This window comes from Acanthochromis polyacanthus, chromosome 18, assembly GCF_021347895.1.
Source record: "Acanthochromis polyacanthus isolate Apoly-LR-REF ecotype Palm Island chromosome 18, KAUST_Apoly_ChrSc, whole genome shotgun sequence".
NCBI lineage: Eukaryota > Metazoa > Chordata > Actinopteri > Pomacentridae > Acanthochromis > Acanthochromis polyacanthus.
The window spans coordinates 29,986,005-30,269,994 of NC_067130.1; the positions used below are offsets into that span (position 1 = coordinate 29,986,005).

Consider the following 283,990-nt stretch of genomic DNA (forward strand, 5'->3'; position numbering starts at 1 on the left):
ACGCGTCCAGCTAAGTGGAAGTCCGACCGTCCAATCCAATAATAAACCGAGTAGATTTAATTAAAATGGCAAGAACAAATTAGCCAATAAACTCGTTGGGACTTTATTAAGCGGCTAAACTCAATGACTGAGCAGAGAAGCTTGGATAAGCAGTAGAAACACAGAATGAAGCTGTGCAGAGGTCAGAGTGATGTTTGGTAGTGGAGCAGGACGGGAGGTTTCCAGCCGGCACAAATGGTGGAAAAAAAAAAAAAAAATTTTTCAAATGAAATGCATTTTATTGGTTTGGAGATGTTTCAAATCCAGGTATTAATTGTCTTCTCAGAAAGCTTCTCTCAAAATTAAGATGGGCCATTTTGCTTTATTCAACTCCATTTCTGACCTACTCTGCTGTTACCACAAATTTCAGAAGATATTAATTCATGCAGAAACATTGTATATCAAATACTTAATTCATGAATGGATGTTTGCTAATATTTCACCAAAATTTGCAGGCTACAAATTAACATTTAGGGCATATGCTGGTGCTAAAATGACATATTACATTATTAGTTCACATTTATGTCATTTTATTTTAGTGTAGGAAGATAAAAAAGGCAAGGCTGCCTTACTCCACCATCAAAATCATCTGCAAAACCTCAAGTTTTCAGCTTGCAGGTCGGTAGTTTAGAGATTGTCGTTTCTGTGTCCCATAGTGAAATGGACTTTGAAAACGTCGCACAGAAAGCTGAAGAAATAAACAAAACTGGATGAAACAAAAACCAGCGGCAGGCTTAAACCCATAGTCTACATCCAGTAAGTGATGGCCACCAAGACGAAGACTCCTGTGATGCTTAATGTCCTACTTGGTACTGGCTATAAATAGAGGATGAAACATAGATTAAAGCTGATGTCAATCCCTTGAATATAACGACTCATCTGTTGGGACATCCCTAATAAAAACATTATTTGCATTACAGTCAAACTTTGTACACTATCCCCAATTTATTAAAAGAAGACTGGAGAACGGGTAAACATGAAGTACATTAGAAACCAACAAGGTGTATGTCACGGTTTCGGGGGGGATTTGAACCCAAGGTGAGTGCACACAGAGCAGACGTCAGGCAGTGTGACAACCAAAACAGGTCTTTATTCACAAACCAATTTCCAATCAACTAAAATGCCAACTTATGGGCAGCACTCACACAGTTCAGGGAGGGGGAAGGTCAGACTCCAGGGGAGGGACAGTCCGGGCTCACGCTGGCCAATCGGGGCAGTCTGCAGGGAGAAGTCCACGCTCTGTCCTGAGGGTGGTCGGTGTCCACACCCGCTATCTGGCAGGTGGCTTGGGGGAAACAGGCTGCTCCCGTGGCTTCAGCGCTGCGGTGTCGACTTGTCAGCTGGAGGTACTGAAGCAGTATGGTCCCACATCCCCTGCCGTGTGAAGCCGGTCTTTATAGCAGCAGATGGTATGAGCTGCAAGTGTGAGCCTCTCACAGCTGCACCCAATCCAGTAATCAGCAGCTGTAGAGAACCTCACAGACCAGCGACACACCGGCAGGGGGACGTATGGCCGGAAGGGGGCGCTGCTGGGCTAGGCCTATGACAGTATACCCATAAATCAGGGGAAATTGAAAGTATATCATCCAATATATTGACAAGTAACAAGTACAAAAGTGTCATTTTAATGCTTATTTAAGCTAGAACAAACCAGATGTGCAAGCTTTTTTTTTTTTTTACTTTTCCATGACTTTAAATGCCTTTATAACAATATATGAACCTTTAATCGATCTGCTAGCTACACCTACCTCAACCTGTAGAGAGGCTAGAGTATATCCAAGCTAACTTTGAGTAATAAACAAAGTACGAAATGGTGTATCTTGGACAGATTGCTAGTCAATCATAGAGCTAGTCTGAGTCACCTAATGTACAGGGTCTACCTAAAGTTTTGACACATAGGAAATATCATTAACAATGTTATTTTTGCCTTCACAGATTAAATATGGCTTTGTTGAAAGAAGAAAGAGTTGAGCTGGTACTTCTCAGTGAACGTGGAGGATGGATTATATCAAAACATAGCAGATGAATTTAATGCACATCATCCAAGGAGGATTCCATTTGGCTTTTCCACAGTGACAAAGGTGGTTAAAAAGTTTAAAGAAACAGGCAGGCCATGAAAAAACCCTGTTCTGGATGATTAAATGTATCAGTCTGGTCATGGCTAAAATTCATGCTAGCACCAAAAAAATCCCTTCCCTACCTCCAACCCTAACTTTGGATATGTCCGTCCTTCACGTCCACTGAGAAGTACCAGTTCAACTCTTCTTTCGACAAAGCCAAAAAAATTATAGTTTATGAGATTTCCTATGTGTCCAGACTTTAGGGCCACCCTGTAGACTGTGGGTATAAACCTGTCACTGGTCGTACATTTCAATGTCCACCTCCTTGTGTGCAAATGTTCCACCAAAACCAGGAACACTGTCGCTGCATATTTTTTCATAGCTTTGCCAAAGATGATTGTGACTGATATAAAGAAACAAAGACAAACCAGGGTGTCTTTTCCTCATATGGTGCAGCCAGACCATTCGTTATTGGCTGTATGAGACCATCATCCAGCCAACACATTCATATCTACAACCAATTCAGAGTCACCAATTAACCTGCCATCCACATCTGTGGACTGTGGATGGAAATAAGGAAATCCATTGGTTTTATGCACCATGTGTGCTTTTAGATTCAGATTTTATGACTTGTCTGTTTTATTTTGCTGCCTCGTGAAGCACAGTATAACCCTGATTTTGAAAAGTTCTGTGTCAATACAGATCATTATCGTTATTAATAAGCCCCAGTTAGAGTTATCCAGCCATCACAACTTGGATGTAACATTCGGTGTTAAAGTTATTCCCATGCAGTCTAATGTTATTTCTAAATTCCGCTTGTATAACATAACATGACATGCTTTTGCCAAAGATTACAACATAAGTTAAGCTCTACAGTGACAGAGCCAACTCAGCATTAATGCTAACCTCTGATGGGTCCATTTTCTTCTTCTAAGATAATATTTTCAAAGCCAATACTGTCAAAACATAATCAAACAATTCATATTTGGATTAGTTTTGGAACAGGACGCTAATTCACGGGACAACGATGTGGGTGTTGTACTAAAATGGGCTTATGTTGCTTAAAGATGCAGTTAAATGGAACATTTGTAACAGGAGCCTCGCTGTGTAAACGCCAAGAAAACAGCTGAAGCTGAACTAAAATGACATTTCAGACAGTTTTTCTTTTAGATGTAGTGACTGTATAATTGATTTCTAAGCCCTGTCTTATTGGAGCAGCTGTAATAACTGCTAAAAGCAAAAAACACATTCATTTCTATAACCCCCGCACAGTGTTTCTTCTTTAGCCCTAAACGAAGGAACAAGGACAATTCTTTTTCTCTCTCTCAGTTCAATTCAGTGCGACTCAGTGTGCTTTATTTGCATGAATGTCAGAACAACTTTGTTAAACCGTGAAGGATGGAACGATTCAAGAATGAGGTCAAAAAAACAGAAAGAATACACGTCATTATGTAAAAATAAGCAGATAGAAAAAGAACAAGAAATGGAAAGAAAAAGCAGGAAAACATGAGTTTTTTAATCTTATTTACGTTTTGAAAGAAATCCATTTTCTCCTGGAAAGGTCGGAAAAAGACATTGTAAGAAACATTATAAGCCTGAGTCAGGAGGCTGGAGTCTGATTTGTGTTTCCCTTATTGGACCGTTATTCTTAGATTTAAGTTTGGTTCATTATATGCTGTTGAATTTTCTTTTTACCCACTGTTTTGTCAGGTTTGGACATCAAAACTACTTATAACAGCTTTGTAGTAATAACTTTATTTATATAGAACCTTTTAAAAAGAGAAAAAGAACAACAGGAGAGGCAAAAGTGGAAAAATATAATAAAATATAGTAAAAGATTTTCAAAATAAATCAATATAACAACACATGAAATAATAAAAGAACCAAAAAATTGTAAAATAAAGTAGAATAAAAGAAAATGAAGGGTAAAACCATAAACACAAGCCTTAAAATGACAATAATAGTTCTGATAAATAAAATGAAATAAATAAATAAAGGGTAAAAGAGAATGACATGAACAAATAACATAAATAATCAATTAAGTGATACTAAACTTGAAGAATATGGCTCCATTTGGATTAAAATACAGCCCTTTAACAACACGCTTGAAGCTACTTTTCCATTTTCTGGATCTGATCTGTGTTTGTTTGGATGAAAACTGAACAGATATGTTGATTAGAAACATATTTTTTAGGAAAGTAGTCTGAGAGAAAATATGCTCCCTCAAAATATGATTACGAATGCGGGAAGTTGATTTAAAGGACACCAGGCTGCTCGTTTTGTAACACGAATTTGTTGCTTTTCGCTGTTTTCTGGCTCTGAGATGTTTGAGATTAACAAATTAAAATTCCTAAAGTATTGGACTCAGTTTCTACCTCACTGAACACAGATTCTTTCTTCTGCTGGTGTCCATGAACGCGTCTTCTGTCCTTTCTTTTTGAGCTAAACTGTGGTCAGGTAATCTGCATCTGGGTTCTGATTCATACCTCTAACAGCAAACACACACTCTGCCCATTTACACTCTTGGTTTAGAGCCACATAGAAGTTGGTTTTGAGCTTTGGTTTGATTCGTCCAGAGTTCTGGATAAGCATCTTTTGTTAATGTAATAATATTAAAGGTTAGAGACCAGTAGTGAACAGTATGGGTTGTTTTTAGATCAAGTCTTAAAATCCTCTGACAAAAGGACATTTCAGTGGTTTGCTGTTGGATTTGTGGTGCCAGAAATCTCAATTTATAACTAAATGTAATGTAACTAAAATAGAAATGCTCTCTTTTAATGTTAATAATCAGTGGAAGGTGGTATTGGTTGTTGTTTCTCCGTCTTTCTCCCCAAAAATATAAGATGTGTTTTCTGATTAATTCATCACTTTGTGTGTTGATTAACTGTATTTTACAGGGACTGCAATGCATTTTCAGACTATTTTGGAGTCAGTTCTGCACTCTCAATTAGTTTTCTAATGTGTCCCTTGCAGTGATGTTCCTATATCAATTTAGGGTGAGATTGTCCTTATATTCCCCCTCAACAATAAACTGTAAATGCATCTTTACTGTCTTTGTAGCTACAATACTGGAAATGTCTTTTTTTAATGCTAATATTGAATGAGACATGAAATTAGTTGATTTTTCTTGCACTTTCTCCCCTAAAACAAAACAAAAGCTATGTTTTCTGATTAATTTGTCAGTTTTTGGGTGGATTAACTTCACTTTGTACTGACTGATGGGCATTGTTACACAGTTTTCGATCCATTTCTGCACTCTTGATTTGTTTCCTTTTTCCGTGAAGTGTCCAGAAGTGATATTCTTCTTACATTACTGTTGTGGCAGTAATACAGTAATTCTAGGGTGAGATTTTCCTTATATCCTCCGACTAAAATCAACTTAAAAATGCATCTTTGGCTCACGTCTTTGCCGCTTTTGTGCCGCCGCTCTTTTCCGTCTGCAGATCCAACAACCCATCCATCCTTCCGTCTGTAATGAGACTCTTTAGGACAATAAAGTCAAAATGCAATAAGCAGGTGCGACCCTTTCACTTGGAATTAATTTTCCTGTCAATGAGGCTTGAAGAAAGGAGGGTTGGGGGGAGGGGGGGGATTTATATCCTCGAGGACCGCCATTATTTCTTTTCCAAACAGCCTCTCCAGATGCAACAAGTACCACTCGGAGAAGAAAACGCTCTCGGAGCCTTCGTTAGCGGAGCGTCGTAGCATCAGTCCTGGATTACCTGACAGATAATGGGGCTGTGCTGAATATAATTAGACTGACATTTTACATAACAGCCCAAACCTCTGTAATTAGACGTTGTAGTAAATGGGGTCATTTATGAGAGTTCTTGGCCTACATATGCTGTTAACTTTGTTCGAGAAGGTTATTCACTGATGTGTGTTTAATCTGTAGTTGATGATCGACCTTTTCTCATGTTCTGTTCCAGTAAATTTGTCTCTGATCTTCCTGTTTGTTTTTATTATAAACTACGGATATGCATAAAGACATTTGTGAAATTTTAGCTTATTATATCAAATACTGTCAGAGTTTTCTTTGAAAAACTGCCCAACCAACCCACCAACCTACCAACCACCAACCAACCAACCAACCAACCAACCAACCAACCACCAACCAACCCACCCACCCACCCACCCACCCACCAACCAACCAACCAACCAACCAACCAACCAACCAACCGCCAACCAACCCACCAACCAACCCACCAACCAACCAACCAACCAACCAACCAACCAACCAACCCACCAACCAACCCACCAACCAACCAACCAACCAACCAACCAACCCACCAACCAACCAACCCACCAACCCACCAACCACCAACCAACCAACCAACCAATCGCTGTTGGCACGATTTTTCCAGCCTTAAAATTTGAAGATATGTTTGAATGACAATAACTCAGGAACTATAAAAGATAAAAGCCTGAAAAGACACAGTACAAGATGTTGTTCCAGTGGTGAAATGTTTGTCAAAGAAGAGCAGAATGTCTCACATATAACACAACAAAGTCTATTAGCAGCCATGCTTCATTAATTCAGCTAAAGTCATCACATTTTCAGAACAGTTTCTGCTCAACCACTTCTGATGTGCATGCAATTTTTACAGCATAAAAAATGGATATTATTAAAGTTATTTGTGAAATTTCAGCTTCATATATTAAATATTTTGCAAGATAATCCACTTCATGGACCCACTTTCAGCAGTTTTTTTTTCTCACATTAAAATTTGAAGATGTTAAGATGTTTGAACAACAATATCTCAGGAACTATTAAAGATAAAAGCCTGAAATTTTCATGTTTTTTCACATTCAGAATCTAAATAGATACAATAATCTCTGATTATGGGTGATAAGAAACAAAGCAAAAAAAAAAAAGATCAACGCCGTCATTAAAAGTCCCATTTTTGAGCACAAATTGACAAAAAATTATAATGAGGAAGCCAACTAGGGATATTTGATGAACCACGTGTCACAATAATACTAAACAAAACACACAGAATAATATTTGGTCACAAAAATTTTAAAAATTGGAAAAAGTCAACCAGTGTCTGTGAGATCAGGACAAGAAATGATGGATTCTAACGTAACAAACTCTTAAATACTGTTGATGTGAAACCAGTGTCCAAATAAAACTCCTTATTTTCCTCATGATGTGCCTCTAAGGATATAAAATACACCATATGGGTGTATTAACAGGGTTCAAAAGGAGGGTTTTTAAACTAGAATTACTCCAGTAACCAGCAGTTTCCATTCATGTCTATCCAGACTCTTCTAATACACGTAGTGAAGACTTGAAAATTCCTTCAATGTGTTCACGAGTTTTGCCATGAGGGCACACAATGCTAAAAAAATGGAATTTGCCGCAAAGACGCTACAAATTCTCATCCGTGGATGCATCACAGCAGCAGAGGATCTATAGAATCAAGGTGAAATTCAAGGTGAAACCAAAATGAGAGTCATTAGTTCAGTATCGACCACGTGTGAAATATGGGCGCCACCTCGCCTTCTGTTCCTGACTTATGATGATGAATAATAGCGAGAAAAACGTTTCTGCCCCACAATATGAAACCATGGTGAAGCTGACATTTGACCTTTTGGATATAAGATATCTTCAGTTTGTCATTTTCAAATCAAATTAAATCTAATTAATCTAAGTGCTGTACATGTTATCAAACAGGCAGCAATGAAATTATGTGCAAAACCTTAAAACAGGACAAAACTAGTGAAATCTAACTTTAAAACCAAATGAAATCAAAAAATACAGCTGATCCGTACATAAATGTTGCCACAATGAGTGTAAAAATTCTTGAATTATGGCAAAAAATGTGTTTTTGGAGGCTACATTGACTTTTGACCACTAAACTAATCAGTTCATCCTTAAGAACAATGAAAGTTGGTACCAAATTTAAAGAATTTCCCTCAAGCTAATAAATCCCATTCAACACTGCATTTCTGTACAACTAAACTAACATTCTTCATTATATTTTAAGGGAAAATTATTGTTTTTCATGATTGTAACATATCACAAATACATTTCTGATCAATGTATCTTTGCTATTTGTATTACTGCTTCACTGCCGCTAATTTTCAGCCAGCCAATCATGGATTAGGTGGATTTATCACCATGGTAACACAGAAAATTGAGGCGATGTTTGAAATATGTAGTGGAATGGCTGTATCTTCGCCCAAAACATGACATTTTTCCTAAACTGAACCAAGATATTTTGGTGGCTGTGCTAAACCAAGCTTCTAACATGTTAAAGTGTGTAAGAAAGTGTGATATTTTCCTAAACCAAACCAGAAATTGAGTGAAAACCGAAAGCAAACAACAACAGAAACCTTACCTCCGAGACTTTTAACCAACATGGGATGGTCACCAATTCATGAGGTCAACCACCCATTCAGCGTACAGTTTTGCCATCCTTTTCTACTGCATCTCTGGTCACAAATAATGTTTCAAATCCTTCCAAACCACATTTTAAAATGCACTTTAATTGTATAGGAATGTAATTTTGTGGAGACTAAGTTGGACTTTTGTCGCTGTTTTGAATCGAGGCAAAACAAACCTTATAAATACTTCTTCCATTGCTTTTAATTACCTACCAACAACATGATGATTTTTTTTTTTGCTGCAGGGGAGGCTTTTGTGACTTCCACTGACAGCAAATTGACAGCAAATGAAAGATATTTAGAAGAAAATAGTGAATCAAAACAGCATTTTCTTAGATTTGAGGAACAGAGCACACAATGAGAGGAATGATAGTTGTTAAACATGGAATAAAAGGCTTCGTCTGTATTGTTCCTCATGTATTTTGATTGTTCCTTTTGTTACCAGATTGTAAACACGTGTCAAACATGGTTAATGAAGTCAAATACAACTGCCGACTGCTTCTGCAGCTCAGGTCAGGATCACACTGTTACTGCATGCTGTAAAAACCTACATCAGGACTTTATGTGCTGACTACACACAGACCCAGCAGTAAAGGTTCCTTTTACGAGAGAAGCATCGCACCTAATTTTAAGTGACTCTCACTTAGAGCAAAGTGACCCGACTCGTTTCATTTTATTCGTGAAAATTGCATTTATAAAAAGACTCTATGAGTGACATGAAGATTATACGACTTGTGAAGAGGGAGATTTCTGTTGTGTGGAGTGGTGGAGGTTGGAAATGAAAAGACGTGGAGGTGTGAAGCTGTGGTGTCAGCGGGGGGGAAGTCTTTTATTCGTACGGTCTTGCGCTGCCCGCCCAAGTGTGGAATAACGGGTCATTCCCATAACACTTGCATTCAGAGGTGGGCTCACAGATCATCACTTCCGCATGGCTGGACACAATGAATTGGAAAGCGATGGTGTGATATAGGTGGAGGGAGGAAAAAAAAGACAAGGGCGAGTAAGTTATAATGGATGTTCAACTTTGGTCATGTCCAGGTAAGAAAAGAGAGACCATGAGGACTTCCTATAGAGCTCCAGTGTGAAAATAAGATGCAGATTTGACCACAGTTAACATAATAGAAGTGAAATACCAATATAAAGCCTTGAATTTGACCATCTTGGCCCTTTCAAACCAAGATGTACCACCCATATCGTAGAAATATCTCAACCACAAGGAACCCAACCCCTCAAACATGCTTTTATTGTTTATTTTACTCTAAATGGGACCACAATTTACAAAATAAGCATTATATTATATTAAAGGAGACCTGCAGCCAGAGATTGAGGCCATAAACTGATTAGAGAAATTTCTACTGAGGTAAGAAAAGTGAGCTCACATGTGGAGAACCTGTCACCACGTAATGAGGCACATGTGGAGAATACGTTATCGCAAGTTCTAACATAACGAGCAGATGTGGAAAATATCTGTGGCGATATATTACCACATTAAAAAAGTTTCACCTTAAGATCTTCAACAGGTGCAGTAATGTGAATCTCAATAAAGACAAAGGTTCAGTAATATCGATAAATCATATTGATACATACAAAGGTAATACATGCACCACATAACTGGCAGGTTATAAAAGATTCTTGAAGCTAGACTACCGAAGTGTTGAAATATTGACACCAGATGTGGAGTCATTCAATGGCACTTTCTAACATTACCTCAAGAAATCAGCCTCAATCACAAATAACATGATTTTTTAAAGATATATATTGTGTACATACCAAGACAGTAGACTGAGTAAACCATACACTATCCAAATAACCTGATAATATGATTTAAAAAAAATCAACAGTAATCAACACAGTGTGAAGAATAAAAAGGAAATGACAATGGGTTTTAAGAAGAACCACTTGAATAGATGCCATTATGAATTCATCATTAATACCAGATGGAACCATGATATTGACTGAGTGGCTCAGTATTGACCAATTCCATGGATCTGTTTGAACATCATACTACAAGATGTGCCAAAATTTCATACAGAAAGAGTTGGGGAAACCCTCCAAAATATTAGTGGACACAAGAATTTTAAGTGGAGTATTTTAGTAGAACATTGACACATTTTCATTTACATCATTTATCCATTAATAATAAAGGGTATAAATCAGAGAGTTCTTGTAAACTTGATCAAATAACAACTTAAAGTAAGTGCAATCAATATTTTTATTTTAAAATGACTCAAATGACAATGGGAAAACTTGTGGCACAATTCATTGACTAGCTGATTGATAAAGTGGAACATTAAGTAGTTAAGTAACTGAATAGTTTCATCAGGAAGAGACCCAGAACTTGTTGGAGGATCAGATATCTCATCTGGCCAAGGAAAGTAAAAAAGATCCTGGAAATGTTCCTATGGAGAGTGACATCTGTAATGTTCTGCTTAACCTGCTGCTACCTCATTCGGTGGTTTTGGGGTGGCTGTGGATCAGGTGGTAGAGCGGGTCGTCCAATGATCAAAGGGTCAGCGGTTCGATTCCCGCTCTCACTTAGTCATGTGCTGCATGCCGAAGTTTCCTTGGGCAAGATTCTGAACCCCGAATTGCCTACCAGTGACTGTTCCACTGGTGTATGAATGTATACTGACTGATGTTGCAGGTTGATTAGCAACCCGCACATTAGTGTGTGAATGTATGTGTGTCTGGGTGAATGGGAGCAATTGTTGTAAAAGCGCTTTGAGTACTCTGATGAGTAGAAAAGCGCTATATAAGAGCAAATCCATTTACCATGTACCTGAAACAAATGGATAGATGGTCACAAACTGAAGCAAGTGAAATTCAATGATGGTCATACGGGTGAAGGAATCATCAAAGCAAACCTTCTTGTACATGTTGAGATATTTTGGTCAGCTGGTGAAGAAGTTGACCTGCTTTTGGTGCTGGAAAAGTCGAGGACTCGTCAGACTCTGTAGGATTCATCTTCTGGGAACCTTCAACATCTGCACCAAATTTCACAACAGTTTGTCCAGAAGTTGTTGAAATACTCCAGTCTTAGTCACAGTAGAAGAGTTATGCTGCTAGCATGTCTAAAACACTAAAAATGAGCCTTATACTGTTGTTGCACTTTTAAAAATACAACGGATGGTTGAAGATGCTTCAAGTAGTGAAATCAGAGTAAAGGTTTTAGAAAAAGAGTCAAAACAAACAGACCAGCTAAGATTGCATGCTGTCTTTTCTATGATGTTTTCTGATTTCCCTGAAAAACAACTGACTTGTCTGAATAAAATGAAAGTGTTTTGTGATTATCTAATAATACAATACTGTGAAGTTGTTGCCTGAGAACCTGAGTTAATGTTTCCCTCCAAAGGGCTGAAAGCGTCTGCTGTGCAGGGAATCGAGGCGGGTGAAGAAAGAATCGCTCATGCTGAGAGTGACCAGGCAGTTTCCCTCCATCGCCGGTTCCGCCTCGACAGCGTACTTCACCTCCATAATGCACTGCAGGTCCGGAGACACACACCTCTTTGATGCTACACTTCTCCACCGAGTCACGCACAGCACATCCCCAATTCACCTTCTGGATGCAAAACACACACACAAATCAGGAGGCCTCTCACTTTTCAGACGCCCTGTCACCCTCCACGCCGTCTGTCCTGCTGAGGCCTCCGTCAGCCGTGACTGACAGCCTGACAGAGGGACGCTGTTATGATTCATGCCTGGGCTGGTGGCCTCACAGCTGGGTACCTCCAACAGCACACCTGGGTACCTCGGCTGCCAGCCACACCGGCCGAACCGGGCACCGCCGACACGGAAAGACGAGCATCACTCACAGGGCGATTCAGCAGAGATTATTCAGGACGGAAGCAGGACGCTGAATATGGATGTGTGACGGTCACACTTAAGCAGCTCGTAAGGTGAAACCGGAACGTTTGGGGTCGATCTGCAGGCGATGCACGAGCGACGACAATCCAAAGACAGAAAAAGGACACAAATGAAAAGTTTGAGGAGGGAAGCTGCAGAGCTTTTTGGTGCAGATTGTAGGATTAGAGGAATGTTCAGCAAATCTAGTCTGTAAGCCTCACTGATTGATAAAACGCTCACAAGTCTGCTGCTGCCGCTTTCAGCAGGTGGATTCTGACCACTAGTGGGTGTTTAAATTGCGTTTAGAGGTTAGTTTTTTGACCAAGTCACACAAATGCATGACATTCTCAAAGCAAAGAATGTCACCGCCCGCATTGCCTCAAGGCGCCACGGTCCTATTCTCACACTTGAACTTGTTTTGTGGCACTTATCCAGCTTGTTCTGACTAGATTCTTGCTTGTGTTGTATCTACTCTCAGATCTACACTACCATTCAAAAGTTTGGACACAACTTCTTATTCAGTGCTTTATATTTATATGTATTATTTTCTACATTGTAGTTTAATACTGACGATTAACGCTTTTTTGTTTACAACATAATTCCATTCTTGTTCTTTTATGGTTGTGATGACTTCAGTATTAATCTACAATGTACAAAATAATTAAATAAAAACCACCGAATGAGAACGTGACCCTAAACCTTTGATTGGTAGTGTACACTACCGTTCAAAAGTTTGGGGTCACCGAGACACCTTCATGTTTTCCATGAAAACTTTTATTCATGTGCTAACATAACTGCACAAGGGTTTTCTGATCATCAATGAGTCTTTCAACACCGTTAGCTAACACAATGTAGCATTAGAACACAGGAGTGATGGTTGCTGGAAATGTTCCTCTGTACCCCTATTCAGATATTCCATTAAAAACCAGCTGTTTCCAGCTAGAATACTCATTTACCACATTGACATTGTCTAGACTAATTCATTTGTCATCTTTGTTGAAAAAAAAAAAAATTCCTTCAGAAATAAGGACATTTCTAAGGGATACCCATCTTTTGAACAGTAGTCTAGATATGTGGAAAACTCTATCCCCTTGAGTGTCAAAGGAAGCAAGAAACCTCCAACCAGGGGATGATCAAACTTAATTGATTGTAGTTGAAGGACAAAGCCAGAGGAGGACTTTAGGAACAAACGATTGTCAGTCAGGTTTGGGGTTAAATGCAATAAAAAGACAGTTTTTTCCTCTCTGCAAAGGTTTTTTTTTAGTTGAATTTTTCTGAGGTTCACTCACAATACGAGCTTTTGACAGGGAACAAATAAATATCAATCATTATCTTCCAACTGAAGGTTTAATTTGCTCTTCACCAGCTCCTGAGAAACACATCCATCACCTGAAATTGAATTCCGTTTTATGAACGAGACAAGGTCAAGAAAGCAGATTATAACTTGAATGGTAGACAAATCATTTGCAACACGAAAATCACAGAATTGTAGACAATGGCCATCTCAGATATGTGTTAGGGTTTTTATTGAGTGAGCTCAGGCGCAGGAAAAGAGACAGGTGACGTATTAAGGATTTATTCACAAAAGGCTAGGATACAGAAATACAAATCCCTGGAACTGGGCACAGAACTCAATGGACTGTAGGAAATTATGGTGTCCCCAGTGGCTGGGCAAAAAAAAAACAAGAAAAAAAAAAAAAAACTCCTCTAAAACCCTCAGCAGGTAAAACCAGGGAAAGAATGCAGAGTGCAAAAATAATACTAAACCTAAGTTTGAGCAAATTGAAATAACTAGAATTATATAAGGAACAATAACTGTGCAGATTACTATAACTAAGGTCAGAGAACAGCCCAAAACAATTACTGCACGAAGTGAGGAAAATACTCAAGGACAATACAGTAGGAGGGTCTCAAAAAAGGCGGCAAAAGGAGCACAAGATTTCTCCGGGCTAAACTAAGGAAGTCACGTGGCAACGATAACCGTTGGACAAATCTCAGAACTCCGTGAAACTTTAATTCTACAACTTCTCTTAAACTGGGCTTCTATAAACAATTAACTGCTCTGACTGAGGCATGGCTTACTGTGACCAGAATACAGGGAAACTGGGAAGCTGAGGGACTGAGGGTCCAAGGAGCTGAGGAGGGGACTGCGACGGCAGGGGAAGGCTGACAGGGTTGGAAGCCGCGAAGGTGACGGAGACGAATCAGGCAACGTGTCCAGAGGGAGGAATGGGTTTGGGCCATAGACAAAACCAGATAGCCAGACAAAGGTGAGCAAGAGCAGGTGGAAGGGCAACTGAAAAAAAAACAGAAACAGACTTACTGAGGTTCCATAGAGAAAAAGCTGGACAAATCATGTGCAGAGAACTGACAATGGATGTTTATAATCCAGCATCTGAGAGGTGACTGAAGCCTGGTTATATTGTGAGGCAAGGTGAGTTGAGTGGCACTGGTGCACCTCCTCCTGCACCTGCTCCTGCTTCAGTTGATTGCCCTCAGAGATTGGCCTCACCTGCCGTCGCAGCACCTGAAAGAAAAGAAAAAAAAAACACAGGGAAGGAGGGGCCCTATCTAGAGCCTGCTTCAGCAGGCCTAACAACATGGACAAATCTACTTAAAAGGGATGTTTCTGATCCCCTGTTTCCATGAACTTTATGTGCTTCAAATCCAATTCCAGCTCCAGTTTTAGTTTGTTTGGCGTTCTAAAAAAAAGTGTTTATCTCTTGAAGTACAACTTTAAGACACACATTCATAAATGCTTTTTCAGGGATTCATAATTATTTTCAACCTAGAGGATTTATCAGTCTGCAGTAGTGGATGATTCAAGTATCCAACTACATCAGGACTCCAACAATAATCAGTGTTTTCCTTATGTACCAGCATTTTAAATGCAGATGCTTGCAGTTGTACTGTAGACTGATAAATGACATAATAGTACAACATGAAGAAGAAATATCTCGATACCTTCGTGGTGGCTCGTATAGGTGGAAAAACTGTTCAAATGAAAATCTGTCACATCAGTGGCCTTGTAACCATATAAAATTATTCAACAAATTTGATATGAGATGTCACAAAACCTTGAAAAACCTAAAAGAAATGTGACTTTGCTTCCATGAACTGCTTTAGAGGAAAAAAACAGGCAGTGTGGTGTCACCAGAGAGTGGCAGTAATGCCTCCAACCAACTGAACAGAAAATGGCAGAAAAAAAAAAATGTTATCTCGTTGCGGAGAAATCTTAAAGAAGAAGAAACAAACACAACTTTGTCCGTTTACAGGAGAAAAATACAGAGACACCTTCAGGAATTGTGTTCAATCAGGAAACTTGTAATTATTTTGTCATTTTGTCGGCTATTATTTGGGTTTTTCTTGGTGTTCGGAGCAAAAGACAACAAAAGAAGTTGAAAAAGTTCATCATTCATGAGAGTTAAAAAGGACATCTCAACCTATTTGAATAAGGTTTCAAAAAAAGTCAAAAGCCACATTGAGCAAGTGTAAAATCTTGTTTTTTGGGGGAAGTTTTTTCAAATGATGCTGTTTTCAAGAACTTTTTTCTGTTGCGCTACTTGCAAATCAAATATTTATTTAGATTGTTGCAGAACTAGTTGTAATGAACTTTTTAAAATAATAATATGTTTTTTAAAGAAAATATATTTAATCAGTTCTCTAGAGCTGTTGCTATGTTGGTTTCATTAGATCTGAGTCCTACAAGAGTATAAAGTTGAATTAATGTGTATTTTTATTTGTTTTTGCACCGACTCTTACCAATACCAGTAATCTAGAGCCAAGATGGATCCTATTCTGTCCTGCTGAGCTTGTTGGTGGATGCAGCTGTAACGTCAGCAGCATGAGAGTTGCTGGTGTTCTGGCTAAAACTAACTTCACTGCCGTCTCTGCCAGATTCAGGTTGGGTTGGTTGAATAAGTACGGCAGATATTTTGGCCTGACTTTCAGAGGTTTGAGGTCAACATCTGTCCATGTTTGGGTTTAGAAGGATTAAGATTGTTGTGAAGCTCTTAACATGGTTATCTTCACCTCACCTGCTCTGCTCTGACTCCAGTGACCTCCATACAAACAAATACATGGTGAAACAGAAAGCAGAGGAAACTATCGCAACCTCTGCTATTGTAAGTGACAGAAAAACATAAGAGATTAGTTTAAAATTGATGCACCCCACCTTGCAATTTGTCCAAGTATCCAACTATACCAGGGCAAAGGTTTTCCACATTTACCACCATTAATAAACACATTTATGGCAGATTCTTCCAGCTTTCTATTGTAGTGTGTTTATAAAGATAAACGACATGACAGCACAATGTGAAGACCAAATATCTTGATCCAACTCTGGTGGCTGGCTGCCGTATAAGTCAGAACAACCCTGTTTTCTCCAGCTGTACTGATGGAAATAGCATTTCAGTACAATTGTCAAGTAAATATGAATGTTTTAAAATATGAAAAAAAAAGTACAATAGAAAATGTAAGGTAGGTTTGCTTCCTTCACCTGCTCTAAGGCGAATTAACTTGGCTCCATAGCGTTGTTAGAAGTTGGTGGAATTGGTAATGTTACATATAAACTGAATAGAAGAAGGCATAAACAAAAAACTTCAAAAGAGGAAGAAGAAACGAATAAAATTTTGCCCTGCTATGAGAAAAAATGGAGATAAGTCTTCAGGAACCATTTTAAATCAAGAAAGTTGGAGTTATTCTTTTGTGTCATCTGGTATTGGAGATGTTTGATGCTGTCCAGAGATGAAGACAACAAAAGAAGGGGAAATTTTAGTGGAAATGTTCGCTGTATCAGAACTTATTCAAAAAAGCTGTATCCGTCTCTGATTCTACGCATCAGCGCTTCTTCAGAAAAATCAAAAACCACCTTGAGAATGTGTGAAAATGGCAACTTTTAAAAATGTGTTCTCAAGTTTTGCTGTTTCCAGTAACATTTTCTATAGTGACACTTCCAACATGGAAAAAAATGCATCACAGATGTGATGAATAATTCATATTGTGTTAGAATATGTGAATAATAATGTTAAAATAACACAATATTATGTTAAAAAAAATGTTGCATATTAGTAAAATACATTATAAAGTTTGCTAATGATAACTGCTACTTCCATGTTGGAAATGAAGTGTTTTTCTAATTATGATTTGACAGAACATGGTCTGGTAGTAATAATCATTTTATTATTATGAACATGATTTTGGTTTTTATTACCATTGTAAAGCACCTTGTGATTTTGTAGCTGTGAAATGTGCTCTAGAATTAAATTTTACTTACAGCAAAAGTAATTTCAGTTAAAATGCTCACTATATCAGAACTCATTTAAAAAAAAGCTCTTTCCAGCTGTCATTCTGTGCAACAACGCTTTCAAAAGAGCAAAAAAAAAAAAAAAAAAACCGCCTCTGGCAAGTATAAAACGCCACTTTTTAAAATGTTTTCTCAAATTTTGCTGTGGAAATATATTTGAAAAGCATATTATGTTAAAATATGCTGCGTATTAGTAAAATATATGACATTTACAAAGGCTGGTACTCATCTCCTATTACTATAAGTAAAGCTTTTGTTCATTTTAATATTACAGAATATGGTCAGGTGGTAATAAAGATTTTTAAGTTAACATGCACTGTTTTTATTATATTGGATCAGTTATCTAGAGCTAATGTGCAACAAGAATATGAAGTTGAGTTAATGTGCATTTTCATTGACTTTTGCACCTAATCTTACCAATACCAGTAACCTAGAGCCAAGATGGATCCTATTCTGTCCTGCTGAGCTTGTTGGTGGATGCAGCTGTAACGTCAGCAGCATTAGAGCTGCTGGTGTTCTGGCTAAAACTAACTTCACTGCCGTCTCTGCCAGATTCAGGTTGGGTTGGTTGAATAAGTACGGCAGATATTTTGGCCTGACTTTCAGAGGTTTGAGGTCAACATCTGTCCATGTTTGGGTTTAGAAGGATTAAGATTGTTGTGAAGCTCTTAACATGGTTATCTTCACCTCACCTGCTTTCTAGTGACCCAGCAAACAAACAAACATGGTGGAAAAAAAGAAAACAGAGGAGAAACTACTGGAACTGTAGTTTGACAGCAAAATGAATGAGTGGATAACCAGAAAATTCAATAATAGTAATGTTTTCTGCTTTGAAAATGTGGTTGTTTTAGATTTGTAATTTATTTTTCTTTGGTTTGGGGAAGTCCGACCTTCAAGACTATAGTAGAGGAAATTATGTTTTCAATGACAATTTTTTTAAATGGTAATTTTTTTTTAATGACAACCAGTAGTGTCTCTATTTTAGCTCCATGAGGAAATGCCTGACCATCTGAGCAAACAATGAGCTCTGCAAAATTAACTACACAATGAAAATGTAAAGGATTACAAATGATTAAGATTGATAATTATGGGAGACTTGTAAGTTGTGGAGTGCAGGAAAAATAACTTCATCACTCATTGCAATGAGATGTGCTTGTCACTTTAAACCCTTGTAACACCACTTTGTTTACAAGGCATGTTTCCTTTTTAAAAAATCTTCAAAATGCACACTCTTTTTAGAGCCAGAAACTGTAAAAATGGAAAGAGTGGTTCAACTTTCTGACTGTTTGTAATAAATACCATCAGTTTTGTGTGGTTACATAGAGAAAGCATCTTGAAACTAAGCTTAAAATTGTCAGATTTCATTGTAGTCACTTTGTTTAAAATGTCAAATCTAAAAATTCACCAAAAAAAAGATGGAATTTGTAAAAAAAAAAAAAAAAAAAGAAACCCAAAGATTCTCTGCACAGCAACTGAGAAGCCATGACTGACTCAGGGCAGTTTTGAGCATCAACCATGTGACCAAAATCCAGACACTTTTTGAGTGAACCTTTCAATTCATTTTCAGTCAATTTTATTGACAAGTTCAAATGTGTGATCTCAAGACACTTCAAGGAGAAAAGTAAAGACAAAATTATAAAGAGAAAACCAACAAATCCAAAATTTCCTTTGGATTCCCTGTCTGAGCAAGCACTTGGCGACAGTGGGGAGGTAAAACTCCCTTTTTCAGGAAGAACCCTCCGGCAGAACCAGGCTCAGACAAGGCGGCCATCTGCCTCGACCGGTTGGGGTGAGGGGAAAGAAGATTGGGAACGGGATACAGAAAACTCATGAGATCCAAACACAAGAGAACAATAAAGCCAGCGAAGGATCCTGTGGTCAGCAACTGTGAGTCCGAAATGTGAATCCAGTCCATCAGTGCTGCTCAGTTCATCACATCGGACACACAGGAGCAGCAGAACTTCTTCTTTATAGAAGAGAAGACACGTTGGAAGCAGTTTTCAGGGTCTGCAGGCTTAACCATGATGGACAGGCTGGTGGAGGGTTTAGGTTCATCACTAAAAAAAGGAAACATACACTGTTGGGTTTACATCCGACAAGCAGAGAAAGTAAACATGGAAATCAACAAAAGTCCATATCAGTCTTTTGTCACCTGCTGGGCTGCTAATGTCTCACAACCTGTGTACAAAGTAAATAGAAACACACTTACCAACTCTTGGTGGGGGAGCTGCTGTTGAGGTAGTTTTTGCTGATGAAGGGATGGTTGAGGATACCACTGGGGGTGATTCTGTCGTCCTCATCCCACTGAAGCATCGCCTTTAGCAGCTCGATGCACTCCCTCCTCTCATCAGCCTCTGCTGGGTTGTCCGTCTCAGAGGACACCTGGTGCAGAAAACATTTGGAAAGTCCAACAGTGGTCAAATCACCTTCCACCGTCAAATGTGAATACCATAAATGAACGGGACTTTTCAGCAACTAGCTGCTGCTTCCTAAACTACCTACCGTTTTCATTTCATCCAGAGAGTCCAACTTGTAAACTGTGGGGTCGGAGTGGACGAGATCGGTCTCAAAATACTCTCCAGGTGTCTGAAAGAAGAAAACAATGATGCTTACTAAAGTCTTTATCTTATTGAGTGAGTAAAGGTCAGAGGTAAAACCACAGTAGGAGTATTGTACCTTCAGCCGCCACAAACCATTAGACTTCTGAAAAAATAATGGTGATCTCAGGCCAGCATCGATGAGATGTTGCGGCGGCAGACCCAGCAGACGGATCATGCGTCGGAGCTGCAAACAAAACATAACACCATGTTAGACCTGAAGCTAATCCTGTGACGGCTTCTAATGTGTTTCAGCTGCAGTAATTTACTCACTGTCCAGTATTCTGAGTCTGATCCGAAGAGAAAACTTTGAGTCAACATCCTGGCCATCACGCAGCCTAAGGACCAAATGTCAATGGCCTCTGAATACGGCAGGCCCAGGGTGATTTCTGGAGCTCTGAATGTGGAAAAAACATCAAATGAAGATGTGACACAGTAGACAGTAAGGAGACAGTGCTGAATTAAAGATTTCTCAATGTTTAAAATGTATCAGTATTTCATACCTATACTGAGGTACTTGGAGTAGCTCTCCTGCTTTAGCTTCGGATCTGTCCTTGGCCAAACCAAAGTCAATCAGCTTGACTGTGAAGGGCTGCTTCACATGATCCACCAGCATGATGTTATCCTCCTTCACATCAGTGTGGATTATGCCGGCACTCTTTGTTGTATTCAAAGCCACAGCCATCTGCAAGCAACAACATTTATCAGGAGTTTGTTAAAGAAATGTGTCAGATGACAATAAAAGTAGAAGTTGTAAAGGTTCCTGAAGCACCGATGTTGATTCTAGCACCACTGAAGGAGAGAAATATAAAGAGACAATAGAAGGTCACACCTGCTGAATAACTGTACGGACTTGTTCCAGTCGCATTGGCTGTGGCAAATTCTCCACACAGTCCCACAGGTTGATGTCCAATTTTTCAAGGACCAGGAACCGCATATCTTCGTAGAAGACGTCTCCTTTATACTCGATGATATTGGACTCCTTTGAATTGTGGCTCATGAGCTTTTTCATGATTTCTGCCTGTGGAGAGATAATATGTTTGCTGAGCCACATAGTCCAATCAGTTCTTCTCAACAACTAAAAAGTACATAACATGAGCAGTACCACTACTCAGAATCTTGTAGTGGTACTACCTCTTTTAAAAACAATGTCTTTTTTGTGTCACTGTTCAGCTGAAATCAGTGTCCTACCTCATGGTCTAGATCGCTCAAAAAGGGCATCTTTATAGCCACGTGCTCTTCAGTGTCGTTTTTAACACATTCCAGCACTGTTCCACAGCCTCCAGCTCCCACTTTTTTCACCACCGTGAAGTCTGTTGTGAATTCCAGACGCTGACTTGGGGTACTCAGTTTGGAGGAAGATGATGAGGATGAACTTTGAATGTTCATTTTCATCTTGTCCCAGAAGTCTGAAAGTGAAACAGACACAAAAGAGAACCATATTCTATGGATGTCTTGTTGAACCATTGGTAATCTACCACACTGTTGTGATCTCAGTTTTCAATCATATCTGCTAAATATTGAACCAATTATCATAAAACTACAGCACTGAGTGTTACACCCTGTTCTGAATTGTGTTATAAGGCATATTGGACAGTATTGCAGCAAAACTACATGGATGTTTCCTCAGAAACTCCAAAGTGTTTACTTCATTGAACAGAAGAGTGGAGTTACTTACTTCACAAAAGTTTGGTTATCTAGATTTTGCTGAAATGTGGATGTCTCTGAGTTTGGTGTTAAGCTGGTTTCACTAAACTACTCAATAAACGAATAAATAACTCAATAAAATAAATTGAAATGGTGTCTCCACTCAGAGTTTTTGTGTTTGGCATGAATTCTAGAATGCCTTCAAAAATATGTTATAAATTGTTGAAATCTCTCATTTGTTAGAACATTTTCTGCTCAACCATGTCTCATTTGACAGATTTTTTCTCACATAAAATAGATTTCAAATATATTAAAAATGCTAACTTTTAGAAATGTGTTCAGTATTTTTATTTACAAATCAAGATATTTGAGAGAATTTTTTTAAAGCCTGTTTATCCACGTCCAGCACATTTTTAACATATTACAGGCATTTGAGGTAATGTTTAAATGACAGTATCTCAAGAACTAATACAGATAAAGCATGATTTTTTTATGGTTCGTTCTAGTTTCAACTACAGGACAAGTCGATGAAATAATCTCTGATAACAGGTGAATTGAAATTTAAAAACTAATTGAAATTGTCACTGAAAGTCTCATCTTTGAGCACACATTACTCCAAAAAACAATAATGCAGAAATCAACCAATGATATTTTCTGACACTTTTTGTACTTGCATGCCAGGATAATACAAAACAAAACATACAGAATATATTTTTTAACATTAAATGCTTGGTCACAAAAATGAAAAGAAAATGTGATGAACTTTAGTAACTGATTGAGCAGATATGACAAGTTGTAGCACCAAAAACTAAAATATTACTGGATAGCTTAATCCAATTTCATTTTTGGATTCCATGTTGCAAGTTAAGGAAACAGAATGAGCTATTACCTTACTTATTACACTTACTGAATTCATTTACTTATCAGAAAAAAGTGACCTTAAATCTTGCTCACATCAACACATCAGATTATCTTTATATTCTCCAAAATGAATATTTCCCAGTAGAAAAATCCTGCTATCCCAACATATCTATGCATTTGGTCATGGTTATAGTCAAATTATTCCAAGTGTGAAGCTTTAAAACCAAATTTTGTCTGAACAAAAATGTGTGTCCTGCTCTTTACAGGAGTACTGGTTAGTTTTAGTCCAGTTTATCCAGTTATGACCAAACCTGAACACGTCTTCTTTATCGAAGAGAAGATTCTTTGGAAGCAGTTCTTCTTCTTCTTCTTGGTCTTTCTCTGCTCCTTCTTGTTGACGCCAGTGTCTTCATCATCATTAATGTCCTTGATGTCCTCAGTGTCTTCAGCAGTGCCAGCATCGTCACTGTCCTCATGCTCACTGCTCGTAAGGTCATTGTCCTCATCAGGCAAGCCTGTCAGGTTAATTCTGTTTTCAGGGTCTGCAGGCTTGACCATGATGAACTTGCTGGTGGAGGGTTTAGGTTCCTCGTTAAAAAAGGAAGCTGACACGGGCGATGGTGGGGGACACCCTGGACAGGTCGCCAGTCTGTCGCAGGGCGAGGAAGAGGATGAACTTTGAATGTTCATTTTCATCTCGTCCCAGAAGTCTGAAAGTGAAACAGACACAAAAGAGAACCATATTCTATGGATGTCTTGTTGAACCATTGGTGATCTACCACACTGTTGTGATCTCAGTTTTCGATCATATTTGCTAAATATTGAACCAATTATCATAAAACAACAGCACTGAGTGTTACACCCTGTTCTGAATTGTGTTATAAGGCATATTGGACAGTATTGCAGCAAAACTACATGGATGTTTCCTCAGAAACTCCAAAGTGTTTACTTCATTGAACAGAAGAGTGGAGTTACTTACTTCACAAAAGTTTGGTTATCTAGATTTTGCTGAAATGTGGATGTCTCTGAGTTTGGTGTTAAGCTGGTTTCACTAAACTACTCAATAAACGAATAAATAACTCAACAAAAACAAATTGAAATGGTGTCTCCACTCAGAGTTTTTGTGTTTGGCATGAATTCTAGAATGCCTTCAAAAATATGTTATAAATTGTTGAAATCTCTCATTTGTTAGAACATTTTCTGCTCAACCATGTCTCATTTGACAGATTTTTTCTCACATAAAATAGATTTCAAATATATTAAAAATGCTAACTTTTAGAAATGTGTTCAGTATTTTTATTTACAAATCAAGATATTTGAGAGAATTTTTTTAAAGCCTGTTTATCCACGTCCAGCACATTTTTAACATATTACAGGCATTTGAGGTAATGTTTAAATGACAGTATCTCAAGAACTAATACAGATAAAGCATGATTTTTTATGGTTCGTTCTAGTTTCAACTACAGGACAAGTCGATGAAATAATCTCTGATAACAGGTGAATTGAAATTTAAAAACTAATTGAAATTGTCACTGAAAGTCTCATCTTTGAGCACACATTACCCCAAAAAACAATAATGCAGAAATCAACCAATGATATTTTCTGACACTTTTGTACTTGCATGCCAGGATAATACAAAACAAAACATACAGAATATATTTTTTAACATTAAATGCTTGGTCACAAAAATGAAAAGAAAATGTGATGAACTTTAGTAACTGATTGAGCAGATATGACAAGTTGTAGCACCAAAAACTAAAATATTACTGGATAGCTTAATCCAATTTCATTTTTGGATTCCATGTTGTAAATTAAGGAAACAGAATGAGCTATTACCTTACTTATTACACTTACTGAATTCATTTACTTATCAGAAAAAAGTGACCTTAAATCTTGCTCACATCAACACATCAGATTATCTTTATATTCTCCAAAATGAATATTTCCCAGTAGAAAAATCCTGCTATCCCAACATATCTATGCATTTGGTCATGGTTATAGTCAAATTATTCCAAGTTTGAAGCTTTAAAACCAAATTTTGTCTTAACAAAAATGTTTGTCCTGCTCTTTACAGGAGTACTGGTTAGTTCTAGTCCAGTTTATCCAGTTATGACCAAACCTGAACACATCACTTCCCTTCCACACTGCTAAGATCTTACTTTTTAATAACAAGATGTTAAAAATTACAAGACAAGTAAAAAACTGAGTGTTACATCCTGTTCTGACACAGATTTCATTACAAATTGGACAGAGTTGCAGAAAAATAGATTTTAAAACTGCCTTCTGAATGTTTCCTCTGGTGTTTGCTTCATCAAACAGAACAGTGAAGTCACTTACCTCAAAAATATTGGCTTCTTTGCACTTTGTTGAAAGGTTGAAGTTGAGTTTTAATCTCGTTGTCCTGCTACTTTCACTGTAGTCCTGTTGTCCTGCTGAAAGCCATAAGACACTGACCTAAACTGTCTGCACACTGGGATTTAAATGCAGCATTAATGCTAGAATTCAAATGACCACTTCTTCGTTTAAATGTAAACAAAGCAGAAAATATGTAATGTAGTTTTAGAGGTGTTCATACTGCATAGAAACCATTGCATATCTTGACAACGGTACATCAGATCATGCTCAAACTTGGTAGGGGTATTGCAGGGGTCCTGAGAAAGTGCAGTGGGGAGTTGGAATCAGATTGGATGAATGGTGGTGTTTTTTCAATGCAACGAAATCAAGGTAGTCACATTCTGACAGCAGTCTCAGCACTACTTCGTTTAAATGTAAACAAAGCAGCAAATATGTCATGTAGTTATTTTTTAACTGTCATATTTACTGTAAAGAAAGCACACAGTGGATAAATTTGGGTTCATGTAAAATGATGAAACACTGGTGTAGTCATTGTATATGAGGAATATGGCTTTCCAAAGGGAACAAACTTGGAGTTAGTTGAGCCTTTGCAGAAAACATGTTGGGGGTAAACTCTGCCATTAATTATGTTGAAGTAAAATTTAAAATTTTGCATCTCATATAATGTAAGATCTGTCTCCATTTGTTCATGTATGACCTGATGGGCTGAAAAGTCATTCTGTGGATCTTCACCTGACGTATGAACTTTCCCTTCTTTACTTCTTCTACAGCTCTCTCCAAATCCTTAAGAGAAGCTGAAGTCCTGTCTGTCTTCCACTAGTCTCAAAATTAAAATGTCACATAATTTTGGTTCTAACATGTAAAAAATACCAAATAAAATTAACAATGTAATTATTTACCAATAATCAAATTTGCCTTCATCACAAAATGCACCATCCAGGCGCTTTAGAGTTCACTGCATACTAACATGTAACCCGTATGGTTACTCGGCCCATTCATTTGTTTAGCTGTAATACCTCAGCGCCACCAATAGGTGGCACAATAGCCCTATGTTAAACTTTGGCCATGAACGTGATCTCGCTCTTACCGAACGTGATTTCATTGCTAAATGCTACCTCAGAGCAGAGCTAACCAGAGCACATGGTCACGAACGAGCTGAGGAAAAGGTCAGGGTATGTCGTATAAACCACGAAAATCATAAAATAACTTTTGTGCAGTATCCTGATGAACCCTTTGTTGTCAGGAGAAAGCTGTGTGAGCGTATGAAAGAAAGGGACCCGGTTTCACCGTGTAATCCTCTGACACCGAGAACTCCGGTAAGCAAATTGCTATATGCTAGACGTTAGGCCTTGAGGTTGGTTGTTGCTATTAGCATTGTCACGGACAAATTCCTTTTTATTAGTTGTTCATAAAACCAGTCGGAGTCCCAGATATGTTTTTCTAATGTTTTTAAGCCACTGTGGTGCTTGCTGTATCATTGTGTATGTTGAAAAGAAGCTTTTAAAAGATCGCTAACAGCGCTAGCGAGCGGCATTGAAGCAGTCATTTCTGCAAAAGGATTCCTGACCAAGTATTGAGTTGAGTGCATAAGTGAACATAATTATTTGAAGGCTGACTTTTTTTTTGTATTAAAAACACTTTTCTTTTATTGGTCGGATGGAATATGACTCTGGCACCTTGATTTCCGAATGACATGCAAAATTTGCTTTCATCCGAAAAAAGTACTTTGGACCCCTGAGCAACAGTCCAGTGCTGCTTCTCTGTAGCCCAGGTCAGGCGCGTCTGCTGCCGTTTCTGGTTCAAAAGTGGCTTGACCTGGGGAATGCGGCACCTGTAGCCCATTTCCTGCACACGCCTGTGCACGGTGGCTGTGGATGTTTCTACTCCAGACTCAGTCCACTGCTTCCGCAGGTCACCCAAGGTCTGGAATCGGCCCTTCTCCACAATCTTCCTCAGGGTCCGGTCACCTCTTGTAGTTGTGCAGCGTTTTCTGCCACACTTTTTCCTTCCCACAGAGGTGCCTTGATACAGCACTCTGGGAACAGCCTATTCGCTCAGAAATTTCTTTCTGTGTCCTACCCTCTGGCTTGAGGGTGTCAATGATGGCCTTCTGGACAGCAGTCAGGTCAGCAGTCGTACCCATGATTGCAGTTTTGAGTAATGAAAATGCTAATTTTTTGAGATAGGGATTTTTGGTTTTTCTTTACTTTTTGGCGAATATGATCAATATTAAAACAATAAAAGGCTTGAACTACTTCAGTTGTGTGTAATGAATCTAACATATATGAAAGTCTAATGTTTATCAGTACATTACAGAAAATACTGAACTTTTATCACAATATGCTAATTTTTTGAGAAGGACCTGTATAACGGGATGCTATGGTGTGTAGATAGTTAAGTCAAAATGCTATACTGCAATATATGAGTGAGGAAAATGCTGTACATGAAGCATAGCTGTGTGGACATGATACCTGTTGACAAAAGGAAGTGTATTTTGTTTAGTGTAATGTGCTGATTGTGTTTATTGCACTGAATCTGTTATAATTTTACTGTTGTTTGCAAAGCATGACTTAATACAGTTAATTTCTGGTTAAAAGGGTTGAAAAGTGATGCAATCTTTGGTTAAAAAGATAAATATTGACCAATTGAGTTATTTAAAAATACAAATAGTGTTTATTAAAATAGATAAATGTATTTATGTTTAGATGTAAGTTCATGATAGGTAATTGTCATGGTTGGAACATTGATATTATACTGTTAAATTGTACAGACTTGTTGCAGTGCTTGAATGCTGTTTCCCACATTTGAGTAGAGAAAATAGTGAAAGAAGATGTCCTGATTTGAATAGAGAGTAATAGATATTTGTTCTGCACTCTATGTGTAGACTGTTTTTTTTCTTCCTTCCTTCCGATTACCGGATTTGGACTTGATTGAGATTCCGAGCTGAGGAGGCTCGGTGGCGAGCCAGAGAAGACGAACTACTAAGACGGAACGGTGCACAGTCTGGCCAACTGTGGGATCCACTCTGAAGAACAACGGACATCACTTCGCTTCACTCGTACACAGATAAGAAACGCATAACAAACACTACCCGGGTAGCAACGATTGAACAAGACATTACACACAGAGGACATGAAACAGAGCTGAGTACTCACTTTCAGACAGAAAGATGGACAATTTATTTTGAACTTTTTCCCATTTTTTATTTTTTTCAGCAGTTGAAAAGAGCTCTATTTTTCGATTTTTGTTTTATTTTGGTGATTTTATTTTCATACATTGCAGCCAGAATTGTGCGGCAATAAAGTGTCTCTTGTCAACTTCATGGTATCATGTTGAATTTACACAACCAGCTCCTCGAACCGAGAGGGAATGTAGAGTCACGTTTCTACTGGTCCACTATAGGCGCTACAAACACTTTAGCCTCATTTAGTAGCTTACTAATGCACTAACGTGTAGAATAGTTTCAGATGCCTCAATAATTATACAGACACAACTCTCATAAAACCATGAACATGAAGAATTGACTTTGAGCAGGAAGCAATTGTTTTATACACTAAAATGTGTTATTCCATGTGTATGTAAAGGATACTTCTTCAAAAATGTTTGGCCACATGAACAATTTCTTCCATGGTTTTCTAGAACCAGCTAACCCACAGACTCTCCCCTAAGGGATGTTTTCAAAAGGTGAAATTTTAAAATCTGTGATTCTGTTCAAGGTGTCAAAGTACAGTCATCGCAATCCTTAAGATCCAGTAATTATTCAGGGCTAGTAACTCTTGATGCTTCAAAATCATTAAAATAACTTGATTTTAATCTGTATGAAGCTAAAATTAGGTTAAAATAGGCTTAATTAAAACCTCTCCACTTCAGTCTGTTTGAATGCCGTGCACTAATAATGCTTATGAATGGTTTGATAACATCGAAATGAGGCACCTTTTTAATCTCGTTGGTTTATTTCCCCTAATTTGTTGGCAGGTGCAGCAGAAAACCAAAAATGACCGCACTAATTGACTGATTTCATCTCATCTCTGTGTTTGTTGGGTCCCGATCAGCACAAATGTAAGAACAAACTGAGTAAATTGCCAGCTGACCGTCCAGTCCTTCTGTACGTACACATCAGCATCAGCCAAGAAACCCACGGCTGCGAGCTCATTAATTCTCGATGAGTGACGAAGACGTGTTGGCAAATGCCGAACACGGTCACCTTGTTTACGGAGAAGGAAAAGTTGGACGCTCTTAGAGTTTTGGGTGACTTGGCCCATCAGCGGCTAATCACAGAGCGGCACGGTGAGAGACGAGGCCTGACCCTCCAACGGAGCGCCCGGGCCTCAGATGCCGCTAATCTAATCGCCTCGTCCACACGGCGGCTCACCTCCCTTCACCTCGGCTGACGCGAACACGACACACGAACCCTCCAGAACTTGTTGTTGTTGTTGAGCCCCAGCTGGGAGCGACGCCACCCAGACACCCAGACACAGCTCAGTGGAGCAGGGACCCAAGCAGCACCTGCTGCCTGGCTGGGAGAACCACCAACACACCGCTCTGTTTCAGGGCTTGTTTTTGTTTAAAGGTGAAGTTGCTCCCTCATAAAAATGACCTTCACTCATTTATTTGTTCCTTTCGCTCTCCTTTCATTCGTCCAGTCTGAGTCCTTCCTTGTCCTTCACTTTCCTGTCTGTTTTCCTGCGCTTCTCTATTAAAACTTTTACTGCAGAAATACAAGCAGAATTATTGCTCCCAATCCATCATTTATGGTTCTTTCTATTATCAAGGGAGATTATATATCATATTAAATACTGTATTAAATCAGGCTTGTGCAAATTCTGCTTTAGCATAATGCATGATCTGTTTTAATACCTGCGTATTGTGTTTATTAGGAGTATGTTGTTTATTCTATAGTTGATAGTGGTTAAATTTGCAGTCTAAGCTCCATCATGAGGAGATTTCACAAGATTCGCAACACTTTTCTCAGATTTTCTTCCCTTTTCGCCCAAATGAGCTCATAATAAGCCCTATTTAACAGCAGGCTTTCTGACTTGTCATAGCACACAGTGGTGCTAAAAGAACATTAACGAGCAGTTAAATGGAATCCAGTCGCTGTTCGTTTTTATTATTTACATCTGCACATGTTTAAAGATTTTCTGTGAAAAGGGAAAATGATGCAGTCTCATGCAAAGATTTTTATCTGCAGAAAGTTGAACTTGAAGCGCAGTTTAGGTCAAATCTCCAAGTATGTGGGAAAAGAAGTTTCTATTCATATGTTTTCGTCTGAGTTTTGAACAGCATCACTGTATCCTCATCAATATACATATTTTATGTGACCCACGTGTTCACACGATGTCACCAGACCAGCTCGAGTCACTCATTAAATCTGTGAGATGCTGTGAAACATATTCAATCACACATGCTGGTCCAAAGGTCTAAATTAGCCTCCATGTTGGGATGTTTATTCACTATTTCTTGAGTCTACAGCCAGTTTTGGGATATTTGGAGTTTTTGAAATGTCATTTTTGTGTTCATTGTTTACTTCTGCTGATGCAACATGGTTAAAAATGTGATTTATTGCAGGTTTAAAGTTAGAATTAAGGTTGATTTGGTTAATCAGAACTATGTTTCATTGAAATTAACACATGTATTGGCTCCAGATAATACAAATAGAATTTTTACATTGCAATAAAACTTTAACTGCTTCATGTTAATAAAGCACACCAAAAGAGACAGTCAGCAGTCAAACTCGATATTTTCTTGTCTAGGCTGTCAATAAAGGGGGTCTTCGACTTATGTCGGAGTTCCGTTCCTGTGGTGTGACCTATGTTGATTTTCGCCATAAGTCGGAACTCTGGTGAAAATGTAAGCAAAGCCGTTACATGAATCATGGTATCGATCAGTTTACATATTGAAGAGTTCATTTGCAAAAACAGGTAACTCCGTTTTGATAAATTTTCAGAAAACTTTTTTATTGTTTACTTGAGATAATATCAGTCAAACTGAAGTTGAGTGTATTTGACTCAGTAGAAAAATGCATGACAAAATAGAGAAAAAAAAATTATTAGTATTATTATCTCAAGTAAACAATAAAAAAATAAGTTTTTGCAACTGTTCATATTTGTATAGCCACAGTAATGAAAACCGTCGTTAGCTCACCACTACACTGCTTTGTAATCAGTTGATTTCATAGGTGCAGATCCTTTCATATGTTCAAGCATCCACTTTCTATCTCCGAAGATCATTGAGACAGTCGTGCGACTTAGTCCAAGCAACCGGGCTGTGTTTGTCTGTTTCACCCTGTTCTGAATGTTTATTAAATCCAGTTTCACTTCCATGGGGATGACTGTTTCTTCGAAGCATCACAAGAGTCTGACGTGTGTTTGGGAGCCATAATGAAGTTAGCGAATGTAGCATAATCCAGTGTGGTGGCAAATGTAAACAAAGCTGTCTTATGGTGACTATACATACAATATTCATTCATTCTGCTTGCCGCGTGATGACGTATTCATCCACTCCACTCAACAACTAGTTCCACGGAATCAGTTCGTCTAACGACGAAACACTGTACACTGAACTGAGGACTGGCCCGTAATCATTTCCAATGTAACAGGGAAATGATGTAAGTTGAGGACGTTGTAAACCGAGGACCTCCTGTATTTGGATTTTCTAAACCAGTAATTGATTGGTTTGAGTAAGATCTTCAAATGCGAAAGCATAATGTGAGAGTTGACCAAGACAGATCTTCCCTTTTAGCCAAAAGAATAGGTGTTCCTGATGGTTCAATCCTGGGTCCACTGCTTTTCAGTTTATGAAAGATTTGCCTAAAAGTGGAACAGAGGCATACAGTTCCATGCAGATGATGCTGCAACTCAGAAGAAATTCTACCTAGAAATGTCTCATGTCTATTAGTGGCTTCAACATTTAAAAAAATGTTTTCCAATGATTTGGGTTGAGAATTGTGCCTGCAATGTTCTGAGGATGTTTTTGAGGAAACACATTAAAGTAAGTTCTTCTATAGAACCCATTCACAATGTTTATGATAGCAAAGGCAGAACATCCACAAAGCAACTTTAAAAAAAGTTTTCTGTATATTGTCAAGGCCTCAGATGACAGAATGTTTTAGATTTTATGAGTTCCTGTAATGTTAATGTATGTATGTTAATGGAACATTTTGCCTTTTTAATTTAAGATACACATTATAAAACGTTCTTCTATAGAATGTGTTCACAATAAGATGACAGAGCATTCTTTGTAAAATATTCCTGTACTGCAAAATAGTAAAAAAAAAAAAAAGTCATAAATAAATAATATTAATGTGTCTGTTGAGATGGAAATGTCATGTATGCATGAAATTCAGATAACACACATACGGACATGATGAGATGCATTCTGCCTTCATGTTTTGAGTGGATGCTTTGTGTTTCATTCTGTGTTACATCTGCTGCACGAGTGTCTAATGAGTCTCCAGATGAAGAGAAAACCGAAAGAAAAGATATAATTAACAGACAGGACAAACGGGTCAATTATGCTCCACACACCGATATGTGTTCCATTTTAAATGTTTTATAGGTTTTACTGTGACCGTGCTGGTCTGCTGCAGTTCTAAATAACCTGGTGGGGAACCGAGAGATGCCGCAGATATAATGAGGGATTTGAATTGGAGATTGAGCTGGAACTGCGGACCACGGTGACACCACATCTGCTGCCCTTTTCTCTGTTCATTTTTAGCTCATTACAGTTCCCAAGATTTTTCCGGCCACCGTGATAGTCGCAGTCAGTGGTCCAAGAAAAAGCCTGAAAGAGGTCCTGCTGAGCACACTCATGACTCCTCTAAGCATCAGGCACCCACACTTACATTACATCACAACACACAGCTGAAGAAAAAACACTGATGCAAGAAAAACATCAGCACAACCCATTACATATGATTACAGAGTATAGGAAGGATGTTATAAAAGGGAAAAAAACACTAAGATAACAATGGAAACAAGATGAAAAACATACTGTATAGTCATTATGTGAATGGTAGAGGTAACCCGTGAACTAAAAATACACTCCATTACACCACAGGAGGTTCTACTTGGAAACGCCAGAGTGTTGCATAAACAGGTTAGCAGCTGATTGAGCATCTCTTGAATCACAGATCTCCATTCAGCCTGGCACTATAATTAGAAATCAGGCGATCCAGCATTAACAATATGAGTACATGCAGCTCTGGGTATTGATACAGGACTTCTGATGGTTTCCTGTGGTGTCTGGTACTGGAGCGTTGGCATCATTTGGTTCCTCTGGGTTGCCAGGTTGGGCTTCCATGGATCGAGAACATTATGGCACATCACAATCTTGTACGGGAGATCCTACAGATACTGCATTTTCCCACTTTTCCCTGAATTATGGTGTTCCATTTCCAGTTTTTAGGGACTTTAAGTACATAAGTCACAATTATGATGTTATTATGCTAAAATAACAAACAAATTTGGATGCAAATATTAATGAAAGTCGGCCATTCAAGGTAGTTCCACGTGAGCTAAAGGTTGAAGGTAATCTTTATTATCCCAGATGGATAATTTATCGTGGTTGTGGTCAAACACAATTTTACCACACTTTAATACCACACAGTAGACCAAAATTATGATGCTAAAATGGCATAAAATAAAATAGATAAAAATAATAAAATTGCCATCAGTCACAGACTTTGACAGACTTTATTAATCCCCAGAAGGAAATTCCGTTGTTACAGCTGCTGGATAATCAACAAGGGGGTAAACAACAAGACAACAACATATAATAAATATAAACAAAACAATATATCTTAAGAAGGCAGTGTTGAAGCCATACATATTTTATCAAGATGACCAGGCTGATATCCACACTTTCAACGGTGTGGCACAAAACTGGTATCTTCATAATTTATTTTCTGCATGGCAAATAGCCATAGGCCAAATGGTCATTACGTTTGGTTACTTACTTTTTTCATACTTCTGCCGGCATAACTGTCATCTACAAACCTTTTAATGTAACCCTCAATGGATTTAACAAGAAAACCTACATTAGTTGCACCAAATTGTGCATTTTTTTTTTTTTACATAAAATCTGGGATATATCTCCAGTTCTGTGAGCAGTCCTTTAACTGGAGTCTTCAGGCTTTAGTCATGTCCATCTCAGTGGTTTTTTCCTTTTTCACTCCTTTGTATGTCATGTTTTTACCATCACTTTCAGGGCGTTGTGGACGTGGGAATGTGTAGCTTCAAACATCAATGAATCTGTGAAGTAAAAGTACAGAAATACAGCAGCTTCATTGAAAGACATCAAGGCCTGCGTTAGCGCCCCTGCTGCACTGCTGGATACGCTGCATTTAAATTAATGAGAGGGCTGTCGGTGTGACCGCTGACTAATGCATGGAGACCCACAGCGGTGGATCAGGCTAAGTGCTGACGTCACCACGCTCACATGATGGGTAGCCACTGTGTTTATCATGCTTTCTATTGTAGTTCTGTGTGGTAGAACTGTTAAGATTTGCAGATAGCCAGCTGAAGCTGATGGAATTTCCTACTTTTGGAGGTAATTTGACATAAACCAGAAGTACAGCACAACATGGAGTAGGATTTTTTTGAACGGAAAAGTACGTTTTCTTAACCTTTGGCTTGAAAATGAAGATGCCATTCCCAATTGGTTATAAATTCCTGCTTTGGTCTCATTTAGGTTCCAATATCAGAAGAGTTGTGGTTTACTGGTTGTTTTCTGAATGTTTTAACACCATGAAAGCTTCAAAACAAAGAATGCATCATTCCATTACAGCTGTAGCTCATCTGTTGTCATGTCAAAGTTGTTAGAATTTTGGTAAAATATGCTCACTGCTGTTTTTTTTAAAAATGTGATGAAGCCAGAGGTCTTTTCTGCAACTGATATCAACAGTGGACAAGTCAGAGGATTGCTAAAGACTTTCTTAAAAAGCTGAATCAAATTTCATGGCTAATCCATCTTTTCACTTGTCTCAAAACCACAAATATGAGCGTCACAGCGGTGCAAAAGTAGAAGTAAGAGGATCACTAGCGTTAGTGGAATTGATCCTGTGGGAGTCATGAATGTGTGCATAAAGTCTGAGTCCAATCCATCAAGTTTGCAGAGATATTGGGCAGCAAAACGGAAAACTTTGACCAGGCAGCTGCAGGCACTGAAAGGAAAAGAGGATCTGGTGACCACAAATGTTTGGACAAAATTTCATGGCAATTTTTCAAACTCTTGTTGACATATTTCAGTGTGGACCAAATAGTTGGACCACTAGAATGCTACAAGCAGTCCAGTCCATTTATTTTTTCAACATAATACTTGAGCATTACATTATTATCTTCCAGGTGTAGTGGATTGTGAAGCTCCAAGCAGTTTATACTTCCGTAAACTTAGAACTTTTTCATTTTTCTGTAATTTATGCAGAAAGTATTTGTTCTTTTTGTCTACAAGCAAATCTGATTTAGTCTTATCTGTAGTAGAAATCATTATTCATTATTCTAAAGCATTGATGAACAAAAGAGAAAATGTTTGGAGAAATCTGACTTCAAAGCGATGAGAACCATGTAATTAAAAAATCCCTCACCTTCATGAAAGAGTCAAACGTAGAAGACACAATCGTATGTCATGTTTTGTAATCTGAAACGTGCCCAACAGTTTATTTCACATCCCCTTCTGTTGTCTTTAATTTCCATTTTCCAACGGTGTAAGGTCATTGTTGTTATTATTATCATAGTTTTGTTGTCATAGTCTCCATTATATGTGATTTCATTAGGACTCAAATAAAGACAAAACCACTGTTTAAATTGGAAGTCTGCCACTTTATCCTTTTTGCATAATCCAGACAGAATAAATGTACAAACTCCCCCCCCCCCCCCCCCCCCCCCAGATAAATATTAGATGCTTTTTTGTCTTTATAAATTAAATTAATAATGAGGTGAACCCTAAAAAAAACAAAACAAAACATAAAACTAGGAGCCTCTGACTGGATGTGTTAATATTAGCTGTTTCTACTGTGACAACACATCAGCTCTGTTGGCTAATGACGGTTTTTAGCACCATCTAAATACACCACTTCTGCTCAACACAAGTGAAATCCGTTTGACTGGTAAAAGCCACTGGCACCAGACGGACCATTGTGTCATATGTCACGCCTGGATGTTGAACAAGGACACATATGGGTTGAATAGATTGAATAGAGAATATGGCTGCTGAGGAGACATTAGTGCCAGTTAAATGCATTGCAAAAGAACCAGTCATTATTGGACAATAGAGCTAATGGAACCTTAAGGGCCTGCTATTGATCAATGAGCTGCCACTCTTTTAGACTAATGTGATCAATAATTCACCCATAGCCTGAAAAAAAATTCTAATAGTGCCAGTGGTGTGGCACTTACTCCTCTGACTTCTTTTGAGCGAAATGTGAGATGTACACCTCCCAACAAAACATTTCCATTTGCGAGGCTGCAATAAAGGCTGCATGCTAGCTGCTATTAATAACACACATTCATGGGAAAGAGGGAGCACTTTTCTATGAAAGGCAGCCTCTCCTGCTCGGGGAGGAATCAGCGAGCCGCTCCAGCATGTTAAAATGGTTCTGATAATGGGATGGGGGGGCTGGAAACACAAGTGAACTTTGAAGAGGAGTACAGAAGGTAAAATAAAAAATATGAAAAGAGATTGGAGGGGAGGACAAAGAGCTGAGGTGTGAATGGGTCGGACAAAAAAAATAAAGCTGTTAAAAGCAGTTTGAGAGAAAGTACAGGGACGGGAAGAATGTGAACTTTCAAAGGTTGAAGTTTCCAGGATGGAACGTTTGAGCATTGTGTTCTTTGGACGTGTAGGAGAATAAATGCCCACTTGACACTGGAATATCTAGTGTCTGGTTTTTTGTTTTGTTTTGTTTTTTTAGAAGTAAAGAGGTATTGTGGAAAACCATCATTTAGTAGAAAAAAAAGGTACTCAGTTTTATCTTTCATACAATGGTTTGGTGCAGTTAAGTATTGTGAAGTCAGTAGTGTTATTTATTTTCCAGTCATTTTCAGCTCCTGGTAGTTGTTCAACTTACGAAGTCGCTCCAGCTCTCACCAAAAACAGCTACTTCCTGTTTGCACTTTTGTTATGTAACCTGTTAGGTTGTGATACTGGGACTGTGGCCAACAAATGTAGTTTGATTCATCCTATTTACCTGGCTTATAATGACCACCAGTCTTCTGTGTTTTTTTGTTTGTTTGTTTGGCATTCACAACTGCAAATCTCTCTAATGGTGTCCCCCAGGGTTCTGTACTTGGTACTCAGTTGTTTATATTATAAAACCTTTGCCTTGGTGGTTTCCAAGGAGATAAGCAAATTAATTTATTGCTGAATTCTCTAAAGTCTAGAATAATGGCCAAAGTTGCACCACTTGTCAGAGCCAAAAACTGCCAAAACAGATTTTTTTTTTTTTTTTAACTTTCAGATGGTTGTCCAACTAATCATGTGTGAGAGTGTCATCATGTGCAAGTCCATTGGGGAATTTAAACAAATCCAAGCTTCAAGTCATGAGATTTCATCATCATTTATTTATTCTAAATGGCCTACATTTATTAGTCCAATAGGACTGCAGCCACCAAATTTAGCTTGATTTATAGAGTTGAGATTGGAGCCAATGTGATCATCATCTGAGATAAAAAAAAAAGAGCATCATTCTTATATTTTGTCAATTTCTGTGCATTCATGACCACAGATCTCTCCAATGGTGTCCCCCAGGGCTTTGTATTTGTTCCTCTGCTGTTTATACTGTAATGTCTTTGCTTTAGTGATGTCCAAGAAGATACTGACAACTTGCAGCTCTGAATCTCTTGACCATTTTATTCACTGGCTCTTCATGCCTTGGCTTGTTTTTAGTATCTTTGGTTAGATTACATTTTTGTCTGTTTTACAAACATTGTTTAGACAACATAACCCGCTGGACTGCAAAACTCATTGGATTTCTAAGTCATCTTCTCTTTTTTTTAAATTACCAAAATACATCATTTGTCAGAGTCAGAAGCTGTGACAACACAAATAGAAATTAGATTTTCATCTTTTAGATGCTTGTTGAACTAATCATATGTGATTTATATGTCATCATCTGTGATTCCATTTGGAAATCTAACCAAATTTAATCTCAAAATCTTCAACATTTCATCAAAACCATTTTATTCTAAATGTCCTGCATTTGGTTGTCCTACTGGAACTATGGCCAACAATTTTTCCTAATTTATGGAGGGGTGATTCAAGCCAATGTGGTCATCATCTGAGATATCAAGAGAAACATTCTTCTGTTTGTGTGTGTGTGTGTGTGTGTGTGTGTGTGTGTGTGTGTGTGTGTGTGTGTGTGTTTTGTTTTGTTTTGTTTTTGGCTTCTAGGCATTCACAACTTCCAAGGTGTCCTCCTGGACTCCATATTTGGTCCTCTGCAGTTTAAACACAGGTTTTTGCCTTGTTAATGTCCAATTAGATACCAACAACTTGCAGCTTGTGTCTCTTGTCTATTACATGCCTTTGCCTCTAGTCTGTTTTAATAATAAAATATATTTTTGGCATTTTCTGTCACAGTTCCTGCCTGGCCTCCCTTCCTTTCTTGTTCTTTCACCTCTTCTTTTCCACCCTCTCTACCTCCTTTTCCCCTTGCTTCTGTCTTTCTCTTTTCCTCTCTCCACCCCCTCTCCCTCACTTCTCCCTGCCTCTCTCCTCCTCTGCCTTGGTCCCACCCCCCTCAGTGCTGCACACCTGACTGGAGAGGCAATCAGAGCTGATTGGAGACAGCGGCAAGAGGAGCACAGCTGCATCGCGTTATTCTGCACTGGATAAAGCCCAGCTCACTCTTGCACTCCTTGCCGGATCGTAGCCTCGGTCTGTCTGCTCCCTTCCTGGGCCTGTCACCAGAGCCGGCTCCTCTTATATATGAATATATGAGGTCTTCATTTTTTTCCCATTCGTATTACCTGTGGGCACTTGAATGTTGTACATACTGATCTGAGGTTATTTAAATAAAAAATAAAGTGCAAAACAAAAACAAAGAAATTCAGCATGTTTTTAATTTTTAAAGATTCATGACATTGAACACATATATACATATATATGAAAGCGTGTTGCACTGCACAAAAGTTGAGGTCTTCTTTTGAAGTCTCTACTTCTGAGGGTTAATGGATGTTCACCATTTGTATTCTGCTTTTTCCTGAACTAAACTACATTCTTTCTTTCGTGTCCTCGGTGTATTTTCTGTGAATTTTAGTGTTTCAACAATGTGAAGTGAGAACACCTTCTACAAACAGTAAATGGCCTCCACTTAAATTGTGCCTTTTAACCTTTGCAAAGTTCTACAAAGTGCTTTTCACTGTGTTTCTCATTCATCCATTCACCTTCAAGGTGCTCACCAGATTTATTTTCCTGCTTTTCTGCCACTAAATGAATAAATGTTGCATAATAATAGCATCTTCCCAATAGTATCTTCCAATACCTGCTTAAAAAGACTTTTAGGTGCACAAACTAAATGGCCATGGGTTCATAAAGTCCTAAAAATCACATGAATGTCACATTTTATTGTGACGTGACCATTTCCAGAAGCAAAAGCAACAACAGGGAGAACAACTGAAAGCAGAGTTTCCATACTGACCAAAAAAAAAACATAAACTCCACCGTAACCATGTGAGAAATTCAAGGATGTTTTGCTGGTACAGATCTATTATGTTGCTATGCACTTATTTTATATCAAACAGTAAGAGTATGAGTGCTCTGAAACATGTGGCTCTCATTGTGCACCTTCGTGCACTGACGTGGTGGGCAGCAGCTCCATTACATCACCTGTCTCAACTCGTTCTCTTACCTCTGGCTATGAGGAGATTAGATTAGGATCATATCCTAGCATGGATAAAAATAATAGTCCCATTCATCCTGCCTTATTTTTCCTTTAGCTGTGACACGACGGAGGGATAATACAGAGTAAGTCATCATCCGTCAGGCTGCCTGTTTGTCTTGTTGTTCTGTCACTTTTTTTCTCACTTCGCCGCCACAAGAAAACAAACTGTGTTTTCTCAGTCATACTTTGTGTCGGCTGGTATTGTCAGTCTGTCTGTGTTTAATTATGACAAAATGCTGTCCTGCAGTGCTGTGGTACATGTTCATACAGCCCCTTTCAGAGATGCACTCCTTTCTAGTTATCTGAACATGTTGGCTTCATGTCTGAATCAGAACTTTTCCAAAAAAAAGTCTGCTGTACTTTCAATACAACAAAGTCTGACCTACACGACCGTTCAAAAGTTTGGGGTCACTCAGACAGTTTCATGTTTTCAGTGAAAACTAACACTTTTATCCATGTGCTAACATAACTGCACAAGGGTTTTCTAATCATCAATGAGCCTTTCAGCACCATTAGCTAACACAATGTAGCATTAGAACACAGGAGTGATGGTTGCTGGAAATGTTCCTCTGTACCCCTATGGAGATATTCCAGTAAAAATCAGCTGTTTCCAGCTAGAATAGTCATTTGTCACATTAACAATGTGAAGATTTTATTTCTGATTCATTTAATGTTATCCTCATTAAACAAAACAAACAAAAAAACAAGTCTCAACTCAGTGTCCACAAAATTACATTTCTATGCAACTTTACTGCATTCTCAAATAAATTTTAATCTAAAATAAACACAATTTGCAACCTGTGACATAGTGGTAAAGGCACCTAGTGTGAAAAAGTCCAAGTTAGGCAGTTACAAAAGAAAAAAAAAAAAAAAGCAGTAAGAGACTAAAACCAGCAACTAGACTCTCATTCAGAAGACAAGAGTTTGTGTCCCGGTAAACACAGCAAACCAGCAGAATCAAGTTTCGTTTTCTGTCATTGTTTATTTCAGTTTCCACCTGCTTTAGTTCGTTTACGGCACAAAAACAACATGAGGTTTAGGAAAATATTACCCTTTTGGCTTGGTGAAGGTTAAACACCAAAATCACATGTTTTGGGTTCTCATTTGAGTCTTTTACTACATGTTTGAAGTGTCTCCTCCATGGTGACAAGTCCCGCCCCTTATCTAAAATGACTGATTGGCTCAAAAGGAGTGACAGTGAGGCAGTAAAATAAATGGCAAAGATACAGAGATTAGAAATGCATTTGTGATACAAGTAAATGTAATTTAGTCGAAAATTCCCAAAAATGTCACTGAGGATGCAGTTTAGTTTTATAGGAACATATTCCCTGTACAATCAGGCACATGTTTCAAATATTAAGCCTGTACTGGGGCTGTCTTCATTATGTTTATGGTTACGTTTAACAGTAATGAGGAACATTAATGCAAAACTGACCTATATCTGGAAGAGAGAATGCTGTCACTTTAAGTGATTGATGAAACCAGTGACGTTGCCCATCCCATACCTACAAAGTCCATTGTTCTGTTTGTCCGTAGACACATTCTGTCAACACAATACCATCGCAAACATCAGATACACTTCCAAAAGTTAACAGGTGTGTAGTTGAAACTGTAGGCTGAGTACTCATGTAATCATGTTCTAATGTAATTACTGCATGATTTGTAATGTTTGGTATTATTTTGACCACTTTCAATTTCTGGGACTCTCAATATGCCTGAGAACAGCTGAGTATTTGAAAGAAATTGTAAGCAACATCATTTTCTGTGGACAAGTCCAGTCAAAGCTGTGAAAGATACAGCTATGAAAACTTTGCAGGTTTAGATGACATCAGAATCAGTGCCCAGTTGGGTGTAATCTGACCTGCAGCTTCAGTGTACTGCGGTAATAATGTGGGAATAACTACTGAGTACCCCCAGGTCAGGATGTCAGGCCTGCATTTGGTGTGAACCCATCAGCAAATGTGTCTCCAGCTGGATTTGACTGCGTTTATTTGAGGACAACTGTGATCAAACATGATACAACATGTAGGAGGAGATACATTTACCGTCGGCAGTAATGGAGTGAAATTGTGGTCTGTTTGTCCTTTTGACTGTCCAGCTGGTCCATGCGAGTCACAGGCAGCTTCAGCACCTCGTGACACCGACTCTCCTCACATAGTCATTATCTGGGCAGATCTGATGACTCCTCCGTCTTCCTCCAGTTGCTCTTTTTACCGTAGCTTTGCTTCCCACTCCTGTTTCTCTTCTCTATTCTCTAAAGTAGTCTGTATGTACACCAAAGAGCCACAGTATTACAAGTGAAAAAACTAATATATGGGTCATTCCAGAATTGGAGGACATTTGGGCTTTAAATGTTTGAAAAATAAACCTCCTCTTTTACAATTTTCTGCTACATATTCATCAATAATAGGTAATACACTACAAAAGGCTTGATTGGCTCAGCTTACATGTCAAGAGTATCATTTTTATTCCATGTTTTATTTGTTGTTTGCTAACCCTACTCTAATCACAGTAACAGGGTTGCTAATCCATGCTAATGTTAGCTTTTTCTCAGGAATAGAAACTAGAAATTTAGCTAGCTGTTACTGCTGACCAAGAGGACAAACTGACCGATGGAAAACAGTCCAAAAATATATCTTAAAGAATTAGTCTTATCCTGATAATATGAGGTTGAGTGAGACATTCAGTCAAGGCTGACAATGTTATGAAAATATGAAAAATAGAAGAGCAGCTTTGCTCTACACATTCTTTAGGAAAACTGTTTGATGATGTTAATTCCAGCGTTTCATGTCATTCACTGTTTTCTTCTTCTATCAGCAAAAAAGGTTTTGCTAACAGGGTTGTTCTGGGACACACGTTCCACATATTAATAATCATTATTCAAATAATATAATAATTATTATCCCACAATTACAAGAGACATCAATGGAAGAAATAATATTCAAAAAAGGAGATTTAAACATAATTTTAACTGTTTTATTTGACATTAAATTTTGTTATCAGGAGAGGACAAGAGAAAAAAATGGTATTTTAGGCGAACTCCAGACATATTTGGTATTTTAAAAAATATTTTCAAACATTCTTTCTCTTAGTTTTTTTTGTTTGTTTTTTTAGATTTGGTCTCAGGACAAGTACATTTACACAATAACTGCATGCTTTAGTATTTTCTACATGGATTTTTTGATATGTCATCGGTGAGATGTGGAATGACCCACATGGTTTATTTCAGCCGCTGCTCTCCCAAGAAGTGTGTTGAAATGACTCTGAGGAGCCGCTGGTCCAGAGGACAGGTCGGGTAATCACTACAGTCATTATGATTCACCCTCTGAGGACTGTCAATGTCTCCACAAACTTTTATTGCCATCCATTAAATGGCTGTTTAGCCTGTGTGACCCAGATAACTGGGACACAGCAGGTAGTAAGTAAACAGTCAGGTGATGTGTTGGAAGCAGGAAAAACGGTTCGAGCAGCTTTGATAAATTGTGACGGCTGCACTCCAAAACTGCAACTTGTGGTGTTTTCCTACTAGATGTGATATAATGGAAATATGTATAAATATGACGCCACTTCTGGCACATTTTTTTAATGTCATTCCTACACATTATTGCCATTTTATAGAGTTTACATGAATCAGAAGGTGACTAAGATGACCTCCCAGCAATCCACTACTTATGCTGACACTCAATAGCGTACAATAGCTAACAGAATTAGAACTCCAGTACTATTTATGCTTATATGTTTATATTCCTAGTAGCATTTACAGTAAGCTTATCTTTTTCTACTTGCACTATTCTTCAGAAGTTTGGGGTCACTTAGAAATGTCCTTATTTTTGAATAAAAAGCTTTTTTCCCAGTGAAGATAACATTAAATGAATCAGAAATATAGTCTACGTATTGATAATGTGGTAAATGACTATTCTGAACTGATTTTTAGTGGAATATCTCCATAGAGGTACAGAGGAACATTTCCAGCAACCATCACTCCTGTGTTCTAATGCTACATTGTGTTAGCTAATGGTGTTGAAAGGCTCATTGATGAGTAGAAAACCCTTGTACAGTTATGTTAGCACATGGATAAAAGTGTGATTTTTCACTGAAAACATGAAACTGTCTGAATCACCCCAAACTTTTGAACAGTTGTGCATGCTCATATTTTTCAGCTAGTGTTCAAAGAAAGTAGATATTTTCTTTTCGCAATGGTATGTGACATTGAATACCAGCATTAGTGATCGAAATGCATACATCTAACACATTAACACACATTTCAGCATTATTTATTAACAAAAAAACTTCGGATTCAATTCCTAAAATTACCAGAAAACCTCAGAATCCTGTCAGTTTTCTGTTTAAGAGGCATACTGGTATTTTTATATTTTATATTTTTCGACTTGTGTTTTTCTTAGATTTTTTTCTACAGCTTAATTTTACTTGGACTTTGAATGGCAGCAATTGCAATTTTAGAAATATATTCTGCAAAGTATTTCTGATTCATTCTGGCATGTAATGAAACACCAAATGCAAAAAACACACGCAAAAGTGGCTTGATGTGTTAATAACGTTCCTTTTTATGCTGTCTGGGTATGTAATGGTTAGGACCAACTGTACCTACCTTCAAGCAATGGAAGAATGTTTTCTTTTACATAACATGGAAAGCTGGATGCATTTGTTGACAGGAGAAAAGACATTAGCAGAATGCGCTGTGGGGAGAAGGACGACCTTGGATCCTGGTGTTTATGTAAATCTTACATTGACATATACCACCTACCTAAACATTGCTGCAGACCACATACACCCGTTTATGGTGGCAGTGTTTCCTGACAGCCTCTTTCTGAAGAATAAATGATCCTTGCAATGCTGCAAACATTGTTCACGAATGATTTGAGAAACATGACTAAGAGTTCAAGGTGTTGACTTGGCCTCCAAATTGCCCAGATCTCAATCTAACCTGTGGAATATGTTGGACCAAGACTAAAAAGCTGTTAACGTGTTGATGGCAGACAGCAGTGGACAGACCTACACAGTATTCAGCAGGTGGTTTTATGTTGTAGCTGATCTGTGCAAGTGAAAAAGATCAGATTTGGATTTTTTGTTCACCAGGGTGAAATATATAAGTGTAAGTTATTATTGTTCCTTGGGTTTATTCACATTATAGATTCTTCTGACGCAATTTTTTGACACATAACTCATCCTGTAGCTTTAAGAAAGCCCATATAAAATAAATACAAACACATGTGACTTAATCACAAATGATGTGCTACAAGTTTTGGTAGAAAATTGTTGTACGTTTTTCAAAAATGACGTTAAAAATCCCCATTGAAATGAATGGTAAGTTGCCAAAACCAGTCATCTTTGGAAGCCTTTATGTCAGGCAGATTTTAAGGCAGAAATTTAATTCAAAGTTTAAAAGGGTCACAAGGGTTTGAATGGGACAGCTTTAGGTAGCGATTCATCATATGTTTTTTACAAAATTTGTAAAACACAGTGTTAAAACCCCCCATTGAAATGAATGGGAAGTCGGCTGGACAACTACCAAAACCAGTCATCTGTGGAACCCTGTAGCTCTGGCAGATTTGACAGTAGAAACCTAATTCAAAGTTTAAAAGGCTCATAAGGGTTTGAATGTGGCTGGTCTAAATCCTCGTTTTGATATCTTTTGTATTTTTTTTACGCAGTTGTAATTTAAGTTCTTGTAAAATTCAGATTTTTCACATGCTGGCTTTTCAAAGTAAAGTGCCCTTGTACAAATGATGCCTTCTGTATAATCATGGCTGAAATAGACTAACTAGAAACTCTGCTCTCTCTCTCTATTTCTATCACTTAATTTGTTTTGCTACCCTCCTCTCTTCACATCTTCGCCTCTCCTTCTTCTTACTAACAAAATTACACAGATAGCAGCACTCAAGAGGGTGCTTGTTCACACACAGATGAACAGGCAGGGAAACTAGCAACGCATTCAATACCTCATGTACCTACTTCAGAACAAACAAATAACAACAACAAAAAAAAACCCTCTCAGAGTCTCGGTGCAGGTTTGATCAAGGCTGCTTTTGACATTACCATCCCCGTGGGTGCTGTTGCTATTCTCAGCTCCATATACCTCCTCTTCAAACTCCCCTGGAAGAATTAGCAACCTGCAATAACAGAGTGCCAGGCTAAAAGCTATGGTCTGCTACACCAGCCTCGTAAATCTTCTAATAAACATCTGGGCTTTCTATAAATGTGAGGAGGGCCGACACCAGATACTCCCAGTGACACCGGGCCTTCAGGACACCTAGAAACAGCCTTTTCCTTTCCATTGACTGCCCCAACGCCCCGAGAGTTTACGAGGGAAACGTGCACCATGTTTCCTCACACTTTTAGCAAAAATTGTATAAACCTGAAAACACATAAAGCCCTTTATCGGTTTTGCTGAGTAATATAATATTTGTGTGCTTCGGGGGAATCTCGAGGTCTGAAGAAAGAGCTTCCTCCAGAGTCCGTCAGAGGTGAATGGCTTGAGTGTTTTCCCTCGTGATTTTATTTTTTAAAAAAACGCGAAGACTGACATATTAGCTGGTGACAGGATCTACATCGGGGCGCCGCTTTATGCCCCCACGGCTGCTGATCCCTTCGCCTCGGCTGGATCTGGGTTTACGGGACCCGAGGACCTGCAAAGTTCCAGCGTGACAAGCTAATGGCTTCATGTGTTTAAACGGTGTGCGCTGTAGCATTTCATTGCACAACCGCTATCAGTGGGATCTGACAAGTTGATTCCTCGGAGGGGAGATAAGAGGCAATTTGTTAGCCCGGCAGGATTAACTACGCCCCTGCTCTGGATTTCTGGCTCCAGCTTTGGAAGCGACAGACAGAATCCAGCTGCGAGTTTTCAGTTCGGGAAGCACGTCTGCAGAAATCGATGAAGGCTTATTTCAATATTCTGCTTTCAATCTGCGACGACTAAAAGTTCACAGGTCCGATTCCAAAAAACCTCCACGAACTGAAACGTCTTTTGGGAAATTTCCTCCGTCTGTTGAAATGTGATTATGTAAGCTATGGGAGGCTCACAAGAGGAATCTACACAGAAACACATTAGTTATGCTGCATGTCATAAAACAGCTGAAACGCTATAAAATCCCCCCTCCAAAATAAATGAAAAGATAGAATTATCTTCAAGCAAAACTGTTTTTCTTGTCAGTCTGACATATCTGGAAATACTCAGCCTGGTGTTTATGTTGAATAGTGATAGACACTGTAGTCCGCTGTCAGTGTCTCTATGAAATTGTCATGAAAGCCAAGTGTTGTGATTTATTATCCTTCAGACTTAAACTAAATGTGACTGTGATTAGTCTAAATCAAGAACAGAACATCTTTCTCTTCCCCTTTCTCCAAGTTTCCCTTCACTTAGCGATGTACCAGCTTCAGTTTCTTCTGTGTTGGCACCGCTTGTCCCTTCCTCTCCGCCAATCTGCTCAACTATTTACCTTTTCTTCCTGTCCAAGGACATTTGTGGTTTCTGTTAACAGTGGGTAAGCTCTGGTATTGCCCCTCTGCACCCCTGATTTATGTGGTACAAGGGGGTTTTGGTGGATAAATATTAAAACACGGCTGCTCAGTCTGCTGCCAGCAATAACAGGCTGACTGGTTTCCTGTGCGGGGTTAGATTGCCTTGCCTTGCAGGGGCTTTGGGGACGGCAAGGAGTCGCAATTCAGCGAGGAGGGAGGATAGAGAGGCAAAAAAAGAGAGAAAAGACTGGATGGGACGGAGGGCCAAAGAGAATAATCACTCGAAGGTCATTTCACGTGTGAAATTTCACTCTGAAATAAAGACAAAATACAGCTGCTCACTCTGTACGCTGACAAGGACGCGACCGCTGGGTTCAAGAACAGAACGTCGTCATCGGCGGAGAGTTGACGCTGGGCTGCCAAAACCGTGCAGGAGGGTGTCCTGGTAGTTTCAGAGAGCATCCCATCGCTACGAAATCACAGTGTTGACTCTGTCTTTGAGCGTGTCCTTCAGCAAGACGCCGAATCCGACGTGTTCTCGCGGCTTCGCACGATAACCATCGGCAAGAGCCCGAACCCCACTGGAGTACGATGAGGTAGAGTCTGTGTATGAAGGCTGAAAGGGATGGTTGGACATGGTTTTGGCAGGAAAATAGACATTTAAGTGAGTCTTTTCAGTCAATCTTCTCTGTTCCACCCAACAAAACTGGAATGGTCTGGAACCAACTATGGTCCTAAACCACTGAACTGCATACTCAATTACGTCTTAAAGGAAGCCTATCTGCCAGATTACATTTTAATGTAACACAAATGGATTTCTAATCAATGCCATTTATTTTACTGCTTCACTGTTGCTCTTTTCAGTCAACCATTATATATTAGACGGACTTGTCACCTTGCTGACCAAGAAAATGGAGGAGAAGCTTCAGAAATGTAGCAACAGAATCAAATTTTAACCCAGAAAACTGTTTTTGCACAACAATATGAAGTCATGGTGGAGCTGACCTTTGATCTTTTCCATGTAAAATGTCATAATTTCATCATTTTTATACCAAATCAAATTTATTTAACTACAAAATTATGTGCAAAACCCACAGACAGGCAGTTTTGTGAGGCTACAGTGACCTACGACCGCTAAATTCTAATCAGTTCATGCTTGAGTCCAAGAGAACGTTTGCAGCAAATCAATCAATCAGATAAATTACATTCAGAAGAACAGGATACCCAGTCACCACAAACTTAAGTTCCTATACAACTCAACCAAATTCTCAGTTACATTTTGAGGTAAATATTTTCTGCTGTTTGTTTATGAAGTATTACAAATATGTTTCTAATTAGCGTATCTTTGACAGTTATTTTACTGCTTCATCATTGCTCTTTTTATCCAGTCTTCTTATATTAGATAAACTTGTCACCATTATGACCCATGAGCCTCAAATATGTAGTAAAAGTTTTTGTACAACAATATGAAGTCATGGTGAAGCTGACCTTTGACCTTTTGGATATAAAATGTCATCATTTCATCATTTTAAAATAAAAAAACGCCAAAATTATGTGCAAAACCAAAAGAAAGGACAAGATCAGTGAAACAAAATTTTCATAACAAAATCAAAATAGAAATATTAGATTTCATTCTTCCATAAATGTTCACATAATTAGTGCATAAATTCTTGAATTAAGGCAAAAAACATGTTTTGTGACAGTGTGGTGACCTTTTACCACTACATTCAGTTTATACTTGAGTCCAAGAGAAAGTTTGTACCAAATTTTAAGGTTTTTCCTCAAGCTAATATATTATGTTCACAAGAACAAGCAAACAGGTCTTCAAAAAAAATACTTTATACAACTAAACTGCATTTTCAATTATGTTTTGAGGGAAATATATTTTCTGCTGGATTATGTTCATTTGTAATGTATCACAAATACGCTTCTAATCAACATGTCTGCCATTTATTTTACTGCTTCATTGTCGCTCCTTTTCAACTATCAGACATTAGAGATGTAGACTTGTCACCATAGTAACCCAGAAAATGGAGGAGAACCCTCAAATGTGTAGTGAAAGAGCCATATTTTAACCCAAACCATGACATTTTCTGAACCATAACCACGTATTTTGAGGTCTAAACTGGACCAAGTTTCCAACATGTAAAAGTGTCGATCAAAGTGTGATATTTCCTAAACTGAACCAGAAAACATGAATACTGAAAGTGAACATCGGCAGAAAACTAAACTCGGTCTCTTGTCCATCACTGAACACAAAGTCTGGTCTTCTGGATACAAACCTTGCCTCCAACCACTTTTCCTGCCTTCTAATGCAGACTTTGTTGCTTTTTCAAACTGGCCACCTTTCCCACCATGTCACAAGTCACAAATTATTTCAAAATAAAATTACAATCCCCTCAAAACATATTTAAATACACAGCGTAGTTGAAATGGAAGGTAATTTTATGGAGACTGGGTTGGTGATCTCTTTAAAGTTTCTTCTTAAAACTGTAATCGGAGATTCTTTTCCGGTTTTGAGTTTTAGTTTTTCTTTCAGCCATCTTTATTTTTTTGCTTTCCATAATATTTTTTATTTTTCTTTAATTTTGTTTTTAATTTTTTTTCTCATTAGAATTTTAAAAGAAAGTTTTTGCCATTTCCAGAGCATTTCCAACGCATACTTAGAACACTGAGACCATATTGCATTTCCAATATATGTTTAATCACTCTTTTGTTGACTGCATAAGAGCAGCAGAACCGGGGAGATTAATCTTTGTAATTATCTTCACATCACTACATAAAAGACTAAATAAAAAGTAGATGAAGAGGTCGTGTTTAGTTACAGGTAGGACCTTATGGATTCTACATCATCCATGATAAAATTAGTTTTCCTCAATGGTGGGTGCTTGTTTTCCTTCTTTACACAGTCTGTGTTGTAATTTTACTTTTTCTAACACTCTGTTGTTTTTTATGCATCATACTGAGGATTTTTCTTTTACAGTTTGTGTAATTTAGCTGCTTTGTGAAGCACTTTGTGACTCCTATTCTGAGAGATGCTCTTAAAATATAGATTATTATTGTTATTATTATTAGCTTGACAGCTAAATCCAGCCTGGATACAGCAGAACAATGCACATTTCTAGTCTAATGGCAGAAGCTAACATCAGCCCAGTGTGAGAAAACGCCGACCCTTTAATCATTTCAGTGTGAACACAGTGTTGGCTCAGCGGGAGGCTTTACAACACAATGCAACACAATCCCAACACACACTGAGTCGGTGAAGCAGATATGTGTGAGTACACATTCCTGGTTGATTAGTTTCTAATGTGAATGATGGCGATCTCAGCTACAGAGGGCTGTGATGACTCTCCTCTTGTAAAGTCGTCTTTACGACGTTATAAACAGTGGTCGGCTTTTCTGGATCACAATGTGAAGCAAAAACTCCTGAAGCTTTTGTAGCCTCAGTGGGAATAACAGCAGTCACACAGGCTAAACAGCCATTTAATGGATGCCAATAAAAGTTTGTGGAGACGTTCGTGGTCCCCAGAGGATGAATCATATCGACTGCAGAGATCCACTGACCTTTACTCCGGCACCAGCGGCTCCTCAGAGTCATTTCAACCCACTACTTGGGAGAGCAGTGGCTGAAATAAAGCATGTGGGTCATTTCAGAATTGTAGGACATTTTACATCCAGCTCATCAAATTTCAAAAAATCCATGTAAAAAACCCTAAAACATGCAGTTGTTGTGGAAACTTACTTGTCCTGAGACCAAATCTAAAAAACAAAACATTTTTTAAACTGTCAAATAAGTCTGGAGTTCCCCCCAAATTACAATTTTTCTCCTGTCCCACCCCATGATGACCAAATTGAATCTCAAAACAGTTAAAATTAAATTTAAATCTCCTTTTTTTGGTATTATTTTTGCCATTGATGCGTCTTGCAATTGTGGGAACATTTTTTTAATCAACATAACATTTTAAACAAGAAAAGCACTCAGACAGCACAGTGTTCCTCCAAGGCTGCTCAGTCACTGTATCATTTGTGATGACTGAAGTTTTAAAAAATATAAACATACCCAAAAACAAAATGACCATGCGCTGAGCACAGGCGTGTGTTATTCACCTGTACGTTATGTATGGATACTGAATCACATGGCCTAAATATGAAGAGTTCATTTGCAAAAACAGATAACTCCGATAAATTTTCAGAAAACTTACAATGTCATTATATAATATCAAACTGAAGTTGAGTGGATTTAACTCAGTAGAAAAATACATGACAAAATAGAGGAAAAAATGAATTATTAGTGTTATTATTATTATTATCTCAAGTAAACAATAAAAAAAATCAGTTTTCTGAAAACAGAGTTACCTGTTTCTGCAAATGAACTCTTCATATGTAGCGGACGGTGGGAATTGTTGGGACTCAGAAACACCCCCACAGTTTCATCAATTGTTCTTTGTATCATTTCCGACAGATAAGTCCTGATAGATTCGCAGTCGATTTGTAGTAGGATCACAATCATGTGATCGTCAGCAGGTAGCTGACGTAGCATTCACTTGCTGTCATAGTTACAGTGATGGCGTGCCGCTGTTTGGCAATGATACAGAAATCTTAACAAATCCGTGGATCCAGGCTGTAAGCTGCATCACTGCCAAAGTTTAATCACTTGGTCACACCTTGTGTGATGTCTGAATATTTCATCCAAATCCATTGACCTGTTTTTGAGTAATGTTGCGCACAGACAGACAAACCAACGCCGACCGTCACATAACTCTGCCTAGGCTCCTCCTCCTTGGCAGAGTAATGGTAATTATTATTATGCATGGAACGTGTGTCCCACAACAACCCTGTTAGCATAACCTTCTTAGCTGGTAGAAGAAAACAGTGAATGACATGATATGCTGGAATTAACATCATCAAACTGTTTTCCTAAAGAATGTGTAGAGCAAAGCTGTGTCCTCTCTTCTAGTTTTCATATTTTCATAACATTGTCAGCCTTGATTGAATGTGTCAGTCTACTTCATATAATCTGGATCAGACTAATTCTTTTTACTTTTTTCCATCAGTCATTGGGTCCTCTTGGTCAGCAGTAACAGCTAGCTAAATATCTAACTTCTACTGCTGAGAAAAAGCTAATATTAGCATGGATTAGCAACCTGATACTGTGATTAGAGTAGGGTTAGCAAACAACAAATAAAACATGGAATAAAAATGCTACCATTGATGTGTAAGCTGAACTAATCAAGCCGTTGATAGTTTATTACCTATTATTGATCAATGTGGAGCAAAGAGAAGGTTTATTTTTCAAAAATTTTGAAGCCCAAATGTCCTCCAATTCTGGAACGACCCATTTATAGACGGTGACTGATCACTTTTTAAATCTCTTTGACGTTCTGTCTGGTAACCGTTTCCAGCTTTATGCATATCAGCAACTCTTGAAGGTAAATCTCTCTTTTATTGTTTTTGCAGCGAGGTATGGTTCACATCAGCTTGTGAATGGCATCAAATTTCTTTATAAATCAAAGCAGCTCAAATCCATACCTTTACTCCAATTAGCTTTGGTTGATGTCATTAGCTTAGGGCTTCCCAAACACTTCCAGGCTTCACTGTGAATCACTGAATGATGGATTCATTCTGGACAATACCTGATCTGTGTGTAATTACTCCAAATAGATTGTTTTTGTGCATAATTCCAAGTTAGATGAAGCTTTGACCAAGATAAATTTCCAAAAACTCATGAAAAAGGCAGTCAGAAGTTTGTTTGGCTCCAGTTCTGCAGGACAAAAGTAACCTGGTGTGTGTTTTAACACTTAGTGCTTCTAAAAATGAACAGAACCCCCTGATAGCAAAACAAAGAGGCCAAAAAATGTAAGATCAGATTCTCATTTTCTCCCCCCTCAGGGAAGGCAATATTATGATTATCAGGATCGCTGCAGCCACCAATAACTGTTTAAGGGTTTGTTCTGGCAGAGACGTGAAACCTAACCGGGCTTCACAGAATATTGTATCGACACTGAAGGTGGAAGGACAACAGGATCTCATGGTGCAAGAGGATATATTCATGAAGCCGACTCTGTGGATGTCGGTCTAAATATACACGTTTTTACAGTGGCGCTGTTTGTGCAGGGCGTTGTGCAGCTGTGGAGGAAACCGTGGTGCCAGATGCTGCATTTTATGAAGTGGGTAGAAAGAAGATGATGCATTCTAAGGTATATTCTTTATTTAATTTGCTGACAGACCCTGATTTTACAGCACTATTGTGGCTAACAGAAGAATAGGAGCAACATTAGTGTTCTATTATTGTTCCTGGCTTCCTTGATGAATGTAAATCCAACATTTTCTCTTCTTTTAGTCCTGTTTTGATTCAATTTTTCTTAGTTTCTCTCGTTTGTTTGAAGCTAAGTCATGCTGATTAATGTCAAATGTCCTTCAAAATATCTTTTATCAAGGTTTATGAGGATACTGATGATATTTGTAAAATTACATAATATATATTATTAATTACATAATATAATATATAATGTAATACACAACATATATTGATGTATTAGGAATATATAATATAATTATTAATGATATTATGAGAATAATTCGTATTATTATAAAAGAAAACATTTTTATCATCTAATTGCTTTTTTAAAACTTTATTTTATTTTTCATTCTATTTTCTTTTATCCTTTATTTTTTGCTATTACTACTCCTGTTATTATTATTATTATTATTATTATTATTATTATTATATGTTTCTATTGTCTAATTGATTTTTTGAAAGCTTTATTTTATTGTTTATTTGATTGTCTTTTACCCTTTATTTATTTACTTTTTTATGTATTTGTTTTATGTATTTACTATTTCTACTGTTGTTGTTTTTATTTTGTAAGCTATTTTAAGTTGCTCAAAAATGAGTTAAAGTTGCTTTTCATTAGTTAACAATGTCTCCACTGTATTTCTGATTAATGTAATGTTATTTTCATTGAAAAAAAAAACTGCTTTTCTTTCAAAAATAAGGACATTTCTAAGGGTCTCCAAACTTTTGTATGGTAGTATAGATATGTGAAAAACTTTATCCTCTCGAGTGTCGAAGAAAAAGGTCAACAGACGCACAAAACCTCCAACCACTGGATGATCAAATGTAGCAATAATTGAAGTCAGAAATGATTGGTTGATTGTAATTGGAGGACAAAGCCAGAGAAGGAGGACTTTGGAGGACGAATGATTAACAGTGAGGTTTGAAAACTTCTATTTGCTACAAAAATCCAGTTATTTCTCTCTGCAGAGGTGACTGACTCAGGTGTTTTTATTCTCTCTGAGTTTTTGTGAGGTTCACTCACAACACAAGCTTTTGACAAGAAACAAATACACAAATATCAGTTATTATCTTCACCAACTCCTGAGAAACGCATTCATCGCTTGAGATTGAATTCTGTTTTCTGAACGAGACCTGTTCAAAAAAGCACATGATTATAAGGTCACAAACCTGACAACAATGGGACAAAAATAAAAACCCTTTAAAGCAACCAAAGGCACCAAAGATCCAGTTTAGGAAAAGCAGCGGCCCTCTTCAGTCTCTCATCTTTTGATCGGAGCTTTGAAGCCTCCCAGGGAGACAAAATCATTAAGACTGCTCTGAAGGTTATTCCAGGTCCAGGGCTCAGAATAGGAGAAGGCCATTCTAAAGAAACTTCTGAGTACATCCTGGCCTCCCTGCAGAGCTGCCATTAGGCTGAGAGACAAGCACAACAGCTATTGGTAAGTGATAGAAGATTACAGTGGTAAGGAGGGATTTTAGCCAGTGTTGCTTTGTAAATACAGCTATAGGCTGAGTGAAAGCCAAGAAAGCACAGCATGGAGTACAAAATGACGTGGACTGGACGAGGAATTTGCTTTAAGACACAGAAAGCTATGATATGTACAATCAAAGCAGCAAGCAAAGAAATAATGTCCCCACAGTCTAACACACAAAAAGAGCATACAAGTGTTTTTCTGCTTGCTAAATTCAGGCAATTTCTCGTTTAACCTTCAGTTTTTTTAACTAGATGTTCGATATGTTCTCTAAAGCATCCTAGATACCTATCATCTGTCTTTTATCTATTAAATCCTCCACTGAGCCCCTGAAAGAGGGGAGTTTCAGGACTATTTTTTTTGGATTTTCTTGCAAAAATATGTACAGGGGATGTGTTGTTTCAGGCCAGTTTTAAAACACCGTCAGTTAAAGGAACATTTATGCAGATGCTATAGAAAGAAAACATGATGTGACACGTTATGTGATGCATTTACTGATCATTTTAAGGCTGATTTCTGACTGTATTTGGCTGCAGCTGCTCTACCTGGACAGTGGCTTAATCTATGAAGCTATTAATGTGGCGTGGTTTTATTTTGAAATTGATTTTCCTCGTGTGTCATTTGGGTTTTCATTTCTGTTTTTTGTCTCCATTTCCCTCCTTTTTGATGACCATGATTCATTTCACCTGAGTCTTGTCTAACCAATCAGTTCTTACTGTTTAAATAGTCTTGTTTTTCTCTTTGTCTTTGTCTGTTTGTCACGCTGTTCACTGCCCTCATGTTAGATGTTCGAGACTGTTGTGTTTCTTTATTTCTTGCTTTAATTTACACCACGCTTTTCTTACCTTTTCAGATTTTTGGTTATGCTTTGCCAGCTCCCACCACTGTGGTCTGTGTCAGTATCAGCCTTTTTCATTTAGTCTTGCTTGTTATTACCTAAACTCACCAATTCATGATGGTTATCCCACTTTAAAAATAGACAAGCACCCAGAGAGCGTAGCACTCTGCCAAGGCTGTTCATTTCCCCTTATGGCATTGTCAGAAATGCATTATTTGTTTATGAGTTCTGTTGATCAGAAACTACGGCAACATAGAACAAGGCCATTTAATATAGATGTACCCACAAACAGAATGACCTTGATCTGAGCATAGGTGTGTTATACATTATGTACGGATACCGAATTGCAATGAATATATGTAGCGGGCGGCGGGAATTGATTTGGACTCAGAAACACTCCCACAGTGTAATCAGTTGTTCCTTGTAGGATAAGTCCTGATAAGTCCTCAGTGGTGGATTTGTAGTAGGATCACATTCATGCGATCCTCAGTAGACAGCTGACGTAGTGTTCACTTGTTGTCATGGTTACAGTGACGTTGTGTAGCTATCTGGCAATGATACAGAATCTTAAACTAATCCGTGGATCCAGACTATGAGCTGCATCACTGCCAAATTCTAATCAATTGCTCCTTGTGTCATTTCTGACCTTCCCTGGAAATTTCATCCAAATCCGTGGGTCAGTTTTTTATCCCCCGCCGGCCGTAGGCACGGAGGGGGGTATTGGCGTGGGCACGTCCGTCCGTATGTCCGTCTGCGTTTCGTTTCCGGAGCATATCTCAGAAACTACTTGAGGGATTTCATTCATATTGCACCCAGGCCTTCTCTATGTAGTATAGATGTGCCTTTTGGGGTGTATGACCTTGACCTGACTGGTTTTTTTATTGTAGTGAAGATGAATCATTTTGTAGGTGTATCGTCCAGTATATATTATTATTTCTTGCACTTAGAGGTACTAGATATAAGGCGGGGGATGTTTTAAGCGGAGCGTGTTTGTTGTGTAATGTTGTGCACAGACAAACAGACAAATCAATGCCAATCGTCACATAACTCTGCCGCATTCTTCGGCTGAGGACAGAAAGTATACAGGGAACATTAAAACAACATGGCATTGAAAATAAGGGCATAATGTTCTAACATTACCACAAAAGAAGATACAATATAGACAACAGAATGCTTTTAAAGAATATGATCTGACTCCATAATAAAAACATTCTTGGAAATAAAAACAAAGTCACATGTTAAAGAAAATTCCTCTCACCAACAACAAAACCAAACAAAGAGAAAGAAAGAAAACGAACTCCAACTGAAAGCACTATTATATCACTGAGGATTAATATTCTGAGAATGTTTCAGAACAAAGGACTTCTGGCTGGGTCAGTGACAAACATGCTGCTGTTACAGAGGAGTTAAAGCAGCTTTAATAAGCTGCAACAAACGTGTTTATTTACTGCACAGTCACTGCTACACCCATTACAAAATAACGTATTAGCCTGAATCATAGCGAATGAAGCACAGTCATGAACTGTGCCATGCTAAGGCTGGAGTCAAAATCGCATTTCAATCGGCTCAGTTACAGTCGGAAAAACTTGCCTTTCTAGTAATTCGAGGTTTGTTTTCAGTGTTGTTTGTATGTTAGCAACATCGCGTTCCCAGGCAGAATAACAAACAGCAAACAAGTGGCCTGATTTTGGAGGGAATCCAGGTATCTGTCTTTAAAAACAGCCAAATGATTCAGTAACATTGGTGGACTAATGTGGCCTTCTAGCCTTTCTAGATGAAATAGTGCAGACTTGTGTTTGAGCAGCCACAGCTGAGGGTGAACTGACTGCTCCTGTGGTCACAACCGCTCTAAAACATACATACTTACACTGTGAGGTCATGCAGAAACGAGGTAATGCATGAGCAATCCGGAAAAATAAAAATCCCACTGTGACCTTAGACTGTAAACTGTCCGTTGTATTTCGTGCAGGTAGGAGGTTTTAGTTGATGACAGCGACTGTAAAGATCCCAAATCCAAGATTGAAAAGAGGCTGCACACTTCTGAGTCACTGTAAATGTTGAAGCTTTTGTTTAGCGGAGCTTTAAATAAATAATGAGCTATTAAGAACCAATACATTCCTGGAGCTGAGCGGCTCGGAGGGCGGATGCTCTGTGGGGATTACGGCGTCGAAACCTGTACCCGGCCTGGTCTACATGCGAGCTAGCCTCAGGATACTCCCAGGCAAGAGGAGGCATGTGAGCAAGGCTGGAACGGACTGAACAAAGCTGCTCCAAATCCCTGAGCACCTGCACTCGGGGGCCCCGAAGAGAAACAGCAGGATTATCAATAAGAAAAATATGCTGACAGCCGTGAGGTGGAGGTCATTCATTACATGTGTGGACGCAACACACACACAAACACAAACACACACATGCATGATCAGGTACATGAATGCATGCGGCATCGTTTCTGCAGCCAGAGGGGAGCATGACGGGCCTGCAGCTGCCTGCTCATTAGTCTGCCATCGATTATGTACATACATGCATTTATAAATACACACAGTCATGTGTGTAATGGTGGCTGATGTGAGCAGGGAACATGTAACGGTGCAGGTATGTTTGCAGAAAGGAACCACACACATGCAAACAACTTTGTTCAACAAATGTGTTCTTGTCATGTAATTCTGACCCATATTCATCTTTAACCAGTTTAAAAAATATGTCTGCTGATACCTTAGAGGTCTTAAATGCTAAGACAGGAGAGAGAAATAAGCCTTGAGGATCTAAAAGATTAAATTTAGTCAGATTAAATATGTAACTTATTGGTTATTGCATCAGTAATCAAGTGTACATCTGTTGTAGTTAAATAAATAATAGATAATAAATGAATACACTCACAAAAAAAATGGTTCTTAAATGGTTCTCCAAGGTACCATCGCTACTTTAGGAATCTCTTTGTTTGATGAGATGTTTCTTCTTATTCTTTATGTGGTTCTGTTTGGAGTGTTTTGGTTTGGTGGCTTGAAGAGAATTTTTCCATTATCGATTAATCCAAAAGCTATTTTCTTAATTAATTAATCTGAAGAATATTTGGTCTTTAAAACATCAGACCACAGTGAGAAATACCTGTTCTGTCTGTCCAACAGTCCAGAACCCAAAATATTCTATGTATTAGGATGGAAATTCCCCAGAAATGTTCCATATTCTTACATTTGATCATGAAATCCTGGTTCTGTCCACAGAAATGTCCAAAAAATAACTCCTTTAAGAACCTGCTTTTTGCTCAAATTCCTTGGATCGCAATTTATTATGCATAAAGGAACCATTTTTTAATGTTTCTTTCAGGTACCTGTGGGGGTTTACTGAGCAACGTCTTGCTTCATTTCTAGTTCTTTGTGAAACTACAAATGGTTCTGCTCTGGCATGAACTGTTTTCGATGGTTCTCTGATGCACCTCTAGGGTTTCATTGATGAACATCTTGTTTAAAGGTTCTTTGTGGAACTAAAAAATGGTTCTTCACTGCCAAGAACTGTTTTTGATGGGTCTCTTTGATGGGCACTTTTGGTGGCTCGTTGAAAAATATCTTGTTTATTTCTTGTTCTTTGTGACATAAAAAAATGGTTCTTCACTGGTAAAAAACATATTTCATCGATCTATGAAGCACCTCTAGGGTTTCATTGATGAGCATCTTGTTTAAAGGTTCCTTGTTGAACTAAAAAATGGTTCTTCACCACCAAAATTTTTTTTTGATGGTTCTGTGATGCACTTTTGGTGCATGACTGAGGAACATCTTGCTTTTTTCTGGTTCTTCGTGCAACTAAAAATAGCTTTCTTCATTGGCAAGAACCATATTTGATGGTTTTTTGAGGCACTTCTATGGTTTCATCAATGAACATCTTGTTTAAAGGTTCTTTGTGGAACTAAAAATGTTTTCTCACTGTCAAGAACTGCTTTTTGATGGGTCTCTGATGCAATTTTAGTGCATCAAGGAACAACTTGCTTCTTTTTGGTTCTTTGTGGCATTAAAATGGTTCTTCTCCGGCAAATACCATATTCAATGGTTCTATGAGGCACCTCTAGGCTTTCATTGACGAACGTCTTTTTTAAAGGTTCTTTGTGGAACTAAAAATGATTTTTCATTGGCAAGAACCATCTTAGATTGTTTTTTGATGCACTTTTGGTGGCTCATTGAGGAACATCTTGCTTTTTGGTTCTTTGTTTAGCTGAAAATGTTTTTTCAATGCCAAGAACCACTTTTGGTTCCAGTTTGCACCTTTATATTTCTGAGTGTGTCTGGATCAAATGTGCTTTACGGTCGATTGCCGTCCTTTGTCGCTTGTTTAAATAGCTTCAGATGTATTGATCCGGGACTGATGTGTGTGTTTGTGGCGGTTATGTGTGTGTCTGGCTTAACATGCAGTGTGTTGAGGAACCTGCATTCAATTGTGATGTTTTTTGAGGTATTGATTTTCTTAAATTAATAGTCATTTGCTTACCTCTTGTACCAATCTTCAAGTTCTTCTGCTACAGTTCAGTACATCAACAGTTTAATAATCTACATGCAAAAGTCATTGGTAGTTTGTTTGACTCATGTTGTGTTAATTCTGCTAATCAATAAAATCCCAGCTCTGTGCATAATGTACAGTATCAAGGTTACTGACTGGCAGCAGACTGATCAATAAGTCCTGATTAGTTGTGTGCTTTCCATGTAGCTTCTGTCTGCATCCAACCATGTCGTCCCTGTTGTGTTTCTCACAGTCAAGCATCAGCTGATTTACAACGGACACAAATGGAATTATCTGTCATTGCCATTTTCCCACTTAAACCACTGTGAACAGCCTGCGAACACAGATGGATTTGCGGTGGTGTGTTTTTTTGCGCCCACAGCGAGTCCCAAAAGCCTTTGTTCTAATTCTGGAAGAATTCCTGAGCTCATGTGCTTCTCTGCTTCACTTCCACTCGGGTATTTCCCAGCGTCGCAGCTGTAATCGGTCATATGATGGCTCCGCTTCCTTTTAAAAGCCCACACTGACATTACTTTGCATGATGGTTGGAAATACTTAGAAAAAAACGGAGGAAAAAATGCTTTTTATTGTACTGCCAGTAGACGCTGGGTAATTTCAATCATTGTAACACAATGGTGGGTAAATGAATGCTCTCATTGGTCTCAGATGGAAATAATTTGTTCATTGGGCTCTGCAGCCTTCATGTCTTCTCTTACAATTTTATTGTTTTGTTTTCTTGTTTTAAGTCGTGCAGTAATTGTTAAGTTAGGTCAGGTTAACCCTTTAATGCCTGGGTGTTTCATCAAATCTTGTGTCGTTAGAAAAATGGCACTTTCACACAGATTGTAGAACCGTAAACACCAACAAATATGCAAAAGTCTATATTTGATTTGGGTTTTTTGCTATTAAATTCATTATTTTCCTTTTGTTGGTTGTTAGATGCTGTTTTATATGTAATCTATCTTAAATGAAGCTTCTTTTGCACCCCTACAGAGCTGAAAATTATCATCAGAGTAATGAGTTTGTGCTCACAGCAACGTGGTTTTGCATTTGACTGATGGACAGATGCAGTATCTCCAGTGTTTTTGTCCTCAGCTGAAGCTGTCAGGGCTCCCTCCTCACCCCCATCCTTCCCACCTGACATCCCCAAATATCCCTTTTCCCATCTGCTTTTCTCCCCCCTCTCCTGTCTCCTCTGCCCTGCCTGTCCCTCATCCACTCCTCTGCCCCACCTGTCTCATCTGTTCCTCTGCCCTGCCTGGCCTGTCTATTTTCCATCCGCTCCTCTGTCCTGTCCTTCCCCTACAGCTCGGTGCCTGAGTGGAGTCTAGCTTCTCCAGCTGACTCCACTCAGGCAATCAACTCTCTCCACGTCTCCCGGGCAGCTGACAACCATCCCACTAACGACTCACCACTGCAATAAAGACTGGCTCAGCCTTCCACTCCCTGCCAGAGTATTGAACAAAGAACCATGCAGTTCGGTTTGCGCTCTAGCCTTCAGCATTTTCTGTTTTAAGTTCTGCTGTGTTTCTTGACTTGTTTTCTCCTGCTTTTGTTCAGTTCGGCTGCCCGGGAACCCCACTCCTGCCTGGAACCCCCACTCCTGCCTGGAACCCCCACTCCTGCCTGGAACCCCCACTCCTGCCTGGACCCCCACTCCTGCCTGGAACCCCCACTCCTGCCTGGAACCCCCACTCCTGCCTGGAACCCCCACTCCTGCCTGGAACCCCCACTCCTGCCTGGAACCCCCACTCCTGCCCGGACCCCCACTCCTGCCCGGACCCCCACTCCTGCCCGGAACTCCCCGCTCCTACACCCTGGTTTTCCCCCCCACCTAGCCACCATTCTCACCCCCAAATAATAAACCCCTTGCATTCAGCCAGCCCTGGTAGTGTGGTTTTCTGCTCAGGTCCACCAGCTCAGACCCGTGACAGAAGCAGTTCTGTTTCTGGACAAATGAAATATTGTTCCGTCGTTCATCAGCTTTTCTACACCCATAACAGCTGAAGGTCAGTGTTTTCCTGGAAAGTATGTCACTCGTGAAACCTTCTGACTTTCCAAGTTGGAAGTCAACTATTTGTGTATGTATAGCAGCGAGGTAACATGAGATTCCCTCATCTTTGCTAACTTCTCCTGGGATGAATACCTCCTCAATGGTGTCTTGACTTTAGTGGAACACAGAGTTCAGGTCATCGAAACAAACCTCATCGTCCTCCTTCCTCATCATCAGGAACCAGAACTACATCTTTGTTTGCAGAGCTGCTGACTCATTCCATCTTAAAACATCAGGAACCCTCTGCTCCACCATTTCTGCTTTGTTTGAAAGTTTGTTGTCCTAAACTTTGGATGTTTAAAATGCTATCTGTGAAATTTTAGATTGACATGTCAAATACTTTTAAAGATAATTTAGTATTTAAAAAATGCCCACTGCCTCATTTTCAACACATTTTTGGAAATTTGAAGCTGTTTGTCAGCTGTTATCTCAGGAACTATTAAAATAAAAACCTGTTATTTCCAATTATGTCACTGATTCAGAATCTGCAATATTTGTAGATCAAATCATCTCTGATTATGCCTGAATTGAAATATGAAAAAAATACCTGAAGCCATCATAAAAAGTTCCATCTTTCAGCACAGTTAGCACAGTTTTCAGCACCAAAGTTAAAAGCAGTACCAAGACAATTGACAGTTCAATGAAAATAACCTTGTTTTTACGTTTTTGTAACCAAGTGGTTCACATTAAAAAATGTTTTCATATGTTTTGTATTATTTTGACATGCAACTACACTACCGTTCACAAGTTTGGGATCACTTAAAAATGTCCTCATTTTTGAAAAAAAGCATTTTTTCAATGAAGACAACATTAAATTGATCACAAATACAGTCTGTTAATGTGGTAAATGACTATTCTAACTGGAAGCAGCTGATTTTTAATGGAATATCTCCATAGAGGTACAGAGGAACATTTCCAGCAACCATCACTCCTGTATTCTAATGCTACATTGTGTTAGCTAATGGTGTTGAAAGGCTCATTGATGATTAGAAAACATCTGTGCAATTATCTTGGCACGTGAACAAAAGTGTGAGTTTTCATGGAAAACATGAAATTGCCTGAGTGACTCCAAACTTTTGAACATAATTGTACATATGGTAATAGATATCACTGAAAAAAGGTCAGTATGTTTGTGAAATTACATCAGAAGCACATTATTAATGCTATTAACATCAAAATAAAGCAACAATTTTATGCTGCACATTTCACTCTAAAGGCTGTTCAAAATGCTTCACAAATACAAATTGATTAAAAAAAACAACGCATTTTCAATTTGTACCAAACAGAGTTGCTTTACTTTTCTTCTGTACTTAGGCGGGTGAAGTTCTTGCACATAGTTATTAATTTGCTTAACACCTGTGTAATCATACGAAAACAGACAATTTTAATATTTTTCTCATAAAAATCTACATCTTAGCAGATTATTTAAATGATTTCTGCACAATTTGACCAAAGGGAAGAGTGAAAATTTAAAATAGGGCCCGAGGATTGTGCCTTGTGGAACTCCACGTGTGAAAAGTTGGTAAAATGAGAAATGAGTCAACTAAATGAAAAGAATCCATCCTTTAGGGAGCAGAAATATTGTATTTAGATAGTCTGATATAACATAATCTAGTGTCTATTACATTCATACCTCTCGTTTTAAATGTAAATATCACCCACATGTGGTTCAGGGTGAATGAAAAGTCCTTAGAACTCATCGTCTGTCTATCATCCATAAATATCCAGCAGATTTCATCACAATCTGTGACTTTGTCATCTAGAAATCAGATTTTATTGCAATAAATAATGTCCGCTGACAGTCACCACATGTAGTCATCCACAATTTAATTATATTCCAACTGAAAAAAAGCAGATATTTGGCAGAAAATAAATGAATGTCAGTGGAATCATGTTAATAAAAAAGACGGGCGGAGTTGTTATGTGGTCTGTAGCCCAGGCTGCTTTAGATCACATGCTGGACTGATTTTTTCGGCATCATTAGGGAGAAAGAACATGTTTGGTTTTATGAATATCAATCGTTACTTTGATCCGAGAGAACAGCACCAGCAGCTGCTATGAACATGTTCCCCCTTCGCCGTTAATTTCTTACGTGTTCGTCACCACTATCAGCCTGATATCAGCCATCCCATATATTTAACTGCTGTCAGCGTCTCATTAATTAGAGTTTATCTTATCCTATTATCTTTCTCATCCCCGAAACAGTTTGAAAACAATCCCTAATAAGGAAAAAAAACACAACAACATAAAAATATGAGATTATCTGACGTTTTCCCATTAAACAGAATGAACAGTATTTGTCACAATATTTAATGATTTTACAGCTCGCATCTGCAGAAATCATTAGCGGTGTTATTTGCCTGCTGTGCTGAGGTGTTAGCGGCTGCAGCTAATATCAGCAGCGAGTATGCAAAATCATGTTCTCTATCAGTCTTTGAACAGTGTGTTGTCTCGGCTCAAACCACCAGCTGAGACGCTTCTCCTCTGGCAGCATCAATTCCCAGTCAGATGAGATCTTGCTGTGTGTGCGTGGAAGTCTTTGTTTACCATTAAGGCCTCATAGACGACTCAATATGTCCGCCCCGCCTGATATCTTGACATGTTTGTTGACGAGCCCCAAGGTGATCATGTGGTGGAGTTTTGTTTATTATATGTGTGAGCATTTGTAGTTTAACATCATCCACCAACCCGCCAGCTCTCAGACTCCTGTTCAGTCTGCTCTAGGTGAATTTAAACCACTAATTCTAGGCTCAAATCCACAACAACATAATCAACCCATTGAATTATAAGCAATTCCTGCACTTTTTTTGGCTCCTGTTGCATTTTCACTGACTGTGTGTGGCTCTACTGGATCAGTATCAACAAAATTCTTACACTGACCAACTTTTCATGCAAATTTGGGACAAATTTGAAATTAATTTCCAGAAAATTAGAAAATGCAAATTAACCCTGTGAACTGTGGGCTCATTTTTCACTTCAAAATAAAAGTCCTACAGATGCATGAAAACAGACCAACAATCCCAGCCAGAATTTTCAAGAACAAAAGCATGCAACAAAGCATTAAACCTCTGGGAATTTATATAACCTTAAAAAAAGAGTCAATCTATAAATGAGTTATAAAATAACTCTTTTCTTGTACTTCTCGTTGCTCCAGATTAGAGGTGGGTTTTATGTATATGTTGTATATAAGCAACATGAGTGAAAACATTATTTCTGCAGCCTTCTGATGTCCTTTAACGTTAAATCACATTTTCTCTACTTCACTATTTTCTTTGCCATGAAGTCAGGACTCATATGAACTGAAATAAAAACCAGAGACGCTTTTCTCAGATGTAAAACATGTCATGTTTGACAGAGTTGCATTTTAAATATATAATGGTCACAAATAGTCCGACACTAATGTTCCTCCATGAGAACAGAGTGAGCTGCTGTTCCAGTCTGGGTCATGTTCTAGTATTATCTCACAAAGTAAAGCTAAGAGTGACATCATGATTGTTGCTTAAGACAGCCAGATAGTAATGTTCATCATTTGAACTTTCCTTTTTTTTCTCTTAACTGAGACATGTTGAGTCATTGTTATTTCACAACGTCAATTTAAACGTACCTGTCGGCTCCGCCCACTCCTGTAATGTTGTTTGGCTGTAGCTTAAACGGCAAGGACGTCATTCTGCGTGACTCTGACACTTAACAGCATTTACTGTTTTATGAGAAATTAAGAATATAACGGCGTTTGATTGGCAAAACTCTGGTCGATGATGATTATTTTGAAAAGGGCTATAATCAGCTGATTTAATCCTAGCTTTTGCCATCTTCCATGTGGGGTTGCTTCCACTACCGGATCAACTGTCCATTTGTGCATACGTGACGGCAAGTCTACTTGGACAAACTGCCCGAAATGGTTTGCCAGAGACCATTTTGTGTCATTCATGCAGATCATGCAGATGCGTTAACTGCGTTAAAATTTTTAATCTGATTAATCATGATGATGGATTCATCTGATTTAATGCCTTATTTTGACAACCTTACTTTTTAAAAATAGTTTATTCTACAATTTAAGCCACATTGGGTGAGAATGTACAAGCTGTAGTTTTTTGGGTCTATGTGCTCTTTATTAGCTGTGTGGTGACTTCAGACTAGCCTGATGTTTTCATGGACACCCCCGGACATCCCTTTCCTCCGGCCCTGATTTAAAACTGACATGTTGATATAAAGCTAATTTTAACTATAAAATCACAAAATAAATTGGATTTATGAAAGCAGTAGTTGATTCACATAGCTGCAGGATTACTGATGAGCACATTCCACTGATAAACCACCTATATAATCAGGGCTGCCTCCTTGCGGGGCAGGTATGGACTCCCCAGGGTCAGTGCAACCGATACAAACATCCCCTTTTAGTACGTGCAATAAAACCTCGTAATTTCACTCCAGCAATTAATTTGCACCCTCTGTAGTTACTAGCAGTTGAAGTCTGATAGTTTCACATTTTTTCAAACATATTTATTGGGTTTTAGCTGCTTTAATTTGATTTAACTTATTAAGAATGATCGTTTTTACTGCTCTTTTATTCTGTTTTACTAATGACGAGGCTGTTTTTATGGGCTGCGAGCCAAATTTCCCAAGTGGGACAATAAAGACTGAAACGAAGCGAGGTTTTACAAGCTGCAACACATTATGCATGTAAAATCTTAACGGCAAATAACTGCCAACTATAAAACACAAGTTGTGGAGCAAAAAGTGCCTCGGAAAAGTCGAAGTAAGGCCTGAAATGCAGGATCTGAACCGTGGTAATACTGTCTTCTATTTTCATATTCTTGTCTTTAATTCTGTGGGTGCTCTGAAAAGACAAACTCACTCTGTGAAAGAGTCATTCTATTCATTCTCTCCCAGCTGGACTTCGCCTGCCATTTATTTGATCAAATCACAGCAGAAACATTAATAAATTCCAAGAGGAGGTTTATTTTACAGAACCCTGTGCCCTGCTGCTTGCTTGTTTTCCGTAACACAATCTTTGCATTTACATTCTTTGTACTATTTGGCCTCTTCTCCACCTTTGAAGATTCTGCAGCTACACCCATGAAGATGACATCATGAGGAAAAACCTCGACCGCAGTGTCATCCACTGAAGGAATTCTCTCTCAGGATTATTCTTTGAAAAGTCCAGGATACACAAGCAGCAGATCTGATACTTTATCCAATCAGTCCTGATGAGAAAACGTTCACCTCGGGGCTAAAAGGTTCATCCGAACAGCGACGTTTGTGTATTTTTGTTTTCTCTGTGGTTAAAATCAGATTTTTGTTCTGGACAAAAAGAAACAAAGACGCAGAAATCCAGTCTCAGTCAGAGGTCAAAAAGGCGATCAAGCTCTCTCGGTATAAAATATTTGCTATGAGGAGGTTTGACTGGGTTTAAAAATCTGTGCAGCACACAATATCCACCGATTCAGATAAGAAAAATATGAGTTAATATGAGTTTAAGGTAAAAATATGCGTTAACCCTTTGATCCCCAAAACCTACCAAAGCCATGTTATTATTCTAAAAATCACCAAAACTACATCATTTATCAGAGCAAGAAACAGCAAAAAACGAAAGAACATCAGATAATCCTTGACATTTATGGCATGCTGTTTCAACTGGATGATTACCCACATCTAAGCCTGGAATTGTAATATTTCATCAAAACTGTTGTATTTTACATTTAAAAATTCATCAAAAATAAACTTTTTGTATCAGATTCTAGTGACAGTTTCTTTGCAGAGACTTAATTGTAGTGAACTCCATTATTGTTCGTCATTTTATCTACTACTGCAATACGTTTTTGTACATGTGCCACAGTAATATATTATTTGCAAGAAAACATTAGTTACCGTGCAACACTATGTATTTTTTTTCTGTATATTGTTCAGTACGTATTTGTCTTGTGGATGCAGGGGATGCCTGAAATGTTTCATGCTTCAGGAGAAACGTTTCCAGTTTTTTTGTACATTTGTATACCAGCGACAAAATCCTCATATTCTGCTTATATTCTGTAAAAAACAAAAATTCAGCCATTTTCAGTGCAACTAAGAAGCTGTTTGTGACTTAGCTGCTACCAATAGTTACGTTAGAAAACTTCATGGACTTTTCCTCTGACCTGCAGGCAGTGTTTGCACAGAGCAAATGACAAATGTATATGATAAAATATCTACTTTTGAGTTTTCTCTACTTCTAGCCATGGCTGTGCTGTTTCTATAGAGGTGTACGACTTTATTTTGAAGTGAAAAATGAGCCAACAGTGACTAAAAATGTGCATAAACTGCCTGAGGTTCAGAGGATTCATTTGCATTTTCCAGTTTTCTGGAAATTCATTTAAAATTTACACTAACATTTGCATGAACACTTCTGTAAATGTCAGAATTTCGTGGTAACTAATCCAATAAAGTCAAGATAATTCAGTCTGTACCAAAGCGGTGGTGCGGTCTCTGAAGCAGGAACAGCTAGCGTGGATAGCGTCTACAAAAGGGTGGGCATAAAAGGGTTAATGAAGGGAAAAAATAACTTGTTTAAAAAAAGAAAAAAGAAGCAGTGTGTCATCTTGAGCCCTGGCGTGGGGTCACATCCCTCCCTCTGGAGCTCGGCGGCTCTAAACAGAGCTGAGTGTTAGGGTCGGGTAAACAATCAGGGAGAAAAAGCTCTTTTGAAAACGAGGACTAGCCACAGCTTCGGGTTCAGTCAGCAGGAAATAAAACGTACCCGGTGTCCTCTCAGGGAGCTAACGAGAGCCAGGCCGCGACCTCCGACCCCGGCGCAACAAAGGTCACCACGCTCATGTGAAATTAAGAGCTATTAACAGGAGAGGTCACTGCTAATGAGGACCCCTGTCTGGACGTCCACGCAGAGCTCAGCCGGTGGAATGTGGACTCCTCATGTGCTCCAAGGAGAAGTTAGCACCACAAACTCCTGTGATGCAGGATAAGGTGACGGTTCATTACACAACACGATGCATTCTCGGAATTTAACCGGGCGATAGGGAACCAGCAGTGAGGGAAGAAGAAGAAGAGTTTGCTAATTGGGAATGTGATCCTGTAATATGGAGACGACAAATTCAACACACACTACTGTTCAAAAGTTTGTGGTCAACCAAACAATTTCATGTTTTCTATGAAAACTCACACTTTTATCCATGTGCTAACATAACTGCACAAGGGTTTTCTAATCATCAATGAGCCTTTCAACAGCATTAGCTAACACAATGTAGCATTAGAACACAGGAGTGATGGTTGCTGGAAATGTTCCTCTGTACCCCTATGGAGATATTCCAGTAAAAATCCAGCTAGAATAGTCATTTGCCACATTACCAATGTCTAGACTGTATTTCTGATTAAATTAATGTTATCTTTATTGGGAAAAAAATGCTTTTCTTTCAAAAATAATATTTCTAAGTGACCCCAAATTTTTGAATCTTAGTGCATGTTTGTCTCCATTTAAAGATCAAGTGGAATTGGCTTTTGCTTCAGGTTTGCAAGTGTAATTTAAGAACAACTCCTCTCCAAACTGGCCAGAATTTCAAAGATCTCCATGGTTCTCCTTTTGTTTTTGGTAAAAAAGACCAATTATATCTCACTGACTCTTGAATTTGTGTCTAACATTACTATAATGTGAGTACTGGGTTAGATCCAAGTGAACTCCGTCTGTCATCACAGGAGAAATATCTATTTTTTGACTGCAGTTGTGAAGAACAGTGCAATAGTTGTTGGTCTGTTTGCTTTGACTCTCTTGTTTGGACTGAGTCTTATTTTTCTAGTTTTTTTTTTATTAGAAAATTGGTCAGAATAGGTTTTGCATTAATAGCTGGTCTCTATATATGATCGTAGGGCACCAGCCTTCCAAAAACTGTGCCCTGCTAAAACTAAACAAGGTATTTTCTCCTGGATTTCATATTAAATGGCATCAGATTTCATCCAACATTTGCACAGAGTCCAAGAACTAGGACAACAAAATACAGTTAGGATCCAATCACAAGTGCAAAAGCAGCAGTAAAGTGCATTGTTTACAGCGTGGTATTAGCTTTTATTTTTTGCATATCACAAATACATCTTTAATCAACATGCTGTAACCATTCATTATATTTCTTTCCATCTGAAAATTTCAATTCAGTTCCAAAATTCCAAAGATCTTCATGGTTCTCCATTGGTTATTGGCAAGAAAGACCATTTATATATATCACCTTCAGCATCCCTGGGTCAGGTAGGATCTTGTTCTACCACAATGGTTCTTAGTTTGTGTTTTAAAACTGATATAATGTGTAATATTGAGGTGGATCCAAGTGAACTCCATCTATCCTCACGGGAGAAATATCTCTTTTTTGACTGCAATTGTGAAAAACATTGCAATGGTTGTTGGTCTGTTAGTGGAGTTTTATGATTTTGGGCATATTTAGGACCAATTCTGGCTCTCTTGTTTGGATTGGGTCTCATTTTTCTTAATTTTTTTAATTGCAAAATTGGTCTGAATGGGTTTTGTATTGATTGTTTGTCTTTGTATGTCAACATCAAGCACCAGTCTTCCAAAAATTGTATTCCTACCAAACTAAACAAGGTATTTTCTCCTGGATTTCGTCTTAAGTTAGATTAGATTTCATCCAGCTTTTATTTGCCATACAAGTACTAATAATGGAATACAGTTTGGATCCAACAACAAGTGTAAAAGCAGGAGTTTTTTTTTTTTTTAACATATTACAAACACCTCTTCAATCAAAATGTTGGTATCATTTATTATATTTCTTTCCAGTCGTTGCTCTTTTTAAACTAACTAGTCATATATTAGACAGACTTGTTACCAACCTGGTGACCAAAATATTGGAGGAGAAGCTTCAAACATGTTGTTAAAGGCTCATATTTGTAGCCAAGTGTGATATTTTTGTAAACCTACTCAAGTAAAACTGGTCCCTAAAACCAATCAAACTAACTGAAAATGGGACCCAAGTCTGAGAAGAATGGTTTTAAATGGAACCAGTTTGTCTTTGTGGCTGTTTGAAAGTGGAAACATGTCATACTTTTTCCTGAACAGAGGAAAGAATATAATTGAGAATGCAGTTTAATTGCATCAGAACATCATTTTTAGGAGATGGTTCTGCAACATTTAGAGGATGCTGGGGGCCCAGTTCACAAATTACAACGCCACCGGTTAAATTCCAGCTGGGACCTTTTATTATTTGTCATTCCTCATCTTTCTCTCTTCATTTCCCGTCATCTCTCCCCTGTCAACTGTAATAAAGTAAAAAGTCCTGGTGCTCTATCTGTTATTAAAACCCTACAGCACCATTCTGAGTAGGTCATCAAGCACGGCACACTCGGCTGTCCAAAACCCTCCAAATGGCTAAAATAGAGAGTACTACTGTAATCTAAAATAGATGTAGCATCACCAGGCTTCAGTTCTGTTGCATCAGATTTGGTTGAGTTTTACAACAGATTCAGCAACATCAATGTCTACTGACTGATGTTTTAAAATGGTACTGTTCAGAATTTTATTAGAATGATGTAAAAACTGTCATTTTTATTGGAGTTTTTTTTTTAAAATTCCCTCTGGCTTAATGATGGAGATGAGAAGAATTGTTGAATTTCAGAATTCTCTGATCCATAGAGCTAGCGGTTTAAAAAACACAGCCTTGATTTTAAGGGGTTAAAAAGGACGACACCTGAAAAGTTAAATGTTGGACTACATAGAATTTACTTCATTAGTTAGATAATAAATAAAATTCTATATAATTCTGTGCACTTTGAGAGTATTTTCTCTTTTTTTTAGATTTGGTCTCAGGACAAGTACATTTACACGACAACTGCGTGTTTTAGTATTTTGTACATGGATTATTTGAAATTTGATGGGCGGGATGTAAAACGTCCTCCAATTCTGGAACGACCCATTACACAAATGTAAAACAAGATTAGAAATGCTTCTTCTTCAGTGCCAAAAAATTACACATCCATACATATACAACAAAATATATAAATACATGAAATATATATTTTAAAAGTATAGGATTGGAATGGAAATCAGAAATCAAAAAGGAATTTGTCTTGATAAATAAAACCTACAGTATCTCACAAAAAGTTAGTTAGACAACAAGTTAGCAGCTGGGTTAGTTAGTAATAAAATCTGAATAAAATATAAATTTAAAGACCTATTAAACATAACAATCTAGATGCACTAAGGAAGAAGTACTCTATAAAGACAGAAAAATAGCTTCACCAGGAAGAGCCAGTGTTTCTTACTGTTGGTAATTGGATGTTTCTTGAACACCCTCATTTCTGCCAAAAATAAAACCGTTCTTGGTTCCTTCACATGTGAGACATTTCATTAATGAGCATGTTTTGGCTAAATGCACCCATATGTGCTGTTCCCAGACCTGTTGATTTCATTTTCTCCATCTGATTGTGGCTCCTGCCTGCGCTGATACGAACTAACTGGATTCCAAGTAGCTCATTGTGATTATTTGATTACAGCTCATTAGCCTATGAACTCACGGTACCCTGTGCTGCAGAAATCCAGGCAGCAGGAGGTGCTGCAGGTCACACCGGGGTCTGGTCCCTCCTGTGAGGTCTGCAGGAGGCCGCTGATGATGCCATTTCCTCCACACTATGCAAAGAGGACCATCATACATGCATGAAAAGTGAAAAAAAAAACTCCATTTGTTGTGTTGACTGTGTAAAAGTCCCATTTTATGTCAAGGGGTGGAGGCTCAGAAATATTCATGCTGCAGCAGAGACAGTGAAAAAATGCAAATTAAAGATCTAAATGAAGCCGGAGCCACTGATGGCAGAAGCTCAGAGCGGCATAATGGCACTGGTTTCTGATAAAGAACATCTGAATATGAAAACACAGACAGTGAACTCCTTACAAGCCCAGCTGAGCATGGATATGTCAACAGCCGCAATGAGCCGAGAAGGTGACAGCCAACAAGTCCTCCAGCCTTAATTAATCACAGATGATTCAACAAGTAGCAGGGAGATAACAGCAGCCTTTTTCTGGGTGTTGAAGGCAGGTCCTCGAGGGTTTCTATATGCCCATCTGATTTCTATGACTGGCAGCTCTCAATGGCCTTATAAGAATATTCTTGTTATTCAAATGATTTTTATTTATGTATCGTCAAATCAGAACCAAAGTCACCACTTAGTGTCGTACAGATCTGACATTATTATAGAGAGAAACCCAGTAATTCCTCTTTAAGCAGCAGTTGGTAAAAGCATACACATTTGATGTTTGAGTGAGCATTCAAATGCAGATGACCGGTGTTTGTCTGCAGTTCATTTAAAAACGTTACTGAAAGATCCTTAAAGACAAAAATGTCAACCAAAAACAGTGACTTATTAATTTTAATCTACATCAGCTTATTAGTTTCACCTGAAAATGTACATAGTTGTTGAAATATTTCAAAAAGTCCTGAGAGTTTCCTAAAAAAAATGGGCTCTGTTGTCATTCTCAAAGGTTAGTCGAACCAAAGCAAATTTGTTTAGGACTATTTTCAGCTGTGGATTATAAAACATTTGATGCTTGGGTGAGAATTTAATTGCAAATGAACAGTGTTCAGATGGAAAAACTCCCTTTTAGCATCTGCAATGTTAAGATAAACATTTTTATGCTTACACTACCGTTCAAAAGTTTGGTGTCAAACAGACAATTTCATGTTTTCCATCAAAACTCACACTTTTATTCATGTACTAACATAACTGCACAAAGGTTTTCTAATCATCAACGAGCCTTTCGACACCATTAGCTAACACAATGTAGCATTAGAACACAGGAGTGATGGTTGCTGGAAATGTTCCTCTGTACCTCTATGGAGATATTTTATTAAAAATCAGCCGTTTTAAGCTAGAACAGTCATTTACCACATTTACAATGTCTGGACTGGATTTCTGATTCACTTAATGTTATCTTCATTGAAAAATTGCTTTTCTTTCAAAAATAAGGACATTTCTAAGTGACCCCAAACCTTTGAATGGTAGTGTATGTGTTTGGAACCTGCTGTACACATGGCATGGAAAGACAGTAGAGAATTGTGATGCTAGCGTGCTGCTATTTTATGCTAGTAGTTCTTAGAATATTGATTTTTTAATTTTGTTTTAGCAGCAAAATCTCCTTGACAGAATTCATCCAAGCTAAATAGAGTTGTCTTTATTTGCAAAGAAACAAGGCACTGAATTTTAGGCCTAATAACTTCTGACTAAACACATCAGCCATTCAAGAAATAATGAGTATTGTAACCAACCTCTTGATAGCTGAGAGAAAACAGTTCCAGTGCCATCTTCACTGAAAAAATGCCTTTCTTTGACCCCAAACTTTTGAAGAGTAGTGTAAATAACACCATATGGACATGCTAACGCATGCTAACAATGTCAGCAACTTGACTTTGATCAAAGGGGGTCTTCACTGAGGTGGTTTTGTTGCCTAAATCCAGCCACACAGGCCATGAATCCCTCTGTCTGATGTGTATGGGGTTATTTTATGACTCAGAACACAGCAGGCAACAGTTCAACTAAGGTGTTTATTGACATCTGAGAGTAGAGGTTTGTTGAGTGGCAGCATCTGGAGAGAGTTGATGGCATGGTCATGGACTTGAAGAACTGGCCGGAGAACTGGTTTGCAGACTTGCAAAGGGTTGAGGCAACCGATGGGTGAACTTCTAGCAAGAAAAGAACAACCAAGTCTTCAAAAAACTGCATTGTCAATTCTATTTTGATGGGAACATGATGTCGTTTTTAATTGAATCTAATTTCTGAGCTGTGACACACTGGGAAAGGAAGACAGCACAAACCACAAACCAGACTTTTGCCAGATGACCAGGATTAAATTTAACTTTCTCTTTTTTGCTTGTTTGCTTTCAGTTTCCACTTGCTTCCTGGTTTGTTTAGACACCAAAACTATGTGGTTCAGTTGAGGAATATATCGCACTTTACCAGACACTTTTACATGTTTGAGGCTTGGTTAAGGTTAGACACCAAAAATGCTTGGTTGGGGTTGGGAAAATGTCATGTTTTGGGTTAAAATAAGATCCTTTTACCTCAAGTTTGAAGCGTCTCCTTCATTTTCTGGGTTACCATGGTTGACAAGTCCATCTAATACAGGATTGGTTGGCTGAAAAGGAGCAACAGTGAAGCAGTAAAGTAAATGTCAAAGATATGCTGATTAGAAAAACATAGTGTACACAACTGTACGAACGACAATAATTCAACAGACATTACATTTACTTCAAATCGTAACTGAGAATGCAGCTTAGTTGTAGAGGAGCATCATTTTGTGAATGTTCCAAACTCAGTTCAGTGAGGTGTTGCTACCACATGAGCAGGCTTAACGACCTGGCAAAGATTGGAGTATGTGGTTGGGTTTAAACTCTGCAGCGGAATGATTGATGAGTGGATGTGAGGTGCTCAGGTGGATTGGCAGCAGGTCCACCACGCCCCGCGACAGGCAGAGAATGAACAAGAGACTAGTGAGGGACATGAGGGGAAGATAAAACAGCCCAAATGCTGCAAATGAGGGAGAGAAACGCCAGGACTGGGACACTATCTGGTGATGAATCCTGCTGCAGTTTGCATGCTTATTTGGACCACCTCAGTACAAATCCACAACACAGTGATTTCGATGTAAACATAATCCACACAGCAGTTCTATTTGCTCCAAACACACTCTTATAAATGTAATTTTTAGGCATTGTGTCTTCAGTTCTTCTAAAAACTAATCATCCCCCTTGACAATTTCTCCTTTTATTGCTGTTCAGCATTGAATCATGGTTAATTTAATTAAGCTTTTACATGAATTTACCATAAAACAGACTCCTGCATGTCAAAGTAAAACAGGCTTCTACAGAGGAATGTGAATTAATTAAAAATATAAAACATAAAATAGGTGTTTTCATTAAATTTCACCCACTTCAAGTCAGTATTTAGTAGATGTACCTTTGGACACAACCAGCTTTGCACATCTGGACACTGTGATTTTACTTCATTCTTCTTTGTAAAACTGCTAAAACTCTGTCAGATTGTACAGGGATCATGAGCAAACAGCCCTTTTAAAATACAGTCATATATTCTCAGTTCGATTGAGTTCTGGTCTCGGCCTCCAGATCATTCACCTTGTTGTCTTTAAACCATTTCTGTGTAGCTTTGCCTGAATGCTTCGGGCCATTGTGTTGCTGGAAAAAAAAAGTCTCCCAAGTTGCAGTTCTCTTGCATCAGGTTGTCCTCCAATATTTCTCTTTACTTTGCTGCATTTATTTTTCTCTCTACTTTTACAAGTCTTCCAAGGCCCACATCATGATGCTTCCTCCACCATGCCTGACATCATAATGCTGCCACCACCATGCTTCACATGATGCTGCCACCACCATGCCTGACATCATAATGCTGCCACCACCATGCTTCACATGATGCTGCCACCACTATGCTTCACATGATGCTGCCACCACCATGCTTCACTTCATGATGCTGCCACCACCATGCCTGACATCATAATGCTGCCACCACCATGCTTCACATAATGTTGCCACCACCATGCCTGACATCATGATGCTGCCACCACCATGCTTCATCATGATGCTGCCACCACCATGCCTGACATCATGATGCTACCACCACCATGCCTGACATCATGATGCTGCCACCACCATGCTTCATCATGATGCTGCCACCACCATGCTTCACATGATGCTGCCACCACCATGCCTGACATCATAATGCTGCCACCACCATGCTTCACATGATGCTGCCACCACTATGCTTCACATGATGCTGCCACCACCATGCTTCACATGATGCTGCCACCACTATGCTTCACATGATGCTGCCACCACCATGCTTCACATGATGCTGCCACCACCATGCTTCATCATGATGCTGCCACCACCATGCTTCACTTCATGATGCTGCCACCACCATGCCTGACATCATAATGCTGCCACCACCATGCTTCACATAATGTTGCCACCACCATGCCTGACATCATGATGCTGCCACCACCATGCTTCATCATGATGCTGCCACCACCATGCCTGACATCATGATGCTACCACCACCACGCTTTACAGTGGGGTTGGTGTGTTTGTGTGGCTGTGCAGTGTTTGGTGTCCTGCAAACACAGCGTCTAGTCTGTGACTAATACTTAGTCACATTTTCCTGTTTATCTCTGTGGAAAATCAGTCTTTGCTGCTCATTTTTTGCTGTTTTCAGTTTCTTCTTCAAAGACTGTCAGCACATCAGGGTTCACCCGCGAGTCTGAACTCTTGTTTGTGTCTCTGCATGTGTGTGTTTTTGTGTTTGCCTTTCCAGAGGGTGTGTGCCACATAAAGCAGTCCATCCTCCTCCGACCAGTGTATCATCAGTGTATCTGCTGCTGCTGCATCCGACAGTTGCCACATAATGGATGGCCGGGGCGGCAGAGTAAACACTCCGGGGCGTGAGCTGTGTGCAGGGGAGGTCAGATGTGTTGATTTATGGCCTCCGTGATAAATCACCTCCTCTTTCAGGGAGGAGGTCACCGCCAGGATTCTCCCGACTCAAGAGCATCTGTGGATTCAGCTGTGGCCTCCCTGACCCAAAGGCAGAGCCACCGATGTCGATTCTCCTCCTCCTCCTTGTCACTCGTCTCCTCCCCATCCTTCTTTTCTTTGCTCCTTCACCTCCTCCTACTCAACCACTTTCCTTTCGCCATCCATCTCTTGTTTTTGCAATCTCACGGTCCCCGTCCTCCCCTCTTTCTCTTGCATATCTTTGCCCTGCTGCGTTTATTTCTCCTCCGATTTCTGTCTCAAATATCACCAAACCTCTTTCTCTTGCTCCTTCTCCTCTTACAGTTTGATCTTCTCCTCCTTTGTCTCATTCCCCTCCTACTCCTTCCCCCTTTCTTTGCTCATCTTCTCTCTTCCAGCTTCCTCCTCCTCTTTCTCCTGTTTAATCAGACAGCAAGCATTAATACTCATCTGTAAAAAATAAACATGCTCGGACATATTTACAAAACCGAGAGTGATTTTTCAGCAGGGGTGTTTTCTCAGATTTAAACAATAATTGGATTTGTGACATATTTTTTCTCAATAGTTTGTGCGATATCAGTTTCTGTATCATGTGTAGCATTTTATTTCACGTGTAATATTTTAAATTTTCATTTCTCAGGTGCAATATTTCACTTTCATGTACATTATTCTCAATGTAATGTGCAATATTTGTCATTTATATCTCATTTTTCAGATACAATATCTCATTTTATTGTGTTATATTACTTATTACCTCAGTCTCACTGCCAGCATTATGTTTTACTGTTCGATGCTAACCTTATTTCAGCGTTGCACTGTACTCACACCAATCAGGCATAACATTATGATCCCTGACAGGTGAAGGAAATCACACTGATTATCTCTTCATCATGGCACCTGTTAGTGGGTTGGATATATTAGGCAGTAAGTGAACATTTTGTCCTCAAAGCTGCTGTTAGAAGGAGGAAAAATGGGCACCGGTAAGGCTATGACAAGACCACTGGGTCAGAGCATCTGCAGCTCTGGTGGGGTGTTCCTGGTCTGCAGTGGACAGGATTTATCTGAAGTGGTCCAAGGGAGCAACAGTGGTGAACCAGCGACAGGGTCAAGGGCTTTCAAGTCTCATTGATGCATGTGATGAGAGAAGACTGGTCCATGTGGTCCGATCCAACAGACGAGATACTGTTGCTCAAATTCCTGAAGAAATTAATGCTGGTTCTGATAGAAAGGTGTCAATACATAGTGTGCATCAGAGCTTGTTGCTGCATAGCTTAGACGAGTCCCATGCTGACCCCAGTGCACCGCCGAAAGACTATCGATGGTCACATAAGAATCAGAACTGGACCATGGAGCAATGGAAGAAGGTGGCCTGGTCTGATGAATCACGTTTTCTTTTAAATCACGTGGATGGCCGGGTGTGTGTGCCGCTTACCTGGGGAACACATGGCACCAGCATGCACTACGTGAAGACAACAAGTGTGATGCTTTGGGCGCTGTTCTGCTGGGAAACCGTGGGTCCTGCCATCCATGTGGAACTTACTTTGACATGTACTGCCTACCTAAGTATTGTTGCAGACCTTTCATGGAAACGCTACTCCCTGATGACTGTGCACAATGCAAAAATGGTTCAGGAGTGGTTTGAGGAGCACAACAATCAGTTTGAGGCGTTAACTTGGCCTTCACATTTTCCAGATCTCAATCCAGTTGAGCATCTTTGGGATGTGCTGGACGAACAAGTCCGATCCATGGAGGCTCCACCACACAACTGTCAAGACTTAAAGGATCTGCTGCTAACATCTTAGTGCCAGATACCACAACACACCTTCAGGGTCTAGTGGAGCCTTGACAGGTCAGGAAAAGGGGGACCAACAGAATATTAGTCAGGTGGTCGGATTGATTTATATCTCTTTCCTTTTCTACTTTTCAGGAACTGCATTTCTTATATTTTGTTGTTTTCATTTTTCTGTGCAAAATCTAACACAAAGGCTTTCTTCTACATTTAAAATTTTATCTTATTATTCTTATTTGCTAAGGCTGCAGATGTTTAGTAGCTCAGATGCAACTCATTTTGAAAATGTAACCAGATGCCGAACACATGTTTCAAAGAAAAGGAGCACAAAAGAAAGTGTTTGCTGCTGTTTAACTAACTGGATTTCATGTATGACGAGACGTATCAAAGCAACAAAACAGTCTGGAGTTGATTTACTTCCTTTAAACGGGTCATTTCTGCAGTAAATAATAATGTATGGAACAAAATACGTAATTACTTCAGCTTTGGGCTGCTGGGAGATGCTAAAAGTCGGGAATAATAAGCGGGAGGCGGCTGCAGTAAACAGAAAGAAAAAGACGTGGGAGAAATGAGTGGCTTGCCTTTAGATTAGAGTCCAACTAAACACTGAGTGACCTTGTTCGTTCAAAATATAAGGCCTTTAGAAACGGGGACATCTCTCAGAAATAAACAGACACAGTTGGATTTTCTGAACTCAAGGTATTTCTGCTGACTGAACATGGTCATTGAAAGCATTGGTGTCTATTCTTCTGTTCTATCACGCCTCTGTGTTAGGAAAAGGTGTAAAAGTACAGATCAGGTACTAAACTTTTAGACACCATATACATTTCATTTACATCGGCTTAGTTACATTTACTGTGTTAATTTAAATTCTTTACGGAGTTTTATGCATGCTGCTGCTATTTTAAGGCACAATTTTAAACATGACAAGCTGAAAAACATCATAGAATTAACATAGTTTCCATGATACCATCATTATGTATTTACCCCTTTGCTGCAGAGTGCACTGTCCTTTACAGCCTCATTAGTATTTCTACAGTCTGCTGGGAGAATATTAGCTGTAAATATGCAGTAATATTCATGCTGAGAAGGTGGTAATGCTTTGATCACAGTCTGTCTGTCTTTTTTTCACCTTGACGTCCAAATACTTCTGTGAATTTCTCCACAGCAAAGATGGTTTGGGGAACTTTTTATGTTTTAAGGTGAAAATGCTTCTAAGGTGACAGTTGTTACAAGGTTAGGTGCAGGCCAAGGTCAGGGTTAAGAGGTGTGTTGTGTAGTCCTGACCCCAGTAAATTTTGCTCACAAGGGAGAGTGGAGAATCCAAAATGGCCAAACCCAGAGTGAAGATCTTCCAGCAGTGTGGGTCGGTGCATTGAACGCACCACAAAGAAATATGAAAAGTCTGTGCTGTAGTTCAAACTGAAGTCGAGCTTTTAAAGTCACAGGAACTGAAGCATGAAGTGTGCTGAAATTACTGATGATATCATTAACGCAGTGAGACTCTGCTGATTAGAAAGACGCTGTTTCTAATTCACTTTATTATACATTTAGAGTACAACTAAATTAATATCAAAGCAGAGCTGTTTTTTATTCGGAACTACACTGTAAAAAGATCCCTGTAAGAAAAATGGTGAAAATCTGGTAACAGCAGTGAAAGAAACAGTATGATTTTAAGAAATGACAAAAAAAAATGGTGCAAATAATGGCAAATCTGTAAAATACTGATATGTTTAGCTGATTGGATTACAGTAAAAAAAGCGTGATTTTACAGTCACATCATGTGAAAGAACAAATTATTCTTTAATACATTGTTTACACTTTTGATCAGTTTTTCTTTAGTCTTTTTAGAGTGATTTTAATAGATATCATTTGTAATTTAAGAAAATTGGGAAAGTCTGTGAACAAACAAACAAAAGAAAACTTTTTTCTTTTTTACAGTGTACCAAATTTGTATTTTCTCTTACATTGTAGTGTACATTTAACTGTAATCTTTAAATTATTCAGGTAAAAATGCATAGAATAAATAATATAACAGAGCCTTAATATTAATGTTTGAACTTGATTGGTCAATTATATATAATATATATTTAAAATATTTCTGAGACAATGGCAGTAAATTATCATACAGTTTTCAAGGCGATTTTTTCTTCTTTTTTGTGTATTTATTTTTTATTTAAACATTTCAATATAAAGCAAAAACAAAAGTGGAATATTTCTGCAAGCTGCAATTTTGGCAAAAGGGAAAAATAAATGCCTTAAATAATTCCATAAGCATATGAGGACCGTGCAGGTACATAAAAATAACAATAAAATGAAAAAAATGGGTTGAAAAAATTCCAAAATTTTAAATTTTAACTCAATAAAACAAAAAGATTGGGATGTGTCTTCCTAATGCTCATAATCTACAGAACAGATTGAAATTCACATCAAGCAAATGTTAGCTGTATACTTGTAATGTACACAATCCATTTTCCACCCAATTTTTACCCATTTAAAAATAAGACTTATTTTGTTGTAGTTTACTAGTAATTATTTCCATGTTAAAGCAGCTTTATCTGGTCTCCAAAATACAAGAACTGTCGTTCAAATGCCATGAGCCATGAGCCATTTTCATTTTATTTTTGTTATTTAGATGTTGCTGGTTATTACTATGTGTACTCGAGATGCTTTTTAAACTGAATCTGGGCTAAAATATCAGTTTGCAAGCCTGACGGTGTGTTTAAAGCCAGTCACCTGGTAGCAGATAGAGAATAACACTGTGCGATCAATGATCCTCATCAGTATGGAGCAGCTGATCTCTGGCTCTCGGCCTCATCCTCGGCTCCTCTCATTATCTCACATTCCAGTAAACACATGTGGACGCGGCCATGAGAAGTTTTCACTCTGGAGCTCCGTGTTTGGGTTCATGCTGCACGCTGACCTCACATACGTGGCCGTGTTGGTATGTGCATGTGATGTTGTGACGGGCGGACGTCACCTAGCCAGGCTGTTTGTGTTTGTTTGTATCACCGGACCCTGTCATTTGATTACAGGTCACACTAATCTAATCATCCAGCTGTGAGCTCAGTGTGCAGGCAGTTTATGAGAGGGACCGTAGCGCTGCCGAACACAGACCTCAGTCTGTCACCGTGTTACCTTTTGCTCAATGACAAGCTGTGTCTGAGCCGACTCTGATAGCCGGCGGCTGTTTCCCAGGCTGATTACCGAGGCAGTGATCGGCCTTTGCTTCAATTCAGACACCTCTCCAGCTCCGGTTGGACACGGGAGCGTAAACAAGGCCTCCTGAACTCATGCAGGCCTCTCTGAGAAGCTGGAAGATGTCCAGGTGTGATGGAGGTCGGAGATAAAGCTGCTATCGGTGTGACTTACAGGACTGGACAGGACTCAGCTCCCCCTCCCTGAAATCATATTGACAGGAAGTACGGCTCCCTCAGATGAACCCTTCATCTGGTTTTTCCTTCACATGGCCGCTTGCGAGGGTTGGCAGCTGATACAGATTTTCTCAGGCTCAATCAGCTGAGCGGCTTGAGGTAAAGGAGATCAATACTTTTCATTTTTAACACAAAGGCAATATCGACCGCCTGAAACGGCCTCTTCAGCGGGCACAGAGAGGCTTTCTACGCCGCGATAAGAGGCGTATTATTTTAATCATCATCATCTTTCATCTGCTCCCCTCTTATCTGTCGACCTGACGCAGGAAGATGCTTGAGGAGAAGGTGGCAAAATAAAAGGCTTCATGGAGAGCCGTGCAGCCGCAGAGGCGAAAACAGATGGGTTGATTCATGTCGGAATCAGCGACTTCTTTTTTTTGCACTCTTGGTTAAGACAAGCTGAAATCAACTAGGAAAGAATTAGCATATCCTACTTGTGCAACACTGTCACCTTTGCAGCACATAGCATGTTTACCAACAAATATTTAGGCCTCCTATAGTCGAAGGAGGCGGACGCTCAAACTACAGGCAGTTTTGTGCTAGCAAGCAGAGAGCATTGTAGGGTTTAGCTAGCAATGAGCACCATGACAGACATCTGTGATGCTTAATGACCTCCAACCAGAGATCATGTGTTTAAGACATACAAACAGCTTTTATATATGTAACAGAGTCCCCTTTCTAGCACAGATCATGGGGCTAAACCAAAAATAACTGCTTTGAGTTGTTGTTATCAACTAATTGATTGATAATTCTGCTTATTATTCATTACAAAAAAATAGCCCAAATTTGCATCTCTAGCATCCTGCCACAAATCGTGCTCTCCCTTTACAACATCTGTGCCACAGAAAATCTAAACAAAAGATCGAGCTAAGGTTTGGACTCCATAAAGCAGATACCAATCAATTAAAAAAGATGCCAGTTTTAATTACAACACCACACTACTAATTACTGGTATGGATGGTTTGGGGCCAGGCGTGAACTAACCGTGATGTCACCCGTTGGTTTCAATGCCGAGAAAATGAAGGCCGGATTTTGCTACTTCCTGGTCACCATTTTGGATTTTTTGGAGCCAGTGACGTAAAAAGCGTCATCAAACAGGCTGGACCGGAGAGCAACTAGGGGCAGGACCAGTCTATGGGCGGGCCAGACTGCTGAAAGCCTCGCCCTAAAGGATCTGTCAATCATTCCAGACAAGACTATCTATCAAGTATAGCCACGCCCCCTGGCTCCGCCAACTTTAACGATTTATTTAAAATTCAGTATTGATTTATTTTAAGATCGGCCACCTGATCTCTCATTTTGACCATGAAAACTAACGGGGAAAAAATCCTGAGCTGTAGAAAATCAGTCTATCAAATTTTATTTTTTCCAAAAATGAATTGGGGTCTATGGAGCAAAAGCTTTTTGGAGCCAACCCTAGCGGACGGCGTGATATTGCAAGTTTTTGACATTTCCTGGTGGGCTTCATTTTTGGAGCCAGATGCTGCGTCCATCTTTATATACAGTCTATGTTTGGGGCTGGTAGTGGTGGTTTATACTATCTAAATGTTTTCATTTGGCTCTTTGTGTGCCGCTTGTGGTTGTCTTCATTAAAGAATGCCTGCAAAATTTCACAACATTGCAGTGGCATGTCATCTTATTAGCTGCAGCTTTAAACACATTAGCTCTGGTCGGAGGTAATTAAGCATCGTAGAAGTCCTTGTCATGGTGCCAGTTGCTAGCTAAACCCCCACAATACTCTCTGCTTGTCTGAGGGACCACCCCCGTAGAATATAGGAGGCCTAAATATTTCGTTAGATCCACAATATGTGCTGCAAAGGTGACATTGTTACATGACTGGGATATGCTAAGGCTTTCGTAGTGGATTTTAGCTTGTCTTAAATACATTATCTCTGGTTGAAGGCTATTAAGCATCACAGAAGTTTTTGTCGTTGTGTCCGTTGCTGGTTCAAACTGCCTGTAGTCTCAGTAACCACCTCCTCAAACTGTAGGAGGTCTACATATTTGGATATTTATTATGGAACAATAACCTGGTGGTACAAACTGGCACTGCAACAGATCTACAATATATTTTCTGATGATTTGTGATCACCTCAGTAGCATTAAGGAATGAAAAAACTTTTAATGTACTTGAAGTACATAATATCTGGGAAAGTGTTATCAGATTGGGAATCAGTGTTGACAGATACTAGATATTAAAAGATCAGCTCAGAAGGGGGCAAATAAACTTCACTGGGACATTTGTAGCTTTGATAGTACCAACCGCTTGTACTCGTCCACTACAGGTAGGAGAAGTGGTAGAACTATTGTCAAAGCACGGAGAGTACGAGAGAAATAATTTGGTGTCATGTTGAGGTAGGAGAATTAATTAAGAGCAGAAATTGCCATCAGACAGTTTGGAATTAAAAGTAATGCGGAGCATGCATATGAAATGAATGAAAGACATGACAAAAGTAAAATTCAGCTCAATAAACTCAGGCAATAGATTAGCTACACGTTCACCGTTTGCCTTGTGTTGGGAGAATGTTTGGTCTTTAGGATTTCAAGGTCAGTCCTTTGTCTGAAAGCCACTCAGAATGTGATCAAAACATTAGCATTCAATCTTATTTAAGATTTAGGGGAGTTAAACAGGTTTCATGGAGCAGAGGGTTGTTCATTTTGCTATTATGTCAATAATTTGCAACTCCCTCTTAATATTTTGCATCTAAACCACCACTTTGCATTACGCAGCTTACTGTATCCAGACATGTTTTTTTCTGCTGAAGCTACAAAGAGTGTCAATGTACTGCTGCTGGTGCTGCTCCAGTTGTTTGCTGCTGCATCTCCACACATAGAAGCTATTGATTGTAGTGTTGTCAGATTGATCCGTGACTCTTCCTGTAAACAACATGTCGAAGTGTCCTTGAGCCAAGACATTGAGTCTCAACTGCTCTTTGTCCTTAGTCTAACACCTAAGAAGGCTCCTGCAGCACCTAAGGGTCAGTGGATACCAGTGCTACATGATAATAACTTTATTTTGACACCTAAAACATCAGACACGCAGATCTAAACAGTGATATCAATAATTGCAATATTACTTCTCAGTAGTTTGTGCAAAATCAGTTTTTGTAGCATTTTGATGACATGTGCAATAGTTCCTTTTTCAAGCACAACACTGTCGATGTAGTGCATCGGGTTGTTCCTCGACTTTGCCTAAATCACTTAAAACCCACTTTTATAGACTTGTTTTTATGTGAAATTTGCTTTTAACCACTGATTGCCTGTTTATTTTATGTTCCCTCTTGCTTTCTTTTAATTTTAGTGGCCTACTTCTCTGGTGTGATATCATCTTTAATTCTTTAATTTTTGATTATTTTCCATTTCTAGCTTTAAATATTCAGTCCTATTCTTCAGTTTTTAAACTGCCTATTTTCTTTATTTGATATACATCCTATTGTAGCTAAAAAATCATTTAATGCATCATTTTTACCATTTATTTCATTTGACTGCCCTGCCTTATGCCTTGCTTGATTGTCTTTCTGTTTGCATGTTTTGATGTCAAAGCACCTTGTGAATGCTGCTCTTAAGGGTGCTATGGAAAAAAAGTTTTTACTTTTATTATTACAGTTCACTTTCATTTCATTTTTCAGGTGCTGTTCTGTCAAAGCTTATGTAACGTGATAGAAATTGTTACGTTTTTCTAATCACATGTTTTTGTCTTTCACCAAGAGCACTTTAGCAGAGACAGGAAGCAGTCAGTAGCTGGCAGGAAGTAACAGGTAATCAGGAAGTAAGTCAGTTTGTAACGAAGAACTGCAGTTGTGGTTGTATCTAAGCTAATCCAGTGACATCTTCATACATCCTATATCTCTGGGAGTATTGTGAGTATGTAGTGACATATTGTCTTTTTGTACAGTTATATAGGTTTATTTTTGGGACAGTTTTACATTTGGGAAGTTTGTTGTTTAGAAATTTTCTCCAGCTCCTTGTGTTAATGGGAGATAATTGATATTTCCTGATAAGCTCATATGAAAGTAACTACAAATAAACTAGATTTAAAGAGAAGTGATCTATTTTTGCAGATATTACATTCTGAGGTTTAAAAATGAATAAATACACACAACTCTTAATGGTAAAAAAAAAAAAAAAACACATCTACACAGGATTTAATTCACTTTAAATAGTGAGTCAAGATGTTTACATAGATACTCTGTCTGTCCCAAAAAAAAAGTCACCACCTGGATTTAACTAAGCAAATAGGAAGGAGCCTTCCATTGGATAATTACTGCAGTGATGAAGATGTTTCAGCTGCAACGACTTCTTTAACGCTAGCTGATGCAGTGAGGAGCTTCTCATTTCTTAAACAACCATGTTGGAAGACATATCCTGCGGTCATGGAAAGGATTTTAATCTGCCTCAGAAGAGTCAAAATATTGGCCTGCATCAAGCAAAGAAAACAACTAAGGAGATTTCTGAAACTATTAAAATCAGGTTAAGAACCATCCAACACATTAATAAAACCTGAAGGATAGTGGAGAACCATCATCTTTGAGGAACAAAAAACTCTTAGATGATTGTTGGAAATCAACAGTAGAACCCACAACTATGTTTAATAGTGAAAATATGGACATTTCCACACACACAATGCAAAGGGAACTCCAGGGATTGGGACTAAACAGCTGTGCAGATCAGCAGGGCTAATCAGAAAAAATACAGTCCAGACCTCCACCCCATTGAGAATCTTTGGGATGTGCTGGAGAAGACTATGCACAGTTATCCAACTCTCCCATCATCAATACAAGATCTTGGTAGAAAATTAATGCAGCTCTGGACACAAATAAATCCTGTGACATTGCAGAAGCTTATCGAAATGTTGCCACAGCGAATATGTGCCATGCTCAGAGCTAAAGGCGGCTCAATGAAATAGAGGGTGCAACTTATTTTTTGGACGGGCAGTGTATATTTGAATATTTTAAAAGCAAACATTTATTGTGCCTTTTGTGTTTTTCTGTTTCACCCTTCTTCTAATGTTTGTTAACCTTTCGATAGGGAGTTGAATGATTTCAGAAGCTGTGTTTCCATTACCCTTAGATATGCGCAAAATGTAAATAGCACAATAAAAAACTGGTAATGGAAACACCTGAATTTTGAAAAAGGACTAAAATATCGCTAAAAAGTTTTTACGCTCTCATGAGGTGGTTTTTCAGAAGTTTCAATATTGAAAAATATCGCAAAAGCGCCATGGAAACACTTTTTCCGCAATTATACGTCACTGGACGTGACGTACCTGGTCACATGACCAGTTCTCTCGGAGTAAACATGGCGCGGTACGTGTGGACAGAAGAGGAGACCGAGACTTTTCTTGCCATTATTCTTGAGAAAAACATCACTGCCATACTAGACAGCAAACAGCAGAGGAATGCAGAGTGTTAGAAGGAGATAAAAGCAGAAATAATTTCCTGCAGTGAAATCTCGCGGGATGATATTTTACGAGAGTTACGATGCTTCTGCCCAGAACAACCTTCAATGGAAACACGTTCAAAGCGCAAATATACTTTGTCAAAATTTTAGAAATATCGCTTTTATTTTGTGAAAAACTGTAATGGAAACTGCTGCTCAGTGGTGTAGTGGTTAGCACTTTTGCCTTGCAGCAAGAAGATCTCTTGTTCGAATCCCGGGGTGGGCCTGGGATCTTCCTGCATGGAGTTTGCATGTTCTCCCTGAGCATGTGTGGGTTTTCTCCGGGTACTCCGGCTTCCTCCCACAGTCCAAAAATATGCTGAGGTTAATTGATCACTCTAAATTGCCTGTAGGTGTGAATGTGAGTGTGATTGTTTGTCTGTGTATGTAGCCCTGTGACAGACTGGCGACCTGTCCAGGGTGTCTCCTGCCTTCACCCGAGTCAGCTGGGATAGGCTCCAGCACCCCCCGCGACCCTAGTGAGGATAAAGCGGTGTATAGAGGATGGATATAATGGAAACCCAGGTAGAGTCTTGGATGTTTGGAAGCCGTTTGTCTGGTTGTCAAGTTATATTTAGCACACACACCAAGGACAGTACAGGTGCAATATTTAATTTCATTATAACATTATCTTACTGTTCTATTCTAGTCTTGTTTTAGCTAACTTATTTTACTTCAATAGTGTATCATACTTATATCTTATTGCTTTTCTCCTTTTAAGGCATTGCATTTCTTATGTTAGTTGTTATTTCTGAGCAATATCTGGCACAAGAATTTCCTTTTGGAGTGAATAAAGTTTCATTCTGCTTTTGGTGGTTTGTGTAAAAAGTTTATACAGCAAGAGCAACCCCAAAAGGTTTACATCAGAAAGGAGAAATAAAAAAATGATAGTGATAAAGCATAAAACAGTAGAATACAGGAGTTCATATAAGAGCAATAAATAGATCTAATGTAGAATCCAGCCTGCCAACATGTTGCTCAGAGCTTTGACCTGCTGCTGGAGAGAGGAGAACGATTTCCATTTTGGGATCAGTAACATCATGAGCTGTAATAACAGATAGATGTGTAAACACTGTGAGGAGCCAGAAGACAGGCCAAATTATCATAAGAAAACAATAAATGTAAGTATTCATGACCACATCCGTGCACTGCCATGATGAAGCCGTAATGTTCCAGATGAAAAAAATCACGCCATCGTGTGCCGTCCCGATGAAGATCACAGCGGTTGGCTTCCATCAGTTTGTCGGGAGACAGAGAAACCAACAAAGTGCTTATTGTAATTTTATTCATCCACCAAATTGCCACATGAAACACAAACCGCATCCATGAAGTGGCAAAAAGTGGCAGAGGCAATAGACAGCTAATGACTGTGCTGGTGAAGTTGTTGTTTCGCTGCAGTGATTAGACTCTGAAGGACAAACTATTGATTAGAAGTCGTCATGATTTAGAGAAAATCACAAAATTATTCTGACAGATTACAGAATTTTAACTGGCTCGGGTGCATTTGGCATTTTTGTGGTTTTATAAGTGCTGGATGAACGCCACATGCCCATTAATGCAATTTACAACTATTTACTGAGTTTCTCTGTAATGTTTGAAGCCGCAAGGAAGACTTTCCAAATAAGCCTTGTAGCGCAACGAAAACAACTCATTTAACTGTTTTCTGTTTAGCTACTTTTATGATTAAGGTTTGGACTGGAATCATTTAAAATATGAATAGCACGTCAAGCTATGCTGGTGTTAAGCTAAGCTAAGCTAAAATAAGACAAGATAACATAAGATGAAACTTGATTAATCACAAAGGAATTGTTGTGTCACAAAAAAACCTAAATGACATAAGTGATGCAGTGCCTACAGGAAAAGCAATAAGACCCTAATACTGGCAACAATTCTGATGCAGTAATATCACACGTGATAATGGAAAAATTGCACATTAAATTGAAAAGTTGCCCCTGGAAAATGAAGTATTGCACTTTACGTTGACAAAAGAGTGCTTTTTTTTCATTTGGCGCATCATTGCATCCACGTAGTTGTGACAAATAACCACATCTTCCTGCCGTTTATCCCAACATTTACCATTCTGTGTATGAAAAATCTGTCAGAGAAGAGACATTATCAAGATCCTTTGTTTATTGAAAAAAATGTGTCATTTCTGCAGAGAAAAGTAAGTGTTAAATTTCTAAATTACTGGCGAAGTCTTACTTCTGTCTCCATCGTCTTTCCCCTCAGGCTGTTTTATTTTTTTACCAATTAGAATCCTCCATTTATGATTATTTATGGGTATGACTGTCCGATAAATGATGAAGTATCTATTACTGACTGGATATTTTTATTTTAACAGCACAAAATGACATGTACAAAGCTGGAAATGTACAGACATGACAAATGCTACCTGTATGCAGTCTCATAATATCACATATTAAGGTTTGGTTGGGTGTAGTCAACTAAAACTATAGTCTGTGAAAGATCAACACTTTGGTGAACTTGGTTGACTATGTTCAAAGATTGGTTGTGAACTATGGTCCCAGATATCAAACTGAAAGATGCCGTCCACTGACAGATACAGCAAGTGTTGATTGTCCATTAATTGTTATGAAAATGTCGACATTAAGTCAAAAGTCTGAGATCACATGGAAAATATTTCAAGTAAACCTGGAAGCAAACCAAACGTTTGAAGGAAAAATATGCCAGACTGTAGCTAAAGTGCAGCAGTGACCATGTTAACATCTTTGGTCAGATTTCCTTGAGTTGTATTTTTCCTTTGAAGCAATTTAACCTACCTGATGGAGGTTTGTTCAACTATTACAAGATCAACACATCAAGCTTTGTTACATCAGAAAGAAAACCATCTGCATGACATATGTTCAAAAGTTTGTTGTCGCTTAGAAATGTCTTTATTTTTGAAAGAAAAGAATCTTTTTTTCCAATGAAGATAACATTAAATGAATCAGAAATCCAGTCCAGACATTGTTAATGTGGTAAATGACTATTGTAGCTGGAAACAGATGATTTTTAATGGAATATCTCCATGGAGGTACAGAGGAACATTTCCAGTAACCATCACTCCTGTGTTCTAATGCTACATTGTGTTAGCTAATGGTGTTGAAAGGCTCATTGATGATTAGAAAACCCTTGTGCAGTTATGTTAGTACGTGAATAAAAATGTGAGTTTTCATGGCAAACATGAAATTGCCTGGGTGACCCAAAACTTTTGAACAGTAGTGTATATGTAAAGCATTTGTTAAATAAAGAACACAAGAGTCCAATCAGCAAAAGTCCTGTAAAAGGTAATCCATCCGTATCGTCTCCAAGACTAAACGCTTGGGATAGACCAATGTATAGCAGCATTTCACGGTAAATGACTGGAAGAAAGTCCAATTTACTGAAGAATCCCAGTCAGAGATTAACAGAAAGATGAATGTAAGGACACCAGCAGGAAAGAGAATGATACAGCAGATAATCAAACCGAGAGTGAAACATGAACAAAAAAGACAAAGAACAGTCATCTGACCTCAACCCGGCCGAACATTTATGCTGCACTTGAAGACAGCGAAAACCGAACATTTCTGAGATCACAAGAAGCACTTTGAAATTTCAGATGATGTTGGAATAACATTTCCTATTAGATCTGAAGGAGTCTGTGCAGCTCAAGTGCTGCAGTCATTACAGAAAGAAAAAGAAACAAAATTGTCTGGAATAAACGGACGCTTTTGACATCGTTGAGCTGATGTCATTTGTAATGGAAAATTTGAGATTTAATTAAAATCAAATGACAAATACAAGCTTCTCAGGCTCTTGGACCCGACTCAAGGTTGGTTTAAAATGTCAGAAGGGGACCTAAACATTAAGAAAGAGTTGAATTTATCAGTATCTGTTGACCCACATGGCAGAAAAACTAAGGAAATTCAAGAAAGTCAAAGGGTGATGTTGTTTTCTGCGATCAAAGACAGATAATCTTGTTGGTTCTTCGGCTTGTTTGAAGGTGACTGATCTTGATTTGTCTCAGTGAGATATTCAATCTATCTTTCAGCTCCATCTGACAAGAAACAAATTTGACTCATGAGCGTGAGAATCTCGTCTTCACATCTCCAACTTGAATTTCTGATAATACATTTGCTCATATGAAGCTACTTTTAATTAGCCTTGGAACCGGTAAACAGAATACTTTGTGTTGTCTCGAGTGTTTTAATTTAACCTTTTTTGACTGAACAGACAGAGCCAGACAGGGTCGTTGATGAGGTGAAACACTCGACATCATGGAATTAAAAGAAGCCGAGTTGCATTACCGTATGGAGGTCTTTGGGTCTTTTGTGTCCATATTTGTCCTTTAAATCTGAAGAGGTCATTATGAGAGGATTTATGCAAATCAAAGGTATTTTTAATTAAATTATTCATAATCTAAGACCAATTTCATTGACCTTAGCACAGAAAGAAATTAATATGCATAAATCTATGGTAAAGAAAAATCACTTTAGTTTCTAATATGATGTCTGAGGAAGCAGCTTTAGATGAAACTGAATGTTTGATTTGGAGGTTGTTGTTTCAAGATGTTGTCTCCTAAAGTGGAGCTGTTGATGGCTGACTGGGGTATTCCTCTTTTTACAGCCGTTTTTAAGGTTAGATATAGATTCATGAAGGTTAGGTCAAACGTTTCATCCACAGTAAGATCTTTGGGGTTTTGGGACTGTTGGTTAAAAAAAGTGTTTATTTAAAAGGTCGTCTTTGGGTTCTTTCTCAGACAGGCTTCCTCTAACAGACAGGATTTTTTTTGGCATGCAAAAAGTCATAACTGAGTTTCAGGAATTCTATTATACTGTTGTTTTACAGAGGATATATGAAAAGTGTGTCAATATGAGAGTAAAAAATCGCATTCTGATGTACCTTGTTGCTGTTTTTGTAGTGATGTACATAGATTAAAACAAGTACACTTTACATTTTTGGTATTCGTGACCATTGATCATCTGGAGAAGATAAACTGCAGAATATTTGAGATTAACAAATTCAAACGTCCAGAGTTTATCCAATTTCTTTAGAGAAAATTCTGCCCATGTGTGATGATAAATTATCAAATCAGCAAGCAATCTTTGCTTTAAAGGTTGCTTTATTTTGAAGAAAGCTAGATTCTGAAGAAGAATAACGACAAAGAAAGCAAGTTGATGGGACTGTTTTCTTTGGTTTGTGCTGCAGTTTTTAAGGTGGAAATGCTCAGCCATGGTGTTGAATGGTTATTTCACTCATGATGCATCTTACACCATATAAAAAAAACACCACATAGACGTGCTATCAAAGTAAATAAATTAACTTGATTTTCACTGGTGGGGGTCTGTACTTCATAATACACAAATATAACAGTGAAATCTGAGAGGAGAGTTAGGGTTTCTTGGTAGATTTCTTCATAGTTGTCCAGTTGGGACAACAACTTTTGCAAAGTCATGGTCTATTTGACTGCAACAGCTCCTCTCCCATTGCTCTGACAGAAAAAGAAGGCATCATACCTTTTAACAGAAGAAACCAAAAAAATGTGATTCTTTTTCCACAAAAGTGAGAGTAATCATCATCATTGTTAAGGACCATTACTTTGCCCTCACTGCTTTCACTCTAGAAGAGCAAAAACTTCTAAAACATTGCCAGTCTGACATTTTTCAAACAACCAGTCTTCCTTTGTAGATGGGACACACTGAGTTTTCTCCTCCGCTCAGCTCAGTCCATTACCAGAGTCCTTTGTTTTTTCATGACAAGGTTACAATAACCAGGCACCTCATTGCTGCTAAATGCTGATTACCATGAGCTATCACTGCCAGCAACCATTCACCCCCGCTATGAATCACCACTACTGCATCCACCGGGTGACACAAACCAGAGATAGCGAGGAATTTACTCACTTTGTGTATTCCCGCTGTCAGGTAAATGTCAATGTCAAACTGTGTGTTTCTCAGGGGGACGGAAGAAATATTATCCTCACATCGATGAGTGGCGTTATTGGAAGACGTTCACCTCGCTGAGCCCAAAGGCGGCGGAAAATTCTTTAACTATCGGCTGTAATCATCCGGTTCAGTAAGATCGCCCGAGATTTGCCGTCAAGAGATTCCTCCTTAATAAAAACAAACAAAACCCTGTGACCCCTGCTTCCACTCCAAAGAAGCAGCCCCTCTTAGATTTACCCAATAATCCTCGCTGACAATTCACCAGCAAGAGCTTTCGGGATTGTGGAGGAGATTAACTAAACAAATACATCACCTTTGGAGGCTAAATCTGTCTTCAAGGAGACCGGTGAGGGATGAGCCTCCATGCAGGTAAATAAAGACAATGAATGCCACCGAGGTGTCCGTATGTGACGACAGGGTGATCTGATAGCTACCGAGGATCGTCCCACGACTCCAAAAATCACACATTTCATCTTTACAGCAATCAATGTGTCACTCACTGTTGAAGTGTCCTTGAGCAAAAGCTTGAAAAAAGCTGTGATTTGCTGCCAAGGGCCTCCACGCCTCTGTATGTATGACCTTTTTCCAGAGTAACACATAACACAAAGTCTGTTCTTTTGCTTCGGAAAGTGCTCTGAAACACGGGGAAATAAATAAAGCACCTGGAGCTCGATGGGGAGTTGAAAAATAAAGATCGCTGAGCCATTCAACACTTAATCAATGACCACCGAGAGCAGGAGAGATGCTACAATAGCCTCCTCGCGGTGAATTCCCTGATTCAGTTCCATCATTTATGAGATTACGCTTCAATCTCGTTCTGGATGCTGTGTTTTTTTTCGCTCCTTCCTGCACTGCAAATGGAAAAATGATTCCCATAAAGAACACGAAAATCTGCAACAACAATGACCAATTCAAAGTGTGTCCCGGTATTGTAAACAAACACAAATACAACGCTCGGATACGCATAAACGGATACTAAAAACCCTCCGCCACGCTCTCCTGACCTTTATCCTCCTCGACACACTTTATTTATTCTTTCAGCCAGATCTACACACTCCTTGTTGCGATCAGTGGATTCACTCTTTATAGCTGCCAGACGTCCACAAATCAGCTGTGAAATACATAACCTTTATCAGATCTGGTCTCATATTCAGCAGATACTTAATCTTCAAAGTTTTCCAGGTTGTAGTATAGTCTGCATAGCATGAACTCCTTCTATTTATAAGCAAAATTGGACTCTAGGATAAGATCTGCACATTCAGGCAGTTAAGCAAGACTTTTGGCCTGTCCGAACTTTATGTTGAATGGTCAGATAGTGTCCGGAATCTCCATTTTCATCCACTTTCTGTAATTCCAACATTCTCATTTATTTTACACCATGTTTGACCAGCTGTGTGGATTTGAAGAAGGCAACCAAATGCAGTTCTACCCACACTGATCAGAAGCAATAGATGAATAACATTATCATCTTGTGACAATACAATGTTCAGGCATTCTCTTGGCACTCCTGTGGATGTTACCTGGACATTTATCACCCACCTAATCATTGATGCAGTTCAACCATAACTCTCTATAACTTCCTCCAACAGGACATTATGCTTCCTCCACACTTTCAAAACTACTCGAGAAGCACCACCAAGAGCTCAAAGCTTTAGCCCGGCCTCCAGACTCTTGATCCCAATCCAATCAGGCAACCACAGGATGTGTCGGAACAAACCGAATTCCTGGAAACCTTACGCCACAGCCCAACTGAACCCAAAGGATCTGCTGCCAGATTCCAAAGAGGTCCTGAGATCATTCCCTGATAGATTAGAGCTGTTCTGGTTGTACCAAAAGGATCTATGCAGTGTTAGAAAGGTGTTTTTAATATTTTGGCAAGCTGCTACATGTCTCCCACATAAGAATGTCGGAAAAAGTATATCTTTTTAAGATGACATCGCATCTTTTTGCCACTCCTCATCGCTGTGTGATGATCAGTTTTTCACTCTACCTTCCTTCAGAATTTTTATCCGGTTATTTGAAGACATGGAGCAGCCATGTGTAGATCATGTTTCATGGGGAATATGGAAAATTTTCATCCATTAATGTGCAAGCCTAAATGAAAAATGTGCGGTAGTCTTGGGGCCGACAACAACAACAACAGCAAAAGATCTGACAAGAAGCAGAGATGGTACCTGCAACCTTGTTAATACAAGTTTAACCAACAGTTGCAAAACAGAAGCAAACACCACAGGCTTTTGTTGCTTAATTTGAAAGGGCAAAGAGTACATTTACCTTCTGAGTATTTGGCAGCAAGTGCACTTTTTCATTTTGCATTATTGCACACAACTTCCTATTACAGGATCCTGCAAGCTTCTTGTTGTGAAAAACAGCCCATATATTTCCCTTTTCATGATATTTTACATATGAGATGAAAATAATTGACATTAAGTCATTGTGTCAACCAAATTTTGCCCATCAGTGTAATATAAATTCAGAGAAATACTGCAACACTCGCCTTGTCTTTCAGAACAAACTGTCAAAATGATTAAACATATTTCAGTTTCGTGACACGCTGATGTTGTAACCTCATCTTAGCCGGTTGAAACGAGGTTGAAAAGACGTCTCAGACAGAAAATCATCCATTTTTTAACTAGAAATCAACACTGAAATTGTCAGTGTGGTGCTCATTTGGCTTCCTGAGAGAGTCTGATCCCTTATTCAGACATGAGATTGACATGGAAAATTGCCATCATGTTCAGAAATGTCTTGCAAGTTTCTTCAAAAATGTGTAGAAAATGAGCAGCTTTTTAGTTCCACTGCCGCCAGGAGCTGATTTCATTTGCAGAAAACAAACACAGCACACAATTATCTTCTTTACCTTCCATTGTCCGTCTCTTCTGTCCTCATTTGTTTCCACAATCACACCTACTTGTAACGCATCGCTTCACAGTTGGTTGTTTTTTATGTTTTGAAGAGACACTCAGACGTTCCCTCCGGGAGCTCAGCTATTTGCTTTGTGATTGCCTTCTCCTTATATCTTCTCTCCGTCCTAATCAGATAAGCGTGCTTCATTTCTGTTGTGGAAACTGTTGCAAGAAGCTCTGCCATCAGCCGCCACATCGGTCTGCTCTGAATATTCCCTCACAGGTGTACAGTGAGCTGAATTATCTGATTCTGGGCAGTTTGGTGCATGAAATAATTGGAAGGATAAGTCTGAGTTAAAAAGTCAGACCAGGAAACAATGTTTTTTTTGTTTTTTCCTTTTCATTGCTCGTTTGGGGGGTCCTTCTCCAGTGGACCACCAGAAATGTGCCAGTCTTCAGCCAGAATGGCGTTGCTGCTTATTGATGCCATTTCTGCCTCAGAAAACAGTGTTTTGCTGAGCGTTAATGAGAAAGTGACGACAGTCTGTGAATTAGCAGAATTCTCAACAGAATTCTCAAAGAAATCACCAAATACTTGAAGCTTTTTTCATCTGTGGTCAGAGGTAACTAAAAATGAGAAATGTTAGTGTTAGAGCAACGATTATCTGTCAAAAATGAGTTGCTCGCCAAGTTTCTGTACAGTTTTGTCTGAGCTAAACAGTCGTAAATGTAAATGAATGTTCCTTTTTGCAAAATGTCCTTATGTCTTTGCAATACTACACCATTTCTGTGGCCGACCTTATAAACGATCCAGCTCTTCATACCAGCTGAAATAGCTTTAAAGAACCAACTTTACTCATATAATGCAGTTTTCACCTGCCATAAAGTGACTGTCGCCCCAACACTGTGACTGAAATGTTATTAACGCCTCAAAATGACTGAACTTCATCAATTAAGGTTGAGTTTTTAAAGATTATAGTCCATAGGATGATTGCAAAAGATGATTTCTTCATTTTAAATCCATCCATCCATCCTCTATACACCGCTTTATCCTCACTAGGGTCGCGGGGGGTGCTGGAGTCTATCCCAGCTGACTCGGGCGAAGGCAGGGGACACCCTGGACAGTTCGCCAGTCCGTCTCTTCATTTTAAATGTAAAAAACTAATCACAAATCACGTTAATTATAGTCTAGTTTCCAAGTTTAAAAAAAGAATATTGGATATTTCAAACGCATACAGCCTAAACATTGGTTAAAAATATGATAAAACTGCCTATCATGAAAAAGTTATGCTTGATTGTGCAATAAACTGCAAACATTTCTTTACTTATAAGTACTTGCTTACAAGAAACTTTACATTTTCACAATTAAGTATCTTTGTTATCACCACAAACATGAAGCTCTGTGTATTTGTACCTCATGACTAAGCCTGAAAAAGCATTTCTAAACATATATAAAACAGCAAACTCCCTCAATAGACACATTTTGACCCAGTAGCAACGCTGTGTAGTAAAAACATGACCCACAAATTTACTCTGCTGGTTGAAAATTTACTGCATGTACATGAACTTGACTGAGATTTTATAATCCAAAGTCTTTATCCCAACAAATCAGACGTAGTTTGGAACAAGTCTGAGGACAGGAAATGGTTGGATTGTGCTACGTTATGTTTTAGATGGTGGCTGAACAAGCCAGACTGCTAGGAAACATCCTGTAAATAAGCCTCCTACAATGGTTCCCAACCGTTTATGTGACTTTGTGCAGAGCTGCACTTTGTTTTAAGTTTGTTCCTGTAATCTGTGAAGCAAAAGATATACAACAACAGCTACAATAATGGTCTTCATCTTCTCAGGCATTCATCTGAAGCCAGTTAAGACTAAACCTCTTGTCGTGTTTTTTGTGTCGGTGGCTTGTCCTGCAACATTTGAATCCCACAAGGAAGTGATTCACTGTAATGAACATCCAGATAAATGGAAAAAACAAGGCATCAAGACCGCCAGAGCACTCCTGCAGGGTAATTAACTGCAGCGTTGACCCACATGTTCGCTATCTGACATCCCGGGATCAGAAAACACCCAGATTCTATATTGCTTCATGATGGAAGTGGCAGCTAACGTGCAGATATTTTGCAGCTCTCTCTCCACTGAGTCCTGACTGTGATGCTCTGCTGGGCTGGCAACAGATGCCTGTGATCCATCATTACCAGCCACAGCCAATGCACAGTCACCTCAGCCCCACACTTCTCCGCGGGCTGTCTGCTAATTAGGAGAAGCACGGAGTTGTGAAAGTAGCTGCGGTGCAATAAAATAACATCTCCAGTACGAGTTATGCACGCGCCCCCAACATGGAGCAGTGATATTTTAGATTTAGCTCAGTGAGGGGATGTTTAAGTATGCCGTTATATCAAAAGTTTTGTCTTGAAATGAGATAACTTCCCCTGGAAAAGAGAGGGGCGGAAAAAAAGCACAAAATTAAAATGAAATGTAAAAAGTTAACTTGAGCTGAAAGTGAAGAGCATGATGAGGCTTTTTTACTCCATTAACCGACTCAAAGAGCAATGTTTCTATATGAATGTTGAATATCTGTGTCAGCTCCAGTCTGTATTTTGGTGTGATGTGTCAGCACCTGTCAGAAAGCCATTTATTTTCCTACAGAACAGTGAAATGTCAGGAAATGTTGATGGCTGCTTTCAGGTGATCTTCGGAGTGACATTGCCAGTGTCGCCCACATGCTGGTTGGTACCACATGTCCCACCAATCGCTGAAATGCCACCGGTGCTACAGCCGGCAGCTGGCTCCTGTTGGCGCTTTGACAGTTTCACGATGATTTGGTTTCGCTCGCAGGATGCTGTGCCGGGATTCTTGGTGCTGGGCCAAACTTTGAAAGCCGGAGATACACAAACGAGGAAGAGCAGGGCCGGCAGCTCATACTTGGTGCTCCGAGCATTTAATTAAATCACGCTGCAATCCACATAAGAGTCTTTGTCAGGTCTAAATGTTGCAATTCAATAAAATCCTAGGAGAGGGATTTGAGCTGCGTGCATTCTTGTTCTTTATTTAACGGTATTTAACGCTCAGAGGTAGTGTGGAGATGTGTTCAACAACTGAGCGACTGAGCAAGATTTACATGACAGAAACATTCTTATTCATGGACCTTCTATAACTGTATATTATAGAGCATTTTATTTAAAGATGTTCTTTACCTGGAGGCAGCATGCTGTGTGTGTTTATATGATACTACCAGCAAGAAATCAACTGGTTAGTTGAGGGTTTTTTTGGGATGTGAAATTGCAGTATTTTTAGTGGCGTATAAATCTGGAACCTTGACATCCTAAAGTAGACCTGGAAGTGATTCTGCAGCTCCAATATCAGCTTGTAAGACGATCTGCTCTTAGCACTGGTTCATTCATAGGTGCAACAGCTGTCTGAGAAGTGCAATGTACACTACTCTCAGAAAAATAATGGTTCCTAATAGGGAAGTCATTTAATATTTAGCGTCTGCTGATACCGAGTCCCAGTCTGATACTATTTTTTCTGAGATAATATACACTTCAAGTACATTAAAGTTATTAAAATCAATCAAAAGGGTATGCCTGGCAGCTGAAAAACGTGCATTTATGCATCCAAAGTGTTGCTAAATGTTACACAGGCGTACACAAACAGTTTTGTTAAGGAGACTATCTGAAATTCAGTGTGATAAAAGTAGGATGGACTGTGGCTGTATAAGCTGTAGAAGACAGAGAAAACCTGCATTTTCTACATGCATGTCAGGAAATACATTGTACAATAGCTGTAGTACCTGGTTGCACCACCAGGTGGAGCGTTTTACTGTTTAATACTGTAACAGCAAGAGAAGGTCACTTGGACTATGAACAGTTTCATGACGGCCAAAAGGAGAGCATTGTAGGGGTGTAGCTAGCAGTGAGCACCATGACAGAGACTTCTGTGACCCTTAATGCCCTCCAGCCAAAACTGGTGTAAGTCATCCTGCCACAACTTGTACTCAGCTTTTTTGTGTTATAGCAGATGTTTGGGATTTAATTGGTGCAGATTTTGGTTTTCCCAAGTTCTTAAATGGTCTCTGGCCCTTCAAAGTGCCATCACCAATTGAAGAACCTCTTCATTCACTGGGTGGTTCTTCAGGTACTTTATGAGATTCTTTAAACTACTAAAGAGTCTCAGTTTTTATTTGCAGTTATTTGGTGGCAGTTGATAGCATAAAATTAGAGCTACAACTGAAAAACACTTTGTTTTGGGACTCATTTCACAGATTATTTTCCGGATAAATTCATTATTTTGTCTGTATAAAATCAGAAAACTGTAAGAAATACATCACAGCTTCCCAAATCCCAAGTTAGCATTTCCAAATCCAAAATATTAAATGTGTAATGATAGAAGGGAACCAAATACGGCTGCAAATGATTATATTTGGTTGTTGTAATTGACAAAATACTTCCATGATCATCAAATCCTGTTATCAAAATAAAGCCTACAAAGACCTGTTTTGAATGATTCCTTAAATAAGCTATTTTTGTTGAAGTTCTTTGCATTTACGGTGCCTAAAGAACCATTTCTTGATGGTTCTCTTTAAGCAATCTCTTGCCAAAAAGTTTTTTGTTAAGCTTCATACAATTCTTCAGTGAAATTGCTGCAAAGAGCCATTTTTGGTTCCAGTTAGCATCTTCATTTGAGTATATGTGGCCAAAAACAGCCAAACAAACTTTACGCTCACTTGTGATTGTTCAACACCTCATTCCAAAAGCCGGTTTTGCAGTCTGTGTTCTAGTTCATACATAAGTTGCTGTATGAGGTCGGGGTTCTTTGCAGGCTTGTCAAGTTCCTCCACACCAAACTGGAAAAATGTTTGGACTTGGCTTTATGTTGAAACAGCATCAAACACAAACTGTTGCCACAGAATCTTACTGCACATCATCCAAAGCTTGACTATGAGCTGCAGCTTGGAGATTTTCCATGATTGTAAATGAAGTGTAAACATCGTGAAAGACATCCCTGAAGTGCACAACAGTGGGTGGAGGAGGGTTGTGTTTTATTTTGTAATGTAGATTTTCACAAGCAGTTAAAAACATGGTTTGGACTCAGTGTGCAATGTTTTATGTAACACATTTTCCTGGAGATGCATTAAATGCAACATTAGTGCCCAGACTTTGCATTTTCTATGATTTTAAAATGTCTTTAAAAGAAACAGAACTTAAGAAATTAGTAAATGAACCGATTAGTTGGCCAAAAATCACATCCTCCAGCCTCTCACATGTGTGGATATTTGCTGTTTTTCTTTGCCGTCTTTCACATGAGGAAACTGAACACTGCTTTAAACTGTTAATCCAAACAAACACTTTGAATATTTGAACTTGAGCCCTAAAATTCTTATTTCTCCACAACTTTCTAATCTTTTATAAACCAAATGATTAACTGTGAAAATAATCAGTCAGTTAGATGAAATGATAATGAAAACAGTCTTAAGTTGCAGTCCTGGATCGACTCTTTGGATCAGTTTGTTTCCCAATGGCTCGCCTGGTTGAGCTTCATTCTAATGTTATTTATATGAAAACTGAAACATTCTGAAACTCAATAGTTTATTTGCGTTATTAAAGGCCTTCGCTGCTCTGCACCGGACTCACTCCTGCATTTATTAGAGGTTTCCATTATAAATTTGGACGGTTCGTTCCGAAACACAAATCATTTATTTTCCAAACCTGTATTAAAGGCCACCAGCTTTATTGAAAAGCGTCCGTTTCATTTTCACACAGACCTTCCCAGAGGGGGATCAGATATCCGTCGGAAGCAGAGCCAGACAATGTATCCCCTCCTGCCCTCGTCCAGCCCTCCACACAAGGACAATATCGGGTTGAGATCTTGACCCGTCGCCGCATGCTGCCACCCCTCCTCCTCCTCATCCATCCCACAGCGACACATGAGCTGATGAGTCCGTTTCGATCATTATCTTTGGATCAATTTTCCCGTCCATGGAGTGATTTTTATTTTAGCAGTTCGATTCACCACTCCCCCAATTGCCTGTTTGTGATCAAATGTCCACTTCAGCCTGAAATCTCTCAGATAAAAGCCAATGAATAGAATGAATATCCAGACATTTTTCACTGGATCAGGCTAAAGGTGCTGGTGTGGCTTGTATAGCTGCTTCAGAGGGTCACTTCTTGTTTACTTGCTTCACATACTTCTCTGTAGAAAATGTTTTTCTGCTTTTCAAAAGGGGACACTGACCTGGCCACAAAATACAACTCAATATATGCAAATATCTCAAGCAATTTTTCAATTCCGTCTTCATTCTTCTTTCCAAAATCTAATCTGGACTCCTGCGGCTTTGGAAATAAGCTAATTTCAGGCCGGCAAAATTGTGTTATGAGAATGGGAGTGAGTGGATTGATTGAAAGGGCAATAAAGGGACGATCGATGTGCAGATCGGCGGCTGGACCTTCAAACTCCACACTGTTGCTCCCCGAGGCAGATCTGTCTTCGATTGGGATGACACCTCCTCATTTACTCTGTGGAGCGGTAACCCACAGCTGTGACTCTTCCTGGATCGGCCCTGCTTGCCCCAACATGAACTGCAGGATCAATGCCATGCTCAGAGTCTGAGGGCCGAGGGTGGCGAGAAAAAACAAGGCACCACATCCCACTCTCACAGGTTTAGAGCTTGTTTTTGTCACAAACTCACATGAAGAAGACATTAGAGATAGTCAAAAAGGGCTCTTAGAATGGCTGTGGCAGTTTAGTAACCTTTTTGATGACGTTCCAATGAGCTTAAATTTGTTAGAAATGCAGGTTTTGTCAAAAACAACATGTACTAAATGGCCTTTACTCAACTGCAAGAGTATGTGAACAAAGGGCTACTTTGTTTAACCAATGTAGAACTGGGAACAACCAGAAAGACACAAACCTATCACACTATAGAGGTAATCTGGGGTTTATTTTTGATCAGGGAGACTTTGGCACTTTGATTGACGTGACCAACATTTGGGGAAAATGTTGGTCACTTGGAAAGTTCTTAGTTGACGTTTTAGTCCAACAGAAGATGTACTACATGGTGTTTTGGTCAGCTGCAGGAGTATTTGAACAAAGGGCTACTTCGGTTGTGCAATGTAGAACTGGGAACAACCAGAAAGACACTAATCTATCACACTATAGAGGTAATCTGGGGTTTATAGTTCATCAGGGAGACTTTGGCACTTTGGTTGACTTGAAGGTCATTTGGGTTGTCTTGAATGACAACAGCAGGTGATCATAGGGACACTTTATTCAACCAAAAGGGCCACTTTACACAGATATATAGTGTTCAATTAGTGAGCAGCTACAGCCAACAAACAGGGCACTTGGGGACGCTTGATCAATAACTTGAGCATGAATGTCGCTAAACCAGTGGGACTCTTTGTTTCACTTCAAGACCATGTGGGCTGACTGTTCAGGTTGAAAGTTTGAACCCGTTATGCAACAAGATGGGCAATTTCAACTGACTATAATGGCAATGGGGGAACTAGGACACTTTGGTTGACCAGAAGGTTGGTTGATAATACAGGTACAGTACTTCGGTTATCCAGAGAGACAATATGGATTTAAAAAATGAGCAACTTACTCAACCAGTAGGTCACCTGGATTGACCAGGAGACTCTGTTTGGACTAACTTGGGCCATTTCATTGCACTTTTGTTGATTTCAAGGGCACATTGTCTAAAGAGAAGTACATCTGAGACAAACTGATGCATTCTCTTTCCCAGTTATCCAAATTTTGTCCTTTGGCATTGATGCTGCCTGTAATATTATCTGCTGTTGATAGCTGCACAGCAGTTTTTCCAGTTTTTGGTGGTTCACCCAGGTTTGTGTCCCATGTTGGAACACTATTTTTCCTCTTAGTTTCAGTTTACGGCGTTGGAAAAAAGTTTACGAACACCCTTCAAATTTGACACAATCTCAAATATTATCATGAAATATTTGTGGAAAAATCTTTTTTTGTGTTTTGAAAGGTGTTGTTCCATTAGACAGACACAAACAAATACAAGTGATGGTTTTTTTTATTGTTCACAAGAAAAACTAACAAAACTAATTCTACCAAAATGACCCAATATTCAAAAATTCTTATTTTATGAAACCAGTCAATTTTAAGCTTTGAATGGCTTTTTTTTTTAAAGGAATTGTTTAGTATTATGGCTGTGATTGTACTAAAAGAATTTGCACTTGAAGACCTAAAGGTAATTCTTGATACAATATTTCACAAATGTATGGCATGTCCGAAAACTTTCTTCCACCACTGCACATTGTGGTTTAAGTCTCATTTTCCCTCACTGTTTGGTGAGGGAAATTCATTCAAAACTTGCATAAAGTGACGCAAAACTCATCCAAAATGATCGAAAACTTGTCCAAATTAACTCAAAACCTGCCCAATGTGACTTGAAACTCATATAGAATTACTCAAAACTTTTCCAAATGAACTCAAACTCATCCAGAATTACTCAAAATGTGTCCAAATTGACCGGAAACTTGTCCAAATTCATTCAAAACTTGCACAAAATGACTCAAAAGTTGCCCACATTTAATCAAAATCTGCCTAAATTACTCAAAATACTCATTTACAATGACGGAAACTCATAGAATCTACTTTTTGATGTTTGCAGTCTGCTATAAGTCCAACAGGCTCCCGTACATTTTGATAAATGATGCTAAAGGTTCTTACATGTGATGCCAAACATTTCCACGAGTAAACTGGTCAAGCAGAGAAGCAACTGGTAAATGCTCCTTTGGTGCGACAATACGACCAAAGTAAAGCACGAAACTGCCCCACTGGGACAAAAATATATGGCAGGTATACAAAGGCTACAGAGGGACACCACCCCAGCATCACCCTCTGTGCACGCCACCGGTACAAACGCAGAAATCTGGTGAGACCCTCCCCCTGCAGACATTGCTCACATTCCAGTGTCAGCAGCCCTCAGCCTGAATGACCCTAAGCAGGGCAGACTCCACGGGTCACAGACATTACTTACCTACATGCAGGGGAACATCACAATGAAAACATGGATGGAGGATTTTTTTCCTCTTTTCCCATCCGTAAAAATGTGTGTGTGCCTCTGCGTGCGTTTACACACTCCCAGGCTTTTGTGTGCAAGTGTGAGTTTGTGTATTTGTGTTTGCCGAGGTCACGTATACGAAAGAGTTCAACCAGGTGCCACACACAGACCCACAAGTGCAGATTGAACAGGAATATCTCAGACCTCCCACGTCTCTCCGGGTCTGACTCAACCTGTCATCATGCATCTTCCTCACACCCGCCGCCCCCTCGCTCAACTCCCATTTCACCTTAATTTGTATATTTTTCACCGCGGCCAAATCTTTTATTAGAGGCGATTCTTCCTCTTCTAACCTGAATGTGTAAATCCTGCCAGCTGGTGAGGTTCTCGCTGGAGTTTTCGACAGAGCGATGAAGACGGAATAAACCGCTCCCTCGGGGTAGGGATAAACATTTACTTTTCCGCTACGGGATGGCGATAGCCTTACAAGCAGTCGGAGATGAGGGAGAAAACAGAGGAAAAAAGTTTGAGACACACACAGAAAGGGAAGCACATGACTCAGGGATTGAGTTTATTCCGATAATAACGGCTGACCCGTGCACTTGTTTTGCAAAAGGCCTTTTGAAAACCAGCAGAGCAGAGCTTATAGAATGTTAAGTGACCATAACTGCCACCAGGCGTTAATCTGCTGCTCGGGCTGGTTACCAGAACAAACCGGAGCTCACAGTGGACACACACTTTAAGCTTTGGTTTGTTTTGAATTAAAAAGAATATCTCAGAGAAACTGCATTTGTATGTGTGACTGTTTCCATCTGATATGCAGAAAACGCTTCTCTGTAATCAGAGCTGTTGTAACCTTTAACCTCGACATTTAACCCTCACTCAGCTCCCCAAAGATCTGACCATCAGTTTCCTCTTTATTAGGATAAGTAAGGAGCTCTGCAGTGTTAGCAAAAGTCACTTACCAGCTAGATTTATTTGTTCTGAATACGTTCTTGATAAGTTCTGGTAATGTTCTCAGCAGGATGTTTTAGTACACAAAATGTTCTGCTTAATGATGCAAATTAAATGTAAGAATGTTGCCAAAAGTAACTTACCAGATAGAATTTCTAAAGTTCTAGGAAAGTTCTAAAAATGTTCTCAGCTGAAGGTTTCTGAACTTTCCAAAATTTTCCCCCTAAAGACGTAGAATAAATACAAGAAGCTCTGCAATGTTGCAAAAACTCACTTCCCTGCTGGAATTTATTTGTTCAAAAAACGTTCTGGGGAAGTTCTAGTAACGTTCTCAGCTGGATGTTTTCTCTCAGTGTCCAGAATGTTCTTCTTAAAGATATAAAATAAATGCAACAAGCTCTGAAACGCTACAAGAAACAGCTTCCCAGCTAGAATTTATTTGTTTTATAAACATTCTCAAAAGGTTCTTGTAATGTTTTCAGTGGGAAGTTTTCTTTTAGATCCCAGAATGTTCTTCCTAAAGATGTAAATTAAATAGAGAAGCTCTGTAATGTTACCAGTCTCATTTGACCGATATCATTTATTTGTTCTGAAAACATTCTGGGAAAGTTCGAGTAATGTTTTCAGCAAGAAGTTTATTTATGTTCCCAAAATGTTTTTCTTAAAGATGTAGAATATATGCAAGAAGCTCTGCAAAGTTACCAAAAGTCACCTCTTAGCTACAGTTTATTTATTTTTTGTTCTGAAAGTCAGGTTTTCATTGGGAAGTTTTCTTTAAGTTCCCACAAAGTTCCTCTTAAAGATGTATAAGAAACATAAGAAGCTCTGCAATGTACCAGCTAGATTTATTTGTTCTAAATACGTTCTTGATAAGTTCTAGTAATGTTCTCCACAGGAAGTTTTCTTTAAGTTACTGAAATGTTCTTATTAAATATGTAAAATAAACGTAAGGAGCTCTGTAGTGTTAGCAAAAGTCACTTACTAGGTTTGTTTGTTCTAAAACTGTTCTGAGAAAGTTATTGCAAAGTTCTAGTAATGTTTTCAATGGGAAATTTTCTTTAAGTTCCCACAAAGTTTTTCTTAAAGATGTAAATAAATACTAGAAGTTTTACCAAACTTGGACCGCCCAGCAACAAAGATGACCCCTGTGACCTTGAAAATGAGGTCACGGTCACCAAATCCGAACTTGACCTGTGTCTTATTATGGTACACCTGTGTACCAAATATGGTGAGGCTACATCAATATTTTATGGAGTTATCGCGCGGAAACCAAATTGTTACAGACAAACAAGCAAGCAAGCAAGACCGTGCAGGTGAAAACAATACCTTCCGGCAAACGCAGTAATAAGAAGCTCTGCAATGCTGCAAAAGGACTGAAAAGGCTCTGAGACAGTTCTAGTAATGTTTCCCGCTGGAAGTTTTCTCTTCATCTGCAGAACGTTCTTCTTACATGCAGGATAAAGTTCTATAGAAAATGTTCTTTAAACATTTGCTGAATGATACACTGAGAACGTCCTTTCTTTGCTACCATGTAACGTTGTGGGAATGTTTTATTAAAGAACATTCTCAATAATGACAAGAATAATGCAGGCACATTAAAGGAACATTTTACAAGAACACTCAACATCTTGAAAATGTTTTCTTAATGTTAGACTGAGAACGTTCTTTTGTTGTCATGAACAGAATCTGACATCATCCCAAAAAACATCCTCTTAATGTTAAAATGTTCTGTCTTAGTTCACTTTGAAATAATGAAAAAGTTCTGTGAATTTCACATTGAAATGTTTCAGAGGATAATGTTAGCCAGTGTTGTGGGAACGCAGATGATATAAAAGTTGATTTTCAGATATAATAAGTGCAAACAACCTCAAAGAAATCAATCTAGATGAGCTATCAGCAGCATTGCATTTAGAAATACTGTTATACATCAATGATCAGTCATCAGTCAATAAAATAAAGGATTTTTATATTCAAATATCAAGTCTCAGCTTTAATTTGAGCACTTTTACAACAATAAAGAAAGAACTGTGTGGAAGATTTGGCCCTTTAAACACAAGTAATCAGACATCTACTACATCAGCTCTGTATTGTTTTGCATTGAAGAGCTTCTATGTGACTCAGACTTTATTTAGAGTTGAGAGTCAACATCGAAATTGAAATACTAAAGACAGCGGTGATATAAGCCAATAAAAGCTGAAGGATTACACTCATTAGGAAGGAGAACATTTCCAGTGTTTCTATTCTCGTCTTCTCCAGATAATTTTTCGGCACTTTCTGGTTAAACATCTGTCTGCAATCGTGATTGTGTTTCCTGTTGTGGTTGACTTTCTCCAACGCAATGAGAATTTCTGAAAGTGATCATAAAAATTCAATAAACATGTAAAAAACAAAAAGAAAACTGGAGTCAGAGCCTGAAGTTTGTGTCTTGGATTATGTATTTGGGAAAATTTTGGAACAAAAACACTTTGGTTAAGGAGCAAAAAGATGGCGGTGTTGGTTGAAAGCTGGTATTAGCTTAAAACCAACTAAGTTTGTGAACTTTAACGGAGCAAGCGGTCTTTCAACTGTCTCTGAATTCCTAGATGACACAAACTAGTGTCAAATAGTTCCTTTTGAGCTTAAATATGCCTTTATTCCCTCTAAAATACATCTTCTTAAATTACTATTTAGTAAATATTTGATTTCCGTAGTAGAAAGAATGCCATGAGTGTGTTCAGCTGTTATATCTGCCAAAGGTGCGACTTTGATGAAAAAAGTTTAATTTTTTTTTAAAACTTCACTTGTTTATTTGTTTTATGCTTCCATTTCAGAGTACAATGGCACATTAGCATGCATAATTTTCAAAAAAATGGACAAATCAGGTTGTTCTAAAACTTTTGACCGGTAGTGTACGTCAAAACTGCTGGAGCTTGAATACAAAACGAAGCTTTTACAAATTATCCTAACAAAAAGCTGGACTTTGTGTGTTTGTGCAGCACCAAGAAGATGTTTAGTGAAAACTTGATGAAGCCCCAAATTAATCAACAAAACATAAAAAAGGAAATAAACCATCAAGTGTCTCCAGCAGATATTTAACTTGTAGTAATAAAAAGAAGCAATTTGTTTAGCTCTTTATTTGCAAGATAGGAATATTGAAATGGATTTTTCTTTACAGAGCAGAACGTGATTACAGTTCTGTTTACCAGCTGCTAATGGAAGCCGACTGAAGGAGGGTGGGGGGTTGTTGAAATGCCTGTGTCACTACATAAACGCTCAGTGGCACTTTGACAGCGCCGTTTTACTGCAGATTGCATTCATAAAACACAACAGCGGCGTGAAAAAAAGTGGGGAAAATGTGAGCGTGTTGTGTGACGATTGGGGTTGTGATGCGGAGACGTGACGGTGGACTCATAAGGCCGCATTAGGATGCTGTGTGTTGCTCTGGAAGCCCCACTGACCCTAATTTATAATGACTCCATTCTCTTGGGGAACACAGACGTATATCAGGTGCAAATGAAGTAGGACAGGCACTTTAGCCGGGGAGATGAGGTGATTATAGCTCGTGGATTAGTCTGCCTGGACGAGGTGGATCATCGGCTGCACACACATTAATACATGCACGCATACAATGCACACGTATGCACAAAAACGACACGCAAATGTGCCCATTGATGACATGCATGCACACGCGACGACCTCAGAATAACACCCAAACACTGCTAAACAAAGACGTTCAGCTTGGGTTTCGACTCGCTAGCCGTCCATTTGGGGAAGCAGAGGAGGTGAACTGGTGGTTGAAGGTGCAAAAAGGAAGTCAGATTACCAGAAAAATCTGGTTTATTTTAATGATATTCTGAGGGGTTTGCATAGATTTGACCTCAAATATTCCAGATTATGGCTAAGAAACCACCAGGATTAACCAGCCTGGTTATCATGAACAGAACCTGACAGCATCCTAAAAAACATCCTCTGAATGTTAAAACCTTCTGTCTTACTTTGAAATGACGAATATCCTGAAAAAGTTTTGTGAACTTCAGATTAAAATGTTTTCTTTGGAACACTCACCACAACCTCAGAACAGCACCCAAACAGTGGTAAACAAACACGTCCAGTTTGTGTTTCGACTCGCTAACCGTCGATTGCAAAGCAGGTGAATTCAGGTCTGAGCGGCAAAAAGGAAGTCAGATTACCAGAAACATCTGGTTTATTCCATAAATCTATCTTATTTTAACGATATTCTGAGGGTTTTGCATAGATTTGACCTCAAATATTCCAGATTATCTCTAAAAAACCACCAGGATTAACCAGCCTGGTTATTATGAAGAGACTCTGACAGCATCCTCCAAACATCTTCCAAATGTTAAAATGTTGAAAATGTTCTGTGAATTTCAGATTCTTTAGATCATTGTTGCAACTTGTAGATAATGTTAGCAAGTGTTGTGGGAATGTAGATGATATGAAAGTTGATTTTTAGATATAATAACTTCAAATAGTCTCAAAGCAGTAACTGAAGATGAGCTATCAGCGACACTACAGTTTTAAACATTGTTATAGATCACCAATCAGTGTGGTCAGTCCCATTAAAAGAATAGATTTTATATTCAAAATATCAAATCTCAGTTCTAATTTGAGCAGTTTGACAACAATAAAGGAAGAACTGTTGAAGATTTTGCCCTCTTAACACAAGTAGTTGGACATTCTGCTCCTAAATCAGTTTTGTGTCGTTTTGCTGCTCCATTGAAAGCTTCTATGTGACTCAGACCTTATTTAGAGCCAAGAGTCACCTTAAAGATTGAAATAATAAAGATAAAAAAAATCACTGCCGGTTTGCATGACCTCAGAACAGAACCCAAACACTGAAAAAAAACAAAGATGTGGAGTTTGAGTTTACTAACCGCTGATTTGGGGAAGCAGGTGAACTCAGGTCTGAGCAGGTGCTTAAAGGTGTAAAAAGGAAGTCAGATTACCAGAAAAACCTGGTTTATTCCACATAACCTGGCTTATTTTCATGATATTCTGAGGATTTTGCATAGATTTGATCTCAAATATTCCCGATTATCTCTAAGAAACCATCAGGATTAAGCAGCCTTCTTTTCTTTCTGTGAGTCGGGTTAAATTCAATTAAATCCGATATTAAAGCTAATGTAACTCTGACCCATAGCTGGAGCCGCTTAGCATAAAACATTTTCAGCGCGTGTTCTCTCCCTCTCTTTAAATACAATTTGAGAAACAGCGACCATGAACTCAGTTTTAATAAAAACACAAAAAGCTGAAGTTATTTAACCTTTAAACAGGCCTCAGGATGGAGCTCCACCCTGTCTAGTGCCTTTATTTCAGTCTATTAGACATTCTGGTGTTCCTCTTCGTCTTTAGCTTTACATATTATCATCTTGCTAGAAACCTCAGGTGTGTGATTATTCATGATCAGCTGAATATAAATCATGTAGGTAACCAGTACAGACACAGATGCTGCAGTGAAACAGTCTTTTTTTGCATATGAAGCTGCCTGATTGAACTGACCTGGAAGCATATAAGTGGCAGGAGTGATAAGAGCTGCTAGAAGTGCTAAAGAAAAGTGCTTCTTCTCTTATCTCCTTTTGTATAGGAAACAATGGGCCATCCTGTAGAAAAGCAAAAGAGATAATGCTGTTAGACAATTACACTGATCACAGCAGAACCACTTCAACAACATCCGCCATTTCAATCTTGCAAATCTGTTGTTTTTTGGTGTGTGTTTTCTTGCACCATAGCTAGTATATTCTGCTCCACATCTTTCCTTAACCTCATGACCTTTCCCATTGACATCAGGGATAAGAGTTTGGAGAATAAACGATTTCTAAACCATCCTTTTTTTTGACTATTTGACCTCAACTGATGAAGAAAATGTTGTTTTTTGGTAACTCTTTGTCAGATTAATGCACAATAATAAACCTGCGAGCCTTGAAAACTGTCATTTTTTCATATTAGTGACCCGCTGTTTTGAATATTGCTGCTGTCTGTCTGATGCATTCACACCTTTTCTATTCTGTTTTTATATTGCACCTTATTTAATTCTGCTTTGTCTGTCTTAGATAGTTTTCTTTTTCTTGTTATTATTCTTGTCTTAGCTGGAGACTGTCTAGACTTCTTTATGTTGCTGTCTGAGCTCAATATGATGACAATAAAGATAGATAGATAGATAGATAGATAGATAGATAGATAGATAGATTTGGGGAAATTCGAGATATCCAGTTGCTCACACACGTTTCTTTCAAGATACCTTCAGAAACAATGTAGAAGGTAAAAGAACGTGGCCTTAACATGCAAACCGTGCTAGTCGAGGAAAAAACAGTACAACTAAGGTGGTACAAATGCTGGCATTTACAAAAAGGGTGCAAAATTGCTGGTGCTTACAATTAAATGGAGTATTGGAGAAGTGCAAAATGGTTCAATGTAAAGCTCCCAGTACATGCTTTGCAGCACCTGAGTGTCAGACTTGGTGCAGAACAGTATTTCCTCTGCAAATGAATACATATCTGAGGCTGCAAATGATAAGAAGTAAGTTTTATGTAAATTATTTAACACTCCTTGTCCTGGGATCATTCTGACCCCAAATAAACTCTTTTGCCGTCGTATACTTTTATGGAAACAAGGTCTATTTGGATCTAAATTCTAAAATGAAGGGAGAAATTTGTGGTAATGGGTTGGACTGCAGTAAGACTAAAGGTGGAGCACAGATTTGATTGATAATTTATACTATATGCTTTAAATAACAGTCAAACCAGACGGGATCCTTTTGATTCCAGAGGACAAAAGGTGTAAGGCAACTGGAAGGACATTAGAAGGGTTAAAAGCAGGGCTGGAGCTTTAAAATGACAACGTTACATTAGACAACATGAGCGCTAAATGAAGCAATAGATACAGATAAAGTAGCAAAGCCAAGAGAGATACAGACCAGCCTGTATGACCGGATGTGCCCGCCACTGGATATTCATTTTACCAGATTTTTTCCTTCTACATGTGACCGTTTTCCAAATCTCCTTTACTTTAGAAAGAACTATCTGTTGGCTAGCAACGCACTCCGCTAACATTTTCAAGTTTTGCCAAGGATTTAGGTCAGGAATTAAGGCTGTTTTTTTGTATTTCATTTGCCGTTTTACTGACAGTTTTCGTCTTCCTGCATGCAAATGTTCCACCCAAACATCTCCACCCGTCACTATTTTGAGGGGACATCAATGCTGTATCCCAGGATTAGAAATACAAACAAACAGGGCCTTTTCCCCATGTAGCAGAATGATAATCAGGTGTAGTAGAATCATTCTGTGCTGCAGAAGTCAGGACTAAGAATGGAGTCTTAAGTAGTTAGTTCTACCACCTAGATGTCCCTGCTTTAGTTTTTCTGGTGAAATCTCCAACTTTGTATAGCTACAAAGCACCGAACAGCTGAACATAAAACAAGAAGACTTATTTCATTCATGATGCTCCATTTAAAGGTTCTTGTTGGGTACAAACCTACTAAAGACAGCAATATAAAGCATTCACCCACTTTGACACCTATAAAAAAGTTTGTACGTGATCATTTGATGTGACGTCTGGTGCCCTCTCTGTTCCACTTCATTTTGGAGCTGCTCACCCCTGAGTTTGTGCCCTAGTGAAATAATAACAATAATAAAAACCATTTAACTGTTTCTTTTATAGAAGCAATTTCATTTTGTGCTCTGAGGAACCGTTTTAAAATAACTCTACACACTGTAGCAGGAGGGGGCTGAAGACACGGGGAAGAACTTTGAACCCGGGCGAGATGGAGTTCAGCGGCCTCCTCGGGTGGAATAAATCAGAGTGTTTGAGAACAGGAGCCGCCGATGACTGTTCAGTGTCTCGGTAAAGTTTACAATCCTGCTGCTGAGCCCTGCGGCCCTCAGACCGGCTCCCTCAGTGGTACTGTTGTTATTAGGGGGATTAGCTGAACCACCAGGCTCAGCTCTGCTCTCTGTGACTCACTAATGGACAGTCTCCAAACTCCACCCGGTCATGTTTACGTGCTCCCAACGCTGCGTATCCCACAGCCCTGTTTCATTCCACAGACAAGCAGTTAATAGTACGTCTTCTTTAATGAGCATGGCATTGAATTCCTGCAGAAAATAAAACTCAGTGAATACTCAGACAGCTTATGGAGGTGTTCCCTCCTTCGCCACTACGCGGCGCACTGAGTCACAACACAGTACACTACATCACTGAGAGGAGGTTTTTAGTGCTGCTGTATAGATTTGTGGCCGCTAAAAATGAAAATAAGGGAATAAAAACAGCAGAGACACTAAAATGTGGCAATTCTGGAGTTGTTTTGGATAGAATGGAATCATTATTTCCATCCAAACAAGTGAAAACTCTCCCAGGAGAGATACTTTTACAGGGAAATAAAAAAAAAAAAAACATCTCTTGAAACCAGGTGCAGCCTGTTTGGAGGCAGAACAGAAAACCAGAAGAGGACTTGAATTAATGGCAACATCAATCTGCCAGTAACGTGCATGTTCCACCGAAATCACTTAAAAGTTTGTCTGATCTCAATCAAACTTTACGCACAACTTGGACACACTTGGATCATCAACACGGTTTAACCGGTGAGAGCTGCTCGTTGCGCAGCGTGTTGGAGGACTGATGTGAGATGTCTGGGAAGCTCGGATGCCCCCCCAGGAGGAGGGGATGTTGTTTTTGTAAGCGAAACGCCCGTCATTCAAAATCCGGGCCAATGAGGCTGCGCGCAACCGTGAAACTGTACGCTGCAAGAAATATCCGCAATAACAAACAACGCGGAGGCACTAAAAAAAGCCCACATGGGTAAGTTGATGGAGACTGTGCGCTCATTCAGAGAACAAATCTACCTGGATTTTTGAGATGTATTTGTATTCTTTCGGCTTTGAGTTGCATTTTCCCTCCAGAGAATGAAAACAGAAGATTAAAGAGTCTGGGACGAAAACGCCTCAAGTGTCAAGACGCACATTTTTTCCAGTGTGGCCCGGCTTGGCACAGTGGGAGGGAGGAGGAAGGGGGAGAGAGAGGGAGGTAGAGAGAGAGGGGGGAGGTGGCGGAGGAGGAGGAGGGGGGTTGGTCCGGGAGAGCATGGCAGCAGGAGCCACTGCGCGGCTGACTTGGTTTGCTTCCCCCAGATCCACAGCACCGCGTTTCGTGCGCTCTCGGTTACGTGGCGGAGCCGCTCGTCAGGAGGACGTTTGACCCGCAGAACTGGTGCGTTTTACGCGCGGCGGAGAGGCTCGTTTCACTGCTGCTGTTGTTCAGGAGAAGCTCGGGCTGCTGCCGGGAGCTGAAGGTTTCTTTTTGCTGATCGGAACAGGAGGAGAGAGAACCCGGAGCGGAGAGAGAGAGAGACAACACCAGGACTGCGTTTCTGTGTTTTATTTTTAAAATTCTGCACTGAGGAACATTTCTTCTCTGTTTTATTTTCCTCTGCGCACCACAGTGTTGCCTCCTGTTTGGGGAAATTTAAATGCGAGTTGGAGAAAGTGTGGAGAAACTAACCCGGAGGAGGACTGACCGCCGTGTTGTGTCTTTACGAGAAGAGTTTCAAGCAGAAGAAATGATCTGACTGTTTAACTCACTATTAAAAAGAAGAGAAAGAGAAGCTTTAATCGAGCTCAACGCAGAGGAAGAAGCTTCATCTGTGAGGGGGAATTTAAAAAAAGAAAAGTGGACTGTTATCCCAGAACGTTTAAACCTGAACCAGGAGAATCGATTTTCGCTTCCAGAGCAAATATGCCGCAGGTGGAAATGATCCTCTTCCTCCTCCTCATCTTTGGGATGTGTGTGTACGGCCAGGACCCGGCTTCCAAGGTGGTGTCCGACCGATACGCCGTCTTCTGGAACCGGACCAACCCCAAGTAAGTAACCGGCTCTCCTGCACCGGCGCTCAGAGGCTCCCCGTGGCCGGTGGGAGCTGCTCTCTGAGCGGCTGGATGGAGGCGTGCTGTAGCTGCTGCGCTCTTTGCTGCGTTTTATGGCTTTACAAGTGCGTAAAAAATCAAGTTGATCCACTTCAGGAAGCAGCAAGATTATCAGAGCGTTTCAGGCTTTAAAATCAGGTTTCAAAGCAAACCTGTCATTACTTTAATTACCAACGTTTCCTTTAAATCTCCACCATCATTAAAGCTTCTCCCGGTTGACAGACGGAGCGCTTTGCCACCAGGGTTCACTCATAGATTTGTTGCGTTCTCTGGTGGAGTGTTTCCGTTTGATTGTGCTCCATATCTGAGTCATCTTTGTAATCAACTCTGCACATTCAGCAGCATAAATCTCCCCCCCTGACATGGCAACAACAGGGGCAGGAAGGGGGGCTTCACTCCGCTATTACGCACCGTTACGCTCAGCTCAATGTTTGCTCCACATTCAGGGTGAAAATCAAGTGTTGCTGTTTGGAGGTGTCTGAGGTGCAGGAAGTGATCGGAAGCAGCGGTGAGGCGCTTCTAGTCATTGGTTAGAAATGACAGAAGAGTTTTTCAGCGTAAACATGTGAGAGTTTGTGTCATTTTAGAGTTGATTTGGTTCATTTTTTTACCTCCAAAGTGGTGATAAAGTGCCATTTTTGTTGTGTTTGGTTACTTTTGGTGGCTTCCTGGTGGTAAACATGACATGGAAGTTGTATATAAGAGCAGAGATGCATGTAATTTGGACACTTAGGTGACATTTCTCCTCCTGGCTTGTGTTGGGGCACCTCCCTTGGTGACTCAGTGCCTCAGTTGTTTCTTTGCACCTGAGCAGGTAGCAACATAATGAGTGTTTGTGTGTCACTTTTGTTTCAGTTGGACAGAAAGACTTTCTCCCGCATTAGCAGGCCAGCAGTTTAGGCATGAGTCAAAACCATAATTTCATATCAGTGACGAGAAACTGGTTTGTTGGGCTTTGACAGTCAAAACACACACCAGGCAGGCTGAAGTGTGTCTTTGTTTTAGTGACCCTGAGGCAAAGTCTGATGACAGGATCTCGGTGGTGCAAATGCAAATGTTGTCGTTTTGGCATCTGATGGAGTTTGCTAAAGCTCTGATAACAGAATTCTGCTCCTTCTCTCTCTCTCTGTCTCTCTCTCTCTCTCTCTCTCTCTCTCTCTCTCTCTCTCTCTCTCTCTCTCTCTCTCTTCTTGGCCTAAGAGCAGTTTCCCAAGTCTGGTTTCTTGGTTGCCATGCTTCCAAGTGCCCCCCCCTTGCCTGCTCCTGTCTTGCCCCACGCTGGGGCAGACAATAAGGGGGTACACTGGGGTATTTCAGCAGCGGCCAAGGCTCAGCGTGGCGCTGGGTCTTGTGAGAGATCCACACATGCTGAGGTCACACACTCGCTAGAAACCAGGCAAGTCGTGGGTTAAGCAGCACAGAGGGGACCGTTGTCAGGGTCAAAACCGGGGCAGTACCGCCGGCCATGGGGCCCGGTGACGGCCCGGCACGGCACCCTGCCTGGGCTTTGTCTGGCCAGAAAGGAGGCTAAATAAATGAGTAACTCTAAATGACTGTCTCCTTTTCTCATTCATGACTTTAATCTAAACCTGACCCGGGCTGTATAATGTAACAGAGGACCATGCGGCCCCCGGGGGCCTCCTGACCCGCGGCAGAACCTAACAGTATTCTGTCCAAGCTCGCGGGCCCTGGTTCCCTGCTGTTTAATGTAACCACGCTCAGTATTGGAGCCCTGAGAACCTGCTGTGGTACAGTCCCAACTTCCAGATGAGCTCTCTTACCCCCTCTCTCTTACCTCCCCCACTGCATATTTGACCAAAGTGGGGGGAAAGCGGCATCCAGAGCAGCGGTCCATACTCAGCCATTCATGAAATCCCCTACAGGAGCTCTGGAATTGAAATGGGAAGTGAGTCGTGAAAAAAAAATGGAAATGCGCTGACCTTTTCACGTATTGTTTCGGAGGAGTCCTCTCTTTTGTAATTTTAGATAAACGTATCTGCGGCGCTGCTTTCATCTCGGGGGGGGGGGGGGGGGGGGGACATCTTCCTGCTGATGCCTGATGCTGATGAGGCTCAGATGAGCGGGACTGGAGGAGGGATTTACAGCCCCGAGGACGCAGCAGCCTCGCCTGGAGTTTTGAAAAAGCCTCCATGGTGACAGCGAGTTTCTGCGCTGCTATAAGCTACTTAATGAAATTAGAGGAAACTCCAGTGTCAGGGAGGCTTGTTAGAAGGAAACTGCTTAGAGACGATTGATCTAATGACTCTTGGTTGCGTTTTGATGCCAAATTCCCCCCCAAAAAACAAAACAAGACTTCAGAGATAATTGTGCTGCTTTGGTATTTATCAGTCAGCTATAATTTGCTCGGTGTGGAGGCTGCAGGAAAATCAAACGCATTGAGTACTCAGAAACAGTCCATTAGTCTGGAGCTGGTGTGTGTCTGTGAGCTGTGCACTTGGCTGGTTTGGAAAGAATCTTCCTAATTTGGATGTAAACCTTTAAAAAAGCAGGAGTTTTTTTTAAAGAACACACAGCAGCGGTGTCTGGAATCTGCCAGGACCTGCTTCCACTTTACAAATGGCTCCGATGCTCCTACAAATGGGTTTATTAAGGTTAAAAATCATTTGTTAATATTTCTAGAATGGTGGAAAGCCATCCGTCTGCAGGAGCTTTTTGTGTTGCCAGATTGTGTTGCCAAAGTAGATCCCTCAAAGAGACACTTTTCAACCTCCTACCTCCAGAAAAAAAAAAGAAAAAAGGGGAGCAGCAGCAGAACATTTGGCACGTTTGACCTATTTTTTCTGAACATATTATTCACATTTACACCTGAAGACTTCATGGAACATGTTAGCAGACGAGCCTAGCATTTAAAACCGCAGAAATTAGAACTTATAAGAAAGTGAGAAGAGCAAGAAACCGGCAAAAAATATGGGAATTTGAGCAAAACAATGTGTTGTAGGTGTGGTTTTATGACGGATAAGTTGAGAAATAATCCAGAATATGCTTTGTAGATCAGAACCTGTTAATTGAATGCTTATGTCTAGTTGATTAGCTATGAGTTTGCATTAGTTGTGACTTCTAAATCTCTATTTTTCAAATGTCTAATACACATATGGATGCAATCTTGATTAATAACCTAAAAACACATCTTCTAATGCCATCACACAGGATGTTCTAGGTAGGAAGGTACTTTATTGATTGGAAATTCAAGAAAAACAGCATGTTAAACATACAGAACATACAGAAATTAAAGATAAGAGCAGATGATATAGAGAAATAAATATATAAAGGACAGAGTGTGTATGCAAAAGCTAAAAAACTGTGTTGGTGGTGTGCAAGTAGGTGGAAAAATGTAAATCTAATAAGAACTGTACAGATAACCAGAGATGTCCATCTTCTGTACATGTTCTGTTAGATTAGAGCATGAAAAGTTCACCTACTGCGCTCTGTAAACTACATCAACAGTGTCAGAGTTCCAGTTTAGTGGGAAAGTGGCACCGAGATCAAACCAAAGGCCAGAAACCGAAAACCTGGAAAACTTCAACTGCGGCGTTTTGGCGGTGGAAAAGCTCATGTAAGAAAAATGAGCCGCAGATGTTCGCTGTCAGCTCGGCCGGCTGCGTCGGTAACCGAATGACGGAATAAAGTGGAAGAGTCGGGTATTTACTGCGGCTCTGACAAGGCGCTATTAGCCGAATTCCCTGCTCACCGGCTATTTAGCTGCTTCATTAAAGCCCACCCGGGCCCATCTGGTCGGCACGCAGCCGCTGCCTCGGCCCAGGGTGTTTATTTGTTGCTGATAGGTGGGATCAGCGCAGAATCAGGGCCCAGTTCCGTCCCTAATCTCCCGAGCTGTTTGTGTCTCGGACGCCATGGAAACTGATACCCCTCGTCATCAAAGCAGCTCATTGGGTGGGACTAACGAGCTGACAGCTGGGGAGAGAAGGGATTCCAGCTTTCAGGGAGAGCGCTGTCACCCCAGGGGTTTCCTCTAATCCCTGATAATGCCCGTCCAAAGCTCTGCGTGGCAGATGCAACATATTTCTCCCGAAGACAATCAAAGAATCCTTTTAGTGGCCTATTTTCATGTTTGGTACACTTAACAGACTTATGTGATCATCCAGATTGTCTCTTCAGGACGTACTGGGGTTGCTTTGTGTGGCGGTAATAAGTCAGAAAACATGATAGTAGGCGGAAAAAGGAAGTCATAGAAGCAGAGTCTTTTCTGGATCAGTGTAATGTACACAACACACTGATGTATTAAAGAAGATGCAGCCAAAAGAGAACGACAATGCTCTGGAAAATGCTGAAAAATGCTACCAAACAGTTTTTTTTAATAAAGAAATATATACTTTTTGACTCAGCAGCAGTTGTACTCTCTTAACAGACTTATCTGATCATCCGGATTGTCTCTTCAGGACGTACTTGGGTTGTTTTGTGTGACGGAATAAATCGGAAAACTGGATTGCAGATGGTAGCGATATACCCAGAATCCTTTCTAGAGCAGTGTAATATACACAACAGACTAATATGTTAAAAGAATAAGTGCTGAAAAATGTTGAAAATGCTCTAAAAAGCAAAGAAAAATGCTGAAAATCCTCTAGAAAATGCTGAAAGTGCTGAAAAAATGCAGACAGATATGGAGAACAAGTTGAGCTAAAGCTTCTCTTCATGCAAATTTCTTAAGAAATATTCCTTTGTATGACTCAGCAGGAGTCGTACTCACTTCAAAGACTCATCAGATGATCCAGATTGTCTTTTCAGAACATACTCGGATGTTTTTCATAGAGGTAAAATGCTAGAAGACTCAAAAGTAGGTGGAAAAAGGAAGTCATAGAAGCAGAACCATTTTCTAGATCAATGCAATACTGCAAAACATGAGTATCTTTAAAGAAGATGCAGCAGAAAGAGTTGAATTTAATGCTGAATATAGAAAAATTTGACAAATATTGAGAAAAAGTGGAACTGAAGCTTCTCTACAAGCAGATTTCTTAAAGAAACCGACCTTTTCTTCTGACTTAACAGCAGTAGAAGTCACTTGAAACACTTATCTGATGATCAGATTGTCTCTTCAGGATGTACTTGGTTTGCTTTGTGTGGAGGAAATAAGTCAGAAAACATGATAGTAGGCGGAAAAAGGAAGTCATAGCAGCAGAATCTTTTCTAGATCAGTATAATATACACTGTAGACTGACATTAAAAGAAGATGCAGCAAAAAAAAAGAGAAAACACTCTGGAAAATGTTGAAAATCACTGACAGACATTGAAAAAAAGTTGAAAGAATGCTTCTCTACGAGCAGATTTTTCTCCTGCACCAGCAATAAACTGTTTTATGACTTAACAGCAGCAGTAGTCACCTAACAGACTTATCTCATGATCTATATTGTCTTTTCAGGACATGCTTGGTTGGTTTTTGTGGAGGTAATCTGTCCGGAATAAGGCAGACGTAGCAACAGAATGTTTCTACATCAATACAATACAACAATGCACTAGAAGATGCAGCAAAAAGAGAATAAAAATCATAAAAAACTGACAGATATTGAGAAAAAAATAGAGAAATGCTTCTCTACAAGCAGATTTTTTTGAGGAAACTGACCTTTTAATGACTTAACGGCGGTAGAACTCACTTAAAAGACTGATGTGATGATCAGATTGTCTCTTCAGGATGTACTTGGTTGTTTTTTGTGGAGGTAATACCTCAGAAAACTCCTTACAATTCTCAAAATCTTGAAAGTAGTCAGAATAAGGCAGTTATAGAATCAGAATCCTTTCTAGATCAGTACAAAAATGCATTGGTTCGACAGTATTTTTAAAGGAGTTGAAGCAGAAAAGGTGAAATTTAATGCAGAAATCTGGACAAAATTGCAAAAAAATTCACAAATATTGAGAAAAAGTTGAGAAAATGCTTCTCTACAAGCAGTTTTTAGAAGAAACATCTTTTTTCTGACTCAACAGCAGTAGAACTCACTTGAAACACTTATCTGATGATCAGATTGTCTAAAACTGCTTGGGGTACTCAAAGTCTTGAAGGTAGTCAGAATAAGGTTGACATAGAACCTGAATCTTTACTAGATCAATGCAAAAATGTGTTTCTTAACTGGTGTTTTAAAAGAAGCTGCAGCGGAAAGAGTGAAATTTAAAGCTTCAGTCTACCAAAAAGCAGATTTCTTTTAAAGAAATGCTCCTTTTTATGACCCAACAGCAGCAGAAGTCATCTGTAGACTTATCAGATGATCAGATTGTCTTCCTTCAGGAGCTCCTCGCTAGTTTTACCTCAGAAAGCTCCTCTGTCTTACTTCTTCTCACAGCAGAGTGACCTCCGCTATTTGCTTTTTCTTCCACTGCTCTCCTTTTAATCTCCACTTAAAGAAACAATGCTCCATTTTCCCCTCGGTGGTGAGCTGATGTTGTGATAGTTTCCCAGCGGCATTGTGAGTTGCCCCATTTGCATTGTTCCCAGTGTTTACCCTCAGCTTTCCCCTCTCAGCCTTTTCCCGGCTCCCCGCCGCTCGGTTCCGCTTGGATTAAAAACGGACACAAAAAGCCAAAACCACGTCCAAATATTGACTGGGGTCTCAGGACCGCGGCCCTCTCCCAGCGCCGCCGCCGAGCGCCTCAAAGGCCGCCATTGTTCGGCCCGGACCCAGCGGCCCATAGCCGGCCAGGGCTGCACATGCTCCCGTCCAGGCCTGGCAGACCCAGGGCGGGGTCCAGCACCGGCGTTTCCACCCTGAGGAAGTGTCAATCTCAGGAGGCATCAAAGGCAGCAGAGTGAATGTGATTTCCTGCTGCGGGGGCTTCAGAAACCACCAATAAAGCGAGCAGCAGAGCTCGCCTTCCGTTTTATCAGCATTAAGGCTCCTCAGCATCAGATTGAGTTTCTCACATCGGGTCCATTTCCTGCTTTAATCGCCTGGACCTGCAGGACGCTACAAGAAGCTGCAGAGAGAGGGAAAGTTAGTGTTTGAACCTGGAAACATTTGCATACAACCTGACAGTTGGTTGTTTTTTCATGGAGGTTATAAGTTGAAAAACTCCAAAGCAGTCGAACCGGGCGGTCGTAGAAGCAGAATCCTTTTTGGATTTACACAATCCTCTAGAAGAGTGAAGTTTAACGCTTGAACCCAGAAAAGCCTGACAGTTACTGAAAACAAGTGGAAATAAAGCTTCTCTACGAGTAGATTTCTTTAAAAATTCAACATTTTTATGACTTAGCAGCAGTCACTGAAAACACTGATCAGATGATCACATTGTCTCTTCAAGACCTAACTAGTAGATTTTTGTGGATTTGATATGTCAGAAAACTTGAAAGTAGACAGGATAAGGCAGTGGCAGAATCTTTTCTAGATCAGTATAATCTCCACAATAGACTGATGTTTTAACAGAAGATGCAGCCAAAAGAAGAATTCTGAGATTTTTTTTTTATTCTAATGCAGCTTCCTTCCTTTTAACTGTATAAGTTGCCTATTTTTCCTGTATTTTCCTAGCCTAGCCATGCTAGACCCAGGTCTGAAGACACAAGGGTCTAGGAACTCTCGACAGGGAGGGAGGCGGGCTAAAAGGTTGTCTTTCAAATCACTCTGCAGCAATTGGGTAGGTATACAACCAATCAGCGCAATGAATAGGCTGACGTAGTTCCTGGAGTGCCGGAAATCAGAGGATACGGTAGTTCGGTGAAGCCTTATTTATACAGTCAATGGGTGAAGCTCAAGTATATTACAGACATGTTAACAGAAAGACTATTCAGAGTCGGTGCTAATGGAGCTCAACGACTGTTGTCATTTTTGTTGTCTAGCGCAGCTAGGCTAGTTGTTTCCATCATTTCATGAGATTTTTCTTGATACATTGCAGACTTTTGCCTTCTTTCTGCACAAAAGTGAACTTTTTCCTGCTTTTTCTGTCATCCTATGAGATTTTTCTTGATTCTAGTGCAGAATTCTGCATTTTTTCTACACAGCTTCCTTCCTTTTTACTGCATAAATTGCCTTTTGTCCTGTATTTTCCATCATCCTTTGAGATTTTTCTTGATATATTGCAGAGTTGTGCTGTTTCTACACTGTTGTTATTCAGAATATTCTAAAAATTGTTGATTGTTTTTGGAAAGGAGTTGAAATCATGAAAATGGGCAGTGAGATTCTGTTTGTAGGACAGATTTTTTTTGTGTGAATGTAATTCATCAGAAAAGTCGAAAGTAGGCAGGATAAGGAAGACACAGAACCTGAATCCTTTCCAGATCAGTGTAGAAACTGGTCTAGTAAAAGAACATACAGCAAAAAGAGAAAGAAAATGGTAACATTGCTCTAGAAGATGTTAAAAAATGCTGACAAATACTAACAACTTGTGAAAGAAGAGGAAAAAGTCCTTTTCCACAAGTAGATTTTTAAGAGAAATGCACGTTTTTATGACTCGACAGCAGTCATACTCACTTCAAACACTGATCTGAAGATCCAGATTGTCTTTTCAGGTCGTACCTGGTTGTTTTTTATTGATTTGTCACATCAGAAATCTTGAAAGTATTCAGGATGAGGCAGTCGTAGGACCAGATCAAAACACAAATGTGTTTTTAATGAGTATTTTTAAAGAACATGGAGCAGAAAAAGAGTTAGCTCATGAATCCAGAAAATGCTGCAGAATTGATCGATTTGGTTGAATTTAAGCTTGTCTTCGAGCAGCTTTTTGGAGAAATAGACCTTTTTATGACTCGGCAGCAGAATAAGAGCCGTTAAAGGAGCTGATTGACAGAAAGTAGCGACGAGAGCTCGTTAATAAGTGTGATGGTTTATTGGTTCAAGGCGCTTTTTCTCTCAGGTTCTGCCGCTGCGGGCGCAATAACCTGCAAATTGGTCCTTCTATTCGCTTTTTGCTGTTTTAATTTTTTTAAAGCGTTTTATTGTCAATTATTCAGCCCCGAAAGTCTTGTTTCCTCAGAATAGGAGCAGAAAAAGCTGCCAGCGCTGCAGGAACACCGCTAGCAGGTTCCAGGAGACGTCAGGAAGTTTCTAGAATCAGTGCAACACAGGAAAAATACAGAAAATTCAAATTAGAAGTGAAAAAATACAGCCTGTGCTCTAATATGTTTCATCTAGCGTCTCAGCATCCTGAAAGAAATGAGAATAAGTCAGATTGCATCATTTTAATCCATACAAATCCTTCTTCCCACAGAAAATGTAGCTGCCAGTGTAATTACTGCCGGTATGAGTCTTCTGTTTTCAAGAATTTTCTGGAATTGAGTGTCTGTTTCTATAAAAAGAAAACCAAAATCAGTTAAACTTCTACTTTAGAAGGAAAAAACACACTTTTTCAGTTTAAAAGGACTAAAAAGAGTTAATTTTCTTGAAGAATTTTCTAGAACCAAATGCAGATATCTTGAGGAAAAAAGACAGATTGAGGAAAATAATGCCCAATAAATAAGAAGGATATGATTTGAAATGAGAAAATTCAACATGGAGATGAAAAACCGCTCCAAATGCAACACAATAACTTTAGTTGTTTGATTTCTTCTCTTTTTTGTCATTGGTAGTATCTTGAAAGACACAAGGAGAAGAAATTGGAGCAAACTTGTCTTTAAAAAACTTATTTTTAAATAAATTTAAATCCTTCAGTTCTTCAGATTGCAACACAAGTCAACTTATGTCAAGAATTTTCTAGAATGGAGATTTTATGTCTTGAAAAATGATCCAAAAAGTGCAGAAATGAAGAGAAATCACACATATATATTATAAAAATAGACAAAAAATTGAATTAAATAAAAATAATGTAGCAAAAACTTAAACTATTTTAAAATGTTTCTAAAATTAAAGAAGACACGAGAAAAAGTAAGCACTGAAATATTTTTTAAAAATTTACTTGTAAAAATTTTCATTGAATAAAAGTGAAATTTCAGGAGGAATTTTCTAGAATGAAGTTTGTGTCTTGATGGATAAAACTAAAAATGTGAATTACTTCAAGTTACTAAATGAAAAGTAAAAAATTCTACTCGGGGAAAAAATGAAAAAAAATCTAAATTTAGATGCAGAGTTTGTTTCAAGAATTATCAGGAAACAGGATGTTTGTGTCTTAAAAGAAAATCCTTAAAAATGCTTCAGTCTAGAAAAAAAACATCTTAAAATCACACATCAGAATGAGTGTTTCTGCTGTTATTTACAAAAATTAGCTTGTTATGAAAAAATCCTGAAAAATACACAAAGAAGAAATCCTGACAAGTTTTCCTCTAGAAGAAAAAAAAATTTATGAAGAAATTAAAAATTCTGCAGTTCTTCAACACAAGTCAGCTTTTGTCTGGAATTTTCTAGAATTGAGTGTTTATGTCTTGAAAAATGAGCCGTTTGGAAATGAAGAAAAGTCACGCTTGTATTTGAAAAATAAATTCAGAAAAAATTCTAAACTAAAACAACAGTGCAAACCTTTTTAACATGTTTCCAGAATTTTCAACAAAAAGGAAAGAAGAAAAGGCAGCAGTGGAAGCCTTAAAAAACTGACTTGAGAACATTTTTCATTAAATTAAATTTTTTAAAGCTGCCGTTCTTCAAACCAACATAAGTCAACTTTTGTGAAGAATTTTCCAGAATCAAGAGTTTGTGTCTTCAAAAAAGACAGAAAACGGTCATTTGCTTCGTCAGTAAAATTAGTGAAGTTCTAATTTAGATGCAGAATTTGTTTCAAGAACTTTTATAAAACAGGATGTTTGTGTCTTAAAAGAAAAAATAATGAGGCAGAATGAAAAAATCCTGAGAAATATGCGTCAATCTCGACAAAATCTGCTTAAAATGACAAGTTAGTGTGGTCCTTTTAGCTATTATTTAAACCAATCAGCTTGTTTTGAAAAAAATATTCAAAAATCACAATCTTTAAGACCCTGATAAATAAATTAATAAGTTTGTTCAATAAATTTGATTTTTTACTCCTATTTTAAAAGAAAATGCAGCAGAATGAGTCAAATGTAATGCTTGAATCTAGAAAAGGCTCTAAAAAGCTGAACTTTCCACGCAGTTTTTCGTCTTGTTGAAGAACTAAACCTTTTATTTGAGCCGGCTGCAGACAAACACCATCAGATCCTCAGAGTTTGGTTTCTGTGCGTGTGATTGGACGTCGCTGCAGCGGTGGGCGGATCCTCATTCCTGATCTCACACCGTCGCACTCGGCTGCACAGAGCTTCACTTTTCTGCCGTTTTAATCTTGCCGGGGCTCTTTCTTTCCCTCCTCTTCTTCCTCTGGTGTTTAAATGTGAGTGGTGAAATGGCATCCCCCGTGTCTTTGTAGCACCGGTGAGGGTATTAGCAGAGAGGCTCTAAGGGGCTTAAGAGGTCAGCCTCCCCTTTGTGTGGAGACACAAAACACTTCCTGTGGGACCCTTCACCCTGCTCTGTTCTTCCCTCAGAAAGCCAAGCCCTGCCTGACCATTCACATTAATCAGCCTTAGCGCCTAATGACTGCAGTAAAGCTCCTAAAAAGTGCCTCCAAAAAGGTCCTAAAGAGCCACTAAGCTGCTAACAGACTGAGCCCGGCTGCTGCTGGGCATCGCCGACTATCAGCCACAGTAGCTTTATAGCCCCGTCCACGCTGAGAGGCCCTGAAACAGCAGCTCAGAGGGGCTTTTAAGGAGCCGAGTGTTGCTTTAAAGGGCTCATGCACGAGAATTCGCACTTAAAAATCACAGTTTTGGAAGATGATCGCATCCCAAGCTCCGTTTTCTGCAAAAATGTGAACTTTTTTCTGCATTTTCTATCATGCTGTGAGATTTTTCTTGACTCCAGTTCAGAGTTTTGCCGTTTTTCTGCACCGTTTCCACCAGAACACACTCAAAGCACCTGCTAGTTGCTTTAAAAGTTTCATGCCTGAGAATTCACACTGAAAAATCACAATTTTAGAAGAAAATTGCGCCCTGAATGTGGACTCTTTTCTGTTTCTATCATCCTGTAAGATTTTTTTTATTCCAATTCAGAGTTTTTCCTTTTTCATTTTCTGCACAAATGTAAACTTTTTGCACTGTTTTCTGTCAACCTTTGAGGTTTTTCTTTATTCTAGTTCAGAGTTTTGCCTTTTTCTATATAGTTTCCATTCATTTTCTGCATAGATCACCCTTTTTTCTGCGTTTTCTATCATCCTGTGAGTTTTTTTTCTTGCGGAGTTTTGTCTGGTCTACAGTGCCGTTTCCCACCAGAACTTACTTAAGGCACCTGCTACCTGCTTTAAAGGGTTCATGCATGAGAATTCACACTCAAAAATCACAGTTTTAGAAGAAAATCACATTCTAAAGCCCCATTTTCTGCACAAATGTGACTTTTCTTTCATTCTTTTTAATTTCTGTTGACTTCTGTTAGAAATTAATTTTGTATATCTTTTTTTTTTTTAGAAATTTAAAAGTCAGAAATTGAAATTAATTCTTGCAAAACACTTTCTGACCTCACGTCGACCTATTTCCTTCACTTTTTTCTGTATGTTCTGAGATTTTTCTTGGTTCTAGTGCAGCGTTTGGCCGTCTTTCTGCACAGTTTCCCAGAAAAACGTACTTAAAGCAGATGTTTGTATTGGACAGAAGTTGAAAATCATGTAAAATCTTTTTCCAATGTGCTTTTATGACTTGTAGTGCTAAATAACAGGGATGTTTTTGGAGAAAAGAAGTTGTTGAAGGTAGAACTGATTAAAAAAAACATGCAAACAGTGTAAGAAAAGTTCAAATATTTGCATCAGTTTAGTTCTGAATGCAGAAAACAGCCAGAAGAAGTTCTAATATCATGTTTCTGGGAATTCTTTTCAATTTCTGTTGACTTCTGTTAGAAATGAATATTATTTATTGTTGCCAGATTTATTTTTTTTCTCTTGTTTGCAGAAATTTGGATTTTAGGAGTCTTGCCAAACCCTTTCTGACCTTAACTCCTCCCACTTCCTTCACTTTTTCCTGCATTTTCTCTCATCCTGTGAGATTTTTCTTGGTTCTAGTGTGGAGTTTGGCCGTTTTTCTGCAGTTTCCCAGAAAAACATACTTAAAACAGATGATTTGTTTGGGAAAACAGTTGAAAATCATGTAAAATCTTTGCCCAGTGTGCTTTTATGACTTGCAGTGCTTAATAACAGCAAAAGTTTTCCAAGGTGAAACTGATTCATCAGACACTCATATTTGTTTTTTTTTTCAGGAGAATCTCTCAGTTTTATGGTCCCTAAATCTTTGTTTTAGTCTAAAAGTACCTAAAAAGTACACTGTCTGTTGCTTTGACTCGTTCTTCTGACTATAAAGGGCCTTTTCTGTCTCTTCTGGTTTAAGACAAATGATGCTAATGAGAAAATTGGCACATCAGAGGCTGCAGATCACACACAGTTACAGCTGAGATGTAAATTGGCTCCAAACGGACGTTTGATAAAAAGCAAATGTGATGGTTTTGACAGCGGGGGCCAAACCTTCGACTAAACGTTTCTGGAGCTTTATGTGGGTCAGCGGTTCTGGACGGAGGCCTGGAGCTCACAGTTCTGCTCAGAGCTCCTCATCAGGACGAGCTTTCCTCCTTTTAAAGTGGATCTTGGAAGAAACGAGGCGAAGTGTGAATGTTTTCCAGTCAGTAAAAACCAAAACAACTCCTGCTTTTTGGTCCTCAGGTTCAGATGTCTCGTCTAATCGCTCCAGTACGAGCTTTTATCTGATGATTTTTTATTTCAGGCTGCAGTGTAATCGTGTTGTTTTGTGACTTTGTGGGGCCTTTCTTTGGCCCGCTGAGGCTCAGAGTGTTTCCTCCTGTTGGATTTCTGCGAACTCGGCGCTCTGGGACCCATGAAATATTAAAAGCGCTGTTTGTGATCTCACGATACAGCGCTTGGACAAACCTTCACACGCAACCAGGAGGAATCCAGGTCAGGACCGCCATGACTTCACCGCGGGGTGGACATGACGCTCCAGGCTCAGATCCCCTCCTGGCCCACGCTGCTGCTGGACGGCCGTGATTAAACCGTTTTTTTTTTTTGATCGACTCTCGGGGTCGTTAATTGAAATCTCAGGCCTCCTGGATGTCTCTACTTTCTGACCTCTTGCCGCTCTTCGTCTTCTCTCTTCGCTGTGCGGCGGAGCGAGCAGCTCAGGCGGCCATTTTCCAAATTCGACTCCATTTTGTTGGAGGGAATAAAAAGTAGGTTAGGAACGGTGAGGACGTCACACGAGCAGGTTGTGATCTTTTCTAATCCGACAGTCGGCTACAGTAAGAAAAAGAAGAGAAAAAAACCTCCCCGTCGAGTCTTTTGTGTCTCTTATTGAGTCTTTAAAGTCAGATTTTACCCAGAAAACCTGCAAAAAGTGTGTGAGTGAGGCATGAATGAACGTAGAAGTCAGCTCATATCAGGTTCCTTTTTTATTTGGGGGAATTTTATACAAAATTCTTCTGACTTCTGTTCGAAATTAATATTTTTTGTTGTTGAAAAATGTATATTCTTTGCTTATTCTCAGAAAATTCAGATTTTAGTTGACAGTTATTGCAAGAAATTCTCACTCAGATGGAGGATTTCGTGTCACCAGACGTATTTATCTTAAAATTAGAAAGTGAGTTTCTTCTTTATTGACTTTATTTTTGCGTATTTCCAACATAAATTTACCTTTTTCTGTATTTTTTGCAACTTCTACTTCCTTACTTCTTACTTTTGGAGTCAGTTAAACTTACAATTTACAAAAAAAATGCATGAGCTTTATCTACATTTGCTCACTTAGACAGAAAACAGACTGTATGTGAGTAAAGCTGAGGAGAAGCACTGCTGAAAAAATACATAAATATTATCCTAGAAGAGCTCTGCTAGAAACAACAGCACATTCATTTGCTACTCGTCCATCCACCGCAAAACACTTTCTGGCCTTAAAACTGCTTCAAAAAGACCAGAAATAGATCCAGAATCACTTTTAGCTCAGTTATAAAGGCAGATGAGCTCAAAATTCATTTCTAATATTGTGTTTTTCTTCATGAACTTGCCTCTATTCTAGTTTTTGCTTTTGTTTTGATGTATTTTCATGCAGAAAATGAGGATTTTAGGAGCCAGTCAGTGAAATAATAATTTGTATGATCCAACATATTCATGTTCTTACTTTAGGAGCCTGTTAACCTTAGAATTGTAGAGATTTTAACTGAATTTTAAATAAATTCGCTGATGAAAGTCTGATTTTGGGCAAAAAAATTATAATATTGAAGAAAAACTCAACAAGAGACAAATGCACAAAGATTTCCTGCGACTGCAAAACACTTTCTGACCTTAAACTGGTCACAAACTGCTGAAATTAATTCAAAATAAAAGTCTGTTCAGTTCAGGATTTCAGTCGATCGTTGAAATAAAAACTATATTAGCAGACAGCTGTTCTTCAGACTTCTGAAGCCAGTTAAAAACATTTTCAGCTCAACTTTTCTCTAAATCTTAGTAAGACTCATGAAAAACTGAATCTGTGCAGAAAAAATAAGAATAAAACAAAAACTCAACATGGGTCAACTGCACTAAATTTGCCAGTAAGGCTGACAAAAATAAAATAAAAAACATCTGTACCATTGAAAAACTCCATAAGAGACAACAGGACAATGATTCTGCAAGACTGCAAATCCTGCAACTGCAGAACTCTTTGGTTTTTTTTTATATCATAACACTGGTCAAAAACATTTCAAATTAAGTTCAGTGCTCAGTTTAGGATCTCAGTTGATCATAGAAATAATAACTTATATGACCAGACACATTAATCTGCTTCGTTTTGGGGCCAATCAAAGTTAAAAATTTAAACAAATCTAACTAAACTTTATTTAAATCTGCTCACTGAGCCAGTAAGACTGAAGCCATGCATAAAAACAACAGAAGAAAACAAAAACTGCACAGAATTCTGCAAGATGTCCTGCTAATCCTGCGACTGCAAACCTCTTTTCTGTCTTCAAACAGGTCAAAAAACTTCACATTAAGTCAAAATCAAAAACATCTGTTCACTTTAGGACTTTATTTGGTCATAGAAGAACAATTTATTTGACCAGATGCATTAATCTGCTTACTTTTGGAGCCAGTTAAAGTCAGATTTTTTAACAAATCTAAGTAAACTTCTGCTCATTTAGCCAGTGAGACTGAATCTGTGCATACAAAACAACAGAATAAAAGAAAAACTGCACAGAATTCTGCAAGATTTCCTGCAAATGCTGCAGCTGCAAACCTCTTTTCTGTCTTCAAACTGGCCAAAACCACTTCAAATTACGTCCAAATCCAAGTCTTTTGTAGTTTACTGTCTTTGCAGATGTTTGAGGCATTAACATGACACCAAATCATCCACTTCTCAGACTTCCTAACGCTTTTGAAAACCTTCGATTTCGACCTAAAAATGAGGGAAAAGCTGCAGTAAAACAAGTTTGACAATCAGAGGAATGTTTGGCAGGAAAACTTTGCTCCTACAGTTGGCTTTTCTGACTCTACTGAGCAGATTTTTTCAGTCCGTTCTGATCCGGTGGAGCCTGTAGCTGGTTGTTGGTGTTGGTCGCTGCACCGACCGGCCGCTGCCCCGGTGCATGCTGGTACGCCGGCGCTCGCATGGCAGCAGCAGCAGCTCGGCGGGAAAGACGCTGTGCAGACGCCGCGAGCGAGCGCTGGCCACCGATGATCCCTTTTATGTCTTGGCTCCATCAGGGCCCTGAGTTATTCTAGTGCATAATTGATGGAGGAGTTAGAATAGCAGAAGTAATGCGATGAGAGGGTGCAGCCAGGCGGAGCGAGGGATCGCGTGCGTGGAGCTGCAAACATTGCAGGGGACGAGAGGAGGGCATCTGGTGTAACAGGTCCCAGCGCTGAGCCCACGCAGGAGATGTCACCGGCTCGGCCAATCGCAGCCCTCCTCCCGTGCCCCCCGCAGCCAATAAGGGGCCTCGGCTCCGGCAGAGTACTACGTTCCTCATGAATCACCACCAGAGATTCTCTCCTCTCTGCCTTTCCCTCCTTATTAACGCCGTTAAACCTCCAATCTGCTGAAGAGAATTAGCAGAGATTCAGTCCTCCTGTCTAAGTGAGCTAAGGTTTAGTTGGATTTGTTGAAAAATCTGACTTTAACTGGCTCCAGAAGTAGGTAGATTAGTCTAAATTATTATTCTGTGACCAACTAAAGTCTTAAACTGAACAGATTTTTTGATTTTGACTTATTTTCAAGTGTTTCTGACAAGTTTGAAGACAGAAAAGTGGTTTACAGTTGCAGGATTTGCAGGGAGTCTGACAGAGTTCTGTGCAGTTTTTGTTTTATTCTGTTGTTTTTTATGCACAGATTCAGTCTCACTGGCTCAGTGAGCAGATTTAAATAAAGTTTAGTTAGATATGTTAAAAAGATTTGACTTTAAGTGGCTTTAAAAGTAAGCAGTCATACGTCTGGTCATATAAATTATTATTCTGTGATCCACTAAACACCTAACCTGAACAGATTTTTTGATGTTTGACTTATTTTCAAGGGTTTCGGACAAGTTTACAGACAGAGAAGTGGTTTGTAGTCGCAGGATTAGCAGGAAATCTTGCAGAATTCTGTGCAGGTTTTGTTTTTATCGATTGTTTTTATGCACAGATTCAGTCTCACTGGCTAAATAAGCAGATTTAGGTAAAATGTTGTTAGATTTGTTGCAAATATTGGCTTTAACTGCCTCCAAAAGTAGGTTAATATGTCTGATCATATAAATTATTATTTCTATGATCAACTAAAATCCTAAACTGAACAGATTTTTTTTAAAATTTTGACTGAATTTGAAGTCTTTTTGACCACTTTTAAGATAGAAAAAAAATGTTTTGCAGGAAATCTTGAGGACTCATTGTCGTATCTTTTGGACTTTTTGTTTTTTCTGTTTTTAGAATTCTGCACAGGTTCAGCATTTCATTAATTCATTGTTTTTAAAATTCTGACTTTAACTGCCTCCTAAAGTAAGTCTGAAGCGCTAATCTCGTTCTGCTTTTGGCTCTCGGAGGCGTTTTCTCTGCATTCCTTGAGACCGGGTGGAAATCACACCTAGACGAGCCGCTACAAAGAGAAACTAACGGAACAAAAGGAACGAGGTCACAGATAACCTGCCTCGTCCGCCTTCAAAGGAAACTCTCTGGGAGGAAATAAAGACAAAGAAGAACAAAAAAGGGCAGGAGAAGACGTGAAGCTGCCTCGCCCAGAGTTTCAGTCTGATCGTAAAGTTCGAACACGACAAGGAAGACGTGATAATTTGAGGGTTGATAGCAAAAACGGAATCAGTTTATCTGGAAGCAAAGCAGAACCTTAGGCTGAAATAAAAGTTACTAATAACTCAAAATTTAAACATATTTAGGGTTTAATAGATGAAATAATTACATTTTTACTCTTCACACTTCATATTACTAATAATTTATTCAAATTTTTGTGAAAAAGCTGAAAATCTCTGAATTTTGTTCTAATCTCCAAATTTTTTCACTTTATTTCTTCTTTATTGACAAACTGCTTCTAAAATAGAAAATAAAAATGTAATCTCTAGAAAATTCCAGAAGTTGAATCAGTTCAAGATTTCTATGGAAGCAAAACTGTAGTTTTTGGCTTCAATAAAGGTCAATAAATATTCAGAATTCCAACATATTTAGATTTGAATGCATCAGATGAATCTCTGCAAGTCAAACTTCCACTGATACTGATGTGATCACTGTTTGTTAGTAAGGATTTGTTTGCAAAATAGCCTAAAAAATCCTCTTAATTTGGGAATTTTCTACGTATTTTATTAAAATTTTAATTTTAAGAGGTAGTTTGTCAATAAAATGAATTGAAATGGAAAATATGGAGATTATAGCAAAAGTTTCATCAGTTCTGGAGGCAAAAAGATGAGTTTAGACTTAAATAAATGTCAATAAACATAAAAAAAATCCAACATATTTGGGGTTTATTGCACTAGATGAATAGAATTCTGCTTTTTTTCTGATCTCAACACTTTATATTAGTAGCAGTTAGCCTGAATTTATGCAACATAGTCTTCTTAATGCAGAAATTTGCTGGAAAATGTTGAAAAAAACATCAGTGTTAAACCACATTTTCTGCTTGATTTGAGAATCAGGTGCAATGAAGTGGAAAATACAAGTTTAGACTTAAATAAAGGTCAGTAAACATGCAAAAATCCAACATACTTTGAGTTTAATGCGCCAAATAAATCAAATTCTACTCTTGTACTGATCTGAACACTTTAAATTAAGAATAATTAGTCAGAATTTAAGCTACAAAGTCTTCTTAATGTAGGAATTTGCTCGAAAACTTCACTCTAAAACCACATTTTCTGTTTAATTTGTGACTGAAGTGAAACAAAGTGGAAAATATGCAGATTACTGAAGTCTAATCAGCGCATTTGAGCCAAAGATTTGCTTGAAAAACTTCCGAAACTTGTTGTTTTCTCGTCTGCAGACAGTCAGACTCCTGCACGCGGCGCTTTTGTTGTGCATCAATTAGCTTCATCCTCTGAGTCCTAATGTGCAGAATCGGTCGCAGCTAATGGGAATTTATTGCAATTTCACAGGCAGAGAAAGTGTTCTTTTAATTATCAGCCAGCCGGCGTAATGAAAACAGCCCGTTTTTTCTGTGTCTTTGTGCTCCTCAGACGGTAGCCGGAGTGCAGTCTGAAGCGCTGATGTGTCCGGCGGAGCACTTAGAGGCCACCGGACCGGCAGCGCGCCTATTAACAGCATCAAATCCTCCTCATAAAGATGTTTTATTTGTTTCCTGAGTGTGCCGGCTGCTTGGGTTTCCATCAGAAGCCTTTATGGCTCGCTGCTCATATTTCTGTCTCTGGATGGAGGTGACTATTAAGTTTTAGTGGACTTTTGTGAGCAGCAAAGAGCCTGGTCACCCAGAGTTCACTAATTATGTTCTCCCTGCATGAAGAGACGTTTTTCTAAGAGCTGATGCCCTGGAATGAGAATCTTTATTATGGAGGGGTTGTTTTTTATGACAGCTGACAGAAGATGTCCATCAGAGAGTTTAAAGGCTTCTGGGTGTTTTTTCACTTCATAGTCTGCAGTAATTAGCTTCATCTGCATCCACATGGGCTTTTTTATTCGTGTTTTACAGTTTAAAATGAGATATATTAGTTTTATTCTTACAGGCTAAAATACATCTGTATTTTTAAGATCTTCTTCAATTTAATACATTTTTTTGGCATAATTTTATCCAATTTTAGATCATACTGGACTCTAGAATGAAAATATTGTTCATATATATTTTATATATTTAGTATCTGGAAAAATAATATTATTCTGCAAAAATGACCCAAAAAGTTTGATTATAGAAGAATTATTTGTTAATAATATGTTAGTTTTTAGTTAGCTGCGACATCCTATTTTCTGGAATCTTCTTCAATTCAAGTTTTACTGTGTGCATTCTTAGTCATTTTGACATTATTTTATATATTTTTAGATCGTAATAGACTCTAGAATTAAAGTACTGTTCATGTATATTTTATATATTTAATTTCTGGAAAAATAATATTATTCTGCAAAAACAACCAAAAAGTTTAAAATAAATGTTAAACAGAAAAATAAAATAAACTTAAAAATTCTATGTAATGTCATTGAAATATTTTTTTCTAAGGTAAAATTTTGTTAAATAAATAAAAACTAAATTATGTTGGGTTGTATAGTACACTCCTACTGCACAATAGAAACTTATATTAATATTTGAATAATTCAATTTACTCTCTAGAATTAAAATAGTTTATATGTACTTATAAAGTAAGAATTTGGTGTTCTGTGAGTGCAAATATGATTTTAAGATGAATTATTTGTCAATAATGTGCCGTTTTGTAGTAAGCTGCATCTTTTCGACACATTTCATTCCACTTAATCCAACCTAAAAGTAATGAAATCTTCTCATGATGTGATAAAAAATAACGACATCAGAAAAATATTCGTATTATTATTGTGCTGTTTATACAGTTTAAAATCATGCATTATGTTTATTATTAGGTGCTAAAATACATTTTAAAGATTCTGTATTTTTCATGTAATCTTCAATTTAACATTTATTTTCAGCTTTTTCTCTTATTTGCATATACAGCTAATATTATATGGATTATAAAGCTTCAAAATTTGCAATAATATGTGTTTTCCTGTTGCATAGTATAACTGCACATGCACCTAAAAGCAATTAAATCTGTAATAATGTAATAAAATGCAGAGTTTTCATTAATTTAACAACATTTTTACATCAGGAAAACACAATTATGAGTCCTTTTATTTATTTATTTCATGTTTGCAGCCGTAGTTTTGAAAATGAATCAGATTTTTGGGTCTTATGACGGGTTTTCACCCAATTTCAGGGCCTGAACAATAAAACCTGAACCCTTAAAGGTGGAGCTGGTCTTCAGTGTGTCGCTGGGCTCCACCTCTGTCACTTTCAGTCAGTTTTACTCGGTTAAACCCGTCTGATTATCGGCTGGAATGCGGGCGAAGGACTGATCGAAGAAGAAGAAAAAGTGTTGGATCCTGTGACTGCTGCTGCTGAGGGTCACATGGTTTTTCTCCAGAAGTGGTGCTGGGGAGGTCTAGACACGCGATACACAGGGGGGTTAGAGAAACACGCCGGTGGAGACGTCACACACATTTACCGTCCGCCGAGCCACTCCTGCACGGAGGCAGGCCTCGTCTAAAGTTTGCCCAGCAACCCAGCAGCGTGGTGGGAGCCGTGGAGCCGCACCGCTTCTCCAACCAAAAACCGTCATTTCCTCACTATCCCCAAGATCAAGAGCAGCATTGAAGCCTCTTTTTGAAGCTAAAAAGTTAGTTTTTTACAATGCAAGTGGAAAGGTTGACCTCTGGAGGTGTGGTCTTCTGTTTTATGTCACACATTCGCCATATTTGAGGCCTAAATTAGGTTACAAACCCTCCACGCTGCAGTGAAAATGGCTAAATATGCTAATTCGATCCATCCAAAAACGAGAAGAAAAAAAAACTGGGTGTGTTCTACCAGAAAGTCACCAATCAGGCTTAACCCCTAACCCGCCGGCAGCCAATGAGGCGTGCAGCAGCTGCGTGTTGATTGGCCGGTGAGACACGGATAACCAAAACTGTGCCGGATACACCAGGGCAGAAATAACCCAGAATTACTGCAGCCTGAAGGGAGCAAAGCTCTTAATGCAGCGTGTTGGATTGGTGCTGCAGCCGCCCGCTGCTTTCTGGGGGATGTGGAGGAAAAAAAAAAAAAACGCCAACAACTATCTGCAGCGGTGTGGCGACAAAACACACACACCAAACACACACCAAACACACACTCAGCGTCCACAGAATCAGCGTCAGAAGGTCGCAGTCAGCTGATTTGGCTGTCTGTCTTTCACTTCATCAGTGTCTCTTCTGCTGATTCTCATTAGTTTTTAAAGTTTTTGCCGTTAAATACAATTTAAATCCCTCTGAGACATAAAACCAGCCTGTTAGCTTTAAATTCCACTACCATGTAGCAGTGATATGCCTTTATAATAAAAAAACTCTCGATATGTAACACATGGGGACACGTAGCTGCAGCTAGCATCATTTTTATTATTGATTAAGCGTTTGGTCTCGAAAAGGTTGAAAAATATCGATCAGTGTTTCTAGCAGTCCAAGGTGATTAAGAAATTCAGTTTATTGTCACAGATATAGAAAGAAACCAGAAAATATTCATCTTTAAGAGGCTGAAATCTGACAGTTTTGATGTTTTTGCTAAAAAAAAATGACTGGTCTATTTTGAAAATAGCTTGTAAATGAGTTTCATGGTTGATAATGAATTTATGAATCGTTGCAGCTTCAGTATTGGCTCCACAGTTTCGTGTTTCCACTTATAAACAGCTACATTTTGCCAACATTTCTCTCACACTCGCTACAAACAATGCCTGGAATGAAGAAGATACGTGAATGCAGCTGTTTGTGTCGCTTCATCAGCATCTTTCCCGCTGATTTTTATTTCTCTCTGCACGCTTTTACAAATTAATGACGACTCAAAGCATTAAATCTGACCAAAGAAGGAGAAATGCTGAAATCAGAGAATTTTTACATTTTTGCTTCAAAAAATTGACTCAAACCGTTTCATCTGTCATCAGAACAGCTTGTAAGTACGTTAGCAGTTGATTATTTGGTCCGTAAAATGTCAGAAATTGGTGAAAAAAAAAATCAGTCAGTGTTTCTCAGAGTTCAAAATGTCGTCCTGATATTCAGTTTATTGCCATCGATGAGGAAAGAAACTAGAAAATATTCACCTTTAAGATGCTGAATTAAGAGAATCTTTTAAAAAATGACTTGTTTTATGAAAATAGCTCGTAAATCAGTTTAACGGTTGATTAATCGTTGCAGTTCTAGTGTTTGCTCTCTGTAAACAGCCACATTTTGCCAACATTTCTCACACACTCGCTAAAAATAATGTCTAGAATGAACAAAATACTTGAATGCAGCTGTTTTCTCTGCATGTTTTTGCAGTTGACTAAAATTTACGACAACCTAAATCTCTCATGCTGCTGCTACTTTCTCTAAAATCGGAGTATTTAATTATCTGAAATTGTCCAGGTTTGTTAGAACATATGAGGACACTCGAAATCCTGAACTTAATGTGAAGAAAAATTTACTTATCGTTGCTAATTTCACTAAGTTACCTCAACTTTCATTTAGTTAAATCAACTAATGCAGAAATTTGAGTTAAAATTACTCAATATTTAAGCTGAGGCAGCTTTATTCTGTCAAAAAAAAGCCATCAAAATGTCGTTGAGAATGCTTTTGGGTAAATAAATGAGTTTTTAAACTGCATTATTCACATACATCCTGAATTTGGTGTGATAGTTTGTTATATTGTTAATATTTACTGAACTAAGAACCAAATGTGACCTCGTAAAAACCCAATTCGTTCAGTATTTTTACACGTCTGTGCCAGTTTCTTTACATAATCAAAAATATAGGATGCAGTGTTCTGTAAACACTTAAATTTGGTGCAGCGTTCCAAAAAATGTGTCATTTCTGATGAGCACAAAGACGTCGTCTAGCACCCAGACGTGTCGGTCTGCAGAGCCGAGGAACAGAAATGTGTCTGGATTCCTCACCACAAAATCCCCAAATTTGACGCGGTTAAACCAAGATGCTTTTGTTCGAATGTGCACCACAATGTCAGCCCAGATCTGTTCAGATAGCAGCGTTGTTGAAGAAGGTGTTCTTTGAAAATGTGCTGCGGAATCACAGATTGTCAAGTTGAATGTAGTTTATTTGCCCAAATGCACAGCAAGCGTCAAAACAATGTAAAAACTTGTATATAGATCAATGAAATGTGTCATTTTATTACCTTAAGATGACTTATCGTGCTGTTTTATATGTTCGCAGTTGCAAAATTTGCTACAGAGTCACCAAAACATGGTATGAAACCAACAATTTAGTGCACCACAAAATCTCAATACCTCAAATTTTGACCTTAATCTATGATTTTTTAGTAAAATTTGAAAAAAGTTCCTTCATTACAGCTCACATCTTAATGATTTTTCCTTCTAAAAACAGCCCTGAGCTGCTTCCGTCCAGCTCTGCTCGCTCTGCCGTCCAGATGTTCGTCATCCAGCTGCTGCTATCAGATACGTGAAGGACGATTAAACCTTCTCAGACTTCATGGCTTCGTTCTGCCCCTACAAAGAACCCAGTTTCACCCCCGACTGCTCAGCTGACTCCCCAGACTGAGCTGGAGTCACTCCGCTCATTACACGAGGTTACTGTGAACCCACTTTTCTTCTTCTTTTTCTTCTTTTCTTCTTCTTTTTCTTCTTCTTCTACTTCTTCTTCTTTTTCTTCTTCTTCTTCTTCTTTTTCTTCTTCTTCTTCTTCTTCATCTTCGATTCGAGCTCCAGCAGCCTCCAAGAAAACACAAAGTCGTATTCAGAATTTGACCCAGTTTTTTTTGGGGGGGAGATCAGAACCTCTTTTGGGGCAAATTGCCTTCATTGTGTCGGTGCTTAGAGCAGGTTCACATGAAAGCAGCGGCAGTGGCGACTTTCATGCAGACGAGCATTTAATCTGCTGTAGAAACCGAGACTTTGTTGGAACACGGCGGCCATGCATGTCTGCACACACACACACACACACACACACACACACTCTGATGCAGCCCGGTGTCATATGTTTATCCTGTAAGTCAGCTGTTTGATCATAATTTGTGATTAATCAGCCGTGAGAGCTTTTTGAATTAAGTGCAGCTTTTCATGTCGGAGTAACTGCAGCCTAATCCGTCTGGCCTCTCCCAAAAGCTTTTATAGTTTAGCAGAGCAGATGACACCGAGCGGGCGGCTGGCTGCTGCTGCTGCCGGTTTATACGGAGCGTCTCAGGACCAAAGTCACAGGTTTTAGTGCCAGTTGTGTCCCGAGCACAATAAATTTCTGCCCCGCTGATTAAATGTGTACTCTGGGGGATACTTTCCTTCACATTCAGACCGTTTCACGTCCTCACAGGTGAGAAATCTGCACTGAAACCCAAACTGTGGAGGAAATTCTTGCAAAAAAATGAACAATTGTTTGACCAAATGTGCAATAAAATGTCCTCCACCTCTGTTTGGAGCGTGGAAGAGTAGAGTTGCTGCAGAAAGGAGTGAAGAAAAATCCAGCTTTACTTGAGAATTGTCATCAAGAGCGGGTTTATTTGGAATGAAACTCTTGCAAAAAATGAACAATTGTTCGACATAGACAATGAAAACCATCAAATGGTGCACCAACGTCTCCTACATCTGTGTTGAGAACATTTGAGAGTAGAATTGTTGCAGATAAAGGGGGGAATCCAGTTTTACTTGAAAACTATGACCAAGAGCAGGTTTATTTGGAATGTCTTAAAGCCAGAGTTGCAGGTTTTAGTGCCAGTTGTGTCCCGAGCACAATACATTTCTGCCCCGCTGATTAAATGTGTACTCTGGGGGATACTTTCCTTCACCTTCAGCCGGTTTCATGTCCTCACAGGTGAGAAATCTGCACTGAAACCCAAAGTGTGGAGGAAATTCGTGCAAAAAATGAAGAATCGTTTGAGCAAATGGTCCAATAAATTCTCTTCCACCTGTGTTTGGAGCATGTATGAGTAGAGTTGCTGCAGAAACAAGTGGGAAAAAATCCAGTTTTACTTGAAAACTGTCATCAAGAGCGGGTTTTTCTGGAATGTAGGATAGTTTCTCTGTATCGCGCTGCACCTAAATTCACATTCAGACACTTTAATGTCAGGTAGGAAATCTGCACGGAAACCCAAAATGTGAAGGAAAATGTTGCAAAAAAATGAATGCATAGACAATGAAAGGGACCAAATATTGCACTGAAGTCTTAACCTGTATTTAGAGCATGTAGGAGGAGAGCTGCTGCAGAAACAGGCAGAAAGAAACCAGTTTTACTTGAAAACTGTGATCCAGAACAGGTTTATTTGGAACATTTTGTAACCAGAATCACAGGTTTTAGTGCCAGTCATGTCCTGGGCAATAATAACAGGAGTTATTCTTATTTAATAGTACATTTCTGCTCCACTGATGAGAAATCTAAAGGAAAATCTTGCAAAAAATATTAAATAAGTGAATAAATATGGCACTAAAGTCTGCTGGAAGAAGATGCGCCTGTATTTAGAGCATGAAAAGGACAGTTTCTGTACAAACAGCTGAAAAAAACATCTAATTTTGCCTTGAAACTATTATAAGTTCAGGTTCTTTCAACAGTATTTTTTGTTCTTTTAACAAAATAGCCCTTTTAGACTCAAGCAGATGACCTGAAAATGGCATTTTGTGACACTTGCTTCTTATAATTCTTAAAATTGTGAGACTTTCTCTCTTCTTTTAGGCTGAGTGATAAATTAAAGTGACTGCAAAATCAAAATCTGATGCAAAATATATCTAAAACTCCTAATTTGGCTTTGTTTCATGATGCCGATGCTTATTTCTGATATGTTTTCCTCTTGTTTCAACACAACCAAACTTTTAGGGCTCAGTAGTATATAAAGTAACCTGATTAATTGTGTATTTTGGGGGACAGTTTGTCTGTGCATCTACTCAGGATGCACTGAAACAGCAAAGTGTAAAGGAAATTCTTGCAAAAACTGAATGTGTAGACAATGAAAATGACTAAATGCTGCAATAAAACCCGCTCTAAGAAGACAAACTGGTGTTTAGAGCATGTAAAAGTAGAGTTACTGCAAAAAACACCTTCAGTTTTTACTGAAAAACTATCATTTAGGGTAGGAGGGGGTGTCAGGAAATGCAGCTGATAAATGCCAGCTGTGCAGAGTTCAGTGGCATCACGTAGCTGCTGGTAAAGTAGAACATCTTGTACAGTTTGTGGCCGCGTCTGCAGCGCTTTAACATGAAACAAATGCATTAGCATGTTGCTAGCTCTGCTAGCAGTTTGTCCTTGTGGTTAAAGAAAGGTCAGTTTGCAATCAGAATCCTGCAGCTCTGGCTTAAATCTGGCTTATTTCAGTGTTTTTTTCTCTTAAAATGCACATTTTTTTCAGTAGAACTTGTTATTTTGAAGCCTTTGTGTCTGAATGTTGTAATGAATTTTTAAAAGACGGCATCAGATTCCTGCTGCATGAAGCACAATAGGAACCATGCAACCATGCAGGACGACAATATTTACTGCAAATTGTGGTTTTAGAAGCAGAAGATGTAATATTTCATTGTGAGGGGAGATGAAGTGCAGCTAGATCAGATCTTCTTCAACTGAGAATCTGCAAATTTGAGGGTTTAGCATTTTTTCTGAATCCTGATTTCCAACATGATTCATTTCAAGACTGGTTTCACATTTAATACGAGAGACTGCAGGATTGAAAAGCTCCCCCGTCTGGTGGTGGCAGTCAGGTTCCAGACATTTGCTGCAGTTCTGCCCTATGCAGCTCTGATTTTATTTATTTTGTATGAGCAAATTCATAAAAACAAGCATTTTTACTTTCCTAATTTCCACCATGAGTCACTTTGAGGCTGGACTGTGACGGATTTAAAAGCTCCCCTGTCTGGTGAAGTGACAAGTCACAGTTAGAATCCAGACTTTTGCACAAAAAAACACATCAGACCAATGTTGGATATCGGTTCTGTCCTGTGCAGCTCTGATTTTCTTCATACTGTATGAGTAAATTCGTAAAAACAAGCATTTTTTCTTTCCTAATTTCCACCGTGAGTCAGTTTGTGGCTGGACTGTGCAGGATTTTAAAGCTCCTCTGTCTGGCAAAGAAACAAGTCATCGCCAAAATCCAGACTTTTGCACAACAAAACCACGATGGATGAGTTCTGCCTCGAGCAGCTCTGATGTTGTTCATACTGTATTGGTAAATTCATAAAAACAAGCATGTTTTCTTTCCTAATTTCCTTCGTGAGTCACTTTGGGGCCGGTCTGTGCTGGATTTTAAAGCTCCCATGTCTGTTGAAGCGACAAGTCACAGTTTGAGTCCAGATCTTTGCACAGTAACCCATGTTAGACGACTGCTGGACATCAGTTCTGCCTCGTGCAGCTCTGATTTTGTTCCTGCTGTATGAGTAAATTCATAAAAACAAGCATTTTTTTCTTTCCTAATTTCCACTGTGAGTCACTTTGAGGCTGGACTGTGCAGGATTTAAAAGCTCCCCTGTCTGGTGAAGAGACAAATCCAGACTTTTGCAGAAGAAAAAAACACATTAGATGAGTGTTGGACATTAGTTCTGCTTCCTGCAGCTCTGATTTTGTTCACATTGTAAATAAGTAAAAACAAGCATTTTTTTCTTTCCTAATTTCTGCCGTGAGTCAGTTTGAGGCTGGACTGTGCAGGATTTTAAAGCTCCTCTGTCTGGTGAAGTGACAAGTCTCGTTTAGAGTCCAGACTTTTGCACAAAAACCCACGTTGGACGACTGTTGGACACGTTCTGTCCAGTGCAGCTCTGATCCTGTTCTCTCTGCATCCTGCAAAGATTTGAGCTGAACTTCCCGGTTACATGTGAAGAAACAATTCGCTGCTAATCTCACGAGTATCGTCGCCATTAAAATGCTCCGAAAGCGGCAGACTCACCCTGTATGGCATGCCCTGGGCACGCTGTTCCCTCCCCACAAATGTTTCTCCTACTGCCCTTTTGTTCCGCTCCAGAATGGAGTTGACGCGTGTGAAACCGAACGTGATACCAGGGGCCCGAGAGTTCATTATTCGCTGCTGTTCTCACGGGGCGAGTGAAAAATCACCCCTTTGTGCCAAGGAAGAAAGAGCCTTCCTCTGACCTCATGGTTGCGCAGTGTAATGTCAAAAGGGCCCAGAGGTTTGTGTGGTGTAGCCACACCCACTCTGTTGTGGAGCCGCCATGGAATCCAGGCAGAGTGGCTCATCCCAGAGAGCCGAGCCGAGGGGAAAGAAGTGCCTGTTGTAAACAAATGTTTGGATCCCACATCGTACACCACACTAATTGGACTTTGGCTGCCTCAGAGCAGCTTTTTTTTTTTCTCTCTCTCCAAATCCAAATAGTGCATGTTCTGCATTCCCTGTGTACTGTCCACTCCAGACCACACTCGCGCCCCAATTAGGCTCCTAACGGACATTTCTGTGCAGCGTCAGACCGGCAGGAATCAGCTCGCTCAGACTCCCACAGAATCGACATATTGGCTTCGTCAGAGCGGCCTCATCGCTGCAGACTGTGCACATCAGAAGTGAGGAGGTTTTCTGAACACAAACAGATGACACAATGACCCGCCGCCTTTCAGCCGTTAATTGAAGCTGTGTGTGGCGTGTTTACACGTGTGTGTCCCAGTGCCGTGAATCCATCCCCACACATCAAAATCAGCCTTTTTTGAGTGATTATTGCATGTCAAAGTGTTTATTTTGTTAAATTAGGAATAAAAAAAATCCACAGTTTCCCTGAAAATCCACAAAATTTGCTACAAACACAAGTTTCCTTCATTCTGGTCCAGTAGTCTGACATCATCCGTCATGTTTTGGAGCACCGATATTCTGGAAAAACAAGATATTTTTCCTTTTTTCACAAAAGAAAACTTAACTTGATGAATTTAATGGATAAAATCAAGATTATTTTCTTCCCTGCGGCGAATTCTGTCAAGAAACAGCCTCATTATGTCTTGTTTCACAGAGCTGGGAGAAAACGTAATGATTAGTCCGTCGATCGATTTGTTGTTTGGGCTGTAAAATGTCAAAAAATGCCGATCTCTAATGTCTTGTTTTGTCCACAACCAATGATATTCAGTTTACAGTAATAAATCACGAAAGAAACAAGAGAGAATTTACTTTCAAGACGCTGAAATAAGAGAATTTAGAACAATTCTAGCCAAGTAGTTTGTCATCCGAATGCTTAAGTTACCAACTAAACCAAGATTATGAAGTCTAATCAAAAATGAAGACATTTTGATGTCAGAAATAGAATAAAATTACAACAAAGCCCTTTATTTACACACCCAGCTGTCTATTATTACATTATTTTGCGATTTTGACACTCAATTCTTCAAACATTTTGGAGCAAATACATTTTTTATGTTCATTTTGAGCAAACATCTGCTTGAAATGGTCTTTTTTTTGTTAAAGAATTGTCTTATTTCAACAAAAATAATACAAAAAACACAGCAGTTTACCAAAACTGTGAGTTGTAATAATAAACCAGATTGTCTGATATGAAGTAGAATTTTGTATTTATAATTTTTATACCTAAAAAGTTCTTGAAATTAAAAATAAAACTGTTTTCATGCATTTTAACCAACATAACTCTATAATTTCATTAAAAAAATGAAGAAATATGATGGAAAATGTTGCTGGAGCTGCTAAATTCTTTTCATTTTTATTCTGTTTTTTCCACTTTCTGACATTTTTCAAGGTACAGAAACATATTTCTTGAATTATTTTCAACAACATTTTCTCATTAGTTTCTAATAAAGATGCAGCAAATGACAGATGACGACTGCCAAAACTTTTACAGTAGAATTCAGTCCTCGTTTTGTTGTTTTGTTGTTCTGATCTTTCAAAGACTCCTTGAAGCCGGATTTTTTTCCCAGTTGTTTGCACAAAAAATCTAACAAGATAGACTTGAAAAGATTTTTGATTCAACTCCCCTATTGTCTGTTTTATGCTTCTTTCTATTTTCCACTTTACTGACACTTACTTTTTGAATTTCTTGACACGCTAAGAATTTTCACGTCTTTTAGGAGCTCAGTGATGCATTAAACTGACAGTATGATGGACATAAGTTGCAAAAAACTTTGAAATCTGCTCATTTTTTCACATATTTTCCTCTTTTTTTAACAAATCAAAGCTTTTTAGGGGTTAATAATAGACGGAGATGTTTCTGCAGCAGCTGCCAGGCCTGAACCCTCATCACAGCCAGTAATGGCGTTTTAGTCACAGTGACTCCCGGTAACTGTGTGATACACGATAGTCTGCTTCTATCACTCGTAATTATGACACGGCTCGACCGAACCGGCGCTCTCATGAGGCTGATCTTGGATGCAGTTCCCCCCAGATAGCGCCGCCTTGTTAGCCAGGAATGTGGAAACGGCGCATTTCTGCTAAACTCGAACCTTCATGGGAAAAAAGCGTCGAGGAAGGGACCGTTAATGGATTAAGTGGCTGCCGTTTCCCAGCCAGGGGGCCAACCTGACACCCCACCACCCTCCAGCACTCCGACACTCCAACGCCGCCGCAACCCGCCTTCCATCTGCGCCCGGGCTAATAGGCATGGCTAGCGTAGCTCAGCTTTAGGCCCTGGTCTTCTGCCATGAACTTGGCTTTCCTGCCCCTCTTCACCCCATTCATGTCAGCGGGCCCTGGCATTCTTGTTGGGCTTTTTTAAGTGTGTTCACTTTGGACGGCGATGAAAGGAGTCGGGGGAACACGGGATCTTAAATCACTTAATGAGGGGAGACAGGCAACGCTTTTGTCCGGCTTGTTCTGGAGCTGCGTCCAGCCAAAGGCCTCTAACGGGCTCTGACACCTCGCTCTGCTGCAGACCCGGGAGTGTGTGTGTGTGTGTGTGTGTGTGTGTGTGTGTGTGTGTGTGTGTGTGTGTGTGTGTGTGTGTGTGTGTGTGTGTGTGTGTGTGTGTGTGTGTGTGTGTGTGTGTGTGTGTGTGTGTGTGTGTGTGTGTGTGTGTGTGTGTGTGTGCGCATATATGTGTGTGTTGGCTGGCCGGCATCCCTTCTACCCGCTTGGCTTCAGCATTCAGTTTTTTCCTCGCCGTGTTTATTTCATCTATTTTGCGTCTGGAAGCATATTTGTGTTTTGCGGTGAGGTTTAAGTGCAGCAGGCGGGGGGAAAAAGCAAAAAAAAAAAAAAGAAGCGGCATCATGTGTCGGTCGAGGACGGGGTCGACTCCCTGCGGGCGTTTGGCCTTGGCCTGCAGTTAGCATGAAGGAGGGGAAAAAAAAACCCAAAGAGGCAAATAAATAAACAAGTGGCAGCCGAGTTTCACATGTTTTAGTCGTTGCCTCAACCTTGAGATTCCAACGAGCTAAACACACAAATACGTTAATGACGGTTGCGCAAAACTGTTTATAATGAGTTACAAACAGTAATCCAACCCTTAATTCATCTGATCATCCGGCAGCGTGAGGTCTGATGCAGGAATCTGGGCTTTACTCCAGTGGGAACGTATTTACATCAACCTGTCTGTGTAAACCTGACGCCGCTGAGTGATTTATTACCGTGAAATATGCGGTTCCCGATATTCCATCAAGCTCAACGCGGTGTTTATTAATCATGGGGCGATTTTTCCCTTCTCACATGAATTAAATGGATTGTGTTTTGAGGCCTGAAGGGGCAAAAGTACCCGTGATTTCACTGAAAAATTACAAATAATGGAAAAGTAGTCTTTTCTTGTACTTTCACTGCTGTAAATAAACCAGCTAATTACACGTTTTGCATCCTCTAGCACTGAAGTCATTTTTTTAAGACAGCATATGTGTAGTATACAGTGTTTTTCATGGTGTAAGGCATGTGGTCTATTTGGGTTTGAAAGTCTGCACAAATTGGCATTTTTAGCAGCTAATACAAATGAAAGTCATTAGTATTAACTGAATTGTGTTGGTTACAACTTTATAGCTTTTCTGCTTTCTTACTATGTTGGCAAAGTGTGGAAAATCGTAAAATAACATCTCGGTGTTGGAATCTCGGATAATAATAGTAATAGTAATTGCCAAGCCATCTGTGAAAGATTTCTCACATTATTTGCAATTAGTTTGACTAAAATCACATTCCTGGACAGCTGAACACCGTTCTCAATTACATTTTAAGGGGAAATGTCGTTTTGTCTAACCTGTGACATGGAGTGAAATAACCTTAAAAGTCCATTTAAGAAGGTAGAAGGTGGAAGCTGCTGGAATTTGACTCAACAAATCAGTAATTGGGTCCATGTTGGATAGATTTAATTTTCTGTTTATACTTTCTGGTTACATATAGACATCGAAACTGCACGGTTGGGTTTAGGAAAATATCACACTTCAGTTGGCATTTTAGCAGCTGTAACCATGTGTTAGAAGCTTGGTTGGGATTGGAAAAAATGTCATGGTGTGGGCTAAAATACGAGCCTTTTACTGCTTGTTTGAAGACTCTTCTTTATTTCTGGGTTCCCTGGATGCCCACCCCAACTAATATATGATCGGCTGGCTGTAACGGAGCGAAAATAAAGTAATAAAATAAATGGCAAAGACATGTCAACTGGAAACATAGTCATAATATGTAATTTGCAGACGTAATCCAGCAGAGAAAACGCTTCAAAACATAGTTGAGACTGTCTTGAAATCAAATTTTGTGCAGACAGAGTTGCATCAGTGCATGTTGTAACCTGTTGCCACACCACGTAGACGGAAAGTTAGCCAAAATATACGTAGTTTTAAAATCTTGTCAGATGTGCAGCTGCTTGATTCCTACTTAAAGTAGGTAGAAACCTAATTCTTCCACCCGGGCCAATGTTTTGTCTTGCATTTTTAATGAAAGTAATCCAGTGCCAGACCGGTAATAAATGCCTGTGCCTGTGCTCCACTTTTTCACCAAGTTTCATGAAATTCGGCTCGATAGATGATCCTGGTGATCAGCAACATGCAGACATCGCTCCTCGGTTCTCACCTTGGCCGAGAAACTAACGGCATAGAATCAATATCTGCTGTTTAATTAGCGCTCATGCTAAAGGTAACGCTCGCTGGAAACGTATGACGCCGGTCAAAGCACCTCGGCCGCCATTATCGATATCAGTGGACACATATCAACCTGTCAGGATGCAGAAAGGTGTGATTCCTGTTTGTCTGTACGCGTTACTGCTAATGCTGACGTTTGTGTCCAACGTGACGGACCGCCCTAGTCACAGTCACATCACATCGTATCACAAATGCTGCAGGTTTGCTGTGTCTCTTTGTTCAGTGTTAGTGTTGCACTAAAAAAGACAATTCTTGGGCCAACTTTAATGGATGGCTTCAGTTGGTAGCATGCAATTGAAAGAAGTGCATTTAAATGAACTTAACCAGAAGCATTAAAGCCACTGGTTTAACTTAGACGTACTTCAGTCATTTAATTCCTTTCAAATGAGCAATTCTGCAACTTAATTTTAAGGAAAGTCAGCTTGAAGTTTGCAGTTTTCCAATTGAAGCGTTTGTTTTACCCAAGGGAAGAATATAAAATCAAATTTTTGGATTGGATTTATTTTCCTTTTGTTGTCTTTACTCCTAGAATTTTTCTCAGGTATCGAGGGAGTGCCTCATTTTTTTTATTTTCTCACAATCTGGTCATTGCAAACAGTTTATTTTTGGCTAACTTGTGAATGAAACATGTAGAATGAGATGATTTTGATGCAATATTGTGATTTCTTTTTTAAAAATGTGATGTGTTTCAAACCTGCTTCAACATGTTGAAGCATTGGTTCTAAGCCCCGGAAATGTATAGATCTCTGACAAATGTAAAACAGGATTTTTTCATTAGACTTGCTGCTCTTTTCTTTCTTTACTTTGTAATCCTGCTCAAATAAAATGGTGTTGGCAGATGCACAGTGTTGAAAGAGCAGTAATCCTCATTTTCACATTTCTGCAATTTCAAGTTACTAGAATCCTCAAAAGCATCCTGCCTTTCATGAAGCAGGTTTACTCCAAGTAGTTTTTTACTCCAGTCTAGGGCTGCAGCTAACGAAGCCTCGACTAATCGTCGGACGGTGATTTCTGTTGCATTGCACGCTCACTTCCGCTTTTGATGACGTTTCATGCTCAGACGATTACTCGAGGCTTCGTTAACTGCAGCCCTACTCCAGCTGAAACACACATTTTACAGCATGAGGTCATTTTTCCTGTTTTATTCTGCTGGAAAATACCACTTCTCATCTTTACAATGAGGCTAATGTGCTTTTTTCCTGCCTCCACCTCTCATACTTATGATTCCTTCATCATAAGACTGTAAACTTGCCTTTTATTGAACAGTTTTGATTGATGTCGGTCAAAAACCAGCTTTGCTTATACCAGCATGGGTGAATAATAGTAATACCAGTATTGCTTTATGAATATGGATCAGATGGTCAGGGATCAGCTTTGTAGCCAGCAGAGTGTTGGGTTGTGTCTGAAATCATTCATTTATGGAGGATATGTACGGATATGTATAGTATACAGTGTTTTTCATGGTATATGGTATATATTGTTTATGTGTCTTACTCTTCAGTGTACCAGTGCTGCTGTTTGGGTTGAAAAGTCTACACAAATTATAGTGTTATGATGACACATTTTCTACCGAGTTCATTGTTTCTATATGCATAGCTCATCAAAATGACAACAGACATGAGAGAAATTACTCAGTTCTTTTGTAAAACTATTAAAATAAGAATAATTTGTGTTGACACGTTTAATGGCAGCAGAGAGATGTATAACGTTTGACTTAAAAATAATATATCGTAAATCAAATGACAATAAGAACATTCACAATTCAGTGTTTTTCCAAAGTTGTATGGCCCTAGTTAGAGTACTACAATAGCTGCAGGTTTAATGGTAATAGTGATATCTGCAGGTTTATGTCCATTGTTAAGACGATAATTTCTTGAAAATACCATAAGAATAGAAATGTGAACTGTTAAAGTGATGTCTAATATGGGATTAGAAAGGTTTGAAGTTTCGATGTGCAAGCAAGTATCACACTGTATGCAGATGATGCACGTTTTTATATGTACAGAATGAGTTTGTTTATGTTTTTGTCACGCATACAAAGAAAAAAAGTTATTTCCATTTGCTAATTTGGAAAAAAAAGCTTAGTATAACATGAAATAACAGCACCAAGACTCCCGTAGTGTTTTGCTGACAAGTTCTCTACATTTTACAGGCGTCTTAGATATGTAGGAGGAAGTGAGTGATGATTTCGACAGATTCTCGGCCTCCGCCCTCCGACGTCACGGTCCCTGAAACCTCCCCTTCTCACCTCCCTCCGGGAGTGAGATGAGCTGCTCCCCCTCTCTGCTAGTTAAGTCTATTCAGTCCATTTTCGCTGGTGAGCTGCTTCTAACACATTCTCTCCCCTGTTTTTTGCCTCCCTCTGACATTTCTGCCCAAGGTGCATGTTAGCGCCGGCCTGGCTGTGTGGATTTGACACTGCTACTCCTCTCTGTCTCAGTTATTCATTGTCTCTCTCCGTCTACCACCATTTTTTTTTTTTTTGCACATGCATTTCACACATGCTCACACACACACACACACACACACACACACACACACACACACACTGAGGCGAGTTTTCACTTACAGGACACCTTCCTCGACGTGCAAATGAGTTTTTGTGAACTCGTCTTCATTAGAACCGGAGCGTTTTGGTGCCAAATCGACCCGGGATGAACCATTAGCATATCGGCTGTGAGCAGAGCTGCTGTGCATGTGTGGGTTCACATGTGTGTGAGTGATTACATGTTGATGGAGGCCTCTTTAAAAAAAGCCAAGATTTATATGGCGCTCTCAATTTAGCCTCGCTGCAGCCGATTCTTGGCTGTTGGACCTCACTGTTCCCTTTCAGCTGGCTCAAGTCCGGTTCTTTTCACAGGCCTCCAAAACAAGAAGAATGCCACCAAGTTCCCATGGTAAATCACATTTACATTTACATTTTAGGCCTCAGCCAGGATACAACAGGCCTTATGGGACCCGGCTGTGTTTAGACCCGAAAGCAGTGCATTAAAAAACCATAACGGTCTGCGCTGGTGTTGCCATAGGTACCGGAGAAGAGATTGAAACTCACCAGAAAAGTACAGTTTGAGGGTTTATCATGCACAAACACATTTTTTTTCCCCACCAGCAGTTTGTTTTGCTCCAAGGCATGATTTTACAACTCTGGAAAGTTAATGAGGAAATTTCTCCACTTTCTTCCTTTTTTGTGTGAGGCAAACAGTAGAACTGGGTCATGATTCAAGAATGCATTGTCATGGTCTCCGCTATTTAAATTACAGTTTCAAATCCAGTCCAGTTAGAGATAAGAGATACAAAGCCAAACACAGGAAAACCAAAGGAAGAGAAACCATTAAGGAAATATATTTTTAATGCCATACAATGCTTTGCTCCACACTGTGATCTTACTGGATTAAAGTTTGGAAGATTCTTAACACAATTTTAAAAGCGATGGCTCTGAGTAGATGAATTAGTTGAAGATACAGTACATTTTACCATATCTGATATACACTTTCACTCAGACAATATTAGTATGGGTCAAACTGAATGAAAGAATCAGACTACTTTTGTTGTTTGGATGCCTAGAGGACATGCTGTTGTCATTTCAGCTAAACCCCACTGTATAGTACATGTAATAAATTACATGAGTACCAGGAAGCTAATCAAGAAGTCTTTTCCAAAAAATGTATTTTTTTTTTACTTTAAACTACTCTATTGCTTTATAATTTTATGTCTTTTTATGTTTTGTACCCATGTGTACTAAACAAACACACTCATTTTGGACATATAACAACATGCATCGTCTGCATACGGTGTCATTCTTGTTTGCATATGTCAACTTCAAACCTTTCTGATCCTGTATTAGACATCAAATTAACAGTTTATATTTCTATATCTGTTTCTTAAGCTATTTTCAAGGGGTGCACACTTGCAGATATCACCATTATTCTTAAACTTGCAGCTAGTTCTCTGACTAGTGCCAAACAATTTGGGAAAAATATCTAATAGTGATTTGTCTTGCAGATATTGCAGTTTGATTTGTGATATATTATTTTAAAGTCAAACTTCAGTTAAATCTTTCCTGTGTGGTATATTTATTCATCTGATGGACATTACCACACAAGATATTTTCAAAAGTGTGACTGTCACACAAAGATGATGGCATAGATTTCCAGTTTAAATTTGGGATCGAACACATTGTGCATCATATATCCTAAATTCCAGGGTAGTTGCATTGTTTTAAATTGCAATTTTTATTTGAGCTGTCACCCAGTTCCATCCTAGAACATCAAAAGTCTCAACTCTGGCAAATTATCAACTCAAAATTTGACAAAAAATGGAGAAAACTAGTCATTTCAATTTCAGTTTCACTCATCTATGAAGAATTCTGATTGTGTTTGCAGAAATTAACTGCAGAAGTCATTGATCTTAATGAACACATGCTGTCAATTAAGACACTATCTCAAGATCATAACACTCTAAATTATGGAGGCAAATGAAATGCCCTTGAAACAACACCAGTGATTACAAGAGGAGGCCTGAAGGATCCTCAACCTAGTTTCAAGAACCCTGCAGTGCCATCGGTCTTATCCGGATGTTTACTAGACTAAATGACAAGTTTATGCAGAAAAGAAAGCACCAACCAAACCACAGTCCACCCAAGTGGTGGCTGAGGAACAAATCCCATTTCCAGAGACGCTGCCTTCTTGCCAAACAGCACTGTGTCAGCGCTGCCACATCTGTCGCCTCCTGCTGCATTCTTCTTCCCCAAAAATATGCAGATATGTTTTCAGTCAGAGCGTCATGAGGTCTGTGGGCTCGATTATGGTATGATCACCATTTTATCAGCTTTTTTCCTCCAATCTGTTCAAGATTTTCTTAGATTTTTAAATGAAGCTTTGTGGAAAATACCAAACTAAATGGCCATTCCGTGTGGAAAGTGCAGGTTGTTGTGCTCCGATAAATATGGATTCGTGCTTGAGCGACCAGACTACAAACAGACATTGTGTACTTTGCTTTGCAACCTCTTTGCACGGTGTTTGAATGGGCGGCTTGATAGGCCGAGAGACCATGAGAAACCCCCGACATGAAAGCCGTCGTCTGCACACCAAGGAAATTCTGCTGACACCTAATCACAAAAAGAGAGGGGAGAAAAAAAATCAGCCGGAGCCCACAGCGATCTCCGCGGGTTATCTTGAGGGAGCGTAACCTTTGTGACATTGATAGGATTGTACACAAAAGAAGGCGCTCTTGCCTGTGCGTGCACCGGCGCACACAACTTCAACCAACTTTCTTTCATTAGCTCTCCTCAGGGCGGTGTGTTGTTGGGTTGTGAAGCAGCAGAGGTGATGGATGTCAGGCTGCCCTCTGTCGCCGCTCTACCCGACTCGCCTTAATGGACCTTTTAGAGACTCGAGGTGAAATTGATGGGAAAACTAACCCCCAAAATAAAACTGAGCCTCTTTTCTTTTCTGTTCTTTTGCAACCGCACGGCGCCTTATCAACACCCAATATTTTACACGCTGTTAAACCCCCTCCATAAAAATGTGTTTCTCCTTACCTCACGTAGTCGGGCTGGAAGGCGACCAGTAAAACCAGTCACTCCTCTTCTCTCGCACGTATTTCTCAACGCCTTCCTTTCTCCTCATCTGACAGTGCTTTCTCATGTCAGGCCAAACATGTGATTTGCTTTAACCGCTGCTCCGGAGCAGCTGATAGCCTGCAAGTCATCTCTCAGGGCAGACACAACTGTTTATTTTATTTACTATCTATGGAAAGCGGCTATTTCTGGGGGAGGTGTAAGGCCAGCTTGATGAGGTGTTTAAATCAGGGGGGGATAAAGGCCGAGCTGCGATGGCCTCCCAGTACCCTCGGCGGACTTTTCTTCATGAGGGTGTAAGAACGACACAATGAGGAGAGAAGTCAGGACAAGGAAACTGGCTGTGGTGTGTAAAATTTAAAGTGTATCTGACGTCAGGCTGGTTCGAGCAGTTTCTTTACTCACTGTTGGCTCATTTTTCACATCCTGCACCTTGATGGAAGCAGAACGACCATGACTACAAGTAAAAAAGAACTTAGGAATGTATTCTTTGTAGCTAGAATGCCATAAATCACAAAAAGGTAGAATTTATTTTATAGCACTGGAAAGACGCAGAGTCCACATGTGCAACATTTTTTCAAGCACCAGTTGGAAGAAACTGGGTTTTGGAGACTACAGATACTGTAATACTTACATTCAAAAGTTTGTCTCCATTCTTGTCTCCTATTTATTCTGTTTAAATACCCATTTCTGACAGAAAATCCTTGGATTTTTTGTCTTTTCACAGCTGAGCCACTCATGACTTCGTAGTTGCATCATGAGTGCAAAATTACTGATTTACTATAATTTTTTACAGTACCAGATTAGTGGTTTATTTATTTATTTGCTAATTTGTCAATTAGACATGCAGAACAAACAGATTTTGATGGAATACCACCATTTTTCAAAATATAAACTCACATTTTAAACCTGTTTTTTGGGTTCAGAAGGTTACTCTAGCCAAAGTTGACACCGTCAACGTGTCGAAACAACAGTTCTGATCCTCAAAATATTCGATTTTCTAACTAATGTAAAATGTAAGACATTATTTTGTCGTTAGACTTACCGATCTTCCGTTTCCCTTACTCTGCAGTCGTACTTGCTGCTTGACATGCAGCAGAAAAATTGGAAGAAACATCGGATGCACAGTGTTAAAGGAATTTTCAAACACCTTGTGAAGGGATATAAGGCAATTTCAAGTTGATAGAAATAACCAGTTTCCCAACAAATTCTCACATTTAAGGGATTAATGCTACTACAAGTGTGTCAGTTTTGTCAAAATACAAGCAGATTGGACTTCTGTTGACACGTTAAATATGAATAGGGCATCAGGAAAGAAAATGAACACATCAACTAACAGTCTGTTGGTTTGAATTTAAGATTTTTTTAAGTCAAAAATATGAGATTGTGTTTGAAAAGAAGTAGTTTCCATGACATAATTTATCAGACAATCTCAGATAGCCATTGTACTTCATGTGAAAGTGAAAGAAATAGTTGTGTAAAGCAGCATTTTGTGAGATTTAACTTGGTTTCTCCTGACAAATAGAGCTAAAGCAGTGAGTGAGGAAGCTGTGCATGGAGAAGGAGAACAAAGTGGAGGTGAGACTCAGGTAGACACCACCTGGAGGGAGCAGAACACTCCGAATCCACTCAGATCTTCATCTTCATCTCCGCCTCAAACTGTGTCAACAGTTTTCCCCGAGACTCAGACGATCTCAGCGGAGGCAGCCGAGGTTCCTGCATGCGAACCCAATCGCGGCCTAATCTGGTGTCTGCCGCCGCCTCGCCCACGCTGGCTGCCGCCTCTTTGGTTCGTGGACGACTCTGAAGTGCGTCTGTTGATACCAGCAGCGGTCCGACCCAAGTTGCTACCTGCGACGCAACAAAACTGATCTGATTGGAGTTTACCTGCATGTTTGCACACGTCTGAGTAATGACCTCATGTGTGTTTATCGCCGCGATCAGCCTCTGGCTCGGAGATAAGAAGGCAAACAGCCGGCAGGACGTCACTCAGCACACACAGCTGGAGAAAGACTCCTGAGCACACAAGTGTCAGACTGTCAGCGGTGGTGTCTGGTTGTGTTTTCATAGGATCATCAGTAAACGTGCACGGTTACTCCTCTAAGTGTTGCATGATTCCAGACAGGATGAAAAGCAGCTAAATTTGAGATGTTTTTCTTTCTTCAGGTTCGATAATGCAGCGATATCCGGCCCCTGCTGGAGATGGAACACATTTTCTTGCCGCTTTTTGTTCACACTGCATTCTGTGGTGATGTTTCAAGTGGTTGTGTTCATTTTGTGGCGTCTCCCTGCAGTGTTGTTTAAAGCTCGCTGGCAAAGTGTGTCTCTGTTTTCCAGCAGCTTTGAATCCACAGAAGCCATTCGCAGCGAGACATCAGAACTGGATCTGGATGAGTTCAGTCGGCTCATGTTAGATTTGTGTTTTTGCCCCATTTTTTTTTTTTTTTTTTTGCCTGTACACTCCATGCAGGGTAACATTTTCATTTATTAGACCAGAGAGGAGTGATTGGTTTCACTCCAGCTCATGAGGTGGTTCTAACTAATTCATGATAACCACAAGAAACATTTTGGCTGCAATCAGCTGCAAAAACTAAAAAGTGGGCCAGATAGTTTCACATGTTTTGGAGAAAAAACTGTGGAAAAAGTAGAAAAAGAAAGATTAAAGGACATTTAACTTTATGGGGAGGTCACCAGCTTGTTTTCTTTAGTGCTGCAGAAGTGCAGTATTATCTGTACAAAAACAAGTAATAAAACAACGTTTTTTTGTTTCTGAGCAGGTTTAGGCGTTGAACTTTTCCTTCGCCCTAAGACTTGTACAGATATTTAAGTCTCTACAAGAAAGTGAATAGCACTAATACACAAAGACATCGGACTCTGACTTTAGTCTTCTGAACTCTAAAACCCATCAGTGGATTTAAAGTCATTTTATCTTTTTAAAAATTGCCCCATTTATTCGACCCAGAAACTTTGCAAGTAAACAGAATTCCAGACTAAAACAATCTTGTGTGATGTAACAAATCTTGGTTCATCAAAATCACTTTGTCTCATTTAAAAGAAAAACTGACAAAAACTGTTTGCACCAGACTTTTTATACAAAGACAATGGAAATTCTGAGCACCTCAGTGCAACAGAAAGCCATGAGTAACTCCAACCAACAGGCTCATGACAAAAATTTAAACATTATTTAAACAAAAATGACACTGTATGCAGACGATGCATGTTTTTATATGTCCAAAATTAGTTTGTTTGTTTAGTGCGGATGGGTACAAAACATAAAAAGCCATAAAATTCTAAAGCAATTGAGTAGTGTGTAGTCAAAAATATAGATTTTTTTGGGGAAAAAGGATTCTTGATTAGCTTTGTGGTACTAATGCAATTTATTAAACATACTATACAGTGGAATTTAGCTGAAATGACACAACAGCGTGTCCACTAGGCATCTAAATAATAAAAGTACCGTATTTTCGGCACAATAAGGCGCACGTAAAAGCCTTCAATTTTCTCAAAAGCCCACAGTACGCCTTACAATCCAATGCGCCATATATATGGATCAATATTGATTAACCATGGCTACCGTAGTCAGGGGGGTGTCGCAAGGCATCCAGCCTGCCGGAATCCCTGGTTTACAGGGACAACGAGGCATTAATGTGCGCATTACAGGAGGGAAACACTCCCTCCCAGGCATTGTAATCCACGGTCAGTCTGCTCTTCTCATTCATGATCAACACGTATCTCATCGGATGCTAAGTGCTAACGTTAGCTCACAGGCTGCGGCTGGCCCAGGCTTCTTCTCTTGTTTATTGTTAGAGCAATCCAGCGCCCCCCAAAGGTCTGGCATGTGAACTGATCTCTGGAAACGGCTCTGTGTGGACGGCAGAAACGGCTTTGTCTTGTAGCTTCTATTCTATGCGCCATATAATGCAGTGCGCCATATATATGAAAACTGTTTTCAAATAGGCCATTCATTGAAGGTGCGCCTTACACTCCAATGCGCCATATAGTGCAGAAAATATGGTAGCCAGATTTATCCATTATCCATTATTTCAGTGACAGAAGAATTGCACAAATTTTCACCAAACTGTCAAAGATTAATACTGTTTGAGGACGTTATCACTCAGATAGTGATTTCATTGGCAACCGCAGAAAACCTACCCAGGAATTAGCCAGATTCTTAAACCCTATGAACATTTACAAACTCATCTGGACCATATACAGCACCTAACCTTTGTTCTAAACCTGCAGTCATTAAAGCCTATTAGGGTGCAGATAGTTAAATAAGGTCGTAGAAACAACAAGCTGCAACAGTCACATTTGTCAAATATGAATTCATCAAACTTTTGAGTTCAGAAAATGCCAAAAATCTTGTCATAAACCCTTTTTCAATCCCAGTTGGATCAGTTTGGCAGGTCAAGATTCTGTATAATTACACTTTATTCTCTGTGAAGTGGAGCCAGTTTTAAAATGAATCTTCACATTTGAGCCATTTCACTGACTCCTACACATCAGCAGTGAGGCTTTGACAGCGTGACACATAACTGATGTCAAATCGCGAGTGGAAAACCAACATCCAGGCATTATTGGCTGCCCTTCATGTCAGCAGAGGTCATTCGGTCTCGACCCGGCGACCCTTCTGTTCTCCGGGAGTCCGCCGGAGCTTCAGACGTCACTCACAAGACGACAATAACCCGCCGACCCCCCACCCGCCCCGCAGCCATTGTCTAAATGTCACCCGGCAAACAAAACGCCTGTTCATACAGAGCCGGAACAAAACACAGCATCCTCCATTCATGCCGTCAAACACTCCTGACAAATGCTGCCACCTTCTCAAAAAAACCCAGACTGTCTTCTTTTTTTTTTTACTATCGGGGGCAGAGAACTTCTCACCCCAGATCAAAGGAGGGTATCATAGCGAACATGGCAGAGATCCCAGCCCTGATTCCCGTCCTGTATGTGTGTGTGAGTATGATTTGTGCGTGAAAAAGCCCATTGTGGTCGTACCAGTGTGTCTAATTAGTGTGTACACAACTATGTCAGTCGTCCTGTGATCTCCTCTTGTTCGGCTGTTGTGTGGGGCTCTATTGTGGAGCCGAGTGGGAACACCAAGGGAAATGTAGATCTCTCTGTGAGTGTGTACGTCCTGCTATTTGTGTGTTATCAGAGACGCACATCAGCGTTCCTGCCTGTCTGGTCGGAGTCTCGTCTTCGCCCGCGAGCTCAGCGTCTCGGATGCCTCTTGATTTACAGCGTTGAGGCCCGGCGGCTCCAGGATCGGGTGGCGCTGCTGCCCAGTGTGCCAACCAGAGGCTGGGGAGTCAAGTTCAGCCCGGCTTTTTACTTTATGCACTTCAATGACTAAGTTTATACTCTTATCAACAAGTCCTGAGCTGATTCTGTAGTTTTTTTAATCATTCAGCTAAGGGGTTTGGGTCCCCAAAGTTCTCTCTGTCGAGTCGAAGTGCTCATATTCAGTGATTATTTCTTATTTTTTGCTTCAAACTGGTTGAAAGATAATCTTTACAAGACTGTTAATAGTCATCATAAAAGGTCTGTAGATCTTTTACTCCTCCTCCATACAAGAAAGTGAATTCCAGTAGTTGGATTGGTTCTTTTGTCTTCAGAGCAAAATCATGTTGTCTTTTTAAAAAATTTCTAAACTTTATTCAAGCCAGAAACTAAACGTAGAAAGAATTCCCAACTTTCTGATGGTCCATGAGCACCAAATCTCAGCTTCAAATCACAATATTTCATTAAATTCACATTATTTTACTCATTTCAGTTAAACAATTGCTAAAAAAAAAAGCAGTTTGCATTAGATTCTGTAAAAAAGAAAGGCATTCTAAGCTCCTTGGTACCACTAACGGGTTGAAAGATAATCTCTACAAGACTCTTGATATTCATCATCAAGGTTATGTAGATCTTTAGCTTCACACAAGAAAGATAAAAATGTTAGATTGTTCCTTTTGTTATTTGAACACCAAACACAATCGGCGGGTTGAAAGTCATGTTAGCTTATTAGGAAACTGCCAAACTTACACCATTTATTAGAACCAGACACTAAAAGTAGAAAGAATTTCCAACTTTTTGATGGTCCTTGAACCAGTAGTATGTGTGATTTGCACCAAATTTCATCTTAAAATCAGAAGGTTTCATTACATTCACATGATTCTACATGTCTCGTTAAAAACAATAGCTCAAAAAGGAGCAGTTTGCACCAGATTCTGTTCAAAAAATGACAAATTCTGACTCTAGCACAGCTAAGAAGCCATGACTGACTCAACTGCAATCAACGGTGACATGAGGTATGATTTGGTTGAACTGCAGGCGGTGTAGAGACGACGGTAGAGCAGATAGAGGAATTAAAACATGCTCGAGCGCTAAAATAAATGCAGCATGGCTCAGAAATGGTTTACAGTGGAGCAAGTTGTTGTAAGATGCATCCAGCATGGTGAACCATCTTTCTGGAGTTGATGTGCAGAACAGTGTCCATCTGTAGCATGTAGAGCCACATTTTTTTCTGGTGACATCTGTGGACGCTTGAAAAAATGTTGGACGCTGCTGCCCAGTGTGCCAACCAGAGGCCCGGGGAGTCAAATTCAGCCCGGCTGTTTACTTCCTGCACTCTAATAACGTTTATACTCTTATCAACAAGTCCCGAGCTGATTTTTTTTGTTTTTTTTTAATCATGCAGCTGAGGGTCTGGTTCCCCAAAGGTCCCTCCGTTGAGTAAAACTGCTCGAGTTACTCAGATAACACTCATATTTAATGATTATTTTCTTCTTCTTTTTATTTATTTATTTTTTTACTTCAAACAGGTTGAAAGATAATCTCTCCTCTGTCGGCGGCGATAAGTAAACAAGTTTGATGAGTTTTTTCGAGGCTCTAAACTCGTCTCGTGCAGCAGAAAAATCATCTCAGCTGTCAGTGCGTTTGCAGGAATTTTGCCGTCTCGTTGGTGCAGGGATGTGGTGACAACTTAGCAGAGGACTGAAAGGCCTCACATGCATGCAGACTGAAAATAAACACAAAGAATTCCTGCACCGTCATATGACTGCAGCAGCTTAATGAGATTCAAATTCAAGCCTTTTTTCGAATAGTTTTCAGAGACGTGCAGGAACATCTGTTGATCGGAAAAAATTTAAAGCAGCAGCAACGTCAAGAGAGAAATGAGAGCAAATGTGTGCAAAAATGCATTTCCAACACCCGGAGACGCCCGACGCCAACCCTTCCATAGGTCCCCCTTGAAACAAAGCAGTTCAAACTGTTGGAAGATTAACCTTGACTTAATCAAATGTTTCTGTCCCCCCCGCCTCCCTGGCCCTGTTTGCTCAGATGAAAGCAGCTGAGTGAATGGGCTTTGTACTGGATGAGGGATAAGACTATTGTCTGGATTTAGCTTTTGTCAGAGCGCCCAAGGATTTCGCAGTTTACCTTGTCGCTGTTTCGGTTCCCGGGTTTCCACCATGGAGGCAAACAGTCTGAAATTTCAAGGAATTCCTTCAGTTTGTAGTTTCTAAGGGTCCATTTGCAAAGTAAATATCATTACTGATATAATGCAGATGCTCCAAAATGCAACATTGCCTCATTATTATGAACAATGTGCATTGCAAGTTGGTATTTTTTGTACATTTTCATATAATTTGATAGATTAAAGGTTCAAAAAATGTTGCTGATACAGGAGTTGAATGGAAAGAGTGACTACAGCATCGTAATTATGTCTTGGTATCAGTAATATTTGTGGAATTCTGATATTTTCTACGTGAGAATGGGATCATGGGGCAAAAAAGACAGTCCTGTCATGGTTGCTCTGTTTCCCTGAAGGTGCAGGATGTTATATTGCAGAGAAAAATGAACCTACAGGGAGTAAAAATGTGGAAAAAGCCTAGAAATTACTCAACATAAACAGCAGCAGTTTGCAATAGCCACATTTGCAGTGTGTGTACCCTTTAACATAGTCTGGCCCTACGTCGCTGGGCTCCACTGAGGAAGTAAAGAAAAACCAAAGCAGCATGTGTGGCGATGGCCGGGAGACAAAGCTGCAGGAAGATAACAGCGAGGTGTGCTATCAGTCTTTGATGTTGTGGCCTGAGTGTGTCCTGCTTTATCAGCACTCAGATGTAAAGAGGCCCTGACATTATCGCTGCGTCTCCTCCTTCATCCCCACCCTCCCCGAGATTCATCAATACAAACAAAGCAGTTCACAGGAAACGCTCGGAAAACAGCTCAATACGTCCGTCAGCGACACACTTTGAAAGCGCAGGATTCCTGCCGGTGTGCGTCCAGACAGCTCGTATCGACGAGGGGCTCGATGTGCTGACGGGAGGCGGGACGGTCCTGACATCGAGTCACCAAGATGGCAAGGCCTGCAGCAGCAGCAGGTTTTCATGTTGGTAGCTCACTTTTGTTGTCTGAAATTTGTCTGAACATGCGCACTGAACCGCTCTGGACCATGTTGCCAAAAGGTTTGTCATAGAACGTGCACACTCTCACATGCAACACTGAAGCTGCTGCTGCTAACATGCTGCTCACGTTACCCCTGTGTAGACACGGTGTAAAGGTGAGTAGAGGCTGATTTAATCTGTCTTCATTTCACATTTCACCTCACAGAAAGCTTCCTCGCACCGGCAACCTGACTGCAGCTCCAACGTTGGATTAATGGGTAGTAGTGGCTCATCCTGATGCATTCATTTGAACCTAGAACGCCAAATATTGCATTGTTAGCTTTGATGTTAATTTTTCTTGCAAATCTTCCATCTCAGACAAACAATAAACAAACTAAGCTGCTGACATCCCAGTGCTTGCAATTTATAGAAAAATAAATGTAAATACTGTAATAAGCTAATTACACTGTGCTTTGACTGCGAATCTGCTGTTTAAGAGAATTTAAATCAAACCACCGCTTTGTGAATAATTGCGGGCAAATAAAGCATCCGCGCCTCAAAGCACACTGCAAACATCTGCTCCTTAAATAAAGTTTAAAAGCCTAATTATATTAAATACATCAGAGCTCATATTGTTAGCGCCGCGCCTCTACATCTTTTTTAGATAAAACCGATCAGAGCGGCTCTTGTCACTGCTCTGCCAAAATGTGTTGTCTGTGTATTTCTTTTTTTTCTTCTTGAATCCCCCTGCTATTATGTGAGGATCTTTGAGGTCTACTTTCCCAGAGCCGGGTGAAGCAGTTTGATTTAAGACCGTTATTTTCGCCCAACACTTCTCCACCAGAGGCCTTAATTTATATCCTGTTTTTTCGCAGCGCGGCTGTGCGGTCGCAGCCCTCATCTGTTTTAAAGCACGGAGGGGAAGTCGCTCTCTAACCTCGCTGCACGTGTGACTCGTTAGCTAACATGGCTATCATCCACGCTTAATTCCTTTCTTCTTCTCTTTGCTGACGTCCCACCCAGAGACACATAAATATCCCAAGTGGAAAAAAAACCCAAAGGCGCGTGACTCCGGTCGTTCATTGGCCTCCAGCTGCCCGACGAAGCACTTTTTGGTCACGAAAGTCCTTGACAGTCCTCATGACCGCTGACACCGGGTTGCCATGGAGAATAGGGACGTCCCCCCGGTGTCAGTCGGTTCTTGATCAGCGCGAGATTTACGGCGACCTGACCCGGAGAACGCCATCGAGGGGTGTCTGGAATTATCCCAGGTTGACTCCTCCGGGGAGTGACTGCTAGAGGTCAGGGTGAGGAGTGCAGATTTATATAGCCAGAGATACATGCTGCACATGCTCTTTCTCCATTTAGCTAATGGGCCTGCTGTCATAATAACCATCCTTTCAGGGAGGAAGAGTTATGGCCTCATTGTCTCGCTGCTCAAGTTGTTTGTGTTGTTTTTCCTTCTTGGAAAGCTGCAGGTTCGGTGCTTATGCGAGGAGTCCCGATGGCTGGATTCAGTGTCGCATCGTGTGGTTTGATACCTGCATATTTAAAGATGTCCTTGACTGAGATTCTAAAGACACTACACTCACTGTGATTTCACTCTTAAACCACCTTCTACTTCAAAAGATAAATCATGTTCTTGAGGTTTTGCATTACAAAATAAATTTCTTTGATTATCTATTCAACATTTTTTTTAAATTTCAAGTGCCAACAGGTGTTTTTGGTCTGTTGGTCACAGCTGAGTCAGTAATGGCTGCATTACACACCGAGGAGCTCAGAATTTAGTGTTTTTGACAGAAACTGGTTAATACAAACTGTAATTTTTAAATTTTCAGTGCTCGGTTTGGTTCTGTTTTCCAATGAAACCACATGTCACAGAGGACTAACTTAAAGATTGAAAAAAAAAAAAAGGAATTTACTATAGATTAGGGATGTCCGATATCGGCTTTTTTGCCAATAACCAATGTGCCGATATTGTCCAACTCTCAATTTCCGATTACGATATCAACCGATACCGATACCAATATATGTGGGCTCAGATGGAATTCCAAACCACAGACATATTGTTAGTCAGGCACCGCAAGGTTGTTACTGCAAACACAGTTTACACACTTCATAACACATGACGATGTGATCATTTGCATGCCGGTAAATGCAGCAAAATCTAGGCATTATTTTCATGATAGGCAAAAAAACCGATAACATTATTGACCGATATTACATTTTTATACCAATATCGGGCCGATAATATCGGTGGGCCAATATTATTAGATAGATAGAGATAGATAGATAGATAGATTAAACCTTTATTAATCCCACAGCGGGGAAATTTACATTGTACAGCAGCAAATTGGACATCCCTGCTATAGATAATAAATATTAAATTATAGATAATTTACTACTGACGTGTCTAAATAGCTATGTTTGTCCTTTTCTCTGCTGCAGTTCAGCCATAAAATCCCTGAAGCTTTTAACTGTCACATCCTACGGCAGCAGTTTACCACCTTTTAAGTAATTAAAAGAAAGAGAACTAAGATAAAAAGCTAAAGATGTTCATTCAACCACCACAGCTCCTACAGGACTTCTACTCTCAGCATGCCGGTACCTAAATGGCAACGCAAACCGGCCGTGTCGAGTGGCGTCTTGTCACCTGACGCCCCCAGTAGCACACTCCGAATGTGCCACAGACACACAAGAAACAGTCGAGCATATGCCAGCTGTGATAAAATGGTTGTTTTTCTGGATCGTCGCCTTGTGTCGGGGTGACATCGCTGCATGTCAGCCCACGATGTCACCCGATTGTGAGTCGGCTCGCTTAGGAAACACGACGCTCCGGTGTTCTGAGTCATGTCCTACTTAGACGGAGTGTGTTGCCCCGAGGTCACGGGGTATCATGTGGATGAATGCTAACTAAATAAGCAGTGTGCAGATTTTGCTGTTGAATGCTGGTGCAACCCTAAAGCTGGAGGAGGCAGGGGTTTGTTTTTTTTGGCATCATCGGGTGAAAAATCCCACTCTAACCTTTCAGAATATTATAATTACACTAAGATGAAACTAGACTTCTGCTCCTCCTTTTGGCTCTGTTGTGAAACTTTGGAAAATTGAGCTTGTGACAAGAAATTTCAGCCAATTACAAGACTTTTTACCCATCACATGACAGAGTATAAATAGCAAAAAAGAATTCTACAGTGAGAACAAGATGTAGTGGAGCAATTGGAGGATTTTTACCGGAGGTGTGAGGTTTAAATTTTGTGTAAATGTAGACTATTTTTGAATCTCCTGCAGAAACTGCAGGAGAACGGCTGTAGATTTTCAAATCTTAGCATTTTTTTTTGCTTTTTCCAAATTTCTACCAACTGCACCTTTAAATTTAAAGGGTGAGGAATCAACCGTACAGTAATAAAATCTCAATTCTTTGTAGTCTGAGTGTTCTTTTGTAGTTTTGGCTCGTATTGCATAGTTAGATCATTCTATAGAGCGATGTGTAGAATGGTCTGACTGCACCTCATCATCATTCTACGACATGTTTGTACATCTTTAAAACAGTCACGATCGTTTTGGGTTAGGTTAAGACCAGGCAGCACTGATGAAATAATGACAAGAGAATTGTTTTCATGGACGTTTGCATGCAGAGATGCGAGTATTGTCATTTACATGAATATTTCACAAAAAAACCCAAAACTAATAGGGCTGCCTTATTGCAACAATCCTGCAATATTTCTTACCAATTTTCTACCAACTGTAGCTTTAAATTTTAGGGGTGAGGAGTCAGACATGCAGTAATAAAATCAAAATTCTTTGTAGTTCGAGTGTTGTTTTGCAGTTTTGGCTCATATTGCATAGACAGACCATTCTATACAGCGATGTGTGGAATGGTCTGACTCCACCTCATCATTATTCTCACCAAAATCTGCAATTTTCATTGTTTAGCGTAAAGGATATTTCTGTTTTTCATAGTAAAATGGATTTTAGACACACAAACATGTAAATAACCAAAGAGGAAGAGAAAATAGTTTGAAATGCATGGCTAATAGCACTCTTGCACTCACAGTTTACATTCTGTGAGTGAGAGTAGTCATCGGTTAATCTTTTTTCCTCAAACTTGAAGTAATTACAGAAATAAAGTTTGTTGAAATATTTGATCAAAGATCATCAGGACAGCAAATATAAGCTGACAGTAGTTGAGGTTAGGATTAGTGTTATAAAAGCAGCTTTCAGTGGAAGTTTAACCATCACAAGTAGTGGCTGCAAATTATGACACCACTAGAATAAAAATATTGTGATTCTAAATTATAAAAGGTTTCACTGGAAAAGGTTCCTGGCTCTGTAGCCTATTTGCAGCAGCATGAACAAGCAACAAACATGGCATTCATGATCAACATGTGGAGATGCACCTAGAGATAAAATAATCCACAGAACAGACTGACACCGTGCTAAAACAACCATTATTTTTTAATATGGCGACACATGTTGGTGTACATGCAGTAACACGTTTAACATCTGTCCCATATTTTATCTCCCAGTCATACGAGTGTAAAAACAGCAGCATGCTAGCCTCCAGCTAACCCCGAACGCTACGGATTAGCATCGCCACGGCGACTAACGGGCCTATACGACGTGTTGAGTGGCGCTAACAGGCCGTGCTCTGGTTCCATGTGGAGCAGGTGTGTCGGGGGGGAAAAAACAAAACACATTCAGATTCATCACGGGCTCATCAGCAACCCACACAGACTGACAGCACATACAGGCCAGATGGGTGGTTATAGATCGACATGGACCATGTGCCAGCAAGCAGCACGGTCATTAGAGGGAAGAGGGTGAGCAGAGGAGGAAGCAGGATTGTGGAGGGAAACCTAAACCTCCTGGGAGCCATTGGTCTCTCCGGCTCTGTGTATCACATTAGTAGGAACATAAAACTTTATATTGTCTTAGATGAGATTTTAACTTTGTTTTAGACTGGGTCTCGCCCCAGAATTAATGCTGGCCCCTGGACAAGCATCGAGCTGATGCACCGCTAAAAATCTCCACTGAGACCAATGCTAATTAAATTCTTTCAGGCGGCGTGACATCTCAGGTGCAGGCGGCTAAACTCTGAGGGAAGCTGGACTGAATGCAAGTTTTCTGCCAGCAGCTATTTCATCTGCGAGAGTAACGGACGCTGTTGAGCCTCAGTGTGTTTTCGGTGCCGAAAAAATGATTAACCAAACCTGTCGAGATCAAACAACAGGAATCGAACGTCTGGTCAGCTTTGCAACCTTTCTTTTTTTAAATGTATTCTTCGCACGGCTGCAGTTTGCATTTCAGCATCAGTTTCCTTTAATCGAATCCAAATCCTCTTATCAAATCTAATGAGGTTTTGCTTTTATCATTTGGTAGAAACTAAAAGCTATAAATAACTTAAATGTGTTGGTCCGTTATCAGCTTTTGTTGGGGCAGAAAAACTGCAGTTTTTTTGTGGCAGGCTAATAAATATTCCCAATCTGTAACCTGAATCAGACCTCCGACTTTAACATTTTTCACAAAGCGACTCGCTCCCAGTATCCAGATGCAGAACTAATGAGCAGCTTAAAATATTGATATGAAATGAAAGTTTTAACCAAAAAGTTATCCAATGATTCGTGATGAGCTCCATCATTCCCCTGGTGAGGAGCTTGTTGATCTTGTTGAAGGCAGAGAACACATTAACCAGAAAAAAACAAAGTTGTATTGCAGCCATATGGAATTCCTTAATTGTAGCAAATTAATTAGCCGTAGCTCATTTAATAAGCTACTGGTGATATGTACACAATGGTTCAAAAGTTTGGAGTCACCCAAAAAATAAGAAGACAATTTCTATGAAAACTCCCACTTTTATCCATGTGCTAACATAACTGCACAAGGGTTTTCTAATCATCAATGAGCCTTTCAACACCATTAGCTAACACAATGTAGCATTAGAACACAGGAGTGATGGTTGCTGGAAATGTTCCTCTGTACCCCTATGGAGATATTCCATTAAAAATCAGCCGTTTCCAGATAGAATAGTCATTTACCACATTAACAATGTCTAGACTGGATTTCTGATTAATTTAATGTTATTGTCATTGACAAAAACTGCTTTACTTTCAAAAATAAGGACATTTCTAAGTGACCCTATACTTTTAATTGGTAGCGTATGTCGTTTTAAATCACTCGTCTTGGCTCAAAATGAGAATCCTGCTAACTTTGGTGAGATCTAATCTTCACATATGCAGACATTTACTACTTTTACGACAATAATTTGCAGATAAACAAGTTTACATCCCTCAGAGTAGCTGTTATCTCACAATCTGCGCCAATTCCCAGGTATCAGGTCTAGAAATAAAATAGCGTCCGACACTCCCCAGCCCTAGTAACAGATGACAGTGTGAATTTATTACTTCAATTTATTTTTTTTCATGCTGGTGTGTGCGCGGAGTGTTTATTTAGGTACTAAATCCCCGCAGGCAGGGCCGACGCCTGGCAATGTAGCTGTGTGTCAGGACTTACTCATCGGTGTTTGGGGAAGGGATTATGAGGGATGAGAGACCTACATTCACACAAAAACACAACGAAGGGAATCACGTGGAGGGTGAGGGAGTCCATTTACTAACAGCAGACGTGTTCTCCGCCTGTTTCTTCTTCCCCCTTTTGTTCTCCTGCGCCATTTAGCGAGCGCTTTCATCCCGGAGTGCCTCACAGTACCATGCGTGCACACTTTTTTTTTTTTTGGAACATCGGTGGCACCGCAGGGAATGCACCACCACCCCGGCGGCGGCGGTGCCATGCTCTGCCAGTGGAGCTATGCGGGACCACACACTTCTTTCCTCCTCGTTAGTTCTCTCTGCAGTCGCTTCTGTAAATTATTACAATAACGTCCTGCTTTATTTTTTTTTTCTTTTCTTGCAGCAGTTGCCTCGGGCGCAGCTGCACCACATGTCTCCTGTTTGATGAACTTTCATCTGCAGATTCACTTTTTCCATTCGTGTGATGCTTAAAGAAAGCTGCACATTTTTTAGGGAAAACATTCTGGACACAAAATCAGTACTTCTAAACATTTTAAAAGGTGTCTGGGTACTGTGGCAACTGCTAATGTGGCTTTAATTGCTTTTTTTTGTTATAAAACCGGGTCAAATGGCTTGGTGTAGTGTGGCAGGTGTCGCTGGACTTCCTGAACCCACAGAGCATTATCACCCCACTCAGCTTTCAGCTAACTGTTTTTGTTTAACATCCCACAACTTCATGCTTCGGTCGCAGCTGCTTTTGGTATAAACCCATTGTGCACCTTCTGGGCAGCACCAAAATGGCAAAGTTAGCAGCCTAATTGTACTCAGAAGTTCATAAAAACCAGAAATGAGGCTAAAAGGAGTTTGAACATTGGACTTTTTTATGCTAGGAGGCAGCAAAACAACGTTCGACTTTCCATGTCTACAAGCGTGCCACGGTTTGTTTTGGTTTGCTTGATGTATAATTCGCCTTATGCACAAGCCCAGAACAATCTGTAGATGTGACAGTAGGGCACATAATTGACAATAGTGTGAAATATATATGTGAAATACACCGATGTCGATTAACTGCACATGCATGGAGCAGAATCCTCTAAGGCTACGTTCACACTGCAGGGCTTAATGCTCAATTTCAGTTTTTTTGTGAGATCCGATGTTTTTGCGATTTTGTTCACATCTGCAATTAAATTTATGTGATCTCCTGTGTGAACCTCACACGACCCAAAAGTGTCCAGCATGCGCAGAAGAGGACACAACAACAACACACAGAGAGCGTGTTCAATGTTTACGGAAGTAAACATGGACGCTAACAGTAGAGCATGTCTGGCCATTTTAAAGTTGTTGTCCAGCCATAGCCAGCATATTTATAACTTAATTGTTTTGAGGAGACTGTCAAGAAGGAAGAGAGCCAGGAATTTGGCGTTTTGCGGGGCAGTGGCAGCAACGTCTGTCCAGAGAACTGTGTGGGTGCGGAGTTGCAGCCAGGAGTGGTGGGATAGTGATGTGAGAGGCTTCACAGATACAGACTTCATTCAGAATTTTCGAATGATAAGGGCGACCTTTACCTACATATGTGAGCGAATCTTTTTAACGCTCTCACAGCAAGGCACGTCTTCGACAGCCTGAAGACGTGTTTTGCTTGAACTCAGAATAGTGATGTTTGTCGTGTACCAATGACATATAGGTCAGATAAATGTGGCCGTTCAGACTGAAGTCGCATGGCAAAAGATCCGATACGCATCGGAATTAGGACCACATATCCAAGTGGCCTGGGTCGCATTTGAAAAAATCTGATCTGTGTGGTTCAGACTGTCATGAAAAGATCAGATACAGGTAGCATAGGGGCAAAAAAATCGGATTTGGGTCACTTAAGCCTGCAGTGTGAACGTAGCCTAAATTGACTAAAAGTGGTAAAAAGTCTTGATTATACTCTCTTGTGGACATCATAAGTATATAGTTTTTGCTGCTTTCCTACTCTATTGAATTAAAGCCTTTTTACAGGCCTTTATTCAATACATGATAAACAAAAGGTTGTATCTACTCATTTCATGTATGCACGTTACTGCAGAGCATGCTTGATATTATCATTGTAGCATAGCTGACACAAAATTTTTCACAAATTTCATCATCTGCCAAAATCAGCAAGAGTTCGTGGATGTTTCCTTGCAGCTTGACATTTATGCCGACGTGGATGATCTGAACTGGCACTGCACTACAAGGCCAGTAGTGTGCATGTGTAGATGTTGATCTACAGCGCATGTATGAAGCAGAATAGGACTAGAAAGTAGCATAAAGTCTTGATTATGCTCCTTTGTTGGCACCACTGACGTGGTTGTTGCTACTGTTGTACTTTTATCAGGCATCTGCTTGGAGGAGACTATTTTTTGCATGCACAGGAAGATGTATCCATCCATTTCATGCATGCACACTACTGCCGAGCGTGAGCAATACTGTTATTGTAGCATAGTTGCTGTGCAGAACATGCAAATTTTGGAGCGATGATGAAATACGCGTCACCCAGAAGCTTGCAGATGTGAAAAGTAAAACACTAATCGAGGCTAGAGTAGGAACAGGTTAGCTAAGAGGCTAAAGCTCACAGGTGTTAATGCGTTAGTGTCATATCGGTTTAAAATGTGGCACTGTAACAGGCCAAGAATGAACCTCCAAGCTCCAGAGTCAATGTTTTTCCTCTTAACGAAGACACAGAATATTTTTGACATTAAACTGAGAAATGATCCGTCTCTCGCCATCCTGTCAGCAGCGTCTGATACAAGCACATCTGTGTCTAATACAGAGATTAAAAAAAAGACGCTGCCAACATGCCAAACAGTAAGATGTAGTCAAGTGAAAGGCATGCTGCTTTTTTTCTCCCCCCTCCATCACTCTGTCGCTGGTCCTCCACAGCTTCACCTCGAGCTGTCAGGCCCAAATGTGGGGGAACAGATGAGAAACAAATGGGTTTTGTCTGGCACACATGAGGGAGGGAGATACGCTTATCAGTGCTTCGGTGGTGGGCTCTACCCAGCGCTGCCCTCTTCAACTTTCTCCCTTCCTGCTCGTCCTCGGTACCTGCCATTTTATCTGAGGAATGTGGGAATGCTGCGAGGCCTTGAGGGGCCAAAGAGAAAAGGAGGGATGAAGGACGGATAAAGGAGGGGAAGGGATGGTGTCTCTGGGTGCAGACAGGTCCCTTCTTTACGCCAACACCTTCCCCTGAGCCCAGACGGATTAGAGCCTCAGCGAAAGGCCGTGAAGCTCCTCCCAGTCCCCCATCATCCCTCACCACTTTCCCCTCTTCCTCCTCCTCCTCCTCCTCAGCCTTAAGCCAGCCACCATTCCTTATTCTTAGGGGTACAGTTGGACTTATCACAGCTGTCACACTAAAGAAAAAAAACCTCGTGCCTGGCATTCTGGTGATTTTCGGCTGAATGGAAACCGAAGCTGGCACTTCACAGCTTAAATTAAAGAACGTTCAGCAAGTTTTCCACCCCTTGGAGTGGCCGAAAATGCCCGAAATAGATCCGAAGAAGGCCAAACCTCTTGTGTTTGACTTTGTTTTGACTTCTAATATGCAGATTGGCTTTACTTGCATTTGCAGCCAATCATTTTGTTTTCATTTTCAGTTTTTTTGTATTAAAAAAACAGCTGTAATCTGAGCACTCAATTAGAAAAGTTGGCATCTTGAGAAAGAGAGGAAGCACTACAAGCTGATAATGTTGGTAATTATGGTAATTATATCACACTTTCTTAGTAGGCACACATTCCCATAAAGTTTTCACATGGAATCACTGTCTGACTCTCATTTTAGTTTGGAAATTTGCTTCAAACTTGTGCAGATTTCTAAGTTTGAGACTCGTACAAGAAGAATCAGAAGTAGTAGTGCTTCCTGGCAACTAGTGTGGAAGCTAATTATGGTCTTGCAGCCAAATTACAGTACACAAACACAATGGAAAGTAGGAGACAGCTCGCGCCGAGCAGTTAAACTTCTAAAATTAAATGCTGCGTTTTAAATTCAGAAATTGTGGAAGTTTTCAGTGCAGTAGGAGCAGATGAGCTAAAAGTCTAAATATATTCAGTATATATGGAAGTTTATGCAAACAAGGATAAATAATACCAAATTAAAGTCCACTTAGCTTTTCCTGAGTGACATTTGGGTTTTTTTTGGACTGTTTTGTTAGATAAAAATGTCTTATATTCAAAATGTAATCAGTATATATGGAATATTATGCAAACAAGCATCAATAATGTCAACTTAAAGTCCACTTGGTAGCTTTTACTGAGTGACATGTGGGGATTTTGGACTCCATGTTGGATAAAAGTTGTCTGATACTCTAAATATATTCAGTATATATGGAAGTTTATGCAAACAAGGATAAATAATACCAACTTGAAGTCCACTTAGCTTTTCCTTAGTGACATTTGGTTTTTATGGACTGTTTGTTGGATAAAATTGTCTTCTATTTAAAATATAATCAGTATATATGGAAGATTATGCAAACAAGGATCAATCATGTCAACTTGAAGTCCATTTAGTAGCTTTACCTCAGTCACGTTTTGGGGTTTTTGGACTGCTTCTTGGATTAAAGATGTTCCTTTGGTCATTTTTTTGATGAATAATTGCATTTCACAGCTTGTTTTTCCATGACCAAATGGTTTCATGTACCGTAAAGTTGGTGAAACAGGAGGAGAACCGCCTCCAGGCATCATTCTTAAAGTCAACCACACCCTGCACAGTTCCTAATTCTTCCTCTTAAAGTTTTCAGTACGTCTTAGGGTTGACATCAGAAGCCACTCGGTGCTGAATCAGGGGTTTTGTCTCGCCTTTTCTCAGACAAATGTGTCGTCCGGCAGCGACCTTCAGACAAACACTGACTCTCCGTGCCCTGAAACCCACTCGGGGCCATTTAAAAACTCATCGGCTGTAACATCATCCCATTTTGCAGCGTTCACTGTCAACACCATCCACTTAACGGCGGCCACAGATGCAGCATATCGGGGCCGGCCCTGGCACCGAAATCTGCGACGTGTCATTTGCGGACCGGGCCCTGCTGCTGCCGACCGCTGACCGCCGGGGCCACCCCTGACGCTGCCATCCATTTACGACGAGGCTCTGAGTGCTTCAGTCATGACGAGAGGCCCGGAGGCAGGAGCTGGCAGAGTGTTTGCGAGCGTTGCTTAGTGAGTGATTGAACGCAGCTCCCCCTGTGATGTTCGTGTCAGCAGCCAAGAATTGTGTCAGATATTGGGCCATGTGCACACTGACTGATTCCTGCTGAAAGAAGCCTCATTTGCGAGCTTTCAGGGTGTGTGTATCCGTACCTTTGTGTGCACACGTCTCCGAACTCGACTGCGGTGTTAATGAGAAGCAGAGCAGCCTGGAGGTGTGTGAGCCTTCATCTCCGGTGTCACATCATCGGCGCAAAAGAGAGGAAACAACCGAGGTGAATATTTATTCCAAACGGGGGGAAATTCCTCTTCATGAAGACAAATACAGGATGAAACGACGCCTGGAAACGAAATTCAGAATTAAAGAGCTGTCAGGGATTCGTTAGCGGTTATTAAGATGGACCGGTTTCTCCATTTTAATCACCCCCTATCTTAGTTGATCCGTCGGAGAACAATGAAATGCTTACAAACTGTTTGACAAGTGGGTATTTTATGATCATCAAGAATCAATTAATCATCGGCGGGACGTCGAACAGGGAAGAGTCTGTTTTAATGATGCCGCCGCAGGGACTTTATGACAACAGTTTATTCTGGAGCATATGGTAAAACATAAACAGGACCTCACGTACAATATACAAAGACACGACAAGACAAAGCGCACCACGCAAAGTCTGCTATACAGACACTGTAATAAATATTCAATATTCTCCAACGGTGTGGAGTTTGTACTTATTAGAGATCGTGTAAATATTTTAGCTGACGAGAGCTGACAGGTGTTTGTGCACATTAACCACCGAAAAGTCAATTACGTGTACTCCCCTGCCTGTTATCTGCAGTAATCTGTCTCCTCCCTCGACGTCTCCTGACTGATTCCGAGCCAAGTGAGCGCAGCTGCTTTGTGACCCTTCAGTCGGGTCTCCGTGTCCTCCAGGAATCCCAACAAACCTCCTCGCCGATGCTCGTTCGTTTGTGCCTCGGCTCGGCTGGGAAACCGTCCGGGGGTGAGAGCGGCACTTGGACACGGAGGCGAATCACTCGAGTGCAGGTGCCAGAGTTTCGACTTTGGTTTCAAGGGGAAGTTTCGTACTGAAATGTGTGATACGACTATGATACCTGAGAAAACGTGCAAAGTGTTGGTACCAAAACTATATCTGAGAAATGCCAGCTTTCAGTGCTACGGATATATTCCAGTTTTACACTTGAAATCGTGTATTGAGGCCTTGAGAAGATTTTGCAGGCTCTGATGTCTCACTTAGACGAAGAACTACACCTGCATTTTCATTTAAACCAAGGAATAATATCACACTAAGAGTTTTTATTGATGTAAACTGACTTAAAATAGACCTGTGCAGCTGCCTTCATCGCTTTAGCCACGAAGCCAGTTAGCTATGGAAAAAGTTGGATGTCCACATTATTAATTTTGGCTACAATTCATCTGTTGTGTCATCTACTAATGGAAACAGCCATACATTAGCATATTAGAGGTATTTGACGCACCGGTTGTAGTTTCATGCAGCTATTCAAGCGAATTTAAATTTAAAATGTGGCAAAAAAATAAAAGTAAATGCTGAAAGTGTTTTCAGTAATTGCTTTTGAAGTGAGTAAATTAGTTATTTTTTAGTAAGTTATGCAAAAAAGACAAATGTAACCAGTTATTTAGCAAATGCTAAGATTTCTCAAAGAAAAAACTGACAAAACTTTAGCCAACTGCAAGAAAAAAATGGATAAAAGTCTTAAGGAAATTGTTGGTATTGAGCATTTTTCATGCAAAGTTACATCAAAACTAAAGTATTTGAAAAAATCTAAACTACGTGGCATTTTTGGTGAAATGTTTGAACTTTGATGTGTTCATCTGCTTTTTCTAATGCATTATTTTAAAAAATGTTCATAAAAATACATTATGGAATCACAGCTGCTGCAAATAATTGAAGATTCAGGTCATAAATTCTGGTCTGGAACCAGTTTAGCCAATGCAAGCAGTTCAAGGTGGATAAAAATACTGAACTTTGCTAACATCTAAATAGGGCTGGGCGATATGGCCACAAAATAAAATCTCGATTTTTTTTTTTTTTTTTTTTAGTCATCTTGGACGATTACGATTTTAATTGATTCTTGTTGTTTCTTTGTGGTCTGTTTGCTATGGCTAGTGCTAGCCATGCCGCACTCCCGTAGCTGCAGCACTCTTCCCATTCTTTAGGATGCCTCTGCCGGAGGAGCTGCAAGAGGTTAGTTGTGCTACTACTCTTCGTTTTCACAGTACTTTTGCAAACCTTGCACACGACCTTAGTTTGCTCTGTGCCAGTCTTGTCAAAGCCGAACCACTTCCATATAATCGATGTAACATGAGGCCCTTTTCTCACGACCAACCCTTCATCTGCTGTTCTGTCCGCCATGACGGGGGTGTGAGTGTTTTGACGGAAGGAGATGAGAGGTGGAAGCAAACGCCAGTGCACAAGTCGTGAAAGGCAGAAGAAGAATCTGTATTGTTATATATTTAAGCTCGTCTCGATTTTACGATTTGGCAAATTTTCAAATTGTCAGGTTTTAAAAATGTGAATTAATCGAATTAATTCGATTTATCGCCCAGCCCTACATCTAAAACATTATAGACATGTAAAATTAGCATGTCTCTTCTGACATTCAGTCTTTGAGCTAAGAAGCTACGAGCTAATGATGGAAACCTTTATGCATGAAGCAGAACACTTAGGAAGGATCTGTTCCAACTGTTAGTGGCTCATATGTTTTATTCAGATGATTTGGAAAATGGGTGCAGTTTTAAACGGCACAACACATGAATGACAAGAGAACTGTCCTGAAGCCGACAGCAGATTGTCTTTTTTAAACGATCCGTGGTGAAAAAAAAACACTCCAGAAGAGACGGAGATCCTGGTCTGATAGGTGATAAAGGTCAGAGAGGTCGTTTACATTCCCCTCGCGTGCTTTCTGTCTGAAACCTGCTTCACATCTGCTGCTCGGCTGAAAAGAGCAATTGCTGTTTCTTCCAATTAAGCCCCTCCTTAGACCCCAAACATCCACATCAGGATGCCGCTGACCGCTGAGTCCGTCTGTCCAGCCTTCAGATGTCACAGTCTGTCCGTCTGGGCTGCTGTTTCAAATTCAACGTCCTCGAATTTAAGACAGGTTCTGAAGATTCAGATTCAGAGTAATAACTGTATTTTTCGATTAAATACACTTGAAAAATTCTCATTCTGGTTCCAGCCATTGATACAATACTGATTTTATTATTAAACAATTTTTATTTGTCAGGATTTTAAGATGCTGTAATATTAAAATAAATTTATTTTTAAGCATGTTAAATCTAGATTTTCAATGTCCTGTACAATATATATTTTGTCAAAGCAAATGTAAGGGATTTTTGTCAAAATGCCTCCTTATTGTCTGTTTTTTAGAGAAGTTTTTTTAAAAAAATGTAAGTCCTCAAGTATTGATTCCATTGGCCTCAGAGATTCAGTGTCAGAATCAAGTATGGAGCGTGAGTCAATATGTCATTTTATTACAGTTTCTTTAACGTACACATTTGGGAACAAAAAATTATGCTAATTTTTTGTGTTACTGTAGTAAAGTGCTTTACAAAAAGATTATCGTCAAATTAACTGAATAAGTCAAATACCAATTAAGATAAAATAGTTCAGTCAAGATACCATTTTAAAGCATTTCAAATAAAAGTTTTCTGTTTTTATAACAGGAACATTCAGGAAAATTCTTGTCAAATAGGATTTAATTGTTTTTTTGTAACAAGAATTTATAAAAAAAAAACACTTGAGTCTAAGTAATGGAATTTTTTTACAGTTTCTGTCATGCACACATTAAAGAATAATAATAATAATAATTTTATTCGTATTATTGTAGTAAAGTGCTTTACAAAAAGATAAATGCTAAATTAAAACATCGAACTCAAATATTACATAAGATAGCAAACAAAAACAGGACAAAATAGTTCAGTCAAGACAACATTTTATAGCTTGTTAGATTACAATTTTTATTATCCTGCACAATATATACTTTGTTCAGTCATCTATAATAAGAAAATTCAGGGAATTCTTGTCAAAAATACTTTTTCCGTTGTGTGTATTTTTTCAGAGAATTTAAAAAACATAATTTAAACCCTTAAATATCGACTGGATTTACCTCAAAGGTCCAGAACTGTCAAGATCAAGTAGGAAAGTTGAGTCAATATAATGTCATTTTGTAGTTTTCTTTGTGTTTTTCTCCACACACAAATGTGATAATAGTAATAATAATTTGATTTGGATCCCAATTTATAAAGCAAACCATTTACAAGTTAAATGTCAAATCAGAAAACAAATTCAACAAACAAATAAAACTGCAGACAAAAATCAGGTACAACAGTTAAGTCAGGACAACATTATTATGTAGCACAAAACGCCTTGCAGTAAAACAGACAATAAAGTGTCCGAACAAGACTAAACATGGCAGGAACAAAAACTGTAGTGTTATTTTAAGGATATAATTTACATGTTAGGGAATAACCCGACAAAAATGTATAAATATGAGTGTCATTGAATATAATATGTATTGAAGTGAGACCCTGCAGTGTTATAAATATGGAGATTAACCAAACTAATGCAGTAATAAAGCTACAGTGTTAGAACTAACATGGATATTGTAGCCAAAAACCCGACAGTGATTTTAATTTTGGACTTTAGCTAGTTGGTAACAATTATCATCCAGACTGTGTTGCTCAGAGCTGATCTTAAATGAAGTGTTCCAGAGGCTGGTGGAGGGTTTGAGGAGCTCTAGCGTTGGAGCAGCAGCAGCCGGCGGCCTCCATGTCGTCACCTGACACCAGCTGCATGCTAACAGGCCCCTGAGAGGCTCTTCAGGCCGGCCGGCTCACGCTGCCGGTCCTGCTGTCCGGTGACAAGTGTGGCGGGACGAGAGCCAGAAGGCGACGAGGAATGCAGCAGACGCTCAGTATGTGTGTCGCCTTCAGTCTCTGCATGAGTCAGGGCTGGAAGAATCGCCCTTCTCCGGCTTGTTAAAGGAAATTCTTGTTGTTTTCTTAGTTTGTTTGCCTCCGGCGAACCAGGCGTCTCTTCGAGAATCTCAAACAGAGAAAAAAAAATCGACCTTTCACTTCCTCTTTGTGTCTCACCAGCTTGTTTGTCCTTAAACTCGGTGATTGCTGTTTAGCAGGGATGGAATTTCATTTAATTATGAGCTCAGATGAGTTGATTTTACATAAAATAATGAATAAACTGGTTGCCTTAAAAAAAATAAACAAATTAAGCTTGAACCCGGATCAGAATTTTGTCTATTTAAACAAAGCAGTCACACAATATATCAGACTGATTAATAGAAGGATTTTTCTATAATTTGAGCTCTTTTGGTCCAATTTTTCATTTTACTCTAATGAATGAAGCAGTTTAACACAGAATCACAGTTTTGCTGTTGTCTATACCCATTTTTCTGTGTTTTCAGGCAGAAAAGTTGGAATAGACAGCTGTTACAGTGTGTAATGTCATTTCTGTGTGATTTGACCTCCTGTGGCCCACTTTTTTCCTTTTAATCTGAATGAATGAAGCAGTTTAAAACAGAATCACAGAGCTGCCATCATCTGTACCAATGTTTCTGTCTTTACGGGCAGATAAAGAGATTTTGACAGCTGTTACATTGAAACTCGGGCTGATGTGTAATGTCATTTCTGTAGTTTTTGAGTTCTTTCGGCCCAATTTTTCATTTTACGCTCAATGAATTAAGCAATTTAAAACAGAATCACAGAATTGACACAGTCTACACCAACTCTTATGTCTTTAAAAGCAGAAAAGTTGGTACAGACAGCTGTTACAGTGAAACTCGGCTTATGTAGACGCTTAATGGCGGATTAGGTCAACTTAGTCACTTCTTTCAGTATTTACCTCACCGTGGCTGATGCTAAACACTAGTTAAGTTGCTTCTTCCATGCTATAATTGCTCATTTCCCACCATCTTGAAACTACATCACACAGGTTACCCACAAGGCTTAAAGTTAAAGGTTTGGCCGGTGATGACTTGTCGTCACGTTTCGTTTTCGCCCATCGGTTAATCACAAACCACAGCACATGCTGTTACGCGGATTAACCAATGTTTGACTCAAATTTGAAGTTTCACACAGCAGCCTTAACTTAAATGCTGCTTTAAGCTGGACACCGCATTGATTTAACATTGATTTTTTTGGTTTCACACGTGACTTAAAGTCCAGTGTTTTGGGTGAAGATCTTGTGTTTGACCCCTTCATCCACCCTGACCTCCTCCCTGTAGTTTTAATAGTACGTTACCTGCCTTCTTCTCCCCCATTAGACACAATAAATCAACAGAATAATGTGTTTTTTCAGAAATGGAATTGAAATTTTTAGACTCTTAACAGCATCACCATGTTGTAGTTGTGGTTTGTTTATCCACGAAACTCCTGAGATTTTGTGTGAAATGATCAAAAATAGAGTTCCTTCATGAACTATGTGAAGAAAACAGGTGTTCACTGTTTAAAACTAAAGCCATTTAACTTTACATGTTCAAATATGTCTACAAATAAGTAGAATGCCCTTAAATTTGACAGTAATACAATCAATCATTTGTTGTTTAAATGCAAATTCCAATTCTAATCTGTGTCCAAAAACAACCAGATATTTAAGCTAAAAATCATTCTTTGGATGAAAATAACCTTAACATTCCACCAACAAAAGAGAAATATGGATAAATCGTGAGTATTAAAGTGGAATTATTGTTAGTCTAGTTAAACAGACGTGTAATTGTCATTGAAGTATGATGTAAATAAGACAAGAGCATGTTCTGACAGGAGGCGAAAATTACATTATCAAGATTCCTTCATAGTTATTCATGCTGTATATCAAAAGATGCAACGCAGAACTAAGTTCCAAAGCATATAAATCACAATAAAGAAACAAAACGCTATAAAGCAAGTAATAAAAATGGTAAAAATAGTATTTCATAATTTCATAATGCATTATCGAGGTAATACAATACAAACTTACCAAATGGTGGGAAAAAAATGGAAAAACTAAGGGGAAAATGTATGTAAAGGTCTGTTTGTCATCCTGGACACAAGAAGTGTGATCAAAACTCAGTGGAAGCAACACGTAACATGGCAAAACACTTAGTGTACTTTAACAGCCCCCTTTTCTGGTTTTGTCAATACAATTTGATCATAGAAGAGGTTAAGGTGCATAGAAATTACATTATCAAGAATCACAACAACTAAACAGGTAATATAAATAGTGAACTGTGTGATTAAAAATATTAATAAAATGCCATAAGCAAATGTACTAACTTCTATTTTAGAGCGTTTCATACCGCATTATTGAGGTTATAACATGCAAACTTACCAAAGAACAGAAGAAAACTGCAAAAACTGTAAAATTAATGTATGTAAAGTTCAATATTTCTCATCCTGGACACAAAAAAACATTCAAAAGTCAGTCAGTCACCATAGCAGAACACTTACCTGCACTCTAGTATCCCTCTTTTCTTGGTTTGGATGCAGTTCTAATACGCTTCATCAGGAGTCAGACAATAGTTTTGGACAATCAATACTTTTCAAAGAAGTGCATATGTTAGATTAATAATTACATCCCCTATATGGACGTCCTGCCACCCAATCAGAAACATTCAGCATCCATAATCTGTCTCGTTGCATGAATAAGTTGTGTTTTTTGGATATTTTTGTGCCTCTTTGTGTGTTCGTGCTGTCACTCCTGACCTCAGCTTAACCGCTTGAGGGATTATGAGGATTTGAGTCTTTACCTGTTGTGAGAAAAGTTGACCTAATCAGTCTGTCTGCGGCTTGAAACAGGTCCGGACACACACATGCATAGATGGAAGCAGGGGACGCTCTGTTTATCAAAAGCGTTTCCTTCGACCTCGGCTGCTCAAACAGCATCTGTGTGAACACCGGCCGGGTCGGGGCAGTTTGCATTACGGGGACGACGATCGCTCAGGCTGTCAGAGCTGCAGAAAAAAGGTTTTGTTGAGGCGGATTAGCCGCCTGCAGGGCAGCGCTCAGGTTTCTCCCTGGGTTAGGCTCAGCTAGCGCCTAATGGCAGAAGGGAAGGAGCACCCTGTGACCTGGAGGTGTTAAAATGAGACCTTTTTCAACTGTGATGACCTGGCGCTGCCATCGGACAGGCCCGATGTGTGAGCTGACATCTCTACTTCAGCCACAAAACAGGATTTCCCACGTGGACGCAACGACGTTAGCAACACTCAAGTTAATGCGAACAGAGTGTCTGAAGAGAGGCGGAATTGTTCCTTTGTGGTGTAAAACAATAGTTTGTACGTATACGAGCAGAAATGTAACACAGCGCATTGAAACCTGCCGGCGCTCAGTCGATTACTCAGCTAATTGGTCATTAGGATCTCCGGTCAAGTAAGAAATCTTTAGACATTAGTCATTTTTATGGTCTTTTTGTGTGCGATGAATGGGCTATTAGTCAGTAGTTAACGGGAAAAATGGAAGAGATTAATGTGTGCAGTAAGAACCAGTGAGATTTGTTTAATGTTTCCTCTGATTTCCTAAAAAAAATGGTAACCAATACTTTGGAAGGGTTTTAGAGAAGATGTTGAGGTTTGGTACCAATTATAGGTTAAACTGAGCTCTAGAAGTCAAAAAAATGTATTTCCTGCCACAGCAGATTGACTGCACATGCATGACACTTCAAACTAAAGTCAATAAACATCTTTAACTCTGTTGTATTTAGGGCTGGCCCGAATAGTGGTTTCTGGCCTCCGAATATTCGGGCCCTATTAAAGACGAATATCCGAATATTCGTTCCGCCCCTTAACATCTGACCGTCGGGGGGGGGGGGGGGGGGGGGATCGTGGAGGTCTTCGGCATCTTGTCTTGTGTTTATGCAACGAAGTGAAGCGTGACGTCAGAGTCGGCAGCCACCCGGCCATTCGGGTGATGTTTACAAACACGAATGGAGGAGCCGAGATGAGCCGAAGAACACGGCAGGATGAGCTGAAGTGGGCCGAAGGTGCAGGGAAGAGACGAGCTCCGAATATTTTCGTCTGGGGGGAGGAGGGGGTGATCACATAGACATATGTGTATATGTCATAGACATGTGTCATGGAGGGGGGGGTACCGCAGTAGCAAACGAATATTCCAGCCCCTGGTTGTATTACTCTATATTAATCATATCAGGTAGCATTTTGGTACTTCTACAGCAATTTATTATTATTATTTTTTTTTAGAAGTTTGTTGTGTTTACTCAATGGCTTTTGTGATCCAGTGCAGTTCAAAGTGGATTTAAATGAGGAAAAAGTACAAACTAAAGTCTGGCTGCTCTTTTTGTCTCCGCTGACTGACATTTCTCAACAAATGGGCCAACAGTTATTCATCTTATGGTAGAACTGACAACAACAGAGTCCTCTGTAAAGCTGCGCTTCCAAGACTGGGGGTCAAGACCTCCTGAGAGAACATTCTTTTGTAGATTTCTCCAACTGTTGTCCACATTTTTTCCTTTTTACTGCCATAACTCTGCTAACAAACGAGTGTTTTATGTCCCTATGTGTCTGATGATGTTGTAAATGAACTTCCATATGCGAAAAATGAAATAATTCTGAAACAATTCTGAAATAAAACCTGCAACAGCAGAATTACACACAAAGCTAAATCGTCACTGTAACAAGAAAACTAAGAAATCCGAGGCAGGATAATTTAACTCATAATGTGTTAAAGAAACCTGCACCACATGCATGACATGAATGACAAATATTCCACATTAAATGGGGACAACTCGCTGCCCACAGCTTGCGTTTCTCTGCGGTTTCTTAGAGATTTACTGCCTCTAGTCTTGTTTGTACGACACTTTTCATCAAAGTGCTTTACAATAGTGTGAAAATAGGAGAAAATAGTGGATTTGAGAAATGACGGCGCTGACGGAGTTCAGGATGTTTTACAGTTGAAGTCTGTGCTGAAAAATGGTTCCAACAGCGTATTTATTTCTACGGTGACTAATGTTCTCCGCTTTGATTCTCGTTTAATTGAACCCAAACAGCATTGTATGGAATAACATTAAATATGTCCAAATGTTTGTGTCTCCTGGTGATTGTAGCGGCTCTGGTTGAGCTGCTGAAAGCCTCGCTGTCCATGTAATTGGCTGTTGTTCGGAGGGTAAACACTATCTGAGGAGTGTTGAGGCCGTGAAGTGCTGTGTGTGTTAACGTGGTGAGTGCCGAGTGTAGTGTGTGTTTGTGTGTGTGCTGACGGATGCCGGTTCTTAGTGATTTTAAACTCTGGCTCTCGATTTTTTTTTTCACGTGTGGTGATTTTTGGTCGACAGGAAGTCTTCTCTCTCTTATAACACTGGCCTTAGTTGTTCAAAAATACACCTGCATTTATATATTAACCTGGAAAAGCAGCAGATTATAAACATTTAATTTAATGTGTCATTCTACAACTTTATTGTAGAAGAAAATGTTACAAAACCATCAAAACACACTAATTATGCAGCCTAGTTAGCTCTGCTAGACAGGACTGCTTCTATACATCCTGATAACTTTACACCTTTACCAGAAATATTGGCAATTTTGGCACTTTATGTCATCAACCAGCACAGCTTGCATGAGTTTACCAAGTGCTTTACAGACAGGACAAAAAAATTAAAATATAAAGTTAGTCAATGCAAACAAAAGGAAAATGACCAAAAGAGAGGCAAACGTGCAAAAATAAAGTTAAAAATGGTAAAAGATACGCAACATAATAGAAAAAATAAATGCACCAACAATGAAATATCCAATTAAGGGATAATAATAATAATCATTCAATAATATATGGATTTTCAAAACACCAAAAGATGTTTTACAAAGTAGATCAGGATGAAAATTAAAAACTCTAGTGAAGATAGGAGCACATAGAAAAATTTATATTACACGTTTTATTCATTTTGTCATTGTGGTTGACACAGAATGACCAAAATGTCACTAAAAGATGCAAAAAGGACACAAACAGACATGAAAATAACACTAAAATACTTACAAATAAACCTATAAGATGCAAAAATTACACAAAAAGAAGCAAATACTCCACTTAAATACTCAAAAATGAATCTAAAAGATGCAAAAATGCCACAAAAAGACGCAAAAACAACACAAATGTTGCACAAATTACACAAAAAGAAGCACAAATACCACTAAAATGCTCAAAAATGAACCTAAAAGGTACAAAAATGATGCAAAAAATGCAAAAATGACAAAAAGATGCAAAATGACACTAAAACAATCGAAAATGAAAACTTTTTAAATTTAGTTACATTTTAAGCTGGGGCAGTGTTAAAAAGACATGTATTTATAGATTTATTGAGTATGGACAGTCAGGAGGATTCTCTGATGCTTTTGGATAGTGATGAACAAGTGGAATAACAGAAAACGGGGTAAAACCATAAAATGAGGCTAGAAGTAATAATAATGCTAATTGTAAAAGTAAATAAATGCAATAAATACCTTAAAAATTAAGCAATTAAAAGGTTAAAGAGAGCAGCATTTCCAAATAAAATAAATAAGTGCCTTCCTCTACAACCACAATCATTCAATGCTGTTCATAAGTAAGCAATTAAGGGGTTAAAGACAAAAAAAGAACAAATAGACGTAGCAATCTGCTAATGTGCTTGAAATGTGGAGCTACTATTGGATTTAGAACGACAGGTTGAGAACTTTGTCGAGTTCAGCTCCTTTCAATCAAGAATAATCTCCAGAATTTAACCAGTGCTCTGCCAGTTACACCGAGAAACCCTCTTTCATTTCCTCTGTTCTCTACTTCTGTAACTTCCTCAGTCTTTCTCTCATCTCCTACTAGTTTAAAGTGACAAACACCTCCTCCTCACTGCTCCCTGGCTTCTCTCCATTGATCTGAATTGATTTTCAGATTTTGACTCGTCACCTTTAGAGCCCATCTGGGTGTGGAGCTGCATGCAGAAATGTTGAGCCTCCTGGCAGCTTTGGGTCCTCAGGTGGGTTCTTCATCCTTCTGGCTGCTCAAAGAGTCGACATTTAAATCTATAGGTGACCCAGCCTCTGCCGTCAGGACCCCTTGGCTTTGCAAAAAGACCTGCCTGAGGAGATAACACTCGTAGAATCGGTGACTTCTTTTCAGTAACTTACTTTCTAGACTTTCTTTCATGTGGCAAAGTGGTTTTTAGTTGCTTTTTAGGCATTGTGTTAAAATTATTGTATTTTTGCGTCTTGTTTTAACCTTTATCTTAATTAGACCGTGGTTTGTTTGGCCTCCAGTCGTCGTTTTGGCTCCAGGGTGGTGCAAACTCAAGCTCAATTATTACTATTGTTATTTGTTAATATTCTTAATTATGGATTCACTAAATTACACTGATTATCTGCACGGATTTTGAGGTGCTGCTTTATTGTTTTGCCTCACAGACGGCAAAAACTGACCTTTAAAGGTGTCTGGTAGTCAGAAATAAGCAATATTTCAAACATACAACATGTCAGTGTCAGTTTTTATGGTATTTAACATCCTATATATGTTCGGTTTGAATGGAAGCCATAGGTTCATAACAGAGCAAGTAACTACCATCTTCTTCCCTTCTTGAAAGCAGTCACACGGGCGTGTAGATATCAAAGTGGGCCTTTCGTTCCACAGCTGTGGTCCTGATATATCCATAAATCTCGCAAACCGACCATTAGACAGACCATTAAATCTGGTGCAGACTTTCGCGGATCTCCGAGGATGAATCCCGAAGACTGTAGCACCGACACGAGGTTAACGTCTGTGTCTTTAAGCGTAATGGAGGAGAAATCAGTGTGAATTCGGTTCACATATTCACCCTGATGTCCCCGGACGGTGGCGGTTCTTTAATTAACGTTATAATTAGCAGCACAGCATAAGGTTCAAGTTTAATTATGAACTTGTGACAGTAACATCAGCCAGTTTTTTTTTTTTTTTGAAGTAAGTTGGTGAAGAGTGTTGAACATGGATGGATTGCAGCTGCTACATATTAGCTATTAGCATTATGGACTGGTGGCTGGGTAAGACATATTTCAGAGTCTTAACATGTATTTTATAGTATTTAGATGTATTTCATTGTGTTAGAATGTAGAATGTAGAATTTTGTGTTGTTAACATGTTTTTTTTTAATATTTACACATATAGTGTTGAGGTGTACTTTTGTCGTATTTAGAGATGTTATTAAGATTTATTTTATAATATTTACACATATTTTATAGTATTAAGACAGATTTGATAGAATTAAGATGCATTTTATAGTATTTAAATATATTTCATTGGATTAAAATGTATTTTGTGTTGTTAGGACGTATTTTATAGTATTGACACACGTCTTATAAAGATGTATTTTTATAGTACTTTGTCGTATTTTATAGTGTTTTCACATATTGTCACGTATTTTATAATAAGATGTATTTTATAGTTTTTAGACTTATTTTATCGTCTAGTTTAGACATATCTTCTAAAGATGTATTTTAAAGTAGTTCCACATATTATATGGTGTTAAGACATTAGTATTCATTCATATTTTGTAGTACTTGGACACATATTCTGGTATTGTATTTTCTAGTAATTAGATATATTTTATGGTGTTAACACACATTTTATAGTATTTAGTTGTATTTCTTAAGTGTTAAAACCTATATATTTGTGACATTTAGATATAGTTCTTAGTCTTAAGACGTATTTTATAACTTGAGCCGTATTTTATGGTGTCAAGATGTATTTTAGAATGTAAAGATGTATTTTATAGTCTTTAGCTGTACTTTATAGTATATAGGCTTATATTTTAAAACATATTTCATAGTGTTAAGACGTATTTTATAGCATTAAGATGTATTTTATAGTGTTAGGACATTTTATCGTATTTAGATTTTACAGCTAAGAAATGTTTTATAGCAGTCAGATGTATTTTCTGCTGAATATATTTTTCTATAAGTGTAGCTTGTAGAAATTCCAGCAGGCGCAATACAAATCCACAAGTAATGGTGTAAAAATATTAAAATTCAAAGCAATAATTCATTTTAATATGTTTAAAGGAAGCAGAGCGATATATCACGACACAAACAAAGAAAAAAGTTATTTTTTATTTGTTAATTTTGGAAAGTATGCTTAGTATAATAAGAATTTATCGCAAAAATGCCACTCGGTTCACTAGCTTAGCTGGCATTGATCTGATAGTTTTAATTAAGCATCATAAATAGTAGAACCGACACTCAGATTAGTCTAAAAATGTTAGTTTTGTTGAGGAGCTTTGTTGATAGCAGACGATTTCGTATGCAGCCTGACAGTTTTTTGTTCTAAGACAAAGATAAGAATTTTCCCCTGGCTTCTTCACGTCTTTTCTTTGCATCTCTACGACATTTTCTGCTTCCACAGAGATCTGTCTTGTAAACAGTTAACCCAGTCTTGCATGAATAGGTTTATCTTAATCTGTAGGTGAGTGATTCCTGGTGACAGGTCAGCAGCACATCATGATGTGACTCTAATGAAACAGGATCCCGGTTTATTGAGCCGCCGCCCCTCGAATAACAGCAGCATTGATCGAGCTCCCGAACTCTTTCCTCGGAGCCCTCGGTAATTGGTGCACAGATCAAACCTGTGGCTGTTTTGATGAACCGGATGGTCTAATTTTTTTCCCCTCCACCGTCCTCCGGCTTCAAACACCGAAGGACAGGAAGGAAGTACATTAAGGGCCAAAGTACTCAAAGTCGTAAAAAGTAATGACAGCGTCTGGCGGTGCTGGCGAGCAGCTGCAGTCCGGTCCATTATTTGAAGACGCCGCGTGAGTGGTCGTATCTTTTTACAATGGTCCTAATGGTTATGGATGAAAATGATGGCACACATGATGACGGCGCTCTTTCCACAAGGTGATAATGGCGGTCGCATGCCATTTAGGACAGGAGGAGAGGGCGGCTTGCTAATAGCAGTGAAAGGGCAGAAAGAGGAAGAAGGCTGGTTTTGAAGAGATGTGAGGAGCAGATGTAGAGATGGAGTGGTGTAAAGTGAGCAGAGAGGAAGGGTGAAGATGGCAGGTCCTGCTCTCCAGGGGGCGGATGAGGGATCGTTGAGTCGGAGGGAGTGTATTTATCCAACGCTGCACCCCATCCGATGCGTTTCCATCCCTGCTTTGGCTCTTTCCTCTTTTAAATCTTTCATTTTCAATTTTCTCCTTCCTCCTTTTTCCACCCCCCATTTTTTTTTTCTGTCAAACCACCCCGGGAAGCTGTGATGTGAGGATTTTTCAGGTCTCTCTGGCCCATTATAAATTCAATACCATGATTTTAAAATGACGTCCGTTAATATTAATACCCGGTAGATCTTTTGTGATGTGGCAAATGGGTGCAAAGTCAGACTTATTTTTGAGAGACTGAGCCACAAAATCATCAGTTAGGGAATTTCATAGTGGAAAAGCTACCTTAAAGTAAAGCCACTTGTAATTTATTCACGATTGTTCCTTCGGCAGCATTAACAGTTAAAGATTTCAGATGTCTGGGTTGAATTGGCAATTGATCTGGTTACTGATTATCACAGGAAGTAGCAGATTTCCGTTTGGAATAAACGCGTTTTTGACCTGCGGGAGCAGAAAACAGGCCCCGAGCAGCTGTTCTTGTTGGAAGTAGAACAGAAGAGGAGCTGCTTAGCGAATTTATTGTTGCACATTGTTCCAATAAAGAAGATTGAAGATAACAATCAGCAGCAGCTACGCTTTGTCATCCAGATTCCCAGCATCCACTTCATTAGATCCTGTATTTACAAGCATGTGTTGTTTCCTAATCGACAGACTCAGAAACGGTTTTATTTCCGTTATATGGAAGGTTTGTTCTGTTCTGTGGTGATGGAACCAAGCAGTGACGTCGCCCATGTGTCCTGCTAATGCCATTTTCAGTTGACATTTAAGCTTTGGTAGCGATTAGCCGGTGTCGCTAACCACACCGACATTTACAACACTCAGTCTCCACTTAAAACTGACATTTTGCATCCATTTTTTACAGTTGTACTGAATGGATGTAAATGGGTTTGCTAGCTCTGTATGTCGATACTTTAAATCTCCATTGTTAAAGCTGCCTGCACAGTTTTATTCTGGAATCACTGGGCAAAAAAAGCAACAACATATTAATCCTTCAGAATATTGTAATTCAAGTGAGTAGAATTTAAAAAAGACTCCCACACCTCCTCCCAGCTCAGTTTTCTGGTCTTAGAGAAAGACTTCAGCCAGATTTCTACACAAAGTAGCTTTAAACCCACCTACAAATCTCTGATTGGTGAAATATTTTTAAAAAAGAAAACATAACATCGATGGTAATCAAAAGATGGATATCAAGAAAGTGACCTCACCCATTGGTTTGTGGAATATAGTTTTGAAGCCTCAACCCAAAACATCTTTTTTTTGTCTATTATTTTTCTAAATGCAACCATAAATTACTGCCCCCTGCTGGCTGTTAGAGAGAATGCAGGCAGACATTTCTGCTTTGGATCACTTTTCAACTATTTTTTATGGACAGTTTATGCTAAAACCAAAGGCTTCTCTGATTGGTCAAAACAAACCCTTAGGCACTATCCAAAAGATGGCTATAACGACACAGATTTCACCAATTGGATTGTGGAGTACAGTTTTGATGCCTCAACCCCAAACAAATCTTGATTTATTGTCTATTTTTTTTCTAAATGAGGCCAAAAAAATTATTGCGTAAACATCATGCTATATTTAAAAAGTCCTAAAGCTAAAGATTGAGACCGTAAACTCATCAGCAAACTGTTTACTGAGGTCATAAATCAAGTTAGAATTGGAGTCATTTTCTCATACAATCTGATTAGAAGAGTCACCCCCTGCTGGCTGTTAGAGAAAATGCAGGCTTAAGACATTTCTGCTCTGGCTTTACTTTTACAGTTTATGCTCAAACCAAAGGCTTTCATTGAGGACAAGGCCACACTTATATAAAGTGGTTAATAAATCAAAAAGTGGTCTTTTTTCTGGCACCAGAGTCTCATCCGACAAAACTGAAAATAACATTTTGCAAGGAAAGGTAATTATAAATACAGAAACAAGCAAAATAGAAATGCCAATCATAATTTTTATCAAAAACTTGGCTTGAATGGAAGTCTTAAGAGCTCTAATTTAATTAAAATGTTGTAGAAACAACAGCTACAGAAACAACCTGCAAATCATACAACTTCTCTCTTTCTCCACGTTTCTGCCTCAGCAAATTATCTCTTCAACTGAATTCTTGGCCTCCGATCAAACTCTTCGGTTAAGGCTCTGCCAAAATCTTAATTTTTCCTTTTTCTTTCCCGACTCACAACCGGGCATCGCCAGCAGCAACTGTCAGCCCGAGACGGAGGAGAGAGGAGAAAGAGTTGTTGCAGGCTGAACAGCAGGCTAGCATCTCCACTCCAATAACAATTACACCAAGTGGTGTGTTAAATGAGGTGGCCCACGGTTCAGAGGCTAGGGCTAATCACTGCAGTCTGCTCCCCAAAATACAGCCATAATGACGGGCGGAGGGGAGGATTCGGTTGCCGCCAAATGCCTAATTTAACCCAGGCGCGTTGCTGTACGTGTAGAAATGTGGTGGTAAATGAGAGGGGGGAAAAAAGGGAGATTTCCAACGCTGGGCTTGTCGTAAAAAGAGATACACATCTGTCCGATTCCCTCTCGCCGAGGTGTGGAGGTGAAGAAGTCGTCTGCTCCTGTTTTCAAAGAAGGATGGCGATCTATCAACTCTACCTCTGCTTTACGGCCCTCTCCATCATCACATAGATGCAGTAAATCCTTCCTCAAACTGACGCACAGCTGCTGACATGTGGTTCCTGTCTGCCATTTTTTCCCTCTTCCCCGGATTCAGCTCATGGCGGCGCTGATAGCCGATCTGGGGTCAGCGGTGAAGTTCAGGCCGTAGAGATGTGCGTCAGGTGCCGAGGAGGACGAGCACATGTTCCTCGGATGTGAGTTTGTTCGGACCCTCGGAAGAAAAAGGCGTGTTTGCGTGTGTGAGAGCTTTGGTTTTTAATGTCGATCAGCTGTCGGATAGCAGCTGGTGATGTTTTTTCTGGCTGCTGCAGCGTATCGAACCGGTCTGCCGGGTTCCTGGGCCAGATTTCTGCTCCTCTCCGTGGTCCTTTGGCTCAAAATAATACGAGCTCTGTCCACACAGCGCACGTAAATGTGGGCGGATGGGTTAATATGTGTCTTTTTCCTTAACTTATTTATCCAGGGAGAGGTTTTTTTTTTAGCTGGAAACGCCCTGCTGGAGGCTCGCAGTCAGCCACATTATCGACAGCACAGTGTTTCTTCTCAGAGCCACTTCCGAACAAATACAACACATGAGATTCCTTTAAGAGCACCCAAATGACAAAAGATGCTTTACAGCTTCCTGTTTCCATTTCAATATAACTGAGGTGAAACTTTTGATTTGAATCTCTCAAAAGTAGTATGTTTTTGCAGGAATAGTTATTCTAAATCAGCAACATCCGCCTAAAAACATACAAATTCTCACATGGAACATGGAAAATTAGTAGTTTTAAGTATCTAAAACTTAAATATGGCTCACTTTTGCTGTCTTGACTAGTTTAAATATGACATTTTTCTAGATACTATTCAAAATGGAAGAGGTGTGTGCCTTTATTAGTCTTCTTGCTAAACTTTTGGCTCCTGCCACCACCGTAAATATCCATAAAATACTAAAATACATCAGATTCATTAAAAAGCGCCTAAATAACAAGAGACATGTTCTTTCTCCTTCAGGGGTTCTAGCTGTACAGGTAACCTGGAGAAATTTTATTTCTCCAGATTTCAGTTTCCTGTCTGCTCCCAATATAACTGAGGTGCAAACTTTTAATTTAAAATTCTCAGAAATATTGTGTTTTTGCAGAAAAAAAATAATTCTACACACAGGTTTGACTGAAGGTATAAAAATAAAACTATTCTCACACGACACATGGAAAAAAATGTTTTTTAAGTATTTTAAACTTATGGATGACTTTTGTTACCAGAAATTGTTAAAATTTTGAATTTTACAGACTTTGAGCTTCCTGTCAGCACCCCAGAATAACTAAGGTAAAACTTTTAATTTGAAATTCTCAATTTTTGCCAGAACAGTCATTCTGGATACACGACAGCAAACACAGATTCAAATAGAACTACTATCTGAAAAAAAAAAATTAAAGCTATTACATACCACATTGGAAAACAGTCTTTTTTCTAAGTATTAAAAAATTAATTATGGATCACTTTTGTCATCTTTCACAACTGAAAAATTCAATCTTCCTCAGTTAGATTCAATAGATCAACAAGAAGTATCATCTGCCAAAAAAATTAAAATTAAAACTATTGTTCACATCACAAATGGAAAAGTAGTGTTTGTCAGTAACTAAACTCATTTTTGTTACTGTAAATAGTTTAAAAAAAACTGAAATTCTGCAGGCTTTGAGTTTCCTGTCTGCACCCTAATGTAATTTAAGTGCAAAATTTTATTTTGAAATTCTCACAAACAGTGTGTTTTTGCAATAGTAGTAAATACACAACAGCACTCTCAGATTTCACAGAAACTACTTTTTGTCAAAAAACATGCAAATTAAAACAACTGTTGATACTTTATGTGTCAAAATAGTGTTGGAAAATTAAATATTCTGAATGACCCATGTTTAATATTCTTGCTTTTGTACAAAAAAATTTTTTCTAAACTTTTAGCTCCAGCTGCCTCTGTGTGCATGCTTCCAAACTCCTCCTTTCTCCATTTGTTTTCATTTCTGCAGGTTTTGAGCTTCCTGAGGCTACACCTTTAATGTGAAACTCTCCAAAATAATGTGTTTTTGCAGGAAGAGTTATGCTAGATGCACAACAGTACTCACAGATTTGAGTGGAAAAAAACTTGCAAACTAAAACTATTATCCACACTATATATGTAAAAAATAGCATTCAAAACTTCATTATCAATCTTTTTGTTGCATGAATGGTTTAAAAAATGATGTCTTCCTAGTTTGGATTCAGAATAAAAGAACCATGTGCCTTTATTATTCATCCTTCTAAACTTTTATCTCCCGTTGCCTCCGTTTGCATGAGCATCAGCAGATACATATGTATTCATGTGGGTTACAAACTTTGGGGCACCTCTGGGCTCCATTTGGAGCAGTGGGAAACCGCTTTATATGCATTGAAATTTGCCCACTGGAAGCCCCCAAAAGACGGGCCATTACCTCACTGAGCGCCGGCCTCTCGCGGCGCCGAATACGTGAATGAGAAACGTGGCCTCGCACCGGAATGCTGCAGCGGGTGTGAATATGAAATACAGCTCTCTTAAGGTGGATCGTGCGAAACTGAGCCGCGTGGACTTCTGAGGGCGCACGAATCCGAGCCGGGGAGCTCCGTTAAGGCGGTATGCGCAGATCTGAGATGGTGTCCGGTTTGCAGGCTGATGGACGAGACTCTGACAGACATTCTGTGTCAAGGGGAGAGGGGCTGGAGGGTTAGACAGTAGAGGGTCGGAGGGGTTGAGGGTTGGAGGGGCAGATTGAGAGGACCAGGTGGGGCAGCTCGGCTCGGCGCTGGCATGCAGAGCACTTGGGGGCTGCTGCTAAGTTTAGCCCTTACATGATGTTACATGTGCTGTTTTTTCTGGGCCTGCTGTGGGACAGACAGGGAGCAGAACTGGCCCTCTGACACTGTTTTAGAACGTTAGCATTAGCATGTGGTGCAGTGTTGAACCTGCTGCAGAAACATATCGTAAGCTTAATGCACTACATTAGTTCAACTTTGTGGTTTCTGTTTGCCAGAATCATTTGGAATTCATGAGTTTAGCCGAGTTAATCTGAAATTATCGAAGTTGAAATGTCACCGAAGTAATTGAATAACAGAAAATTAGCAAACATCCCAGCATGCATTGCCTGAGAGTTAAAATGTTACCAATTTTTGTAGTTTCAAGCAAACATACTATATTGAAACTTGCTATATGTCTTCTGTATGTAATATATCATTGGTTAAAAGCAATAATTACTTAGCTCAACTTTATAGTTTTTTATTTAAGCTCCTGACTTTAGCTGAGTCTTCTGATATTTTTAGAGGTCAGTTATCTAACTTAACGCAGAATACTAGCAAAATTCCCAGAATGCATATTTAAATCACTACCTTTTTTATAGTTTCAAGCAAACATACATTATAGAAACATGCCCCATGTCCTCTGTATGTAAGTCATGGTTTCTAGTATATATGGTGTGTAGTGAGTTAGCATGCGCTTCAAATATCAACTAACTGGTAATGTTTGTTAATTTTGGAGGAATGGTTGTTGGTTTCACTCAATACTTCAAGTTTATTTCATGAAAAAAAATCATTTCATTTTGATTTTCTCACCCCACAGAACAACTTTCAACTAATTACCCAACTTTAGTCCAACTACTTTCATTTTTTAATCACATTTTTTAATTTAAAACATCAGGTTCTATTGATTATAAACAACTTTATAACCACTGTTTATGTAAGTATTTTACTTTTTCCTCAAGTTTTCACTGTCTTCTAGTAGCACAGTGTTACAGGGGTGGTGCTAAGAGGTGTCTACAGCCCCTTAGAATGCAGTCTGGCCACTGAACCAGCAGTTAATCAGTTATAGCTGAAACCTAATTTAAATCGTAACATCAACTATCAAAAGAGCAGAACTTTAAAAAAAATGCTCCACATTTTTTTCTAAATCACTTGAGGGCTGCATTATAATATATGATTCCCCATAGTACAGTTCCACATGGTAGTTTTCCTGCATAAGTGGATGATAAAAGTGACAAAAAAATGCACTATTCAGCCTACAGTGACTTGTAATGTGGAAAAGAACAAGTTTAACAAGACATCAGTTTCTGTGCCACCCCGCTGTGAGTAAAGCTCTCATCCTGACCTCCTCTATAAACATTATTTAGCTGTGCGTCGGTCCACTCGTTCACGTCAGCGGCTCCACTGCACAGACAGAAAAATAAATCGGCTGCATCAGTGAAACAAAGCGACTCGGTGCTGCACATCTGTCTGCTGTCTCTCTGGGAAACTCTAGATCAATAAAAACACAGTGAATTCCCATTAGTTTTCTGTTCAAACTGGAGCACAGTACACTTTAAAAAAGTAATTCAAGGAACATTTTACCATCACTTAATTAAATGTAAGATAAAAACTGTAATTTTCTGATTTGGATAAACTTTTGAAATTGCATTAATTAGGAAATAGAGCTTTATTTCTATTATAATGCAGTGGGAGACAGCAATAGAATGGAAACTTGAAGGCTCTCTTTGAGTAAAATGTGTACAAAACATAAAGTCCATAAAAAATACACTATTTTGATGAGTTGTGTCGACATAATAGTTGCACCAATTTAACTTTATGTGCGATTTAAACTCAAATTTGTGCATTACTTGATTTAAAACTGAATTAAAATGGATGTAAATGAGTGAAATTGGCTTGAAATCATTAGAATTTCAAGTCAAAGCTGGACTATTTCAATCATTTAAGACTAGTCATTAAAAATACAATTAATTGTGGAAGAAAAGCTAATTACCCAAATTGTGTGTAGCTTGTTGTTTGAACATAGCTCTAAAAGATTGATGCAAATAATTGTGTTCATTTATTTTTTTAAGTGTTAGCACCAAATTGCAAAGCGTCCTTACAATTTACATTGCTATTTTTGATGGAAATTCTGAGGAATGTTTGCTGAAAATAAGCAGAAGCATGTGGACCTTCAAAATAAGAGTCACCAGGAGAATTTTGCAGCAGCAGAGTTCTGTTGACGATAATAATTTTAGAAATTAAGGAAGTAAAAATGCAGAAAATGCTGTGAAAGTGCTTTTCTCCAGAGTGACACCATTCTGATGGGAACCGAAGCTTTATATGTGAAATTGGGCCAAACAAATAAAAGCCAGAAAGCAGTTAGCTCGCTCACACACGGACCTCCTAGCTCGTATACAGGACCTGTGGGAGTTTTAAATCAAGGATGTGCTCTGCTTTCCCAGTTCCCCTCCTTAAAATTCCCTTGTTTTGCCTTCTTCTTTCACTGAGTCGATCTTTCACTACACTCCTTCTCAGAACCTTGAGCACAACAACTTTTTTCCTGAGTTTTTGAGCGTTTCGCCATCGTCTCCCCGCAGAACGCCTATTACTCAACCCCCAGCCGGCTTTGATGTGTGCTAGACCTCACTGGTGGATAAGTGCTGGTGTGAAAGCTCTGCAGGGCCTGCCATGGGCGGGTGATTGAGTCCAGACGTTGCGGGTTCCCTTCTCGGTCCCTCCTCCACCTCCCAGTCGTGGGTTCAGAGTGTGTTAGACCCCCGGGTCGGGCGGGGCCGAGGCTCCCTGGGGTGCAGTAAAGCGATAGGGGCTGCTCGGGGGGCTGGTATGGCCCCTGGGGAGGCAGGTCAGGGGTCGGAGTCTCAGGATCAGGGACGCGTTAGGCTTCAGGTGGGGCCTTCCTCAAACACTCACCGCTGCTCAGGCATCCGGGGGTGTTTTCCTGTAACCACACTTTGCATTTTTTTGATATTTTCTGCTCCGAATTCACTCAAGAAACCAACACATGAATAAAATAAAGTGCTTTTGTTGTCCACATGTGCATAGAAATGAACCCGATGCAAAAAATTGCTAGATTCAAGACCTTTGTTTGTCACAAACACGATTATACACAGTATAACATGTTAAAATATTAGTTATTATGAGGAATGTTTTGCAGGAAATAATCAGGACAATGTGGGACCTTCAACATAAAAGCGTTGACAATTTTCACCAGGAAAATATAAATATGTAATGAAAAAATGTAATATAAATATCCAGAAACCTGAAACCATAATGATGATAATAATATTAAGAATAAAGAATAAAATGCTCAAGAAATAATTAGACAGACAGACAAACAGACAGACAGACGGATAGAATTAAGTAAAATTAAGAAATAAATCAAAACATCAAGTAGTGCAAATTTACACTTCCGTTCAAAAGTTTGGAGTCTGCAGGAGGTTTCTGAGCTACAGTAGCTTTGATACACTCCAGTTACACAAGTATAGTCCATCAAATACGTCTTAATATTGTAAAATAGCATCGGAAGTCTGTGAAATCCCCACCAATCCTCAAAAAACTCTCATCTGTCCACCGTTGCCCTTCAATGCGATGCACGTTGGTTCATATAGTTGGTTTAGCGACCATCGGCTGTTTTCCTGGCCGGTTAAAATAAGAAGAGGTTTTCACAGTGTCTTTATGTTTATCTATTTTTTCAAACAGAGTTTCCTCTTCAGCGCCTTTAATCACCGCTTAATTAATGACTGGTCGCAAAAACACAAGTTTTTACTTTGAGCTATATTTTCTCCTTTTTAAATAACGAAACGGGGGAAATCTGTAAAATAACACAAAATAATTGAACATTTTTCAATCTTTAATGCCCCAAATATCTGTAAAATATTGTTTGTTTTTAACTTATTTAAAATAAATTATTATTTTATAGTGAATTGCTGATTTCCACAGTATGTTTACATTTATCTGTTTTTTTACGCTATTTTTTCAAATTAATTTAGTCAGAAATCAGGTGTATCACTGTATTTGTGGCTCTGAAGAAATACTTGAAGGTTTAATCCATGTCACCCATTCTTGGACAACTAAAATTTAAACCAATCTACAGTGATTTTTCTGATTAACATCTAAGTGACGACCTCTTATTTCACTTGATATTGTCTAGAATTCAGCAAAGCAAAAAAAAAAAAAGACCCAAAAACAGTAAATAAATAAAAAAAATCTATAAAATATCAGTTAAAAAATCATTTCATTACCTTATGTAGATATTTCCTTCATTTAATGACAAATATTTATAGAATAATTCTGTTTTTCCAGATTTAAATATAGTAGACACAATCAAATGTATAAAATAATAACTTATCGTTTGTAGAAATACCGATTTCTGTTGTTATTTACAGCTTTGGCCACTTATTTTTAATGGTTAACAACAGTTTTTTGACAGTTTGGTCAATATTTGTGCACTACTTCTGTCACTGAAATACCAATAGATGCATTTTTACATAGAATGTTTTGCACAACGTTACTTTTGTAATGTTAAATACAATCTTCTTTTTTTTCCATTTTATTTCGGTTTTGATCCCTAAATGTTTCCTATGGTATTTGTCTTTGAATGCTTCTGTTCTGTGATTTTTCCAGGTATTTTTTGTAATTTACCAAAACAGTTCATTTGTAAAATAACATCTAAAACATTTACTGTTTTTTAGTGTCTAATATAAATAATATAGCTTTCAATTATCGGCCAAAAAGCAATATTTACCATTCAACAGAACAGGAAAGATCTGTACAATAATAGTAAATTCTTCATAGGATTACAGTTAAAACGTATTTTAAATACATTTCACAGTGTCCAGCGGTACACAGAGCCTTTCACGGCACATTGAGCTTTTTTTTTAATTGACTTTTTAAACTCCACCTTCGGCAGCCTTTAAGATGAGCGTTTCTCCACCTGATTCCAGAGCCGCTCTGAGGCTGAATAATGGGCTGTCACTGACCCCTGACCTCAGCTCAGAGTCTACGGTGTCAGATCGATGCGGTCTGACGGAGGATCCTGGACGTTCAGGAACATTTCCGTAGAATAAACAACTCGCTCCGCTGCTGTTACTGAGGCTGCTCTGCCAGGAGGAGGCCTGCTGCTTGTTGTGTGTTTTATGTTGTGTGAGTGTGTACACGTGCACACGCTCAGGTATGTGTTTGTGAGAAGCCCAGATTCTGCGGTCGGAGCATTGTGTGGCTGTAAACGGGCGCCATGGCAACCTGAAGAGCGCAGAAGGGGGTTTATGAGGGTTTGTGTCGGCCTCTCGGGGTTTTCCAGCGACTGAATGACACAGTCCTGCTGTGTGCGTTGTGTTGTGTTGTGTTGACGGACACCAACCCCACGATGCTGCTGCTGGTTCTTCTTTGACCTCCATGACTCCAGAAAAGCTTCATCAGTAATTAACCTGCTCCGTCGTCGTCAGACAGCAGGAGAATCACTTGTGAAGCTCAGTTTGTGCAGCATCAGAAATGCTCATTATGGAGCCTCGGGTCGCTCAGATCAAGTGATTGTCTGGAAATGCGCACATTGATCAGCTGTTGTGGGTAAATTACCAGATAGTTGTGGCATAAGATGTTCCAGCAAGAGTTTCTGGTCTTTTCTTCCACTTTTTATACTCTGTAAAAATGAACACTGGGCTCCACAATAAACAAGTTGCATCAATCTTTCTGAGTCCAATAAAATTATGTTCGACCCACAGACCACAGCAGGTTCAAGGATTCAGCTTCTCCTCTTCCATCAAAGGGGCTTTAATTCACCACTCACTGAATGAGTTTAATTTGACGAATCATTAAAATGAAGTTAATCCACCTTATTTTTTTCTTTTAAATTAAGAAAACAGGGACAATCTGTAAAAGAAATATCACTTTAAAATCCCTTTTAAAAATATCTAAGTTTTTTTTATTCTTAGTACATCATTTCTCTTTTAAATAACAGCAAACATATAAAAAAAACATATATATAGTTTGGCTTAAATATCATACAAAGAGTCATTTTATTGTCAAATGTTGTAAAAGGAAAAAAAATAGTTTTGAGACCATACAGACTTTTGTTGTGGATATAAATTACAATTTTGACCTGTTTTTAAAAATGATTTTATGAGATATTATCTGTAATTTAATAGAATAAAAATTATGTGGAATAATAGTTAATTGTTGAAAAAAAAGCACAAATCTGTAAAAAAAAAAAAAAGTTTAATTTTTTTTCCTTTTTTTTAAACCATAAATATAATTTTCTTAAAAATACCTACCTATATTTTTTTATTTATTTATAATGTGGACATTATAGTTTTGGCCTTTATTTAGTAGTAGTGTTTAGTATAGTCAACATGTAAATTAATACTTTTTTTTGTGATTTTTACTAAATATATGTCTGTAATTTAACAAAACTGTAAATCTGTAAAATAAAAAATAAATTTTAAAGCTGTTTAAATTTTACTTTTTAAAAATGAAAGTATTTTTTATTTAGTAACAGCTAATATTTTTAAAATAATTAGATTTTTAGTTCGAATCCCGGCCTGGGCCTGGGATCTTTCTGCATGGAGTTTACATGTTCTCCCTGTGCATGTGTGGGTTTTCTCCGGGCACTCCGGCTTCCTCCCACAGTCCAAAAATATGCTGAGGTTAACTGATTACTCTGAATTGTCCGTAGGTGTGAATGTGAGTGTGATTGTGTGTCTGTATATGTAGCCCTGTGACAGACTGGTGACCTGTCCAGGGTGTCCCCTGCCTTCACCTGAGTCAGCTGGGATAGACTCCAACACCCCCGGCGACCCTAGTGAGGATAAAGCAGTGTATAGAGAATGGATGGATGGATGGAGACGCTGCAGTAATTTAGCACATGAAAATCAGTTGACTCACGCTGCTTCAGTTGCATGTTGGGAAATGTAGGCCGGACTCATCCTGGTCTGCAGCAGGTTGTTCTTTCTGTCAAGGAATTCTAAAACACAGAGGAGATTCCAGGAAGCATTTGACAAGAAACAAGGCGTTTAACCAGCATTTAACATGTGAGAGAGCATCTTCTTTGGTGTGTTTTTCTCTCTGAGCTGCTGGCAGCGCTCAGGCTACAGCAGCTCATCAGAATATACATGAAGCTTTACAGAAACGCCGGGTTTGTGTCGCTGCTGCAGCTGGGGACGGCTGGCACAGTCAGGACCACCAGGATCCGCACACAGACCCTCGTCCTTCCTTCTTTAACTCCCTCAATGTGTTTCCGATCTGGGGCCAATTATTCACCTCCCCTGGTTTTGTTCCCAGAAACAGAGAAGCGACTAAACTTTCCCATCTCTGTGCTGTCAGCGGCCGGACCGAGCCCTTGGCAGGCGCTTTATGTGTCTGCAAGTGTGTGTGTGTGAGGCTGGGACAGATTGTTTGTGTGTGTGTGTGTGTGTGTGTGTGTGTGTGTGTGTGTGTGTGTGTGTGTGTGTGTGTGTGTGTGTGATTAGCCGGCTAAGTAATAACGGCTTCAGCTTCCCGGTGGCTGGAGGCTGTGAATGACGGGACAGGTGGAGGCGGATGGAGACCTCCCAGCCCCGAGGGCAGCAGGACAGACCCCATCTGCTGACCTCTGATCACTTCCTGGTTCTGGTGGAGCTCCCCCTGCAGGCGCAGAGGAGAACCGCAGCCCCTGGTTGTGTTTTAAATGGAGGGAGTTTGTGTAGGAGCAGCGGTCGGAGTGTTTAAAGTGTTTCTGTGGGCTGAAAGCATCTCGTCGTCTTTGTGGAAGATCCCTGGGAAGCTGCCCCTGATCTGACCCGACTGTTCAGGAGGAAAACAACAAGAGGCTTCATCTCCTCCTCCTCCTCATGTTTTAACTTCTTCTTCCCTCCTGTTTTGTCTGCATTCTTCTTCCATCGCTGCCTTGTTTCGTTCATCCTCTTTCTCATCTTCTTGTACTTTTTCCCACTATTTCTTCACCTTTTCTGCTCCTTTCTTTGTCATTTTCCAGTTTTTCACTTTTATTGTCCCTTTTCTACCATCTTACTCTCATTTTTATACTATAACCCCTTCATTTTGCTTGGTATATTTTATACAATCAGTGCCTCTACACTTCTTTAGCCTCCTTTTTACCTTCTTTCTTCTTTTCACTTCACGCCACATTCAGGTCTGTAGCTACACTAAGAAAACTGAGGTCAGATATTTCCTATTTTTGCAAAAATTGCAGGTTTTGTAACCTCAGGTGTCCCCCTCTTGTTTGTTTAGTTTTGTTCATCCATCTTTCTCATCTTCTTCTCATTTTTGCTTACTTCTATCCTCCATTTCTTCACCTTTTCTCTCTTTTCTGCTCCACTTTCCTTCTTTTTTCTTGGACAATTTCTTCCAGTTTTTCACTTTTATTGTCCTTTTAAAACTCCTGTCTTCTCTCCTACATCTTTTCTACCATCTCACTCTTATTTTTCTACTATAATCCCTTCATTTCACTCCATATTTGTTATAAAATAGCATGTTTACACCACTTTCTAGCTACTTTTTTCCTTCTTTTCTTTCCTCACTTCTCTCCATTTAGGCCTCTAGCTTCAGAGGGAAAATTGAGGTCAAAAACTTTATTTTTTCTCTAAACTTGAGGATTTAGCATCGTTATTTTTAATAAGGTTAGTAAAGTTTTAATATAGTTATAGTTAATGAGGTTAATAAGGTTTTAATAAGGACATTTTAAATTCCAAACCTCAACTAAAAACCCACTTTTGATGCCGTTTCTTTCTTTCTTTCTTTCTTTCTTTCTTTCTTTCTTTCTTTTCTACCTCCTTGCGCTCTTTCTCTTATCTCTCATTTTTGCACCGTTTTCTCCCCTTTTAGCTTTTTTTTCATTCTCTTCTTTCCCCATTCAGGCCTGAAAACTGAGGTTAAAAACTTTATATCGAGGTGACATCCACCTCCTGCCTTGTTTTGCTCATCTTTTCTCTTCTTCTTCACACTTTTGCTCTCTTTTCTCCTGTTCCAGCTCTTCTTTCTTCTCTTTTCCCTCTGTTCCGTTGCTCACTTTTTCCAGTCTTCATCATCTGCATTCCTGCTTATTATCACTTTTATTGTCCTTTATAAGCTCATATCTTCTCTCCTACTTCTTTTTTTAACCATCTTGTGGTCTACTTTCGCCTCCTTTTTCTCTTGTTCTTCCATTTTTCACCTTTTACACTTCCTTTTCTCAAAATTTGGAGATTTAACAGCCTTAGATCCTGTTAAATTTTACATTTTAGTCTAAAAAGGCACCTTTTGATGCTTCCTTTACTCCTGTTCACTCTCATCTTGTTTAGTTCATCTTTTTCTCACGTTTCTATTTCTTCTTTTTTTCTCTTTTTCTGCTTTGAATGGTCACTTTTTCCAGTTAAACCTTTCATCCTCTGCCTCCCACTGCTTATTATCACTTTCATTATCTCTTTTCCGCTCCTATCTTCCGTCCTACATCTTTTCTACCATCTTACTCCTGTCCCTTTTCTCTTATCCCGTCATTTAAAATAAAACAAACACATTCCTTCACCTCTTTTTAGTTATTTTTTGCCTTTGCTTTACTTTTCACTTCTCTCCAGTTCTGCATCTACCAGTCTGAATGGAGAGAATACTAAGAAGACTGTGGTCAATTATTTAATATTTTCTCTGAGTTCGGAGGTTTACCAGCATCGGCTAATTTTAAATTCTACCATTTCATATCTCAGCTAAAGACCCACTTTTAACCCCTTTTGTTAATTCATGAACTCTGGATTTGATACTTATTTATGCTTTTATTTGTGCTTTATTTCTAATCAGCACCTGTTGTTCTATAAATAACCTGATTCTGGTATTTTTTTACGGCTCCAAATATTCAGATTTCCCCACACGAGACAGGTGCAGCCTGATAAAAAATAACGCAGATGTGTGCAGCTTCATCCGCTGCAATAAAACCAAAAGTAAATACATGAAGAATTCCGCCTCCACCAGAATGTAATTCCTGGCAGCGTCGGCAGGGATTGAAATATCATTTAAACCCACATGTTGGGAAATAAAACAGTTATTTACTGTTCTGTAATTTCCCAAGAATTTTCCCTTCAAACTTTCCTGGAAAGATCTTGGTAATCTGGCGCTCGGTAAATTGAGACTGTGGAGTTTAGTGAGCAGCGCTGAGTTGTTGATCGCCAGGGGAAACTTGCAGAAAATAAAAATCAGACCCACGGATGGAATGAATGAAAGCTGAAAAATCTAAGCTAAATATTTCACAGCTCCCCTCCTCTTTCTTTAACCTTCTCTCTCTCTGGTTTCTCACCTGAGCCGGGCCTCCCGAGTCAAACACAACAGAAGGGGATAAAGAAAAGCAAACAAGTGGGGGAGCCGAGTGAAAAGAGGGATTATCCAGAGATGCGTGCTTTGTTAAGGGCTCCGGTTACTGATTCATTGATAAGCTCCTCTAACTGACTGTGAGTAATTCAGCCAATCAGGGATCATTAATCCCCGAGATGAATGGATGGAGCATTTGGGTACTTTTATTTTGTTAATGTGTCATTATGACACATTTAGAACTGAACTGTTGAACCCTGTTTTCTCTCTTTCTGCCTCCTGCTATCAAAACTCTCAGCTTTCACCACCTCCTGCTGCTCGGAATAAAAACGGCAAAAAGGGAAAGAAGAAGAAGAAAAAAAAAGCACAATTGCCTCGATCAGCCCTGCGAAAGCCTAATGACTCACTAAATAGCCTGTAACAACAAAGCCATTAGGAAGAAAACAGAAGAATAAATCTCGCCGCTAATGAAAACGAAGAATCCCTAAAGATTGTTGAAGGCTTGTAGCTGGTTAAACGGATGGAGGGAGGAGTGAAGGATGTTCTCAGAGTCTTCAGAGATCAGGGGTTGTAAAGTTCCTCTACATCTTGACTGTGTTTACGGCTCCGTGTCTTATCAATATTTCACTTGTGCCTCTCAAAAAAAACCCTCCTTATAGCCCCCATCTGGCAAACATCTGGCTCATCTGGCGACGCTCTCGCCGCACTCCACTTTTTATCGTCTTTTTTTGCAGTAAACACCTACAGTCCATATGCAGCCTGCACATGTTTGACCCTGTTTAGAAGAGTCCGTAAAGGAGCAGCCAAAAGAAACAAATACGAAACCGATCGCACAAACTACGAGCTTTTTTCTCAAGCTGACTGGAGTGCATGTTTCTGGATGAGTCGATGAGCAGCAGCGTTGGGGTGCAATGTGCAAGTAAAACGGAAAAAAATTCGACTAATTCGAGCTTTTTGATCAAGACTCATGCATTAAAGTTGCAGTTTTTCCAATGCATCAGGTCTGCAAAGGAGTCTCTGGTTTGGTTTTTCCTTCTTCATCCCTGTCCCTCCCAATGCGACAGCTTTTAGTGGGTATTTATTGCAAAACTTTCCAGATAGTTTCCCATAAAATTTCACCCTGCACCCTAAAGTAATTTGTCCGTATTGATCTGTTATGGCCAGAAGGTTTGGACAGGATTCAGACAAGCTGAAGTTCAAATGCAGCAGCATTTATAAAGTGTAGTATTGTCATGAGGGGTTTTCAGTCAATGTGGCTGCACCGATGAGTTTCTTACTGTAACTTTATCCCGTTTACGTGTTGTTTTGCTGACATATAGATGTGTCAGATTGTCATTTACAGTGTTGTGAGTCTTTTAGTGCAGAAGTGTAAGTGTAATGCTGCAGTGAAATAACATGCACAAGGAGGTTTAGATAGAAATTCATGTAAAAATGAGCTTCTTTCAAAATGGAAATGCACTAATTTATCAATATATCGAAGAATTTCGTGAAACTTTTGCACTGAAATTGAACATTTTCTTGCAATATCTTTGTAATGAAAAGTTTTTGGCATTTCATTTTCCAGCTATTCCTGAAAAAATATGTTTTTGATATCATTCCATTTAAATGTTTAAATTCCCTTTTATTTCCCTCACAATCAATAAAGCATCTGTGTGTCTATACTTTTAAAGAAAGTGTGATATTTGTGTTACTACTCCAAGCTCTGTATCACTCATTATATCATATAAGAGGTGATGCACAAACTTGGAGGAAAAAGAGTCAAAAAATGTCGACAAATTGGATGTTGACATTCTTCCGTTGATGCTTTGCGTGATATTCTTCTTTTTTTAATTATCAGAATGTTCAAAATTCACCATAAAGTGAAAAATAAACATTTCAAACTTGAACTCATTCTTGTCTGGACAAAAAAGAAATGCAAACAATAATATAAATTATTATTCTTACCCAAAAGCACAAAAATGACACGTTGATTCTTATACGGGTCATTTTTAACCCACTTATAGAAGAGTGTAGGTCCAGTCACTCGTGCATGTTGTAGGTAAATCAGATCCAGTCCAAGACGTAGATACAAAAGTCCATGTTTCCAATCATATATCTTTTTGCTTCTGGTACTTTATTAGTCTCTCCTGTGTAACTCTTCTTGCTTGAGCTTTTCTTATTTTCTCACATACCTCTAGTAGTTTCCATCCATTCAGGTAGATTTGCTTTTGTTTGCACAGGTGCAGAGATATCGATCATCAAGATGTGTGCCTCCAGTCTTAATACAATGGAGGTGATGTGCGCAGAGTTTAGAGCAGCTTGTTTTTGCTTAGAAGGTGTCACCAGCTCTATGCAAGAAGGGTTTCGTTAGTAGTTTCTGTTAGTGGAGAGAAGTTCAGGTGGCTAACAGCTTGCTGAGGAAACACCCTGTGCTCAGGCTGTTTTGATTTTCTGGCACCGGCACAATGAGGAAGTGACTGAAGTATGCATTTATTTCCATTAAGTGCAGGAGTGAAACCTAATCAGTCACTGGAGACTAATTTCGAGATGCTTGTCGATGCTGAGAGTAGAACCTGCTTTAACTTCAGACTCAATCTACATGCATCTGAATACAAATATCTGAGCAGAGTTGCTGTCATAAACTTTTCCCTCCACCTTTCCCTCAGTTAGAAACTCGTCTTAATCCCGGCTAATCTGAGCCACTGCTCCCCTGTCGGGTTTGATCGACAGACGCTCAGGCTTATGAGGCCGGAGCTCCACACAGGAGGACGAAGCAGGAGATCCCACAGCACTTCTGGCTGTAGAAGTGATACTGTTGGAGCCCGCTGACCCCGCTAGTCATAATATCAGCATGCTGCTCTGAAACCGAGGCGACGGGAGGCCATGCTGTGCCTGCCTGGAGCCAAAGTGCTCAGCTGGTGCTGGAAAGAAAAAAAGTGGAGAGAAAACAAGAGTTTGGTTTCACATTTGACCAGACTATAATTAGAGAAAGAAAAAGATTAAGAATATGGCTGAAGATGCCACAAGACGCTCGCGCACCCCGCTATCGTGCACACATCTGCTCATTTGTGGGGCTCGTGAGCCCAGTAGGACCGCCACTAATCCTGCAGCACATTTGCAATCTGTGTAGTGACAAACCTGATACCCCCAGCAGGCCGCGGCGAGCACACACCTCCCTTTATGCCTGCCGAGCATGTCAGCGGCAACAGCTGCCAACAGGCCACTCCCAGTCGGCCTCACCTGGCTTCAGATCAGCTGATTCCGACTCCCAGCGCACCAGAAGTGGGTGTAATATCTGATCCGTGGCCAGCTAAAAGTCGGCGTGGAGCCCCCCGGCGAGTTCACCCGTATCGTATCATCAGCCGGCTGCTTGCACCGACACGGTTCCCCCGACGGCCCTCGCTGTGTCAATGAACAGAGGTGGAGTATTGAAGACATCCGCAGTATGTCAGTGATACCGAACCGCGGGCCATTAGCAGCTACAGAGACACGTCCAGCCGCCCGTCCAGGCCTAATCTGTCTCCGCTAAAAGCCTCAGAAATGCAACCTTATACAGCGCCTATGGGAATATGTGTTTCCAATCGCTCTGCTCAGGAATGAATACCTGGCATATCTCGCCGTTGCACTTCTTTCTCCCCCGTCTTTCTGTCTTTCTTTCTCTCTCTCGTCTGCTGGGTTTACAGTAAACATCAGGTGAAAGATCTCGGGGCTGCATCAGGGCCAGGCTTGGGAACAAGCCCCACTTTCCCAGACTCACAGATTCCACAAGGGGCTCCTCCATCAAGCTGTCATATTGGCCTAATGAAAATCTCATTCTACAGAGGGATCCTCTTAAAGCTGCTAAAGGCACATGCTAACTGGGGGATTAGCCCTGTAACGCTAGGGGACTTTAATTTCAGCACCAGCATAAGTCATCGTCGCTGAGCACTAACATTGATATATAGCTTAGGACTGTCAGCCGCTCGTCGTAAGAGGTTTCTGCTTTGCAAAGTGGGACTCGGTTCAGCTTCACAAGAGTCTCTGGATGATTGGAACTGACATGACGGGATCTTGTAAACAAAACCAGAGATGCAGCTCTCACAGTCCGGCACATATGGTAACTTTTTCTTCTTTCCGCGGCCTCGCTCGGATACCCAAAGTATCATCTTTTGTCATCGAGGTTTTGGAGCGTTCATAACTCTCAAAACACAATGGCGAGACACTCCCTGAACAAATCAATGAGTAACTTCCCTGCACACTTAAGCAGCTGCTGCTCACATAGCCTTTAGCAAAAAAGCACTGCTTTGGGGACTGTGAATGCCAAATGTGAACACACAACATAAAAGCGGGCTGCAGAGGAGAGCATGCATGCCCGGCGCGTCTTTGTTGGGTAAATAAATCATTAGAAAGGTCAGGACCAGTGATCATTTTGTGCGACGCCGCTCTGGGAATAATCATGCCATTTAGACATGCAGTGCAATCACCTTAACCAGTAATAGAATGAGAATTAATCAGTTTGCTGGTAATGCTGACATGCAGACTTAAAGCAGCTGTGTGCTACGTGTCCTTTACGTACCACCAAAACATGTTAATTCCTCATAAAACATCACCAAAGATGATTTTTTTAAAATATCGCTTTACATCCTGCATGTCATCTGTTTTCATGTATGTGCAAAGAAACGGGGCGAGCCATACGTGAAAACATTAGTCTATAGCACTAGTAGGCTCAAAAAGCTGCAATGGGCATCTTTAAGTCATAGAAATAAGGGCTTGGAGTCAGTAATGAAAATTTAAGCTTGTAAAATCCCAAAGAAACCACAGAATATGACAAAAGGCAGATTATTAAAGAAAAACTTGCTTAAATCACACAAAACCAAAAATATGCCATTTAGAGGCAAATTATTAAAGAAAACTTGCTTAAATCCCAAATAAACAAAAAATATGGCATTAGGAGGCAGATTATTAAACCAAAACTTGCTTAAATTACAAAGAACCAAAAAATGATATTAAGAGCCGGGTTGTTCAAACAAAACTTGCTTAAATCCCAAATAAACAAAAAAAAAAAATGGCATTAGGAGGCAGATTATTAAAGCAAAACTTGCTTAAATCGAACAGAAACCAAAAATATGCCATTTAGACGCAAATTATTAAAGAAAACTTGCTTAAATCCCAAATAAACAAAAAAATATGGCATTAGGAGGGAGATTATTAAAGAAAAATTTGCTTAAATTACAGAGAAACCAAAAAAATTACATTAAGAGGCGGGTTGTTAAAACAAGACTTGCTGAAATCCCAAAGAAGCAAAAAAATAATTGTGACATTAAGGGGCAAATTATTAAGGCAAAACTTGCTTAAATCGCAAAGAAACCAAAATACAACATTCAGAGGCACATTATTTATGCTTTAAAACAGCTTTGACTCATTATTTTCTCCCAAAATGCATAAAACCAGCATCTTATGCTAATGTTTTTCATTAATGTTGGATTTTCCTCTGTTTTTCTGTCCAGATTCTACCGGGGTGACTACCACATCGATGTCTGCATCAACGACTACCTTGACGTCTACTGTCCACACTACCCCAGCCCGGTTTCAGACGACCGGGCCGAGCGCTACGTCCTCTACATGGTGAACTACGACGGCTACAGCTCCTGCGACCACACCGCCAAGGGCTTCAAACGCTGGGAGTGCAACCGGCCTCTGTCGCCAAATGGACCACTCAAGTTCTCTGAGAAGTTCCAGCTCTTCACTCCGTTCTCCTTGGGCTTCGAGTTCCGCCCCGGTAGAGAGTATTACTACATCTGTGAGTAAATTCCCTATTTTAACCACAATTTTGACCATTTTGAACTATTTTTAGCTATGCTTTTGTTAGCGATTGACTGGTATGGGATGTTTAGGGCCAATACTGATGCTGATTATTGGTAATCTGGAAAGGATTATAGCCAATATTTGGAATCAGTATGCATTAACTGTAATGTTTTAACAAAATGTGATATCAGAGAACCTGTCATTCATAATTAGGCTCTTCATTAATAAGGGCGACTATTACTGAATATGTAAAACAGAAACAGGACTGATTAAATTATCTCTATTAGTCACTGTGAAAGTAGCTAATTTCCTGGTTTGGTTTCTTGATGAAGATGAGTAGATCTGTTCGATTCCTGTCCTGTTTCTGCAGAGAAGCTAAATCTAAATGTTTTTTGTCCACCTGGCATATGCAATTCCAATATTCACTCTACTTTTTAGCTCCATTTTTGATCTCCACCGCCTCCTGAAGCACTTATTAGTCTCTTTAGCGTGTTTCTGCTAAAACACTTTATTCTCGTTCGCTAGTTGCTAACTTTGCCTCCTGTTTGTCAGTTTATTGGAGCTTTTATTGCTCCTGGAAGTCTTTCAACCTTGTTCCTTTATAATGACGGTTGGATCTACTGCAATACTCTTTTGTTTCTGTGGATAAGCTAAATTAAAGAATTTTTTTATCCACCTAGCATGTGTAATTCCAATATTTGGGTGACTCTAACTGAATATGTAAAATAGAAATAGGAGTGAATAAATTATCTCGACTGAGATCTAATCTTTCATTTTTATAAGGCTTTTTAAGGTCCAGATCTTATAGCATTGTCAATTCATGCTTTCCAGACTCTGTTTCAGGTTATTCTGTGGCTGCCTTCTAACTTAGCCACTAGTTGTTAGCGTAGCATTATCCACTGTGACAGGAGCTACTAAAAACAGAGAGAAAATATTAGTAAAAATACCGATACCAACAATCGGAAAAATGCCCATTGGCCTATCTCCAGCTCTTCAAAACTTTCGCTTCTTTAGTTAAATGGAATAAAAGGCTACTGTAGATGAGAAAGTTTTGTCACGGTAACAGTTCTGAAACAAACAATCAACAAGTTCTAGTTTGTGTTCCATCAGTAGATCAATATCGGTGTCAACTTGGAATAAAAAGGCAGCAGCAAATGTTCAGGTTTTGTTTTCAAAGTCCTTGGAATGAGGGCCAAACCAAAACAGGAGCCAGAGGGAGCAAAAACATCTCCACCATCGAGGTCTCGCCTCAAGTGTCTTTTGTTGCTGAGCTCAGTTTTCTCCTGGTCGTGAGAAGGCTGGAGAAAACAAGCAGCTGGGAAATCGTGTTTTCATAAGTGTAGTCGATGCCCTGCAGGGGCAGAAGAGACAGAGGCTGGAGGTATTTAACTGACACTTGTGGTTAAGTGAGAAGTTTGCGGGTATTAGAAGAGAAATAGCGGTGGAAAAGCTGTATTATTTTGGCATCACAACAAAGACGTAAATAAAGATAGCAGCCCCGCAGAGAATAAGTGGAAAGTGCAGTTTTGCAGACTTTCCTCCAGACTCAGTGCAAGTGTGAAATCAGACTTTTTGACGCATCTGATCAGCTTCAAAAGCTCTGGAATCTGTTGGCCGGCCATCGATTCAAACTGTTTCCTCTTTAAAATGTGTCGACGCAGCCAGGTTTAACATCAGACAAAGATGAATATTTTCCCATTTTCCTCACTAAACTTCGCTCCAGTCGAACATCTGGGATCAAGAAACAATCACGACTGTCCTCCCACGGGTTCCACCAATCTGTGCTCTTGTTGCTGTGTTTTGTGTTGTGATGTATCACTAGACGTTGGATCTCGGTGTTGGTTGGCTCGTCTCCTCGACTCCGATGCTCGAAGTGTGACTGTATTGTTTGGGGAAATTGTGGTCTGCTGACAGCCCTGCCAGAGGATTGTTGATGCTGTTGAAATTCCTTGGATGTTGATGAGAAAACTCATAGATTGCTTAATTCGGCCTCATGTGTCCATTTGGCGCCGAACCGAGTGAAAGTTCTTGCAGACGTTGATGATGATTGATTGTCCGAAGAAAGCTAGAAAGAAATACAGAGAGACGGTCCATGTGGCTCAGAGCAGCTTCAGGCCATATCGATCATCTCTTGCTGACTCATGATTCACTTTTTTTTTTTTTTCCATCTGAGAACACGAGTTTGAACAACAAATGACAAAGACACCTCCAGGAACATACCAAGAACATACAGTCAGACATATCACACATACATGAAGTTTTGGAGTTGGAGAACATGCTGGAAAAGTTTTCTTTCAACATCCTCTATGAGATAATATATACTGGATTGTGTTGTCTGTCACTTTCACAACTCTATTTTTATTACCATAGTATTAGACAGTTTGATATGTAGAATGTTTGCTATATGCATTAGATGAAAATATAAATATGTTCACTTTGCATATGTAATTCCAATATTTACTCTATTCTCCATTGCCTCGTGAAGGACTTATTGAACTCTTTAGCATGCATATGCTATAGCACTTTTTTCACTTTAGTTAGTTATTAACTTTGTCTGCTTTTTGTCAGTTTATTGTAGCTTTTATTGCTGGAATCCTTTCAATCTTATTTCTTGATCATGACAACTGGATCTACTACAGTATTCTTTTGTTTCTGTGGACAGGCTAAATCAAAGCATTTTTTATTAACCTGGCATATGTAATTCCAATATTTACTCTACATTTGGCTCTAATTTTGGTCTCCACCAACTACCAGAGAGAACTGTTGGTCTCTTTAGCTTGTATATGCTAAAATACTTAATTTGCATTAGCTAGCTGCTAACTTAATCTGATGTTTGTTGCTTGCCAGGTGATATAAGGTCAATTTGTTAGCGTTTTTTGCTAGAATCTTTCCACCTTGTTCCTTGATGATGATTTATAGATCTATGACCGTACCTTCTGTTTCTGCAGAGAAGCTAAATCTTAATGTTTTTATCCAGCTTGCATATGTAACTTTAATAGTAACTCTACTTTTAGCTCCAATTTTGGTCTCCACCACATGGAGAGGGAATTATTGGTTTCTTTAACTTGTATTTACTAAAATGCTTTATTCACGCTAGCTAGTTGCTAACTTAATCTGATGTTTGTTGCTTGCCAGGTGGTGTAAAGTCAGTTTATTATGCCTTTTGTGCTGGAATCCTTTAAGTCTTGTTCCTTGATGATGATGATTTGATTGACTACAGTTCTCTTCTGTATCTGTTGTTAAATTTGTTAAAAACTATGTTTTTTGTCCACCTGGCATATGTAACTCCAATATTCATGCTACTTTTAACTCTAATTTTGGTCTCCACCACCACTAGAAGGAATTATCAATATGTATAGCTCGCATATGCCACCAAATTTTGTTCATGTTAACTAATTGCTAGCTTGCTCTGCTGTTTGTTGCATATCAGGAGATGTAAAGTCAGTTTAATAGGGCTTTATCGCTGGAATCCTTTCTTTGATTTTGTTTATTGTTCTCTGAAAAAACAATTTCCTCTGGAATGAATAAAGTTGATCTTATCTTATATTTATAGTGCATGTATGGAAAATACAGATCTAGTATAATTTGCAATTTAACTTTATCTTTTACTGCCACCATTCACACGGTCTTTTTTTCTTACTTGCATATTAGTCTTGTAATATGTGTAAAAGCTATCAAATCATGTGCCTGAGTGACTAAAAGTGAAATTGATGAGTAGACTAATATGTTGAAGCTTCAGGACCATAGAAAACCCCAAAACAAACAAACTGTTAATGAAAGGAGTTTAAGTTCCGTACTGATGAGGACAGATGTAGAGTTGCTAATAGTTCTTTGAATGAGTAACATTTTTTACACTGCATATAGTAATTTGACTAATTGTTTTTTTTTTAGAAATGTCAATTAGTGCAGCTTTAAGTGACTGAATTAAATCTGCACAAATAGTTTAGCAGCACAACAACTGATTTTTTTTCTTTATGATTGAATGTTCAGTGCCCAGAAAATATTAATAGTGTTTCTACAGCCTTGTACTTTCTTGTTCATATTGAGAAAACAAGTTGTTTTTTTGTACTTGGGTTTCATAATGTCCATCCGATCCAAAAAGCGAGACAATCCCAAACCTCCCGCAACTTACAGATGAGTTTATCTTGGAGCGTTGATACCTATACCAGTGCCAGTTTTTCAAAAAAGAGTAAAAATTATAGCTGTTTACACATGAAAAATGTACTTTTCCAGATGGATCTCTGTGTTTTTTCCCAGTGCCAGAGATGCTGGCTGCACTACAGTAAACTATGTTTTATCAGCTGCTGGTATCAGATTGCGCGTTCTAACAAGGCCTAACAATAGCTGATAGTGAACACCGGTGTGATACATGTAATATGGTTCGGGGAATCTGTGAAGTGGGCATGTAGATGACATTCTGGAGGGGGATTGTGTCGACTTGTCTCTGCGAAGACAGACGCTCCTTTGTCCTCCTTTGTGGTGATTCGCCTCAGGCCTGGAGGAAAAGGGGGCGGGGCCACGTCAAATGGATGACACCTGCGGTCGGATTGGCAGACAGACGGACGGACAGACACCGAGGGGAAAGCCCTGGTGTGGGATCAGAATTACGGCCGCTTCTACAAAGGTCAGAGGTCAGCGGGAAGATGACGAGGTCCGCGCTGTAAGCTTCTCCCGGCCTCAGAGGGCGGCATGTTTTTCTAACAGAGCCTCGGCAGAGCAGGGGAAGCCTGATCCTAATCTCAGGGGATAGAAATCCAATTTTCAGAGGAGACAGTTGAGAGTCTGGCTCTCCCCGTGTGTGAGAGATGACTGTCTCCCCGCAAAGCCCTCGTGCTTCAAACGCCCTGGTCGCGCTCTGCAGCCGGCCCCAGATCTACATCGATAACGACACGAAACCCGGGCAACGCTGCTCCCCGACATGTTCCCCATCGGCCTCTCACGAAGACAAAAAGCTTTGTTCCCTGAGATAAACTGATCATCGCAAGGAAAACATCTGTGTTTATACCAGGATCGGTCTAATTCGCTCGGCCTTACACGGCATCCAGCGCTATCTTTGATATGTGCTGCCGGTGCCGACGACTGGAAAGTGTGAGGTTTTACTCCCCGTCTCGTCGTCATGGTGAGGCGGCGGCGGCTGCAGCGACGTCCGGGTGACCTGACTAACGCTGGGGTCTAGAGTTGCAGGCAGAGCTGGAGTTACAGTCGCTGGTGAAGCTCGGCTGGTTGCGTCGCTCGAGGACAGAAAAGCCAGACTCTGACCTCAGCGGCAGACAGGAGCAGAGACAGTTGGGTAATCGCTGCTGTGTGCTGGAATCTCTGACTATGGGGGGGAGGCAGAGAGAGGGAAATGAAAGGGTGAGGAAGTGAGATGGTGTGACACAAAGTCAAAGAAAGATGAACTGTAGGAGTAGGAAAACACCGGAACGGAAGACAACAGCTCTGCAACGATAACATTTTATCAAGTCTTTGCCTTTTAACAAACACACAAAAAACATCACTTTAAACCAACAAAAAAACAGGACACACCAAATTCTGCTGATATTTGACACCTCAAGGCACATTATCACCCTCATATCATGGTCATTTGCACTGAAAAACACATGCAGCAGTGTTTTATCCCTCTAAAGGCTGAGATTTTTTCATTTTTCTACAATTTTTTTACTTTTAATTAGCCTTTACACCATTAAAAGCAACTGCAGCTTCTGTTCCCGCCATCTGTGTTTGGAGGATGGGCTTCATTTTCTCTTTTTTGCTCAACAGATTGTTGTACGCGCAACAAGTATTTTAGGTTTTCTTTCAATGACGGCTTAGTTGCTTTAATTATTATCATTTTAATAGCATGTAGCATCTGGCACTTTGGTGTAAGGAACGTTTTTATCCAGTTTGCATATCTACTTCGAATAAATATTGTACTTTTGGCTCCAGTTTTGGTCTCATCACCTCGAGAGGGAATTATTAGCTTCCTTAGCTTGTGTATGCATTAGCTAGCTGCAAACTTAATCTCCTGTTTGTTGGCTAGAAGATAGTGTAGAGTCAGTTTATTCAAGCTTTTTTTTGCTGAATCCTTTCAATTCTATTCTTTGATGATGAAGATGATTGGATTTACTACAACGCTCTCCTGTTTCTGTGGAGAAGCTAAATTAAAATGTTTTTTTTTAACCACCTGGCATATGTATTTCCAATATTCACGCTGCTATTAGCTCTAATTTTGGTCTCCACCACCTTCAGGGGGAATTATTGGTCTCTTTAGCTTGTATATAATAAAACATTTAATTCTCATTGGCTAGTTGCACCTTAATCTGCTGTTTGGTGCTTGCCATGTGGTGTCCAGTCAGTTTATTCAAGCTTTTTTGCTGGAATTCTTTTAATCTTATTCCTTGATGGTAATGATGATTGGATCTACTACAATACTCTCCTGTTTCTGTGGAGAAATCAGCTTAAAGTCTTAGCTCAAACAAAATGGCTGTTAACCACCCGGCTTGTTTAATTCCAATTTTCACTGTACTTTTTCCTCCAATTTTGGTCTCCACCACCTCCAGAGGACATTATTGGTTTCTTTAGCTTGTGTTTGCTGAAACACTTCATTGGAATTAGCTAGTTGCTAACTAAATCTCATGTTTGTTGCCTGTAAGGTGATGTAGAGTCCGTTAAGTCAAAGTTTTCTGCTGGAATTCTTTCAATCTTCCGACTTTATTTCTCTCTGGGGATTAATAAAGACATCTAAGTCTAAGTCCAGTCGTATTCATTGATGACAACTAGATCTACAATACTCTCCTGTTTCTGTGGAGAAGCTAAATTAAAATATTTTTAACTACCTTGCATATATAACACCAATATTTATGTTACTTTTAGCTCTAATTTTGGTCTCCACCACCTCCTGAGCTTGTATATGGTAAAACACTTTATTTGCGGTAGCTAGCTGCTAGCTTAATCTGCTGTTTGGTGCTTGGCAGGTGGTGTGAAGTCAGTTAATTAGAGCTTCTTTCTTTTTTTGCCAGAATCCTTTATTTTTCTCCTGTATTTATATGTTATACTCTATTTGCACAATTTACACCTTATCTTTGTCTTCTACCAGCATTATTTTTCCTAAAACAAACAAATTAAAATTCCAGTTGGTGATAATTCCTTGTGTTAGCAGCATCTTTTGCATTACATATAGTCATTTCACGTACTGTTGGCATAAAAAACTATAGCTTTTAAGGGACTGAATCATTAAAGCTGCACAAAAACGGAATTTTACACTGTTAATTCAGCCTTTATACCATTAAAAACAACTGCAGCTTCTGTTGCCACCATCTGTTTTTGCATTTTCCATTTTGTGGACGTCCACTGCCAGCAGATTTGCCTGCTGTACATACAACAAGCCATAAATCTGCACTTACATTCAGTCGATCCTTCATCAAAATCTCCATTTCAACACAGTAGTCAGAATTAGAATTGATTAGCGGAGAGACTTCACATCATCTGCGATTTATTTTGGTTCTGTCAGCTTGTTATTCCAGTAAGTTATTCATAAAAAATAATGAGAAGGGCCTGCTTCTCACAGCAGCTGATAACTGTTATGTTGCCATCTAACATATGTAGTCAGTTTAAACGCTGCCTGTTTTAGCGCTGAATTCATTGGCGATGCAGTGTGACGCACGTGTTTGCTGTGGTAGCTCTGATTTAGTGCTTGTGGTGGAAAAATGAATTGATCCCTGTTAAAAAAAACATGCAGTTATTTTTTTTTATTAGTGCTAAAACTAAATGATAAATGAGGAGAAAATCTATCACCACGACTTAATCAAGTGGAGCTGGAGCCTACAGCATGTTAAATGTGAGGATTTGGTGCTTTTTTGACTTTTATTTCATTGTTAATTAAATTTATTTGGGTTTTCGACAGTCAGTTGAACTTGTATTGATTTAAAGAAGCCAGAATACACTTTTATTTTTTGCTGTTTTGAAACTCAACGCTTTATAATTTATTCTAGAAATGATTCTGAGCTGCAGCTCTAATCCAAATTGTTCATAAAATGTTGGACAGGAAGCTTCTTTCTCCACCTTTCAGACATTTCGTGCAAGAAATGTACTTTTTATAGGAGCCAAAGAAAGTCAGAGAGACAGCGACAGTCGAGAAGACAAAAGGAGTTTGCAGTTATGTTTTATTAGTGCTGAAATTAAATGAAAAATAAGGAGAAACGCGACCTAATCAAGTAGAAATAATGGAATACTTTTTTCCTGATTGAATGATAAATGGGGAGAAAATTTAAACATACAAGTTTTTGAAGCGGAGCCTACAAGCTCTTATCTGTGAGAATTTGCTGCTTTTTGTGTTTTACTTCACTGTTATTTAAACTTATTTGGGCTTTAGTAGTCACAATAGACATTTTTTAGATTCAACACTTCATCAGTTAGTCTTGGAACACTCGACATGAACTTTAGTCGCAACTTTAATCCAAAAATCTTTCATGATTTATGGAATGTTGGACAGGAAATGTCTTTCTTCACCCTTTAGACATTTCGTGCAAGATATGTACTTTTTACAGGAGTCAAAGCCAGTTAAACAGAGACAGCGACAGCCAAGGAGACAAAAGGAGTTTGATGGTATTTTTAAAATATTTTTTTACTGATTAAATGATAAATGAGGAGAAAATGTAAACAAACAAGTTATTCAAGCGGAGCCTACAGCCTCTTGAATGTGAGGATTTGCTGTGTTTTGTGTTTTATTTCACCGGAAATTAAACTTATTTGAGTTTTGGTAGTTACAATACAGATTTTTTTGCTGTTTTGAGGCATTTTATAGACTCAACACTTGCCCATTTAATCTGGAAACAATTCTTAGTTGCAGCTTTTATCCAAAATATTCCGCGATTCATAAAATGCTGGACAAGAAGCTTCTCTCTTCACCTTTTAGACGTTTCGTGCAAAAGTCCAGAAATGTGCTTTTTATAGGAGTCAGAGAGAGACAGTGACAGCCGAGGAAACCGAGACAAAAGCAGTTTGGGAGACATAAAGGCAGGGTTCGGTCAGTGGAGTTGAGTAGAGTTGAGTTCTGTTCCAGCCACCGTCAGGCTGTGAGGTAAGTTACTCGATACCCGCCGACTCCGACAGAAGCAGCATGATTGACAACGTTTCTCTCCCCTTTATTTCCTCCTTCTGCTGCTTCACTTCCAATATTCCTCTCACGGCAAAGTTTAAAAGACGATTTTTATCTGCTCCAGCAGCCGCACGGCATCTGATAAAGAGCCTTTTGAAATGCGAGCTCGAGTCATCTGCGACGGTGGAAACACTGACATGCTTTTTTAGGTTTTTATCAGGGATTTACCGCTGGGGCCGGAATCTGAGCGCTGTGGACAAACTCGACATACATGCATGCGCCAACACATGTTTAACACCCGTTTACAAATATCCAACTGCTTTCAAGCTTCAAGAGCAGGAAATGATAGCGGTCACTGTTTTTGGGACACGAGAGGAAAGAGTCAGAGAAAGAAAAATGGAAAATCTGTTGTGGCATGAAGATAAGGCCGGACAAAACTGAAATCTTCTCAAAAAAATAGTCATTAGTCACAGCTGGAGACACCCTCGGCTCTCCATTAGCGGCTCGGCCCCCAGCAGCACTTCAAAACAAATTACTCTGCAAAACAATCAGCCCAAAAAACTCTAATATTTGCCTTTTCACAATCAGGAAACAGAGGAAATGACATTTTGTAGGTGAGCGTACGAGCGCGCTGCACATCTGCAGAAATTAGACGTGAGGGTGACATTGACGTGAAAATGTGGAGCTTTTTAGGCGAGGACGAGAGGGGAAGTTCAGACGGCGAGATAAAGCTCTTCAGACTGTATTTAAAGGAGATAAGTGTGGAACACCTCTGATGAAGACTCAATCGACCTTGTCAGATTGCTCGTCTCTGCCGCTTTCGTGATGTTGGCGAATGGAGGTGGATTTAGAGACTGAGAGGTGAAGTTTTAAAGTGAACGGAAATGTTGAGTGGGTTTGTAGAACTAGAAGCATGGAATCAGACTGCACAGTGTTTTTACCTCTCTGGGATCAGATGAGGTGGTCATAGAGAGTGTGTTCAGCATCAAAGAACATGTAGAAGCTGTCAGAGTTTGCCAGAGATGTCAAAAAACTTTTCTTTTCCAGAACGCTGCTTCAGTCGCCTCCATGAGATAAAACCAAGCAGCTGTTGAGCCAGACGTTAATTTTCTTCTCAAAGTTGAGGCCATTATCAGGCTATTGTGTGGTTTGATCCCAGCTAATCCATCTACATTCTGGATCAACGTCGCCTGTGATCTGAGGGATTCTGGATTATTTATGGACATAAGAACACCAAGTGAAAAGATTCGACCGTGTAATTGTTGACATTTGGTGTTGTCAGTACGATGTGATGGCTGAAGATGTGAAAATTTCAGTACTGATGTCTATTTTCCATCGGATATTTTGCTATTTTTTCAGACAAAACCCTGACAAAAGAAGCCAAAATGCTCAAATGTCAAACATAAGCAGTGGTACAAGAACTTTTACACCCAAAAACTCTTCAAAATGACCAAAAGTTTCAAGAAAAACAAGGGGAGGGTTCAGTACTGTGTGCTGTGGACAGATTTCAGTGAGAAAACCCAAGAAAAACACTGAAACTTTTATGCTAATGTAGACATGATGACAGAGCTGGTAAGAAGGAAAAGATTTTGGAAGCAAGAAACCAGATCATAAGGCCATTTTTCAAACTGTTGTCCATCATTAGTCCAAAGAATTTTGCTGCAAGATGCTCACAAATACGTCTTTATTACTGGTGCCATTGGTATATCATTACCAAGACATGTTCTGAAGTGTCTCAGTTGGGTTTGACTCTAATCAATCATATTTTACAGCTTTTCATGAAACGTATGCATGTCAAATTTGGTCCATTTTGGTTAAAAATTAGTATGAGACCCAAAAAGACCCAGAAATGGAGAAAAAAATGTAATTAAATCTGAAGTAGGAAGAATTTCCATACAAACATTTCAGCATATTTTGATTAACGCTTTCTGAGAGGAAACTAGACTTGTGCATCTCCACTTGGCGATTTTCAGGTTTAAAAAAAACTAAAAATACAAATTTTTTGCCAATTAGAGGGCTTGAACAGAACACAAACTGGACATATCTGCTGGTAAATGAATGACTTATTACTGGCTGTTGTAGGAATGTGCCGGTTTTTAATTGTTACAAGCCAGAAACCAGTTTAAGTCCAGTTCTTGGCAGCCATTCGAACTTCCCTGCAGAAGTCTACATGCAAAAGACACATATTAGAATTAAAAGTAATCAACTTGTATGTTCAAAGCATCTTCCTTACATTGTGTTTTTGTGTATTTTTGTTGTATTTAATATGACATATGTGACATTTGACCTTATATTTTAATCTGTAATAACATTTTCTACAACCAAGCAGCTCTAAATTGGATTAACAAAGGCTATTTTCATATGTAAATGTGTGTTTGAAGGCTTTTTGTTTCTGTTTCCGCAGCCTCCATCACTGACGACAAAGGAAGACGGAGCTGCCTTCGACTCAAAGTCTTCGTCAGGCCTCAGAGTGAGTTTTGTTGCGTCTGCTCGGCCCAGTTTTCTATTCTGCTGTGATCAGGCTGCAGCCGAAGTGACGTTCGACGTGTCTAATCTTCACATCTCCTCTTTGTTTTTCGAAGGCAATTGTGTGAAAAGCTCCGGCAGCGTGCAGGAAGGAGTCGACTTTGACGAAAACAGTCACAACTCTCTAGAACCCAGAGGTCGGTGGAGTAAACACTGGATAATGTTTGTGTGTGTTGGAGGCTGAATAATGTGGGATCGGTGCAGATTATTCAGAATTTAAATGTCCTAGAACAGCTTCATCTGCTGCTAATATATCCATCAGTGTTCTTTTATTTGTAAATCGTGACTCATGAATAGACATTAAGGAGGAAATTAGTTTTTCGTGATTTTACTTATTGCGCAGGCAACAAAAATGTCATGACCTCTCTCAGTTTTATTTTCTAAACTAGATTTAACCAGGTTTCAGCAATTTCACATCAGCTATGTTAATATTGTGGGCTTTCTTCTATTCATCAGCACCAATACATGCCTTAGATATTATCAGCTGAGAAAATGGCAATCAGTAAATCCAATTTGTTGGAAATTAGGTTTATTCTCTTTTTTGCTGAGGGTTAAATGTGAGCAGTATCATATTCTTTGTCAGTTAATCCTCTGAAATCCAAAATCTTCCAGCAGGTTTGAGAACTGTGTTGCTGTGAATTTATATCATTTGTCAGAGCCAAAAAAACGCAAAAAGAGGTTAGGCTCTTGAACCTGCAAGAGAAGTCCAGTTAGGTTCAAGAATCTACAAGAGATGTTCTTCAACCTACAAGAAAAAGTCCAGTTAATTATATCACATTGTAGGTGCAAGAACCTACAAGAGAGGTTTTTGAACCTACAAGAAAAGTCACATCCAGTTAGGTTCAAGAACGAAAAAGAGATGTTCTTGAACCTACAAGAGAAGTCTAGTTGACTAGATAACATTGCAGGTTCAAGAACCTACAAGAGACATTCTTAAACCTACCAGAGAAGTCCAGTTTATTTGATCACATTGTATGTTCAAGAACCTACAAAAAAAGCTCTTGAATCTACAAGAAAAGTGCAGTTAGGTTCAAGAATCTGCAAGAGATGTTCTTCAACCTACAAGAAAAAGTCCAGTTAATTAGATCATATTGCAGGTTCAAGAACCTACAGGAGAAGTCCAGTTGACTTAATCCTACAATTACCATGACCTGGATGACTGAAGATCTACACAGATATACCTCTGTTTATTTTAGTGTTACTGACAGTTCTTGTCATTCTAACACAGACAGAATATAAGCTCTCCTCTTTGCTTTAAATTGTTATATTTACACTATTTTTTAAATTTTTATCTCCTCCAGATGGCATCAGCCATGAGTCTCCAGAACCAGCAAGGCGGGACGTGAACTCTGCCGGTCGACACCAGACTTCGCTCGTCCTGCTCAGCTTTGCCCTCATATTGCTGGCGGCCATCTTGTCCTTATAGCGCCCAGTGGTGGAAACTCCCCCCCGCCTCCAGGAATGGACTGTCCTGATTGGACCACAAGCCGCTCTACCCTGCAACCCCTCCCCTCAAGGAGCACTTTTTCAAAATCAAAAACACTGACAATCTCTCTCGGTGAAAAAAAGAGAGAGGAAGGGACTTCGACACCGAAGCTTTTTGTTGTTTTTTTTTTGTTTGTTTTTTTGACTTTGTACAATGCCTAGCGTGATTCTTGACTTTCCGGTGGGTGCCGACGGTCGAGGCACCCCGAGGTGAAAGCGTCTCTTGCCTGTTTTGCCTCGCTACCGTTCACAGTATGCAGATAATACACCAATTTATTTGTGTTTAGGGCAGGCACACGCTTTTAAAATGTTTAAAACACACGGAACACAAACTACACAATCAGACACTCGTTAGCTCAAATGGAAGCACAGCAGGATCCCTCAAAAGTTTACAGATTTCTTTTTTTTTGTGTTCAGGACCATCGCATAACCTCCGACGTACATGTAACATGATTTAATCTCACTACAAAGCGGACGAAGATTTTTGAAAGAAGATTTGGAGCGATATGGAAAACAAGGAAGGATGCTGTTGCTAGGAGACTGTTGCTAAGGAGCATGGGACAATGATGATTTAACCTTTCTCTCAGGTTAATAAAAAAATGGATGCATCAGACTGTGGAGGACCCTGGTTGAAAGAGAGAAAGAAAAAAGAAGATTTAAAGAAGCACTCATCTTTTAGTGTTTGGATAGAAGCGATTTAATGATCGATTAATGTATTTGTTTTTTGTTTTTTTTTAAATAAATCACGTAATTCAATTGTAGCAGCCAACACGGGTGTACAGTAAAATATTTGAATGGAACGTTAGAAGTCGACATGGTCTTTTGCCAGGTAAAAAAAAAGTATTTTCCTATTTATTGTGAAGTCCTTGTGCTTTTTCTGTTCCAGTTTAGTCTGCAAGTACAGTAGAAAGGCAATAAAAATACCCATTAGTTCATATTACACACAAAAAATACACAGTTTCTGTTTTGACTGATGGCTGATGATGTTTTTTTAAAAATAGTTTTAACAAAAGTCCAGGAAAGAAGAAGAAGAAAAAAAGATGATCAGGGTGTAGAAGTGGTAGAATATTTGTGTTTGGAATTTGTCATTAACGAATGTTCACAAATGTAGTTTTACTGTTACACTATTTGTTTTTGTGAATCACTGTCATAACACAACTGTAAATAGAGGCAAATTTCCTACAAAGTTCAGGGATGTGTCCATGAATACATGAGGTTAAAAAAAATTGTTTTTTTTTTAAATGAGGGGGATTTTCTTTCCTGAATAAAATGAGTCTTCGGTGGTTGAAAGATGTTTACAGTGAGACGGTGCAGAAGCAGGTGTTGGTTAGCATAAAGGTGGTTTGTTGTTGCCCTCTTTGATGTCGTTTAAAGTGGCGTCTGCTGCAGAAAATACACCGGGGGCGCCCTCGTACCGGTTATTTCTGGAGTGAAAAATCGACCACCGGGGCAGACGAAGTAAACAGAGGGAGGTGTCCGGTTCTCTTGGGGCAAAATTGAAACTCTACCGCTGGTGGACCTGAGTGAGAAGCCAAGCTATGTAGAGCTCCTGCTGAGATCAATACTCTTCTTCTGCTGCTTCTTCTTTTTTTTTTACCCCCATATACAGTAGGAACATGTGGTCAATATATCTTTTACACCTTCAGTTTGACTCCTGATTGGTTCAAAGCAGTGTTAGGGCCACTTCTGGTGAAAAAAACTACAGAAATGTTGAAAGAAAAGATCACAAGAGGAAACCGCTGCACATTCAAAAACAACAGTACTCATTGAACTAAGGTGTCATTTTACAAAAATATCTAAATATTATGAGGATTAAATCATAATTTATGGAAAAGTCTAATGTAATGCCACAAAAATTAATATTCATTTTATGGTAAACATTATCAGAAAACCATTTTACAAGAGCAAAGTTTAATGTTTCTTTATCAATCAGATTTAGAAGCCATAGTTTTAAGAAAAAAGAGTCCTAGTGTAAAAAACTACAGCGAAATAGATGGAAAGGTATGAGAAAAATCTGAATATTATGGAATAAAATTGTAATTTTACAATATATGCTATGGATTATTATAAAAAATAGCTGAAAACATATTGATAATAAAGTCAGACACTTTAAATAATACATATGTGACTGTTATAAAAGTAAATAATATGAAATCTATGACAGTTATTTGTATAATAACTATTATAATACTGCAACTTTTATCTTCAGATTTCCTATTCCCTCTAACAGTGATCCTAATACTCAGTCACTGATTTTGTCAGAGAGGAAAATTTGTCATTATTTGCTCCGTTAAAGGGCCACTTCAATGATTTAATGTGGCAAAAACTGAAAAAAGAAACCAAGGTGTCATGAGTTTTAGCTTTAAGAACAGGTTTCTTTTTTCTCTCATTGTATTAAATATGGAAAAAATACAAATTTCACACCTTTAGATCATTTTGTAAACTGAAGCTGATGTGTCGTCCCTTTAAAAACTGATTTATGCTCTCCGTTCACAAATATATCCTTTAAATGACAGCATTCTGCATATTATGACATTTATTTCTACCCTCGTATTGGATTATTTCTGATAAAGCATTAATAACCAAACATTAAATCTAGTCTGAGAGTGCAGGAAGTTGAAAAAGTCCACAAATTTTAAATATGAGATGATTATTTATGAATTTAAGAGAGTGAATTAGTCATTTTCAGCACCTGAATCAGTGTTTGGGGCTTTTATTTTGAAGGTATGAAGAGTTTTCATCTTTTGTGCATTTAACTTCTGCAAAAACCTTAAAAGTCCACTGTCACCGAACGCATTGCCTCCACCGCTTTAAGAAAAAACCCAATCAGTTGGTTTTGTGGATACCGTGTATCCAGCAGTTAGCCTGATACAGTGTTAGAAACTTTCTCCTGTTTTTAGTTCTTTTCTTTTCCACACGTCTTTTTGAAGGGCGATTTAACTGACACATTAATGTTCTTAGCAAGAAAAAAACAGTTTGATACAAAACATTAAAAAAACAAACAACAGAAATGCTGAATTTTCATTTTATATGTCTTTTATACGAAACAGGAAATCAAAAAAACAAAACAGGATGCACCCTCTATCTGTAGGTGTTTCATATCGAACACGCAGAAACGGTGGGTTTACAATCAAGACTCAAAAGGGCCCGAAGAAGGAAGGAACAGACGGATCTCCAAGAGCTAGAAAATCAGTTGTCTTTGGTTTTTTTTATTGTACGGTTGCATCCAAAGTGTCTTTACGGCGCAGGATGCTGTTGATCTTTTGCTTCTGTTCGCCTCCAGCTGCAGTTAAAGTCACCGTACGGACGATTAATTAAAGCTCGATGTGTTTGTGGCAGAAGAAGAAAGCTGCTTCTTCTTCTTCACCTGATGTCGGTACCATGTAGCCTGAAGCTAGCACCACTGTGTGTTCTCCATCCTCTGTATTTAAAACCAGATGTGTGCTTTTGTCAGTGCATCTAGCGGTGGGAAGCTTTTTGTTTAACTTTAGCCACAACTGTGTTATTTTTTACTCTTTATGTGCCACAAAAACTGCACATTTCTGTTGGTAGTATCTGTACCTTGTGCCTAAATGAGTCCCATCCTCTCTATTCTAATGTCTGTTTCCTGCTCAATCCCTCACTAGACTTTTCTACAAAAAGGCCATTTTCTTTGTAAATACACGTGTTGGAGCAGCTATGACTAACTAAAAGAAACAACAAAAAAATGGATTTAATAAATATTTCTTTGTCGTTGTACGGCTCGTGTCTGGTTTGTTTTATTAACTGAGTGACGGAGCATCAGAGAGGCTGGATGCGTAGCCGCTCGGGGGAAAGTGTGCGAACAGCTGTTTCTCTGTAATCTGGAGGTAATTCGCCCGACTGAAAAAACAAAAACAGAAACGGCTTCAATTAATCTTGCGGGAATGTGCAGGGCTTTGGGGAGCTCTGCCAAGAAAACTCCGTCTCACACGCTCTTTTGCTCCTCGCTTCGCTCTGCTTCTCCTGCTGTCCGACTCAATTTCTCTCTTTCTGTCTGTGTCTCCGACTTTTTTTTGTTTTGTGTTTTTTTTCCGTCTCCGTGACTTTACCACCTTTTCACCGAGCCGCCGCTGGGATTTCAGGATGTCATTTCGTAGCATTCAGGCCTCGTTGTCGCAAACACGGTGGGACGTTTTCAGAGAAAGTTCAAGAACACGCTGTTCTTTGGCCAAATGTTAGAACCTGTTTTATCAACAGGAGTGAAGGTATTTCTCAGGTTTCTGCCTGTTTGAAGCTGAACTTTCACTAACATTGTGCTTTCTTAAACAGATCTTGGTGCAGCAAAGGTCGAAATATCCCCCAAAACACTGCATCCTGTAACCTGTAAAATGCCCACATCTTCCAGATTGTACTGCAGGCTTAAGGCCGCCTCATGTTTCCTGCACGACCGACTTTAAAAAGTGGACGCACACGTGGTTCTATTCAGACTGCAGCAGCTCCTCGTCGGCCTGCTGTGCAGACGGCTGCATTGTCCCTCAAATCGAACACAGAAAAACCACGCAGGGTTCCTGTGGATGTTTCTGAAAGGCTGTGACTTTTTGGGATTTCTGAGGTGTACAGAGGACAGCGGGCAAACAAAGCATGGGATATCTGGAGATCTTAGAACTTCCTACTGTAATGCTTTGGCACTGAAGAGGGAAAATAAGCACCAATCAAAGCATCTCCAAAGTCCAACAGAGACTGCGGTAATTATAATTGCTTTAATGATGAATTATAACTACGACTGTATTTACGTTAATCAATCTCTGATTAATTCATTTGTTCCTTTTGCTACTCACATTTTCTAATCTTAAATAAAAACTCAGTTGAATTCACTCTGAGAGCGCAGGAAACTGAAAAAGTCCTCAAATGTGAAATCTGAGGTTACTATTAATTTAAGGGAACAAATTAGGTTTTTTCTGCACCTGAATTAGTTATGGGAGCTTTTATTTTGAAAGTATGACAAAGGTTTTCCTATTTTGTGCATTGAAAACTTTTCTGCAAAGACCTTAAGTAGTAGGAGTACAGTGGACAAACAAAGGACGGGCTATCTGGAGATTTTAGAACTTTCACCTGAAAGAAGAGAAAAAATATGCGTCAATCAAAGTATCTCCAAGTTCCAGCAGCAGCTTCTTGCAGTAGCAGATGACGATGATGGAGAATCTCCCTGTACAGTCTCTCCACACAACAAACTTTTATCTGAAGCAATGTTTGCTTTCTAGATGCATGTTTGACTGCATGTTTGCATTGCAGAAAGTCCCAGCAGTCTGAGTTTTCGGGCTGCCTGTCAGTGTCTGCAGAGGCTTGACTTGGGTGGAGGATAAAGTTGCAGACATGTGGATGTGGAAAGCAGGAATTGGCCTCCAAAAATGTGTCTTTGGTGACATCATTTGGGTTGTTTTCTCAGACCTAACAAAGTTCCTTTTCGAGCCATAGAAGTCATCAAACTCTGCTAGTTTAGAACCAACTTGCATGAATGAATTTTCAAAAAACAGAGGCTCAACCTGAATAAATCCAAGCAAATTAGGTCCAATCCAAAATGTGGTCAATCCAAAAACAGTGAGAACAATGACACCAGTAGCTGTAGTGGGGAAAAAGCACCAGTGTGTTATTAATAATAACAGTTGTAGTAATAAAAAAAAAGCAGAAGAGTCAAGAGAGACCTCATGTTACGGCCCCTGGTAGCCAGATGCCTTCTGTTTTTGTGCTGGACTTTCTGTAGACTCCACCTGAGTCTCTTCCCTGTTGATTGGTCACACCTTAACTTAAAACTACAGCAAAGAAACTAATTCTGTCTGTAGATGTGTCAATATGCAGATACCTCGGATGCATACAATGAACGACATTATCATATCTGAATACTGTAACAGTGACGTATAGAGGAGGAAATCTCAGTAGTAGATGACTGTGGAGCTGTAGGAGTGAGAAGGTTAAACTACATCAAACTGCAGCTAACAAGACTTCAGTAAATGGTCAAGTACTGCAACTCTGGACCTGAGAATACTGAGTCTGAGATGATAATGTTATAATACTGAGACCTACAACAGCAAAATGAGACCAGATCTGATCAAACGGAGAAGAACTTGGCTTCATATTCCAGAACAGGCCTCAGTTCTTTAGAATGGATTGCACCAGTGATGACTTTTAACGCTGAGCTTCATGTGATAAAATCTACTGACTGTCCTTTACATACACGTGGCAAGAATATAATGCAAAAGTGTTTGAAATGTTACTCAAGCAAAAGTAAAATGAAAAAAGTATTCAGTGTGGAAGAGTTTGCTGAAAGAGAGAAAGTGCAAAAAAAAACGAAAAAATGTACAAGAAGGAAGCAGTGAAAGAAAGAATCTGTAAAAGAAAGGAGAAAAGAATGAAAGGATCTGCAAAAGAAAGAATGAATGAAAAAAGAATCTGTGAAAGAGAGAATCCACGAAAGAAAGAAAGGATTGAAGAAAGAACTTGAAAGAAAGAAGGAAAGCAAGAATAATGAAAGAAAGAGGGAGATAAATAAAGAACCTGTATAAAAGAGTAGAACCTGTAAAAGAAAGGCACAGTAAAAGAGACTAAAGGAAAGAAAGATAAAAGAAATAAAGGGGAGAGAAAGAAAGAAGCTGTAGAAGAAACATTACTGAAAGCAACACAAGCACCACCCTTTTCCAATAAATTCCATAAACAGGATTTTTAAACCAACTTTTGCAGTAATCTCCAACAGAAACCTGAGAAAGAAGAGATATTTATCTGTTTTTAGTGTCATTTTACATAAACAGACTGCAAACCTAATATTAATGAACATTCTCCATCTTTAAAACTTCTCTTTATTGCACCTGCACATCACATGTTCTGACCTTTTTGACTTCCTGCTTCTTGTTGTCATGGAAATTCATCAATCCCCTGATTGGCTCTAGTCTTTTAAAATCTACAGACTGATATTGCTAATTATTGCTCCAGTGATAACTCACTGTCACTAACAGGTTTTATCGCGGGCGTTAAGAACTTTCCATTATTTTGTCCTCCGGCCGCCTACATGTTGACAAATGTTGGATTGTGGGAACGTCTCAAAGTGAACTTCCCACTGATAACTGGACTGTTATCTGTCAGACGCTTCCACCTCCTGTCCTGTCTGCTCTGTGAACTCGGGTTTTCTGTAGGACTTTCAGAAATACAGCTGAAAACATGCAATCAGTGTTACGTAGCTCTTTCTGGAGGATCAGCCTTTAAGTCCTCTTGTGTTTAAACGCTTATTGCGCCGTTATGGAGGATAAATCCAGGAATATGTTGGGATAAGCACCTGACAGACTCGCTTAGATTAGTTTAAGACGGCAAAAGATTGTCACGAGGGATGATTTCCTCACTATACCTCCAATTCATCACCTTTATTTTTTAATTAACAGCCTTGTTTTGGGTGTTTCATGACGCCCATTTTGGAGATTTACATGATTCTCCCAGTGTTGCGGCTGATCGTCTGCATGTAATCCTGCATTAAAGCTCCGGAGAGGCTGCTGAATGGGAAGCCCACTCCATCATTTCCCTTTTCTAAACCAGTCGAAAAAAGACCCAGAAGCTCTGATCTGTCAGCTCCTCCATCTGCAGAGCTCCTCACCCAGCAGACGCCGTCGCAGGAGGCGTGAGGAGCGTCGCTTTCATTACCTCGGCCGCGGAGAAACCTGCCACCTTGAGACAATGTCAGCCGCAGGAAGTGGAATCTGCTAGTTGCTGTTTGTTTTGCAGAAGACGGGAGATAAAGAGCGACAAAGCAGCTGCGACGGGAGTTCTTCTGAGGGAGTGTTTTCCTCGAAGGATGCACAACATGGAAAGTGTGTAGGAGGCTCTACTCTGGCTGGGATTTTCACAGTTTAGGCCTCTTTGTCATGGTGCTTTTTGTGACTTTTTTCTTCATATTTCACTTCATCTTAATCTAATTGTCCAATATTGCAGATTCTGAATCAATGACATGAGAAATTACAGTGAAATTTCAGGTTTTTATCATTAATAGTTCCTAGACGCTACTTTTATCATACACCAAACACTGTATATCATAATAAACATCACAGTGAAGCACAGTGGTGGCAGTATCATCATGTAGGGATGCTTCTCTTTGTTAAATATTATAGATTCTGAATCAACGACATGAGAAATTACGTTGAAATTTACGGAGAAATCATGTCATTGATTCACAGTCTAGAAAATTGCACAATTAGATCAAGAAGTGTTGAAATATGAGGAAAAAGTCATGAGAAGTTCCGTTTTAAGCTCACAATAACAAAAAATGGATAATGCAGAAGTTAACTAATGATATTTAGTGAACCATATGTAGCTACATGACACAATAATGCAAACCTAAACACACATAGAATACTTTATAATATATGCTTGGTTGTAAGTTACTTTAATTGAACTTTCATAAGTGATTGAGCAAGTATGACATATGATCTTCCCTCCAAAACAAATGTATTGCCAGATAGTCTAATCCAAGTTAAACACAGTTCTGGAGTTTCAAACTGGTTCTCCAAATATAATTGGGATTTTTGTTGTTGTTAAAATGAGGATATTTTTCATTTTCTATTGAGTATTTATTGTTCTGAATGTGTAGCTGGACCATTCTCCGCTGCAGAATGGTGTACATAGTGTGTATATATGTTTTAAAAAAACATTCTGGTTTGTTTGTGTTTCTTTAAACTAATCATAGTCATCTTTAGTGATGCTAAGCCCAGGATGCAGGAGTGGTGCCCCGTCAAAGTAACAATGAGGGGATTGTTTGATGGAACATGCAACAGTTTAAAAGAAAATATAAAGATATGTTCACAGGATACAGGCACGAAGTGGGGGTGTGCACAGATTACTGTTATTATTTATTTCTTTAATGATTTGTTTACTATATTTACTTATGCGTATTATTAGTTGGGTCTTTTCCATATGTTTTGCTTTTGCTATTGTTAGGTCCTTTTCTATAAATATAGATGGACATATTAGTGTATGTTTATTATAAATTATGTTTATAAATCAGGCCAGACTTATATCCAACATCTACATTTAGTAAGTCAGAATAAATGCAACCAAACAGTGAATGGAAACTCAAATAAAAAAGTGAAAACGACATTTAAATCTAAGAAAGATGTTTGAACGGGTCTTAGTGTCACACATGAGTGCAAAGATAGTCAAGATTAGCTTCACAAATGAAGAGTTGTAATATATAACAAAGTTCCTTTTTAGGGGGAAGTTCTTAGGTTAAATTCAACATTCATTATCTCAAACATACAGTCATGAGCCATTTAGTGATTTAAAATAGAAATGGTTTTATAAAAGCAAGTATTACCATTTTCCCAAGAGACAAATATGCAAACTCTTCACATGAGGCTTAAGCTTTACACAGTAGGATGCTACATAAATGATCGACACCCAGTTTTCCATTAAGCAGAAAAGAACGTTAGACTTCATTACACCATCTTGTTTGGCTCTCAGGACACACTAATCCCTTATGACCTGCAGGTCTACAACTGACAAGAATGTCTACGTCCGCTACAAGCTCAAGTACACCTGTAAATACTGATAAATACTCATCCATCAAGCCGCTGATCGATCATTTCTCCATTGATGTTTTTTATTTAGTGGCTAAACCTTGTAGAGTCTGTATGTATTTTTTTATTTTTAGAAAAAGTTTGAGTTAGAAGTTAACTAAATCCACCTACAGTGGTCAACCACAGATCTAGACATCTTCCAGTGTTCTGAGAAAAAGACTCGGTGTCAGAGCAGTTTGTCTTGAGTTCAGGTCATAAAACAAAATGAATCGCACCAGCGAGAGCACTTCAACGTCTAACACCCACAAACTCACCGTCTTCCCACCGACTGGGACGGTAAAAACCAGAAACCACCGTCACCGCCACGAGATGATGAACGTGTCCGGCGGTTTCATATGTAAACACGGTTGTTGCTGTAATTAATCTATCTAACCCAGCGTCCATCTGAAACTGCAAAAATATCACCAAGTCTGATCCCGGTATTAGAGGCCAGCCGGGGAGGGAAAACTGAAACAGACAGCTGATAGATGTGGATTTCCAGGATGCAGTTAAGTGCTCCAGAATAAAATAAATCAGGGCTTAAGGGATCCACTGACTGGCAGCGAGGTTAAAATGAGATGCAAGGCTGAGCTGAACATCCAGCGTACTTAACAGACGAGTAGGTTACGAGTCTGACACCTTCTAATTCACAAGCCTTCATTTTCCTGATTAATTTTCTTGTCGTCTCGGCCTTGAGAGCGTCTCGTGAGGCTCGTGTTAATTTGATCTCGCGGGGAGAGCCCCCCGCGTAATATCTCCACTTTAATTCTCAACGCTTCCTCTTCAAACTTTTATTCCTGTCCTCTTCAATTTCTCCTGAAGGCTGCGGCAGATGGAGCGGGGCTGCAGCGAGCCGATTTTTTTTTATTATTATTTTATTTTGTCGCTGGGATGTTAATATCGGCAGCCAAACAATCAAAGCCCCCTCTTCAGAGTCGGCGACCTTCGGGCCGCGTGGCAGCGCAGCGGCAAACCCCGAGGACAAGCTCATTTCAGAAATCATCACGGAAAAAAAAATCACGCCAGAGGGACACGGAGGCTGTATTACCCAACTCCCCCGTTCTCCCATAATGGAGACCACACAATGGCACGCCGGCCAATTCTCTGCCCCGCTGTTAAAATGAAGCCCTATTCAGTTTTATGTAGGCCATCTGTAAGTCTACTCAAACCTAAAAATAAAGACTGGAGTGGAATAGAACATATTCATCGCTCCGAGCTGAATGGGCTCCACTGAAAAGAGCCAGAGAAAACACAGCGATGGACTGGAGGCCGCTGGAACTGGCTAAATCTATTATTCAGACACATGCAGGGCTGCAGGGTAGAGCCTCAGTTTAAAAAGAATTAAATCAATGTTTGGAAAATGGCTTCTTCTACTGGTATCATGCTACTGGTATCATGCAGCATCATGACTGATTATTAGTTATCCGGCCTCATTGTTTTTGCATTGTGTCATGTTAGACTAATAGCTGTTATATCAAAGCTCTGAGTCACTGCAGTTTGGTTCTAAGTGGAGTCAGCAGGATGTCATGATGCAGCCGCTGTCTTTTGTCATGGACGTGGTGGTTGCTTTTAGCTGAAAACGGTGTTAACTCTTACATATTGTTCATAGTTTATGCTTTCACAGTCATAGAATTCCCTCATATTAAGTGTCTGTTCCAACTTTTAAACACCAGATCCATTTATAATGTCTAAATAGCCCACGTCACATTCATAAATGTCTGATTAATCCTTAATAAATGTTTCAGAGAGCAGGGAGAGTGTATTTTTAAGCTTTATAATACTTGTTTTCGGAGAAAAACACCCTCTATTGCACAGCATCATGTCCTGCTTTACATAAAAACTTAAAATTTAAACATTCACTACTTCAAAAGCTTGGGGTCATTCAGACAATTTCACGTTTTCCATGAAAACTCACACTTTTATCCATGTGCTAACATAACTGCACAAGGGTTTTCTAATCATCAATGAGCCTTTCAGCACCATTAGCTAACACAATGTAGCATTAGAACACAGGAGTGATGGTTGCTGGAAATGTTCCTCTGTACCCCTATGGAGATATTCCATTAAAAATCAGCTGTTCCCAGCTACAATAGTCATTTATCACTTTAACAATGTCTACACTGGATTTCTGATTTAGTCACTCTTGTCTTCATTGAAAAACAGATGATTTTTTTCTTTAAAAAAAAGGACATCTCTAAGTGAGTGTAATTTACTGCATTGGAAAATGGCATGAACATATTGGAGCTGTTGGAATTCATAATATAATCACATTCAACCACTGCAACCATTAAATGCTGTCCTCACTGCTAGACTATAAGAAAGCATATCAGTTCAACATTTACCACTTAGAACACAAAGCATTTAATAATAAAATGCTTACTTTTCTGCATTCAAAGTGCTCTTCATCAGAGAGGTTGCACTCAGAGTTTTCTTCCATGCTGTCTTCCTGCTCTGACGTCCTCCAAACCGTTATCAACCTCCTCTTCTTGGAACATCAGATCAATCAGTCCTGTTTACCACTAAGTCTTATTGCCATGATGTCAGTTATTGAAATGGCCGCTCAGTTAACTTTATAATGTCATGAACCACCTGTACAAAAGCATAGCATTTACGATGTTAATGTATTGTGGGTCACTTTAGGAGATTTCGGGCTAAAAGAATAACATTTAGGGTATTTTTTTACTGCTGTCTAATGTCAAATCTGACCTAAACAGTATGTAAAGGTCAAACACGTATATCTGAAACTGTAGAGAGCGGCGCTGGTCTGCAAATCCTGGGAACTTTAGAAAAGAAAATGGTTTGAAGTTTTGACACTGACCAGGCTTGTTTGGAACATTGGAGCTATAAATCACAGATGAAGACTTGGTTTGGGATGGAGGAGACGTGCTTTACCCTTACATAGCGGTGGGCTCAAATTTGGCCCGTTTTGACATTTGAAAGCCGTAAAAATTCCCTGAACGTCGTTCTTTTAGCCTGAAATATGACAACTTGTCTTGAAGTGACTGCAAGTGCTGCACATTTTTCTGCACTGAGGCTGTTTTGAGTCCAGTTGGGAGGAATTTTAGATGAACCAGTGATTACAGGATTAGTTTTAATTTCCCACCACTGCTTTGAATGCAGAGACCAGTTTATAACAGGCATGTAAAGGCAGGTACATGTTGATAGTTATGGCTTCTTCTGATCCAGCATTTATTGGTTTCAGTGGTTAAACACGGTTGTATCGTAAATTCCAACAGTTCCATTTTCAAATTCAGTAAAGTATATTTAAATGGCTTTTGTGTTTTATGCAAAACAAGGCATGATACTGTGTAATAGGTGTTTTTCTCCAAAAACAAATGTTATAAAGCCTATAAAAGACACTCTGCTTCCTCTCTGAAACATTTATTAAGGATTAATCGTATATTTATTAATGTGACATGGACTATTTAGATGTTTTAAATAGATGTGGAGTTTAAAATTTGGAACAGACACTTAGTATGAGGGAATTCTAGTACTGTGAAGGCATAAATCTGAACAGTATGAAAGGGTTAAGTGGTTTAAACAGTGTAGGATTATATAGGATTTTTTTGTTGGATGGAGTCAAATTAAATTCTTCTGATTTAGCAGATGTAGACAGAAAGAAGAAACCTGCCATTTCCACCTCAGATGTAACTTTCTCCCCCTTTCCGTTATCGGTATAATAAGTTCAAAATCTCCTTTACTACAAGAAACAACAACCTCTAAGCAGCAACCATTTAACAAAGATTTGGATTGTGCTGCTTGTTTTTTTGTTTTCCTGAAAGTTTACTTTTATTATTAGGTTGTCCAGTCACCGTGTAGAAGATGTTCAGCTGTTTTTTTTTCTGGCCTTATTTATGTGGGGTAATTAACTTAAATAAAACTTTGACTAAATAAAAGTGGTGCTTTTCTATTACATTAATAATTTATTTTGTTTTACGAGCAATATCTTGCAAAATAATTTCCTTTGGGATTAACACAGTTCAGCCTCATCTCATGTTATCTCAGGAAGAAAACTGTGCTCAACTATTTGGGATTCATCTGGAAATGACAGCGATGACATGTTTAGCCGCATGTCGTCGTTTCGCCGCTGGTTGTCTATGTGGTGTCCATCAAACGACGTGGGCTTTATTGATAATTGGAGCTCTTTTTGGGGAAAACCTGGTCTGATTAGGAGAGACGGCATCCATCCCACTTTGGCTGGTGCAGCTCTCATTTCTAGGAATATGGCTGATTTTATTAGTACTCCTAAAGCATGACAACCCAGAGTTAAGACCAGGATGCAGAGCTGTAGTCTTACACACCTCTCTGCAGTTTCCTCACAGCTGTCACCCTCCAGTAATTCAGTTAATTCAGTTAATTTTATTGAGACTGTGTCTGTCCCCCGACCACCAAAATTCAATAAATTAATCAAATCAAAAATATACAAAAGAAATAGTAACCACAAAAATTTAATAAAAATTAATACCTCTATTTCAACAGAGCAAAGAGACAGGAAAATTAAATGTGGTCTGTTAAATATTAGATCTCTCTTGTCTAAATCTCTGCTAGTAAATGAGTTGATAACTGATCACCAGATTGATTTGTTCTGTTTGACTGAAACCTGGTTGCAGCAGGAAGAATTTGTTAGCCTAAACGAATCAACTCCCCCTAGTCATATTAACTGTCATATTCCTCGAATCACAGGCCGAGGAGGAGGAGTAGCAGCAATCTACCATTCTAGTTTAAAATTGAACCAGAGGCCTAAACCTGATTACAGCTCATTTGAAAATCTCACTCTTAGTCTCTCTCATCCAAATTTGAAAGCTCAGAAACCAGTTTTATTTGTTGTTATATATCGTCCTCCTGCTCCTTATTCTGAGTTTTTATCTCAATTCTCAGACTTTTTATCTGAATTAGTGCTCAGTTCAGACAAAGTTATTATTGTGGGTGACTTTAACATTCATGTTGACGTAGACAGCGACAGCCTTACAACAGCTTTTAATTCATTATTAGACTCAATTGGGTTTTCTCAACATGTAAATAAACCAACTCATAGTTTTAATCACACTCTTGACCTTGTCCTGACTTATGGCTTAGAAATTGAAGAGTTAACAGTATTTCCCCAGAACCCTCTTCTTTCTGACCATTTTATGATAACATTTCAATTTAAAGTAAAGGATTGTTTAGCAGCTGAGAACAAATATCATTACAGTAGGTGTTTGTCTGACAATTCAGTATCTAAATTTAAGGAAATAATACCCTCACTGTTTACTTCAGCAACATTTACTGATAAATCAGAAGGCAAATATTATTATTTTACCCCCACAGAAGTGGATTATTATGTTAATAATGCTTCAGCCTCACTGCGTACAACTCTTGATAGTGTTGCACCTGTAAAAAAGAAAGTTATATCTCAGAGAAGACTTGCTCCTTGGTATAATTCCCAGCTGCGGACTTTAAAGCAGGCATCCCGAAAGCTGGAAAGAAAGTGGTATTCCACTAATTCAGAGGTAGTGTATGTGGCTTGGAAAAATAGTCTAGTAATCTATAAAAAAGCTCTTCATAATGCCAGGACAACTTATTATTCATCTTTAATAGAGGAGAACAAGAACAACCCTAGGTTTCTCTTTAGCACTGTAGCCAGGCTGACAAAGAGTCAGAGCTCTGTTGAACCTTGTATTCCTTTAGCTTTAACCAGTAACGACTTCATGAGCTTCTTTACACAGAAAATAGTTATGATTAGAGATAAAATTAATCTGGCCCTTCCTACAAATGTCACAGATGCTTTTGAATTGGCTGTTAGACCTGATGAATCTTTAGAATTCTTCACTCCTATATGTCTCTCTGAACTAATTTCAACAGTTTCTACATCCAAACCATCAACATGTCTTTTAGATCCTATCCCAACTAGACTCTTCAAGGAGATTTTACCTTTAATTAATTCTTCAATGTTAGATCTGATTAATCTCTCTCTAGTAACAGGCTATGTACCACAGGCTTTTAAGGTTGCTGTCATCAAACCTTTGCTTAAAAAGCCCACTTTAGATCCAGATGTGTTAGCTAACTATAGACCGATATCCAACCTACCATTTCTCTCTAAAATTCTGGAAAGAACAGTTGCAAATCAATTGTGTGAACACTTACAAAGGAATAATTTGTTTGAAATGTTTCAGTCAGGCTTCAGAGTGCATCATAGCACAGAAACAGCTCTAGTGAAAGTTACTAATGACCTTCTCATAGCATCAGATAATGGACTAGTCTCTATACTTGTTTTGTTAGATCTTAGTGCAGCGTTTGACACAATCGACCACAACATTTTATTACAGCGTCTAGAATATTCAATTGGCATTAAAGGGACAGCACTGGACTGGTTTAAATCCTACTTATCAGATAGGTTCCAGTTTGTGCATGTCAACAATAACTCTTCTGAGCAGACTAAAGTTAATCACGGAGTTCCTCAGGGTTCTGTCTTAGGACCGATACTTTTCACATTATACATGCTTCCTTTAGGCAATATTATTAGGAAGCATTGTATTAACTTCCATTGTTATGCAGATGACACACAATTGTATTTATCTATGAAGCCAGATGAAACTGATCAGTTAGCTAGACTGCAAGATTGTCTTAAGGACATTAAAACCTGGATGACTTTTAACTTCCTACTGCTAAATTCAGACAAAACTGAAGTCATTGTATTTGGCCCCAAACATCTTAGAAACTCGCTTTCAAAGCAAATAGTTACTCTGGATGGCATCACATTGGCCTCCAGTACTACTGTGAGGAATCTTGGAGTTATTTTTGACCAGGACATGTCCTTTAACTCACACATAAAGCAAGTCTGTAGGACTTCCTTTTTTCACCTGCGTAATATTGTAAAATCAGGAACATTCTGTCTCAGAGTGATGCAGAAAAATTAGTTCATGCTTTTGTTACTTCCAGGCTTGACTATTGCAATTCCTTATTATCGGGTTGTCCAAATAGCTCTCTCAAACATCTACAGTTGATCCAAAACGCTGCTGCGAGAGTACTGACAGGAGTTAGCAAAAGAGATCATATTTCCCCTATACTTGCTTCTCTTCACTGGCTTCCTGTTAAATCCAGAATAGAATTTAAAATCCTTCTTCTGACATATAAAGCTCTTAATAACCAATCTCCATCATATCTTAAAGATCTGATAGTACCTTATTATCCTAGTAGAACTCTTCGCTCTCAAACTGCAGGCTTACTTGTTGTTCCTAGAATTTCTAAAAGTAGAATGGGAGGCAGAGCCTTCAGTTATCAGGCGCCTCTCCTGTGGAACCTGCTCCCAGTTTGGGTTCGGGAGGCAGACACCCTCTCTATTTTTAAGACCAGGCTTAAAGCGTTCCTTTTTGACAAATCTTATAGTTGGGGCTGACTGGGTGACCCACAGAGGTTCGGCTTGTGTCTTCATTGTACAGCTGACTCCTTCTTGGTCGTCCCTTCGTTCTGCCTCTAGTCATGCTGCTATAGGCCTATAGGCTGCTGGGGGACTTTTCTTGACGCACTGAGCCCTTCTCTATCTACCTTTACATTTAATATGTATACCGTTATTGCAGTACATTCACTCTGTTTCCCCCTGTGCTATTTCTCCGAGTGTCCCTGGTCCCAGAGCTGGATGCTTCAGATCTGCGGTCGATGTTCCACCAGCTGGTCCAGTCTCCACCATGTCCACTGTGGGATGCTGCTACTGACCTTCCACCAGCCCTCTGCTTCCGATTCCCTTTTTCCACGAGTCAACTCTGCATCGCCTTCAATATACTGTTATGCTAACTTACATACTGTTTGAATTTTACTGCTAGCTATATAAGGAGTATGTTTAATGTCAGAGCTGTACATCATCAGAGTAAACTATGAGTCAGTTTTCAATGTTAGCTTATACTTTGTCTGTGTCACATATCCTGTCATGCATGTATTCAAATGTGTGTTGTGTTTTCCTTGCTTTCTCACCCCTCCCTCTTCTCCCATCCCTCCCCCTTGCCCTCTTCTGTCCTTCTCAACCCGCCCGGCCAGCAGGCAGATGGGTCCCCCCTATTGAGCCGGGTTCTGCTCGAGGTTTCTTCCCTGTTAAAAGGGTGTTTTTCCTTGCCACTGTCGCCTTTGGGCTTGCTCTGGGGGTCAGGCATATGGGTTCTGTAAAGCGTCTTGAGACGATTTGACTGTAATTGACGCTATATAAATAAAATTGAATTGAATTGAATTGAATTGAAATGTGAGGGCTATTTTTAAATTCTGTAGTGTCAGATCTCACTGAGCCCCTTTAATTCATGAACTCTGGATATGACACATATTTACCTCTTTATGTTTGCTTTACAGAATAAATAGTAGTTTAAATGTCTGGTCAACACCCGTCTGTTTAACCCTCCTGCTGTCCTCATTTACGGGCTCCAAAAATTATTGTTTCTTTTTTTTTTTAAAAAAATCCAAAAATTCAGCAAAAAAATTCCCCAAACTTCTGAAAATTTGCGAAGCCTCCAGGAAGAAAATTCCAATAATTCCTTAACAGTTTCCCTTAAAAGTTTTTTTTTTAAATCCTCCAATTATGGCAAGAAAATCTTTGTAAATATTTTCAAAAAATGAGTAAAACTCTTCCAAAAAATCTTAAATATCTAAAGTGATTACATATATAACAGTAAAACTTCTAAAATTTTCTTTAAGAACATTCACAAAAAATCAACCAAAATCCAGTAAATTTTACTGGATTTTGGTTGATTTTTTTGTGTGAATGTTCTTAAGAAACATTTTTTTTTATTATGTGATTTATTTCATTTGAGCAATTTACATTAGCCAGTTTAAAGATTTACAACATTTCAATACATATCTAGCTCAAAAAAAAAGGAGTAGGCTGAAGCTAAAGCTTATTTACGCCTACCCCCCATACAACCAACCGCTGCCCGTAGCACCTCCCAGTCCAGTTTTTGAAAAAGAAAAGAAGTCCAGAGGTGAAGTCATCAATCAATATCAATAACAACACCTACAAATGGCGAAAATGGCGTGTAACATCAGTCAATAACTTGACCTTGATTGGTGTACATACATTAATCCACTTTTTCCCATATACAGTGTAGGATGCTTTATAAAGTGCAGTCATACATGAAAAACAAAAGAAACAAGAAGAAAAAAAGAAATGCAATACAATGCAGTTTATAACTAAAATTAACAATGACAACAGTGACAATTAGCAACAACCTGATCCGTTATTATATAACTAAACAACATTTAATGCCCCTCCTCAACACAATATTGCAGAAGAATTCTCTCTTTATACTTTTTTAAAAAACTGTGCAGAGTAGGGCATTGCCTATAATCTTTCTTCATACCATTCCAGAGCCTGACCCCTTTCACCGACACACACATACATTTTCTCATTGAACACACCAACGGAACTTTAAATTCAAGATATCCTCGCAGATTATATGCTGTGTCCCTTAATGTAAATAGTTTTTGTAATTTAGCTGGTAACAATGATCTACTCGCTTTGTATAATAGTTGTACCGAATACAAATCAACTAAATCAAAACGTTTCGATTGCATAAATAATTTATTCGAGTGATCGTAATATCCAGCCTTGTTGATTACTCTAATTGCTCGTTTTTGGAGCATGAACAGAGAATGTAAAGAACTTTTGTAATTGTTACCCCAGATTTCAATCCCATATGTCAGATATGACGTGACCACATTTCTTTTTTTCCACCAAAAAATGTTCAAAGATTTTCCACAAATATTGAAAATGTGGACATCAGAAGTTTCACTGAGAAAATAGATTTTTGTTTTTACATTTTCAAACTTTAAAACGTGTCAATTTTGACCCACAGGACGACATGAGGGTTAAAGGCGTCCCATGAATGCCTCGATTTGAGGTGATTTCAGTTTGATTCCATCATCTTATCTTTAACTATCTTAACTTTACTTCAATTACAGATAAATAAAATCCCATAAAAGCTTTTTTTTAAAATAAAAAAAGAAGCTGATTTAAACAGAACTGTCCCTAAGTTGGGTGGTGACAGAAATCCTAAAGCCTGACCGACAACGCAAGAAAACTACGTACACGGCTGCAGGTCAGTGGAAAAATGATTGTTATTGTGTGGTTGAAATGAGCCTTTGATTGAGACTCTTAGTTTTGTGGGACTAGTAGTAGAAAAAGTAGCACCAGTAGCAGTACTAGCAGGGCTGAAGAAGTGTGCAGTGGGTTTTATGAACGCAGCCTTCAGCAGTGTGTTACTGTAACTGTTACACAACAACAACATGGTGCTGAAACACATGGGACCACGGAGGCTGCAGGCGGTGAACAGGCAGGTGTTGTTCCAGCCCGAGGCCTCAGGAGGCCACCTGGTGCTCCCCAACACACACTCATACATGCACATGAACACACACATGAGTATGGGTATCTTTGTGAGGACATGCGTTGACAGAATGCATCCCTGAATCTCAAAAATGAGCCAAAGTAAATCGATGGTCCAAAACTTCAAGCTGGTCCTCATAAAAACACAGTTTGCAGTTACACGCCTCCCAACAATGTGACTGCAGGGATCCCCAGAGCCGGCTCACAGACAGGGCACTCCACAACACACACACAAACACACACAATCAGCCGGCAGAGGCGACCCCTGCCCGGGTATAATTGGTACAAAGTGGTGCAAAGTAACTGGAACAGTCGCAGAACTTCTGGGAATCGAATCTGGAGCGGCCGGGTGGAAGCTGTTTATGCACTTCAATAAGGAAAAGAATGGATTTCTGCTGTTTTTAGCTGAAACGTGGGAGATTGTATTCACTAAATGAGCTGTTAGGAACACGGTTTGGGTGGTGTTGTCGAGGTTTGGAACTCAAAGACCAAATAATAACTTGGTTGCGTTCCAACAACTTTGCTTGTACAAACACATTACGTCTTTTCTGTGTTGCTGAAATGGAGTTCTCAGGAACGCAGTGATCAAGACCCTGAAAAACACACAACAGGAGCTGATTTATGAAAAGATCAGATGAATGCGGAGGCAAGAAATGCCACTAAGCTAAATGGAGACCGGTCCGTTATTTATGGGAGGACACCTTGGGAATCCATTAAAGCTCTGCCACTTAATTAAGCTGATTCTGTCTGCAGTCAGTTTGAAGACCTGATCACACCATAAAGAGATTTAAAAAAAAAACTCTACAATAATACAAAATAATTCTAGAGTTCAAGACATTTTTAGAAGTGATGACTCTTACAGGTAGCTCCATGCACCTTAGGTAGTTCCATACAACGTTTTTCCTTCTACCTGTCAAACCACTTTTAATCACTTAATTCATTTTAATTTTTATACTTGTGTGTCTTGAAATGTGTATAGACTGTATATTGATTTTTTCAATTTCACTTAGCACCCTATTGATCTTAAATTTGGATAGTTTGTTATTTTATGTTGTATGTGAACACTTAAATTTCCTTCAGCGTTAATAAAGAACCAAAGAACCGACCGACCGACCGACCGACCGACCATTTTACACCTTTATTTTATATCCCAGCAAACTTCCTGAGCTCAGTCTCCTTCTATACTGAGCTTTTTACTAATTCTCACGTGTTGCTGTCAGGATTTCACCATATATAGGTTTATTTAATATTCAAATAAAGTGAAGATATTTAAAAAAGATTTTCATACTGTCAGTATCGAGTTTGATGAACATTCAAGGCAGTCATGATCTGAAGTAGTTTTACTGTATTTCAGCTCTAATAGAAGCATTTAAAGTAGTGTTTGATGCATATTGTAATAATGCAGCTTATCTGACAATAAAAATAGTATAAAAATTGATACCAACACATCTCCAACATCAGAAAAAGGTTTGGTAAAATCTCTCCAAATCTGTTAGCTCCTTCATTCTTTTCATTTCGGCTAAAAACATGCACGGGTCTGCTGGATGTAATCATTTATGTGTCTGTGATTCTGAAAGATTTCTTTTCTGGAAGCAGCTCAGTATTGAAAGTCATGATAGAGTTACGAACCTAGCAGTCATGGCACTGAAGCCATTGCTGTATTAAGAGATTTGTCACCTTGCCTCTTTTTCTTGGTGGTTAACTGTGGAATTGTAACGAAAATCCTCCAAAAGTATCAAGATTATCCCCGTAATAGACCACCACTATTGAAGAAACTGTAAAACCTTTGACAAACCACCTCCAACTGCAACCAAAGCTGATTTTAACGAGAAATTTTCGATCCATGGAGGTTTTGTATTTGTAAAACCTAAACAGCACCCAAAAAAGTTAGCTTTAGCCTCATGTAAAGTCTATAAACCTTGCAGAGGAACATTAATGAAGCCAATCGAACAGCTACAAAACTGACTGATGCACCAGGTGAGCAAATGCCTTTAATGAGCATATAGACTCCTTCATGTATTCATGGGTTTGATGACTGCATTGTTATGGTCTTGGGTCTGTTCCAGTCAGTTGGTGTTAAAGGTCAGCAGATGACAATTAAATGTTCTTGTCTTCAGTTTTAGTCATTCTCATGAAGGCTTTGACATTTGAGGACTTACATCAGCAATCAATTACATAATTAAGCAGCTTTACTTGAAGTTAGCTTCAGTTTACAAAGTTGTGTCTGTAAATTTTTGAGTCTTCCGTGTCCCTTCATCCAGGATCTCTGCCAAAATCTGAGTTTTTGCATCCTTATTTTGCCTTTTCAGGGCAAATCATCCTACATATAAACATTTTAAGCTGCCAATTGCCTTATATGTTGTGTTTTGGTGCAAAACTTCTTAAGAATGAGGCGTCCTCGCAGGACTTGCACAGCGGGTACATCCTGAACTTCTTGTTACGGCCATTTGTTGAGTATTTTCTCATTTATAAGATGTAATTCTGAGAAAAGTGGTGTTTTCTTCAGGTGCATTCCAGGCTGTAGGAACATCAGGTCCCACGCTTCCTCTTCTGAGGGAATGTACAAACATACTTGTGTTGAGATTTCCAGGCTCCAATTCTTCAGGGATGAATATTGAGTTACAGCTGATGTTATTGTTAATGGGGAGCAGTGACAGTGGGGTTTGACGATGGGCTGAAGTATCAACCTTTTAGAAATACAGCCTGGATATAAACTGTTGTAGACTGTTTAAATATTTAGTGGCTGCTGGCGAGGGGTCTGTAAATGCCAGGGATGCTGAAGGACCAAAGGACTGAAGAGGTGCTGAGCTGCTGTGGCTCATTTAGGAGCTGGATTTTACACGTTTGCATTGGTTTTTGTTGATATCTGTGCAAGTTGGAACGCAAATTTAAAACAAATCTAGTACAGTCTTTTCTAAAAACTCCAAGAAGACTGGGAGAGACAATAACTGACTCTGGAGAGTTTGACCACAATTAGTCAAAAATTGTTGAAAGTGACCCAAAATTTGTACAAAATTCCATTAAATTGTCAACAATCACTGAACATGCATCAACGATGACTCAAAACCTGTGCACGATTAATAAAAATGTGTCCAGAATTGTTGAAAGTGACTCAGATTTTGTCCAAAATGATAGAAATTCATCCAGGATGATGTAAAACTTGTCCTACATTAATGAACAAGAAAAGCTCTTTATGAATACCGAATCCCGTCATCTAAATATGTAGCAGTGGCAGGAATTGATGGGACTCAGAAATACCCCCACAATTTAATCAATTGTTCCTTGTATCATTTCCAGTGGATAAGTTGGGTTTGTACTAGGATTGCAATCATGTGATTGTCAGCAGGCAGCTGACGTAGTGTTCACTTGTAGTCATGGTTACAGTGATGCCTTGCAATGATACAGAAATCTTGAACAAATTTGTGGATCCAGACTATAAGCTGCATCACTGCCAAAATTTAATGGGATGGTTCTTGTTTCATTTTTGATCTTACATGAAAATTTCATCCAAATCCGTTTGTGCGTTTTTGTGTAATGTTGCACACAGACGGACTAACAGACGGACAAACAAACGCACGCCGATCGTCACATAACTCCGCCGCATTCCTTGGCGAAGTAAAAATGTCCAAAATAATGAACAAATGACCAAAAAGTTGTCCAAATCTCGCTGTGGTCCCTGAGGATTGTTTCCCCTTTTGACTGTTAGCATCGGTTAGCAGCTCTTTATGCTAAGCTAAGCTAATGTGTTGCCTGAGCTATGTATTTACATCAGAGGATGATGACATCACCTCTGACTGTCCACCTGTCCAGATGTACCCAGAAATCCCCCTTCAGAAAGTGTCATTTTTTTAATTGTAGTGCAGAAATCTGCCCAACTCTGTCTGTTACTGAATGAGGTTTTACATATAACATGGTGGGAAAGCTTTTTTTGCAGTTTGTGGTCAGTAGCTGCATTGGTCTGATCTGTGGGAATCCACGGGTTGATAATTAAGGAAGTCAAACTTAATGTGGATTTAATAGAAGAGCAGGAACCTCGATCAGCTGATCAACAGAAGCGGTGCAGGCGTGTATTTAAAAGCTCAGCCGTCCGATCCTGCTGCTGCTTTTAAACCAGCAATTACATCACCGCAACCCCGGCTCCGTTTTCAGCCGTCGTGTTTGTTCTGCCTCTAACTGCTTTACGCCTCATTAGGACTAATGTTTGTTTGGATTTTTACTCAGTTTATTTTCCCTATAATAAAAAAAAGACAAAACACTTCCGACGTCTTAAACAACTCGCCGGTTCCTCCTGTTTCTGGAGGAAAAAGTCAACATGAAGAAAAGCGCTGGGGTTCAGCGTGATAAAAGGCTTCGTCTTCAGTTTTACAGTGTTTTTTTGGGTTGACTCTCAGCAGTTTTCAACATCCTGCTGCTGACAAAACACCAAGAAATGCATTCAAACCTCCACCACAGCTTACCGAAATAGAAAAGAAAGGTTTTTCTACATTTTGCTTGTAATTTGGCCTTGCTTGTGAGAAGATAATAGTCTTGTCGAATAGCAAATGTGTGGTTGAAGATTTTCTAAACCATCAGCACACTCACAGGCTACCAGCAGGAAACACACAGTGCCTTACAAAGGCTACACCTGCAGGCAAACAGCTGCAGTCATAGCGACTGATTGCAGGTTTGTCCATTAAATCATTAAAATACAATGTCTAATGAATTTAAGATGAAGACTAACAGGAAGAAATGTTCCTCTACATTTTCATTTAGATCGTACATATGTTTTTCTTTTTAATGTGCACTCAGGTTAATTTAAAAAAAAATTCAAAAACATAAACAGACAAGCAAATTCTGATGGTTAAAGTCGTTCAAAAAAGTCTTATGTTTGACACAAAACAGCCAGATAGAGAAAAAATTGTCAGATTGAGAGACTTATTCTATTTAATTCTATATTTTATCTCATAAGTAAAGATCCTATAACTAATTTTATCTCTTCTGAAGACCAGAAAATAGCAAACAATGTTATTCTGCACCCCATTCAGGCCAGATACAGCAGTGATGTGAACTTTTAAATGTCTGGCAGACAACTGTAGCTAAACCCAAATTTGTAGTAAGGTCATGGTTTCATGTGCAAATTAGATTTGTGGTGAATTTCTGGTTAACTGTGTGGAAACCTTATGGCAGGTTTGTTGGAATGAGACAGAAATTCAACCACCAAGAAGGTCCCAGTTGAAATTTCTGATAGTGAACTCAGAAATAAAGCACTCATGCTAATTGATAAAGTACTGTAATGAGCTAGCCTGGTCGGTAACATGGTAGCCAGTTGGAAACATGTTAGCACTAACTGCTGTATTGTTTTTTGTGTTGACTAGTTAATGTTCCAACCACAGACTGTATATAAAAGATGGATTTAGACTCCCGGTCTGAGTCTGGTTTGACTCCTGACATTCTTACTATCAGCCAGCAGGGGGCGACTCCTCTAAGAGTCTGACTGTATGGAAGTCTATAAGAAAATGACCCAACTTCTTACTTGGTTTATTACCTCAGAGGACATTTTTCTCATATGTTTATGGTCTCAATGGCCAGTTTAAACACTTTTTGAATATGGCAAGATATTTACTTAGTAAATTGTGGTCTCATTTAGAGTAAAATAGGCAATAAAGTTGTCATATATGGTTTCGACGCACAAAAATGGCAAGAACTAAATGCCAAACTCATACCTAGGACAGTGGTTTCAAAACCAATTTATGGCGTCATGGTCCGTCTTTTATATACCTTCTATGGCTTTAAGGAAACTGGATGGTGACAGTTAATAATTTACAGTAACTTCCTCTAAGTTGGCATTAGTCAGTGGCAAAAATGTGCAAGTTAGAGTCTTCATTAGAGTTGTACTGAATGTGTAAGATTTCCACAAGTTCCTGTGGAAACTTCTGAATCTGCTGTTAAATCAAGGAAATAACCTGCTTTTACTGTAAAATGTCACTCCTGAAAAGGCGTTTGGTTAGATTCGATTGAAATGTGACAAGTTTCACTAACAAAGCCACAAAATAACTCTTCATTTCTGTCTTTTATTTTTTAGAATGATTTATTTGTAATTCTAAAATTCTCTGTAACATTATTACTTCAGTCTACAAAGGGTCCATCTTTTCTAGTCTTTGGTACCTTTTCAGAGCTAATATAGTTGTGTGTAGAAAGTAGAAACTGTCATATTGCCTCATTTCAAAAGCTACCAGTTCAAAATGTTTGCAAACCACTGCTCCATTTGTACTAATTTTTAGCTTCTATTGTCACATCTAACAAAAAACAATATTGTTTATTGGTGCAACTCTTTACTGTTTTCTCATAAACACAGCAGTGCTTTGTTTTTCTGTGATCAGTCATCCTGATTCCTGGTCGTTCACCTGCACATGGGTTCGGCCTTTTCAAGCTGCTCACACTGAGAAAAACATCCATCCAGAACACGTCGGCGTATTCCAGCCCTTTGCCCTGCCCTCGTAAACGCTTGTAGAACACGCAGATGTGCAGGAATCCAGAAGTTCTTCCTGTTTTTACGTTTTACAATCCGTTTTACTGCCCGACATTGTTGCAGCTGGTTTGCTCTGTTTCAGGTTTTGTTGCAGGGAAGCTTCCTGCATACCGCCACCAAGAATGCACCGCCGGTTTATGATGGGATGTTCTGTACGACCGCAGCAGTGCAACTTCTGTTGGGTGAAATAAAACCGAAGATGCACCTCGTGACCTGCAGGAGTAAGTCATTTTAAAAAGTTTAAACAGCAGCTGCTCTGAATTTAAACAGCATCTGTTATGTAGGATCCATTTTATGCCCAATATTTCCGATAGTTGTAGGAAACTTTCAGAATTTACTGCTCAGGAAAGAGTATTTTTCTTTAACTACTACATTGACACCGAGTGCATTTCCTGCAGGAGTGAAACTGCGTCTACAACATCGAGTGCATTTAAATACTCATTAGTATTCCCGCTTTCCTCTGTTTTATCCCGGTTATTCATATCCCTACATGGTCATTATTCAGGCTTCATCTGCTTACAGCTGTGTGTTTATTTCTCGTAATGCCAGAAGAGAACGTTCAGAAACTTGGAGGAAATGTTTACAACACGGCTTACCAGTTCCTCTCCGACTTCTTCAAGTTTCTTCAGACCAGTTTAAACCTTTAGAGGGTCTGAAGAGGTTTACATAAGCAACACATGACTAGAGTATTCCAATATTCCAGTGTCCATGTAAACAATCTCATTCACTGTAAACCCAGAACATTTTCGTAAAGTCAATATGTAGAAATAAAGTAAGCATCATGGATTAAATAAATATATTTAAAGAGCAAGTTTTGTTATAAGACTCCTTGGTGTCTAGAGGATTTCTAAACCATGCTAGCTTTGTGGTTCTCAGTAACTGGGTCTAAATATGGTCTAAATATCACAGCAATTTGTGGATTGATTGATAAAAAGTTTTGAATTGACATGATCAAAACTTCCCCCAAAGAATGAAGGTGATGCTCCAGCTTTTAATCAAACAGCTCCAGCAGGTCACTGGTATTGATTTCGTAAGAATCATTCAAAATATTAAAAAAAAAAAAAAAAAAAAAGATCAAAAGACTTTTGATTGCAACAGAGTCACTTTAGGCTTTTTAGTCGTGCTGAGGAGCGAGAACTTTGTGTTTTTGGAACATTTTTCAATGAACCATATATAAAATAAAGTGATGATTTTAAGTTTAAATTTGGTTTTATTTTCCTGTGCAAGAAACAATGAGTCGGCAAAGAACCATTGGAAATTGTACTGGTGAGACAAATGGCATAATTTTGGCTAATTTTTAAAAGAGAACATGACTTTCAAACCTGCAGTTGAGTTTCTCAGTTTCACAGGATTAAATAAATCAAAAGTGCTACAGCGTTTTAAAGCAAAGCTCATAAAAAAACACCTAAATAATTTTAAATTGGCCGACAAAATGACTGCAGTTCAAAAGATTTTTGGTTGCAACAGAGTCACTTAAAGCTTCTTAGTTGTGCTGAGGAGGGAAAATTTTACATTTTGCTAGATTTGGTGCATATTTTTCGTTTAAGTTTTTAATTAAACATGTAAAATAAAGTGATAAATTGAAGTTTGAATTAGATTTTATTTTCCCCACAGAACCGTACAAGACACATGATGAGTTTAAGGAAGGTTGGAAACACTACTGGTCTGTAAAATGGTGTAATTATGGATAATCTCATAAGACAACATGACTTTCAAACCTGAGTTTCTGGGGTTCACTGGATTAAATAAATCAAAAGTGTGACAGCGTTTTAAAGCAAACATCATTAAAGTACCTAAATATTTAGTGACTACAGGTCAAAAGAATGTGCAAAGCTAACTGTACGTCCACAGAGAAAAAATAAATAATACTTAAATACAAGCCTGAATTACAGTCAAAGGGTAGAACAAGCAGCCACATGTCCGAAGTGAAGTTTAGAAAATGTTTCATTCGTCATCGGTGATAATCAGCGGTGTGAGTCCCGGGAGTGGAGCCCGTTAATGGCACCGCATGACAAATGAAGCACACTTACTCATCCATCAAACCATGTGGGCCTGCACACCGCCGTGCTGCAGCATGGGAAACAGAACCAGGTGTCGCCTCACTGTAAAGCTATGCTAATCAGCCTAGCAATAAAAACATTCAGGCTAATTAACAAAGAAAAGGCGCATAAAAGGAAGGAATGTCAAATAGACGGGGAGGAGGGGGCTCAAACTGAGACTCTCACAAAGGCCAGGAATGTTGGAGCCCAAACACCAGCTGAGTGTGTTCAGTCTGTCTGTCTGCTCCGGGTTCGCTGGGCTTTTTATTCCGATTCCAGAGGGCTGTTGAAGGTGTTTGTTTAGGACTTGGAGGTGATAATATCTGAAACCCTTCCACTCAGTCCCTGGGGTTTGTTTTCTAATTAACTTTCTCTAATAAAATGTCACGACAGGCAGATTATTAATTTTCTACCTCCACGTCATTGAGACACACTGAATCCGAGGGATAACAAATGATCCCCGGATAAGACGAAATAAAAATTAAATCAAAAATTTGCATCAGAATATTAACCCTCTGAGCACCAAAGGATGCTGTCTTTAAAAAGCACTCATTTCACAGTATTTATTACAGAAAAAAAACAGTCAGATTTTCAACTTTCAGAGGGACTTTGAACTAATCATGTGGCTAATTTCTGAAAATTGTTCACATCTTAAACTTCAGATGTCTGATTAAAATACTTTTATTCTACATGTTTTATTTAAAAATCCGCTAATTTAAGATTAGAGAGCTGTTGTAGAGACACTGAAAGGAAAATAAAACATTTGATTAATAAAATAAATGCAGCATGGCTCCAAAACTGTAAGCAGAGGAGCCAGTTGCATGCGAATCATTAGAAGATACATTCTCCATGGTGAAACAGCTCTCTATGTTTGATGTGCACAGTAGAGAGCCAGCATTTGCAGAGAAAATGTAAGTAGTAAAATATCTATTTTTACAGATTTGGTAACACCTGGAGTCACTTTCAAACTTTATTTTTAGTTTTCAGGTCTTTATTTTTTTTGGTAAATTGAATGAATTAAAGTAATTTAGCTTTTTCTTTTTTGTTTTCAATCTTAACGACTTCATGGCATTATAACTTTGTCACACTGCACTTGTGTCATTGTGAGTTTTCTCTTCCTCTATGGTTGTTCTGTTTCCATAGAGGTGCAGGACTTTATATTGCCATTAACAGCGAGCAGAAATATGCCAAAGGTTTAGAGGGTTGAGTGTCCATCACTGAAGTTCATGAATATTCTGACTTCATATGTGAGACAAAAACTGGTGCCAGTCTAAATGCATTTTAATAGGTGTCAGTAATAGTGCATTTGTTAGGGCAACTTTCATCATGAGGTTCATATACATTGGGTGATTTACTGTTTAGTTACAGGAGCTTCCCCAGAGGACCAGGAGCCTTTTGAGGAACTCCCAACTGCATTTCCAGCAGAGAAACAAGAGTCTAAGGCCCTGTCCTCACGTATCCGGATAAGTCTGAAAACGCATATATTTTTCTCCGATTCGGCCTGTCATCCACACGTAACCGGAGGTTTTTGGTTCTGAAAACGGAGGTTTTGAAAACTCCGGCCAAAGTGGAGATTTGGGAAAAACCCCGGGTATGCGTTTACGTGTGGACAGACATAACTGGAGTTTTAGGAGTGCAGACGACACTGCCTGCGACAAAACTGCTGAGACGTCAGACATGCGACCTTTGTAGACAATCGGAGCAGAATGGATGCACTCAAAAGTGTACTGGTTTCAACAATACTATAGGTGCTTTTTTCTTGTTTGATCTTACAAGCTCATTTACTGCTTCACCTTGAAGAGCATCGGAGAAAGAGGACTGCTGTGACTTCCGCTATTTTGCACCCGACAACCATTCCACGTCCACGTCCTTCTGATTGGATAAGCTTGATATATACGTACATGTATCCGGATACGTGTAGACGGAGATTTTTGCAGAAAACGGAGACGTGTGGCCGCAGATTTTATCCTAAACGGAGGGGGGCGGATATTCGGTTTTAAAAATATCCGGATATGTGTGGACATGGCCTAAATTCAGTTACAGAGCGATAATTAATGCTCTCAGAGTTATACCATCTCAGGGTTCAACAACTTCTTGAGTGTGGTGGCTGAACAAATGCATGTCTTCTGATTTTTAAAGTAAAGCAACTGCAAATATGATGTTCTTGCTCAACAATGGAGCAACCAGACAGATTTGCCAGCAAATTAATGACGAGAAAGTCCAGGTTCTGTTGTCCATGTTTGCAAAATACATGTTCAAATCGAACATTTCTGGAACTTTGGCACTGCAGGAACTTAGGTGCTGTTTCATGGCAGATGGAGTCTTTGTGTGAATTCTGACCACAAGAACCTCCCTGGAGAATCTCTTTTAGGGCCATTTTGAGGAAGAAATAAGTACCCAACCCAGGGTAGGTATGAAAAACTGTTGTAAACAGTTGCACTGATTAGTGAAAGCACCACTTTTATTGGCCTTCTCGACCTCATCAACGAAGTACTTTCTCTTTTCCAACATCATCCTCAGCTACTTAAAACTCACCGTATACCTCACGACAGCAAAAACAGCCAAAGGGCGACAGTAAGCTGGTTTCTGGGAACCTTTGGTAACTTGTCAAGCTGTGAACCAGCAAAGAAGATGTCAGCATTAAATCAAAACCTCTGCAGCAAAGGGTTAACATGGCAACAAGCAGTAATTTACTATTGGCAGTGCATCAAATAAAGTGGTTCATTGGTTTAATTAAGGGGGATAGCACATTAATCTACTGGTTAGTGAAGAGGCTGTTTTTCATTATTTGATTGCCTAAAAATGCAATAATCTTAATGTCACATCAGATGAAAATGGAGTAAACTTGTCCGATTTAACTGGTTTGCTCAAGAAAATAAACTTGTTTTGATTCTTTATAGTCCATAGTTTTAAGAATTAAGTTTACGTTTTAACTGCCTGTCTTAATATTTGTATTTCATTAAATGTAATGTAATTAATGGTAGCAACTACACCAAATAATGTACCATGAAAATTGACAGTTGCAGCTCTGCTAACATCACAAATCTCCATTCTTGTCTTTTGACATGCTCCTAAAGCGGAAGTTATGTCCAGTAGATTCCTGTTCGTCGTTGTTTGGGAGGACTCAAAGTTAATGTAGTGGTTAAAGTTGTCCAATTCTACACTGCAATGGAAACAGGAAACTGAAAGGGCCGAATTCTGGGCACTTCCTGTCGACATTGGTGCCACCTTGAAACTAATCCAGATTCCTGCAGTGGAAAACCACCAATTACACTATGAGGATTTTTTATGTTGGGGAAAATTCCGAGACAATCGTTAGGAAATTAAAGTTTCCAGAGCATTTGTTGAAAAAAAAAAGCACCCATACTGTTCATGTTCAACAACTGACTGGCTCATTGTTGTGTTTTTAGTCATTTTTGGCCAAACAATTAGGATCAATGACACTAAAGAATGAGATTTATTTGGATTTGGCTACACAAAGAACACTTGTTAGCTAAAAGAATGGACAAATGAAGTGTGTGTTAAATCCTGTTTGCGTAAAAATGTCAAAATTTTGGGTCGAAAGAGGTTATAGCGCATAGTTCTAAACGTTAGCAAACCTTGTCCAAGTTTTGGATTACAAAGATGGACTGTATCAGAGTAAACACAGTTAAAATGAGTGATAAAGTGTGATGGTTTCAACAAGTTGGACTCTTCAGTGTCCGTGTTCTGCAGTTTGGCCAACAGTGAAGTCTTCCTTTAAGAGTCTCAAACCTCTCAGATTAGGTGAGGCTGTCAGGTGAACTTTGAGAAGTTGATTGATTGTTCTCGATTCCACATTCTTCAATGAGAGCAGGAATAAATTTGGCTCGGGCTGGTGGTCAAAAGTTGAATCTGAAGAGGTGTGCAGATGTTTTACGACTCTCACACTTCTGGAATGTTCTGGAAATGTTTACAGTCAGTGTTTACTCTAAATCATTCTCCCTGAGGACATGAACACGTCAAGTGAAAATGTCTGTTTGAGTGTCTTCAGTGGCAAACCCTTCCTGTCTGCTCTTCAACCTCTGGTCAGTAATCCAAACTCACAGGAGAGCGACACTGAATATTTGTGCTGGCGAGGAAATTAGCCATGTGTTGGAAGAACATCGGACGTCAAAGAGCTGCAGTAACGTTCAGAAAGGTTCCTCTGGAGGAGGGAGAGTCGAGGTGAGCTGAGAGGGAAGCTGGAAACCTGCCGTGTGCTGTCAACCTTCTGGCAGCTTGGAGGCTTGTAGCTGGGGTCAAAGGTCAAACGCTTCCTTTAACAGAAACTCTCCTTCAGCTAAGACCAACATGAGGGTTACTTGGAGAAGATTTCTTGTTAAACTATCAACACCTCAATGTAAGAATTCCCATCACTGTAAGTCAAATTTGATTAAAATGTACCATTTTAACTCGTACCAAGTTAAAGCTGCAGCAGATAGAAAAGAACGCTGGAATATCATACAAGACCCTGAACCTTCTTCTGGCATCATGTGTACCACAAAGGAACCTATGAAGATAACATATAAAGAATCAGAAATCCAGTCCAGACATTGTTAGTGTGGTAAATGACTATTCTAGTTTAATGGAATATCTCCATAGGGGTACAGAGGAACATTTCCAGCAACCATCACTCCTGTGTTCTAATGCTGCATTGTGTTAGCTAATGGTGTTGAAAGGCTAATTGATGATTAGAAAACCCTTGTGCAGTTATGTTAGCACATGGATAAAAGTGTGAGTTTTTATGGAAAACATGAAATTGTCTGGGTGACCCCAAACTTTTGAACAGTAGCTTATGTACTTGCATTCAGATTTCAAAAAGATCACCTTTTTGAGGAATTGATTGTTTAATATCGTCTTCAATTATTCACATTATATTTGTTTTAATTTCTTTAAATTAGAGATACAAGCTTTATTTATTCCATAAAGATGCAGACTGGCTTGTCTGCTTCCAGACCAGGTGAAAAAGCAATAAATGGAAAGAAGAACCCACACAAGGAAAAAAGAAAATAGGAAAATAATAAAGATGGAAAGAAAGGAGTAAAAGACAAAGACAAATGGAAAGACAGAAGAAAACACAAAGGGATTGAGAGGGAAATGTGGAAATGTGGAAAACAGAAAAGGAGACAAAGAAAAAGGAAGGAAATGTTTGTTAAAAGAGGACAGATGGATGGAAACAGAGAGATGAAAGGATAAAAGGTGGAAAGCCAGTAAGGTAGGAGGGAAAAGTATAAAGAAAAGAGGAAAAGCAGTAAAGGAAGAATCAATGAAAGTCAAGAAATTTAAGAAAAGGAGGGAATGACAGCAGAGAAAATGAAAAAGATGAGGACAGTGAATGGAAATGAAGGTCAAAAAGTGAAAGAAAGATTAAAAAATTCAGTGTGGGAGAGTTTTTTTGTTGTTTTGTTTTTAAATTTGCACTCTGAAATGGCAGCCAGACTGAACATCTTGCTTTAGCTGCAGGAAACAGTGGATTACTGAGAAAAAAAATCGCTGAGCCGGTTGGATTTCCTGAGTCCAACATGTGCTGCTCTGTTAGATTCCCGCTCATGTCTCAGTGCTGCTGCTGCTGCATGTCAAGGTCGGCAAACACAAAAACGTGTTGAAGGTTACGGTTTACACTTAATGAAAGGGTGAAGTCATCAATTTTTGACTTTTTTTCAGCCCAATTCTCTGTGTTTTCGTGCTCACAGGAGACGATCCAATGATCTGTGAAGTCAGTGGAAGGTGAAATGTTGAGAAAGACTCAACTCGGCGTTGGTGGAAGTGCTGCTTCCAAAAATCACATTTTCAGTTGTGATCCGCAGAAAGCTGTGGTTTCTCAGCGGTCAATCACCGCCGTCTGTTTAGCAGCACCGGTTTGTTCACGAGCAGGAAGCGGCGCTCAGACGAGGATCGTAATACTTGTCAATTTCCAAAGCAGGAGTTTTAAAACCCAGATGTGGGTCGCTTCTACAATACTTTGTGTAAATAAAAGACCCACCAGTGGATTTGAGAGGCATGTTTTCTTTTAAAAATGCCAAAACTACATCATTTGTTGGAGCCAGGAATCATGAGATTTTAGACTTAACAGAGTTCCCTCAGCTAATCAGTGTTCTTTTAGGAAAATGAACCAAATCTGAGCTTAAAATTGATATATTTCATCAAAATCTCACATCTCAGTCATAAAAAGTCATTTAACACCACATGTACCAGATTCTATTTTTAAAAAAAGTAAAACATGCAACCAACAGTCACATGACAAGGGTTTAGTGTCTTTTCAGTTGAATTGCATGCAGTGTTTATGCAAATCAAAGCTATTGAGGGCAAAATAAAACAAACTGGATCAATAAAATAAATGCAGCATTGCTCATAAACAGTGAACAGAGGAGCTACTGGAAGATACATTCAGCATGGTGAAACATCTTTCTACAGATGATACAATACAATACAATAATTTAGGACAGTTTTCAAATTATTCTTCAGCCAGTTTGAACATTTTTTGTTACTCTGGAGAGTTCAAGTGTTTTCTGGACACGTTTCAAATAATTTTGGACGACTTCAGACTGAAAGGACAAAAAACAAAATAAATGAAGCAAGCTGTTGGAAGATGCATTCAGCATGGTGAAACATCTTTCTACACTTTTTGTGTTTTGTGAAGGTGACAAAATGTAATATGGAATAAAGCATGTATACTATGTAAAGCCACCATATTTTCCCAGTGGGAGTAATGTTACACATGCTGATTCCAGATTATATTTATTTTTCATACAACTATAAACAAAATTCAACTTTAAGTTTGGCTTTTTTATGATTCCTCACATTATAACTGTCAAATGCTTGGTATGCTGTATTCTTTTGTCAAATGCTGCCACTTTTTTTGGGAAATATGTCTATTTTCTATTGTCTTTCATTCCACCATTTAGTTATTTTTATTTTATTTTCTCAATTTGTTTGTCTTGTATGTTTAAAAATGAGAAAGTCGTCCGGACAGTGACAACAGTTTTCTTATCTCATCGGAAACTCCACAAAAATAGATTTTAACAAGTTTGACAGGTTGTATATATATATATATATATATACACAACAACAACAATAACAATTTATAACAACTCAAACCTCTTGGAGTTCATTGGGTTGAATTTGCGATTTGCAATATATTCTGTCTTCAGAGATATGACTAGTTTCGTTCAGTTGAAAAATTAATTAAAATCTAATAGTTTTATTGGAGTAATTTATTTTAAATGTGTTTCTAAATTCAGATTAGTACAGAACACAACCACCAAAAATTAGAAGGTACAGTGCCTTGTGAAAGTATTCGGCCCCCTTGAACTTTTCAACCTTTCGCCACATTTCAGGCTTCAAAATTGTAATTTTTTGTCAAGAATCAACAACAAGTGGGACACAATCGTGAAGTGGAACGAAATTTATTGGATATTTTAAACTTTTTTAACAAATAAAAACCTGAAAAGTGGGGCGTGCAATATTATTCGGCCCCCTTGCATTAATACTTTGTAGCGCCACCTTTTGCTGCAATTACAGCTGCAAGTCGCTTGGGGTATGTCTATCAGTTTTGCACATCCAGAGACTGAAATTCTTGCCCATTCTTCCTTGCAAAACAGCTCGAGCTCAGTGAGGTTGGATGGAGAGCGTTTGTGAACAGCAGTCTTCAGCTCTGCCCACAGATTCTCGATTGGATTCAGGTCTGGACTTTGACTTGGCCATTCTAACACCTGGATACGTTTATTTGTGAACCATTCCATTGTAGATTTGGCTTTATGTTTTGGATCATTGTCCTGTTGGAAGATAAATCTCCGTCCCAGTCTCAGGTCTTTTGCAGACTCCAACAGGTTTTCTTCCAGAATGCTCCTGTATTTGGCTCCATTCATCTTCCCATCAATTTTAACCATCTTCCCTGTCCCTGCTGAAGAAAAGCAGGCCCAAACCATGAGGCTGCCACCACCATGTTTGACAGTGGGGATGGTGTGTTCAGGGTGATGAGCTGTGTTGCTTTTACGCCAAACATATCGTTTTGCATTGTGGCCAAAAAGTTTGATTTTGGTTTCATCTGACCAGAGCACCTTCTTCCACATGTTTGGTGTGTCTCCCAGGTGGCTTGTGGCAAACTTCAAACGAGACTTTTTATGGATATCTTTGAGAAATGGCTTTCTTCTTGCCACTCTTCCATAAAGGCCAGATTTGTGCAGTGTACGACTGATTGTTGTCCTATGGACTCTCCCACCTCAGCTGTAGATCTCTGCAGTTCATCCAGAGTGATCATGGGCCTCTTGGCTGCATCTCTGATCAGTCTTCTCCTTGTTCGAGGTGAAAGTTTAGAGGGACGGCCGGGTCTTGGTAGATTTGCAGTGGTCTGATACTCCTTCCATTTCAATATGATTGCTTGCACAGTGCTCCTTGAGATGTTTAAAGCTTGGGAAATCTTTTTGTATCCAAATCCGGCTTTAAACTTCTCCACTACAGTATCTCGGACCTGCCTAGTGTGTTCCTTGGTCTTCATGATGCTCTCTGCACTTTAAACAGAACCCTGAGACTATCACAGAGCAGGTGCATTTATACGGAGACTTGATTACACACAGGTGGATTCTATTTATCATCATCAGTCATTTAGGACAACATTGGATCATTCAGAGATCCTCACTGAACTTCTGGAGTGAGTTTGCTGCACTGAAAGTAAAGGGGCCGAATAATATTGCACACCCCACTTTTCAGTTTTTTATTTGTTAAAAAAGTTTCAAATATCCAATAAATTTCGTTCCACTTCACGATTGTGTCCCAATTGTTGTTGATTCTTGACAAAAAATTTAAATTTTATATCTTTATGTTTGAAGCCTGAAATGTGGTGAAAGGTTGAAAAGTTCAAAGGGGCCGAATACTTTCACAAGGCACTGTATTGTCACTGATTAAACTACTCAGCAGGACATATGGTTGCAATTAGGCCCAATTTTACCGGATGCATTAAAGAAAGTTGAATCAATAATTATGAAACGGTACGAATTATATAGCATACTGAAATTAGTCCCTTAGAATCACGAGTGGTTCAACTTTAAAGGAGCACAAATCTGGGCCTCATGCATTATCCAACCGCCCATTTAGAACCCGTTAGCTACAATAGCCTGCTGCGTCTGGAGGATCCAATCAGCCACACAGGAAGTGCAAAGACTTTAATAAAAGTTTGATGATGATAATAGAGTCAGGCATGAACAGCAAAGAGGTAAGAACTTGAGGCCACAGCATGAAAGACAACCGGGACGCTGAACAGGTGAGTGGGCGTGAACTCAGGAACTCAAACTGGGGGCGTCTGGTAGATTTATGGTGAACAATAGGAAATGTAGCTGCAGGGAGAAACTGTGTAAAGCACGAATGACATGAAGACAAAAATTTGGAAATGAGCTCTGTCATCTTGCACTGGTGGTGGAGATGCGGTATCAGCTCCTGCTGTTTACACCAAGCTAAGAGGAGTCAGACAGTGTGGAAAAGTATTCAGTATGTACACACGTGGACAAAATTGTTGGTACCCCTCAGTTAAAGAAGGAAAAACCCACAATTCTCACTGAAATCACTTGAAACTCACAAAAGTAACAATAAATAAAAATTTATTGAAAATTAAATAATCAAAATCAGCCATCACTTTTGAATTGTTGATTAACATAATTATTTAAAAAAACAAACTAATGAAATAGGGCTGGACAAAAATGATGGTACCCATAACTTAATATTTTGTTGCACAACCTTTTGAGGCAATCACTGCAATTAAACGATTTCTGTATTTGTCAATGAGCGTTCTGCAGCTGTCAACAGGTATTTTGGCCCATTCCTCATGAGCAAACAGCTCCAGTTGTCTCAGGTTTGATGGGTGTCTTCTCCAAATGGCATGTTTCAGCTCCTTCCACATATGTTCAATGGGATTCAGATCTGGGCTCATAGAAGGCCACTTTAGAATAGTCCAACGCTTTTCTCTCAGCCATTCTTGGGTGTTTTTGGCTGTGTGTTTTGGATCGTTGTCCTGTTGGAAGACCCATGACCTGCGACTGAGACAAAGCTTTCTGACACCAGGCAGCACATTTCTCTCCAGAATGCCTTGATAGTCTTCAGATTTCATCGTACCTTGCACACTTTCAAGACACCCTGTGCCAGATGCAGCAAAGCAGCCCCAAAACATTACTGAGCCTCCTCCATGTTTCACCGTAGGGACAGTGTTCTTTTCTTCGTATGCTTGGTTTTTGAGTCTATGAACATAGAGTTGATGTGCCTTACCAAAAAGCTCCAGTTTGGTCTCATCTGTCCAAAGGACATTCTCCCAGAAGCTTTGTGGCTTGTCAACATGCATTTTTGCAAATTCCAGTCTGGCTTTTTTATGAGTTTTTTTCAGCAGTGGTGTCCTCCTTGGTCGTCTCCCATGAAGTCCACTTTGGCTCAAACAACGACGAATGGTGCGATCTGACACTGATATACCTTGGCCTTGGAGTTCACCTTTAATTTCTTTGGAGGTTGCTCTGGGCTCTTTGGATACAATTCCAACGATCCGTCTCTTCAATTTGTCATCAATTTTCGTCTTGCGGCCACGTCCAGGGAGGTTGGCTACTGTCCCGTGGGTCTTGAACTTCTGAATAATATGAGCCACTGTTGTCACAGGAACTTCAAGCTGTTTAGAGATGGTCTTATAGCCTTTACCGTTAAGATGTTTGTCTATAATTTTTTTCGGATGTCCTGGGACAATTCTCTCTTTCGCTTTCTGTTGTCCATGTTCAGTGTGGTACACACCTTTTCACCAAACAGCAGGGTGACTACTTGTCTCCCTTTAAATAGGCAGACTGACTGATTATGAGTTTGGAAACACCTGTGATGTCAATTAAATGACACACCTGAGTTAATCATGTCACTCTGGTCAAATAGTTTTCAATCTTTTATAGAGGTACCATCATTTTTGTCCAGGCCTGTTTCATTAGTTTGTTTTTTAAAATAATTATGTTAATCAACAATTCAAAAGTAATGGCTGTTTTTGATTATTTAATTTTCAATAAATTTTTATTTATTGTTACTTTTGTGAGTTTCAAGTGATTTCAGTGAGAATTGTGGGTTTTTCCTTCTTTAACTGAGGGGTACCAACAATTTTGTCCACGTGTGTAGCTCATTAGCTGGGCAGCTAGCGGTTACTTTATCTTTAAATGATGGGCGTTCATGGCTGTTAAGTTTGAAGAATGTGTGCTCACATTAAGACCAGACAGGAAGTGGGATCCCAGTACCACGTCTCCACCCCACTGTGTGCACCCCACATCACCGGAGCAAGATTGCTACTTCTATTTCCAAAATATTTTGGCTTTTGTACAGTGGAAGGTTCACCTTTATGGGCAGGCTGTAAGAAGAAGCACAATAAAAAACAAGCAGAGCAGGAATCATGACAACCACAGTTCATCAAAACAGATTCATTCTGCTGAGTTAGCTCAATAAGCTAACCGAGTTACTGGAGCTAACGGCATGATACTGTGGGAATGCTAACCAGAGACTGTTTGTTAAGATGCTAATAGTAAGCACATCCAATGTTACACATTAAGCCACATATAGTAACACATGTAGAGTACTGCATCTGACAGCTAAAAATGACTTTAAGTGTCCAATTCCTGAGCTTAGCTTGTCTGACAGCCTCAGTAATATGAGAACATGATGGCTAGCTACTCATTAGATGACGTATTTTTGCTATTTTACCTCAAATGTTTGATGCAAGACTTTAAATGATCATTTGTTCAGTTTGTTTGTGCTACTTTGGCTTAAACCTGGTGTAAGCAGCAACTTGAAAATCTGGTTTTTGCACCATATTTAGACACAACTCAGGCTGTGATTTGAGGCTCCAGTAAGCTACATTAACATGAAACTGAAAAAGCCACTGCTGTTAGCCTTCAGCTACAATTAGCAGGAGTTTAAACTCTTAGCAACATGCAACATAACCTCTCATGATGATCTTTAGGAGTAGAATCACAACAAATTTGTAACCTTGCACATTTCAGCACACTGACAGTATTTCTATTACTTTATAAACCTTTGATCACACTGACTTGTTGCTTCTTATTTGTCTTGTACCACTTAATACCAACTGACTGGCAACGCCTTCTTAAAAACCTACATATTAGTGTTTCCTGTTATGCGCTAAGACACCGAGTCAAATTCTCTGTATAAGAAAACCTACTTGACAATAAAACCTGATTCTGAATTTTAGTTGAACTCAGGAGATCTCATGATTTGTTGTGCAAAGGCTGCCTGGATACAAAACCTGTCGATTTAGCTCCAGTTTAATGAATCTTTGCTCCCTGTTTTTGCTCTGATTTTAGTTAGAAATTTCTGACTTGGTGCTTCATATCTGGGCCATTTTGATGTTTGTTGGATTTCCAGCTTATAAAACGACCTGGATGATCAGAAATAAAGCTACAGAGATCCAGTTAAATTACATTAAACTTCTTTACTGCAAAAAAAGGGGGACATTAGTATCATTTTGGATGGTTGTTTGCAGCACAGATGAACAACAGTGGAAGTTTCGGACATTAAAACAGCCATAGAGATGAGAATTGCCTTCTTTAAGTTCATTATGAATGAATGTTGGGAAACACAAGCTCCCTACTTGACTACATGCAAGGCTGTTGTTTAGAAAAGTGGACATAAATCACACACAATTTTGTTTTCCAGCATATTTTATTTGATATTGCATTTCCATTGGCTACAGACAGAATTGTGCTTCTTCTTCAAGTTAGGTTTATTTGTGTGTTTAAAACAAACAACCTGCTAAAAAAAAAAAAAAAAAGGCACCCTGTTTTGAAAGCCTTCACCTGTCAGAGATTATTCCTTACAGAAGCCATCTTGTCCTGGAGTTTAAGGAGGAGCCAGGCCTAAAGAGCTGCTCTTTCATTGGTCAGCCAAGTGGGTGGGTGCTCAAATGTGATTGGATAATAGACAAGTCCTGATTGGTCAGTTTGAACTGGAAAGACAGGAACCCTAACCTTTTTTTTTTTTAAATTAATTTTTTTTAATTTCCAAAAGTCACAGGTAACATCCAACATATGATATTGAAACATACAGTGATGGAGTTAACAAAAATCACTTTAGGAACCCTAACCTACATATACATGAGTGAACTGGGAGGTAAACATGGGAATGATCTGTTCAGAAGGTGGAACAATACAGCACTACTAACTGCTGCAGGTAAGTTTTTTACCAAATGACGAGTGTTTCAGTTTACAGTCAAGCTGCCCCATTTTTGTAGTTACCTGGCCACCATTTGAACGTCCTTCCTGGGTTTTCTGTCTAGGTGTAGCAACAAAACAAACAAAAGTCCCGGCAGAGATTACACCAGTGACCCTAATAAACACTGAATCCTAAGCTAACTGTTTGTTGCACAGCAAAAACGCACATCACAGGCTTATACTGGAACAGCAGAGGAACAAATGTTGATGCTGTCTCTGGAACTCTTTGTCAGTATTGACACACGTTTAAACCTGTTTTTGCTAAGTCTGTCTTTCTGTTTTTTGGGGTTGCTTTTCAGTCCAGCTGCAGGATTTTCTGCTGATGTTGAAATTACTTCAGATGCTTCCACCATGAAGCAGACGTACCTGCAACAGAACAGCCAACAGGAGTAATGTCTTCACTCTGAACAGATTTGTCATTGGTTAAAATCTACATGCACAGGTGAGATGTTTTTAAAGAATGAAAATAGAGCCAGTAGGAGGTGCAGAAGTCCAGCTTTGTTTCACAAATAACAGGTTAGCATGGACTTTTTCCCCCAGTAATGCTAAAAAATATCTGAATATCTCAGCTTTAAGTTTAACTTCTGACTGCTTCTTCTAACGCAGAGGTGTCAAACTCATTCTAGTTCAGTGGCCACATTCAGCCTCAAGTGGGCTGGTCCAGTAAAATTACAGCATAACAACCTAGAAATTAAGACAACTCCAACTTTTTCCCTTTTGTTATAGTGCAAAAAAGTACATTTTGAAAATGTTCACATTTAATGAACTATCTTTTTACAGAACATTATGAACAACCTGAAATTTCTTAAGAAAAATAACTCATTTCAACAACATTACAGCTCAGTTTATCATTTACACATTACTACTCACAAATCACAGTATCTAGGAAGACACAAAACATTCAGTCACAGGTATCTTGAACCACTGGTGTAGTCCAGGGTATACGGCGTATACCCACTTATTTTTCAGTTAGCATTGCGTATACCCACTTCTAATGCTCCCTGGTGCGCATCATTCAGTAATATCTGTGTGCCAGGTAGCCCTCTTTTCCTTAAGGATGATGAAGCCATGAACAACCCTCCTCTGCCTGTAATTGGCTGGTACATGCTACCTTCACTGATTCGATTGGTTAACTTTAGGGATGAGCCAATCAGAGGCAGAGTAGGGCGGGTCATACAGAGGAAAATTTTGCTAACCTCTGTGGCACTCCAGTTGATTGACAGGTCTGCTTGAAAGATGCGCGGAAATGTGAGAAAGTCAGAATAAACACCTTTCAAGTGAGTGGCACGTATCGAGCGAACCTACTTTCATGGACGATATAATTCTCAGGTAAGTTTTAGGGTGGTTTCCAAATGAATCATTGTTTTAAACTACTGGCAACATGACTGCACATTTCAAGGAGAGGATATTTTGTCGCCAGTGGTTAAATAAATGTTCAAAAGTAACTGAAACACCATGTTTGCCTCATGATAAATACATGTTACATTAATCCAGTTTGCTTGTGTGACCAGTAATAACTACAAACTGCTCCTAATCAAGTCATGATAATTTTATAATAGTGGGCAAGTAGAAATGACTGAATAAATTGAATAGAGTAGTCTTCTATGTCACTGTTTCTAAAACAGGGTGTTTTTCTGGACTAATTAAAAAAAGGTGAAAATTAAGAGTATACCCACTTCTCCAGGGATCACTACACCACTGTCTTGAACTGGACAATATAGTGTTGTACTTGATGATCAAAACAACTTGTCAAGGTCTAGAAATTTTTTTGAAATTTGCAGTTTTACAAATTTTCAATTGATGCCTTCTCTTTAATTTTTTATTTCAAGACATATTTTTGGACTTTTTTAGCCCTTTTTATAGAGAACAGTGTAGCGAGAGACAGGAACCATGGGTTAGGGTTAGGTGAGAGGGGATAAACATGCAGTAAATGGCCAGGGATCAGACTCGAACCCATGGCCTCTGCATCGGGGACTACAGCCCCTGTTTATGGGTCGCCCACTTAAGTTGAGCTACAGGGGCAGTCATCTATGTCATTTTTACACTTTGCAAAGTCATTCTGCGGGCTGGATTGGACCCTCAGGTGGGCCGGTTTTGGCCTGTGGGCAATATGTTTGACACTCCTGCTCTAATGTGTTACCAAATCTTGAATGAATATGTAGTGTAGAGTGTATCCAGCAGGTCCTCGGTTTACAATGTGCTTAATCTGTGGCTTTTTGTGGTTAGGTCGCCATCTCCTGTAAATTTTAGGGCTGGACCCGAATATCCTGAATATTCGTTCGTGGCGGTGGTATACGGATATTAATTTTGGTATCCGAATATTCGCCCCCGCGCCCGTCTGACGTTACTGGGCTGAACGAATATTCGACGTTACTGTCTTCCCTTTGCCTTCGGCCAACTTCGGCTCATCCCGCCGTGTTCGGCTCATCTTGGCTCATCCATTCGTGTTTGTTACCACCACCCGAATGGCCAGGTGGCTGCCGACTCTGACGTAACACTTCACTTCTCATTCTGGAGCAATGAAGAAAATGAACAGTGTTGCAGCACTTCTCCACAACGAAGCACAGCAAAAGGTTTGCTGAAAACAAAGGACTCAAACATTCAGTGGTAACCTAGTAACAGGATGTAGGAGAAGAATCACCTTTTTTCCCAGATCTTACATATTTCGCTTCTTTTGGCATATTTCACAACTATTCACATACTTTGCAACTTTCCGCAATTTCCCCGCATAAAATGGCATAAAAACCCTGCATATTTATTCGCATAATCAAGGATTTTAGCCTGCAGAATCAAGGATTTTAGCCCACGTTTGTCTGGAGGGTCTACCTAGATTATGATCTTGCCTCTGTGTTAGCATGGGTGAGTGACATAGGTACTTTTAAGTTCTGACTTACAGCGAAAAATGTGTAACGTCGTACTGCAGGAATGAAATTCCAAGCAGAGCCGATGACCTCCTGTACACTGATAGTTTTCTTTGGCTTTCTGATGTCAGCAGATACATTTAGCAGCAGCTTTTAAATCAGTGCTAAAATCATAGCACCTCTCAGACATTTGGTTCATCTTTATTTGCTTTCATACCAGAACAGAACCACATCAATCGGTCTGGTTTTATGTAATTCAGAGCAGAAGCTGTTGGTATTTTCACCTCTGGTCGCTGCTCTGCATTACAAGCTTCTTTGGAGACACATCATTTATATCTCCAGTGAGGTAGGCAGCACTGCCAGCCACCGGGATCACACGCTCACCGCCAGATTCGGTGTCAATCTCGGGTTGCTTTTATCCGGCCACACGGAGCAGAGCCAGAGTGTATGAAAGAAGGCCTCAGCAGCAGAATCAAAGATGCTGCTGGCTCTTTGTCAAGACAAAGACGTAATGAGATCTTAGCCGTTCTGAGTCAGCCCCTGAGAGTTCCTAGCCGCCAAACGTCCGGGGCCAGCCGCGGGTCAAGCCTCTCCTCGTGATTTATGTTCTTCTTTATCAGGCATAATGACTGTTCTTACAATTAGCTGGAGACACGCTATCAGAGAGCAGCTCCGTGTCGGCACTGACCCCTCGCAGACGCAGCTGCCTCTTAGCGACGGCCGGGGCAAACCCCAGCTTTTCTGCTTTTTAATGGGCGGAAATCGCAGCTTCGTTACGCCGCCTCACGAGAACAGCTCTCACCTCGTCACCGCCGAGCGTCGCCTCGGCTTTTCCGCCCGCATCCCGCTGCGACTTTTTTGAGGTTTTTAGTGGCCCAGTAAATCGTCTTTCTTAGTACCTCCTCACTGCTTGTAGGTGTCAATGATGGTGATTAAGAAAAGGTGGAAGATATATAACCGGTGTCAAATTGTAAAGCAGAACTGGGGGAAAAATAAAACAGAAAATAGGTGTCATGACCTCCATGAGTCTCGTTACTTGAAATGACTAATATGGTAAGAAAATGGAGGCATAAAAAGTACAAAACGCCTACTGAAGAAAGTTGTATCCCAGTAGTAGTGCACTGGAAGTTAATATGTCAAAAACTAGAAGAAAAAGCCATCAGTAATGCTAAACAGGACATGACCGCAGAGTTTTACCATTTTTTGGGGGGCGACTACCTGCAACAGTGGGTAGGTAGGTACTTTACTGATCCCAAGGGATATTCAAGAAACCAGCAGCATAATAAACATACAGAATACTGTACATAGAAATGAAATACAAGAGCAGAGCACACAGGGGTTATAGAGATATAAAAAATATGGACGCACAATTGTGTACAGAGTGTACACTGCCATTCAAAAGTTTGGAGTCATTTAGAAATGTCCCTATTTTTGAAAGAAAGGCAGTTTTAACTGCATTGGTGACAGCAGAAAGCATGAATTGGTCCTTACTGTCTCACCTGACTTGGATGAAAAGCCTTGTGATTGGCTGAAGTCTCCTGTCAAGACTGAATTTTAAAAATTCTGAAAACAAGTTTACTCTCAGATGACTTGAATTACAATATGCTTTTGAATTTTTGCCCAGTGACTCTAAAATACTGCCTGTCACAGCTTTAATGTGGGTCTGGGTGCTACTTTTACAAGTGCAAACATGCTGACATGCAAATGAGGAATGATTTTTTTTCATTAATATATATTGTAAATGGTATGTACTGAGAGACACGCCAAGGGTCCAAAACCAAATAATACGCCTACTCCAGTTTAACTATTTTAGAGCAAATTTAACTCCTTCTGAGCAACTTTAACTAATGTAGAGCCACTTTAAATAATACAAAGTAATTTTAACTATTGTTGAACAACATTAACTAATGCAGAGAAGCCTCAGGTTGTGTGTATAGCAAAGCTAAAAACTGTCGAGATGTTGTGCAAGGATGCAGAAAAACATAAATCCTGATCAGTCCACGGACAGCAAAAGTAGTGACTCTGTTACATACTGTGACAGAAATTTTCCTCTTTTTCTGATCATTTGATAACAAAAACATCCATTATGCTTGAGTTAATGAACCTGTTGTGTAATTTTCAGGACAGATCTCTCAGATTGCCTTTGTAGTCAGAATTATGGGTAATAATTACATTTTTACCTGAGATATCAGCTGGTTAAGTACATACAAAAATAGAAATGGTGCCATGTTTGAAGAATCAAAGCATGCACATGCAACATATAATCCAACATGTCAACAGAGAGTTGCATAAACTGAAAACATTAACGCCATTAGAGACCTATAGCCCTCCATTTTTTATTTACTAAGTGGGCCGGGATTTGTCACAATTATGTTTGAGGTCTGATTGTGTTATTTCCAACCATAAAATCCAGCTTATATAACAACAAGCTCAGGAAATAATGGTGTTAAATGGTGGGATATTCCCCCAAAAAACAAATAATGGTGGTGTAAACCTGAAATAAAACCCTCAGCGGGGAGGGTGTCAATTAAGGTCTAACAGATGAGGATTCTCAACCTGAAATTACTGTTTGTGTTCATGAACCAGCCTCAGTTTGCCATATATTTGCTAAAATTACAGTAAATCTAAGATTTGCACCTTGCTCTGAGTTTGACTTTGTTCTTGTGATCCTTATTGCGTTTATCATTTGGGATACTCATAGTTTTGAGGGTAGTTTAAAGTGTTGTGGAAGATTTGAACATTTCCTGGCCCAGTTTTTCATGTCAAACCCCCATTAGACAAAACTGGGTAATAAGAAATAATGATCTGTCTCCATTCTTTTCTTTTTGGTGCAGGTGAGTTTCCTTTGCTGAGGCTAAAACATCAAGAAATCCTGCATGCAACAACAAAAGGGATGTAAAGGTATGTAACATGCCTCAGTGTTGTGTCTTTTATTGGATATAGAGGTTCTGAAATGGTTCTGGTGTCAACTAGGATATTGAAGGCAATGGTAACTAGTGTGCTCAGCAATTTAACTTCCTGTTATTGCAAAAAACACTTGTAGATGTTGAAATATTGAGCTAAAGTGGCTAACAGTCAGTGGGAACCTTATGTTAGCTGATATTGTTGTCTAAGGCACACCTGTGCACTAATCATGGTGCCTATCAGCATCTTGATATGGCACACCTGTGAGGTGGGATGGATTATCTCAGCAAAGGAGAAGTGCTCACTATCACAGATTTAGACAGATTTGTGAACAATATGTGAGAGAAATGGTGATATTGTGTATGTGGAAAAAGTTTTAGATCTTTGAGATCATCTCAACAAAAATATAAACACAACACTTTTGTTTTTGCTCCCATTTTTTATGAGTGTATTTAGGTTTACTTTAAATTTGGTGCTCCATTTTTAAAATGTTTGCTATTTTAATGCTAAAAATTCATAAAGACTTTTCTCATATTATCTTAAACTTTCATCCAACTTTCAACATTTGATCCAATAGTAGAACGTGACGTTGTGTGAAGTCATAGAAAGCAGTTTTACAGTATTTGAGCAAAGCTGGAGATGAGCTGGTGTGCTTGAGATGAAGAGAATTCATGGATCCATGAGCTACATCTAAACCATTCTAATGCAAAAAAATGATAATTATCCTTTAATGTACTTCTAAATTTGTAACTTTGATACACACAGTTGAGTTTTCATTGGGTTTAATCAACAACCAGAGCGGGAATGCTAATGCCAAATTTCACCTTTACTAAATGCGGTTAATAAACCATGTGTGGTGTGTCAGGGTTTAATTGGATGTATTATTGGGCTACTGGAATGCATTTATATGTGCATTTAATTTGTGTAAAGACTGTGGATTTTACCTGCATAAGGGATTTCTTCACAGCCAGTATAGATAGAAGGAACTTTGAAACTCTTGTTGGTTAAAACAACAGTTTCTAATTTTAAATAACAAGTGCTCCCAATCACTACTATTGATCCTCCAGCTGTAAGGTCTTCTGTACGTTTCTTTAGCTGCAGCGACTACATTCACTAGGAGTCTATTAATCCCAGTGCAATTAGAATTTAAATCTAATCTCATTTGGTTTGCTCTTATTTATGCTGCTGCTGCTGGGAGCGCAGGTCGGCCTGCATATCTAATGGTGGTGTGCTGTTTTATGTTGTGTTGATGTCTCAGTGTTTCATGCTAATGTTGTATTCTGCTGGGACATAGAGTGTGAGTAAGTATTAGTGCAACAACGGAGAGGCTTTAGGAATTAAAACAGTGTGTCTGGCTGAGGAAACTGTGTCTTTCTGCACTATAGAAGGACAGTGAACTACTCAGTTAAAGTTAGAGGTTGAATCCAGGGTGGCCACGTCTGTCTGCTGCTACATTACAGCGCAACATGTATAATTACAGTAAATTATGTGTGTGTGCAAGTCAGTCTCCCAAAAACTATGTCCCTGTACACCTTGATAGCGTTATCGATTGTGTTTTCAGGGAAAATGCTGCTAGCAAAGCATCATAAACACATTTCCAGCCAACTTTACCATTTATTTTATTCCTTTACTGTTGCTCCTTTTCAAATAACCAATCATTTATTAGATTGGACGTAATTTGTCCCCATGGTAATCTAGAAAATTAAGCTTCAAACATATTGTAATGGCATCATATTTGAACCCAAACCATAATGTTTTGCTAAACCTAGCCACTCTGCTGCAGTGCCTAAAATTAGCCAAGCTTCTAAGCAGTAGGTATCATGATGAATGAGGCAACCGACGTTTGACTTTTTTTCTAAATCTAACCAAACAATCAGCGAGTGAAAATCAAAAATGAACGAGTAAAATTGAAACTGAAGAATAAATGTCACGTTTTTGGAGACTGGGTTGGTGTTGTCTGTGTTGATCTGAGGTCAATTTGATAAGAATTGGGTGTAAATAAATGTACAAATATGGATTTTTATTTCTAGATAGTCATATCATTTGTCTGTAATAGGTCTACACAAACAGCAGACAAAAAAATTACTTCTCAAAAGGTGCACAGTGCTGCAAAAGCCTCATAAACTAGGCTATATTAACTGAACGCTAGCTGCTAGCGGCTATGCGTCGCTAAAGCTCAAGCTACGTTTAGTGATTAATACCTCACAAGTTGTTATCCAGAAGAAAAGAAAAAACTCTTTTTAATGAGCCAACAGTTTGGTTTATTCATTTTGTTGTTTTACATAATCCAATGTAGCAAAATGAATCTGATGAAGCAAAATTTTTGCAAAACTAGCTAGCATCTCTAGTTGCTGCATTTTTTCTTTTTGAATCAAGTAAATTTCTGGCAGTTTTGGTTTTTAAGCCACTTTAAATCACATATGTGTTGAAATTACTACTGTGAAAGAAACTGAGCCAAGAACACACAGCTATAGATTATAAATATAAAATTAAATTGAATTAATATGGATGAGAAAGGTAAGAAAACTCAATTTACTGGTATCAAAAGCAATGAGCAGTAGCTTCAGTTTTTCAGCATTGTGTGGGTTTTATAGGTGAAATAATCAGCCTAGTAAATGAACAAATTTCAGCCTTTTTATACAGTTTCCTGGAAAACTCTAAATTCTTTTTCTGAACTTTACTGCCTCCGTAATCACCACATTTTGCTTTTGCAGGGCAGCACAGTTCATTTAATTTGGAAAAAACACATTTCATAATCAATAATCAATGGAATTTTTATCATATATGAAGAACAATGGAAAAGTTCAGCAGCTTTCAGCATTGTTCAATAGAAAACCAAGACAGTTTCGCAGACACTGAGGAGACAAGGTCCAATACCTTGTAATTACTCTGTTAGTAATATATAAGAAATCTTCTTTTTAGAAGATAAAGCATGTTTTTTGTAGAACAGATATAGTTTTAAAAGAGTTAAAGCAGCTTATGTTGAAATGTACACATGCTGTTATTAGAGATGCAAATAATTGAGTATATGCAGATACGTGTTAACAGACATTTACACAAGCCTGTCATTAATTAGGGAAAAATCTTAATATTTTAAAGCATAATATGAAAAGAAAAGCTTTTACTGGCCCAGATGTGACCCACGCTGTCATGGTATTTTACTTTTATTTGTAAAAGAATGTAATTATCTCAAATGGAATAAAGCTGCAACCCTCAGATCAACTCATGAATGTGAGATTTTATTGTAATATTGTTGTGGCTCTTTCAAAGAAGGAACAAAGATTCATTTTTTTTCTCCACTCAAAAGAAGAGAGCTCTTATGGCAGAGTCTCTTTTCATTTTACGACTAACACAAATTGATCAATAAACATGTTTGTTACAGTCACAAATAAGTGAGACCGAGTTCCAGCCGACCTCAATCCTCTTTCTTCTTCATGAGAATATGATTTATTTAAAAAGCAATCTGATTCAGTAATAATTCAGCATAATAACGTCCTAATTTCAAAACCAAATCCCTGACAACGAAAAATGAAAAATTAATGCTACAAAATAAAGATCAAGAACTCAATCTAAATACCGCAGCCGATGAAAACATGATGTTCGCTGAGAATTTCAATTAACGTTTATTGCCTGATGGGAAACCTGATGTTGAGTGGTGCCGCCCACTCCAGCAATATGTTGGAAAACAATTTGGAAACCTGTAATGAAGACTTGCACTCAGAGCCGCATCGTGGCAGTTTCGCCTTTTTAATACTTTGTAAATAAGCCGGCTTATTTGTTGAGAGATCTCTTTACAGGGCTGCCTCTCCTGCTTCATCTTCCCTCGTAAATGTAAAACGAGCTCGTCACTCTACACCTCCATAAAAATGACAGGTGGCCAAGTATCTCTCAATAGGTGGAAAATGACGGCGTTTAAATCCGTGATATTTTATTAAGTTTGAATGGAAATGAGTGCGGTTGAAAGCCGTTATTGTGCTCTGCTCTCTGCTAGCCGGCCCTCTATTGTTTCCTCTGAGCTAATTAATATCTCCATGCCTCAGGCTCCCAGCATGCATCACAGTGTGTTGCCCACACAACCAGACTTCCTGGCAAATTGGGACTACACACATATTCAACGAATGCTGCGTACACAAACAGAAAGTGCTGCTGCAGACAGATGTTTCCCTTCGCAGGTCTGCCGAGAGCTTCGAGCATCAAACACCGAGAAGACACGTCGATATTTCACTTTCATGTCAGAAGTTCAGACATAGTGCACGCATGTGGCTCTTTGCATTTCATAGATGTTGCTAAAAGAAGCAAACTACAGGAAAAAGAGCATCAGGAATTCCAGGTTTCAGCTGTTTTGACCTGCTAGATTCAGGGGTATGCTGCAGTATGGATTCATGGTCCACTGAGGATGAATCCTAACATTTGCAGTGACTCCTGACCTTTCCTCTGGCACTAAAATCCCACCAACATCAAATAGTTGGATTCCTATGGCATTTTGTGTGTATATTCATTCTCCCACGAGGATACGCTATGGGTTTTCCACTGTGGGCATTTCCTTCTTATGATATCAGGTGATGTGCTAAACTCTGCACACGCAGAATCCCAGTAGCAAATTTCCACTTAGACCGAAAAACTATCCAGATTTGTGGATTTCCATGAAGGGTTAAGATTTAAAGTTACAGAAATAGAACAACTAGCAAAGAATATTCTGTGTGAGACATAAAGTGTGCATGAGGACTCGTTCTATCATGTGGTTTACATTGATTGAGTTACTGGAATGGATCTCTGCATTGAATATTTGAGCTAATTTGTGAACTTTTAGCTGCCTGCAGCTTAAAAACTACTTAGATTCAGTCTGTAAGATTTTGATTCTGTAGGTCTGAACACATGCCTTTTCTTTCAAAAATAAGGACACTTCTAAGTGACCTCAAACTTTTGAATGGTAGTGTATATAAAGCAAAAGTCATATATATTTTAAACTTGACCACCATCCTGTTCACAGTAATCCACTTGTGCAGTGATTCACTGCTCTCAGTGCTCCTGCCACATTTATAACCCCTTCTGGAAGTCTCTCTCAGGAAACTGGTCAAGCGCCATTTCTATTATTTGCTGAATCTGCTCAATTATGTCAAAATCGTGACTTTACAACTTGAATTTCCTTTTGGCCAAGACGAAGACGTTGCTGGGAACCAAATCTGGTGAGCCGAGCGGGTGAAGAGTGATGATTCTGTTAGCGAGGCCAAAAAAACTTGTGCACTTTGAATGCACTGTGAGCTGGCACAGTGACACACCACATTCATGGCCATTCAGACTGAGTGTTTTCCCACAGATCCGTCTGGACTCTACAGTACAAGTCAGCATTGACAGTCTGACCCCTGGGGATGAATTCATGGTGCACAACCCCGTGGACGTCAAACAAAACCATCTTCTGGTCACGCTGCCTTGGAGCTCCGCAGGCTCTTCCACTGAATACTGCTGTTTGATCTCTGGGTTGCAGCTGCAGATCCAACTTGGATTGGTGTTCCTTGACCCGAAGTTTGGGTCAGTTTGAAACATTTGATGTTTGCTCTGTATGCATCTTGGAGGTCAATGTTGAAACTGCAAACCTGCAAGTTGTCACACCAGAGAGTCTTTCAAGAGTTGCAGGAGCACTTAGAGCAGAGTATCACTACACAGGAAGATGACTCCATAGGGCAGTGGTCGGCAACTGGCGGCCCGTGGGCCAAAACTGGCCCGTCAGGAATAATATCTGGCCCGCCAGATGATTTTGAAAATTTGATTTGGTACGGAGCCAAGCCAGTCCGTCACCGCAACATGAAACTCGCGTGGTCGGCTGCTGCCGGTCATTTCCGTGTTTGCGCTACTGGTCGGACACGGTTGTACCGGCCAGATTTCACTGAGCAACAGTGTGTGCAAAACGTGTGTGTGTCTCGGGAATCATTTTTAATACATCTGTGATCAGAATTGAGACGTGTGTCCCAAGCAGCACCGATCAGCTGTAGAAGCTCTGCTGCTCGCGGTATCGGAGCGCACCCCCTCGCGGAATCGGAGCGCACCCCCCGCAGGTTGGCCCGCTGTTCGATTGTTTACAAACATTTTGTCCCGAAGCCACATCTACTTGCCGACCCCTGCCATAGGGCTTTATAGACATTCTTGGAAGCTTTAATCATATACCGAGGAGAGTGAAATCAGGTGAGGGAATCAGGTGATGCAAGGAAGGTAGAAGCAGCTAGTGTGAAAAGTTATGGGTATTAAAAACATGAAACAAGGGCAGTATATCTCCAGAACTCACCCTAAAGAAGGATGTGATGAAAAAAAAATCATTTATCCCTCGCAATGTGACACTGTTGAGCAAGACGAGTCAGAAAGGTATGTTGTAATTAAGGCACACAAACGCTGAGTTAAGCCACTCTGGCATGTTTTTGGACAAATATTGGAACTGAAATGTGGAACAAGCATTCTTAAAATCTGTGTCTGTTAGTGTGACAATGCAGTTCTGACTTGTGGTGTGTTGAAAGTGATACGGAAATGTTACTAGTACCAACCTGCTTGGATTGCCAGAGCAACTTCTACAGAAAAGTGACCACTGTGCACATTCAGGCATGAAGCCAACACGTTCATTTGCCTTCAGATTAGCGTAATGGACTGCATGTCTGAAAAATAATGGATTAATCCTGGAAAGCGACTAATTTAGAGCTTTTCTCTTTATGAAATGAACACCTGTGACTGTCTAGCCAGTGAGAATTTGACTGGATGAGAGTATTCCAACCTGAACATTACAGTCCTCATAACTTCCCTGACTACACATGTTTGGTCTGATGTCTATTTTCAAGTCAAGCATAGCTATTTTAATTTTCAAGCAAATCAGAATACCAAATCTGCTGAATAGATTGTTGTTTTCTTTTTTTTTATAGTGTACATCAAAATGTAGACAAGAAAATGCAACTTTCTTGATTTTTCATTGGTGCGAAATGTACAACTCTGTCTGCACTGCTAATTAGCATATCTTAGCATGTTAACACACTTAAGATGGTTAAAATGGTGCACAGCATTCCTGCTGACCATCAGCATGTAATTGTTATCAGTGTGAGGACGGCAGCAGCACGCTAACGTTGGTGTTTAGCTGAAATCACCACCATGCCAGAGTCCAGCCCTGCAGAGCTGCTGGTGCACAACACTAATGAAAAGAAAGGCGATTGTAAAAAGGGCCTCGAGAGAACTGCATCTTAGTTTTTCTCTTATTAAAGCCCCGAAAGTGATACTGGCTGTGTTCTGGGTGGACTGGATGTGTGTAACGTCTGCTCTGGCTTTCATGTGGGGACTTTCTGTGTCCTCCTGTGACTCACTGCCTCCTCTATCTCATATTTCCTCAGTTTCCAGGCCTGCATTAACCACAGCGCAGAAACTGCTCTTTATGGATCGGCCCGGGCTTAACCAGAGCCATCAATTACGGGACAGTCAGACAGGGCCGATATTTGCTCATAACTCAGCGAAGAGGCCACGCAGGCAGCCAGCTCCTCCTGCAGCATTTAGCCAGCTAATAATGATTTAATGGACGAGCTGTGACAAAGATAAACAGCAACCTCATTCTTGACAAGGGAAGCTACTAATTACATCACGGCGTACAGGCAGAGAGGCAGGCTGTCTCTACATGGGCAAATAACCGGGTGCATATGTCTTCCATATGGAGGCTCCAAACCCCGAGGCTGCAGCTCTGCCCCTGGAAACACGACGACAGCAAACCGCGAGAAATTCCCAGGGAGACGCGTTCGAGTCGACTTTGATCATTACAAGCAGGGGGGGAAAAAAGAAGAGCAGACTGATGATCAACAAGCTCATCGTAACGAGCTCTGATTTCATTTATGATCATCAAAGGCGGCTCATCACAGCACGCCTATTGTGCACTTGACAATAAACCCATCGTGGCTGCACACAAAACACACCAACTTTCATTATTTGAGGTCTCTTTATCACATTTTTTTCCCATAATGGACCATTCTGGATTTATCGCCGGGGTTTTGGTGTTAAATGTAGATATGTGGTGTAATTCTCTCTTAAAGTTTAATGATCATACTTGTGGAATGATGAGCGTATTATGCAGCTGACATCTCTGAATATGTAATCTGTTCCATCTCTGGATGCGCTGGGAGAGAAAAAAATAATTCTAATTTGCACGGATGATAATGAACTTGAATGTTGATCAGACAGAGGGGATCAGAATTAAATTTTTTTTCCAGATTTGCTCGAGAGTTTTATGTCTTCAATTCTTTTTAAAATGTTATTGTGGTTAAATCAACTGAGGACATTTCTATGTTTTATACGATGCTTCTGGTGCGAATAAAACCGTACGGATGTCGCACAAAAGTCCTGCTTTCATGGAGCTCCTCATCCGCCCTGTAGGCCTGGATCCCAGGGAGAAGACACGAACCTCAGTGCTGTGGTTTGGACCTCCACTCCGTCATTTTCTCCTCATATTTGCCTGCTCGGTAATGTTTTTGACAGCCATACAACCCATACAGGACTGTGGTACATGCAGTGTAATGGTTATTTTTATTACACTGACTCGTAAATACTTCAGTTCAGTTTTTACTGTATTTATGCTCACATATTAAGGAATTTAATTAATATTTAATGCACACATTCTTCCCCAACTTTCCAATGTCTGCATTTTCATTTCTTTTTTTTTAAGTATAGCATTTCAGTTTTTTTGGTTCATTGTTTGGTTGTTTCAATTTTTATGTGATTTTTGTTTTGAATCTAGTTTTTTGTCTCTAATTCTTCTCGTTTGTTCAGTTGTCTGGTGTTCTAGTTTAGTTTTCTAAATTTGTTTGGTATTGGTTTTCATCTTTCGTATTTGCACCTTGTTTTCTGCCATATAATCGGAAAAGTAAAGTTAAAAACTGAATAAACTAAACAAGAATCAGTGAAACACAACCTTTTACCCAAATGGATCCTTCTGCTTTTGAGGTGTTGAGTTTGGAAATTGCTTTTTAAAGTTTTAAATTGATGTTTTTTTTGTCTCTAATCCTTCTAGTGTTTGTTCAGTTTTCTAGTTTTATTTTCAAAAATAGTTTAGTAAATGTTAATTATCTGATCTTTGGAAATAGTTTTCTTGGCTATTATCCTTTGTTCTTGCACCTTAGTATCCTCATATAATCTTAAAACTAAGGAGAAAAACTGATTAAATTACCAAAAAGCAAGAATTGGTGAAGCGGAACCTTTTATCCAAAATGGATCAATCCAATTGTTTTTGGGTGTTTAGTTTGGAAATTGGTTTCTGAAATTAGACTTTGTCTCTAATTCTTCCACTGTTTGTTCAGTTATCTTGTTTTCTAGTTGTCTTGCCTGAAATGGTTGGGTAAATATTACTTGAAAAAGGTTTTTTTTTTTTTGCCCCTTAACCACCCCAAACAATTGAAAATGTAAAGTTAAAACTAATTAAATGACCAAAAACAAGAATCAGTGGAGCCAAGCCTTATACCCAAAATGGATCAGTCCATTTGTTTTTGTGGTGTTTGATTTGGAAATGGTTTTCTGACTTTGTCTCTAATTCTTCCACTGTTTGTTCAGTTTTCTGGTTTTCTAGTTTTATTGTCTGAAGTTGTTGGGCAAATATTACTTGGAAATAGTTTTGTAGTGGTGTTATCTTCTATTTTTGCACCTTAAAACCCCATATAATTTGACAACCAAAGTTACAAATTGATTCAATTACCCTAAACTAGAAGCAGTGGAGCCGCAGCCTTTTACCTAAAATGGATCTTTCTGTTTTGGGATGTTTTGTTTGAAAAACTGAAAGGTTTTTCTCT

The 283,990-nt window shown here is 39.2% G+C and overlaps 1 protein-coding gene across 1 annotated transcript; it reads left to right on the top strand.

The window, feature by feature from the left end:
• Window positions 1–116,567: 116,567 nt before the first annotated feature.
• Window positions 116,568–230,503, top strand: LOC110957198 (ephrin-A5b-like). The gene is made up of 5 exons (XM_022203098.2): window positions 116,568–117,377; window positions 213,381–213,673; window positions 225,159–225,224; window positions 225,337–225,417; window positions 226,582–230,503. The coding sequence occupies exons 1-5, from the start codon at window positions 117,253–117,255 to the stop codon at window positions 226,704–226,706; spliced, it is 690 nt and encodes a 229-aa protein (XP_022058790.2). The 5' UTR covers window positions 116,568–117,252; the 3' UTR covers window positions 226,707–230,503.
• The last annotated feature ends 53,487 nt before the right edge of the window (window positions 230,504–283,990 follow it).

Coding starts and splice junctions, on each gene's coding strand:
- LOC110957198 (XM_022203098.2), top strand. CDS start 117,253: ATGCCGCAGGTGGAAATGATCCTCTTCCTCCTCCTCATCTTTGGGATG. Junction 117,378..213,380: donor TGGAACCGGACCAACCCCAA/GTAAGTAACCGG, acceptor TTTTCTGTCCAG/ATTCTACCGGGGTGACTACC. Junction 225,225..225,336: donor AGTCTTCGTCAGGCCTCAGA/GTGAGTTTTGTT, acceptor TGTTTTTCGAAG/GCAATTGTGTGAAAAGCTCC.